At 43.6% G+C, this 284,149-nt stretch overlaps 3 protein-coding genes and 1 pseudogene across 9 annotated transcripts; 2 read left to right on the plus strand and 2 right to left on the minus strand.

Annotated features, from left to right (window-relative positions):
* Positions 1-6,830: 6,830 nt before the first annotated feature.
* Msh3 (mutS homolog 3) lies at positions 6,831-191,028 on the minus strand. Its single transcript, XM_045134112.1, has 24 exons — positions 190,817-191,028; positions 188,722-188,842; positions 186,676-186,887; positions 166,232-166,426; positions 164,131-164,247; positions 163,530-163,647; positions 160,950-161,092; positions 157,815-157,981; positions 125,766-125,878; positions 121,572-121,686; positions 108,799-108,883; positions 106,900-107,009; positions 89,184-89,316; positions 80,689-80,876; positions 79,855-80,023; positions 73,560-73,624; positions 71,297-71,413; positions 65,071-65,178; positions 58,914-59,025; positions 36,406-36,560; positions 20,563-20,749; positions 17,639-17,768; positions 10,155-10,326; positions 6,831-7,589 (listed from the first exon to the last, which is right to left on the minus strand). Exons 1-24 carry the CDS (start codon positions 191,015-191,017, stop codon positions 7,478-7,480), a joined length of 3,345 nt encoding a protein of 1,114 aa, XP_044990047.1. The 5' UTR covers positions 191,018-191,028; the 3' UTR covers positions 6,831-7,477.
* Positions 191,029-191,281: 253 nt separating this feature from the next.
* Positions 191,282-214,621, plus strand: Dhfr (dihydrofolate reductase). 2 transcript variants are annotated; one of them, XM_004651649.2, is made up of 6 exons: positions 191,282-191,429; positions 191,639-191,688; positions 193,564-193,669; positions 204,875-205,001; positions 207,523-207,638; positions 214,261-214,621. In XM_004651649.2, exons 1-6 carry the CDS (start codon positions 191,344-191,346, stop codon positions 214,337-214,339), a joined length of 564 nt encoding a protein of 187 aa, XP_004651706.1. In that variant the 5' UTR covers positions 191,282-191,343; the 3' UTR covers positions 214,340-214,621. The 2 variants fall into 2 exon arrangements, with proteins under 2 accessions (XP_004651706.1, XP_044989813.1); XM_045133878.1 differs by lacking the exon at positions 191,639-191,688 and having other exon boundaries at positions 191,296-191,429.
* Positions 214,622-222,925: 8,304 nt separating this feature from the next.
* LOC123454995 lies at positions 222,926-223,137 on the minus strand (annotated as a pseudogene).
* Positions 223,138-263,123: 39,986 nt separating this feature from the next.
* Positions 263,124-278,367, plus strand: Ankrd34b (ankyrin repeat domain 34B). 6 transcript variants are annotated; one of them, XM_045133989.1, is made up of 6 exons: positions 263,124-263,197; positions 264,134-264,283; positions 265,880-265,955; positions 270,013-270,078; positions 273,827-273,906; positions 275,332-278,367. In XM_045133989.1, the coding sequence occupies exon 6, from the start codon at positions 275,429-275,431 to the stop codon at positions 276,965-276,967; it is 1,539 nt and encodes a 512-aa protein (XP_044989924.1). In that variant the 5' UTR covers positions 263,124-263,197; positions 264,134-264,283; positions 265,880-265,955; positions 270,013-270,078; positions 273,827-273,906; positions 275,332-275,428; the 3' UTR covers positions 276,968-278,367. The 6 variants fall into 6 exon arrangements, with proteins under 6 accessions (XP_044989924.1, XP_044989925.1, XP_044989927.1 ...); XM_045133990.1 differs by lacking the exon at positions 263,124-263,197 and adding an exon at positions 274,518-274,585 and having other exon boundaries at positions 263,992-264,283; XM_045133992.1 differs by lacking the exon at positions 263,124-263,197 and adding an exon at positions 274,518-274,585 and having other exon boundaries at positions 263,992-264,283; positions 275,404-278,367.
* Positions 278,368-284,149: the final 5,782 nt, after the last annotated feature.

The raw sequence follows: 284,149 nt of genomic DNA on the forward strand, positions 1-284,149 counted from the left end.
CTGTGCTCTTGTGCATGTGCGCCCCGTGCACACGTGCAGCCTTGTGCTCTTGTGCATGTGCCCCCTGTGCCCACGTGCAGCCTTGTGCTCTTGTGCATGTGCGCCCCGTGCACACGGGCAACCTTGTGCTCTTGTGCATGTGCCCCCCGTGCCCACGTGCAGCCTTGTGCTGTTGTGCATGCGGCCCCCGTGCACACGTGCAGCCTTGTGCTCTTGTGCATGTGCGCCCCGTGCCCACGTGCAGCCTTGTGCTCTTGTGCATGTGCCCCCGTGCCCACGTGCAGCCTTGTGCTGTTGTGCATGTGCCCCCCGTGCCCACGTGCAGCCTTGTGCTCTTGTGCATGTGCCCCCGTGCCCACGTGCAGCCTTGTGCTCTTGTGCATGTGCCCCCGTGCACACGTGCAACCTTGTGCTGTTGTGCATGTGCCCCCGTGCACACGTGCAGCCTTGTGCTCTTGTGCATGTGCCCCCGTGCCCACGTGCAACCTGTGCTCTTGTGCATGTGCGCCCCGTGCACACGTGCAGCCTTGTGCTCTTGTGCATGTGCCCCCTGTGCCCACGTGCAGCCTTGTGCTCTTGTGCATGTGCCCCCGTGCCCACGTGCAGCCTTGTGCTGTTGTGCATGTGCCCCCCGTGCCCACGTGCAACCTGTGCTCTTGTGCATGTGCGCCCCGTGCACACGTGCAGCCTTGTGCTCTTGTGCATGTGCCCCCGTGCTCACGTGCAACCTTGTGCTCTTGTGCATGTGCCCCCGTGCTCACGTGCAGCCTTGTGCTCTTGTGCATGTGCCCCCGTGCACACGTGCAACCTTGTGCTCTTGTGCATGTGCCCCCTGTGCTCACGGGCAACCTTGTGCTCTTGTGCATGTGCCCCCCGTGCACACGTGCAGCCTTGTGCTCTTGTGCCCCCCGTGCACACGTGCAGCCTTGTGCTCTTGCGTCACTTTGTCCGTCTGGCTTTCGTGGGACCTGGAGAGTTGAACATGAGTCCAACTGCTAAGCCAGCTTCCTGGCCCACAGGCTTGTTTTGGTGAAGTCTGAGGAGCACAGTGACGACCGCCACCTCCCCAGCAGAGTGCAGGGCCAGTGCCACCACTCGCTCGGCACTGACTGTGGGACCCTCACCGATGTGTCCTGGAGCTCCTAGAATTCTCTAGCAGCGGTAAGATGAAGCAGATCCTCCAGCCAAAAGTAAGACCAGCTTGGGTTAAAGGGGCTATGCATAGCTACTGGAGAGACTTACTGATGTAACTGCCCACCCTTCTTAGCCAAAGAGCAGAGGAGGTTCTCCCTGGAGTCGACTGGTTTCCTATCCATGGGTCTTGGTTTCCAGTGCCTGGCACAAGTTCCCTCCTACTGAGCAGGCCTCATATCCATCTGAGAACTGGTTACCGACACGGGCTGTGTGCCACTACTGCACAGGAGTGCACTTCTTACCTGGCTGGTGAGTTCATCACTTGCAGGATTGCCGGCTTTTATTCAGTGTTGGCAACTGTTATTCCCCAGCAACAACCACAGCACTTTCTAGTACTACAAGGGCTAGCCAGGGGGAACTTGTTTCCTTCTCAGTGCCAGCATTGTCTCTTCACCTTCTGGACCATAGGTTATGGTGTCTTCAGTAATAGGGTCTTACCTTTTACAGAGCTGTAGTTTTTAATGTCATGATACAAAGCACTTATCAAGGACAAACAAAATGACTGATAGGTCATTGGGGGAGGGATCAGTTTACCCAATGGGTAAGAAAAAAAAAGATAGATTTTTAAAGATGACATGGTGGTGACTGTGCTTCCAGGCACCTCCTGTAATTGGGGTACCATTACCTGTGGCCCAAACATAATCTGTGGGGTCACATAACCTGTGATCTGAGTGAAGGCGGCATTGGGTAAGCATGGCAGAGCAGGATGTCCCAGGCATACCAGTGCTCACCCTGACTGGTGGTGACAGGCCAGCGGTCCTCATGTGCACGTACACCAGCATCGCAGAGGACTAACCTCACAAAGTTAAGACGCTTCGACGGCTTTTCTCATTCCACTCAAACTCCACGTCAGCATCAAATAGCACAGCAGTAATTAACATTGATCTCAGACTTACTAAAGGGCAATGCTAACTCGTAGACCATACTGGATTCACTCTAGTCATTCTCTGTAATTCATTCACTGGCACAAGCTCCCCATTTATTACTACCACCATAACAGGCTCAACTTGGACAAGCTGTTAGGAAAAAAAAAAAAAAGTTCCAGCTCCAAAAGCATTCTTTTCATTGGGTATCTGACATGAAAAGGCTCTCTGTGGTATTTTAACAAGTTTTTATTGGATATAGAGTACACTATCCCTTGTCTTAACTGTAAACCAGAAGAGTGATAGAACAAGACCATTTGATTCACCGCGTGTAACCAGTGAGACTTAATGGTACACAAACCTGGTTGCACATCAGAATCATTAAGAGGAAATAATAGGCATCTTCAACGAAATTCTCCCTGTACTATTCACAACAGCCCAAATGTGCACCAGATAGCAAATGATTAAAAAAGCATGGCACGCACAACAGGAAGACTGCTCCGTCAGTCGTGGGACACGCACAACAGGAAGACTGCTCCATCAGTCGTGGGGCACGCACAACAGGAAGACTGCTCCGTCAGTCGTGGGACACGCACAACAGGAAGACTGCTCCGTCAGTCGTGGGACACGCACAACAGGAAGACTGCTCTGTCAATCGAGGGACACACACAACAGGAAGACTGCTCCGTCAATCGAGGGACACACACAACAGGAAGACTGCTCCGTCAATCGAGGGACACACACAACAGGAAGACTGCTCTGTCAATCGAGGGACACACACAACAGGAAGACTGCTCCGTCAGTCGTGGGGCACGCACAACAGGAAGACTGCTCTGTCAATCGAGGGACACACACAACAGGAAGACTGCTCCGTCAGTCTGGGACACACACAACAGGAAGACTGCTCTGTCAATCGAGGGACACACACAACAGGAAGACTGCTCTGTCAATCGAGGGACACACACAACAGGAAGACTGCTCCGTCAGTCGTGGGACACGCACAACAGGAAGACTGTTCCGTCAGTCGTGGGACATGCACAACAGGAAGACTGCTCCGTCAGTCTGGGACACACACAACAGGAAGACTGCTCCGTCAGTCGAGGGACACGCACAACAGGAAGACTGCTCCGTCAGTCGAGGGACACGCACAACAGGAAGACTGCTCCGTCAGTCGAGGGACACGCACAACAGGAAGACTGCTCCGTCAGTCGAGGGACACGCACAACAGGAAGACTGCTCCGTCAGTCGTGGGACACGCACAACAGGAAGACTGCTCCGTCAGTCGTGGGACACGCACAACAGCAAGACTGCTCTGTCAATCGAGGGACACGCACAATAGGAAGACTGCTCCGTCAATCGAGGGACACGCACAACAGGAAGACTGCTCTGTCAGTCGAGGGACACGCACAACAGGAAGACTGCTCCGTCAGTCGTGGGACACGCACAACAGGAAGACTGCTCCGTCAATCGAGGGACACGCACAATAGGAAGACTGCTCCGTCAATCGAGGGACACGCACAACAGGAAGACTGCTCCGTCAATCGAGGGACACACACAACAGGAAGACTGCTCCGTCAATCGAGGGACACACACAACAGGAAGACTGCTCCGTCAATCGAGGGACACACACAACAGGAAGACTGCTCCGTCAATCGAGGGACACGCACAACAGGAAGACTGCTCCGCCAGTCATGGGACACGCACGACAGGAAGACTGCTCGTCAATCGAGGGACACACACAACAGGAAGACTGCTCCGTCAATCGAGGGACACACACAACAGGAAGACTGCTCCGTCAACCGAGGGACACACACAACAGGAAGACTGCTCCGTCAATCGAGGGACACACACAACAGGAAGACTGCTCCGTCAACCGAGGGACACACACAACAGGAAGACTGCTCCGTCAACCGAGGGACACACACAACAGGAAGACTGCTCCGTCAACCAAGGGACACACACAACTGGAAGACTGCTCCGTCAACCAAGGGACACACACAACTGGAAGACTGCTCCATCCGTCGTGGGACACACAACAGGAAAACTGCTCCGTCAATCGTGGGACATGCAACATGAAGATTGCTCCATCCATCAGAAGGAAGTTGTCAGATGCTGTCACATGCTACCAAATAGAGCTTGGCCACATCAAGCTAAGTGGCAGACAGCAGACACAGAAGGCCAGCGTTACGTACTCCATTTCTACCTCAGGTCCAGACGGGGCTGCTCTCTAAGGACAACATGCACATTAGTGGTGGTCTTGGGTGGTGAGCTCTTGGAGGAAGGAGTCTCACTGCTGGTGGGGAAGGTATAAACTGAACTGTAGTGACAGCTGCACAACTTCGTGACTAGAGGAAAGTCACCAAACCTTACACTCAGTGGGTAAATTGTGTAGTACAAAATGAAACAGTCCACCCAGCCATTCGGAAATACTAAGCTTGGGTCTTCATTCTCCTTGGGCAGGAGGTGCCTGGGTGCCAAAAATACAGCACCCAAAACCACTGGGATAGAAGCAAAGACTCAGAAGCTTGGTTTTTCAGGGTTATGTTTTTCTTTTTTTTTAATTTTTTTTTAAATTTATTTATTTGAGAGCGACAGACACAGAGAGAAAGACAGATAGAGGGAGAGAGAGAATGGGCACGCCAGGGCTTCCAGCCACTGCAAACGAACTCCAGACGCGTGCGCCCCCTTGTTCTTCTGGCTAACGTGGGACCTGGGGAACCGAGCCTCGAACCGGGGTCCTTAGGCTTCACAGGCAAGCGCTTAACCGCTAAGCCATCTCTCCAGCCCTATGTTTTTCTTAATTAAAAAATTTAAGAACTTATATTGGTAATTTTTTATTTCCATTCCCCGACACTTTTCAAAATTGTAAGCTATAGACTTGAGTGGGATGCAGCTCAGCTTAAGTGCTTGGCTGTATGCACGAGGTCTTGCCTTTAATCCCTTGTACTAAATATATATACACAGTCCTTTAGATTAAAAATACACGCATACACCGTTCGTCAGGGAAAGCACGGCAGAGCAGACAACAAGGGCATCACATCTCGTTACGTCAGCTGGGAAGAAACAGCAAGAGTGAGCCCTCCAGCTCTAGCAAGGGGACTGGGCTATAAATCCCCAAGCACACCACCTCTAGCAAATTTCCTCTACCTCCCAAAGACTGCAGCAGCGAGAACACCTGAAGCAATGGGGGACATTTTACATGTGAGAAACAGTACAGCATGCATGGTACTCATGCTGATGACAGACTAAACAGCAGGAAGATAAAGGATAAAGCTGGTTGGGAGAGAGGTGCCAAAAGATGACTTCAGGACACTGTGGATGCCAAGCAGGTGCTCTACCACTGAGCTATAAAGTCACCTTGGCTTTTTGTGGGCTGAGCTGTTTGTTTTGTTTCAGTGAAATGAATGGTATGTGTTTGTGGTTTTTGAGGCATTGTTAGTTGAGTCTGTAGAACAACTAACTCTGAATTTGTAATCCTATGGCTAAAAACAGACAAGGTACCTAAAGCAATCAATTCCATTTTCAGCTTACTCTGTTTGGCATAATGGCTGCCAGTCAGTCCTGTCTTCCCCAGCCTCAGCCAGGAGACCCAAGACTGTTTGGCCTCCATGCTCAGGCCCACCCAGCACCCTTTGAACCCTGGCAGCCACACTTCCGCATGCATGCTTTTTCTTAATGTTTGACCTGCAGCCCTGAGCTGGGACTCTGGAATGCAGGCTCAGGGGATTGCAACTTCCTGTCCATCCCCAGCACCTGCAAGCAACATTTCTGAGGGGGATTTGGTGTAACTGTCCCTTGCACATGTCAGTGACCTGGCTAGGAATCAGCCTGAGGTGCATTTCAGCAATGCTGGTCTTCCTCCTGGCAGGAGGGGACTGGCCACCTGGAGGCTGATGGCTGACACCCAGGTCCATGCTGGAGCCACTGCTGGATACACGGCTCTCAGAATCGCCACCTGTTTGAATATGGATGCTGTGCTGGTCCTAGCCAGAGGTAAAGGTGGCTGCAAATGTCCACTTGGACAATGCTAGTGAATCCTGGCCTTTGCAACATCCCCTCACTTGTCATGGCAGGCCTGGCAAGCCAGTGATACGACAGCATTATCATCGAATGTTGTTAGAAACAACAGAAAACATTCATGAAGTATTGAAACTATTTTGCTCTTTTTAAAACTAAGAGAGTACATTTCAGCTAACCATTTTTGAGAATTTCACTCATATTTCTTGAAAGGTGATACAATCACTTAAAGTACATTGTCTCCTTACTCTACAAGGTTGTGGATAGGGTGAAAGGGTGAGTGACTCAAAAAGAACAACAAACCATGCTCTTCGCCAGCCTAGGGACACTGTTGACTGCTGAATCTGGGGTCACTGTTGGGGTGACTATAATTAGTAATCTAAAGGAAGGAATTACAAGTCTGCCCATCAAATATGGAAGAGACAGTTAGCTGAGCAGAAATAATAACTGAGTGGGAAATGAAGAGCCTTTATGCAAAGTGACATATTTAGAAACACAAGGAACGCATGGATATGAGAGGCCAGATTGTGAATGCTGTAAAAACCCAGGGACACAGTTGGATCTGTGTCACCCTAAGCTTGCAGGAAGCCAGGGCTTCAAATCTCAGCGCCGAGGAGGCACCCTGTGCTCTGTCGGCTAACGGCAGTGGGGATAACCGAGACTGACTCTGCCCCTTGCCTGGGGCAGCACCCTTGATTCCACGTTTGAAAATAAATACATGAATTTTAAAACTCCAAAATTCAACAAGCCATACTGTAAAATTGAGAGCAAGTATTCACTGCACATTTATTATCTGCATGAATGACACGATGATTTCATTCTAACAAATTTTAAATGGCTTAAAACAATGACAGCACTTGATTCTTCAAATTTCATATGACATTATTCCTCCTGCACTCTACTTTCTAAAAATGTAATGATTCTATTTCTTATAAAAAATTTCCCTGCCCATGGTGAATAAAATAGTGGCATTACAAAATTACTTTAGTTCAAACAGAAAGTAGATTCCTGTTAGGTCTACCCTGCTGCTAATTGTCTGAACTGAAACAAGTAAAAATGTGAATTAAACATTGAGTATTTCCCTCCAACTGGACATGCATAGTGTTCTACCATGTTAGGTTTTATTGAGTAGATTCTGATTTTTACATGAATCTTACACCAGGAAATTTTTCTAACTGCATAGTAGAACTCTTAGAATTCAAAAAGGTTTGTATTTTCCAAGTAGGAAGACACAAACCCAAAAAACACTCTGAGGAAGAACACGGTTTCCCAAAGGAAGAAACTGCAGTCATAATTATTTTTGCTCACATATCACACAAAGATAGGCTGTTACTAGAAAGTTATTTTACATGTTGGTAATCCTCCCCCCCCCCATTTTCTGTCTAAAAAATGTAGTTTTCATTTTAATCCGAAAGAGAAGTCTGTATTTCCTCCATTTCAAACTCATCTGTCCACTCTTGCAGATCGCTCGCAGCGTGTGCCGTCCATAACTTCGCAAAATACGTTAGCCTTTTCCTAAGCAACAAAGAGAAAGTATTACTTATTTTGTAAATGAATCTGTTGGGGACAGGTATCTCCTGGGAGCTACAGAAAGTTTATGCCACACGAAGAGCGAGCACACCCCGTGGTGAGGAAGCTGTGTTGGCATCACTCTTCCAGGGTCATGGGCTACTGATGACCACAGCTGCCTTCCTGCTGTGGAGAGGGAGATGTGACTTCCTGCTTCCTCTGCCAGAGGCTGGCTGTGCACATCCCTGCCTGCATCCCAAGACAGAACACTCCTGTGCAGGGAGTCCAAGACGCGGAGTGAAACCGATTTAATAAAATAAAGCTGACTGATCAACAGTACAACGCCACAGACCACAGATCTAGATTTTTCCAGCAGAACAGCAGCCCGGTTAAATATTTCGCTTCTAGAGCTAAGTATGAGTCTGTTGCCGCCCGCGTCTAGGGAGCCGTGTGAGCTGCGCAGCCCCGTTTCTCCAGCTGCGGCATGGGAGTGATGACAGCGCCTTTACCCAAGGCTGTCAGCAGGATTGGTGAGTCAATGTGGACGATGTGGCAAGCACAGTAACTGGCAGAGTGCCAACTGCTGCAAGTGACCACCACACTTGTTTCTGCACACAGTGGACAGTCAAAAATGCCTAACCACTGTAGCATATCTATACCCAATGCCCCAGAGTTGGCTTGTTATTTCTGAGCTGGCCAAGAGAACTGGGATAATAAACACTTTTAGTGGAAAGTAAAATAAGTCTAGTGTCCTGATAATCTGATTCCATCTTAATGTAATTTCTTACATTAATTCTCCTGCTAACTGTAAAATTTTAACTATCACATGCTAGTTGGAAGAATTAATATTCCTAAGTAATCTGCAAACTTTTTTATTTTTTTGCTTTTGCCATATAGCTGGATATCTAACCTACTGACATTGTGACATGATCCTGTGATCTACAACTGTTTTGGTCCATGCTCACAGCTATCCCAGAATGCATGTAGCCCATGGGCTTCAGGATGGACACACCTGTTTTATATACTATAGAGAAGAGCCATTAGTATTATTTTATTGAACATTATAATATACTTACATAACTTATTTGTTATCATTACATTGTTGTCAGCTTGTATATGTATCCTTTGCAGCAGAGTTTCTTCAGAGAAAATAACAACAACAACAAAGGAAGATTTACACTTGTCTTTGGACTTTGGAGGAAGCTAAGGGATAGGTTTATTTTTAAGCTCTCACAGATAAGCTGTCTGGAAATTTTTGTACTAATTTATCTTATTATAGAAATAGGCTGGAACCAATACTACTATCTTGACCTCTGTTGTGACACTCAGAAATGATCTGAAGAGAGTACAACAGTGAAGCTATTCCAGTTCCTGACACATGGTCAGCCACTGCCCACTATTCCAAGGTGGGGTGTGCCAGGCAGAACCACAGTAGAAGGAAATATATACAAAGAGAAACTGAATGATAGCAACTGTTTATTGTTTACAAACATTATAGATAGCAATATTTTAATGTTGAAACTTGGTAATAATTTCCAGCATTTAATAGTATTCTTTGAATGTAACATAGGGATCACTCACTGGCAGTCAGCCACAATTTTCTATTTTATCAACAATGTGGCTCAATTATGGCCAACCAGGTTATCAACTAGGGTTGATAAGAAGAGTTTGGGAGATTGTGCTGTTTAATAGTTTTATGCTTGATAAATAAAAGGACATACCTTACTATTTATTAATAGGGCATTTCCTGGTAATGCATTTTGTTATTATATTTCAGGTGCATATTAAGATTTATGTGCTGAGTACATACTCATTAAGGGTAAAAGGTCAAAAATATTCACATAAATGTAAAAAGGGTGTAAAGAGAAGGTGGAGGGTAGTCAGGTTAACATGAAAAAATTGCCACGCACAATTCCAAAGTAAGTGGCATATGTAGGGCTAGAGAGATGGCCTAGTGATTAAGGTACCTAGGCTCGATTCCTTAGTTCCCATTTAAAGCCATATGCACAAAGAAGTGCATGCATCTGCAGTTTGTTTGCAGAGGCTAGAGGTCCTGGTGCATCCATTTTCTACTCCCCCCACCATCCATCTCTCTCTCAGATTAATCAATCAGTATTTACAAAAGTGGCATATGCATACTGTGATGTAACTTTTACAATACTATAACTTTCACTTGAATCCTGACAAAATTCTTAATTTCTGAATATAAGCAGTGTATTTCTAAGTGCTATAGGAATAAACAAAGGTCTAGATATTAAAATTTCTTGTTTTACCTTTAACAATAATTGAATGCTTTCAGTAGTTAATATTGGCACATACAAAATTAACTTAATTCTGCAGAAAATGACTGAAGACCCAATTTTGCAACTCAATAAAAACCTGACTGAACAACGGACGGACTGAAAGTGGTAACATGGGCTGAACCCTTCCTGAGCTTCGCTGACAGCTCTTTCTCTGGATTGTAATTAAATGTTTCCGAATATTTGACAAAGTGCTTCAATCTGATGTTCATGTACATGACAGTTCTCTTACTTGGGCACCTTGGGGAAAACGTAGCACAAACCTTCTGACCTTTTCAAATTTACCAATCCTTCCAGCTCCTTTGACTTGTGAGCTGCTTTCTTTAAGATTTCCACAGGAACTTCTGCGAGCTTTGCCACATTGAGCCCGTAACTCCGGGCAGCAACTCCTCTGGTTATTTGATAGAGAAACGTGACAGAGTCAGGCACTTGTTCTCCTGCCCCTGGGAAACAGAGAAAAAGCAGGGAGAAGCCAAGCTGAGGACTAAAGAAGACAAAGTTCTTATATTTTCTGTTAAAACTCACTCTGAGAGGCAAACCCTCCTGCTAGCTAGCTCCTTTAAACAACTTTACATACCTAGAAAAAAGAGTGAACACTGTGGGATGCTTTTGCATTTAGGTCTTGCTCACTTAAGTGTTTTGTTTTAACAATGATTCCTTGCACAATTCAAATGTAACTTCTGTATCAAGAAGAGAATGGCTCTGACACATGGCATAATAGGATTTGCTTTTCCCACATACGAGGAAGTATGGCATGTTGCACAGTCCAGTATAAAGGCCAAGAATTCCAGACATTCTGGTCATCTTGAAGTGGTTCACACTGAAGTGGGTGCTGCTTGGTCCCACCAAATGCTACCTGGGACTGGAGGGTACACTCTCCCAGCAGTGAGGAGGCTGGAGGCCTGCGCCCTCAGCTGTGGGCCCTTGGGCAGTCCCTGCAGCTAAAGAGGGCTGCCTCTCTCCGGGACACACCCACCCCTTTCTTGCGGTGTCCTGTTGCTAGTGGGGTGGGCAGGCAGCTTCTAGGATGGCCAGCAGACCCGTCTCTTAGTGTCCCCGTCCTTCTGTCATTTCTTCCTTGGAGTGTGGACTGGACCCACTGGCTCACTTATAATGGGAAAACATGGCAAGAGTGGTAACACGTCACTCGAGAGACTAGGCGCGCCTCTGTCTTGGGCATGTGCTTTCTTACTTGCTCTGAGGAAAGCCAGCTACCATGGTCTACCATGACGTGGGCTGATCGGTAGAGGCCCACATGAAACCATGAGTCTTGCCACAGTGAGGCCGAAGGCACGCATGGCATTCCCAGGCTTGCCTACAGCCTGAGAGAGCTGCGAGCAGACTTCCTCGCCGAGCCTTAATGTGGAGAGAAGTGCTCAGCTAAGCTGCTCCGGGACTCCTGGCATAATGACATAAATGCTGAGCATTTTCTATGTTAAGCTGCTACATGGAAATCTATTTGTTGCACATTGTTTGTAAATTATTCCAAGTTAATAAAATAAATAATGAAGGGTATAAAGGCCTTGATCTCTAACCCCTAGTTGCGGCAATCCTAAAGGATTATCTGAGCCTCAAAGCTCTGTCACATGCACACAGACATTTGAGTTCAAAGCCTGCAGAGAATTAAGAAACCCTATGAAACAAAGATAAAACTACATAGGCCTTAATCTTTCATAGACCCAAAGTACCTCAGGATTATGGTGCACGTCTTTAACCCCAGAGCTCGGGAAGCAGAGGTAACAGGATCACCATGAGTTCGAGGCCACCGTGAGATGACATAGTGAATGCCAGATCAGCCTGGGCCAGAGTGAGACCCTATCTCGAAAAAGCAAACAAACACACAAACAAACATAAAAGCAAAAAGAAAAACATCTCACTGTCATGCTGCATCTAGCCCAGGCGGACCACCCTTGTAAAGATTTCTGGGGCCCTAGCACACATTAAGTTTACTAAGCGCTTTTTCTCGCACATTATTTCAGTTGTCAAAGGTGTATGCTTTCATTCTTTTATCAGCTAAGCATGAGAAAAGCCAAGAGACTGAACACAACACTAAAAGGGACAATGGAATTTTCCTTTCCCTCTTCCAAGAACTAAACAACAGACAAGCAACAGCTTTGCCAGGGTGGCTGCTAGAGGCAGGAGGTGAAGAGAAGGCGACGTGCTCGGGGATGTGCAGACTAAGACACCCCGTTACAAAGCACCACGAATGCGCCCCTCCAAATAGAACACAGAGAACAGGAGAGGAGTGGGCAAAACAGATGAGGGAAGGCACATGCACGGAGAAGCCAGTGTGTCTACAAACTGGCTTTCTGATGCTCTTCTATGCTCACAAGAGGAGGAAGGAGGTAACAGCAGCAGACCATAAAAAAAAAAAAAAAATGCAAACTTCTCATCATAAGTCAAAAAGTTGTCCTATCTCCAGGCTTTTCGGTATAATTTAGCCTCCATTCTGGTCTTCCTTAAATAGGACTCATTCATCTGCTTGTCTATCTGTCTTCCCATCCTGCCAGCCAGCATTTTCTGAGAGCTGAGTAAATGCCACCCAGATTCCTTACTGAAAAACTCACTTGCAGGAGCTGCGGAGATGGCCTGGTGGTTAAAACGCTTGCTTGCAAAGTCTGACAGCCTAGGTTTGATTCGTCGGCACCCATGTAGAGACACTCAAAGTGGCACCTGCACCTGCAGTTCGTTTTCAGCGGCAGGAAGCCCTGGTGCATGCGCCCATTCTCTCTCTCGCCTTCTCATTCTCTTAAGTAAATAACAAATCTTTTAAAAACTGATTTTTCTATGTTTTTTTTCTCCAAGGGTTGACATTCCTCCCCCACCTCTCTCCCCCCTCTCTCTCTCCCTCCCCCCCTCTCTCTCTATATATATATATGAGAGAGATGTAGATATGTATATGCTACCCATGTAAAAGATACAGCTATGAGGATGGTTTTGTTAGTGTTTCCACTTTTTTCTTTCCTGCAGTAGGGTCTCACTCTAACCCAGGCTGGCCTGAAACTCACTCTACGCATCCCAGGCAGGCCTTGAGCATATAGCAATTCTCCTCTCTGCTTCCCAAGTGTTGGGATGAAAACTGCTTACTGCACACCTGGCTCCACTTTTTTTTAAAGACAGGGTTTCACTATGTTACCCAGGGTCATCTTGAACTCCTAACTCAAAGAATTCTTCTGCCTCAGCCTCTTGAAGAGCTGAGACTACAGGTCCACATCTTTGCGTCACGTTTAACTACAGCTACATTACATAGCGTGTTACACTGCTCGGAACCCTGAACATCTTAATATAACTCAGCACAAGTATTGGCTGAGTCTGTCACCCAATGCTGGTCTCCACTTCAGAATTAATTCCAGTAGCTTCTACTCTTCCCAGGTGCAGAATGTCATGCTCTTCCTTTCTTGCTGTTACCTGGGGATCTCTTGCAGTTGTTTTGCATGTGTGTATACATGTGTATGTATAGAATGGAAATACAGAGTGAGAAGGAGCAATGTGGAGGAGATGAGTGAAAACAACTCATCTTTTCACAGCCTTAGAGTGAGGACTTAGCTTGTATGAGCCTTTCTTAACCGGTATTTTTTAAATTGCTTACTGCTTACAGCCAGTGAATATAGTAATTCATGCTTCTCCTTATTATAAGAAAATATGTCAAAGTTCATTTTAAAGTCAAACTTCTCTAAAAAGCTGTTAAAATAAATGTGTAACGATCAAATAATTTCTGAAGTCTATTTTAGGAACAATTCATAGAATTGTGGAGATGGACAAAATTATATGGCTTGTCTAAGTTTCTTTTTGTTTTTGTTTTGTTTGAGATAGTCTCATGTAGTCAGGCTGGCCTGAAACACCTATGCAGCTGGGAATGATCAACTGCTGATCCTTAGCCCCTACCTCCAAAATCCTAGATTAGAGGTGTGCACCACCACACTCAGATTGGCCTAAGATATTATACTTTTCCTGACTAGTGGTTTCCTGACTAGTGGTCTGTGATGTCATCTACCACAACTTTGGAAACAGAGGCAGAGAATTTCCGGAAGCCCCCCCAAAAGTAGTTAGTGCATTTTACTGATGATGTCTGACTTCCAGGAAGAGTGAGGTTAGGGAACAGAAGAAGTGTGGACACAGACAGAAGCACGTTGGAAGTGAGCTGATAATGCTTCAAAGTCCAGAGTGAAAATGATTTTTAAACTGAAATGTCTACTCTTAGCTGAATTATAAATCAAGTATAAAGGTACAATGGAGACAGCTTTATTCACAGTACTCAAAAATTTTACCTCACTTCACTGATATTAGCAGTGGCCCATCCAAAATCCATTCCACTTCTGAAACAAGTTCTCATGTTGCTAGCAACTAACTAACTCCCTGTCCATGTTAACTCTGGGAACAGTGTCCTCATATCCAGCTCTATGAGTGGACCCTGATTAATCTTCACCCAGGGTCAATTTCTGCCATGCTCGTAGGGATGGGGATGGGATTCAATTTTGAAAATGAGCTTGGAATGATCATGAAATACTGTAACATACCTGAGAGCCCCAGGAGGAAACAGAGGTGTAGCTCAGTGGCACAGTGTATGCTTAACATGAACAAGGACCTGAGTTCAATCCCCAGTGTCAAAAATACACTAAAATGAAGACAGACTCTCAGGAAATGCTATCTGCTCTTTGGACATGTCAATTCTGTATGTGAGATCCGAAAGGGCTGCTTCCTGGGCTGTGTCATCTCAGGACAGTCCTCCAGGAGAGTGGACCCTTCCATCACAGCAGCAGTGAAAATAAAAGCGTGTGGCCAAACAGAACCACTGCGAGAGACCATCACAGGAGCGCAGGAGAAGGGCAGGCTGAAGGCCAAGGAACGTGACGGGAAGGGGCAGGGAAGGTGTGAAGGCACCGCTTGGTGGGAGGAGGAGCCGTCACTGAACACAGGGGAGCACTTCAGGGGAGGGGTTCTGCTCTGGGTTGGCGGCAGCTCGAGCGCTTCAGGGGAGGGGTTCTGCTCTGGGTTAGCGGCAGCTCGAGCGCTTCAGGGGAGGGGTTCTGCTCTGGGTTAGCCCAGCTCGAGCGCTTCAGGGGAGGGGTTCTGCTCTGGGTTGGCGGCAGCTCGAGCGCTTCAGGGGAGGGGTTCTGCTCTGGGTTGGCGGCAGCTCGAGCGCTTCAGGGGAGGGGTTCTGCTCTGGGTTGGCGGCAGCTCGAGCGCTTCAGGGGAGGGGTTCTGCTCTGGGTTAGCGGCAGCTCGAGCGCTTCAGGGGAGGGGTTCTGCTCTGGGTTGGCGGCAGCTCGAGCGCTAAGTGCTTACTCAGAGCACTGCCCCGTCCCTGCTGCTGAACTCCATGGGCTCCAGCCTGAAGCCTGCTCGCTCACTGGAAGCAGCTTAGCAAGATGCAAAACTTCTATGGGAGAACTGATGATGTGTTTTTCAAGGCTGCAGGGTGGTGAGAGGCAGAAACTGCTTCACATGAAACTCATCTTAGCCCAGTACTTTCTTTGATTTGGGCCATCTGCCTGATTTCTTTTTCATGTCCATCTTCAGTACTCTTCCAGAATTAAATTTAGACTCTGGAGTGTCTTGGATGGTGGATTTTTCCATTACAGCACACTAACTGTGTGAACCACTCCAAACTGGGAGCTTACAAAAACTGTTACTGACCAGGATAGGATGTACTAAATTCTACTACATTACTTATGGAACTTGAATTATTTTTACTGGCTAATGACACTCTTTTTCATAAAATGTGTCATTTCTGTGATCGTAGCAAAAACCGGAAAGACTAGAGAAAACACTGGAGATTCTCCTTAACAGCGTTAGCAGAGCAGAAGACAGGGCCTGCACACAGAAAACACAGGCACCAGAGTCAGCTGACGCTCTTGACAGTGGCTGGCATGGGTAAACAATTACCTTTCTGGGATTCATTTTCTTGTGGTAAGACAGAACATATGTCTACTAATAAGATATGGCTTCTAGCTAAATAATTAGTGTTGAATGATATTTTGAAAGAAATACTGGACATTATTTAAAAGATGACGCAAAATAATCCACACTTAACTTCCAAGCACCTCTCCTTTCCTGGAATAATAAAAATCCTGCAAGAATGCACAGAACTAACAGAAACCAAAGCACCTCCTTGCCATCTCTGCCAATCTGGAAACCAGGCTGTCAGTGACTGAGATAAGTAAGACTGGGGGAGGACTGCAAGTGGCACTGGAGGAGGACTGAACGTAGCACTGGGGGAGGACCGCAGGTAGCACTGGGGGAGGACCGCAGGTAGCACTGGAGGAGGACTGCAGGTAGCACTGGAGGAGGACCACAGGTAGCACTGGGGGAGGACCGCAGACTGGGGGAGGACCGCGGGTAGCACTGGGGGAGGACCGCAGGTAGCACTGGGGAAGGACTGCACGTAGCACTGGGGGAGGACTTCAGGTAGCACTGGGGGAGGACCGCAGGTAGCACTGGGGGAGGTCTACAGGTAGCACTGAAGGAGGACTGCAGGTAGCACTGGGGGAGGACCGCACGTAGCACTGGGGGAGGACTTCAGGTAGCACTGGGGGAGGACCGCACGTAGCACTGGGGGAGGACTTCAGGTAGCACTGGGGGAGGACTTCAGGTAGCACTGGGGGAGGACTGCAGGTAGCACTGGGGGAGGTCTGCAGGTAGCACTGAAGGAGGACTGCAGGTAGCACTGGGGGAGGACCGCAGGTAGCACTGGGGGAGGACCGCAGGTAGCACTGGGGGAGGACCGCAGGTAGCACTGGGGGAGGACCGCGGGTAGCACTGGGGGAGGACCGTGGGTAGCACTGGGGGAGGACCGCGGGTAGCACTGGGGGAGGACCGCAGGTAGCACTGGGGGAGGACCGCACGTAGCACTGGGGGAGGACCGCGGGTAGCACTGGGGGAGGACCGCAGGTAGCACGGGGGGAGGACCGCGGGTAGCACTGGGGGAGGACCGCGGGTAGCACTGGGGGAGGACCGCAGGTAGCACTGGAGGAGGACCACAGGTAGCACTGGAGGAGGACCGCACATAGCACTGGGGGAGGACCGCGGGTAGCACTGGGGGAGGACCGCAGGTAGCACTGGGGGAGGACCGCGGGTAGCACTGGGGGAGGACCGCGGGTAGCACTGGGGGAGGACCGCAGGTAGCACTGGAGGAGGACCGCACGTAGCACTGGGGGAGGACCGCGGGTAGCACTGGGGGAGGACCGCAGGTAGCACGGGGGGAGGACCGCGGGTAGCACTGGGGGAGGACTGCAGGTAGCACTGGGGGAGGACCGCAGGTAGCACTGGAGGAGGACCACAGGTAGCACTGGAGGAGGACCGCACATAGCACTGGGGGAGGACCGCGGGTAGCACTGGGGGAGGACCGCAGGTAGCACGGGGGGAGGACCGCAGGTAGCACTGGGGGAGGACTGCAGGTAGCACTGGGGGAGGACTGCAGGTAGCACTGGAGGAGGACTGCAGGTAGCACAGGGGGAGGACTGCAGGTAGCACTGGAGGAGGACTGAAGGTAGCACTGGAGGAGGACTGCAGGTAGCACTGGGGGAGGACCGCAGGTAGCACTGGGGGAGGACTGCACGTAGCACACAGGTGCATTTATGCCCCATGTGCCTGGTGCTTACAGCCAATGAATTGGGACACAGATTATTAACATAACTGGCATTTACAGCTTTCTTTATTAATAAGCAAAAGACTCATCTTCCTACAAACTTTGAGTTTTCAACCAAAGGAAAACAGTGACATTCAACCTGTGCCACCTGCAGGGGCATTTCCTACCTGGATCCTGCTGGCTTTCATCCGTACTGACCAAGAATCCCATGTGGTAATTCCTGGCTTGTTGAGAGTACCTGTTTTCTAGTTCACAAACTGGTGGATAATGGGTGACAAACAGGGTTAAAGATTTCACCTGTAGCAAAAGACATATAGTATTATTTTAATTAAACTTCTGAACCTTTAAACAAAAGCTGTAAGGTTAATAATTTATCATATTCTTTCCCTCTCCTCCTCACTTTTTCCTGAGTCTTCTTTTATTTAGTTTTCTATATAACCAGACTAAAATCTTATTACAACATTTAATATTATATAGAGAGTCCATATGTTTTCCTGGTTATACCAACAAGGTTATTCCTCTTTCCTTTTTAATCTTTTATGATATTAATGCTGACAAGTGATTATAGCAAGGTTATAACAAATAAGATTAATATAGAAAAGCCAACTGCTTTCCTATATACTATCAGTTAAGAAGTAGAATTTGAAATAAAAAGCCATTTATAGTAACACTCTTCAAATGAAATACATAAAAACCTAATAGAACATATACAAGAGTTATACTAGAAAACTAAATCACTCTGGGCTGGAGAGACTGCTCAGTGGTTAAAGGTACTTGTTTGTGAAGCATGTTCCAGATTAAGTTTCTTAGCAGCCATATAAAGACAGAGGCACAAATTGGTACATATGTCTGGAATTTGTCTGCAGTGGCAGGAGGACCTGGCATGCCCATACTCTCTCTCTCTCACACATAAATAAAAATATATAAAAAACTGTATCACTTTGAACAAAGAAATCCAAGTAGAACTAAATAAATAAAAGGTTAACCATGTAAATGGATAGGAAGAATCAATATTGTCAAAGTACAGTTCTTCCCAAGTTAGTGGAGAGACTCAGTACAATATCAGAACAATTCCAGCAATGTACTTTGTGGCTATCGACAAACTGATTTGAAACTGTATAGGAAATGCAAAAATAAGCAAGCCAGTACAGAAGAGCAAAGCGGGAGAGTGGATACACCTTCAGAACTTAAAGCCACAGGCCTCAAGACAATGCAGAACAGACAAGCCATGAGACACACTAAGGAGTCAAGTGAGCGCTGGCAAGACGACACAGCCAGTGCAGAGAAACAGAGTTGTTTTTTTAATTTTTTCCACAAAAGATGTTGCAACAATAGGACATTAATAGGCAAAAACCAAGTCTAGACACCAGATATCACAAAAGTTACAAATCTACATGTAACACACGAAACCATAAATATCCTAGGTTAGGGTAAAGAAGAAAAGCCTAGCTTGGTTTAGAAAGGCTTCTTAGATAAAATAGTAGAACATGAGCCATGAAATAAATAAGCAGGATCTCACTAAAATTAAAATGTTGGGCTCTACAAGTGACAATGAGAAGACAGGACATAATAGGAGTAGAAATCTACAAAAGCCTAATCCAAACATTTGAAGAACTATAAAACCCCAAAATAAGGAAATAAACAAACATATTAATATAGAGCAAAGACCTTAGCAGACATCTCCTCCCAGAAGATTTAAGGATGGCAAGTACACATATTAAAATGTAGTCCACATCTTATGTCAGAGGGATATGCAATTAGGACACTGAGATACCATTCACAGCTACTACAATCACCTGTATGGTGAACACTGACAATACCAATGCCATCTATAATATAGAGCATAGAAACACTCATCTATTGCCAATGAGAGCAAAAAAAAAAAAAAAAAAAAAAAAAGCATCACTACTTTGGAATATAAGTTAGCAACTTCCTTTCAAAAGTAAACATACTCCTAATGTAAAATGATCATACTCCTTTGTGCTTTCCCAAAGGAGCCACATAGTTATGTTGATGTGAAAATTTACACACAAGTGTTTATAGCATCTTTTCTTGCACCAAAATATGGAAACACGCTGGAGAGATGGTTCAGTGGTTAAGGTGCTCACCAGAAAAGCTAAAGGACCCAGGTTTGATTCTCCAGGACCCATGTAAGTCCAGATGCACAAGATGGCACATGCATCTGGAGTTCATTTGTAGTCACTGGAGACCCCGATGCACTTGTGCGCGCTCTCTCTCTGCCTCTTTCTCTATGTGGCATAAATAAATAAATAAACAAACAAATAAATAAAATGTTTTTAAAGGTGTGGAAGCAATAAAGATGTCTTTGAGCAAGTAAATGAACAAACTATGGTAAATTCAGATACTTAATGATTAAAATATAAGTATTATAAATGTAATACAAAGAATACTGTGTCAGTGTACTCATTTTTAGCAAGAGAAAGGTCTACAAATCAAACTACAAAAATTACTTAAGGCTAACCAATCTGAGTTTGGTGGAAAGCATTATAATGACCAACGGCAAGGATAAGCCAATTAAAAAATAAAGGAAAAATTGAGTATTTGGAGACTGACATCAGAAAATTAATTTTATACCATATATTAAGGATCATATTCAATAATGGCTTTTATATTTTAAAGTAACTACAAGAGCAAATTTCATGTCTTATCAAAAAAACCTAACGGACCAGGTCAGCTTGGGCTAGAGTGAGACTCTACCTCAAAAACAAAAACAAAATCGAATTGAGGTGAAGATATGTTCATGAGCCTAATTTAATGTTTCCATATTGATCACATATAACACATTATGATGTACCCCCAAAATGTACATAATTGCTACAACTTTCCAGTTAAAAACATTAGTTAAAAATTAGTTTTAATTTTTTTTGAGAGAGAGGGAGGGAGAATGGGCACGCCAGGACTTCTTGTCAATGAACTGCAGATGCACGCGCCACTTTGTACATCTGGCTTTATGTGAGTACTGGGAACTGAAGCCAGGCTGTCAGACATTGCATGCAAGCAAGTACCTTTAACCACTGAGTCACTGCTACAGCCTTAAAAATCAAGTTGTAAGGAAAGCGTGGAGACTTACATCTCTAATAAAGTGCTCAAGCGTAGCATAAGCAATGGCGATCCCATCGTGGGTGCTCGTGCCTCTTCCCAGCTCATCCAAGATAACTAAGGACCGCGACGTTGCTTTCCTGATTATTTCTGCAGTGTCGGTCAGCTCCTCCATAAATGTGCTCTGTCCTTTATAAATATTGTCTGCAGCACCCATCCTATTAGATAAAAACACTTGATTTGCTTCTGAACTTTCTTAGTAGGAAGTCAAGCATTATTTTATGAACAACAAATGCATGAGATCCCTTACATTGAAGTAAATAACTGTTGAAATTATATTAAAACCTATGTTGGATACAAAGAGTGCCTAACATCAAATTAGACCTTGAAAGAATATTCTTAATAAAACGTGTAATATTGGCCAGACCTCCAGAAAAGTAGGCTAAGTTTTGACTCTACTTTGTTTTGAGATATAATTCTAAAACAAAATCTTGGTATTCACAGGACAAAATAATGTTTCTCTATTTTTCTATACTTTCATAAAAATCTGTTAATAGTAGGGAACTGGCTAATTAAAGAGTTTCCCAACATTGTATTAAGAATATCTCAGTTACCATAAATTAAAATAGCATGCATAAAATTATTTATTTATGCATAAGACTTTTGACCATAACTAAACTTATCAATGTTTAGTGACCTTGGCCAGCAGCTCAGAGGTTCCCAGTGTAACTGCAGTTCCTGGACATGTCAGACAAAGAGTCCAAAAGGATCTTGCTCTTACAGCCTTTCACATGCAACAACACCTTGTACCATGTCACAGGGAAGGATCTAGCACACAGCCTTTCCTTAACTCATGTAGCTATGGACCCTGGAAATTTCCAGAGCACCTGTGACAATAATGTTCTACAGAACACATCTGAGAAAATACATTTTCATTAGAAAAGGAATCTGAAAGAAAGAAAAGGACTAAGTAGATAACAGTCACTGAAGGTCAGGCAGTTAAATGCAAAACATACAATTCAGGGTTTTGACTCATTGCTGGGTTTTGTGTAGATGCTGCAAACTCCCCTATCAAGTTAGCTGTGCATCTACAGTTCACAAACTAAGGCCCTCACTTCACAGTTAACCTACGGCACCCAATGCGCCTTTGCCAGCGCGTGACTAGAGCGCAACACGGCAAGGACGCACAGCACACCGAGCGGACCTCGGAGCTGCTCCAGTGAGCGCGTTCAGAACCCAAGCGCTGGCTACTTTACCCACTTTGAGATCAGTAAATTCAAAACATGGATGTTCAATGCAGCTAACTTAGGACCACTTCAGTTGCTCTCTCAAATACTGCTATTTGCCTCAATTTTTCAATGATTACCATTATAGCTTGGATTTTAAATGTGACTGACCCAAAGGCAACCTGTTGAAGGCTTGGTGAGCCTGTGGTGCTACTGGGAAGCCCCGCTAGGAGGAAGCCGTGTCACTGAGGGCAGACCCGTGTCGGGATATCGGGGCCCTGGCCCTCCCTGTTTCTGCTTCCTGGCTGCTTCCCGGAGAGCAGTTTTGCTCTGCCACAGCACTGCCTGCCAGAATGTTCTGTCCTACAGGTCCTAGGTCAAGAGGACAAGCGCTGACAACTCAGCCTACCACCCGAAACAAACCTTTCCTCTACGCTGTTTATCCCAGGGATTTTGTCAAAGCAACAGTAACAACAGATTTATTCTAGTATTTCCTTCAGCCACAAAATTAGAAGATTACAAACTCACTTTATATTCTTCAAAATCATAAAGATACAAATTAGGCACAGGTAACTTTTCCCTGATAGGTAGTTAACTAGAGACTGGCCCACAGAAACGTGGGTGTCACCTTGGCTGCCCTGGCAGGACTAGAACCCGTATCTGATTCAGTCCTGATCATCCTGGATGGCTGAAGGCAACAACACTTCAGCAATAACAACTTCTTGTTTCTCCCCCAATTTCATGGGCTTAGCTCCTGTGGGTGGGCCCACCAACCACTCATGTTCCTCCTTACACACCTGAGCTTGGTGATGAGGCACATTCTAACTGGATATCTTACTGGATGAAACAAGTGTAAGGCCCTCTCCTCCCCTTCTCTTCCCTCTACACTACAGGCTTCCTCACCAGCGAGACTTTTCCCAATGCGAGGGAGATTTTCCAGGTCACCTCTCCCTTCTTTTGACTTGCTCTTCCTCTTATTTTAACTCCCCTAGAATAAATGTCCTAATTTATACTTCCCTGAGTCTGTTTTCTGTTTTTTGTTGACATGGATAAGAACTTGAGACTTGAGAGTGGTCATCAGGGGTCAAGCCCCACTCACAGAACTCTCCTCATTGTCCCCCACTCACCATTGTGTCTTGCTTCCTGACAGGCTCTAAGCCACACCCAAAGAGAAAATGAAAAATCTTTGACTAATAATAAAATGTTCTGATAAGGTAAATATTTTGGGAGGTTTTTTCTTAACAATTAAGATAAAAAGCAAGCAATGGATAAGATTTTAACACAAGCCTAAGTACTTTACTTAAGTATCTTCTAAGAACAGTAAGGTAATAACATTGCAGTGAGAAATTTTAGGAATTTTACAACAAATAAGTTCCTTGGAAAATTATTTTTAGGCAGAAACACATACACACAAACATATGCATGTGAAAAGAACTAACATGCATGTGAAAAGATACATATACATACATATCAAAAATGCATTTTTTCTATGATGACAAGATTTCAAATTAAGGAGAAAATGATGCCAAGTCAAAAAAAGGGGGGGGGCTGGAGAAATAGCTCAGCAGTTAAGATGCTTGCCTGCAAAGCCTAATGACCGATACCTATGTAAAGCCAGATGCATAAAATGGTGTGGCACATGCATCTGGAGTTTGTTTGCAGTGTCTAGAGGCTCTGATGTACCCATTCTCTCTTCTCTCTTTCTCTGCTTGCAGATAAATAGTTTATTTTTTTCTTTTAGTTTACGTTTTCAATGTAGGGCCTTGCTCCAGCCCAGGCTGACCTGGAATTCACTCTGTAGTCTCAGGGTGGCCTTGAACTCACGGCAATCCTCCAGCCTCTGCCTCCTGGGTGCTGGGATTAAAGGCCTGCGCTACCACACCCAGCTAAACAGATTATTTAAAAAAAGATTAGGGAGATAATTTATTACAAAAACAAAAACTGATTTACTTATTTCAGTAAAAACCCAAAGATATGTCTCTCTTCAACCATATTGTACAAGTTTAATGTAAAACTTCACAGATATTAAAAACCAGCTAGATAAAATTTATTCTCTGGGGCTGGAGAGATGGCTTAGTGGTTAAGGCGCTTGCCTGTGAAGCCCCAGGATTCATGCTCTACTCTCTAGGTCCCATGTAAGCCAGACACACAAGGAGTTGCATGTGCCTGGCGTTTAAGTGCAGTGGCTGGAAGCCCTGGGGTATCAATTCTCTCTCCCTTTCTCTCATAAAATGGGGGGCTGGAGAGATGAGTAAGTGGTTAAGGTGCTTGCCTGTGAAGCCCAAGGACTCATGCTTGACTCTCCAGGTCCCACGTAAGATGCACAAAGTGACACAAGTGTGCAAGGTTTCACAAGGGGCCACAAGTGTCTGGTGTTTGAACAGTGGCTGGAGGCCGTGGAGTGCCAATTCTCTGTGTGTCTCTCACACTCTTGCATTAAAAAAAAAAAAAAAAAGGCAGTCTGTTGGGTTTGCCTCAAAAAAAAAACCCTTTACTCTCTGGGTGGGTAAAGAAGTGGCTTTAGATGCATGGTACATGACTACGGGCTTAGCGTAATGTAAAAAGTCAATAGCTGCAAGGGAAGAAGAAACCTGCATCACATGACACAGAGTTACAAAGCAGTCTCACAAAGCAAAACAAACAGTGAACACCTGAACAGGAACACAGGCAATGGACATACAGTCAACTTACCAAAGAAATGTGCGGATGTACAAACATGCAAATTCAAGCAGGAATGAAGCATACATAAAGATTAGAAAAGATTGACACTACTATTCACTTCTGTCAAGTATGAGTATATAATATTTTTTGTGAGATCAAGAGTTATTAAAACATCCCAAAAGAGGGCTGGAGAGATGGCTCAGTGGTTAAGTGCTTGCCTGTAAAGCCTAAGGACCCTGGTTCAAGGCTCGATTCCCCAGGACCCACGTTACTCAGATGCACAAGGGGGCGAATGCATCTGGAGTTCGTGTGCAGTGGCTGGAAGCCCTGGTGCACCCATTCTCTCTCTCTCTCTCTCTCTCTCTGCCCCTTTCTCTCTCTGTTGTTCTCAAAGAAATAAATAAAAGTAAACAGAAAAAATTTAAATCTCCCAAAGGCCATTTAGCAATGTCTATTAATGCCTTTTGTGATCCATCAATTCACTTTATGAACTTTCATTATAAAAATTATTAGAGGTATAAGAAAAATGTATGTAGAAAAAAAATTCTTCATAATACTACTTAATAAAATGACAGGAAAGTCAAATGCTCAAGTATAAGAGTAAAATGATTCCATGCATTGTTTTTAGACTACGCAAACTATACAATTAGTATATGATAACTTTGACACTGAAAGATGATCGACTACACTGTATATAAGAGGTGAGCATTGCCCTGGCAGGCAAAGAAACCGATGTGTGTTCTGAAGAGTTCACACAACAACTTGGGAACCGAAATAACATTCCAGTCAGATATATGAGCACCATTCAGAATGAAAGAAAACTGAGGACAAATGTGCTCATGACAGAAGACTAAGAAAAATATGAGTAACAATGCACATCATTGAACAGAATTAAAGCAAATCAAAACCTCCCTTTGGTATTCTCTGGGAGAGTAAGACCATCACAAACTCATTACTACTTTTTATCTACAACAAAAACAGTGCTGGAAGATGAGGGAGTAATGCTTTCAAGTTTAAAATCTGTAGCCAGGTATGGTGGCACATGCCTTTAATCCCAGCATTTGGGAGTCTGAGGTAAGAAGTCTGTGGTCAATGTGGGGCTACAGAATGAGTTCAAGGTCAGCTAGGACAAGAGTGAGACCCTGCCTTGAAAAAAACCCAACCAACCAAACAACAACAAAAACCAAAACAGATGTGGAAGCCAGAGGTCAACATCTGGTGCCTTCCTCTGCCACTCTCCATCTCATTTTGTGAGTCATGGTCTCTCCTGATTGAGCTACACCAGCCAGCCAGCCTTCAAGGTCCTCCCGTCTCTGCCACTTCAGTGTTAGGGTCACGGGTACATGCTGCCTTGCCCAGCAGTTTATGTGGATCCAAATTCAGGCCCTCATGGTTGTGCAGTTAAGTACCCACCATCTCACCAGCTCCTGAAACAGCATTTAAAAAAGAAAATGACTTGAAAAATAAGCAATAGTAGCCATTGAGAGGAAGTGAAAGAAGCAAGAGAAATAGGTATTTTAAATGAGAATGCTTAGATGTTCCTCTTTTGACCAATGAAATTTATCTTGGATTTTTCTGTGTATACACAAACACATGCATACTCACACACGATACATGTGTATAATTCTAATACAAATGAATATTTAACAGGTATCACAACAATGTAAATACTGATTATTGGATCTCTGCCTTTAAAACTAGCCTACAAAGAAACATGAGAAGCAACACAAGGATTTGGTGGCACACAAGAAATGCAAGAGGCTGGGCAAGAGGATCCCGAGGCCACGTGGGCTACATGGTATGTGCTAGGCTGTCAGTACTACATAATGAGACCCTGTCTTAACCCTCTGTAACTCCCTCCAAAATGCAAAAGAGATCAGTAACTTTTTTTTTGCCTAAACTAATTTTTTTGCAGCAAGGCAGAATATAAAAAAATAAAAAGAAGTTTATAATTTTGTATTAAATCAACAATCACAGGACATATTGCTAATGATTACGAAGCCTTTCAAATGTTAAATATGTGTAAGATTTAAAGGATCTAGAAAATATGTAATTATCAGCCTGCTTATATTTCTATTCAACTGTAGTAAAGAATGGAAAACGCATTCTTTAGAGTTCCTTTTAGAGTTAGTTTGCTCAGAGTAGACAGAAGGTTACAGTTATGTGATTAAGAAAAAAACCGACTCTGATATTTTTAGGAGTGGCAGCTGACTAATCTTTCTAATCCCCCAACTCCCTGCTCGCCTATTACCCATATATAGGTCAGCAAAGCTTAATAAAATGTAAATGGGAAAAAGAAATTACGACTTTTATGAATCGGTTTCTAAAATCTAGAACACTTTCTGATTAAGACTTTGTTTTTATGAGGTCTTGACATTTTGAGTTAATCTTCCACACATTTCTCAATAACTGAAAATGGACTTGGCTCTATCCTTTCCAATCACAACTGCTGGGCCTTTGCAAGGAAAATGCGAGTGCAGGAGGAAAGTGCTACAGATCAGTCAGGACAGAAAGGATTATTCACACTGAATAATTAATTAGAGCTTAAATATTGTAACTGTTAAACAGAGACACTGATTACTTGTATTACAATGAAATTCTGGCATTAAGCATTAACAAAACAGTGGTAAAGTAACCAGCATGAAGCTTACTCCTCAGCGTCTTTGGCAGCACAGTCCTACAGTGCTGCGCAGCCACCATCACTGTCCTTCCCCAGAATGTTCTCACCATCCCACACAGAAACTTCATAGCTATCACAACCCCGCAATCTTTCCTTCTCCAGTCCTGGGAAACTATGTTCTATTTTTTGACTTTATGAATTTGCTTAATCTAGGTTTCTCACGTAAGTAGAACCACACATAATTCTGCCTTTTATCTTTCATGCACGATTTTTTTTTCTTAATTTTAAAAATTTATTTATTTATTTATTTGAGAGTGACAGACACAGGGAGAAAGACAGGTAGAGGGAGAGAGAGAGAATGGGTGCGCCAGGGCTTCCAGCCTCTGCAAACAAACTCCAGACGCGTGCGCCCCCTTGTGCATCTGGCTAACGTGGGACCTGGGGAACCGAGCCTTGAACTGGGGTCCTTAGGCTTCACAGGCAAGCACTTAACCGCTAAGCCATCTCTCCAGCCCAGGATTTTATTTTTAACAAAATATTTTTTTGTGTGTGAATGAATGTGGTGAATGTGCCTTGGTGCACGTGTACATGTCAGAGGACAACCTCTGACGAGGTCTCTGCCTTTCCTCCTCATTTGAGGCAGGGCTTCTCTCAGCATGAGAGCTGAGATGACAAGAGCCTGCCATGGCCTCTGGCTTCTTCACATGGGAGCAGACCTGGGTTCTTCAGCTTAAGTAGCAGGTGGCAGGTGCTTTATCCATGGAGTCATTTCCCCAGCCCTTTGGGGTGGTTCTTAAAACGTTAACTCATTTTATGTTCTTTTTGAAAATGAAAATGAAGATGTCCTTATTTATACCACTCTGATAAAATGTTTGCAGAATTCTGTCCAGTATGAGCATCTAAGCATTTTATTTTTGGACAATATGTAACATGAACATTTCATAAATCTATTAAATAATAAAGTACTCTCCTTTTTTGAAGAGGATAATAATGGGAGAGGAGAAAAGAATACAAAAAATTAAAGTCAAAGAAAAGAAAAAAGCTGTAAAAGGAAGCTGATTGTTAAAAGCTGTGTATGAGATGGAGAAATGGCTCAGCAGTTATATGGGCTTTCATACACACATGAGGCCTGAGGAGGCCTAAGACTGCTTGAGAGCAAATCTCCAGATCCCAAACACAAGAGCTAGGCATGGCTACACCTGTATCCCCAGTCCCGCAGAGCAGCCAAGGTTGAGAACATGGAGCTCCACAACTTCCAGAAGCAGTAAAAAGAGATTCTGGTTGAAAACAAGATCAGGCGGAAGTGCAATGGAATAGGACACCTAACGTTTACTCTGCCTCCCCAGGTCAGGGACCCACTACAGCGAGCCTATGGGGACCACAAGGGCCAAACATAGGCACACATCTGCCACACACACCATGCACACTACATTACACATACCCACCAGCATAAAACATGGGCACACATCCACCACACACCACACACACTACATTACACATACCCACCAGCATAAAACATGGGCACACATCCACCACACATACCACACACACTACATTACACATACCCACCAGCATAAAACATGGGCACACATCCACCACACACCACACACACTACATTACACATACCCACCAGCATAAAACATGGGCACACATCCACCACACACACCACGTACACTACATTACACATACCCACCAGCATAAAACATATGTGTAGGTACCATAGGATATTTAAAGGACATAAAATGTAAGCAGTAACTGTGCCTGGAAGGCCAGCTGACTGACTGGCTATCTATTTCTTTCCTTCCTTTTCTTTCTTTCTTTCTTTCTTTCTTTCTTTCTTTCTTTCTTTCTTTCTTTCTTTGTTTCTTTCTTTCTTTCTGTCTGTCTGTCTGTCTGTCTGTCTGTCTATCTTGATTGACCTATCAATCAATCAATCAATCAATCAATCAATCAACTATCTGTCTACCCATCTATCACCTATCTACTTATATTGCATTAACTGTACATTGACATTAGCTCATAAGTGGAATAAAAACACATGCATCTACCTAGCACAGGTGTGTATTTTTTAAAAAACCTCTAGAGCCAGGGATGCACACATGCAATCTCAGCACTGAGGCAAGAGAATCATCATTTTGAGTTCAGCCTGGGATACATATGGAGATGCTATCTTAAAAAACAAAACAAAGAAAAGAAAATACACTTGTAAGGGCATATCTCTAAATAAAAATGATGTCCAGGTAGTACAATTAATTTTTTTTTCTTTTTGGAGCTTTTACATTGTTTTACATTTTGCATAACAAGCAAGAATTATAAGCATTACTTGGATAACTGCAAACATAGGGTATTTTTTATATTTTATTTTTATTTATTTATTTGACAGAGAAACAGGGAGGGAGGGAAGAAGGGAGAGAGAGAGAGAGAGAGAGAATGGGTGCACCAGGGTCTCCAGCCACTGCAAGCGAACTCCAGACACATGTGCCTCCTTGTGCATCTGGCTAATGTGGGTCCTGGGGAATCAAACGCAGATCCTTTGGCTTTGCAAGTAAATGTCTTAACCACTAAGCCATCCCTCCAGCCCATCATGGGTATTTTTAAAACTCGTAATTGACACATTTGAGGCTGCTTTGTACAATACTGAAACATGTTGAGGCAGGGCAGAATAACAGTAGCCAGCTTTCTTCACAGGATTGCAAGCAAAAATAAACAAGTGCATGAAACAAAACTTTCTGCATGGCCAAGGAAACAACTGAAGATGTGCAAGATGGTGCAAAATTCTGCAAGTCATACATCCCATGAGAAATTACTAGCCTTGCAATGTAAAGAATTCAAACAATCAAGAGGAAATTTGGGAGGCAGAGCCTAACTAGAGGAGGTATGTGGTTGGGGGTGAGTTCCCCCCTTCTAGAGTTCTGCTCACTCTCTTGCTGCTGTTTTCCACCGCTGTGGCATAGGTGAGGTCCAACATCTGCTCGTGCCATACCTTCCCCTGCCGTAAGCCAAAATAAAAGCTTTCCTTCCATCAGCTGCTTTTGCACATGTGTCTTTACATGGATACTGGGGAACTGAACCCTGGCTATCAGACCTTGCAAGAAAGCACCTTTAACTGCTGAACCATCTCCTCCGTTTCCTATGAGCTATTTTTGGTTGGGTCCTTTATCCCTGCAATAGGAAGGTAACTGCAACAATGCACAATCAGTATTTGTAGAGTTAGGGCTGGAGAGCTGACATAGAGGCTAAGGCGCTTGCCTGCAAAGCCAAAAGACCCAGGTTTGGTTGCCCAGGACCCACATAAGCCAGATGCACAAAGTGGCGCATGAGTCTCAAGTTTGTTTGCAGCAGCTGAAGGCCTTGCATGTCTATTTTCTCTCTCTCTCTCTCTCTTTCTCTCTCTGTATCTGCGTCTTTCTCTTTCAAATAAATATATTTGAAAATAATATTTGCAGAATTAAACTTGATCAACTGATTATTTAAGCACCTGAGTACCCATTACCTTCCCAACCTATTTTAAGATAAACAGATCTATGCCATTCTCAACATCCAGCTCTCCAGAAACCAGATGCCAGACAGGAAATTTATGTGGGTAGCCTGGCATGAAATTATTAACAACTAGAGATCAGTTAATGTAAATATGTCTTTCTGCCATCATTTTATTGGCATAAACAGAAATACATACCATTAACAGGACAATTGGCTCTCTAACTATACTTAATAATTTATTGTTTTTCTAAAACTTAATTACTGAATCTAAGAAGTTGAAGGAGGCTTAAGTTTGCATTCATCATGATAATAACAGCTCAGAGATACTCTCAAAGATGTTAATGATCCTTGAAAATAAAAGATGCATCCAGAAATAGTTCACTGATGAACACATACATCACAACACTCATATAAGTATATCACCAAGAGCCAAATATACATGTTTGCCAAAATTTTAAAACGCTGCTACTGATTCAGGAAAATGTTTGTGTGACATTATAACTCTAAGAAAAAATAGATTCTTAACCTTCTGGCAGCTCAGTTTTTCATCCATCTATTTTTATAGTAAGTAACATAATCTATTATAAACACTGAATTGATAATTTCAGAATCCATAAGATTAAACCTAGTGTTCTAAAGGTTCAATTGATAATACAAAAATAAATTAAAGTCTGGAGTAAAATCTTATGCAACTATCTTATTCAGCTCAATTATAATATTTTCCCACTAAATAAAAAAAGCTATTTTATCAGCATACAATGAATAGGTTTCATAATGTTGTATTTCAAAAATTTTAACCCCCTTCCCTCCCCCCTTTGTCCCTCTCTCCTTGTGCCCTTCCCTCACCACAGCCTCGTTTCCACGTTCACAGTACATGATTTCCTTTTGTCCCCATCTTCTCATCACCTCTTGTTCCTCTCTCATGGTCGCCCATCTTCATTCATAGCCTGCATCACTCTCACGTTCCTTTATTGACTTTCATGCAGATATTAAAATGTTAGGACCCACATATGAAGCAGAACATGTGATTTTTATCTTTCTGGGCCTCAGTTTTACATCACTTAACTATAATAATCTTTTCCAGATCCATCCATTTTCCTGAAATTTTCATTTTTCTTTATAACCGAATAAAATGCCACTGTGTATATATACCACATCTTCATTATCCAGTCATCAGTTGATGGACATCTAAGTTGATTCCATTTCCTAGCTATTATGAATAGAACCACAATGAACAGGATATGCAAGCGTCTCTGTGGTAGCATATTGAGTCTTTTGGGGATATGCCCAAGAACAAAAAGGATTTTTGAATAATAATGAAGTAATTCAGAATAATAATTTACTTCTAATGGAAGAATTATAAGGAGTAGAAATGAAGATTATGAAGTACATAGTAAACTCTCTAATTTGAGACCACTTAGACATGAACCTTTAAAATGCCAATGCTTGAGAGCCGCCTTGGAGATCACAATTAAAATGTGATGTGATTAGGCTTAGAAAGTGGCATTTTTAAACGAGCAGCTATTCTGAGACTCACACAGAGAAACACTCCCATGAAAGAAGAGAAAGGGAAACTAGATCAAATCTGACTCCACACCTGGGCCTTGAATCCAGCTCCTGCTGTCTCGGAAGTCCAAACAAAAGGAACTGGAGGAAGACACAGGCATTGGCTGGTAACAGGAAACCGAACAGGCATAGAAGGAGCCAATACACGGCTTCAAATCTTTTTGTAAAAAGCACAGCGTTCACATGGAAAAGACGGTAACAAAAAACAAAAACAAAAAATTCCCCAGCTCCAAAACAACAAAATTCTACCAGATTACACCTCATATAAAGGATATTACATAATAGAAACGAACATATTCCTGTGAGCAATCTAGAGAATGTAGAAACAGCATCAAGTAAGTACCCCTCATTTAATTTTAAACATGCGCACACACTTCATACACTGTTGACTCTAACTAGTACAACCTCCCTGGAACACATGGAAGACGCATGTGCTTTAAACCCGGCAGTCCTAGTCTTAGACGGCAACTCGCTTTGGAAAAGCTCACTATGTGCACTGTGAGACATGCGCAAACCAGTGTAGCAGGCATTCAGAAACTGCTTCTGCTCTAAAGCACTGACTCCACACTTGCATATATGATGTAACTTTAGCAGAATAAAAGCCTGACATCTCTACCCTCATTTTGTGTCTATCTCCTTTACGCATCTTACTGTCAGCCTTTATAATATCTTGTGTTCCAGATTCTTAGAAGATGCCTAAACCTACAGTCAGCTCAGCTGCCAGGAACAAGACATGGACAGCCATGTTTGCAACAAGCCACTGAAGCTAGCCCCAAGCCACGTGGCCTTCTACCACAGCAATTACGCTGCAGAAGCTGCACCTTATAGTGGGGACAGCCATTCCATGGAAACCAGATAGCTGCTTTGAGTGACCATGTAAAACTGGACTAATGGCTGCTGAATTATGCATAACTCTTTCCTATGCCCCAATTCTTCCTCTGAACACTCATGTTATTATTCCAAACATGAACTTGGGGTCCCTGAACCCCCTGGTTAATACCGCCTCCCAGTATGACATGTTTAAAGCTCATTTCCCTGCTTTTTGCCATGAATTGTCTCTGTGGTTAGCCAATAAATGGCTTCAAGTCTTTCTGTAAATAACCCACTGGGATGGGTGGCTAAGCCTAGTGCACTGAGACTCCGGGATCCAATAATATACAATATTGTTTGCATTTGTAAAAAAAGAATGTATCTGCCAAGAATTATGTAAAATATGCATATAATACAGATATAATGGAGTATAATAACTAGGGAGAAATGAATTATAAGCATTCATATAACCATACAGATGAATTTCATAAATATAACAACAACAGGGGACAGTTGCTTGTTGCACAAGAGCATGCTACAGTATACATAATTTAAGACGAAAATTTCATGCACTCTTTCAAAAACATACCTACATAATTGAAGGCAGAGAAATAAGATGGGACAAATGCTAAAGTCAATGATACACATTGATACACAATGACAGAGAAAGGGTTATGCTTTTGTTTCGCTTTTCATCCTACCTTGCTAGACATTTCTCATAATAAGCATCTAATATTTGTATAATTAAACAATTAAGTCAAACAGATCTCTGTTCTTTATGAATTACCCAGTCTCAGGTTCTTTGTTGTGGCCTCACAGACAGACTAAAACACTGTTGCTTTCCACACCATAGAATTCCCAGGTGTTGTTTAACAGGCTTCTCTGTCCATCTTTCCCTTATAATCTAGGACATAAAACTAGAGGTCTGAACAGATTCAGGTTTGATATTTTGACCAGAATACATCACAGCTTGTATTTCATACTTCTGTCAATTGTCCGATTGTTTCTCCTTTGGGGAAATTTACAGTCATTTCTGACTATGAACTAAGTCTATTAACTGCACTAGGGGGTGCAAAAATGGTATTTTAGTTATTATTATCCTTTTAGGCTTTATTGATTGAAAAATTTCTATAAAGAGAAACTTTTTTCAAGGCAGGACAGCTGCTTCAACCTTTCTCTCCATTTTCTTTAAAAATAACTAAAGATTATTTTAAGTATCACTGACTCATTCTAACACTCTCCAGAGATGACCAATGCATTTGTGCTTGTCTTGCAATGTCATAAATACTTGGACATAGCTTCTCCACTGGATAGCCCTCTGAAACATGTAAATATCTATGCTAAAAAAACAGTCAAAACAAACATGACCCTCGTTAGCTCTCTCATGTTCTCTTTGCAGTCGTCTTCCCCAAGGCACCTGGCCTCTGACTCACTCCTCATCCCTGTGACCTGGAGTGTGGCTCCACCACATTTCCAAAGCACTCTTGCTAAAGTTGCTAGTGACATTGCTTTTCTACGACCAAAGATGAATTTTTTCAGACTTGACCTCATTGGACCTTTCAGTACTGCCAACCACCATCTTGAAGCCCACTTCCCGGCTCCTGGATGCAGTGAAGTGCTGTTGTTTCTCCTGCTTCTCTACCTACTCCTTCTCTTTACACCCCACCTAGATGACACCCTCAATACCCAGAAATTCAACCATAGCTTACACACAGAGACGTCTCTCAACACACTCACATCTTTACCTTGCTCTCTTCCTCTAAGCTCAAAACTTAACCAGCTGCTTATATGAGAGGTCTTCTTGACTGTCTTACATACAGAAACAAAAGTAGGAATCCATGAGGAAAAACCCACCCTGCTAAGATTCGATGTCCTTCAAAGTTTCTGTGTTGGACACTTATCCCCAAATGTATGTTGGTGGCACTTGGCAGGAAATTAAGGTTTGATGAGGTCAAGGGTGGGCCCATAGATGAGGAGAGGAGAGATGAGTGGTAATCCTGCACTCTTCCTTTCTGTGACATCCACATCCTCTGCCAGCACCCTCCCTAAGACTTCCCAGTCCCCAGACTATAAGAAGTACATTCCGTTTCTTGAAAAACAACCAAGTCTGTAGTATTCTGGTACAGTAAGCAGAAAACAGACTAAAACACACCCTGTTTCATTAAGTACCAGGAGCTTAAATGTAAACACTACCGTCATCTCTGACAGCTGCTCTCATCCCAACTCGGCACCAAACCATCTCTCAAGTCTTCCTGATGCGTTTCCAGAATTCCTTAGAAAGGTGCTCTCTTCCACTTAACTAGCCCTACAAACACAGCCTCAATGTGGTGGTTTGATTCAGGTGTACCCCACAAATTCAGGTGTTCTGAATGCTAGGTTCCCAGCTGATGGAGATTTGGGAATTAACGTCTCCTGGAGGGGGTGTATTGTTGGGGGCAGGCTTATGGGTGTTATAGCCAGTTTCCCCATGCCACTGTTTGGCACACTCACCTGTTGCTATTGTCCAGCTTATGTTGGCCATGGGGTGATGTCTACCTTCTGCTCATGCTTTCGTTTCCCCCTGCCATCATGGAGCATCCCCTCAAGCCTGTAAGCCAAAACAAACCTCTTTTTCCCAGAAGCTGCTCTTGGTTGGGGGATTTCTACCAGCAATGCAAACCTGACTGCAACAGCCTCAAACTACCAATCCTTTTACCATAACCACTATAAGAACCTACTGCCTCAGCTCCTCCCATATGCCAGTTCTCTCTCCAGACATTCTCAACTTTGAGGCCAGTGCAGACACAACCCTGCCAAGTGCTGCTAACTCCCTTGGGCAGTTTCCCATCATCTCCCACAGTACGAGGATAAACTCATAACAGACAAGCTCTGTAGGACCACCCTAACTTCCCTCAGATTCATCTGGAATCCCGCTCTCTACAAGGCCACTCTTTAGCATCTTGTTTCACAGTGATGTCTCCTCACATGAACACTTGCTGCTGCTCCCTGTCTGAAATGCTCATTCTTCAGATAGGCCCTCAAAAGTCTGCAAAGGAGAGGCTTTCCCTGACTTCCTAGCCAGGTCTCAATTTCCTATACACAGTTTTGCAGACTTAACACAGCTGTGATTTTTGTGTGGTTTTTTTGTTTTGTTTTGTTTTGTTTTTTTGAGGTAGGGTGTCACTCTACCCCAGACTGACCTGGAATTCACTATGATTTTATATTTCTTTATATGATTAGTTAAAGCTGATCTTCCTTATCTTCTTGCCTTTTTGGCTAAGATCAAGTGTAAATACTGAATCCTCCATAAGATCTTGGTTAAAGAACTCATATAGAAGACCTAAAAACTACTGGACAGAAATATAACTTATGTCTCTTCTGACATGAATGTACACAATGACATAATGATTTAAGCTCTCAGCCTGTGAATGTTTTACACAATGAGATAGATATGTACATTAAAACAAAATTCCTGAGAGAGTATGGTTTGACATATTTTCAAGATACATTCAAAGAGAAATAATGTTTTTACCTTGTGAAAATACCATCCACAATCCCAAGTGTTGCTTCTTCTGCAGGAACGTAGGAGCCGATCTGAGCCATGACAGTGATCAGCGCGACCTGCTTTATGTAGGAGCTCTTCCCGCCCATGTTTGGTCCAGTGATGATCATCACTCTCTCAGAGTCCTTGGGAAAGCAGAAAGGAATTTCCCTCATTGTACCAAAGCTGTTTTATGTGGCTTTGTTTTAGGAAAGTACATTGAGATAGGGTCTTACTATGTAGCCCAGGCTGGCCTCAAGTTTGTGACCCTACTGCCTCTAGTTCTTAAGTATTAAGATTATAGGTGTGGGCTGGAGAGATGGCTTAGCGGTTAAGCACTTGCCTGTGAAGACTAAGGACCCCAGTTCGAGGCTCAATTCCCCAGGACCCATGTTAGCTAGATGCACAAGGGAGCACATGTGTCTGGAGTTTGTTTGCAGTGGCTGGAGGCCATGGCATGCCCATTCTCTCTCACTGTCTCTCTGCCTCTTTCTCTGTCACTTTCAAATAAATAAATAAACAAAAAACAAACAAAACAAAAAGATTATAGGTATGTGCCTCACATCTGACTCAGGTTTTTAATGTAGTACATACAATTTATCCCATAAATGAGCACTCATTAGGCAAATCACTGCTTGGTGGGTATTTACATATGTCACTGAGCCAGTGCATTTCCATTCCTGTAACTGAATGCCCTGGGCTCGGTGACCTGCTGGTGAAGGAGGTGCACTCAGTCTGCTGCTCTGGACACACAGCAGCACAGTGCTGCTCCTCACAGATCAGGTGAAGGGCTCACAGGAGAGCAGACAAGGGCAGAGCCGCATGCAAGACAAGAGGGACTCAGCTAGCAAGACTGCAACCAAGGGCTGAGGAAGGCCTAGACTTGCCTTTGCTATAACAGCCCATTCTTGTGGGGAACAGTTCACTCCAGGAGACCAGCACTCAACACTACTGAGCAACCCTAATGACCTACTGACCTTTCATTTTATCCTCTCTCTTTTTTAGTGGGGGGAAGGGATAAATGCAGATATACATATGGTCAGTTAGAAGATGAAGAAGTATCCCATTTCCTTTTTCTTTCTTTTTCTTTTTTTGGTTTTTTCAAGGTAGGGCTTCGCTGTAGCCCAAGCTGACCTGAAATTCACTATGGAGTCTCAGGGTGACCTTGAACTCACAGCAATCCTCCTACCTCTGCCTCCCGAGTACTGGCATTAAAGACGTGTGCCACCATGCCCAGCTTCTTTTTTAAAAAAATATTATTTGGGCTGGGAAAATGGCTTAGTGGGTAAGGCGTTTGCCTGTGAAGCCTAAGGACCCAGGTTCAATTCCCCAGGACCCACGTAAGCCAGATGCACAGGAGGCACACGCGTCTGGAGTTTGTTTGCAGTGGCTGGAGGCCCTGGTGCGCCCATTCTTTCTCTCTCTCTCTCTCTCTCCCTGCCCCCTTTCTCTAATGAATAAATAAATAAAATATTTAAAGATATATTATGTGTTTGCAGAGAGACAGAGAGTGGGTGTGCCAGGACCTTTTTTGTCACTGCAAATGGGCTCCAGAAGCACAAGCCACTTTGTGAGGCTGGCTTACACAGGAACTGGGGAATTGAACTTAGGCTTGCAGGCTTTGCAAAGTACCTTTAATAACTGAGTCTTCTCTCCAGCCCCACCAATTTCCAACTGCATGTGTCACCACAGCTGGCCCAATTTCAATAAATATAACTGAAATGTAAATCAAACAATAAAGAGATATCACCACTTTTATGTAAACAACAGCTAAAATGAGAAAGAATGAGAGAGAGAGAGAGAGAGAGAGAGAGAGAGAGAGAGAGAGAGAGAGGAAGCAAATCTGCTGATTATTAAGCTTTGGCAAAGACCAGAGAGGACCTGGAATTCTTTCACTGCTGTTGGAGAAACAAACTTCACACCACTTTGAAAACTTTAGCAGTATCCATTAAAGCTGAAAAAAGACATAGCCAAGATATTTTGTTCCCAAGTACATACCAAACAGAAATGAACATGACACACAACAAAAGATAAGTACAAAGTTGTTTACACTGGTACTTTACATAACAGCCTCCAATCAGAGTGTCTCAAGTATCTGCCAACAGTAGGGCACATCAGCTAGAAGCACATGGGAAGGAGACATTACCGTAAATGACTGTGTGGTGCAGCTTTAGAAAAGGCTACCAGAGGGACCACAGAAATATACAAACAAACTAGACATGACACTTGGTAAATGTCTCAGGCAGGATAACAAGGCAACCAAAGAGATACAATATTCATTAGATAATGGTGGGGAAATGAGTACATGAATGAAAAAATGAGTCAGGCCTGAATCCCATGTAATCCCTCTCTGCTTTAATCTGTGAGAACAAAAGAATTAAATATAAAAAGCAAAAAAAGGGCTGGAGAGATGGCTTAGCAGTTAAGCGCTTGCCTGTGAAGCCTAGGGACCCTGGTTCGAGGCTCGATTCCCCAGGACCCACATTGGCCAGATGTACAAGGGGACGCACACGTCTGGAGCTCGTTTGCAGTGGCTGAAAGCCCTGGCGCACCCATTCTCTTTCTCTCTCTCTCTGTCTGTAGTACTCAAATAAATAAATAAGATAAACAAAAAAAATAAAATAAAATAAAAAGCATAAAAACCCTTAAGACTTTCAGAAGAAAACATGGGAGAACAGCTTAATGACATAAAGGGTACAAAATGATTGAACAGAAAATTTAAACAATTCTGTTCCAAGATATATAGCAAACAAAAATATATATGTTGTATAAGAAAAAGAAAAAGAAACAAGTAATAGATTATTCTCAGCCACACATTTCATAATAGGCTCACTCAGAAATAGCTCCAATGTTTATCAATAGTAGTCCAGATAAATTATAACATAGCTATGCAGAAAATTCGATATGATAATGATTAAAAACAAAAAAATATGAATCATAAAGAAAACTGTTCCAAGAAATTACCAAATGAAATAAAAAGGCACACAACACAGCAGTAGTGTTCATAGCATATAAGCAACACTTACATATTAATAACACCAAAATGGTAGAAAATGGGCAAAGGGCATGAATAAGATATGTGTAGAGAAAGAAACACAAAAGGTCTAAAGACATATTCTCAGGAAAAAGAAAATGTAATCCAGAGAATTATTCAAGGGATCTATAAGCAATCCCTAACATATGGCAGAAAAAAAAAAAAAACAAAAAAAACGCTGGTAAGAACCCAAAGGAAATTAGTGTGTCCCAGAGATGTCTGTGCTCCCCACAACAGCCAAGAAATAAAAACAATGTAAGTGGGGCTGGAGAGGTGGCTTAGTGGTTAAGGTGCATGCCTGAGAAGCATAAGGACCCAGGTTCAATTCTCCAGGTCCCACATAAGCCAGATGCACATGGTGGCACATACATCTGGAGTTTGTTTGCGTGGCTGGAGGCCCTGACACGGCTCATTTTCCCTCTCTTCCTAATAAATAAATAAAAAATAAAATCGTTTTTTCAAAAACAATGTTACGTGTTCCTCAACAGATAAATGGATAAAGAAAATGTGACACACCCATCCCCACACAATAGATTAGTATTCAGTCACAAAATAGGTGAGAAAGTCTGTTATTTGTGGCAACGTGGTAGAACTGAAGACTATGATGCTAAGTGAAATAAGCCAGGCATAGAAAGGCAAGTATAAGATTAGATTCACACGTGGAATATAAGTAAATGCTGATCTTATTTCCAGGCTGAGAAACGAGGAGGAGCAGGCAGGAATGGGGAGGGCTGATTGGTAGACACTAAGGTACAGGTCGGCAGATGTTAAACTTCTGTGTGCCATTACAGAGTAGGAAGCTACAGATAGGAACAATGAACTAGGTATTTCAAGAGGCTACTATAAAAGATTGTGAATGTACTTAGTGAGTGAAATAGCTCAAATTCTCTAGTAAGTAAATCCCAACAATTATTGCCACTTAACTGTGAACTTTAGGAAATTTGTTGATATTTGGAAAGTCAAATTTAGTATTAAGAGGACTTAAGTGTTACTGAGAAGCTTATTTCCTTCAATAAGCCTAGAAGAGCCTGCCTGACTACCACATTTGTTTCCTGATCTAAACACCAGCTCAGGCTGTAGTTGGGTGTTCTGGTCCGAGGATGGGCTACAGCGCCACTTGGAGAGGTGGGACAAGGGGAACACCAGGATGCCCACCCAGTACTTTACCTTCCGATGAACATGCGTGCGAGGAAAGCTAGTGGACGGAAAAATAGACTCCAAACAAAAACTTTACTCTGTGGAAACAGTGGGTGGATTCCTGTGGGTCTTTCAACCCAGGGTATCAGAAAACATACATACAAAGTAAATTACTGTAACTTCACACAGTCACAGTGTTCCAAAACCCCTACTGTTGAAGATTAACAGAGAGCAGAGCTGTCTGATCATCCACGTATGGCCCTCAAGGGCACCTTCACTACCTCCTCCCTCTCAGACCTTCATTCAATGCTGGTATATAAACTAGGAAACCTTTAAAGGGCACAGTTTTACAGTACAAATTAAAACAATTTTATCTTTTTAAATTATTTAAGGGACTAACACATAATCCTAATTATGAATGTGACCTATGGGGATAATTATGCATGCATAAACCAAACTGACTGTTAAATTTTTTGTTGTTGTTGAGGTAGGTTTTCCCTCTATCCAGGCTGACCTGAAACTTACCATAGTCCCAGGCTGGTCCTGAACTCATAATAATCCTCCTACCTCTGCCTCCCTAGTGCTGAGATTAAAGGCACGTGCCACCACACCTGGCTCTTGATTGTTAACTTAAAAAAATATTTTTACTATTTTTATTTGTGGGTGGGGGAGAAAATGGGCATGCCAAGGCCACTTGCCATTACAAACAAGCTCCAGACGCATGTGCCATTTTGTGTCTGGCTTTACATGGGTTCTGGGGAATTGAACCCAGGCCAGTAGGTTTCCAAAGAAGCACCTCTAACCACTGATCTATATTCTCAGCCCTGATTCTTAAATTTTATTTATCTATCTATTTATTTATTTTAGGTTCTTTGAAGCAGACTGCTATTCCTGATTCCTAAATTTTAAAACAATGGTTAAACTGCAATTATCTAGACATGAACAAAGGCTTCTCTCACCATCCTGGATGTCCACAAGGTCCATCTAAATTATTAAACTACAGTTGTCAGATTAAATATGAAACATTAATAAAATTTGAATATTTGATGAACGAAAATTTTTTTTTTTAATTTTTATTAACACTTTCCATGATTATAAAATATATCCCATGGTAATTCCCTCCCTCCCCACCCCCACACTTTCCCGTTTGAAATTCCATTCTCAATCATATTACCTCCCCATTACAATCATTGTAATTACATATATACAATATCAACCTATTAAGTATCCTCCTCCCTTCCTTTCTCCACCCTTTATGTCTCCTTTTCAACTTACTGGCCTCTGCTACTAAGTATTTTCATTCTCACACAGAAGCCCAGTCATCTGTAGCTAGGATCCCCATATGAGGGAGAACATGTGGCGCTTGGCTTTCTGGGCCTGGGTTACCTGACTTAGTATAATACTTTCCAGGTCCATCCATTTTTCTGCAAATTTCATAACTTCATTTTTCTTTACCGCTGAGTAGAACTCCATTGTATAAATGTACCACATCTTCATTATCCACTCATCTGTTGAGGGACATCTAGGCTGGTTCCATTTCCCAGCTATTATAAATTGAGCAGCAATAAACATGGTTGAGCATGTACTTCTAAGGAAATGAGATGAGTCCTTTGGATATATGCCTAGGAGTGCTATAGCTGGGTCATATGGTAGATCAATCTCTAGCTGCTTTAGGAACCTCCACACTGTTTTCCACAATGGCTGGACCAGATTGCATTCCCACCAGCAGTGCAGAAGGGTTCCTTTTTTTCCACATCCCCGCCAACATTTATGATCATTTGTTTTCATGATGGTGGCCAATCTGACAGGAGTGAGATGGAATCTCAATGTAGTTTTAATCTGCATTTCCCTGATGACTAGTGACGTAGAACATTTTTTTAGGTGCTTATATGCCATTCGTATTTCTTCCTTTGAGAACTCTCTATTTAGCTCCTTAGCCCATTTTTTGATTGGCCTGTTTGATTCCTTATTAGTTAACTTTTTGAGTTCTTTGTATATCCTAGATATTAATCCTCTATCAGATATATAGCTGGCGAAGATTTTTTCCCATTCTGTAGGTTGCCTCTTTGCTTTTTTCACTGTGTCCTTTGCGGTGCAAAATCTTTGTAATTTCATTAGGTCCCAGTGGTTAATCTGTGGTTTTATTGCCTGAGCAATTGGGGTTGTATTCAGAAAGTCTTTGCCAAGACCAATATGTTGAAGGGTTTCCCCTACTTTTTCCTCTAGCAGTTTCAAAGTTTCCGGTCTGATGTTAAGGTCTTTAATCCATTTGGACTTAATTCTTGTGCATGGCGAGAGAGAAGAATCTATTTTCATCCTTCTGCAGATATTTATCCAGTTTTCAAAACACCATTTGCTGAAGAGGCTGTCTCTTCTCCAATGAGTATTTTTGGCATTTTTATCGAATATCAGGTGGCTATAGCTACTTGGGCTTACATCTGGGTCCTCTATTCTGTTCCACTGATCTACATGTCTGTTTTTGTGCCAGTACCATGCTGTTTTTGTTACTATGGCTCTGTAGTATAGGTTAAAATCAGGTATGGTGATACCACCAGCCTCTTTTTTGTTGCTCAGTATTATTTTAGATATTCGAGGTTTTTTATGATTCCAAATGAATTTTTGGATTGTTTTTTCTATTTCCATGAAGAAAGCCTTTGGAATTTTGATAGGGATTGCATTAAATGTGTAGATTGCTTTAGGTAAGATTGCCATTTTCACGATATTGATTCTTCCAAGCCAGGAACAAGGGATGTTTCTCCACTTTCTAGTGTCTTCTGCAATTTCTCGCTTGAGTGTCTTAAAGTTCTCATTGTATAGATTCTTTACTTCCTTAGTTAGGTTTATTCCAAGGTATTTTATTTTTTTTGATGCAATTGTGAATGGGAGTGATTCTCTGATTTCATCCTCTGTGTGTTTGTTGTTAGCATATACGAAGGCTACTGATTTCTGTGTATTTATTTTGTATCCTGCTACATTGCTGTAGGTTTTGATCAGCTCTAACAGCTTGCTAGTAGAGTCTTTAGGGTCCTTTATGTATAGAATCATGTCATCTGCAAATAATGATAACTTGATCTCTTCCTTTCCAATTTGTATCCCTTTTATGTGTGTCTCTTGCCTTATTGCTATGGCTAAGACTTCCAAAACTATATTAAATAGAAGTGGAGACAGTGGACACCCTTGTCTTGTTCCTGATTTTAGTGGAAAAGCTTCCAGTTTTTCCCCATTTAGTAATATGTTGGCTGTAGGCTTGTCATAAATAGCCTTTATTATATTGAGATATGTTCCTTCTATTCCCAGTCTCTGTAGGACTTTTATCATGAAGGGATGTTGGATTTTGTCAAATGCTTTCTCTGCATCTAATGAGATGATCATGTGATTTTTGTCCTTCAAACCATTTATGTAATGTATTACATTTATAGATTTGCGTATGTTGAACCATCCCTGCATCTCTGGGATAAAGCCTACTTGGTCAGGGTGAATGATCTTTTTGATATACTCTTGTATTCTGTTTGCCAATATTTTGTTGAGAATTTTTGCATCTATGTTCATGAGGGAGATTGGTCTGTAATTTTCTTTTTTTGTTCTATCTTTGCCTGGTTTTGGTATCAGGGTGATGCTGGCCTCATAGAAGGAGTTTGGTAGGATTCCTTCTTTTTCTATTTCCTGGAAAAGCTTAAGAAGCAATGGTGTTAGCTCTTCCTTAAAAGTCTGGTAAAATTCAGCAGTGAATCCATCCGGGCCTGGGCTTTTTTTAGTTGGGAGATTATTGATAACTGCTCGGATCTCCATGTTTGTTATAGGTCTATTTAAGTGATTAATCTCATCTTGATTTAATTTAGGTAGGTCATATAGATCAAGGAAATCATCCATTTCTTTCAGATTTTCATACTTTGTGGAGTATATGCTTTTATAGTATGTCCCTATAATTTTTTGAATTTCTCTGGAATCTGTTGTGATGTTACCTTGTTCATCTCTGATTTTATTAATTTGTGTCTCTTCTCTCTTTCTTTTGGTCAGATTTGCTAAGGGTTTATCAATCTTGTTTATCCTTTCAAAGAACCAACTCTTTGTTTCATTAATTCTTTGGATTGTTCTTTTTGTTTCTATTTCATTAATTTCTGCCCTAATCTTTATTATTTCTTCCCGTCTACTACTTTTTGGTTTGCCTTGTTCTTCTTTTTCCAAGGCTTTAAGGCGAAGCATTAGGTCGTTTACTTGCGACCTTTCTAATTTCTTAATATAGGCACTTAAGGCTATAAATTTACCTCTTAGAACTGCCTTCATTGTGTCCCAGAGATTTTGGTATGTTGTGTTCTCATTATCATTTGACTCTATAAATTTTTTGATTTCCTTTTTGATTTCTTCATTGACCCACTCATCATTTAGTAGTGTATTGTTTAGTTTCCATGATTTTGTGTATGCTCTATAGCCTTTCTTGCTACTGATTTGTAGTTTAATTCCATTGTGGTCAGATAGAATGCAAGGAATTATTTCAATTTTCCTGAATTTGTTAAGATTTGCTTTGTGTCCTAATATATGGTCTATTTTAGAGAATGTTCCATGTGCTGCTGAAAAGAATGTATATTCTGCAGCCTTTGGATGAAATGTCCTGTATATATCTGTTAGGTCCATTCCTTCTATGACCTCATTTAGTCCAGATGCCTCTCTGTTTATTCTTTCCCTGGATGACCTGTCAATTGATGAGAGTGGGGTGTTAAAGTCACCCACCACCACTGTGTTTGGTGTTATCTGTGACCTTAGTTCTAACAGTGTTTGTTTGACGAATTTGGGAGCCCCCATGTTAGGTGCATATATGTTTAGGATTGTAATGTCCTCCTGTTGGAGTGTGCCCTTAATCAATATAAAGTGACCTTCCTTATCTTTTTTGACTAACGTCGGACTAAAGTCTACCCTGTCTGATATTAGGATAGCAACCCCTGCTTGTTTTCTAGGCCCATTTGCTTGAAACACCGTCTTCCAACCTTTCACCCTAAGATAATGTCTATCCTTTGTAGAAAGGTGAGTTTCTTGGAGACAACAAATTGTAGGATCCTGCTTTTTAACCCAGTCTGCAAATCTATGTCTTTTCGTTGGGGCATTGAGACCGTTGATATTAAGAGATATTATTGAAAGGTGTGTATTTATGTTTACCATTTGTGTGTGTGTGTGTGTGTTACTTGTTCTACCTGTGCTCTCTTCTATTAACTGGTATTTGAGTATAGCTGGTTTTTTCTAGGTTCCTTATATGTGTGCTTTTCCTTTTGTTCAGCATGGAGGATTCTATCAAGTATTTTCTGTAGAGGTGGTTTTGTCTTCAGATACTCCTTTAACCTGCTTTTGTCATGGAATGTCTTTATTTCTCCATCTATTTGGATGGATAACTTTGCAGGATAAAGTAACCTTGGTTGACAGTTGTTATCTTTCAGAACTTGGAATATATCACTCCAAGCCCTTCTGGCTTTAAAAGTTTGTGTTGAATAATCTGCTGTAATCCTGATGGGCTTGCTTTTGTAGGTAACTTGATTTTTCTCTCTAACTGCTTTCAATATTTTTTCTTTGGTTTGTGTGTTTGGAAGTTTGAGTATAATGTGGCGAGGAGAGGTTCTTTCTGGGTTTTGTCTGGCTGGGGTTCTAAAGGCTTCCTGTATCTGTATTGGCACCTCTTTCCCAATTTGGGGAAAATTTTCCTCTATGATTTTGTTGAAGATGCCTACTATGCCTCTGGAGTGGAGTTCTTCTCCTTCTACTATGCCCTGAATTCTTATATTGGATCTTTTCATAGTGTCCCGAATATCTTGAAATTCCCACTCATACTTTTCTATAAGTTTGTCTTTCTCTTTGTTGGACTGCATTAGGTCTGCCACCTGATCTTCTAGCTTAGATATTCTGTCCTCTCCCTCATCCATCCTACTGGTGAGATTTTCTACAGAGTTTTTTATTTCATTAACTGTGTTCTTCATTGCTAGTAATTCTGACTGGTTTTTCTTTATTATTTCTATTTCCCTATTTATGTCTTGTATTGCCTTCTTTATTTCATTAAATTGGTGTCCTGCCTCTTCTTTGATTCCTTTGATTTCCTCTTTGATTTCCTCTTTGATTTCTTCTTTGATTGTTTTCATGTGTTCTTTGACCTCTTTGAACATATTTATAATTATTCTTTTGAACTCTTTCTCAGGCATTTCCTCTAACTCTTTCTCACTGGAGGACATTTCTGATGCATTAATACTTTTAGGTGGATTTATATCGTCTTGCTTTTTAGTGTTTCTTGTGTTATAATGTATATATTTTTGCATCTTGGATTAAGTTAATGCTTGGATTTTCTAGCTAGCTGTGTATTCTTAGCTGTATCAATTGATTTGATGTAATATATTTTCAGGGTAGGACCTTAAGGTATTAGGTGTGGCTCTTAAGACTCTCAGAGTATCTACAAAGATGTTCTTAGGGGTTGAGTTTCCCTGCTATAGGAGTATTCAAGCAGGCTGAGTGGAATAAAATACTGGTAGATTCTAAAATTTAACTAAACACTGTACACATTCAATCAAAAACAGCCCCGAGTATGTATGCAAGAGTAGTTATTATAATGACCAGATCCTCTATCAACAAAGAGGTTTAGATTTCTGGTCTGTTGAGGTATCCAAGTCAGCTTGTGACCAAGTGAGACCCTTCCCTGGTGCAATCCCAGTTACCTTGGGTGATTGTGGTCTCAGTCAAGTTGCTGCCTGGGTCGTCGGGCTGCTGTTCTGATTTCTGGAGCTGGGCACTTGCTTTTCCTACGGGGCAAACTGAGCCGCTGCTGCTGCCCCGAAGCCGCTGCTGCGGGATCTGCCGCCGCTGCCGCTCCTGGGTCCGCTGCTGTTGGGGCCACTGGTACCGGTGCTGGAGCCGCTGAAGTTGCTGCCGAACTCTGCTCCTGCTTGGGTCCTGCTGTCAGCCCAAGTTGGCGTGGCCGGGTCCCGGGCCACTGCTGTGTTCGCTGGAGCTGGGTTCAGGCGGTGGGGGAGGGGAGGGAGCCGCGGCTGCTCTGGTTGTATCGCTGTTCCACGTGTGCTTCTACCTCGCGGTCTGCTCTTCCCTCCGGTGCTCGCTGCCGCTCTCCCCTCACGTTTCCCGAGTTGCGGAGAGCGCGGTGTGGGGGGAAAATCCCGCACCTGGCTTGTCCTGCGGCTCGAGCCGAGAGTCCGGCGGCTTTCTGCCGCTCCGCGGCTGCGGCGGGTGGCCGAGCCGCCCCGGAGCCGCTGTTCCCACCTGTGCAGGCTCTGGATGCTCTGGAACTCTTCTACTTCTCTGCTGCCGCCTCAATTTCCTATACACCTCACTTTTTAGTAAAAGTGTGTATTTTGCTGAGTTTTTTTGGTCTTTTTCCCCCCTAGGCTGCTTTGCCGTGGTACCTACGCCGCCATCTTAACCGGAAGTCTTGAAAATTATTTTATTGTAAGATAAATACCACATGAACATATTTACCCTAAAATACTGTCTATCTGAAATTCAAATTTAACTGGGTATTCTGTACTTTTTTTACTCACTAAGCTTGGCAACCTTACTCTAGTTATAACATAGTCCAGTAATTTAATGGCTAGTGTTGGGCTTGCAGAGGGCTAGACCCTGCTCCAGAGTCACACATGAGCATGACTGCTCCATGCCTATGACAGCCAGCCCACACAGAACCATCTGCAGCCCACTCAGAGAAACTGAAGAGCTGGCTGACACCCCTGAGCCTACTTTCCTGTCACAGGCTAGGCACCTAGGTGGCAGCAGCAGTGACCATCCTAGTGCCCTCAGCCTCTCAAAGCTAAGGCGGCTCTTCTCCTTGGAGGTGGAGCCTCCTGGTCCGAGCCGCAGCCTGAAGAGTGCGGGAGGACAGCCAGGCACTGAGAATGCACACCCAGCATCAGCTGTGCCTTCTGGGCTGGGAGGGAGATGGAAAAGAATGGGTTGTAGGATGTTACTCCATTACTTTAAAACAACCAAAACACTGAAAAGATGCTTTCACGGCCAGGCCATAACTTTATTTTATTATATTAACTAAAAATAAAGCCCCCCCCCTTTTTAATGGGTGGCACTTAATGCAGAGACACGTAGCTGGCTGCAGTGCTGAAATACCTGATGAGTGCTCCGCCGTCTGTGAGTCCTCTCTGCCAACCCCTCCACGGCTCAGAGGACACTGCGAAGAGGCCAGAGCGCACGAAGAGCGGCAGGACGGCGAGAGGGCCGAGGGAATCTACCCTGTGGACATGACCCGTGGCCACCGTACTCACGAACACACTGCACCTGTGGTCACCTGCAAGACTCGCATGTCATGGGGCTCCTCACGACTCCCTCATGAATAGGGAAAGGGCCTGCAGTGGTGTGATGCTGATGTTCCCCAGACACTCCTGTTCTGCGAACGCTTGCTCCTCAGCTGAGGACAGTTTAGGAGGCGCAGCCTTGCTGGAGGCAGAGTGTCATGGGGAGGCCTTGGAGGCATGTTAGCCAGCTCCTTCCTCCTCGCTCGAGCGGCTGCTCTCGGGCTGCTGAGGTGGTTTCCACCTGCTGCCTCGGCTTACACCGTGCTGCTTGTCCCGTCTCCACGCAGCTCCCCTCAAGACCGCAGGCCAAAATGAAACCGTTCCTCTCATCAGCTGTGTTTGGTCAGGAGCTCTGTTAGGCTCCACATCTCTGCAGGGAGCTAAGGCACTTAACAGTTGCTGGGAAGGGGAATTCATAAGGGGAATTCATTTTTGTCCTTGTGATGACCACTGATAAGTGGTGGGAAAAAGGGCCCAGCAGGAGTGGGAAAGGGAAAAGGGAAGATAATGGTAGTATATATGACCAAAATGCAAAATATGTATTATGAAATTGTTAAAAAACAAATTTTACAAATAATAAAAATAAATCCATCAAAAAAGGCTTTGTTATATGGAGCTTTCCCTAGGCCAGGCCGCCTTCTAAAGGCATACTCATCATCAGGGAGGGCAAGAGCCTGCCACACAACCCTGGGCTACAGCTCAGTGGTGGAGCCTAAGCTCAGCATGCTCCAGGCCCTGGGTTTGATTCCCAGCACCACCCCCACACCCAGTATAGAAAGAAGAAACAAGAGAAACTGAAATCCAGAAAGATGATTTAAAACCTAAGTGAGAAAGGAAAGGCCACACATTTAACAACATAATCTGTTGCCATCTGTCTTGCCTGAAAAGTTAGATTTGATCTAATTAAATGATAACTGGTTTCAAGAAAAACTATTTACTCACTGAGAAATGAGCCACTTACTAAGAATGAGATACCCACATTATTGACAAAAGGTGGAAAATTCAAATTCTTAAGGCTTTTTGAAAATATGGGAAATATCTATGTTAATAGATGAATACATAGGATATAAAATATTTATATGAAAAAATTATACAAAATTAAATCCCATTTTTTTAAAGACAAAGGATATCTGCCAAACCATGAACAATAGCTGTGTCTGACATTAAGAAGCAGTTTTCTGCCTTCTTTCTCTGTTTTTCATATCTCAAACCTCTGTCTTTAACTTATCTATAACTGTGTTCTGTTGTAGGGAGAGGTACTAACAACCATGTAGTGAATGCATGCTATATTCAAATTCATGCTAATATGCCAGGCATGAAAGCATGTGCCTTTAATCCCAGAACCCAGAAGGCAGAGAAGCGTCGCTGTGAGTTTGAGGCCAGCCTGGGACTACATAATAAATTCCAGGTCAGACTCAGCTAGAGTTAGACCCTACCTCAAAAAAAAAAAAAAATCATACTAATAAGGTTTGGAGAAATTTTCATTATAGTATCGATTTCTATGAGAACCTTGTCAAAAAAAAAAAAAAAAGGCAAAAGTGAGAAAATGAAAGAATAAATAGTGAAGATCTGGCCCACATGTGAGGAAAGGTTGTTTCTATGCAGAGTTTGGACAAGTCATTTTAAGTATGTAGGCCGGGGTTTCCTCCCCTCTAAAATGAGAGAGTTGAGTTATAAATGGTCTCATGAACTAAATTGAGGCAAATTATATGGATAGAGAACTATTTAGAACTAAACTGCATCCAAGGCTTTACCCATAAGTGTGCCCTGCACAGAACCAGGTGGGTAGGTAAAATGAAACCCAAGCAGCCACTACTATGGAAGATGATGCTACTGGCCTTTCCTGAACTTGAAGAGCTCAGCCAAGATTGCCTTTAGGTAATCTTTTAGAAGCTGATGTTTCACCTCACTAAATTCAACGATGTGTCCAAGACAAGCGGCGCTTTAACAGCCCTGACAGGCCTCCATGGGAGACACATGGTACCACAGGTCCTACAGTGACCACCAGCAGGAGACAGACCCGTGGAGAATCAGCAGGCACTATGGGATGGACAAATAATTTGTGTGGCCATCTCTCTTATACCCACACTGGCACCTAGCAGGTCTTTGTTTCCTTAGCCACAGTTCATGTCCACATAGCAGCCAATGTGACTGACTTAAAGAGACACAACTTGCCCCTGTGAAAATCTGTAATTCAGATCCTCAAAATCAGTGGCTAAAAATCATGGTTGAGGGGCTGGAGAGATGGTTTAGCAGTTAAGTTACTTGCCTGCAGAGCCATATTCCTGGGGTTCTATTTCTCTAGCACCCACATAAATCCAGATGCACAATTGCTGTTGCAGTCAGGTTCACATTGCTGGTAGAAATCACCCAACCAAGAAATCACCAACCAGCTTGTGGGGAAAAAAAAAGTTTATTTTGGCTTACAGGCTCAAGGGGAAGCTCCATGAAGGCAGGGAAAACGATGGCATGAGCAAAGGGTGGACATCACTGCCTGGCCAATATAAGGTGGACAACAGCAACAGGAGAGTGTACCAAACACTGGCAACAGGAAACTGGCTACCCATAAGCCCACCCCCAACAATACACTGCCTCCAGGAGACGTTAATTCCCAAATCTCCATCAGCTAGGAACCTAGCATTCAGAACATCTAAATTTATGGGGGACACCTGAATCAAACTACCACACATGCACCTGGAGATCATTTGTGAGGGGTGGAAGCCCTGGCATGCCTATGCCCATTCTCATTCTCATTCTCATTCTCTCCCTCTCTCTCTCCTTCCATCTGTATCTGTTTACAAATAAATAAAAGTACTTAAAAGAAAATCACGGTTAAGGTTGTATCTGCCTTTCTAACCTAGTCTCACACCCTCTGCCATTTTTCTTTAGTGCCAGAAAACTTAATTCCTGCTCTTCTATGACCTGCCAGGAGATAGCACACTCATTCCTGCTGTGAGGCTTTTCCACAGGCCTGAGCAGGTCGGAGCACATGACCAGCCAGTGAGTGTAAGTCCCTCCACCTGCCTTCTTTAAGGCATCCATCCATTGCATTTTCTTTATGGTTTCCACACCGCTCTACAATGTCCTTAATTCTCTTCTTTGCTTGCTTATTACTCATCTATCTCACTGCTACAAAGTTCCCTTGATAGGAGATGAGTTTAGTATGTGAAATGTGTTACAAGAAGATATCCACATTTACACTGTAAAAGCGATAGTTTGCTTTCCTTATAAAAGTTAGGAATACAAGGCTCTCTGTTTAGCAGCTTCCAAGATGGCATGCTAAAGAAGAAAATAATCAAGAAGTTTCCCTCATCTAATGTGCTCTCACTTCTCTTTTACCAAGGATCATGTATTTGTGGGACCTCTCAGCAAAGGCCCCGGATATGGCACACCTAAAAATGCCTGAGGGGCCTAAAGATGGCTCAATGGTTCAGAGTGTTTTTCACACAATCAGGCATGAGATTGCCTGAGTTTCCCCATAACCCACCTGAACAGCTAGGTGTGGCCATGCACTTCTGTAACCCCAGTTCTAACAGGACAAAAGAGCTGAGAAAATCTGGGGCTCACAAAAACAGCATTAAGAGACTGAGTCTACCTCAAGAAAAGCACACATAGATGAGCAATGGACCTAGATGCCCAACATTCTCCTCTGGCCTCCTCCCACCCAAAGGACACACGCTTCTGCACACACATGTGGATACCACATACACAGCACACTATACATACTATATACAAGCACATGCAAAGTATCAAACAGAAATCTGTCTAGAAATGCAATCTGGATGAGTGAGGATTCTAACAGACTCTCCTCTGCACCCACTGAAGTGTCTGTGAGCACATCCAACTGGACTACCAGACAGTGGTCACACGGGTGCCAGACACCCAGTGTGAGGCCACACATGGAGCCTTTTCTCAGGAAACTGCAGAGGGATGAAAAGATGAATGAATGAATGAACAGCAGCAAACAAAAGCTACAAAGGCTTCACTAGGAGGCCTGAACGTCCAGAGACACTTGGAGTACCACTGCCTGGTGAGCCTATGGAGAGGCAGAAGTGCTACTTGGAGCCAAGCCTAAGCATTAAGCTACACCGACAGCTTGACCAGGGGAGGCACGCAGGAGGGAGAGCTGGGGGGGGGGTTCATTGCACTGCAGGTGCCTCTCCCACATTCTGCTGAAGTCTGGCTAGGGCCTGTTGGAATGGTATCCATCACTATGACTGGCACTGTGCATCAAGAGTCTAAACACTGATTCAAAACCTAGATAAGCAAGCAACTTTTACAGTATTAAATGCCATCTTCTCTGCTAAAGAGAGGAGATGTTAAAAGTACACTTGGAGGCAGCAAGGGAAAGTCATAGATCACAAGTGCCAGGCCCTGTGCTCGTGGTTTCACCTGTGCCCTATCATTTAGTTCCAGCAACAGTCTCACAGGGTAACAATAACATTGCTGTTTATTTATTTATAAGCATAGGTAGATGACTATGGTAGATAGAGAGACAGACAGACAGACAGACAGACGGATGGATGATATAGTGTTCAAGATATATAGTGATATAGTGTTCAAGAGCCTTTTGTTGCTGGAGATGAGCTCCAGACATATGTGACATTTTGTATATTTGGTTTACACAAGTACTGAGGAATCTAACTCAGACCAGCAGGCTCTGCAAACAAGCTACTTTAACCATTAAGCCATCTCCCCAGCCCCAAACACACTCTTACTATGTAGCCCAGGCTAGCCTTAAACTCATGACCTCATTCCTCCACCTTCTGAGTGCCAGGATTACAGGCATACACCACCATGCTTGGCCTCTGCATCCCATGTTTCAAGTGAGGAAACAGAGGCTTGGAGAAGCTAAGCACCTTGTTTAAAAAAGTGCTAACTAGCAAAACTTCTGGCAGATGTCTCAAGAGGGACCTCTGCTGAGAGGCAGGAAGTCACAGTCACGACTAAGTATGTGGAGAGGTGCTCCAGGACAGGGCCTCTGGCTCCGCTACTGGGTACACTAGAAGGATGATTGAGTCACACTATCCCTGAGGTCAAAGAGAAAACAACAACAACAACAAAACCCTTCCAAAATGATCACATTAATTTCTAAGACTTGGGTAAGAATTATCTGAAAATCATGCTTTCTTCCTTGACAGGTACAGACACTGTCACCCATCCTTAAAGAAGAGCTGTGGGAGAACTATTTTTATCGTAGCTGCAGGCCACTGGGGGGTGGGGGGAGGGAGAGTGGCAGTTTCAAAGTGCTTTATTCCCTGAAAATGTCAATCAATGGTAGGTCACAGAGTGAGACTCACTCCAGACAGACTCTCAGACAAATCTTTGAACTTTTAACTCAATATGCATGAGAAACAGGTAGGGGACCATAAGGCTGTCAGTAGAGATAACAGAGCAGCAATCCAAACATTTCTGACCCCTAGATGCTGCCCACCCCATGCCAATGGTTGTGAGCACTGGCTGGTACCCAGTTCTACTCCTTCATTTATGAACGAGGAAACTGAGACCCACAGCGCATGGTGGTCTGTGTGATGTATCAGTAAAACAATGGCAGAACAAGATTTAAATTTGTATCTTAAACCATGATGAGACATTTTCTCATTATGAATCAAAAAGGGAATTTTAAAAACAGAAAAAACCAGCTAGTCATGGTGGCACATGCCTTTAATCCCAACACTCTGGAGGCAGGGGTAAGAGGATCACTGTGAGTTCAAGGTCACCCTGAGACTCCACAGTGAATTGCAGGTCAGCCTGAGCTAGAGGGAGATGCTACCTCAAAAAATAATAATAATAATAATAAATAATAATAATAAAATAAAAGTGCCGGCACTGGGAGAAAGGGGACGCTGGAAAGTTGTTCTTCATCTTCATCTCCAAACATTCATTTGCGTAACAAAGAGACAAGCCTCCACTGCACATCACACACTGTACTAAAGGCTAAAGAGCCCAGGCCACTTCTTGACCTCAAGGGACTGACACCTCCCTCTGGAGCAACTAGGCTGTGGGTTTCCCGTGGGCTACAGAGCTGCTGTGCTCGGGTGCTTCCTGGGAATCTTCACTTTCCCCACCCAACTGTCTTTTCTAGTAACAGAGTTGAATTATATTACTTATTTCAAAACCAAAGTAAAAGAACTCCAGAAACCAAAAGTCCTTTAACTGCTTTGAAAATTCCATCCATGAGAGAGATTTAATCAATAAGCAATCATGGGACAGCTAAGTCTGCTCAGCTTTACAGATGAGGGTCTTAAAGTGAGTCTTAGTTTTGCAAAGGGCCAGGGCCATGCAAGGTTTGGGCCAGCCTCCTATGGCCCTGACTAACTTCTTCCTCCTTCTATCCCAGAACTCCATCAAAGTGTTATCATTTTCTTCATGTGAGCAAAGTGAGAACAGCACTGGCTCATCCTACAATAAGCCTGAGTTTTGGGAATTTGTGTAAAACTATTAGCCTGGCAGCTTGTAGGCCACTTTCCCTTTTTGGAACTTAGTTTATCACAAAGTAGGAAGAGGTGTTACACTAAGATTCCTAATTTTCTTCCTAGTTCTTCGATGTAATTATTTTATAAGCTGTGATATCTTCATATACTATCCTGTAATAGCAACATTTGTGGAAGAAAAAAGAAAAAAAAGAGGTAATACTGGGGACTGCTGAAGGCTGCTTGGTTAATTTTTATTATCAAATTTGGATAGCTGCCTGCTGTGTCAGAGACATCTGACAGATACTAGGATTACACCTATAGAGAAATGCACTCTCTCTATTCTCTTCATGCCTATAGTCTGCTAGGAAACACAAACCAAAAAGAACAGTGTGACTTGGTGAGGTAAGTACCAGGATAGGGAGAAACGCAGAGCTGGTATGAAGTAAGAGGGCTCATCCTAGGCTTGGTCAGGGGAGGCTTCGAGCCAGAGGAGACACCTAAGATTGGGGAAAAAAAGCAAAGCTGGGAGGGGGTGAAGTGGGCTGTGGGTACACAGGGGCAGAAGGGTAAGGTGGGAAAGACAATCTAGGAAGAGGGCGTATCACCTGCAGAGTCCAAAGGCACAGGAACTTGGAAGTCTAGGAAACCCAGCCTGGGTGGAATGCCCAGTATGAATTCAAACAGGAGTGTGACTTACTAGGCAAGGAAGGCTACAAGGTGCAGATGGGTAAGATAGAGACAGGAAGATCTAGTGACCATGGTATCAACATGTGCTTGACTATACAGTGAATCCTGAAGGAGACAAGAAGAGGGAGGGGTTAATAAGTACTCTGAAAACTGGGGAAGGACGTGAGTGGAAACTTGGGTTACTCACAAGCACTACAGTGACCTCACATACTACAGAACCCAGGAGACAGTACTTATAATTTACATGCATAAAAAACTTGCTCCCAAAACTAAATGATTATCAAAAGAAATAATGCTATATAACTTTGAAGAAATTACTTTCAAGGAATGGTATATAAATTAATAGCCACTATATATTTTACATTAAATTAAAATATTAGGTTCTTTCACCACACTATCCCTATATATAAACTTAAACCCCAAAAAGCCAAATGCACGTCACCATAGCAACAGTTCTATATCGAGTTACAAAAAGCATATGTAAGAGAAGTGAACATTCTGGAATACTCTGAGATATCTACTGGAAAAAAAATTGTTCCATTTATTTGGTGAAGATTTATATATATGAGGTCAATGATTCTTTCAAATGTCATTATAATTAGAAGGTTATTTTAATTCCTTTCATCTGACTTTATTAACTGTAGTACACTTTAAAAGAAATGAAGGGAAAATGAGAATAAAGAAAAAGATAAACAAAAGAAATCAATGACAAGGATGACATTCTTGAGGTCAAGCCGATAGGCAGGGGCAGTAACACGAAATGACTTTTAAGTTAAATATAAGCCAAACTACTATATTAATTCTCAAGAAGAGCTATACTCTACTAGTATGGGAACTGAAAAAGCAATTCTTATATAGGCTTCCTTGTTTTGGAGGGGAAATGTATATTTGTCTAGTGAGCGTGTAAGAGCATTTTCAGGTGAGGGAAAGTGGGTGCATGTGTACCACAAGGCATGTATGACAGTCAAAGGACAACTTCTGGGTGTTGGTCCTCACCTTCCTCCTTGTTTGAGACAGGGTACCTCATTGGTTGCTCACTGTTCCAGGTACCAGACTAGCTGGTCTACAGGCTTCCAGGAAACTCTCTGCCTTCACCTCCCATCCTATAATAGATGTGTTGATGTCACAGAAGCCCACCATAGTGTGCAGCTTTTACACAGGCTCTGGGATCCGAACTCAGGTACTTACGCTTGCATAGCAAGCGGATTTTCCACTGAGCAATCTCCCCATCCCTAGGCTTCTTCTTAAAGACAATAAAGTGACAGTATTTATTGACTTTTTTGATAAATTAAGTAATATACAAATTTTCTAGTAAAACTGAACAAGTTTATATACACTAGGTATCTGGTTGCTGTGATGTGAATGTTTGCACCACCCCACCACCACCAACATTCATACTACCATAACGATAGTATTAGAAGGTAGAGCCTTTAGGAGGTGATCAATGTATCAGGGACTGAGAGAGACCTTTCATTTCTTCCAGAGGCAGGTGGGGACACAGTGAGGAGGAGTCACTTATGAAGCACAAAATAAGCTCCCACTGGATACTCATAGATTGATTTTAGAGTTCTTAGTCTCCTTAACTAGCCACCCAATCTATGTCACTTTGTTATAGAAGCTGGAACAGGCCAACATATAGGTCATATACTGCCAATGAGTCAATATACAATTGTTTCTTGTTTTTGTTTTTTGAGGAGGGTCTCTATCTCTCTCTCTAGCCCAAGCTTACCTGGAACTCACTCTGTAGCTCCCTGCTGGCCTCAAACTCACAGAGATCCTCTTACCTCTGCCTTCTGAATGCTGGAATTGAAGTGTGTACCACTATGCCCAGCTTCACTGCAATTTGATAAGCAACATTAAAGTAGATGGAATTCACCTTTTTTTTTTTTTTTACCTGCCACTCTCGTAGCTAGCCTAAATCACCATGTCATGCATCCTGCTAATGGTCCCAAGATGGAATACTGCTGTAGTCCTAATGTCCCTGGTCTGCTTCCGACTGCTTTCTACATCTCAATTCTCTCACAGTCCTCAGAAAATGTGCCTAATACTTCTATGTTTCTAAACATTTTAACATTTCATTAATCCATTGGCTTAAACTGAAAGCTCATACTGTTACTCCACAGCAGCCCCATACTAACTGAGGAACTGGGTTTTGAGCCACACTCCACACTACTCATGCCAGGGTTCAGAAGTTCCTCCGGGTTCTCCAGAGCTCTGCCACCTCTGCTGGGCCCTCGGCAGGAACCCGCAACCCCACCCGCCAGTCCCCACCTGGGTCTCTGCTGCCTTCCAGGAGAAGAACTCCTGTTATCTCGGACAATCCCAACAGTCACATGGACGGGACTTTCCCAACGGTTTCAGGATCTCACTTCTACAGTCCTTCCCTCACTACCCACTTCCCCACTTCCCTGGTCATACCTAGGATCTTGCTGTTACTCAGAACACCACAATCTCAGAAATCTTGCCTTGAAATTTGGGGTACTTGGTGTAAGATACATGAATAAAAGATATAGGATCATCATGAGAAAACCCTAGCCCGTATGACAAAAATGACTAAATAAGCCTAAACCTCGGATTTTTTTCCAGCCTATTTGAAAATAGTGCAATACACAAGAAAGTAAATCAGCACTGTATGATAACAGAATCTACGAAACCATGGTATGAGTCTAACCTCATTACTATATTTCAGTATTTGTGAATATATGAATTATATATGAAGTAAGATAATCCTCTTTAGTTTCTTTCCATCTATGAATAATTTTCATTGGAAATAACACTGATTCTACATTTGGTGGTGAATATAAAACTATGCTGATGATCAGTCCATTTAAAAAACCAAAGACAAAATCTGAGTAGTATATACAATATTTGTTCAATATTAAGAAGTTTGGGGTAAAAGTCCTCACTTTGTACTTATTTTTGGTGCAATGTGGTACTTACTGATAAGCTTGTACTATTGGGCACATACTGATCCTGTTCTCCCAGCAACACATCAATCATGGGATGTCTTCCATTCTTTATAATAATTTTCTTTTCTTCTTCCAGAATTGGCCTGCAAAATGTTATAGCAATTAATAGCAAAGCAAATGGTCTTTAAAATAATGGCTAAGCTGGGTGTGGTGGCTCAGGCCTTTAATCTCAGCATTCGAGAGACAGATGTAGGAGGAGTGCTGTGAGTTTGAGGCCAACATGGAGCTACAGAGTGAGTCCTAGGATAGCTTGGGCTAAAATGAGACCCTATTTCGAATTTCTTCTCTTCCCAAAAATTGCCAAGATAGCATAAAAAATTTCAATACCCAGCTGGTAAAAATGACAATAAGACTTTGGATACCCAAGTTCAGAATAAGGATTTGAGTATACAATTAAATTCTAACCATGAACTGACAAACCAGACTAACAGTGCAGTCTTCTGAAGGCTCCATCACTGAAGTCTACCTTTGCCAGGCTGGTTTGTCTCATGTCTGAGATCATGCCAATACTTCTGTTACTAAGCATAAAAGTTCAGATTATTGTTACTTAAATATGTTCACTAATCATGAAAAATTATCTCAGGTTTGAATCATTACCTTAATACAAATGATACTGGATTAGAAAACAGAATGATCTAAAATTTTAACATTTTATTCAACTGAAAATGTGGGGTTTTTTGTATTTTCCACTTTTTGTAATAAAAAATATTAATTTTTGCCTTGCTTTTCTTTATTTTTAAGTCTTAATATTTTACCTCCCCAAAGGTTCACACTAATATCAGTTTGATATCTCCCCTTCCCAACCTTCATCTATCCACTGATGTTTACGTACACACTTCATTAATGATTTCTTTTATAAGAGTCGTACCGTAATATACCATTCCATGACTACTTCAACTCAATAGCTAATTTAAGTCATCAGTACACATAAAAATAGGTTTCAATGGGCTGGAAAGATGGCTTAGCCACTATGGCGTTTGCCTGCAAAGCCAAAGGATCCTGGTTTAACTCTCCAGAACCCACATTAGTCAGATGCACAAGGGGGTGCATGCATCTGGAGTTTGTTTGCAGTGGCTGGAGGCCCTGGTGTACCCATTCTCTCCCCCTTCCTCCTATCTATCTATCTATCTATCTATCTATCTATCTATCTATCCATCCATCCATCCATCCATCCATCCATCCATCCATCCATCCATCCATCTAAAAAAATTTTTTCACCAACCTACCAATCGACCCTAATTTTTAATACTGTAAAGTTGATTTTACAAATAATTTTATAGAAGTAATAATGGAATGATTAAAAAAGAGCAACCTCAGGCTAGGGATATAGCTTAGCAGTTAAGGAGCTTTCTTGTGAAGCCTAAGAACCCATGTTCGACTCCCTAGGTCCCACATAAGCCAAACAAAAAAGGTGGCACAAAGTCGTGCACGCCCACAAGGTGGCACACAGGTTTGGAGTTCGAATGCAGTGGCTGAAGGTCCTGGCATGCCAATTCTTTGTTTCTTGCTCATGCTCTCATTAAAGAAAAAAAAAATTAAGAAGTGCATGTGGCTTTATATGGGTGTAAGCAAGTGCCCTTAACTGCTGAAACATCTCTCCAGACTGAAGTTTTTTAAAACTCAAAGATAAGACAGCTATCTTCATTCCATAATGCAAAACATTTTCCATTTTAGATTCATAAATACCAACTAGAATAATCAATCAAATCAATCCTTTCATTTTCATGCTATCTGCTTCCTTTCAATTTCCTGCCCACCCACCTACAAACTGTACCAAGAAAAACCTGGTGAACAAATATAGTGAAACACAGAAGACCATTACATGTCTTTTAGTAAAACAGGTCCTTGTCACCAAAAATTTCATGCTCAGTGGTTGCTATGGAGTGACTAACTGAGAATATATTTCATTTCACCCTACAAATATATGATTTACAAATCAATTCTTGATGCTGCACCAATAGTGTATCCTGAGTCAATATAGTAAGTCATGACTGTAGACTCTGTTTATACAAGAGACTCCTTGTCTTCCCTTGAGCTAAGTCCAAAATGAAAAGTCTCACAGCTGACAGTGACAGCTCATGCTGACACTCCAGCACTCTGGAGGCGGAGGTAGAAGGATCATCATGAATTCAAGGTGAGCCTGGGCTACAGAGTGAGTTCAAGATCAGACAAGTCTGGGCTAGACTGAGACCCTGTTGGGGGGGGGGCAGTGGCTGTACCCAGGAAAGATAAAGGAGATCACACCAAAGGAGCCTGTGCTGTTCTTTCATATCATCTCAAAAGATGTTTTAACATTTGGAGAAACACAATTAGAAAACAGAGAAATTATGTGTGGCAGTGATTTTTTTTGTCACTCTTCTCCTTCTCCATTCTCACTTTATTTTAGAATTTTAGACTATCGTGAAAATAACTGATAAACCATATTGAAATCATTCCTAGAATGATAAAAATAATAAATGTATGAAGACATAAGAAAAATAAGATCACTAAAGGTCTCAAAGTTTTTCTCAGAGACAGATGAATATCTTTTGGGCCCATATGACACATAAAAGACAATTAACTTTGTTCTTAAGAATGGCAATGAAGATGAAAGGGTCATCTCTCGTCAAATTTCCAGCATTCTTTTGAAACAGCTACACAGATACTTAGCTGTGTCCAATGCTGCACTAAATAATTCAATATGCATCTCTGTGCTCAAGTATTTCTCTATGCTACAGTAAGTTCCTGGGGTAGATCTTCTAAAGCATACTTTTTATTTTAATAGATAGGACTACCTGTAACAATATACCTTCTTACCATAAGGATATTAGGGTTTTTTTCCATACTCTCAACTACAAGTGGTATATTCACATTTTCTAGTATTTCACAATGTAGTACACGCCTGGTACTCCCTCATGGTTTTAATACACAATTATCAGTATTGTCACCTGACCACTCAATCTCAGATTGTCAATAAATTTCTGTCAATTATTGAACATCTTTCATCAACTGTTTAGCATTTTCCAACATACCATTATGCCAACAATTTCCTCAAATTCTTTGTGTGTGAGTGGTGTGCATGTGTGTCCATATGTCATGTGTGTGGGCATACTTGTGTGTGCATGGATGTACTTGAGTGTGTGCATGTATGTGGGCCAGGGGACAACCTCATGTGTCATCCTCAGGAACGCTGTCCATCTCCTTTGAGAAGGGTCTCTCATTGGCTTGGAACTCACCAATTGGTCTAGACTAATTGGCTAGGAGTCCCAGGGACTGTTCTGTCTCCACCAATGCTAATATCACATGTACATGCCACCATGCCTGACATTTTTGTGGGTGCTGGGCATTGAACTCAGATCCTTGAGCTTATGAAGCAACCACTTTACCAACTGAACCAACTCCTAGCTTCCCTTCTCAAGTTCTTTGACCCAGACAAACACATTTTAGAATTTATTTGTAACACCAACACTAGTTTTCTAAATACTTAATTTCATCATTCTAATTTTGTCTTGCTACAGTGTCTGTTGTGTTAAATAAGCTGAAATTATGCATGAAGAAGTCTATTTACAATAACAAGGGGAAAAATTTGGATCTTAGAATGTAATTCTGAAGACTGGATTTTTATGTGGTTTAGGAATTTATTTTAAGAGGAAATGAAAGGACTTGCAATGTCAGTTTTCACATAAAACCCTAGATGCTTTGCCAAAAAAATCAATATGTCATCATCATGACACTGGTGTGACTTCCCAGTAAGATTTTTACTTTAGAATAAAACTGACTGTGAGTGGTCTGTTCTGCTGTACTCTATTGCTATCAAAATTATACAATGACATGGGCTGGAGAGATGGCTTAGCGATTAAGCACTTGCCTGTGAAGCCTAAGGACCCCGGTTCAAGGCTTGTTTCCCCAGGACCCACGATAGCCAGATGCACAAGGGGGCACACGCGTCTGGAGTTCGTTTGCAGAGGCTGGAAGCCCTGGCGTGCCCATTCTCTCTCTATCTGTCTCTTTCTCTCCCTCTCTCTCTCTGTCACTTTCAAATAAATAAATAAAAATGAACAAAAAAATTTAAAAAAAATTATACAATGACAAAACACTTCCCAGTAAAATAAGAAGCACAGGAAAATTCCCAGAGCTAGCATAATATACTAGCATAGAATAGTTGTGGCAAGAACGATAGGCAAGGTGTGCTAAACATCTTTCAGCAGTTTCCTGGCCTTTTCCCAGCGTACCATCATGCCACCATTTCCCTCAAATTCTTTGTGTGTTCACACATCATGTGTGTATGCGTGTATGCTCATATATGCGTGAACGTGTTTAGATGTGTGTGCATGCATAAGTTGATGGACTTATGGCTGTGCAGAGAAAGAATGAAGGTGTTTAGATGCTTCCTAGAAAGAACAAATGACTTGAATTCAAACAAATTTATTTATTGTATCTTATATTTTTTAAAATTCAACTTTCTCTTTTAACTGCCTCAGAGGAACAGAATATAATCAATAATGGAAAAACAAATATCAGGAATACAAATTAGAAAGGTGTAAAATAAAAATTTTTACCCAAAGGCATTTAATATTTAGAAAGAAAAGATTACAATTCTGAACTTGAACTAAATGAAGTCTTCACATGCACTAAAGTCTCTAAATGAGCTGAAAATTTAAAAGAATACATGTAAATTTCAGCACTTCTATCTACAAAACATTTTATGTTTTCTATTTCTAGCTATTTACGTTCACTTTGACTCTTGCCAGAGATTGATGTAATATACTACTAACAGGATATGACATGGTTTATTTTTTCAGACTTTTAATATAAAATATGTAGTGTACAGTGTGGAAAGCCTTTCAACATGCAAGTCACTTTCTGAACTGTCTTAGTGGCTAATCAGGTAACCTGGACCAACCTTTGAACTAAGAACAGCCCAGCTAGAGGAAGTACAGAAGACGACTACCAGAGAGAGCTAATAAACAACAGGGCACTACCAGGCAGGTCCTGGGGCAGGCTGGAGGTCCACGAGGTGCCAGTCTTGCACACATGGGTGCTGAGTGGTTTGTGAGGGCACAGCCCACCGTACAGCAAGGAGAAAGCAAGGGCTGCCGGTGCAGCTGGAGGAGCTGCGCTGACCTCAGCATCTCCTCAGCCCCTGATTTGGACTTGAAGGCAAATCTGTGTATGTGTTGTCACATCCCTTTGATGGGACAAGAAACTAAGCAATAATGAAAATGCAAAGAACCTATGTAAAGCATGACTGTTATTCCAGACATGATAAAATCACCCCAAATGGACAGGAAAGTGAAATGAAACAGTCCATAGCCTTTAGAAAGATAATTGTATACTCAATCCTCTCTAAGTTAAGAAACACTGTACATTAAACAAACTTTTTCAAATAAATTAGTCACTGGGCATTGTAGACACTCCAGCACAGGCTGGGGATGAAGCGCAGTCATGAAAGGTGACATGCAACAGTGTCTCTCCCTGGTGATTGCCACAGGTATTGTTAGGCAATGTTGACTGCGCCCATTATTGCTTTCTTCTCAATCTTTACAATAAGCTAGTAAGCTAAAATAGTTTATTTTTTGAACTGCCTAGTTTTAAAATGAAGCTTTTGGAAGACAACTTACTCAAAAGTTAAAGGAATTATTTAGAGCTAGATCCATTTTATACACACATCCTTTACAAGAAGGATAATAAAGCATGCTGGGATGCTCAGAGACCAAAAGAGAACAGTGGCGTCGATGTCGGCTCTCAACAAGAGTGAGACAACAGCTCAGGGAAACCCCCACCCTAAGCTGAGGCCTTCGTTGCATGGTCAAGTTTTTACAAGGTAAAAATAAAGTTAAAGATGCTATAAATATCCACCTGAAAGCTAACAATGTAAGAAGTGCCCAAGTTTTATTCAAACATTCCTAACATCAAAATTAAAATACAACATTCACGTTTAGAGTTATACCAAACATGTCTTTCCATGATGTGCCGTACAAGAGTGAGCAAGGACATGAAGCTGCATGCTCCCGAGATGCAGCTTCACCAGGAGCCTAGCCCATGTGAGTGACCACGGTATTCTATAATAGAGACACTGAAATTAATTGGACAATGTTATTTTATCTAAAGCAAGCAAAACAAGAGAAATAAAAACAAATATACATTACCTACAGTAATCTCCTTGCTTAGCGACCTTGGCCAAAGAGAAAATGCAGTCAATGGTTGCTAGGTGACTTACTGCTTTACACAGAGTGTGGTAATGTTCACGGAAGTTCCTAGAGAAACAACAAGATAATCAAGCTGGATCTTAGACCTACAAAAGTTGAGCTGTAAGTAATGGGTTGACTACCAAATATAAGCACAAACAAAACAAGTAGGCATTCCTAACAAGCAACAGAGATGGAGATTGTATTACACTACCATCTGAATGAAATAGTTGATTACTAAGGGTTCTATTTTATGTGGGACAGAGTTTTGTAAACCTAAAAAAGTATCTATATAAAGCCGGGCGTGGTGGCGCACGGCCCTTAATCCCAGCACTCGGGAGGCAGAGGGAGGAGGATCGCCATTAGTTTGAAGCCACCCTGTGACTACATAGTGAATTCCAGATCAGCCTGAGCTAGAGTGAGACCCTACCAAAAAACAAACAAAAAAGTAACTATATAAAGATACCTACAATTTATACTATGTTCCACATTTTACTTGGTCATGATGTTTCACCTTTCACATCTTAACAAAAATATAGAAATCAATTCCAGTAAACTTTAGGAGCACCATGAAGTACTCGTACTATGTGAGTTATGAATATGTGTGAATCGTAACTGATTATAGACGTTTGAAATTCACAAAACTGTCTGGGTGTGGTAACACACACCTGTAATCTCAGTACTCAGAAGGTTAGAGCACAAGAATAAATAGTTCAGAGTCACACCAAGCTACATAGGGAGTGCAAGGTCTGCCTAGGCAGCATGAGACCCATGTATGCGAAGGACAGAGAGTGACCCTGACACTGTGTCCTCCGTGGTCCCTCGTACTTTGTTTCTCTGAGACAGCACTTCTTACTGAACCTGAAGTCTGTGCCTTTTTTCTACTAGAATGACTGATGAGCAAGTCCTAACAATCCTCTTGCCTCTGACCCTCCCCAGCCCTGGAATTGCAGGGGAGCCCCAACACACTCAGCTTCTGCGGGTGCTGGGATCTAACCTCCCGTCCTCAGGCTTGCATGGCCAGCATTTTTCCAACTGAAACATCTCTTCAGCCCTGGACTCGATTTTAGATTCACCCTTTAGACTGTGGCCTATGTTGTGCCTATTCTAGTTGCTAGCCATCTTATCTTGGTATCCAAATTTTTACAGACAGAAATCATATTTGATGTTTCCATCATCTTCAGTGCACTTAAGCACTATTTAGTCACTGTTAACCTTTCTACCACTCCTTTTCAGGTCCCATCAAGACCATCAAGATCCTAATTTACTAGTATTAAGCATCCTATGTCTCTAATGATCTTTCAATTTTCAGGAATAAAAAAAGCAACATAGCTTTAAGTGGACACCGTTTTAGTTAATAAAGAAAAACAACAACAAAACAAAACAGAGGACTAAGGTCATCATGACTATTAGAGATGTTTTGTGTAACTTCTTGTATCTCTGAGCATGCTGCAACCTCTTGCCAAATTCCAGAGATCATTCACACTTAGAAAAACTAAAGCTGAAAAATAGCAGTTCAGATAAATACTGGAAAGATTGACTTTATGTCATGACAATACACTCACTACTTATCACTACGCTATCAACTAACTTAAGGCCGAGGTTAAAGAAATAATTTTATTTCTGGGACAGTGGGAAACAGATGAAGACACTTATGCTCAAATGCTGTTGGAGGGATGGAGAGCTCTATTATCAGATCTCACTCAACGGTATTGACAGTTCATATGAATGAAAAAGATTACATTTCATTTGAAATGCATTTCTTCATATAAACATGTAACAGATATAATAATTCATTTTTTAAAGAATTTTAAAGTGAGATTACTCAATACAGTATTCTAGAACACAAGGGAGACATTTTAAAAAGAGATTTCATTCCCAGCAGTGTTTATAGTCTCTTTTTTACAACTCTTTGATATAAAAAAAAAGCCTTATGACTAATGCACAACATTACATCAGTAAGTAGCAGATACACTGGTATGGTTGGGATTCAATTCTCTGATGTCAGGTACATTGAGGTTAGTCTTCTTTTTATGACATAATATTCATACCATCTGGCAACTCAATCAACAGTGTGCAAAACAATGCTGCTCTCAAATAGGGTTCTAGCTACAAATGCTCTAGCTAAATTTTAGCCAATATTTTTGGATTAAAAACTTTAATGTACATTTTAGTTTGTCATTTGTGCTCTATTTTAGAGACAAAGTTTCACTATGTAGCCCAGGTTGGCCTTCAAATTAAAACCCACTTGCTTCAGCCTCCCAAATGCAAGGGTTACAGTTCTGCCCCATCATGCTCAGCCCATAACTTTAAATTTTTAAAGTAACATGTATATATATGCACATTTTGTAGAAACTTCTGAAATCATCTGTTTGAAAAATTAAGGAGTTAAAATCAACAGTAGCTAGCATGAGTCCACATGTACGTAGTCTTCAATTTATGCTAAATCAAATTACAAGTTTTTGACCTTAGAATGATGCCAAAGTGATATACATTCAGTAGAAACAGTATTTCCAATGATGAACTCTGTTTTTACCCCTAAACTAATGATAACATATGGTACTCTCTCAAGCATAGGCTAATGTAAATGTTCTGAGCACATTTCAGATATTCTAGTGTACACTATGATGATGCTTGTAGAATTAATTTAGTTTAAACAGTACTCCCTACTTATGATGAGTTTACTGGGATAAAACCTCAAAGGTCAAGGAACATCTGTGTAAATACATGTATTTTTTTCCAAAGATAAATATATAACTAATAAGTTTATTATAATAATAAACCTGTATTTTCAATATTTTAAAATACACAGGTTTATATGCTATTCATTATGTGGTGGTACACATACAAAGTTGTAGCAAATTTTAGTATTGTTTTACATTATTTCCTTCAATTAGTTAAAGTGCTTTGAGTATCATATGCTTCTATGGTGTTATATTTAGCATTAGATCACACAGCTTCTCTGAATTACAACAAAGGCATGGTAAGATAAAAGCAGATTTCTGGGCTACAGAGATGGCTTAGTGATTAAGGCACTTGCCTGTGAAGCTGAAGGGCCCAGGTTTAATTCCCTAGTACCCACATAAGCCAGATAACAAGGTGGTGCATGCATCTGTAGCTCTTCTGCAATGGCTAAAGACCCTGGAGTGCTCACTCTTGCATGCACACACACTCTCTCTCTCTCGATCTAATAAATAAATAAGCAAATAAAATAGGTTCATATGGGAGAAGGGCCCAGTCAGAATAAAACAAAGACATTACGGGTTCTTGTGGTAGTATATCAGAAGAGAACAGAAAGGGAAAATCAGAGAGAGAGCTCAAAGAGAAAAACAGGCCAACCAAAATTTTGGTAACAGATAAAGAGAGGATAGGAAAGAAAAAAACAAATCAAGAATATCACCAAGGAATTTAGCCCAGAACTTTTTTTATTCTGGAATATGAATGGGGGAAACGACAGGCCAAATCTGTGAGCCTGAAATTACCTAACCAACTCCCAAGACCCTTCTAGAATGTGGCCACTGAAGTGTAATTTGGCTACTTCAAGAGAATAAGTTCAGAATAATTTCCATGTTCTACCTGATTCTACTATAGAAAAAGCCAGAAAAGGTGAAAGATTTCAAGTGTTTTTACAGTAGGAAACTGAAGGTAAACCAGGAAAGGAAATGAATGAGCAAATTTCTATCTCTGTTATTTAAGACTCTGAGTCAACCTCAAAAATTTCAAGATAAGTAAATTGGAAAACTAATTCTATGGTCTCACCACTCAAGACTGATTAGAAAAACAGGGGAGAAGTCTCTACTTACTATCTTTTTTAGTCTTGGGCTGAGGACATTTGTAAAATGTCTGCCATACCAGCATGCAGATCTGAGTTCAAAACCCCAGAATCCACATAAAAGCAAGACACAGTGTGTGTACCTGGAATCCATGCCTTGTGGAGGGAGAGACACAAGTTTCCCTGGGATGCATGGCTAGTCAATCTAGCCACATTGGTGAGCTCAAGTGTTAGATCACTGGTGTGCTGCTGCATCACAGTCCACTCCCATCTAAACCTACCAACTCAAGAAAGTCAACTGCTAGGAGCTGCAATGAGTGAGTGTGTCAGCAAAGCACAAACACCCTTCCAAGAGCTGACCGTGACAGAGCAGCACACCAGTGATCTAGCACTTGTCAGTATGAACACGTGAAGGTCAATCTAGAATATGAGACAGTCCTTGAGATCATGTAATGGGCTTTTCCAAAAAAAATTCTCATCATAAAATGAAAATGGTAGCCAACTATTAAGATCAAAATAAAGAGGCAATGTGTGAAAAATTGGATCTTTCATTTAAAAATTGGAGTGTTTGGGCTGGAGACATGGCTTAGCAGCTAAGGCACTTGCCTGCAAAGCAAGCCAAAGGACCCAGGTATGATTCCCTAGGACCCAGGTAAGTCAGATATACAAAGTGGCACATACATCTGGAGTTCGTTTGCAGTGACTAAAAGCCCTGGCACACCCATTCTCCCTCTCCCTCTCTCTCTCTCAAATAAGTAATTAAAAATATTTTTAACAATTAAGGTATTAAATAGCTCTCATACTTGGTTGGAGAATCTGTTTCATTTTGAAGATGGCAGATAAAGCAGATAAAACAGAGGAGAGTCTAGATCCATCAATATGACAAGAACATAACTAACTGCCCACCATGAGACCTGCCACTTCTCCCACATCTGTCAAGCTCAGGGTGACTGTGACAGACACAAAAATTAATCAGAACCCATGAAAGCAGAAATCCAGAGACTACAGAGAACTCAACACTAAATCAGATCTCCAACAGGCCTGCCATGGCTCAGGGGACACTGTGGGAAAGGGCATGGAAAGACTGTAAGAGCCACAGAGTGGGTAGGAATACCCTGGGGCATGATCCCCTGCTAGCCCACAGGGACTGACAGGCGTTCATGACTCCACAGTGATTACCATAACCCCGCTGAGGAGGTCCCCAGGGTAACAGGAATTGGGGAAGGGGATAAAAGTGTATTACCTATCCATATAATGTTTTACTTAATTTAAAAAAAAAAAGAAAGAAAGAAAGAAAATAGGATGAGGTATTGAGGAAATTCAATTAAATTTAAAATTAAAAGCTACCAGATAGCTGGGTGCGGTGGTGCATATTCTAATCCCAGCACTCAGAAGGCAGAAGTAAAGGATTGCTGTGAGTTCAAGGCTAGCCTGAGACTACACAGTGAATTCTAGGTCAGCATACTACAGGGAGAAACCCTAACTCAAAAAAAAGAAAAAAAAAAAAAAAACAAGAGAGGAAGAAAAAGAAAAAGTAAAGTTCCTAGATGTAATATTGGTGTTAAAATTATATAGCAGGGCTGGAGAGATGGCTTGGTGGCTAAGGCAGTTGCCTACAAAGCCAAAGGACTGAGGTTCAATTCCCCAGGACCCACATAAGCCAGATACACAAGATGGCACATGCGCCTGAAGTTTGTTTACAGTGGCTGGAGGCCCTGGTACACCCATATTCTCTCTCTCTCTCTCTCTCTCTCTCTCTCCAAGAAATAAATAAAAATATTTAAAAAATTACACAGCAGGATGTCCTAAGTTTCAGGAGATGAATGCTTAAGTACTTAAAGTAGCATGATATGTATGTATATGTTTGCATGCACATATATTATATATATTAGGTATATAATACATATATATATATTACACATGAGGTATACACACAAGAGAACTATAAATCAAAGGCACCAAAAAGTCATACTTGCTAAATTTAGATGAGGGTGCAAAGATGGTTAACTTTTCATGAGATTTAAATTTCTTTCAAAATAAACAGCTAGGAAGAAAATACACAGGGTATTTTAAAAAGCTGAAAAACATTCCATAAAATCCTTTTTTTTTTTTTTTTTTGCCATTGTTCAGTCAGAAAAGTAAATGCCAAGGTAGAGTTCCAAAAACTGATTCTTCCAGGCATCATTAGCAACAAAACACTACAACAGCAACAATAGCACACATTTGGTGTCTCTCGTCAAAGACTGAGATGAGTTTCCATCTCAATGGATTATAAATAAAATCTAAGAACACAAGTGCTCAACTATTTTGTAGCAGGTCACAAGCAGTAATCTCTAATTTTCTTTTTGATGGAAAGATTTTCCGGTCTATTTCTCATAGCAAAAAGTCAGGTTATAGTTTTCATTGTCAACTCACTCTAGAAATTCAAGCCATTCAGCATTGCAGTCAAGGACGAGCTGCTCCCGGAGCTGATTCAGATGTCTATAATTTTCCACAATAAAAGGAGAATGAAAGCGGCTCACAGCTTTTGTGCTAGAAGGGGGGGAGCATAAATAGAAAATCAAGGTTATGAGAATCAGTAATGACATCACTTCAGAAAATTAAAGTATTTATTATTGACAGATGAACCTTGAACATAAATAGTTGTAAATAGGGAACATTCCTTAATGATGCTCCTGAGGTACTGATTCTAAAGAGTATGACTGTTCAAGAACTTTTAAAATGTATTTCAAATTCTACCCAAAAAAGTCAGAGCTGAAATTTTTTATTTCATAGAGAAAAGCTTCATCCTTTAAATTATGCTAAATAAAAATGCTTGCTTAGACCATCAGGAGCAAATACTATAAAAATGACAGGGCTGGGGAGATGGCTTAGCGGTTAAGTGCTTGCCTGTGAAGCCTAAGGACCCCGGTTCGAGGCTCGGTTCCCCAGGTCCCACGTTAGCCAGATGCACAAGGGGGCGCACGCGTCTGGAGTTCGTTTGCAGAGGCTGGAAGCCCTGGCGCGCCCATTCTCTCTCTCTCCCTCTATCTGTCTTTCTCTCTCTGTCTGTCGCTCTCAAATAAATAAATTTAAAAAAAAAAAAAAGAATGACAAAGCTAGACAGTGAATACACTGGTGAGGTCATTTTATTCTTGATTTTTGCACACTTCTGTTTGACATATTTCAGTGAAAAAAGAAGCATCAAAATCAACACAAAAGAGCATGGATTTGAGATGTAAATAGACAAGAGCTCTTCCAGGCCCAGTGGGGCAGAATGAGAAGAAACCCCACAGGCTCACCGCTGGGCTCACAGGCAGTCTCTGCTCTCTCCACCAACACGTTCTACAGCACGGCACTGAGGAGAGCTGGAGTCCCCGGGCAGAGAGCCTAGGCAAAGGTCTCAATCCTGCCACTGACTAGCTCTGTCACTTTGTACACATGGACAACTTCCTCTGTTGTCCCTTTTCTTGTCTGTGAAATGGGCTTGTCACAGTCGTCACCTCAGAGCAGTGCCGGCAGGGTCAAGCAGAGGTCTTAGCAAGGGTGAGTGCCTCGGTGTTAGGGGCTGTTACTGCTGCTGACGCTACCATTTTGATATGACAGCTCTGCAAGGTAAGGTGTGACTTGATTTTTATTTGCTCCCAACTCTTATATTAACTATCACAATTATCTTTAATTTGGCAACTTATTGGATCTCCAAAGTCCGGTTGGTCATACTGTAAGGCCATCTACCCTTATGTCAAGATTATGGCAGACAGACAACCCATAAGTGGTGACGGGTCCTCACCCAAGTGCCTATTTCTGCATTCTAACTGTACTACTGGATGTTAAAAGGTCTTAATACTGATGTATGCCTCACTTGCTAATTCTCAATTATTTAATCTAGACTTCTAGGCAAGCATGTTTAGGACAGCTTTGTCTTCTGGCAAGACCCAGTCAGTGACAGACAGACAAATTCAGTAATGTCACATCCCGAAGCTGCAGTGTAAGACAAAGGAAGAGGAAAGGTCTAAAATCTGCAGTACTCAGCTCCAGAGCACAGCTTCTGCCAGCAGAGCCGAGAGTTCTTTCACTCTGTCACTAGCTACTGCTGCTTTTGACCAGTTACCTTGGCAAATGCAGCGTTTCGCCTCAGGGCAGCACAGACACACCAGCAGGCAGGCACACTTCCTACCACTGCTTCTTCAGGGCAGCTCTCCCTTGAGGGCTGGACTAACCAAGGAGACAATATGGCTTCCTAATTTTGGTTTTGAGTCATTTATTTTCATCAGCTCATGATATAAGTTACAAAAAGAAGTAACTTGTATAACTATGTGCCAAGAACAGCATTAAAGAATAAAGCAACATGAAGCTCAGTGAGCTGGAAAATGAAATTTCAGCTTCATAAAAGAAATGTCAGACACAGCATTCATCAGGAAGTTCAAGCAACCAAATTAATCTTCCAGGAGAAGGCGCTTCAACTTTTCTCCTTATGTACTCTGAGCTTTAGGGACAAAACAGTAATTTACAAAGGGAGAAAACAGATGCATAAAAATATGTTCTTCAAAATTATTTCAAAATCAATGATAAAATAGCTAAGGTAATCCTATCTTTAGCTAAAGGTTCTATAAAAATACCAAAACAGGAGCATATGAGTATGCCCAGTCTAGGAGTACACAGGCACATATGGGTGTCGTAGCTCACGGTTTAAACCTACCTTCCAACTTTAACCCAGTCTGAAGGTATACACCCTACAGCAGAGCTCTTCACTTCAATCATAAACTGAAATAAATGCAAATAGACAATTAGATATTTAAGTGGGCAACCATCATATTTTGGGGGCTGTAATAATTGAGTATATTACCTAACCACTCAAAAATCCATTATTATTCTTGGGAGAGTTAACATATATCAAATAGCAAAGTGAGACTAATTAGGGTTTCAGTACTTAAAATGAAGTATAATTTATGTTGAGTAAGTTTAAAATAAAGGCTATAACTAGGGGTTTTAATATTTTTAATATTATGTCATACCAAAAGTGGTATTTTTTATTAGTAACTTTTCATTCATTAGTACACACTCATCTTAAGAATTCTATTACTCAGATCAAATAAAATTTCTACATACATAAAATTTTAAAATACTTATTTTTTATATGTGACACTGGTTTGAGATATAATATGGTCTCTACTCTACTGTGAACAGAAGAGGATTTTTTTGTAATAGCTCAATATAAAAAAAAACCCTGAACTCCTTATAAATATCCTCAAAAATAAAGAAAAAAGAAAAAACAAAAACCAACCAACTAAACAACAACAACAACAACAAAAGGTTTGACTTCAACAAGAAGGTGTTACTTTCCACAGGAAATTTCACACTTTCACTTCAGAAACCCTGCTATACAGATTCATCTGTGCTTCCAAGAAAGCATCTCTCAAATCAGCCGAGAAGTAAAGGAAATGATATCACACTCTGTTACCACAACTGCCCTAAAGCCTCACCTGTAGGTCTCTGCTCAGTGTGCTCGCAACCTTGTACAACCACCCAGGCATACACATACACAAATCATTTTGTTTAAATAGGTTTTGTTGTTGTTTTTTGAGGTAGGGTCTTGCTCTATCCTAGGGTGATCTGGATGGAGTTCACTATACTACAGTCCCAGCCTGTCCTCAAACTCACGACGATCCTGTCTCTGCCTCCCAAGTCCTGAGATTAAAGGTGTGTGCCATCACTCCCAACTAAATATATTTTTAAACCTACCATGTACACAATGGAAGCCAGGAACTCTGTGGCCACCACTACTTTTGTGATGGTTTTCCACATTTATTAGTTTTTTTAAAAAAAAAATTTTGTTCATTTTATTTTTATTTTTTTTAATTTGAGAGTAACACAGAGAGAGAAAGAGGCAGATAGAGAGAGAATGGGCATGCCAGGGCTTCCAGCCACTGCAAACCAACTCCAGATGCATACGCCCTCTTGTGCATCTGGCTAACGTGGGTCCTGGGGAATCGAACCTTGAACCAGCGTCCTTAGGCTTCACAGGCAAGCGCTTAACTGCTAAGCCATCTCTCCAGCCTCCACATTTATTAGTTTTATGACATGCATCTATCTTAAGGTGTAATATTGACAGATAAGTATCTATTTTTCCACTGATAGAATTACTATAGTTTTTACATAAATGACTATTTTAATGATATTCTCACATATACAAATAAATTAATATAGCTTCAAATCAGCCACACTCAATGATAGACTTAAGAATAAAGAGTTCAAAGAAAAACTTTTAGCTACAAAAAGTAACTAAAAATCATAGTCAGAATTAATTATTGTTGATGGGAAAAAATAAAGATAAAATCACTTAAAACAGTAAATAATTATTTTAAGATGTTCTGTGAGAAGACGTATTGGCCTTTTTATAGAACAGTTCTGGGAAGGCAGACAGTAAGTTTCAGGAACATACTGGGTCACCAATATGGGGAGGGAACAGCCAGACCCATGCCACGGGGTGCCACAGAAGTCACTGGTAAAGCGTGGGGAGCACTCTAAAAAGAAGCCAGTAGAACCTGTGTAGCTACCCATGTGCAATGAAGAATGTTCTACTCCAGGCACTTCCACTGACCCAGCAGGCCACCGCATGCGCAGACCAAACAGGGTGGAGAGTAGAGTAAGACGGGCTCATGTGGCCTTTCTGCCTGGTAAGCCTCTATGCCAGCACTGTTTGTGCATCTTACGTTTTTACTGTGTGTTCTCAGGACTAGCAAACACCAGCCTTTTGCTTTACCACACACATTAGCCTTAAGATAGGAAAATTTCTTTTGAGTTATTTCCTTTTTCAAACATCCTGAGAATGAGCACACAAGCCTTTTGTTTATGAGTTTCACTGCTAAAGAAAACTAACATTGGAAAATAGTACATATTCCAGAAACCTCAGAAAGTTCTCACAGCTTTTTTTCCTACTCTATACTTGTGGCTTACTTTCTTAAATGTTAACCCAAGAAGTCTGCCTTGATTCATCCTAGCAAACTCTCATGTTCTTCTCCCAGGACTCGATTCTGTCTTGTTTAAATGTCAGAGACTGTTACTCAAATGACAGTCAGCCAGGGCCTCTAGCCACTATAAACAAATCCAGATGTATGCACCACCTTGTGCATCTGGCTTTACATGGGTACTGTGGAATTGGACCTAGAACCTTACTTAGGCTTCACAGGCCAGAGCCTTAACCACTGAGCCATCTCTCTAGCCCATGTTCTTAGTCTTTTAAATAACTAAACTATTTGCTGATCTCTTTAGTCCATTTTTAAACAAAATTAACAATTCTAAATGTTTAAAATTCACATGGTGCTTGGATGAATCGATCTTTGTTTTCCAAGAAATGAATGAAAGTAACACAGCATCAATGTACTAATAAAATTCTTGTGGAGGTTGCTAATAAACACAAACAAATAGGGCTGAGATGAGTCAGCGCGTAGAAGTGCTTTTCGGCAAGCCTGAGGGCATCAATCCCACCTCCAGCACCCACATCAAAAGCCAGGTGTGGCCATGCACTCTGCAGAGACAGAAAGATCACTGGGGTTTGTGAGTCAGCCAGTCTAACTGGAAAACAGCACAAGTGCCACGTTCAGTGAGAGGTCCTACCTCAAGGAAATCAGGCAGAAAGGCAACAAAGGAGGACATCTAACTTGTCACCTGAATATGGCTAAGGTAAGAATGGGCATGGTGGCGCACGCCTTTAATCCCTGCATTCAGGAGGCAGAGGTAGGAGGATCTCTGTGAGTTCAAGGACAACCTGAGACTACATAGTGAATTCCAGGTCAGCCTGGGCTAGAGTAAGACCCTATCTCAAAAAAAAAAAAAAAAGTATATGTATATATTTAGAGGTATAAAGAAGATAGTGATTATCTTTATTCCTAACCATTTACACTACAACAATGTCAACGACACAGTCACCTAGTATCACTGATGAGTTCTCATTTGCTTCCATTTTACTTAAAGGTGCCTACTGTGGTGGTTTGATTCAGGTGTCCCCCATAAACTTAGGTGTTCCGAATGCTAGCTCCCCAACTGATGGATATTTGAGAATTAATGCCTCCTGGAGGGAGTCTATTGTTGGGGGCGGGCTTATGGGCTTTATAGCCAGTTTCCCCATGCCAATGTTTGGCACACCCCTCCTGTTGCTGTGGTCCACCTTATGTTGGCCAGGGGGTGATATCCACCCTCTGATCATGCCATCGTTTCCCCCTGCCATCATGGAGCTTCCCCTCGAGCCTGTAAGCCAAAATAAATCTCTTTTTCCCAGAAGCTGCTCTTGGTTGGGTGATTTCTACCAGCAATGTGAACTGGACTGCATCACCTACTAATCCCAGTATTGTCTGCCCAAGAGTGGAACGTTTATTTTAGGAATTTTATTTCATAAAATATTTGGTATTAATACCTTCTTGGGTTAATATCTGAGTGGAATGAATAAATACCACATAGAGAGACTATGGCCAACCAGACCTATTCTAGAGTTTGGTTTCTGATTTTAGGAAACTTACCCAACTACTAAAAACTTGTTTTGTTTTTCTTTTTCTGAAAAGAAAACCTCAAAAAATAAATAATAGATGTAGGAACCGGGAAGATAATCTCAGTTGGTAAAGTGTCTGTCTTACGAACATGAGAACCTGAGTTCCATCCCCAGAAACCACATGATATGGTGGCCACCCTACTGCCAGCACTGGGAAGGTAGAGAGGGCAGACTCCCTAAGGCTTGCTAGCTAGTGAGTCTAGCCTAATTGGCAAGCTCCAGGCTAATGAAAGATCCTGTATCAAATGGCATTCCTAAGGATAACATACCTCTGGCCTTCACATGCATGTGTACACATGCACACCCTCAGTACATGAACACACACACACGTGCATTTAAAAAATCTTAACATATGTTAAACAGTACTACTCTGGATTTTAACTACTCCCTTATAAGTGGTACCTGCAGTATACCATTGCCAGTTCGTGAGTAACATTAATGGAGAACTTTTAACTAGAAGGAATTTCCATGCATGTAACTGTTCTTCACAATAGTCTCACAACACAGGTGGCTTCTTCAATCATGAAGCACATAACTGGCCAAACTGGGACTTAACACTCAGCTTTCTCTATCAAAATATCCACTCATAACCACAAGAAAGTCACTCTTCTACCATATATCCATTATTAATTGGACTAAAGCAACTGTGACCACCTGATTTTCACCAAAGAGCCAGAACAGTAGCACTTAAGTTTCTTTTTACTTGATCAGGTCATAAAACATGGAGTAAACAATAAATACAAGTAAATATTTTGATATTTGTTTATGGATGAAATAAACATAAGTATTGCCCAATCATGTTGTTCTGTTATGGAGTGTTTTGCATGAAATGCATTTTTTAAACTGTCTTTTGAGTATAGCATCACCATAATTTTAGCTAGAAAATCAGGTAACAAATCAATGGTTAAATCTATGAAATGTAAGACATCATGAACATTTAATAAGCATTATCATTTACTGTATTTCTTATTTCAAGTTGCCATAGAATGATAATCTTTTGGTAATTCACAAAGTAATGAAAATTAAAGCACATAATTTGAATTTTTCCTGATAAGAAAAAGACAATTTTTAAAATTTTGAATAAAACATTCATCTTATAGAAATTACTCAAATTTCTTGACTTGCCATTTTAATGAAGTACAATTTCTGAAATTCTCATAACTAGAGTTTGTATAGTAGGTATGAGATATAGAAGGAGCATGCCTTAAGACTTAGAACAGGTCTGAAAACCACAGCCACATGTTAAAAGTCCTTGCTTTGCTGGCTCTCATTCAGATACAAATATCAAACTTTAAATTCAAGTACATACACATCCAAAGACACACATTTTAAACAGCATTTCAATCTGTGAAAGGCTCATTGAATGTATGTCTCCACTCTAGCTTTTTTCTCCTCAAGCAGCTGTGCTCCTAACGTAGAGAGGAGAACTGTGGAAGGCTCACTGAATGTATGTCTCCACTCTAGCTTCCCCCTCAAGCAGCTGTGCTCCTAACGTAGAGAGGAGACACTGTGGAAGGCTCACTGAATGTATGTCTCCACTCTAGCTTCCCCCTCAAGCAGCTGTGCTCCTAACGTAGAGAGGAGAACTGTGGAAGGCTCACTGAATGTATGTCTCCACTCTAGCTTCCCCCTCAAGCAGCTGTGCTCCTAACGTAGAGAGGAGACACTGTGGAAGGCTCACTGAATGTATGTCTCCACTCTAGCTTCCCCCTCAAGCAGCTGTGCTCCTAACGTAGAGAGGAGAACTGTGGAAGGCTCACTGAATGTATGTCTCCACTCTAGCTTCCCCCTCAAGCAGCTGTGCTCCTAACGTAGAGAGGAGACACTGTGGAAGGCTCACTGAATGTATGTCTCCACTCTAGCTTTCCCCCTCAAGCAGCTGTGCTCCTAACGTAGAGAGGAGACACTCTGGAAGGCTCACTGAATGTATGTCTCCACTCTAGCTTCCCCCTCAAGCAGCTGTGCTCCTAACGTAGAGAGGAGACACTGTGGAAGGCACATTGAATGTATGTCTCCACTCTAGCTTCCCCCTCAAGCAGCTGTGCTCCTAACGTAGAGAGGAGACATCATCATTTAGTCACTTTCTGATCCAATCTAGATACATGGTCCAACTAGCAGCACCTCAGCATCTACAAGCCAGGAATCAAACATGAACTTCTCTCTCCTGCTTACATTCAGAACACGAAATTCTCTAACTTACTGCTCATAATAACCAAGATTAGCTGACATAGCTTTACAGATAACATAAAAACATGTAATATTAAGTTGCTTGAATTTATGAGCAGATAAATAAAGCACCACCAAAACAACTTGTCAACCATATTCACAAGGAACAAAACAAAGTTTTCAGAATGGTACTTATATCCTGCCCCTAGATTTTATTTATAATTTAAAATAGCTTTACTACTCCAAGCAAACTGATACAAAATAAAAGCATGCCTGACATTACCTCTTGTCCAGATACTGTCACATATTGTATGGAAGGAAGTTTTAGTATTTTTCGTATTTCTTGTAAATGTATTTGGATATTGTCAATGACTTCTTGAATTTCATCTTTCCTCTTTTTTATCAAAGGGAAGTCAGAAAGGTCTTTGAATAATTCAGTTTTATCTCCAATTCTAAAACATGAAAAATGCAAGTGCATATATTAAAACATATTCATTAGGCCAATTATCAATCTTTAGCATAATGAAAGACCCATAGGCTGGAAGTTAGGAAAATGTGGCTCTAATTCCAGCTCAGCCACTAAATATTTATGAGGACATTTCCTATGAAGACAGAAAAAATTACCCTTGTATCACGCTCATTTTGTAAGTTCGTAATTCTCATGGAGAAACCAAGAGACAAAATTAACTATTTGTCAGAAAATAAAGTCAATTTTACAAATCAGCTCATTTTTTCTTGTATATAGTGCTCCTTGTGAGATCTCCCGTGAACCATTCAAAAGATGTTTTTGCCTTTAAAGTCTCTAAATACAAGGTTGATCATTCCAGCATAGCTAAGAAATGAGGTCCAGCGCCCCTAAGTTAATAAACTGCCACCATGCATGGACCTTACATTTTTATCATCTAACAACTGGGAAATGCTTTATCTACTCTAACAGTATGTTGCCAGAGTTTAGATGGAAAAGTATTGTATTGATTTTGGACCCAGTCATGTTTCCACTTGCCTGTGTTGTACTCAAGAATTACCCATCACTATCTTACCAGACAGAGCTTGCACATCGAATGACACACATGCTGGACAACACTCACAGATGCAAAGAAGAGGGTCTGGAACTTACTTGGCAGCTTGCTCATTAAGGATCTTTAAGTAATGTTCCGTTGGACTGAGAAGTTCAGGAATTTCTAAAATGAGTGTTCGGAGCAAGTCTGACTGAATGTGGGAATTAACAGCAGGCATTAATGCTTGAAATTCTGACTTCAGGTGACACAGGCTTCTGACAATCAAGAAGAACTCTTGGGTAGAACACTGAAAGTAGACATACATTTTTAAACATTTTTTTAATTTTTTAAATTAATTAATTTATTTTTTGAGAGCGACAGACACAAAGAGAAAGACAGATAGAGGGAGAGAGAGACAATGGGCGCGCCAGGGCTTCCAGCCTCTGCAAACAAACTCCAGACGCGCCCCCTTGTGCATCTGGCTAACGTGGGACCTACGGAACCGAGCCTCGAACCGAGGTCCTTAGGTTTCACAGGCAAGCGCTTAACCACTAAGCCGTCTCTCCAGCCCTAGACATACTTTTTAATTTAAACAGCATTAAGGAGCCAGGTGTGTGGCTCACATCTGTAGGCCTAGCTCTTAGCACACTGAAGCAGGAGAACTGCTATAAGCTCATAGCTAGCCTGGTATTCACTGTGAGTTTCTGGCCAGCCTGAACTACAAAGTTGCCTTCAAAATACCACAATAAATGAACAAACGCATAAAGAAATAAAATTTAACTCATGATATTTTAATGAATAAACAGCATAAAGAACATGGAAATAAAATTTAACAAGTGATATTTTTGAAGCTAGAATTTTTAAAGTTAGAATCAGAGTAAAGGAAATTTTTCTGAACGGGTTAACTAATAATATGAAAAGGATAACTAACCCAAAGAACAATGGCTAATCCAGCTATGTATATAACTTACAGAAGAAAGAGAAGGTTCAATAAACACATGTGTAAGAGTACATGCAAAGATAAACAACACGCAAGATAATATCAGTCATTTGATAAAATGACAATGATTTAAACCTTTGATAACTACGTTACACAAGGCATAAAGCAAAAAGAAACTTTTATATAATATCACTAGTAGATGCATAATCTTTTTGAAGAACTAGACTATTTCACAACTTTAAAAGTATGCGTATCTTTTGAATAAGCAATTATACTCCAAACACTATCTCTAAGACATCTATATGGTGATTATTCCATTATTGCTACATATTAAGTATATGAGGTATGCTCGCATCATGTTACATATCTGCATACATTTACATAGCAACATTATCTTTGATTTTTTTAATTCTGTGTATTATCCTCTATAAATAAAAACCATAAATAACAACTTCAGAAGGGTACAATGAAACTGTTACTTTGGCTAGCTCTGGATACTAGATCTGGGAAAGCGGCAGAGATAGACACTTTATTCTTTACTTTTCCCTATCATTTTCTAATACTCATATAAAAAATGTTTACATTGGAGCCTCTAGTAAACTGGGTGGGCTGAACTGAACATGTTCATCTAATCCTCCCTATTTTGAAAATAGACTAGAGATTATTTTAGAATGAATAAAAACAGACTAGCTAAGAATGCAACAGAAAGAAAATCTTAGAAGCAATATAGAAGCAAGCAGTAATGGACTCACAATCTGAATTATAAACTGTCCCCAAAGAAATCAGAGAAACACCTTGATTTGTCCTAAAACTCCTAAAAGGTGCAGGAGCGAGTGTACAATTATCTCTAGAGGAAAGAGATGGGGGTGGGGTGGGGAGGGGACAGTTGAAAGGGATTTATGCAGTGCTCAGCCCCCACGAATGCGTAGTCTTTCCCATGCCACTAAGCAGCTGCTGTCTTCTGTCCTAAGACTAGTTTTATTTAGAAGGAAGCAAAACAGAAAGGATCTGTTTAGAGCCCAAGGTGGCTGTTCTCAGGTTTCCTTGGTAAAAGAACTAAAATTCCTTATAAAAACACTGACATGGCTAGAAATTTGGCTTAGCAGTTAAAGCACTTGCCAGCGAAGCCCAAGAACTCATGTTCAAATCTCCAGGACACATGTGAACCATACGCAGTGAGGCATGCGTGCCATGTTACACATGTGCGCAAGGGGGCACGTGTGTCTGGAGTTTGACTACAGTAACTATGCCCTCTCTCAAAAAAAAAAACAAAAAACCACTGAGGCACGTTTTGCAAGGTGGCTGCTGTAGGGTTGCGCAGCCCTGGGAATGATGGGGATATATCATCAAAAGCAGAGAATTAATGGAGTAAAGGAACGGGTACAAACTGAACACTGACACTTCTGGTTATCTCCCTCTAATTCCCGGAATACTATTAGTCAGTCAAGTAGCTAAAAGGGGTACTTCAAAAAGAAAATTCTATAGATAACTACAAAATAACTTAAAAAAAAAAAAAACAACCTTAGTTACCTGAAAGAAAAACTTCTAACATGAAGTGTAAAGTTTAAATTGAACAAAAGAGCCTATGTCTGTAGGAGAGGAAAAAGTAAAACTAGAAGCCATAAACAGAATGGGAAGTTATTTTTTTTTAAGTGAGAAACTGCAAACAACAACAACAACAAAATCTTTAAAATAAAAGCATGATGATAAAGTGAAAAATTCAACATAAGATGTAGAAGACAAAGATGATAGTCTCAAGAAGGTAAATGAAAAGTGTAAAGAAATGGAAAAGAGAACACACATAAAAAGCTATGGAAAAAGTCCAGGAGATCAAGTCAACTCAGCTAAGAGTTGCAAACAGAAGGAAACCATCCAAAAATATTCAGGAAAACGTCACAAAGCTCCAACAACTTAACTAGAATGAGAGGACACAAATACCATAACTGATTTAAAAAAATCAAAGTAAACTACTATAAAACTCCAGAGAATGAGTAACTTTTCTAGTGAATGTGACAGAAAACAGGAAAAGAAAGTCACACAGAGAATCAGGAATCAGAATGGCTCCCGACTGTTCAACAAAACACAAGCTACAATACCTGGAACTAATACCAAATGCTAAGGGGAAATATTTAGAGCACAGAACTTTATACCCAAACTACCAACCAAATGGAAGAAAACTCCGTATTTCCGGATGTCAGTATTTCAAAGCATTTGCTTGCAACACCTTCTCTCAACAAGCTTTTAGGAGAGGTACTCCACCAAGATAAAGGGTGTCTTAAGAGAAGACACGGTAAGTTCCATCATAAAGAAGAAAATGGGATCTAAGATAACTGTACAAGATGCAGATTAGACCAAGTCAGGAGAGTCTAGAAGATAGTTTTTAAGAGCATAAAATTGACCATGTAATGGAAATAACTGTTCTGAAATGAAAGGACTATCTAGTTACGATATAACTGGTACTTATAAAATGGGTTATTCTAAGAATATATTTAAAGAGACAATTACTCCCATAGGAGAAGTAGGTCCACCTGAACAAAAGTTGGATTCACAGTGTATCGCAAAGCTCCCTCTTTTCCAATAAGGTCACTGCATGCTAGGAAATACATTCTGGCAAATACCAAAAGCTGGATTGTATAACTGGGGAGCCTTGAACAATTTTTGGCCACTCATTAGTCAGTGATGCAGTCTAACTAAGTAAAGAACTAAAAACAAACATCTTAATATAGTTTTAACAAAATAATCTCATTATTACAACTTGAGAGGTAAGAAAAAGGTTATTTTTTCTAAGCTCAAACATCATGTAAACTTAGGTCAACAGCAGAAGCAGCAATGAAAACCTGCAGAGCTTTGCAACTGAGGCCCTGTGCCTGAGACAGGACGTTCAGCAAACAAATGTGAAGTAGCGTCAATGGCGAGCATGAAGCTGCTGTGGAGGAGCAGCTTTTCTCTTCTGCGGCACAGCCAGCAGTAAATGATGAGAGTAAGGGGTACCGTGACACTGAAGGGGACAAGAGAGGGCTGTGATATGATCTAATGTAATGTACATGTATGAAAATGTCAAAAGATACATTTTTATAAAAAAACAGTTGCGGACAGTGTTTGCAAGGAGAGTGCTCTGGAGTCTCACACAACCAGTCCCTGCCGTTAAACCTCTTTATGGAGTGCTACAGGACAAGCCCACACTCAACACATGGCTCTGAGCTCAGTGAAGTCCAGCTAAGAAACTATTCTCACCCACAAACATTCCTTTAACATTTGCAAACCATTACTACCCTTAACAGTATTCACCAAATCTTATCAGTCATGTGTGTGTGTGTATGTATGTATATCCCTTTCATAGAAAGTCTCTCAGTGAAGCTGATATGGTTTCTATGATGAACACAATCTTCAAGACTTGAATTTGAAACATTGCTGGCAAAAGAACTTCTCATTTCATTCCATAGGAAGCCCAACGGATCCTCTATTGTTAACACTGTAAGAACACCTCTGTGAACGTACCAGAGCACTTTCGCATAGCCACAGGACCTAGCGTCCCACTTCCACCACATCCAGAGTGTTCCTTAGCACCGTGTGACTCTCACATAAGTGACACAATAACTAAGACACAGCAGAAGCCTGGCGACACAGTGGTAAAGAACTGGCACGTCCTTGATGGTCATGAGCTAGAAAACTGTAAAAGGCAGGATGGGGAAGGTTAAAAAAGTACTCTGCCTTTCTACAGTTGGTTTGTTACCAAGTCATTTCTGTTCTTCACTTTTCAGACCAATTTTGAGCATATTCCAGCACAAACATTAAAACCTAACAGCACCAAGAAACAGCTTCCAAGTGAGTCATAAGTTCCTTTAGTAGAACACACTTGAAAATTCCAAAGCAAAAGTCATTCTTGCACTGCACACTGGTGGCATTTAAGATGAATTAGATTGTAACTTTATACTAGTGTGGAAATCTTTGTAAGTATATAAATCTTATGAAAGGCAAACATCAAAGTAAAGTTGAAAGTGAGGCAGTAAGGCGTACTAGAAATCAGCAGCATGGAAAGATGCTGCCACCTCCAGACTGCGCACACTGGGCCTTGCTCTGTTGATCAGAAATGCAAAGGCACTGCTCTCTGCTCCAACTTTCTCCTGAGAATCAAGAACCTCTGACATCGGTCAATGGATCCACCTGACTGAGACGAGGCTTGGCCAACTATTTGTAACATGAAAGAACATTTTCTAATGGCTTCTGCTATTGCCAGGAAAACCAGAGTGTGCCAAGAAATAGTGCAAGAGAATCCATGAACCAATCACTTGCACATCTTCCCACAAGCAGCATTACTAAATCTGGTTGGTACTTTATTTTCAAACTTATTTGAAGCACATGTGACATATTAAGTCTTCTTGAGTAGAACATAAAATCCTTTTTTTTAAAAAAGGTAAAGTTTCACTGTAATCCAGTCTGTCCTGGAATTCACTATGTAGTCTTAGGGTGGCCTCAAACTTATGGTGATCCTCCTCCTACCTCTGTCTCCTGAGTGCTTAAAGGCATGTGCCACCACACCTGGCTAGAACAAATATTCTTTTTTTTTTTTAATGATGGTAACAGCTTTTTATATTTTTTTTTTTATTTATTTGAGAGCAACAGACAGAGAAAGAGGCAGAGAGAGAGAGAGAATGGGTGTGCCAGGGCCTCCAGCCACTACAAAAAAACTCCAGACACATGTGCCCCCTTGTGCATCTGGATCCTGGGGAATCAAGCCTCGAACTGGGGTCCTTAGGCTTCACAGGCAAGCGCTTAACCACTAAGCCATCTCTCCAGCCCTAGAACAAATATTCTTAAACACAGTACTTATCAGTATAGTGAAAGTTTCTGGGGAAAAGAAGCTTTAAGCAAAGTAAACACCAATGAAAAACTGATCACACTAAAATCTAGGCATATAAAAATAACTATACAATAAGCTTATTAAATTCGCAAATATTTTCCTCTAGAAAAAAATAAAATTTTGCTATAAAAAGAATCAACCAGTAAATAAAAAACAATTGTAGCCAAGATAGCCACACCACATCAACTATAGTAAGATGAAAGAGAGAGAGCCACTTAATAATGCACTCAAGGACACTGGATTTAAAAAGAAATGCTGTCACTAACAAGTTACAACCCATCTCTCAGCACCTACATATTCAGCATAATGCAAGTTGTTGAAGCCTTGTTATATATAATATTATACATAAATTCCTAGTAGTAAAAAGGTGAGAAAACAGTATTTTCTTGGCACTATAGTTACTAAAAGAAACAGTGATAATGTAAGTGAATATCTTGTGCAGAAACTGTAATACTTTTAAAAGCTTATTCATGAAAATTCATTGTAAGTACAGCAAGGTGTGGTGGTCCCCAAAGCCTCGGGTATTGTTGATTAAGACTAAGCTTCATCTTAAGTCTCCTACAGGCTAAGCTCTGCTAGAGGAGGCGGGCCACTGGGGCAGATCTTCAGTCCAGCCTAAGGGGCCTATAGAGCGCCAGCTTGAGCGCTGGCTGTGCATACTATCTGTCTGCCATCTGGCATAAGATAAAACGAGCCAGCTCCCTCCACCATGATGAAGCATCCCCTGGGTTATATGAGCCTGAAATAAACCTTTTCTTCCCAAAAGCAGCTTCTGGTCGGGTGTTTGTCCTAACAATGATACGGTAACTGCAACAGAAAACTGGTATCGCAATGTGGGGGGGTCACTGCTGTGATAAATCTGACCACGTGGATTTTAGTCTTTTGGAATGTGTTTGCAGGAGGAATGTAGAAGATTTGGTACTTTGTACTGGAAAAGACTTGCAGTGGTATAAGCGAAGACTGATGGTCTGAAAATGCTAAATGCAGAGAGAATTGTGGACTGTGAAGGCTTGGTTTATGAGCTTTTAAAGGAAAAGGATAGTGCTTTGTTGGAACTGAGATACTGGTGGAAAAGCTGTTTTTCTGCCCATACCTTGAGAATTTGAGTAAAGTTTAATTTAAAAGTAAGGGACTGGTGTACACACAAAAGGTATAGAACATCAAGATATGAAAGATACACAGATGATCAGAAAAATTCAAGCAAGTCTGAAGTTACATGCACAGAGACTGGTTTTAGGTTACTAAAAACCAGCAACTGCTAAGGAAATTATCACTATTAAAGGTGGGCTGACGGTTTTGCATTGGGACAATGGGAGATAATCCCTGAGGTGAACCCCACCCATGGAAGACTCAAGCTAGTAAAGATGAAACTAATTCTTTTGCAGGGAGGCTTGAAGTAGCATCTTGCCCTTCAAAGTTAAGCTTTATGCTCCCCTGGATTTACAAATCTGGCTCTGCCACCATTTTGGAAGACTAAAAATACCCAGAAGTGGGTCATGAAGTGTGCACAGTCCAGGAGCTGCTGAGATACAGCATGTGAGGAGGCCCAGTAAGGCCACTGTATGATGCTATGAAGAGGAATCATGGTTTGCAGTGTAGACCCAAGGATGGTTTAGACAAACCAGGATTGTAGAATGGCTGCCAAGAAGAGCTGCTGGCTTGGGATGGAGTTTTCCCCAGGCTTTCCGCAGCCCAGCTGCAGGGGCAGGATTGGAAAACCAGAACTTCAACTCTGTTTACAGATGTTGTTGGGCTTAGAACTGCAGATGTCTGATGTCTGCTTGCTGGTTACTGGTCTAGCAATGGTCCAGTCTCAACTTGTCATACCATCTTTTGTCAATGGAAATGCTTACTCTGTGTCATGTGTTGTAAGTATATAACTTGTGTTTTGATCTTACAGGGCTCGCTCACAGTGAAGAGACAGTCTTGAATCTCAGATGAAACTCTGGAATTCTGAGTGTTAAAGTTGGTAAAGACCTATAGGGACTTCTAAGCTCCTACTTAAGCCTCCACCGGGGAGAGCCCTGCTAGAGGAGGTGTGTCACTAGGAAGTGCAGCCTCACGAGGTGTGCAGACAGCCATCACGAGCTCTGGCTATTCGTGTTTGCGTCTCTCTGCTACAGCTGTGTGATGAAGTGAGCCAGCTTCCTCTGGGATCTGTAAGCCTGAAATAAGCTATTTCCTCCCATATACTGCTTTTGCTTGGGTGTGCCTCCCAGCAATGATAAGGTACCTATAACATAATTACTATTTTTTAAATTTTCAGAAATACTTTTATAACAATATAAATTATTTCCCTGTATACAACTCTTGTCAATGCTATTAAACTGTTAAATAGATTATAAAAATCAAAATAATCTCTTTTATTCACCTTCTATATCCAAATTTGTTTGTATACTAAAACCCTCACAAATGTTACATCAGCTTATTTCCTTTTGCTTAACTCAAACAAGAAGATCAAAAGTTAAAGGTATCTTTTTTAAAGTAGCAGGTCTAAGAAAATATTTCATTTTATAATTGTTTTCACTTTGAAAATGAACCGTAGTATCTTGCATAATAATAGGACTTCTGCATGTTACTTTAAATAAAATCGGTGAGAAAATTTTCCATTTTATAAAGGAAAACACTGAAACAACTTTAATTTGTGAGATACAAATTTCTGATAAAACAGCCATTTTCTCATGTTACTTCTAATATTCTACAAAATAGAAAGCTATAAAATAGAGCTATGACATGATTTTCCCTTAATATCTGATGTTCTCATATTGAGGAACATTATGAGCTCTAATCAATTTGATCTTTATTACACTTACTTTTTTGTGATAAATGCTACCAAGTCCTCTCTCTACATCAGGTAATTTATGTAGATGATTTTCTATTTGGCCAAGCACACTTGATTCTGAATGGAGAACTTCAGATACAGCATCAAGTCGGGAATTTATTTCCCTGTGAGGAAAGAATAACAGCAGCAATCAGCTATGCTAGGAACTTAGAACGCAGACATTTCCCACTTGAATGCTTAGGACTATGACACAGCCACTTACAGAAGCACAAGGAAGACACCTTCTTGTCGGATTGTTCCCTGCCTCTTCCTATAATTTGTCAGTGCAGGTACCACACAAGGAAAGTTACCAGCTAGGTGTAACACAGACTGTCTCATGAGACAGGCACATGGAGTGTATTTTCCAGCCTCCTCTGTAGTTACGTATTCTACTCAATAGAGCAAGAATGATGTTAAGTCACTTCTAAGCCCAGGGTCATAACAACTGCTGGTGTGAACTTTCACATTCACTCTCTCTGCCTTTGCCAACTTCTCATAGTGCTCAAGGCACTCAAGTGAACCACATGGTGACTCCATTTCTCTGGGTTCATGAGTGGAGAAAACCCTTCACTCCCATAGCTGCTACTAAATGAACCTAAGTAGCAAAAATAAATAAATACATAAGTAAGATCAGCTTCCTGTGTAGCTAACCACTGACAATGAGGGACATAACAGCCTGCATTACAATGACTAACAGGTCTACTATGAGCAACAAGACAGTTCGGTTGTGGTGGTGCTAGAGCTGAATTGATTGTGTATGAGCCAAGAGAGCCCAAGCAAAGATGGGGAATGTGTCACGTACAGTGCAGAGAATATGGCACCAGAAAACACTGGGAACTGCGCTTGCAGGACTTTATCAATGGTGACAAACCCAAAGTAAGGAGCCACTTGAGCAGAAATAAGAACAACTTAAAATGGAAGCACGACTGACTGAACACATCCTAAGCGAGGTATGTCCCACTGTGCATAACCATCAAGGTGTACACTGGAAAATGGTCATCCGTGGTTCTGACATTAGGATAAGGGAACATGCCTGGTGAATAATCAGTAATGTTGATTTTAAATAAATAAGCCAGTGAATGAGACAACAAGCAGGAGCTTTAGGAGAAATGGAGGTATGAGACAGTAAATAAACATGTTAGCCTGTCAAAGTTATGTTGCCATCACATGAACTGATATGAAGGGTAAATCTGACATCAGGATCAGGGTCCTAACTGGATGACAGAGTACTTTATAGTTAGTAGAGAGCTGTTACCCTCATTAACTTGATATCTGTCCTACGAGATCATGCCTCTCCACAACACAGAACTCCTAACCTCCCTTCACCTCTCATTTTTCTCCGGCTCATACCCTGCTATGAGGAAAAGACAAAACTCTGTTGACACCCAGACTGTCTCCTTCGTTCTCAGCTGGGTGGCCTTGGAAGTTAGCCACTTTTTCTCTACTACTAGTCTGGTCTAACTTAAAAATCATTTCTCCCACTTACCACTGAAGCACCTAAACATTCCTCCCACATCTACTCTGTCATTTCCAATCACTCCTCATACTGCAGCTTACTGGCCTTCCTAAAGACCAAATCTGCTCTTATCACATTGCCGCTTTAGTCTCATTGGTGACTTGCCTATTAACTTTGGGCCCATATCCAAACTTTAAAAAAAAATTATTTTATTTTATTTATTTGACTGACAGAGAAAGAGGCAGAGAGAGAGAGAGAGAGAGGGAATGAGAATGGGTACAACATGGCCTTCATTGACTGCAAACAAACTCCAGATGAATACACTACTTTGTGCAACTGCCTTATCTTAGTCCTAGGGAATCAAACATGGGTCCTGAGGCTTTCAGGCCAGTGCCTTAATTGCTAAACCATCTCTCCAGCCACCAAATCCAGACATTCTAATGGGCCCATAAGATACCTGGTCTCTGCTTACCTGTCAAGTCTCCCCTCTACTAACTTATTACTGTCTTGTTCCCCTCCTTCAGTACCAGGCAGACTGAACTCTCCTGGCATCATGGTGGCTCCAGGTTCTCTGGAATCAGGGCCTATTCACTTGGGGCTGACTCTTTCTAGAAGATTCTCCTACACAGCCCCACTGTCCACTAGTTACACTTGCATGTTCTTCCTCTTAAAAGCTTACCAGACTCAGTAGACCAGATCATCCTGCCCATCCTCCCCACAACTGCAACTCTTCACTGTGCACACCACTGCTGCTCTTCACTGTCCTGTTAGACTGACAACGTGGTAGACAGGTGTACACACCACTGCTTCTCTTCACTGTCCTGTTAGACTGACAACGTGGTAGACAGGTGTACACAACACTGCTTCTCTTCGCTGACCTGTTAGACTGACAACGTGGTAGACAGGTGTACACACCACTGCTGCTCTTCGCTGACCTGTTAGACTGACAACGTGGTAGACAGGTGTACACACCACTGCTGCTCTTTGCTGACCTGTTAGACTGACAACGTGGTAGACAGGTGTACACACCACTGCTGCTCTTCACTGTCCTGTTAGACTGACAACGTGGTAGACAGGTGTACACACCACTGCTTCTCTTCGCTGACCTGTTAGACTGACAACGTGGTAGACAGGTGTACACACCACTGCTTCTCTTCGCTGACCTGTTAGACTGACAACGTGGTAGACAGGTGTGCACACCACTGCTGCTCTTCACTGTCCTGTTAGACTGACAACGTGGTAGACAGGTGTACACACCACTGCTGCTCTTCACTGACCTGTTAGACTGACAACGTGGTAGACAGGTGTACACACCACTGCTTCTCTTCGCTGACCTGTTAGACTGACAACGTGGTAGACAGGTGTGCACACCACTGCTGCTCTTCGCTGACCTGTTAGACTGACAACGTGGTAGACAGGTGTACACACCACTGCTGCTCTTCACTGACCTGTTAGACTGACAACGTGGTAGACAGGTGTACACACTACTGCTGCTCTTCACTGACCTGTTAGACTGACAACGTGGTAGACAGGTGTACACACCACTGCTGCTCTTCACTGACCTGTTAGACTGACAACGTGGTAGACAGGTGTACACACTACTGCTGCTCTTCACTGACCTGTTAGACTGACAACGTGGTAGACAGGTGTACACACCACTGCTGCTCTTCACTGACCTGTTAGACTGACAACGTGGTAGACAGGTGTACACACCACTGCTTCTCTTCACTGACCTGTTAGACTGACAACGTGGTAGACAGGTGTACACACCACTGCTGCTCTTCGCTGACCTGTTAGACTGACAACGTGGTAGACAGGTGTGCACACCACTGCTTCTCTTCGCTGACCTGTTAGACTGACAACGTGGTAGACAGGTGTACACACCACTGCTTCTCTTCACTGACCTGTTAGACTGACAACGTGGTAGACAGGTGTGCACACCACTGCTGCTCTTCACTGACCTGTTAGACTGACAACGTGGTAGACAGGTGTACACACCACTGCTTCTCTTCGCTGACCTGTTAGACTGACAACGTGGTAGACAGGTGTACACACCACTGCTGCTCTTCACTGACCTGTTAGACTGACAACGTGGTAGACAGGTGTACACACCACTGCTTCTCTTCACTGACCTGTTAGACTGACAACATGGTAGACAGGTGTACACACCACTGCTTCTCTTCACTGTCCTGTTAGACTGACAACGTGGTAGACAGGTGTACACACCACTGCTGCTCTTCACTGTCCTGTTAGACTGACAACGTGGTAGACAGGTGTACACACCACTGCTGCTCTTCGCTGACCTGTTAGACTGACAACGTGGTAGACAGGTGTACACACCACTGCTGCTCTTCACTGTCCTGTTAGACTGACAACGTTGTAGACAGGTGTACACACCACTGCTTCTCTTCACTGACCTGTTAGACTGACAACGTGGTAGACAGGTGTGCACACCACTGCTGCTCTTCACTGACCTGTTAGACTGACAACGTGGTAGACAGGTGTACACACCACTGCTGCTCTTCACTGACCTGTTAGACTGACAACGTGGTAGACAGGTGTACACACCACTGCTTCTCTTCACTGACCTGTTAGACTGACAACATGGTAGACAGGTGTACACACCACTGCTTCTCTTCACTGTCCTGTTAGACTGACAACGTGGTAGACAGGTGTACACACCACTGCTGCTCTTCACTGTCCTGTTAGACTGACAACGTGGTAGACAGGTGTACACACCACTGCTGCTCTTCGCTGACCTGTTAGACTGACAACGTGGTAGACAGGTGTACACACCACTGCTGCTCTTCACTGTCCTGTTAGACTGACAACGTTGTAGACAGGTGTACACACCACTGCTTCTCTTCACTGACCTGTTAGACTGACAACATGGTAGACAGGTGTACACACCACTGCTTCTCTTCACTGACCTGTTAGACTGACAACGTGGTAGACAGGTGTACACACCACTGCTTCTCTTCACTGACCTGTTAGACTGACAACGTGGTAGACAGGTGTACACACCACTGCTGCTCTTCACTGACCTGTTAGACTGACAACGTGGTAGACAGGTGTACACACCACTGCTTCTCTTCGCTGACCTGTTAGACTGACAACGTGGTAGACAGGTGTACACACCACTGCTGCTCTTCGCTGACCTGTTAGACTGACAACGTGGTAGACAGGTGTACACACCACTGCTGCTCTTCACTGTCCTGTTAGACTGACAACGTGGTAGACAGGTGTACACACCACTGCTTCTCTTCACTGACCTGTTAGACTGACAACGTGGTAGACAGGTGTACACACCACTGCTTCTCTTCGCTGACCTGTTAGACTGACAACGTGGTAGACAGGTGTACACACCACTGCTTCTCTTCGCTGACCTGTTAGACTGACAATGTGGTAGACAGGTGTACACACCACTGCTGCTCTTCGCTGACCTGTTAGACTGACAACGTGGTAGACAGGTGTACACACCACTGCTGCTCTTCGCTGACCTGTTAGACTGACAACGTGGTAGACAGGTGTGCACACCACTGCTACTCTTCACTGTCCTGTTAGACTGACAACGTGGTAGACAGGTGTACACACCACTGCTTCTCTTCGCTGACCTGTTAGACTGACAACGTGGTAGACAGGTGTACACACCACTGCTTCTCTTCACTGACCTGTTAGACTGACAACGTGGTAGACAGGTGTACACACCACTGCTGCTCTTCACTGTCCTGTTAGACTGACAACGTGGTAGACAGGTGTACACACCACTGCTTCTCTTCACTGACCTGTTAGACTGACAACGTGGTAGACAGGTGTACACACCACTGCTGCTCTTCGCTGACCTGTTAGACTGACAACGTGGTAGACAGGTGTACACACCACTGCTTCTCTTCGCTGACCTGTTAGACTGACAACGTGGTAGACAGGTGTACACACCACTGCTTCTCTTCGCTGACCTGTTAGACTGACAATGTGGTAGACAGGTGTACACACCACTGCTGCTCTTCGCTGACCTGTTAGACTGACAACGTGGTAGACAGGTGTGCACACCACTGCTGCTCTTCGCTGTCCTGTTAGACTGACAACGTGGTAGACAGGTGTACACACCACTGCTGCTCTTCGCTGACCTGTTAGACTGACAACGTGGTAGACAGGTGTACACACCACTGCTGCTCTTCGCTGACCTGTTAGACTGACAACGTGGTAGACAGGTGTACACACCACTGCTTCTCTTCGCTGACCTGTTAGACTGACAACGTGGTAGACAGGTGTACACACCACTGCTTCTCTTCGCTGACCTGTTAGACTGACAACGTGGTAGACAGGTGTGCACACCACTGCTGCTCTTCACTGACCTGTTAGACTGACAACGTGGTAGACAGGTGTACATACCACTGCTTCTCTTCGCTGACCTGTTAGACTGACAACGTGGTAGACAGGTGTACACACCACTGCTTCTCTTCACTGACCTGTTAGACTGACAACGTTGTAGACAGGTGTACACACCACTGCTGCTCTTCGCTGACCTGTTAGACTGACAACGTGGTAGACAGGTGTACACATCACTGCTGCTCTTCGCTGACCTGTTAGACTGACAACGTGGTAGACAGGTGTGCACACCACTGCTTCTCTTCACTGACCTGTTAGACTGACAACGTGGTAGACAGGTGTACACACCACTGCTTCTCTTCGCTGACCTGTTAGACTGACAACGTGGTAGACAGGTGTACACACCACTGCTTCTCTTCGCTGACCTGTTAGACTGACAACGTGGTAGACAGGTGTGCACACCACTGCTGCTCTTCGCTGACCTGTTAGACTGACAACGTGGTAGACAGGTGTACACACCACTGCTGCTCTTCGCTGACCTGTTAGACTGACAACGTGGTAGACAGGTGTACACACCACTGCTTCTCTTCACTGTCCTGTTAGACTGACAACGTGGTAGACAGTTGTACACACCACTGCTTCTCTTCACTGACCTGTTAGACTGACAACGTGGTAGACAGGTGTACACACCACTGCTGCTCTTCACTGTCCTGTTAGACTGACAACGTGGTAGACAGTTGTACACACCACTGCTGCTCTTCACTGACCTGTTAGACTGACAACGTGGTAGACAGGTGTGCACACCACTGCTGCTCTTCGCTGACCTGTTAGACTGACAACGTGGTAGACAGGTGTACACACCACTGCTGCTCTTCGCTGACCTGTTAGACTGACAACGTGGTAGACAGGTGTACACACCACTGCTGCTCTTCACTGTCCTGTTAGACTGACAACGTGGTAGACAGGTGTACACACCACTGCTTCTCTTCGCTGACCTGTTAGACTGACAACGTGGTAGACAGTTGTGCCACCACTGCTGCTCTTCACTGACCTGTTAGACTGACAATGTGGTAGACAGGTGTACACACCACTGCTTCTCTTCACTGACCTGTTAGACTGACAACGTGGTAGACAGGTGTGCACACCACTGCTTCTCTTCACTGACCTGTTAGACTGACAACGTGGTAGACAGGTGTACACACCACTGCTTCTCTTCACTGACCTGTTAGACTGACAACGTGGTAGACAGGTGTACACACCACTGCTTCTCTTCACTGTCCTGTTAGACTGACAACGTGGTAGACAGGTGTACACACCACTGCTTCTCTTCACTGACCTGTTAGACTGACAACGTGGTAGACAGGTGTACACACCACTGCTGCTCTTCGCTGACCTGTTAGACTGACAACGTGGTAGACAGGTGTACACACCACTGCTGCTCTTCACTGACCTGTTAGACTGACAACGTGGTAGACAGGTGTACACACCACTGCTGCTCTTCGCTGACCTGTTAGACTGACAACGTGGTAGACAGGTGTACACACCACTGCTGCTCTTCACTGACCTGTTAGACTGACAACGTGGTAGACAGGTGTACACACCACTGCTGCTCTTCGCTGACCTGTTAGACTGACAACGTGGTAGACAGGTGTACACACCACTGCTGCTCTTCGCTGACCTGTTAGACTGACAACGTGGTAGACAGGTGTACACACCACTGCTTCTCTTCACTGACCTGTTAGACTGACAACGTGGTAGACAGGTGTACACACCACTGCTTCTCTTCACTGACCTGTTAGACTGACAACGTGGTAGACAGGTGTACACACCACTGCTGCTCTTCGCTGACCTGTTAGACTGACAACGTGGTAGACAGGTGTACACACCACTGCTGCTCTTCGCTGACCTGTTAGACTGACAACGTGGTAGACAGGTGTACACACCACTGCTTCTCTTCACTGACCTGTTAGACTGACAACGTGGTAGACAGGTGTACACACCACTGCTTCTCTTCACTGACCTGTTAGACTGACAACGTGGTAGACAGGTGTACACACCACTGCTTCTCTTCACTGACCTGTTAGACTGACAACATGGTAGACAGGTGTACACACCACTGCTTCTCTTCGCTGACCTGTTAGACTGACAATGTGGTAGACAGGTGTACACACCACTGCTGCTCTTCGCTGACCTGTTAGACTGACAACGTGGTAGACAGGTGGGCACAACACTGCTTCTCTTTACTGGCCTGTTAGACTGACAACTTGGTAGACAGGTGTACATACCACTGCTTCTCTTCGCTGACCTGTTAGACTGACAACGTGGTAGACAGGTGGGCACAACACTGCTGCTCTTCACTGACCTGTTAGACTGACAACGTGGTAGACAGGTGTACACACCACTGCTGCTCTTCGCTGACCTGTTAGACTGACAACGTGGTAGACAGGTGTACACACCACTGCTGCTCTTCACTGACCTGTTAGACTGACAACGTGGTAGACAGGTGTACACACCACTGCTGCTCTTCACTGACCTGTTAGACTGACAACGTGGTAGACAGGTGTACACACCACTGCTTCTCTTCGCTGACCTGTTAGACTGACAACGTTGTAGACAGGTGTACACACCACTGCTGCTCTTCGCTGACCTGTTAGACTGACAACGTGGTAGACAGGTGTACACACCACTGCTGCTCTTCGCTGACCTGTTAGACTGACAACGTGGTAGACAGGTGTACACACCACTGCTGCTCTTCACTGTCCTGTTAGACTGACAACGTGGTAGACAGGTGTACACACCACTGCTTCTCTTCACTGACCTGTTAGACTGACAACGTGGTAGACAGGTGTACACACCACTGCTTCTCTTCGCTGACCTGTTAGACTGACAACGTGGTAGACAGGTGTACACACCACTGCTTCTCTTCGCTGACCTGTTAGACTGACAACGTGGTAGACAGGTGTACACACCACTGCTGCTCTTCACTGTCCTGTTAGACTGACAACGTGGTAGACAGGTGTACACACCACTGCTTCTCTTCACTGACCTGTTAGACTGACAATGTGGTAGACAGGTGTACACACCACTGCTTCTCTTCGCTGACCTGTTAGACTGACAACGTGGTAGACAGGTGTACACACCACTGCTGCTCTTCGCTGACCTGTTAGACTGACAACGTGGTAGACAGGTGGGCACAACACTGCTTCTCTTCACTGGCCTGTTAGACTGACAACTTGGTAAGGACAGTTACTGATTTTGTAATCATTTCTTCATCTCCAGAGTTCAAGGATCACAACATGTACTCAATAAACAGTTGTTGAATTCAATTCAATTCAGTTCCAAAGACTACATATAAAGTAACTAAAGATGAGCTGAAAAAAATGGAATCTTTTTTCTTTGCATAGGACTGTTGTGATAAATTAAATCAATGTTTTACTCTAACATTTACCCAAAATGCTATACAAATATAAACCCTTACTTTAATAACTCCTTCCTGAATAAATGAGAGATCACATAAATTGGAATAGACTAGGTTGATGGTACAGATGGTTTGAGGGCAGATAAAATAATGCCATCTGTGGATGTATATGACAGCCCACACAGATAGCTACTGTCACAAAATTAAAGGTTTTCTGAAATATAAAAAGGTAACAGCAAAGGAGTTTAATCAAATACTGTCATATTTTTTAATTGTACCATAAAATTCATAAACATAGGCTATAAACTTAAGATATTACAAAGGTCGTGACAAATTGGTTTCAACCTGAAAACACAGAAAAACAACCTTGCATCCCGCCTAGTGTTAGCACAGGCAAAAGCGGTGTGCTCACCATGAGACACCCCCATGTCTACCCAGACTTCTCTAGCTCAAGGTTAACAATACAAGCCCAGAAGGCCCAGGTGGCTGGCCCAGACCTTATTCAGACCTACACGATGAGAACAGCAATGGGCCCTGGTCTCACTGCGACTTCAAGAATTCAGTGAAAGCCAAGTACTTAGTGCAGTGCTAGTAAGGTAGAATCCACTCATGAGATGCTAACTGACTCCATCATCCGTGGTGGGAAACCTGCTCAGTAGATAACTCAAAGAATCACACAGGGCCAGGAGAAGTCGCATACAAAAATAAATTCTACATAACTATAGACAAATCATAAGCAGTAGATATGGAAGCAGGTCTTTTGTGAACAAGGAGCGCCAGGCCTGAAGTTGTAAGCATGAAGTGTGACAGCCAGGCAGGCATAAGCTGAAGCATTATCCTAAACTGGGCATCAGCTGCACTGAGAAACAGACTAGTGCTGTATACGCCTAAGTGGACAGGGAGAGAGTAAAAAGATATGTGGAGCTGTTTATCTCTTGTATGCAGATTAGAACACAAATGAGTAAGAATGACTTCAAGTTTTTAAAACTAAAATAATTTACATTATTTGGAATTGCTTTTTAATTAGCAGTTGTTAAAAGACCTTCTAAGAAATTACAATAAAGCAATAGGACAGGCCACCAGAATCATTGTTTTAGTACAGTCAGTGAATTGGGTGAGTGTAACAGGCAACAAATCAAGTGGCAGCATTGTCAACTAGGTAATAAAGCTATCCTTCCTGATCCCCACAGTGGCGCACAGAGCTAGTGGTTTGAATGGGCAGTGGAACCGTGTCAGAATGCCGGTTGGAACAGTTTCAGAAATCCAGAATAATCGTACAGCTTCACTGGGAGGAAGGAAGGGGAACAGATAAGAGCCACATTTTTTCAAACGATATTATAGAGGCAAAATCCCATTTATTTTACACAAGGAAGTTTGTGTTATTAAAGTCACAGAAAATGAAGTCTTCTCACCACATTATGAGGAAAAATAGAAAATCTACACTGACAGACATTTAAAGATGGAAGAAGATAAAGCTAGAGAGCCAAAAAGGAGACAAATATTCTATCTTTTCCTCCCTCATCTTTCTTTATTCATTCTCCACAGCTCCAAGGAAAGCTGCCATTTACTGCTGGTCATCTGAACTGGTCCAGACCTCACTAAGTTTCTGGAACACAAGACAAAGGCCAACTCCAAGTTCCAGTCTATCTGTATCCCAAGAAATGTTAGGGACCCCACCTACACATGGTTAAGCTGAGAACTCCTAGATTCACTTTTTATTGGCAGAAGTATTCACCGTTTTTTTCTACTTGAGCTTTACATAGCAGGGGTCACAGGCATGAGGTTAGGAGCAATCATTCACACTCTCGGAAGGCATGCACCCAAATATCCCCACTTCACATATATGAGCAGTAACGGGTCCCACTGGGCTTAGCAAAGCAGAGTCAGCCCAGTGATACTGGTACGGGCGGGCAAGCATGTGGAACACAGGAAACCACAAAGAATTAATAGGCCCCTCGGTGTAGTGTACTTCAAGTAGTTGCAGAGTTAAAAGTGACATTCAGTTTTGTTAAGTGGAAAGAAATATGTTACAGACTATTACCTCATCATTTATGCCTAAGAAAAAATTAAAAATAAAACCATCAATACTCCAAAAATATGGCCCATTTAATTATTCAAGAGTACCTACCTCAAAATGAGGTAGACAGTATGCCTGATGACACCTGCACTAACAGTTATGTACACAGACACACCACACATACATGTTGGGAGCTGTGGCTGCTCTTTGACCATGAGAACTGCAGCTGGGTTTGGATCTCCAGACACAGAGGCCTTATCGTATGGCCTTGACAAACAGTCTTCCGACACAGAGGCATCTGTGGAGCAGACTTTAGGCACGTAGGCACTGTCTAGAACGTTTTATTTCCTGTATATAAGCTTGTGCTTGTCTGAATAAATCTGAGACCTTGATCAGAATATAGACTTGGTCTCCTTCTTTGTGTATCTTGTCTCTCATCCAGGTTAATTTCCCTTTGGGTCCTTGTTTAGCTCCCCGCTGGCTGGGGCACATACACACAAATATACACATATACACACACACACACATACGTATACACATACATGCATGCACATATACACAAGCACACACATACATGCACACATACATGCACACATGCATGCACATATACACACATTACATACACACACATGCACAAATATACGTGCACAAATACACATACACACACATACACACACACAAACACACACATGTAGATGCACCTGTACAAATATGCCCACAAATATATGAATATGCATATACATATGCACATTAAAAAAAGATTATGAAGGAACTGAAAAACTCCTATCATCTAGTGACATCTCAGCGATCCTAATCTGTAATGCACCACATTACTCAAGTATCTGTAATGATGTTGATATAAAGGAACCTACTATATTTCTAGGCACATATAATTCTGTACAGTATGTAATATCTTATAATAAACAATTCTTACTGGCATTTGTGTCCATCATTTTTGAATGTACAATTTTTTAAATTTTTTTGTTTATTTTTATTTATTTATTTGAGAGCGACAGACAGAGAAAGAGGTAGATAGATAGAGAATGGGGGTGCCAGGGCCTCCAGCAACTGCAAACAAACTCCAGATAAGTGCGCCCACTTGTGCATCTGGCTAATGTGGGTCCTGGGGAATCGAGCCTCAAACCAGGGTCCTTAGGTTTCACAGGCAAGTGCTAAGCCATCTCTCTAGCCCTAAATGTACTATTTTTTTTAAGTTTGTTATAAAGCAATATGCATGCAGCCTCATCATACACCACGTGTTTGCATGAGTTCTTGATTATGTCCTTTTCTCCAGTGCTTCATGTACTTTTGTGCACTCTGTGACCACTGCCTGCCTTAGGAACAATAGGCTATCCCATTTCGTATATATATGGCATAGCGTCTCAGGGTACAGTGGACTGTTCCATCTGGGTTTATATTTTTCACTAATTTTTTGTGAGTGTGTGTGTGTGTGTGTGTGTGTGTGTGTGTGTATGTGTATGTGAATGTGTATATGTGTGTGAGTGAGAGAGCGAGCGCACATGCATGCCACACATGTACTACTCTGTATCCAGCTTTATATGGGTGCTGGGGAATCAAACATGGGCTTTGTAAACAAGTGTCTTTACTGAGCAATCTCTCCAATTCCTGGGTTTCTATTTTTAAAGGACATTAATATACAGAAAGCATATTTTATCTTAGCACAGTGACAAAATTGCCATCGCTAACATGAGTGTGCAACTCCAGCCTCATCCAGCTCCTGTCCCACTGTCCCAGAAGTGACTGCTGACCTGATGCTGAGAAACATCCATTCAACTTTGTGTTGTATAATATTACCACTTCCTTTGAAAGAAACAGGATACCACTGTTATAAATTCAAGTGATAATCACTGGTGTAGTATGATAGCTTTTTTTCAATTTATCCATGCTGATACATGTAGAAATAAGCTACTCATTTAAATGCTGTATGAGACTGTACATGATAAGAAAAATTTACTTTCTTTTTGTATATTATTAAATCTGCTTCCAACTTTTTAACATAGTAAACAGCACAGCCTGCTATCTTCTTGAGCAAGAAATTCACACTAAGAAGTATGAGTTGAGGGCTAGAGAGATAGCTTAGTAGTTAAGGTGCTTGCCTGCAAAACCAAAAGACTCAGGTTCAATTCCCCAGCACCAATGTAAGCCATATGCACTTGAGTTAATTTACAGTGGCTGGATGCCCTGATAAACCCATTCTCTCTTGCTCTCTTTCCCTCTCTCAAATAAATAAAAATAATTTTTTTAATTGAAGTGAGCCTGGGTGTGGTGGTGCACACGTTTAATCCTAACACTATGAAGGCAGAGGTAGGAGGATCGCCATGAGTTCAAGGCTACCCTGAGCCTCCATAGTGAATTCCAGGTCAGCCTGAGCTAGAGTGAGACCCTACCTTGAAAAACCAGAAAGAAAAAAAAATTGAAGTGAACTCACTAAACAGAGTAATCACTCAATAATAACAAGGTAAAAAAAAACAAACAAAAACATAGTGATGCAGAACTCTACATCAGAGAGGCCGTTTGAAGAATGAAAGATGGTGGGAGTGGAAAACCCTTTGAGACCTAAATATGCACTCCTGGAATAGGTTTAAACTGTGAAGAAGCTCTTGGGACTTAGAAGCATTCATCGGTGACTGATACACAGTGGGGCCTGCACAACTCCTGAGCGCAGCTTGACCTCACCAAGCACCCCGCCAGTCATTTGTGCTATGACCTGACGACAGTCAGAACCCAGAGCCTGAGCTGGTGTCTGGCTTCAGTGAGAGAGACAGCACAGCAGCCCGGTGAAGCGCCGATGTCATCGGCATGGTGCTGACAGGACAGAACGGCGATGAACACAGCTGAGCCCTGACTGCTCTACCAGGAAGTTTCTCCACATGCTTGTTTGGAATGGGTTGCAAGTGTCATTAAGATTTAAATGGAATACTTTTAAAATGCATGAACTAGGAGGATAAAAAATTTAAGACAATAATTTAAAATTAAGTGGGAAAAGAAAAAGATGTGTGTGTCTGGCTGGTATGTTAGGTGTATATATGTAAGTAGAAGAGCAGATTACAGGGAGGGAAAGGCCTAAGCGAGGTCGGGGAAGAGACTGTGTAAAAGAAGGGAGGGTCAACCAAAACTCAAGATCTTCTGAATAAGACATATGAAAATCTACTTTCTTGAATAATGGCAAATCCAGAAGCCATAAACTGTTACTAGAAAATTTTCAGTGCCAGGGATGGGATACCTTCTAGTGACTTGTTAGACAAGGAGGTCCCTGTTGCCTCCAAAACATTATAGGCTATTGCCGAGGCCCTTGGTTTCCCGTGAGAAAGAGATGGTAAGACCCTATTGCTGAAGACTTCACATGCCTGAGCAGCAAAGTCACTGAGAAATGAAGCTGGTGCTGAGCAGAAAACCTTTTCCCTGTAGACAAGCCAACTGAAAGCTGAAAAAAGCTGCACTGTATGCAGCCTTATGGGAGACAGAAGTCATCAGATGTGAAAACAATGGACACTGGAATCCTCAGGTTTGGCCAGACAGGCCAAATGACTGAACAAGTGCAACAGTGGCATGTCGCTCTGGGGGAAACCAGCTGCTCTCTAATTGGACTGGAGGCCTGCTCTATGGGAGGGAATACATGCCTGTACTACAAACCTAATCAAAAGCCTACGGCAGGGGAGGTCAAGAGCCTTAGGGGTATAAAGCCTGCTCTTGTCTGGATAAATGCATATATTACTCTCACCAAATTGCCCTGAAATCACTACACTTAATGTTCATACTCATGTATGCAATGCTACTCACACTTCCGGTTAAAGCTTCTCTTTTCAGATGGTGATGACCACTGGGATGACCCAAAAGGCAACAGAGTGCTGAGAAGAAGGGATGGTGGAGTGTCCAGCACTCAAAAATCTCACACTCTCCAAGGCTCAGGGTCCATTATGGAAGAGGTGGCAAAAGAATGTAAGAGCCAAAGGAAGGGTACCACTCCTTACATACAACTGTCCATCCAGACAGAAATTGTCCTAGATATCCATGACCTCGCAGTACCTAGCAATACCTACACAAGACCCTCATAATAGGAAAAAAAGATAATGACATCAAATTAAAAGAGAGACTAATGGAGACAGGGAGGGGATATGACGGAGAATAGTTATGAAGGGGAAAGTGGGGGAGGGGAGGGAAATACCATGGTTTGTTGTCTGTAAGTACAGAGTTGTCAATAAAATGTGTGTGTGTGTGTATTTTAAAAAAAGAAGCTCCGGTTAAAAGCATCAGTGGTCAACAAGTAGCAACTCTTCTCTTCGACTTTTTGAAAAAGGAGGAGCTAAGGGATATGGGATTCAGCTACCAAAGAACAGACAACATGGCTTCTGATTTTGTCTCCAATTAATTCTGGACATACACATGTGCGCGCGCGCACACACACACACACACACACACACAACTGAATTAGAAATACAACTGTTTAATTCACATGAAAAAGCCAGCTAGTGGGTCTATTTCTGCTGAATACTTCAAATAAGCGAGTACCACGGTGAGAGCTGTGGCATGGTAGATTTGTTTCCTTGAGCCAAAAGGCTCCAGCCCCACACTCTTATTCATGGAGTGAATGCAGAAATAACTTGTCTGCCTTCAAAAGGTCTTCTGGTCTCATTTCATAGTAAACTAAAGGAGATACTTCCATTTTCAGGATTTCTACTTTACCTTGCAAATTCCCCATGTCTTAGGGTGAGCATGGTTAAGAAAGGACACCAGAATGGCTTACTACTCAACTGAATTTGTAAGCATCGTCAACTGAGTTTTAGAGTTTATTATAAATATTACTGAAGATAGTTAGTATTAACTAATCCCTAAGAAAAATGGAGCTAATAGCAGTGTCTACTTAGTGAGGCTGTTGGAGTCTCACAAGAGACAATAGCAATGCACATCAAGCCCATCATCATATGGCCAACCGCCTCATATGCAATGAAGAGCTCACAAATGGTAGCTAGTACTGTGGTTTTGGTTTTGTCCTTACAGAAACCCTGTGAGGGGGGTGTTATCATTTCAGGGGGAGAAACCTGAGGCTTCAGGGCACTGGGACACGGAGTGGGCAAAGCTGACACTCAGCAGCACTCAACCTAGCGGCAGCTACCCTCCGACCAGCCACACCGAGCAGCAAGAGCATCAGGACAAGAGCTGATGCTGCCAGAATCACTGCTGGCTGAGAGCTAGGCGTTAGCTCTGTTAGCTGGGAGATACAATGCAAAGTTTTAAAGCATTCAGGGCCTGTTTTATCATCTTGAGAAATCAAAGAGAAGGACTTTGAGTATGAAATGCTAAGACATGGTAAGAGCTAACAAATCAAAGCATCACTAAGCAAACATTGACTAGATGCCTATCAAGGGCTAGGCACTGTTCTAAGTCACAGTTTCCATAGTTATCTGCATATCAGTCATCTGGAGAACTTACAAGAATTCTACCACTCCAGACACAACACTGACCAATGCAATCATGTAAAGTTTTCAGGCTGGTGACAAGCACCCAAATTCCCAGAATGTTCTCATGTGAAGACAGCCTTAGAGACCATTAAAGAAGGCACAAGACTCATGCATCTTTCAGAAGTAGGAACTTGAGTATCAACCCTCCTTTCAGAAATGCTTCACTCCTTTCAGATTTCAGTAGAAAAACGGTCATTCCTTTACCTCAAGTCCTCAACATTTCTCCATGAACATGCTAACTTCACCATCATTGCCACATGACACCATCCTCTTCTTCAGGGCCAGCTCTGGTCACAGCCCCTCCACGCTCAGAGTTACTGCACTAACTGCAGCCAGCTATGAGTTCCTAGGCCCCATCTTGAATGTTCTCCATGGAACTTCCACAGAAGACACCAGTCTTCCCTTTCTCTTCCTCCACCCTTGCACTACTGCTGACCTAAGGAACTGGGTAACCTCTTATCCCGGAAAACACTGACTGCTTCCAACAGGCAAGAAGGCTTGCTCCTGGAAAAGGGGTGGGAACTGTATACACATTTGTGATAGTTTACATTGACTATCAACTTGATAGGACCTAGAATCCTGAGGGACTACCGTAATTATGCTAACTGAGGTGGGAAGACCCACCTTAACTGTGGGTGGGGTCTTAAACCAAGGAAAGGGAAAGGGAAAGAGCTGGCTGCGCGTGGGCACGCATCTCCCTGCTCCGCTTCCCCGCCGTGCACTCGCTGTGCACGCTCCTGCGCCTTGCCTGCCGCAGCGGGTGGAACCGGGGACCACCAGCTGATCTAAACCGTTCATCCCTTAAACTAACTACTGTTGCTTATTTTGTCCCAGCAATAAGAAGTTGTCTATTAGATAGTCTACTTCCAGTTACAAAATAAAATTTTCTACACAATTTAAAACTGTTGTCTTACAAGCCACAGTAACCTTATTTTAAAGAGAATGACATCTTCAATTTCACAATTTTATAATAACAGACTAAACACAACAAAAAAGAACTCCTTTTACCTTAATTTAAGCAGTGGCTGTGTAACCCACTTCTTCAACTTCCGTCTCCCAAATGAAGTTTTAGTGTGGTCTAAAACCCAAAATAAACTTCCTCTGGTTTTCATATCAGTCTGCAAAAAAGACCACAAAACAAGTTTTATTAACAGGACTATTATTATATATTTATGTTTAGATGTTCATGAACCCTGGGTATTCCACTTACTCAATTTTTTTTTTTTTTTAGCTAGTGATCAAACCTAGGGCCTTTTATATGCTAGGCAAGTCCTCTACCAGTGAGCTACATTCCCAGGCTTCCTAATTTGAAACATTATGCATGCCTAGTATAATGTGTGGCTCATGTGATACATTCCTTTCATGTATGATGAAGGAATACACACACATTTACACAAGAGAAAGTATTGATATTTGCACACAGAAAAAGAATTAGTTGGTATAGTTTTTGGTTAGCTGTGAAAAAATTTGGAAACTCCATGGGAATGGAAGTAACAGTTAAGCTGCAAAGATAACAAAGGCTATTAATCCTCTACAAGGGTCCACATTTTGACTGTAGAAAGGACAACAAAGCCCACTTTGATGATAGGTAACTCTTGTCTTAGAAATTGGATTTTAGAACTGACTCCAGTAGAGATGACTTAGCAGATGTGGCAGGACCAAGAACAGATAAAGGAGCCAGGGCTGTGTCTACACCCTCTGCCTGGGAGCTTGTCTACACCCTCTGCCTGGGAGCTCGTCTCCACCCAAGGAATGTGCTTTCATTCCTGCTCTGCTTTCTTGTTCTGGACAAGTGTGAGAGCTGCTGAGAGGGATCTGTGAGAAAGACTCACAGTCTCTGGACAGTGGAAAAGCCAGAGAAAAATGTCACTGAACAAAGATGGCTACAGTATACTAGAATGGGTCAGGAAGAGGAACAAACTGGGTAAAAATGAGTGTCAAGAATCCAGAGAATAAGCTCAGTATTTGCAATAATAAACATGCCTGAAGAGCTTTGGATCATTTCAACCAGATGGCTCAGATTCCCTGTGACTTAAATCACATGATTTGGAACTGGTGTTGTATTATATCTAGAATTACGGCTCATTTCTTTATGACTTTGTTATTACATTAATTTTATAATTATGCCTTGATTTTCCTAGTGATAATTTAAAAATGAAAGCAATAATCTTAATTACCTTCCTAATTTTTTGATAAAGGACAAATAAATAATTATGAAAGTTTGTGAAATAAGATGACATAAGCATCTTAAGTCAAACTGAGTATCACAGTAAGATATTTTATGTGTTAAATAATGAAGAGTGTAAACACTTCAACAAAAAATGAAAGGTAGGGGCTGGAGAGATGGCTTAGCAGTTAAGCATTTGCCTGTGAAGCCTAAGGACCCTGGTTCAAGGCTCAATTCTCCAGGACCCACGTAAGCCAGGTGCACAAGGGGGCGCACGCGTCTGGAGTTCGTTTGCAATGACTGGAGGGCCTGGCGCACCCATTCTCTCTCTCTGTATATATGCCTGTTTCTCTCTCTACCACTCTCAAATAAATAAATAAAAGTTTAAAAAAAAATGAAAGGTACACAGAATAAACACCCAACCAAACAACAATCTACTTCATATTAATTATCAAAGACAACACCTTCCAATAAAATAGCTGATATATAATTGATGGTATGCACTTCAATTCCTTAAAGAAACAGCCCTATAGTTTCCCCTCCCCCAAAAGCCCTCAAAGTACCATGCCATGCATTTGATTTTCCAGAGCATGCGTGGCACAGCTGGCAGGCAGCACGTGGCTGACAGAGCAGCAGCGAGGGCAGGCCTGGCGTGTTCCCACTGGCGCTCCCGCACCTACTGCCTTGGTCCATTTTTTTTTTAACTATTTTGAATCAACTAACTTTAGAGTTGGCCTGACCTGATTCTGTAGGATTTCCAGATTCCTTAATGTTGTTCCATTAATTGTCATAAATTCCATTTCATTTGACAGCTGTTTAAAATTCCTACAAAAGAATGAAACATAATGAGCCAATATATAAGCACATAAATTTAAAAAGGACTAGAAAATAATCTATTAATGCTATGATAAAACTTAGCAATCTGATAGGAAAGCAAACCAGAAGAACAAGACAGAAGTCATGGAGCTACTGCCGTCCACTGATGCCAAACAGGCTGGCACAGAAGGGTCACCGCTCAGACACCAGAGACAGAAGGGAAGCAACAATGGCAATGTTTTGCTTTTATTTCCAGGAACAACACAAACACAGACTTTCTGACTAGCAGAGCATGAGCTGGTATCTTCAAGAAAATCTATGCCATTAGCCACAAAAATATGTAAAAACAACTAATGCTGACCTCATTCTCTAGAATGAGCTCATCTTGATAAACACTTCAAAAGCTTCAACTTAACATTCTGATCTGGGCAACAAATGCTATTTACTCTATAATTAGCAAACATTCAAATGGCCACTGTTTGGTGAGTTTCAGAAGCTAATTCCTTAAGCTCAGTTAAAAGAATTCACCTGCTCCTTTATGTTCCTGTGGCTACTTAGAAAATTCAATGCATGTCAAACTGACATGTATTATTAAGTGTTAACCAGTGATTGCTTATGTAACAACTCAACCTCTCCAGTGCTATTTCTGCCAATGGCACTTAGCAGAATGGCCGACTGGCTCATTACTCCTTTGTGCACACGTCCTCACTATGTAGCCCAGGGTGGACTCACAATCCTGCTCCTCCTGCTTCTGCCTCCCGAGTGCTGTGACTACAGATGTGTGCCACTGTACCCAGCTCTTGACAGATTATGCTCTAAGGAAAAGTAATGGAAGATTATTAAACCATGTAGAAATAAAGCACTAGTTTTTGTGCTATTAAACCAAATAGCTCTGCTCAAGGCTGAAATTTAAGTAAAAATCTAATTTCCCAAGGTATTTACAGAAACAGGAATCTAGAGACCCTAAAATCAGAGCCCAAGTAGCAATGCTGATCGACAGACTCCTTTACTTCTAGAAGACACCCCCAGCTGAGGCTCAGAGGTCTGGAAAAGAGAAATAGCTTGCCACATAGTAGGAATGTTGCCTAGTAACTGACCACGGTGCCCTGGTGATATCATTACCTGTGACAAGTTAGGTCTGCTTTCCAAAGGATGGTGAACCACTGATGCCTATCAGAGGGCAACAAGGAAAACAATTCTAAAATTGACTGACAGCAAATATATGTGGCCCTTTACTTCTATCTTGTTAGCAGCTAATTTTCTTGAGTTACCACAATTCTTATTGTGTTTCTACCTTCCTTAATAGATCTAGACTGCTTTAAGGCCAGGGTTATCTATTTAAATCTCATTCGTTTTCTAGCACCTGCCAGGCCAAACAGAACAAGGATATGTGTGAACGCACATTACCTTCCTATAATGTTCCTTTGAGTCATAAAGCCCTAGAAATACTTCTGAAAAATCCAGGCCCAGTTACAAAGTGAAAGGGATTGTTTACAGGAAGAAACAGTTTGGCAGTAACTGGATATTATAGCTGATAGATGTTCACACAAATTAATGGTCAAAGATCAAAATAGGAAGGGTTGAGCTGTGAGGTGGAATCTTACTATGCTTACACGTTTAGATACGAAGACTTTGTGTGCCCTGTTCCTGATAACTAGGCTGAACTGTGTCCTAGCAGTGATTAACCAACAGGTTAGTTGCCTTCGTAGTTACTCCAGACTACTAGAATAAAATACCTTAGGCAGGACAGTCTATAAACAACGGAACTTTCTTGCTTCGAGTTCTGAAGGCTGGAAGTCCCAGATCAAGAAATTACCAAATCTGGAGTTGGTGAAGCCATGTTCCCCACAGAGGGTGCCTTGGATGTGTCACACACCTCTTTTATAAGGAAACTAAATGGCCAAAGCACCTCATAAGGGCCCCACCTTTCACACTGGGTCTTAGGCAGTTAGTATGAGAAGACTAGGGACGAAGCCACACCCTGAGTCCCAGAGACCTGCCTGTATCTGTCCCTCAGCACCAAAGGTGCCATTCTGCACTGGTGAGAAAGCAGTAAACGAAGACCCACAAATGACTGAGAATACCCTGCAGTTTCCACAGCCTCACGTGAACACAGTATGACAATCTTGTAAACCCCAAGCCTGAGGAATGGTGAGGGATAGTTTTCTACCATGCCATACTGTCACATACACCTCAAAGGAACTGTTTAAGCAAGGTGCTATCAGAAAACCAAAAGGGCAAAGAACTGGAATTTTGTGGACTACAGTAAGGTGTAATATACATCTCTGCCTGCTTGCCAAAACGTATCTACATATAGGGCAGACTTTGGTTTGGACCAACAAACTACCTTTACTACAGGGGATCAGGAAGGTGGCTTGGAGGGTGAAGGCTTCCAATACCTACGATATTCATAAAGAAACCAGTCAATGAACGATCATATTGGCTTAGGGTAGCTTACAACTGCAGATCTTCACAGAGAAGTATTACTGTACTGTGTGTATGGGTTTTGTTTGGCTAATCAGTCACGGGGCTTTTATTATCATTGTTTTGTCCTGAGGAAAAAATCTGAATTTCGAATTACATGCAGTAGGAAGGAGTTTCATTACACTGGCATATGCACTGACTTTAATAAGATATCAACCACTGAGTGATCTACACTAATACTACACTAATTCCTGCAGAGCAGTGATTATCAAGCTACACTAACGATGAACTATGCTTGGGAAATTTCCTATATATTATACCTAGCAAAACTACTGGAAATCCCCAGGTTGGACTTGGACCCTTCCTTACAAACACAAATTTTCTTTTGCCACTGCCTATTTCCACGAGGAATTCTATACATTTTGAACTAACAATTCTTTCTGCCAGCATCCTAGGGTATTCAAGAGCAAATAGTGTAAGATCACTGGTCCAAAATATTGAAGCAATTCTGAATTATTTATACTTGTGGAAGATGCCAAATTTTATGTGCTTTGAAATGAACCTCATAAACAATGTCTGTCCAGAATGCATGCTGTGCAAATCTCGACAGAAATAAGTAACATGGGAAATTTTTTCATTAATATTTCAGACAGCAAAAAATATAAGGGACTGTTTTCTTCCTCGAGTTTTATAAGTGGGGGGGGGGGAAGGAATAACCTTACCAAAAACTTTTCAGAGAGATTTAAAACCTCTCACGCCCCTACCATACCTTCTGGAAAATAAGTAAGGGGGACTGGAGGGATGGCTTAGCTGTTAAGACGTTTGCCTGCAAAGCCAAAGGACCCTGCTTTGATTCCCCAGAACCCACGTTAGCCAGATGCACAAGGGGGCACACACATCTGTAGTTCATTTGCGGTGGCTGGAGGCTCTGGTGTGCCCATTCTCTCCCCCCCCCCTCCTTCCTCTCTCTCTCCCCCCTCTTTTTTCTCTGTCAAATAAATAAATAACATAAGGGTACAGATCTTACTTGAAAGATTTTCATCAACTATGACAAGTCTATTTAAATATTATTTTACAATGGAAATGAAGACTAAAATGCTCTACTATGCCACACATGAAATCTATAGAAGAAAGTAATTCTCTATATGCTTTCCTGAGCTTATAAATTCACTTATCTATTTGTGGCAATTAACTTATAAGTTATAAGTTGTATTATAAAGCTTCCACTTTATTGTACTTTCACTTCTAATTGATTTGCAATTAAGCAATTGACTAACTCTGCATTAGTCAATGCTGTCATTAACCTAACAGAGGAGGAAATGTAGGTGCACATCTAGCCTGATGACCACTGCCAGTGTCAAAAATTTGCTGGGAGACACAGAACTGAGCCTACAGCTCCGTATCAGCCATGACCACATAGAAAGATTTGCTGGGGAGACACAGAACTGAACCTACAGCTCTGTATCATCAGCCACGACCACATAAAAAGATTTGCTGGGAGACACAGAACTGAGCCTACAGCTCCGTATCAGCCATGACCACATAAAAAGATTTGCTGGGAGACACAGAACTGAGCCTACAGCTCCGTATCATCCACGACCACACAGAAAGATTTGCTGGGAGACCCCGAACTGAGCCTACAGCTCCGTATCAGCCATGACCACATAGAAAGATTTGCTGGGAGACACAGAACTGAGCCTACAGCTCCGTATCAGCCATGACCACATAGAAAGAACAGAAACAACTGGGACGGGGGGGGGGGGGGGGGAACGTTCAGGAGGCAGCAAAGTTCCCAGGCAGGTGAGAGCACGCCGCAGCCCCCTTCAGAGGTGCTGTTGTCCCCAACAAGAAGTACAACAACATGGGTAAGAGGCTGTCCCAAGGGAAACACTGGGAGACTCAGCACCTGGGCTTGTGAGTACAGTAAGTAGTAGCTGCAGCCACCCTTGCCCTACCACACATGAGAACCTCAACTCCATGAAGAAAGCAGGGCCCACCCTAAGTCATACTTTGCACACGCAGTTTTGGCATAGTGAGACATTCTCATCAGGGAATAGCAGAAACCGACCCAAATCTCAGGTCCTGAATCCAGTCAAGATCCAAGATCACAACCGGCCCTTTCTAAGGATGACTATGGTCCAGCTGTGTGAGTTTGTTCATGTATTCCTGTTTTGTTTCCGCTTGTCTGAAATCATGGGTACTGTATTGATGCACAACGGTGCTTTTCCAGTTTACTTACTGCCCCCAAGTTGATCTTTTTCTTCAATTCTTCTTTCTTAAATCTGATCACCTCATTTTCCTAGTTGCTTGGCTCATTTTACACCACTAGGCTATTTTTTTGCCTGTCATCTGTAGCAAGTCTTTCTGGCAGGCATTTACTATCTGTAATGATATTATACCTTGCTCTTTGCTCGTTCTTGGACAATGTCATACAGGTACATTAGGTATTTTGATCATACTGATGTCCCCTCCCATTCTGATTCTTTTTTCATATAATTTTGCTTGGGACTTGAATTTATTTCTTTTCAATTACTAAGTTTTAAGTGAAGACTAAATTTCCTTAAAAGCTACTTAGAGCACATTTCTCTCTTCTGCTGTTTAAGCACAGTATTCAAGCATGGCACCTGACTCCAGCTTTCATTCACAAAGCATCAACTGCATGAGAAAGGCCTTCTACTATATGCAGCTGGAACACTAGACACAATCTATGGAGAATGAAAGCCTAAAATACACGACATTATTTTGGAGAAGAGTAGCTTTCAAGAGAAAAGTAAAATAAACTAGGCAAACACTAAGAATGTCTTGCTGGTGAGCCAAGGAAACTAGGATGCACGGAACAAAAATGTCAGATGAAAGAGTGGTTCAGAGAATTCCAGAGATCTGCTTCAATCCCTCAAGATTTCAGCCAATACTGACCTTCAAATGTGTGGAGGGATCCCCAATAGCTCAAAGAACAAACCACAAAAAGCAAGAGTGAGCAATCGGAGTTCACACAGGGTTTGGAATCAGAGTGGGAATACTTCTAAATACAGGAAGTGCTGCCTAGAAGCTTCAGGATGAGATTGCTCTGGGGTGGGATGAAAACAGATATATACTAGTACGGCCCAACCTTGGCAGTGACATTTAAAATTAAAGATATATTCACTTTCTATATAATTCATCCAACAGGAATATGCAACTCAATGGATTTTAGCATACTAAACTCATGTAAACATCACTACTAAGCAATTCCACACATCTTCATCAACCGTGACGAAACTTTGTATTAGTTAGTAATCGCTACAACAGCCTTAGCAGCCAACAATTTATTTTGTGTCTCTAAAGATTCCCACTCTATAAACTTTAAACAAATCAAATCATAAAACATGGCCTTTTGTGACTTTTTTCATTTACCACACTTTAAAGGTTCACCCATTTTGTAGAATGTTTCAGTATATAATTTTTATGCTTGGGAATATCCTACTTTGTATCTAGTCATCAGGTGTGAGAGAGAGCACGCTTGTGCACTGGTGCCGGAGATTGAACCTCAGGTCTCCAATGTGCGTGCTAAACATTCTACCACTGCGTCATATCCATAGCCCGCTTCTATGTTTTTAAAAATAATGTTTTCCTTATTTACTTATTTGAGAGAGAGACAGAGAGAATGAATAGGTGTGCCAGGCCTTCAGCCACTGCAAACTCCAGATGTGTACGCCACCTTGTGCATCTGGCTTATGTGAGTTCAGGGGAACTGACCCTGGGTCCTTAGGCTTCACGGGAAAATGCCTTAACCACTAAGCCATCTCTCCAGCCCTGTTTCTACTTATTGACTCTTCTGACTGATGTTGCTGAGACCACTCTTTTTTTTTTGTTTTGTCTGAAGTACAGTGGCTGGACTGTAGCAGGGGAGTACTAACACCCATTTTCTCAAGTAGCCGTACCATCTTACATCCCCACTAGCAATTCATGAGGATTCTCATTTATGCACATTCTCAACAATGCTTGTCTTTTCTTGTTTTCCATTTCCACCCTGAAAGGTATGAAACGCTATCTCACTGGGGAGCTGGTTGCAATATATGCAAAGGCTAATGGTGTTGAGAATCTTTACATATATATGTGAGTGTGTGTGATCTTGCCCTCTCTCTCTCTCTCTCTCTCTCTCTCTCTCACACACACACACACACACACACACACAAACACACACATTCACACACACGGAAATGCCTACCAAGATCTTTGTCCCCTTTTTTCCAGTTTTTAATTGAGTTGTCTTCTGATTTTTACTACTGTTTTGAGTTCTTTACACATAAGTCTTCTGGACACATGGCTTGCCTTGTTTTCCTGCTATTCAGTGAGTTTTCTTTCACTTTCATGGTGATGTTCTTTGAAGAACAAAAGTTCTGAGCTGAGGAGATGACTCAGCAGGTAAGAGCACTTGATATGCAAAGACACCAGCGTCCTTGCAAACAGCTGAGTGTGGCCAAACATGCCTGTTACCCAGTCCTGCGGAGAGCAGAGACTGGAGACTGGGGCTGACTGGTCAGCCAATCCAACTGAAAACAGTAGCTCCAAGTTCAATGAAAAACTATCTCAAGGAAACACATGGATGAGACATAGGGAAGGGCACCTGACCTTCTCTGGATGCCTTCACACATGTGCAGATGGGGTGTACATATCTATAAACTCACATGCATACACCACACACATTACATACACATGAATGTGCAAGACAGATATCAAAACTTTACTTTTGATGATGCTCAATACTATTCTTTCCTCTTATCATATGTGCTTACAATACCTCAGAGGAGAAATCATGGACCAGTCCACAACAGTAAGGATTTATACCTATATTTTATAAGGTATCTCTGGTCCACTCTGAGTCACTGACAAATTACACCAGGTTAAGAGTGGGTGGCAGACAGCTTCCGGTTCACTGAGATGAACTTCCAGACCAGGCACAGTTATGGAGGAAGGGACTTATTGAAGTTTACAGATCTAGCAGAAGTTCCATAATGGCAGAGGAAGTTGGCCCACTTTCACAGGACCAAACACAGAGAGAGAAGCACAAGCCAAAAGCCAAAAGCCATACAGCACAGCACACTTCAGGAACTCCAGCTAGACACAGTGCATATCTTTAGACTGAAATCTCAAATCCACCACCACACCTTAAGATCTGTCCAGTGACACCACCTCTAGCCAGGTGGCTGCAGATGCAAACTACAAACTAATAAAACACTGAATGTATTGGGGGCCATCTGTTCACACGACCACAGAGTGTAACTGCAAGCATTTGCATGGGTACCTAGCTGTCCTGGCACCACTTGTTGGAGGGGAGAAAAAGAAAAAAAAAAAAGAAACCCGACCCTTTCCCCATTGAATACTCACAAATTTCCAGACATACTTCTAGACTCACAACTACACACCACTGATCACCTATTAGTCTTCACAACAGTAACCTCCTCTCTTGGTTAGCTGCTTTGCAGCAAGCTTTGGAGTAGGAATGTGAGTACTCTATCTTATGCACTTTTTAAAAATACCTGGAATTTTCTTATTTTTGATTTGTTTGTCTATATCTATAGAGAAGCTACCTAAGAGTCGGAGTGTTGATAAGGACTGTAGTGAACTTATAGATCAATTTAGGGAACATACTTTAACAATATTATGTCTTTTTACCCATGATCCTGGGATGCCTATTTATTTAAATCTTCTTCAATTTCTTTCATTGATGATTAGTTTCCAGAATATTGGCTTTGAAGGCCTTGTGTTAAGTTCATTTTTTTATTCTTTTAGACACTGTGTTTGTGATTAATGCTCACACTCAATCCTCAGCTGGTGGAATTTGGGGGAGGTGGAGCCTTGCTGGAGGAGGTGTGTTACTGTGGGTGGACCTTGAAGTTTATTAATCCAACTCTACTGGGTGTTCACTAACTAGCTTACACTTGCTGCTACCTCCCAGCTGATATGACAAGATGTGATGGCCAGCCACTGTCATGATTTCTCTGCCAGGAGCCTTGAGACTGTAAGCCTCGATATATCCCCTCCTTCCCTGTGCTGCTTCTGGTTGGGTGTCTGATCCCAGGAACAAGAAGGTAACAGCTACACTTTCTAATGGAATTACTTTCATATTCAGTTTCAGATTTTTCATTATCAGTATATATAAGAACAGTTGTTTTTGTATTTATTTCACATCCTACAATTTTGTGAACTTATATATTAGCTATAATTAATAATTTGGTGCCTTTCTTATTTAAGAAAGCCAGTACAACCTAATAGATGTGGTAAGAGAAGACATCTTTGTCATGATCACATTCTTAATCTTAGCAGGAAAACACTCAGACCTTCACCAATAACTAAGATATTACCAGTAAGATTTCCTTGTACTTTCTTTGGTGTGCGTGTTATACATACGGTGCAACGTGTGCGTGTGCGCGTGCCAAGGACAGCCCCTGTGCATACGCACATAAAGGCCAGGAAAGGGCATAATGTGCCCTCCTTTACCACTCCTCGAACTTACTTCCTTGGGACAGTCTCTCACTGACCTTGGAACTGGCTGTTTCTCAGCAAACCTGGCTGACCAGTAAACCCCAGTGAGTCCCACTTAGGACTAGGCTACAAAGCATGGATGTTGGGGGATCAAAGTCAGTCTTCTTATTTGCACAGCATGCACTCCTACCCACACAGCCATCTCCTCAGCCCCAGCAATGACATTTTCACAGATGACTTTTTTCAGGTTACGGACATTCCTTTTCAGTTTTTTAATCGTTGAGGGGTTTTGCATTTCATTGTACCAAAAGCATCTCATGTCTATTGACATGATTATGTAATTTTTAAATCTTTTATTACATTGGCAAAGTGTATTATATTAACTGTTCTAAATTCAAACCTATGTTTCTTGAGTAATCTCATAGTTATGGGCACAATTCTCTTTCTATATTACTGTGTTACATTTGGCTGGGCTTTGATGAAAATTTTTGTCTAAATTAATTTAAAAAATGGTTGTACTTTCCTGTGAGGTATCTGGTTTTGGAATATTGATACCAGAGCAAAATGATTGCTTTCTGCATTGGGGTATCTGTGATTTTAGGATGTTCATGGGCATCCATGGCCTGTAGTAATTAGTGCCATTACAATAGCATACAGTGAATCTATCTTCACTAGTAAAAAAGTAGCTACACTGCTTTGCTATGGAACATACCTATTTCACTTCTCCAAACAAGTCTGTATCCTCAAAATTTTCCTTATTTAACAAAACCCTGTTTTACCTAGGCTTAAGAGCAATTCAGCAAATGATGTATTTTCTGAACCACCTACAATCCTATTGCAAAGACACAAAAACTTTAAATTAATACATATCAAGATCTTTATGATACTTCTAGTTATTTCTATGACAGCATTTGCTAAACAAAACACCTCAAGTTTATTTTTTCTTCCAAAAACTGCTCTTGAAGTAAAAGTTCAAAAGTTCAGCAGCTTACAATATAATTATGAAACAATGCAGCCAAAATTTATACACATGGAAAAGACTTGTATTTATCCAAGGTAATCCCACCTCCTTTTTCCAAAGTGTAAGAAGTATAGAATTACTCCTTTGGTATTACCTGCTGAGTGAAATTACGTGCTAACCATAAAGCATCCTCACTCACATTTCTAAAATAGTATCACTTTGATCACCATCTTTATACATTAGGGTTGCTTTAAATGATGTTTTGGAAATTTCCAATTAGGTCTACTTTGAAGATGAGGAAATTTCTTCCTTTTCTCATTAATTCTGTCTTTATTGTCTGCTACAAGTTGCTGAGGACATACACAAAGTAACACTGTGTCATGTGGAGCTCTAAATGTTTTCATCGTCAGCTCTGAGGAACTGTACAGAGGATGGAAGATTAAATGCATATACGTCACTAGCAGAACCTGCTTCCTGGTAATCCCACATCACCATTCAATATACACAGAAAAACTTCACACCACCCCAACCAAGTATACACAGAAAAACCTCAACCTCCCTCAATCCCATCAAAAGATCCACCCTTAAGTAATTTAAAGCCAAATTTAAAACTACTACAAAAAGACATTTAATTTTATTGCTTAGTAATATTCCCAATTGCTGACTAAATATGAAGACATAACCTTTCAGGCCTATTATCTTTTATTTTTTTAAAAAAAAGTTAGTGCTCTTATTCAAACGTTAATGCCTGTTTGCTTAATTTAGTGACTCGTTGCTATGAACAAATCAAATGGCAGGAGGCAGTCACACTTTCTCTGAGTCCAGCATAATCATGCACACTCCAACATAACCATCCATACAGATGGAGCTCTTCAAATAAGCCTATCTTTGTAGCTTAAAGTCAAATCTCATGCTAAGCTTCTATTTTGTAAACAAATAAACACTTCAGCTACACTAAAACACACGGGTAACTGTGAATCTCACCTGTCAACATAATTAGACTGAGAAATGCTTAGGAGACTGTGAAAGGCCGCACCCCTGTAGCGTGGATGATGGCATTTCCAAAAGCTGCTAGATCATGAGAGCTCTGAACTAACGAATGGACTAATGCTTTTATGTGGTCGTGACATGACGCTATCACTGGCAGGTGGTTACAGGAAGAAGGTGCCGTCTATTTGGAGAAAGTAGGTCACTGGGGATTCTTTGGAGGCACTATCTTACTCGGGGCCCCTTTCCATATCTCCTTTCTCTGCTTCTTGGCCTCCATGATATAAACTGCTGTGTTCCACCATGTCCTGACAACCAGGATGGGCTAACACATCAGAAACCATGAATCAAACTAAAGTGTTCCTCACTTAAGTTGTTCTTCACAGTATCTTGTCACAGTGACAAATGTAACTACTATACATGTAGCTAATATGCATGTGTAAATTAACATCTTAATTATTCTAATTTAAAAATCAATCAGTTAGAACTCCACTATGATATTACTCAGCAAGCTTTATTGTTTCCATTCGTTCTCTATTGAAAGAAACCACTCTTCTGAACTTATCACTACCATGCATGTCTTTTTATTTCCCTAAATAGGTGTGCTCTGTTCCAAATGTATGTGCTGTGCCTTTACCAACTCAGTTTTTGGTTCAATATACTGTTCATAAAAATTTTCATGTTGAGTATGCAGTTCACTCATTTTCATTGCTCTATTATACTGCATTGCAGAGACATGCCACAATGAATCCACTTTCCTGATGGTAGGCATTTAGGAAGCATCTAAATGAGACAAAACTGCTTCCAGAGAAGAAAGAGTCTGTTCTAGTGAACACCACACAGAGAATAAATGGCATCAAAGACATTACAGTAAGATGCCCACCAAGCCTTCCCTCCTTCCCCTCCCTCTAGCAGCCTCGACTCAAACCAGTACCGGTTCTTCTGTTACTCATTTCAGATTCTAAATCTTACTGGCAGAGCCAGCTTGTATCTGTCCAGCTACCCTGCAGAACAGGAAGGAGCTTACTTATCCAGATCACTGAGACAGAGGGTGTGTGCATAGGACCAAAGAAAAGCTGGTGCAGGTAGGATATAGAAAGAAAATTATCCCATTGCTTTCCTTATTTCACTGGCTACTCAACAATATCAGTGTTGACACTTCCAAAATCGACAGTATCCATTACTCTTGTGAAAAATCCATCTATATTAATAACTGCCCTTTATCTACAATGTTATAACCTATGAAATGAGAACTGAAACCAAGAATATAAAAGGTAATTTTACTAAATACAGTTCTGTAATTAACAATATGTCAAATTGCTATCATGAATACAATTTGATAGAATTCTAGCATTTTAAAGTAATGAATAATTTTTACTATTATTAATCAAAAATTTTTATTATTCTCTTAGCAACAGTATTGTACCCTGCTGGGTATTCTAGCATTAACAGGTAAACTTCTGAGTATAATACCTATCAAACTTGACATATAAAATGTTTTGACTATAACTCTCCAGGCCCTTTTATTTATTTATTTATTTTTTGAGGCAAGCCCAACAAACTGGCCTTTTTTATGTAAATGAGAGAGAGAAAGGAATAGAGAGAGAGAGAGAGAGAGGGAGGGAGGGAGGGAGGGAGGGAGAATTGGCACGCCAGGGGCCCCGCCACTGTAATCAAACTCCAGATGCATGTGACCCTGTGTACAAGTGCAACATTGCACACTTGCATCACTGTGCATCTCTGGCTTACATGGGACCTGGAGAATTGACATGAGCCTTTAGGCTTCACAGGCAGAGCCTTAGCCACTAAGCCTATCTCCAGCCCTTTCTTTTTCTTTACATCTTTTGAGTCAACACTTACTCGGGTTTAGACAGCATCTTCTCCAGGTTAAATTCTTTGAGGTATCTTATGATGGCAGCCAAGGAGCAGACCACAGGCTTCTTTGAGTTGATGATACTAGAGAAACTCTGAGAGTCTGAGAACAGATATATACAAGTCAGCATTATACTATTATTGAAGACAAACTTTAGAGATAAAACTCCTTTTTAGTTAAAATGAACTTATTGTAACTTTACAGGCTTTTATTCACCTGGAAATCTGCCCTGCGAACCTGCAGTGCCGGCATGGCCTATGTTATGAGGGAGCAGGCCCATGTTATGAGGGAGCAGGCCCATGTTATGAGGGAGCAGGGCCCATGTTATGAGGGAGCAGGCCCATGTTATGAGGGAGCAGGCCTATGTTATGAGGGAGCAGGCCCATGTTATGAGGGAGCAGGCCCATGTTATGAGGGAGCAGGCCCATGTTATGAGGGAGCAGGGCCCATGTTATGAGGGAGCAGGCCCTATGTTATGAGGGAGCAGGCCCATGTTATGAGGGAGCAGGCCCTATGTTATGAGGGAGCAGGCCCATGTTATGAGGGAGCAGGCCCATGTTATGAGGGAGCAGGCCCTATGTTATAAGGGAGCAGGCCCATGTTATGAGGGAGCAGTGCCTATGTTATGAGGGAGCAGGGCCCATGTTATGAGGGAGCAGGCCCATGTTATGAGGGAGCAGGCCCATGTTATGAGGGAGCAGTGCCTATGTTATGAGGGAGCAGGCCCTATGTTATGAGGGAGCAGGCCCATGTTATGAGGGAGCAGTGCCTATGTTATGAGGGAGCAGGCCCTATGTTATGAGGGAGCAGGCCCATGTTATGAGGGAGCAGGCCCATGTTATGAGGGAGCAGGCCCTATGTTATGAGGGAGCAGGCCTATGTTATGAGGGAGCAGGCCCATGTTATGAGGGAGCAGGCCCATGTTATGAGGGAGCAGGCCCTATGTTATGAGGGAGCAGGCCCATGTTATGAGGGAGCAGGCCCTATGTTATGAGGGAGCAGGCCTATGTTATGAGGGAGCAGGCCCATGTTATGAGGGAGCAGGGCCATGTTATGAGGGAGCAGGTCCTATGTTATGAGGGAGCAGGCCCATGTTATGAGGGAGCAGGGCCCATGTTATGAGGGAGCAGGCCCATGTTATGAGGGAGCAGGGCCTATGTTATAAGGGAGCAGGCCTATGTTATGAGGGAGCAGGCCTATGTTATGAGGGAGCAGGGCCATGTTATGAGGGAGCAGGGCCATGTTATGAGGGAGCAGGGCCTATGTTATAAGGGAGCAGGCCTATGTTATGAGGGAGGAGGGCCATGTTATGAGGGAACAGGGCCTATGTTATGAGGGAGCAGGCCTATGTTATGAGGGAGCAGGGCCATGTTATGAGGGAGCAGGGCCATGTTATGAGGGAGCAGGGCCCATGTTATGAGGGAGCAGGGCCTATGTTATGAGGGAGCAGGGCCATGTTATGAGGGAGCAGGCCTATGTTATGAGGGAGCAGGGCCATGTTATGAGGGAGCAGGGCCTATGTTATGAGGGAGCAGGGCCTATGTTATGAGGGAGCAGGCCTATGTTATGAGGGAGCAGGCCCATGTTATGAGGGAGCAGGGCCATGTTATGAGGGAGCAGGCCTATGTTATGAGGGAGCAGGGCCATGTTATGAGGGAGCAGGCCTATGTTATGAGGGAGCAGGCCTATGTTATGAGGGAGCAGGCCTATGTTATGAGGGAGCAGGCCCATGTTATGAGGGAGCAGGCCCATGTTATGAGGGAGCAGGCCCATGTTATGAGGGAGCAGGCCCATGTTATGAGGGAGCAGGCCCATGTTATGAGGGAGCAGGGCCATGTTATGAGGGAGCAGGCCCATGTTATGAGGGAGCAGGGCCATGTTATGAGGGAGCAGGCCCATGTTATGAGGGAGCAGGTCCATGTTATGAGGGAGCAGGCCCATGTTATGAGGGAGCAGGGCCATGTTATGAGGGAGCAGGTCCATGTTATGAGGGAGCAGGCCCATGTTATGAGGGAGCAGGGCCATGTTATGAGGGAACAGGCCCATGTTATGAGGGAGCAGGCCCTATGTTATGAGGGAGCAGGGCCTATGTTATGAGGGAGCAGGGCCATGTTATGAGGGAGCAGGGCCATGTTATGAGGGAACAGGCCCATGTTATGATGGAGCAGGCCCTATGTTATGAGGGAGCAGGGCCTATGTTATGAGGGAGCAGGGCCTATGTTATGAGGGAGCAGGGCCTATGTTATGAGGGAGCAGGCCCATGTTATGAGGGAGCAGGCCCATGTTATGAGGGAGCAGGGCCTATGTTATGAGGGAGCAGGGCCTATGTTATGAGGGAGCAGGGCCTATGTTATGAGGGAGCAGGGCCTATGTTATGAGGGAGCAGGGCCTATGTTATGAGGGAGCAGGGCCATGTTATGAGGGAGCAGGCCCATGTTATGAGGGAGCAGGGCCTATGTTATGAGGGAGCAGGGCCATGTTATGAGGGAGCAGGCCCATGTTATGAGGGAGCAGGCCCATGTTATGAGGGAGCAGGCCCATGTTATGTGGGAGCAGGGCCATGTTATGAGGGAACAGGCCCATGTTATGAGGGAGCAGGCCCTATGTTATGAGGGAGCAGGCCCATGTTATGAGGGAGCAGGCCTATGTTATGAGGGAGCAGGCCCATGTTATGAGGGAGCAGGCCCATGTTATGAGGGAGCAGGCCCATGTTATGAGGGAGCAGGGCCATGTTATGAGGGAGCAGGCCCATGTTATGAGGGAGCAGGGCCATGTTATGAGGGAGCAGGCCCATGTTATGAGGGAGCAGGCCCATGTTATGAGGGAGCAGGCCCATGTTATGAGGGAGCAGGCCTATGTTATGAGGGAGCAGGGCCATGTTATGAGGGAGCAGGCCCATGTTATGAGGGAGCAGGCCCATGGTGGAAACCCTGTGGCACCAACGAGCTACAGCTGGGGCGGGTGCCGGCCGTCCTCCCTGAGTACATGGACACTTAGAATCTCGCGGCTGCTTTGCAGAGATTCTCATAAAAGATTCCTAAAGGACATGGAAGTTCTAAGCTAGAGCAACTCATTTGTGCCACGAGTCTTCTTCCCTCTCGTGAATAAGCTGCCCCTGGGGAAAAGAGAGTGGAAGCTCTGTGGTGCTATGGACTGCTACAAGGCCGATGTGATCACAGCTCAGGCCAAAAGGACACACAGCCCTCAGACAGGCTGTTTTCTAATCTGAGGCCCACAGTAATGTATGGTGTCTTGGGATGATGACTTGTGTTTAGTTGTGTCTAATATGACGCCTTGATGCTATTTCATACTTGTATCATAAATGGGATACAGTCTCAGACATTTGGCTAAATTTGGACAAAACACCATGAGATTAAAGAGGATATGGTAACCAGACACTGGTGCCTAGATGAAAGGATATGATAAAAAGACACTGAGGCTGAAGTGGAGTCTAGTGGCTAAAGATGACTATGAAAGCTTTGCAGTTACATAGCAAGGACAAGCTTCCTGCCTATGGGCCTCATGAGGATTAGGCTACAACAAGTTTGTGTCTATTCATCTTCCTGTTCATGAAATTAAAGCTATCAGAAGCTAGACAGGTACACACAAAGGGTACATATAAAACAATGAGAAAATGTGCAGTAAACAAATAATGGTTACCTAACATATTTAGGTCCTGTCCTCAATGTTCTGGTATTTTAATTCTGGCAACCAACCTTCTAAACCAACACTTATCAAACTTTATATAAAGCTGTAAGATACCAATGGGCTATTACTAAAAATGAGGAAAAAGAAAACATGGTCAGTGACTCTTTTCATACAAATCAACAAATCTAAACCAGCAGGTGGCCAAATAGTTACAAATAAAGAGGAAGACATTTCAGTGGCGTCTCGCCATTGGTGCTGGTTTTGATGCTGTTGTTCTGTGCTCATCTGCTAAGATACAGTCTGGCCCGCTTGTCTGAGGGGGCCTAGAACCCAGGCTCCTCCCAACTCAGCCTTCTGAGTGTGGGGTAACCGGCCCGCAGCACCAGGCCCCGCCCAGCAGTGAGGCTCCACACGAGCCCAAGCACGCGGCGTTCTGCCTTTGCTGCGCCACTTCTTTACTGGCACTGCCCACTGGTCACGAGGCTGAAGCCCATACTCATGCCTTCATTACATCTCTTCCATAAAAGGCTTACCTTTGATGTCAGCTACATCTTTGGCATAAAAGTCTGTAACCACCTGGAAAGCATGGCTATATTCAAAGTACATGTTATCCATCCTTTCCACTCGAATTCTGTCATCCCGCATACTGAAAAGAGAACATGAAAATTTCAAAGAATTACCTATGTATTTTGAACTATCTGCATTAAGGCCTCAGTACTGAACAACAAAAATATACTCTTTTGTGTTCCTCATGTTAAAAACAAAGCAAGAGGAAAAAAACAACTAAATTCCTCTGAGGAAAAAAGCTCTCATTTCATACAATACCATATTATAAAAGTAGTATTTCACTTCTACCTACTGGCATTTTCATATCATCTTGTATAATGTGATTATCAAAAAGAAGATCACATTGCAATTAGAGTCAACTGAATTATAAATATTAAGGGAGAAAAACTGAAGAGTATTTAATTGGATTACAGTACTGTTTAGAAATTCCAGCAACAGAATAAAACACTGCGTACTTCATTCTTTGAGGGGAACCTTTGCCTCACTGGTCTTTTGCTAAATCTAGTTTCCCACGATATCCAGTCAAATATGATAAACTCCCTTCAAGTCAGCCCTCACTCTTTAAATCAAAGGACTATATATGCTTGGAAAATGCAAACAAAAGTCTGCATAAATCCTATCATGCATGAGTATTTTCAGTTCCCATTTTTTTCTTCATATTCATTTTCTTCTATTTTAATGGTACTGGAGACTGAATCCAGATCCTCACGAATACTAGACAAGTGCTCTCTCCCTGAGCTATAGCCCTAGCCTGCAATCTCTATTTTTCTTGACTCCACATTCCTTCCTTCTCTTCTTTCCTTCTCGCCTTACTACCATGGCTATCGCTACTCTAAGAGCCTAGATGTATCTTTCCATACGTTTTGCTGTTCATCTCATCAGACATGAGCATAATTATATACTTACAATTATATTTTTCAGTGTACTATAAAAAATGAGGCGACTTTACATCTAATTTTCTACATCATGTTTTCCTCACTAAGTAACAATTCTTGAAAATCTCTCCATATAGTGACCTGTGTACAACTCATTCTTTTCATTGGTTGGAAAATATTTTATAGAATGTAAATTGGCACAATTTCTTAAATTAAAATTTTAGTTGGCATAAAAAGATTTAGGTATTACTCATTCTAGCATTTTTAAACAAGTTTGTTTTTGATTCTTCCCACCCTGCCTCCTATCCCAACCTCCACCAAACCCACCCCACCCCAGAACCTGCCCCTTCTGTGCCTTCCAGTCTCCTCTCGCCACAATTCCATCCCTATAGGCTTTGCCCACATCCGCCATCCTGTGTATACACACTGAGACTACAAGCTAAAATAGATGAATGGATAATAAAAATGTGGCACAATGGAATTCTATGCAGTGCTACAGAGAAATGAAATTCTAAATGCTATAATATATTTGATCATTTCCTTGTGGATTGATAATTTACCTGATACTAACAATTTGTTACATATTATTTTCACACATTTTTTTATAAGAAAATTGACACGCTAAGGCCTCTAGCCATTTTAATCAAACTCCAGATGCATGCACCACCTTGTGTACATGCATCACTTGGTGTGTCTGGCTTACATGGGTTCTGGAGAGTCAAACCTGGGTCCTTAGGCTTCATAGGCAAGCACCTTAACCACTAAGCCATCTCTCTAGCTCATTTTATTTAAAAAAGCTGTAGCCTGCACATGGCCATCATCAATCACATTGATCTTGCACTTTTAGATATAAATACTATCTAGAATGTGATCTGCTTTAATACCTTACAATATATTGCATTATTTCATGCTGTTAATTTTATATGTACTAATTTGTTATACCTACACAATTCGTGTTTGATTCAAATGCTTTATTGATAAAATTTATATAAAGGATACTTTTAATATTAAATGCTTCTAGGTATTTCATTAATTTGTATGTGTTCCAGTAAAAGCTAAGTATTGCTTTTCAAGTTAATTCACTTGAACTTAGTTTTGCAGATAGTGTAAAGTTAGAAATATAATTTGATTTTCCATATGATTATTAATGATCCAAGTACCACTGACAGAACAGTCCACTTTTTCTATCATTTTATGACGCTACCTCCGCTACATATCTAACATCCCTCTAGGAGTCGCCCGGTATCTGATTCGTGATCCTGCTCCACTGGTACTTGCCCATTCCTGATCAGCACCACCGTGTCTTTATATTCACGGCTTACTGGCTGGTGGCAAGGCTCCTACTTTGCTTTTCAATATTGTCTTGTCAATTCTCAGGCCGTTGATTTTCCTTATAAATTTCCAGTTCAAGTTATTTAATTCCACTAAAACTTTACTGGGATTTGGATTGAACATACAGGGAATTGATTTTGAGAGACATGCTTTGACAGAAATATTCATGGATAAACATAGTAAGCCCTATTCGTGTCTTTAATATCTAACAAGGACATCCTGCAATTTTCACCCTGAAGGTTTCCTCCTCCATTGGTGGCACACACCCCTAGTATATACACATTTCTCTCTTACAACTACCTGACGCAGAAACTGTGTGTGTGACCCAGAATCCAGGGATTCTGGTGCACACTAAAGTTAATTGACCTGGCCTACAAACAGAAAGGTAAGAGTGGCTGACATAACAAAACTTGATTACTTGAAAAAGTGTCTATAATTGCTTTGAATACCTGATATGGGTAAATTTAAAGATCTAAGGATATAAAAAGTCTTTATAAACTACAGCTGAACTATGAACATCTGAGTTAAGCTGCTCTCAAGTGTCTCAATTTTCTTCTTTTACTCCCTATGTGCAACCCTTCCTTGGTTTCAACATAAAACGTAAGCTACAATAAGCCTCTGTATTTCTATTTTTAATAAGTTTTCTTCTTAACAAAGAAATTCCATGATCTGGCTTGAGTTCAATTAAAAACCCAAAGTGGTTTATTTTTTGTTTATTTGTTTTCCAAGGTAGGAGCTCATTCTAGCCCAGGAAGACCTGGAACTCACAATGTAGTACCAGGCTGGCCTTAAATTAACAGCACTCCTACTTCTGCCTCCTGAGGGCTGGGATGAAAGACGTGCGCCATCACGTCCAGCCCAATAAAACCAAAATAAACAATCACGAAATACTTATTTATTTTGCTGAAAAACTAAGTTGAAATTCTAAAAGAAAAATTTTCTGCTGGAAGAACAGCTTATTTATGTTTATTTTTATTCACAAAACAAATTAACAAAAACACATAAAATCTCATGTGTGGCCATATGGTGTCCATCAATCAGGCCTCCTCTCTTTAATTTATAATCTAAAGTAACAAACAATGTGAGAGACACACATCACAGACACCAAACAAACAAACAAAAAAACATTCTCACCCTCCTCAGTAGAAATGGACATATTTTATAAATTCAAGATATATTTGCAATATTTTTGCTACTATTCTTTTTTGTTTTTTGTTTTGTTTTGTTTTTCAAGGTAGGGTCTTACTCTAGCCTAGGCTGACCTGGAATTCACTCTGTATTCTCAGAGTGGCCTCAAACTCACAGAGATCCTCCTATCTCTGCCTCCCGAGAGCTGGGATTAAAGACGTGTACCACCACACCTGGCTTGTTACTATTCTTAATAAAGATACTTTACTCAATTTTTATTTATTAAAATATAGTTTACAAAATCATAACTTTGTGGGCTGGAGAGATGGCTTAGTAGTTGATGTACCTGCCTAAGCCTAAGGACCCAAGTTCAATTCCCCAGTACCCACATAAGCCAGATGTACATGGTGGCGCATACAGACAAGAGTTCATTTGCACTGGCTAGTGGCCCTGGTGTGTCCATTCTCTCTCTCTCTCTCTGTCATAAACAAATAAAGATAAAATTAAAACATAACTTTGGTAAACATAAATTGTGCTTAGATTTTTTAATTTACATTTTATTTATTTACTTGAGACAGAGAGAAAAAGGCAGACAGAGAGTGAGATAGTTCGGGCATGCCAGGGCCTCCTATTTCTGAAAATAAGCTCCAAATGCATGTGCCAGCCTGTGCACCCAGCTGTGAGTGGGCAGCAGAGACTCCAACCCTGGCTGTCAGGCCCTACAAACAGGTGCCTCCAACTGCTGAGCCATCTCTACAACCAAACTGCCCTTAGTTTTGTTTATCTTGCCATATCCTTATTTCTCCATAAATTTTGAAAGACACTTCTTTATAACATTTTCTATCGGTAGTTTTTTTTACTTTCAGAGCTTGGACTATGTTATTCCATTCAGTTCCGGTTAAGAATTGTGAAAATTAAATACCAAAACAAATCTTCTGAACAATAAATAAGTGAATGAACTAAGCAGTTCTCAAAAGAATATAGAGGAAAAACAGAAATGCCCAATAAATATTTGAAAAAGTACTCAACATCCTTATCCATCAAAGAAATTAAGTTAAAACTGTCATTAAGGTCTGGAGAGATGGCTTAGTAATTAAGGCGCTTGCCTGCAAAGCCAAAGGACCTAGGTTTGATACCCCAGGAAACACATAAGCCAGATGCACAAGGTGGCACATGCATCTGGAGTTCCCCTTTGCAGCAGCTGGAGGCCCTGGTGAGACCATTCATTCTCTCTTTCCCTCATTCCCTCTTCCTCATATAATTATGTAAATTTTTTTAATCTGTCATCAAGAAAGGAAACGTCAACAAATGTTGGTGAGGATGTAGGGAAAGAGGAGCTCTTAAAACTCTGCTAGTGGGAACGTAAATAGAGAGGGAAGGAGAAAGAAGAAGAGCGGGGAGAAAAGAGAAACAAATTACAGGTGAGAAAAAAGGGGAAGCCATGCACGGTGGCACACACCTTTAATCCCAGCACTCAGGAGGCAAAGGTAGGAGGATTGCCATGAGTTCAAGGCCACCCTGAGACTACATAGTGAATTCCAGGTCAGACTGGACTAGAGTGAGACCCTACCTCGAACAAGTGAGAGAGACAGAGGAAAAGGGGAGTCTTTGAGTGGGAAGAAGAGGATAATAGCATGGAGCAGGAAGAAAGGGAAGGAAACCAGCAATAAATAAGAACAAAGACATATGAATATTCCATAATGAAATCTATTGTATTGTATGTTAACTTAAAAAGAGCCAACAAAAAAGCCAGCCACAACACATCAGATAGTGTTTTTACACTATTTGTATGAAATGTCCAGAATAGGCAAATGTATTGATTGCCACTAAGTAGGTTAGTGGTTGCCTAGAGATGAAGGACTTATATTACCAAATATAAACTCACAGTGCTATACTGGTTGATAACTAGGGGCAATATTGTCTAGTCACAGATTACTGACAACGTCTAGAGAAATTCCAGTTGCCCAAACTGGGGCTACTGCTGTATCTGTAAGACTAGAGACCAGAGATGCTACTACACATTTTTCAATGACCAGGACTGCCAACACACATAGTCACACGTACACGCATGTGTGTGCATCAATAACGAAAGGTCTCACGAAAAAGCCTGGTACAGACAAATTAATGGATAAAAGAGAAGAGAGTGCAGGACGATTGCTACACACACAGTTTCTTCACTGGTGACAAAGGGAACTCTACAGTGAGGTAAAAGACAGTCTTCTTAACACGTGAAGAAAGTGAAATCTACCTGTATCATACTCAAAACTCAATACTGCACATGCTTGAGATCTAACCATGAATGGGAAATCAATGTCTAGAAGAAATACACAGGAATATATTTATGATATCAAGGTAGGCAAAGAATTAAGACAAAAGTAGAGTGAACTATACAGGTAAGCACCAATAAAGCAGATCACATTAAGATAAAGAATTTAATTCAAAAAATAACACAAATAAGGTAAAGCATGCAAAATAAAGAAAATAGCCAGGTGTGGTGTCACATGCCTTTAATCCCAGCACTCAGCAGAAAGAGGTAGGAGGATTACAGTGAGCTCAAGGCCACCCTGAGACTACAGAATGAATTCCAGGTCAGCCTGGGCTAAAGTAAGACCCTACCTTGAAAAAAAAAAAAAAGAAAAAAAACCCTGACAATGCTACAAATTAAAAAAAAAAAAAGGCAACAGCAATAACAAACATATTCCACAAATTCGCTCATATCCAGAACATAAACAGAATATCTATAAATTAATAAAATACAGGCAATCCAGTAAAACAGATATATTAGTTTAGGATAGATTCTTTCAGCAATGGGAAAAGGTTTCTTGTCATTTCATTGGTGTTTGGTTTTGAGGCAGGATCTTACTCTAGCCAAGAATGACCTAGAGCTATGTAGTCCAGACTGGCTCTGAACTCACAGCAATTCTCCTAGCTCAGCCTCTCAAGTACTGGAATTACAGTTATGAGACATGGTACCCAGCTGGGAAGAGGGTTGTAATCAAGAAAGAAATCATTCTGGAAATGGTATGTAACATACTACTCACTATGATAAAATTCCAATCAGGAGAAGCTGAAGTGTTACATGGACTCTGTGAAGGAGGGCAACGACAAACGCAAGCTCTCAAGGAAGCTTATCAAGCATGCTTAGAGGTGCTTCCTGACCCAGGTGCCAATTACGCGGAGGTGTTCTCGACTGGAAAATTCCCTTAAGTATACACCTGTGATCTGTGCACCATTCAATAAAAACGTTCCCACAAAAAGACACAGGTGTCAGGTACTCTAAGAGATACTAGACATGAAATAACAAATCCAAATGAACTTCCATTTAGAGCGCTAATTAAACGAGTTATTTTTAAAATTAAAAATCAACTTTAAAGTTAGAAATTAATCAAGCAGAAAAATATCCCTAAATAAAAATTTACTGAGGAATTCAAAATAGAAAAATATATAAGGCAGCTGAAAGTTACATGTCAGATAAAAAGTTGTTTTCATTAATAAACATGATCCTAAATTCTACATAATACTTTCAAATATTCAGCCATTTCTATCAATTACTCTAATGGCTCATAATAATAAAATGTTGATATTTAAAAGTGTTCAACAGTGCTGGCATGGTCATACCTATAGTCCCAGCACTTAGAAGGCTGAGGCAAAAGGACTACCAAAAGTTCAAGACTAACCTGGGCTACACAGTGAGTACAAAACCAGCCTGGAACACATAACAAAGCCCAGTTTCAAAAAAGTAAAAATAAATACATAAAATTAATTAATACAAATTCAGGTAACATAGTTCAATGAGGCGGAGCACTTTCATAGCACAAGACCCTGGGTTTGATTCCCTGCAAATAAAAAGCCAAACTCAGCCGACATCTGTGTAGAGCTGCCACGTGGTGCCCTGCAAGCCCTGCCCTGAGCTGCAACTTGAGAGAGAACGCCGCACTTGTCCCGCACGACCCCCCAGGACCAAACGACCAGGGAAAGAGCTTCCATGTAGCATATTCAAAATTCTCTGATGAAACATGCACAACCTCAACCTCTGTACAGCTGAAGTAAAAAACAACAGTAAAAATAATAATATTTTTAAGTAATTGTTGTGTAGTGATCTGCCCCCATCCCTCTCTAGCTTCATTTTCATCTGCCCTCCCTCTCATTTCTACATTCCTTCTGTTTGATCACACAGACCTTTGGGCTGTTCCTTAGACATGGCAGACAAGGCCTCCCTCAGGGCCTGTGCACTGATGTTCCTCTTCCCAGACTCTCTCCTCCAGGCCAAACTCACCTACATCAGGCGTCCATTCAGAGTTGCCTTGTAAAGAAGCCCACCCATGACTGCCACATGTGAATCAGCAATCCTCACTGGGATCCAAGAGGACAGCAGTGGTCCTCACCAGGATCCATGAGAACAGCAGCAGTCCTCACCAGGATCAGGGATCCAAGAGGACAGCAGCGGTCCTCACCAGGATCCATGAGAACAGCAGTGGTCCTCACTGGGATCCATGAGAACAGCAGCGGTCCTCACCGGGATCCAAGAGGACAGTAGCGGTCCTCACCAGGATCCATGAGGACAGCAGCGGTCCTCACCAGGATCCATGAGGACAGCAGCGGTCCTCACCAGGATCTGGGATCCAAGAGGACAGCAGCGGTCCTCACCGGGAACCAAGAGGACAGCAGCAGTCCTTACCAGGATCCGGGATCCAAGAGGACAGCAGCGGTCCTCACCAGGATCCGGGATCCAAGAGGACAGCAGCGGTCCTCACCAGGATCCGGGATCCAAGAGGACAGCAGCGGTCCTCACCGGGATCCAAGAGGACAGGGACCACAGTCTGTTTTACTTTTGCTATACAAAGCCTGGAACAGTGCCTGCTACAGGGTATTTGACTGAGTTTATACGGTACCGCTGAATGAATGAAAGTTCTAGAGCCCTATCCTTCCTTGAGGTTGAAATCATTCTAGTTTTAAAAAGCAGCAACCTGGGCTGGAGAGACAGTTAAGACGCTTGCCTGTCATGCCTAAGGACCCAGGTTTGATCCCCCAGGACCCATGTAAGCTAGATGCACAAGGTGGCACATGTATCTGGAGTTCGTTTGCAGTGGCTAAAAGCTTTGACATGCCCATTCTCTCTTTTCCTCTTTCTCTCTTTAAGTAAATAAATAAAATATTTTAAAAAAAAATTAAAAGCAGCAATCTGGGCTGGAGAGATGGCTTAGCGGTTAAGGCACTTCCCTGCAAAGCATAAGGACACATATTCAACTCTCTAGGTCCCACATAAGCCAAACGCACAGTGACACAGGCGTACAGCGTTGCACATGCGCACGAGACGGCACACGTCTGAAGTTGGATTGCCGTGGCTGGAGAACGCACCAATTTTCTCTCCTCTCTCTCACATATTAAAAGAAAAAAGACCAGTCTGTTGGACTTGCCTCAAAAAAAAAAAAGGTGGTAAACTGAGCTCTGAGAAATTAAGTACAACGCAGTCACAAAGTGATAACAGATTATGACACTCAAGTCCACATCACCTAGCTATATTGAAAGCTTTCTCAGTTCTACTGGCCTCAGCAGGCATGAGCCGATTCAGGAAGGAACCTAAAGGGGGGTTTTCTCCCTTCTGTGGTGCAGAACAAAGATTTTCTTCTACCTTAATCCACTGGACAGAGGACTGCCCTAACTATTGCAAAGCCCTCATCAATATTTACCTTCACATAGGTTTTCTTAAAACCTGGATTTGGGCAAGGATGTGGCAGTTATCATTCAGCAATTAGAAAAGCAATGAGCGACCCTACATGAGCTCCACCATATTCTTAGACAAGTTCTTAGAGGGAACACAAGAGGCAGCTGGTTATCCAATTACTGCTCTAATTAAGGCTTTGTTTGATAAGCAGATAAGGATTTAGAAACCCATTAAACTTGATAAAAATGAACTTGTCAGTTATCCTTGAGGCTTTCAATGAAGCATTACATGAATGTTAAATTCGTCATTCTGCCATCTGTATATTAAACATTCTCAGGCAAACATCTTGTTCACAAAGTGGCTAAAGTTACAAAGTCTCATGAGTACCTTCCCAGATTTCTTAATGGAAATATGGTAAACTCAAATCACTTTCTCTGAAACAAATCTATTTTTGAAACAAGAAATTCTGCATATGTAATACCCTACTAGAAACCTGTCAAACTAGATTTTAATAAACTTGCTACTATAACATTTTCTTCTTTCTTTTTTGGTTTTTCAAGGTAGGGTCTCACTCTAGCTCAGGCTGACCTGGAATTCACTATGTAGTCTCAGGGTGGCCTCAAACTCATGGCAATCCTCCTACCTCTGCTTCCCAAGTGCTGGGATTAAAGGCGTATGCCACCACGCCTGACTTATAACATTTTCTTATGAAACATTCTTCACTAAAGATTAAATTATGAGGGTTGGGGAGATGGCTCAGTTGGTAAAGCACTCACAGTACAGGCATGAGGACTGAGTTCAGACCCTCAGAATGCATATGAATGTTGGCTGTAAGCCCAGCACTCCAGAGGTAGAGACTGGCACATCCCCAAGACAAGCTAGACACTAAACTAGCTGGACTGGCAAAAGCTCTGGCTGAAGTGAAGATCAAGCATGGAAAGATACCCAACAACCACCTTAGGCCTTCACACACACATGTACATGTGTGCATACATGTGAACACACACAGACACTCACCACACACACTTACAACATACAGGAAAAAATTAAATGGTTAACACTGACTCTCACAGAAATGTCTGTCTTGATATTCACAAACCAGTCCATGGCGCAGGCCTGTAACAGAGTCACATGACTGTGACACCCCAAATGCACTGAAACAGACCCAGCAGGAAGTCCAAAGACAGGCACATATCCATGTTTAAGTACTTTATTAAGGTGTGTTAAGGTACAGATGTGAAGTATCATCCGTAGCTGAAGACCTGGTCCCAGCTGGCGGTGCTCTCTGTGGAGCCCTGCTGGAGAAGTGGCTCGCGGGGCTGCGGCCTGCAGGCGTACAACCCAGCCCCACCGCCCACCCACTACCTGCTTCCTGCGTCAGCGCGCAGCAGCCACATGCCGCCTGCTTTCATGCTTTCCCTCCACAGACTGCGTCCCTGAACTGTGGGCTGGAAGACATCCTTCCTCCCTTAAGTTCTGTCCTGGTGATGAGAAAGACCACTAGTACAGAGGGCAGTACTGAGAGCAGGGCCTCAGCTGTGACCCGACCCTGGGGGAGCAGACCTTCTGACCTGCTTTGCAGGAGCAATGTGGAAGAGCCTAGAACTTTGGGCTAGGGAAGCCCCAGATTGCTGAATACAGGTTAATGGGCCATTCTGGTGGGAGTTCGGAAGACCAAAAGGCAGAGAGACATGTGGGCAGTAAAGACCATGCACATGAAGCTCCAGGAAGGGAATTAGGTTCTCTCAATGCAATATTCTGCCAGAGTCTGGCTGTGCTTTGTCTGTGTTCTAGAAACCTGAGTGACATTGAATTCAAAAGCAATAGGCTCAGTGGTTAAAAGAGACTAAGTTGTCCAGCAGAGGATATTTCAAGACAGCATAATTCCAAACTGTGGCAGGGTTACTGTTTATTGCATTTACCCAGATTTATAATGACAGTGAAGAGTGGGGCAGAAAGATATAAAAAATGTACAGTCTGGAAAGGAAAAGCATTTGAACCCAATAAAAGCTGAGGACAGAGTTGATGTGGACAAAGAGGCAGGAGCTGTTAAAAGAGACTAACTCCGTTAAAGAGAAAGTCTGGAGCTTCCACTAGGACAACAGATCCTGTTTTGAGAGGTGGTGCCTTGTGAAAGAAATGAGTCACGGGGGGGGGGGGGGGTTGACTTTTATATCCCAGCCTCACTTCCCCTCTAGCCTCTGCAACCTGACTGCCAATGGAATGTCGTCAGCTGCCACTCATTCCTGTCACCAGAGCACCAACCACTACCATGCCCTCCCTGTTTCTCGCAGTGATGGACAATATGCCTGAGCTGTAAGCCAGAATCAAACCATCCTGCCTTAAATTGTTTCTGCCAGGTACTCTGCCATCACAGTGAGGAAAGTAACTACTACAGCGTGTCCACATGGTATAAAATGATGGGTTTCCTAATGACATTTTCGCTCAATTACATCATGCACTATTACCACGTTCACACCCATTACACTCTCGTCACCACCGTCTCCTTTCACCAGTCCCTGTTCTCTTCCCAAATAGTGCCCTTCCACTTGCATGCCACAGACAGACTGATCTATAGATAAATGAGAACTAGGTTCCACAAACATGTACTGTCTGCCTTATTTTGTTTAATAAGATGATCTCCAGTTCTATCCATGTTCTGAAACTACACAATTTCATTCTTTATGGCTGAGTAAAACTCCACTGTGTGCGTGTGTGTGTGTGTGTGTGTGTGTGTGTGTGTGTAACAATTTCTTTATCCATTTATCTGTTTGTGGACACCTAGACTAATTTCATAACTTGTTACTGAAATGAACATGGATGTGCAGCATGTTGACTTAGATTCCATTGGGCATATTCCCAGGAGTGACTACACTATGGTCCAATGTTTAGTTTTCTGAGGAAGTTCCATGTTCATTTTATACAGGTTTCCCAGACAAGTCACATAGGAAGTCCAGACTGAAAAGTCCAGCATACTTGAACAACACGGGCAGCCATCAGAGGACTGACATCCAAACTGGAAACCTCCAAATGCCGACATACTTTGTTCCAGCTGCTCTACGAAAGGTAGACAGTCAACACCTTACACCAAAACCCCGAGACGGCTCAGCAGAGAAGTCACTCGCTGCACAAGCGTGAGGACCAGAGTCGGGAGCCTCACCACCCACATAAACGGCAGGTGGTGAGTGGCCTACCTGCAACTCCAGCGCTCAAACACTAAGCGCAGCAGACCCACAGGGCAAGCGGACAGCTAGACTAGCTGACTAGTGAGCTCCAGGTTTAACTCAGAGATCCTGCCTTGGTAAAGAAGTGTAAAATGATCAAGAAAGGCATGTAAAGTCAGTATCTGGTGCACACACATACACATACACATGCTTGCACACATATACATTCACATGCTTAAACACATGCATGCACACTTCATACACAAACACATGCAAAGTCAACATGTGGTACACACGTGCTTGCACATATATGCACTCACATGCTTACACACATGCACACACACTTAACACACAAGCATATGCACACACACAAAAAAATTTATATTTGACATGGGTCTAAACAATTGTAAAGCTACATTCCCTTTGTCATTTTTTTCAGAGGACATTTGTGGCCTGGGCTGAGCCACCAAAATGAAGACAGGTTGAAGAGACAATCTTCTCCCCAGGACAAGGAAGCAAAGAGGTCTGTCACCAGACAGGCCATGCCAAAAGGACTCATAAAACAAAACTTCTAATTTTAAAAACTACATGTAACTTGCCTCTCTTGGGACAAATGTATTGCCAAATTTGAAGGATTAGATGATGATGCAACTCTTAAAATGTTAGGAGCGCATACTACTAAAACAAGACAACTTCAAGCCAATTGTATCTCTTAATGAGACTAAAATTGCTGATCCTGTGGTGTCAAATAACAAATCACTTATGTGGTCTGAACTAACTTTTAATTGTGAACAAATAAATGTCAGCTTACTGATTTTATGATCAATGCTGACTTTAGAAACCATGGTTTGTATAGAAAAAAGAGCCTTGTTGAAGGTTCACTATGCACTCTGGGAAAATCTGCCAGGCCTCCTCTGACATCAGCACACTTACTAATAACAACAATAATCCTGACTAAACTCTAAGCTTCCGGGTAGATAATTAGTTCTCTTCTCAGTAGATAGAGTGAAGTCTGCTTTTCTGAGTAGACACTGCAACAGGGTTACAAAGTACCATACTAGCATGAATATGAACTGACTCAGTCCCCATAAAAGGGAATGATGACCTCTCTCTGAGAAGTTAAGAGCATGATGTAAGCCAGGTGCAGTGCTACACGCCTTTAATCTCAGCCAAGGTAGAAGGATCACTGTGAGTTAGAGGCCACCCTAAGACTACAAAATGAATGACAGGTCAGCCTGGCCAAAGTGAGAAAAAACAAAACAAGAAGAAAAAAAAAGACCATTATGTGAAGATAATTGCAATAATCACCAGAACAAATGTATCAGGAAACCCCCTCAAAAACAACAAAGAAAACAGATCACATGGTGAAGATTTGTTAAAAGTATATATATATAAATACACACACACACATATATATACACACACACTATTGTGTGTGTGTATGTGTGTGTGTGTGTGTGTGTGTGTGTAGGGCTAGAGAGCTAGCTCAGCAGTTAAGGCACTTGCCAACAAATCCTAACAACCCAGGTTCAGTTCCCAAGGACCCACACAGAGCCAGATGGACAAAGTGGCCCATGTGTCCAGAGTTTATTTGGAGTAGCTGGAGACCCTGAGGTGCCCTGTCTCTCTTATATCTATTTGTTTGCAAATAAATAAATATATATGTTCTTTAAATATATACGTAAAAGTATAAAATTTAACCCAAAATAAGGACTAACTTAACAAATATTAGAGACAACTAAGTTAAACTCAGCTATTAAAAGAAAGTTAAACTTAGTCTAGATTACAAAGAGACAAAAAAAAAAAAAAAAAAACCTCTATAAAATAGCCAGGAGCATGACTCAAAACAAAGAAATCCAGTAAATGAAAGCAGATGAGTTCATTTCAGAGAGGAGAAAAACTGGAGAGAAATGACGACTGGGCAGGTGATTGGGCAAAAAATAACTTGTATGTACAAACTGTCATAAAGAAACACAACTCTGCAAGTTAGCAAAAAATTATTAGAAAACAAAAACATCAGAAAAGTATAAAAGTATGAAGAAAATAATTGTCTACATGTAGATACTAGGCAAATAACAAGAAAGCGGAAGATTTGATTAACAATACAGAACTGAGAGCAAAAAGCATAAAATGAACAAAAAGGCACTTTATAAAAACAGCTACGGAAACAAAGGAATTAAAAAGAAGGAAAATTACATGACTTATGAAAATATATTTTCTCACTTCCCTAAACTTCAACCTGGGTACAAAGACAGAGCAGCTGAACCATCCTGCCACCTTGTGGACCATGAGAAGGGAAAAATCGGACAGAAGGACGAGCCTCCATGTGCACACTCCTCAAGCTTTCCACACACGAGAACACACGGAGAGAAGGACGATCTTCCACATGCACACTCCTCAAGCTTTCCACACACGAGAACACACGGAGAGAAGGACGATCTTCCACATGCAAACTACTCAAGCTTTCCACACACGAGAACACACGGAGAGAAGGACGAGCCTCCACGTGCACACTGGAGAGAAGGACGAGCCCCCACGTGCACTCCTCAAGCTTTCCACACACGAGAACACACGAAGAGAAGGACGATCCTCCACGTGCAAACCTCAAGTTTTCCACACACGAGAACACACAGAGAGAAGGACGATCTTCCACATGCAAACTACTCAAGCTTTCCACACACGAGAACAGACGAAGAGAAGGATGAGCCTCCACGTGCAAGAAGGATGATCCTCCACGTGGAAACTCCTCAAGCTTTCCACACACAAGAACAGATGAGAGAAGGATGAGCCTCCACTTGCAGACTCCTCAAGCTTTCCATATATGAGTCAGTGAGTCCTCCTCAACTGGAGTTTTTTTTTTAATTAATTAATTTATTTATTTCAGACTGACAGAGTGAGAATGGGCGCGCCAGGGCCTCCAGCCACTGAAAACAAAACGCCAGACACGTGCGCCCCCTTGTGCATCTGGCTAACGTGGGTCTGGGGAGTAGAGCCTCAAACCAGGATCCTTAGGCTTCACAGGCAAGTGCTTAACGGCTAATCCATCTCTCCAGCCTGCCACACATTTTTTCATACATCAACTGGAGTTTTTATGTCTTTTTTTTTAATTACTCATTAGAAAAAGTGAGTATTTCTTAACGTTTTTAAGTATTTACCTACAAGCAGAGAGAGGAAAAGAATGGGCATGCCAGGGCCTGTTTCCACTGCAAATGAACTCCAAATGCATGTGCCACTTTGTAAATTGGTACTGGTGAATTGAACCCCAGCCTTCAGACTTTGCAAGCAAGCACTTTTAACTACTATAGTGATCGCTTTTCAAACATAGAAAGAAATTATCTGCTGAGCAGAAGAAAATGTGAACACAATCACACAGCCAACTTCCAAGTGAGAGGACCCAAACTGCCAACAGTGAACTGAGAAGACCCAGTGTGATGTTTACTTGTGGGCTGGCTTCAGGAAAAAAATCAAGAGGACATGTCTGAGATTCTCCAGACCTTAAGGAGCCCCTGTCCAACTAGCAATAGAAAATGAGCATTAGTTAACTACGCTACTACAGAAAATCAAACCCCGGAAACAGACTAGGGCTAGGGCCGCTTCAGAATCAAGGAGGTCTAAGATAGTGAAAATATTCCAAGACCTATGTGGTTGTCTGAATGTGGAACGTCTCCCATGGCCTCCCGTGGTTGCAATTAAGCCTTATGCTCAACCCATAGTAGGAAGAACCTTGCTGGAAGAGGTATATTGCTGGGAACAGGCTTTGAGGTTTATTAGCCCAACACCCAAGCACAGTACTAAAACCACTTCTACCCAGAGATGTGAGTCCTCTTGCTGCTTCCTGCCATGTTTCCCCTGCCATGGTGAAGCTTCCTCTCAAAACTATCAACTGAAATAAAACCTTTCCTCCCATAAGCTGCTTTTGGTTGTGTTGTTTTGTCCCATCAAAGCAGATGGAACTACAATAAACCTAGCTCCGGAAGAGGGGTTGCTAGAGAACAAAAGAGCAGTGGCTGGAGGCCCTGGCACGCCTATTCTCTCTCTCTCTCTATATATATATATATATGCCTCTTTCTCTGTTGCTCTCAAATAAAAGTAACAAGAAAAGAATATTTTTTTTAAAAAAAAAAAAAAAGAGCAGAATCTTCCCAAAATATGAACTCTGGGCCAGAGGTGGTTTGAGTCAGGTGTCCCCCGTCAACTTAGATGTGCTGAATGACAGGTTCCCAGCTGATAGAAATTTTGGAAGTAACGCCTTCTGGAGGCAGTGTGTTGCGGAGGGTGGGCTTATGGGTGTTATAGCCAGTTTCCCCTTGCCAGTGTTTGGCACACTCTCCTGTTCCTATTGTCCACCTGATGTTGGCCAGGAGGTGATGTCCACCATCTGCTCATGCCATTCTTTTCCCCTGCCATCATGGAACTCCCTGCCCCAAGTCTGTAAGCCAAACTAAACCTTTTTTTCCCCAAAAGCTGCTCTTGGTTGGGTGATTTCTGCCAGCAATGTGAACCTGACTGCAACAAGTATGGAATAATTTTAAAAAACAAATGTGCTGAAAACACACTGCATGGCATAAGAATAGTGGAAAACAACGATGAATAACATTTACTGAACACTCAGTATGTTTCCAGTACTGGCGCACGACTATATGAAATGGTTGTATTATAATACACCTATTTTGGAAGGAGAACTGAGCCAGAGTGGTCAAGATGCACAACTAGTAAATGCCAAGACTAAGTGGATTCAAGCACAGGCGGCCTGCCTCACCTCTGTCCTCAGCCCACTGCCTATGCTGTCCCTCCCTGTACGTGACACAAGCAGAAGTTAGATATTGGTCTGGTGCCGCCAGGCCTTGGGGTGATGGAAAAGGGGTTAGACTGGAGAAAGTGCATCAGATCTTCGCCTCAGGCACATTAATTTGTGTAAGCAATGGGCTTACAAATCAAACTCAAGTAGATCCTTTGAGTCTTTTGCATAACTTATGTCAATGCATCAGCTCAAATTAAGACCTGAAAATACCTAGAAGAATGCAAGTTAAACTCTCTGGAAAGCAGAATCACCACCTCCTTATTCACCTTGTTTCTGAGTGCTGCTTTTACCAAGAAAGAGCACTGAGGAGTAATCAGTATGGCCCAGAGCCTCTGATGACTGAAAAAGGGAAACTGCAGATTCTCTGAGCCAGAGTTCTGGAGGACGAGGCTGCACTGACGAAGCACGTGCAGCCCACTCTGCAGCAAATCAGAGCTCTTCGGTTTTCCATCTTCAAGTTAAAAGAAAGACGCCTACAAGCACTTCACATTGCCAAGGCCCCAAGAGGACTCTGTGGGGTGACTGCTGAATGCCAGCATTGTTTCTTACACTCATTTAGCTGTCTATAACTCTAGAATTGTGCTTTTTAAAAAAGCCAATCTTAGGCAGGCATGGTGGCGCACACCTTTAATCCCAGCACTGAATTGGCAGAGGTAGATAGAAGTGCTCTGCGTTCAAGGCCACCTTGGGACGACACGGTGAATTCCTGGTCAGCCTGGGCTAGAGCAAGACACTACCTTGGGGGTGGGGGGCTAACCTTTGAATCTGTGTGTGCAGAGCATTTTGACACATCAGCACTTTGACAACAGTGCTGTTTTAGTGTACAGGATGATGACAGGAGAGAAGACAACGTCTCAGTAGCTCAGAGGGAAACGTGCAGCAGGAGACGGGCAGGGAGGAAGCAGGACGCAAGTTTCTCTCCTAGAAGCCCATCTAGCAGGCCCATGGAGTTAGCCTGGAAGCGCTGTCTTCTGCAACCCCAGGACAGTGTCAGAATGCGACAACAGGACAAGCCGTGTGGAAGTAAGTAGGTGGAAGGGAGGCGGGATGTAAGCCAACCTATAGGCCAAGCTGTTCCCACTGTTTGAAAGGCAGAAAAAAAGGGGTTTTATTCTGTAGAAGTGGGTAGTCTTTTGTCTTGCTTAGTTTAATCACCCACAGTAAATTCTGTGATATCTGGGGATTGATAGCTAAGGGTTACATAAAAGACTGTACAGTATTACTTACCTATAAGGTAACATACATAAGTGGTACCTTTATTTAGTAACTGGAAACTGCTCAAACTTTTAAAAGGCAGTAATCACTTATTAAGGTCTTTCTAAATGTGTCCAATATGTCAGTCAGAACTATAACCCACAGTGAACATTCCTAGACCAGCAATCAACCACTGATCGCCTCCCCTAGCCCTTGAATTTAACACTCCTTTGGGCAAGAATGTTTAACACTTATTAAACACCTGACACTTTTCAGCAAATTTGAAAAATGAAGCAGAAGAAACTGAGCCCCCAAGGAAGAGAGGCACAGGTCTGATTTAACTCCAGTTAAGTAGTTATCAATTATAGAGTTCTTTAGAACCACGACTGACATTAAGAAGCATTTACATCACTATCCAGTACCCTCTTATACTGGTAGTGTGTCTTTCCTTGAGAAGTGGCTTGAAACAAAACACATTACCTCATAGTTCTAGAAAGTATTACCTTTTTAAATATTTTACTTATTCATTGGAGAGAGAGAGAAGTGGGGAGATGGGCACCATCTGGGCCTCTAGCCACTGAAAACAAACTCCAGATGCATGTGCCAACTTGTGCATCTGGCTTTACATGGGTACTAGGAAATCGAACCTGCGTCCCTTGGCTTGGCTGGCAAATGCCTTAATCACAAAGCCATCTTGTCCAGCCCTGAAAAGTTTATTACTTTCTATTTTAACAAGCTATCACAAATTTAATGGCTTTAAGCAACACACATGCATTACCTGAAAGTTCTGTAGGCCAGAATTACACCGGTTTCATGGCCTAACGCCAATGTGTTCCTCTCTCAAGGACCCAGGAGAAAATCTGTTCCCATCCTTGTTTCTCCAGCATTCCTTCACTTGCAGTCTATGGTGGTTTGGATGTATGACCCCACAGAATGGAGCTTGTCTCTTGAAGTCTCCAGTGTGTGGAGCCCTACTGGGGAAAGAGGTATGTCCTGGGGTGGGGGTGCAGATCTTGGAGTCCAGCGCTAAGGTGTGTGTGGGGCTGGGTCTTGAGGCCAGCCCTCAGAGGCGTGGAGAGCAGCTGCAGCTCTGGGGCTGGTGCTGGCTGGCTGTCTGGCAGTGTCTCTGCTTCATCGGGCCTCCCTACAAAAACCAGGATTACTTTTCTAAGGTCTAAGGCTGTCTGGCAGTCTCTATGCTTCATCGGGCCTCCCCACAAAAACCAGGATTACTTCTCTAAGGTCTAAGGCTGACTGGCAGTCTTAATACACCCAAAGCCTGAATTCCTCTTTGTCAGTCAACGTGAGCAGTCGCAGGTTCCAGAACTTAGGGAGCATCGATGCCGGGGGCTATTACTCTGCTAGGGCAGAAGGGAGCAGAGGCTGGTGCTGCTGTGCTGTGTCTACCTGCCTCTTCATTCCTAAGGCAGACCTGGTGATAGCCTCAAAGCCACATGCATTGCATGAGTATCAGTAAGTGCATAGTGGAAATTTTACTAGCCATTGTTTTTAAAATTAATTGTGCCTTTGTTTATGCTTTTCTCATACTGTAGAGTGTTGTTTCTTCCCCCTTTCTCCCCCCCACCCCCCACCTAAATACAGATACATCAACTCAACACCATTCCATTTTTTAAAGTGATAACCCACAGAATTGTTTTCATAATCCACTAATGTTTTGTGCCCAAGTTGGAAAAGCACCGCCCTACGGGACAGACAGACCTTTCTAGTTAGAGAACAAACCATTTCCACTCCTACAAGATGTAAAACCCAGCTCTGCCTGACTCAGTCAGTCAGAGCTAAAGGTACCAAATAAGAGAGTTCATGATGGTACTGAGGGGCAGTCTAAAAACTTGTCATGGAGTGCTCTAGAAAACCTAGAGCTCCATTCTCAACCTCAGTATCATCTACATTAAGCCACATTATAGGTAGGAAGATGAAGGAAGGAAGGGAGGGAGGAAAGGAAAGAGAAGAAGGGGAGGAAGGAAATACCAAACAGGCATTTTTCTTAAGGAATGGAGGAGGGCGGATAGAGAGAAAAGAAAAATAAAAAGCAGAAAACACACCAGGACTGCCCAGACTTTTCTTCTCTAGAGGCTAAGACTTAAGCTAGAAGTTAAAAAGAACCCCTGCACAAAGAGGACAGGGTGGAAAAACTGATGGCCTGAAAATAAGAGACAAGTGGATAACCTCAGAGTAATCAGGGGAAAATAACAGAACTCAGTAAGGACTCTCCCTTCCGTGGGGAGGTTTGACAGGAATGTTCCACTGGAAAGACGGACTCTGGAGGCTAAGTCCACAAAGGTGGAGATGACCAGGGCTAAACAGGCTGTAGACCAAGCCAGCCTCAAGCCTCTGACCTAGGGCAGAAAGTACAAAGGAGCTTTGCTGGAAAGACAGGAAAAGGGAATATAGTTTGACATCCTAAGGACCTATGGTAATTGTATTTCGTTCAATTGTGTAGGAGGGGTATCTTCTACACTCCCATGAAATTACACACTAATGTCAGGAGGAGAACTTACCAGATGCACCTCAGGACTGCTAAGCCTCGACCTCCTACTCCCGGGTGACTGCGCACCTTTGGAAGACTTTGGGGCTTTGTTGTTATTTCTGCTGTTGTTTGTTTTGGTTTGGGGTTTTAACAACTTAGTGCCTCTCCCCTCCCTGTAACATGAGGAAAACTGTATTTGCTTCACAGGTTTGTGTGTTACTGAAGGCATGAACAATGTGTATGCAACACGCAAGAACTAGATTCTTCCTTCATCTCCTGTCTGTCCCTTTTCTTCCTTCAGCCCCCACCTTACAATTCATACTATAACCTTACCTCTACTTGAAATAATAAAATCTATTTTGATATTTAGTGTAGAAAACCATAAGAACTTAAAAAGTACCACTCCTGAATGATGACCAACTTTTACAAAGTATATTAGCAGAATCAATATAAATAAAATTGTAGCAGACAGAGAAAAGGTAATTGTGGGATATGAGAACTTCCAATACACGCCTCTGAGAAAAACCCTGAGGAGCAGAGAGCTGTAGTTACTTAGGAGATCATGTGCAATGAGAGCCTCAGTTTCACATGACCAGGTGCGCATACAAAATCAAGAAGAGCTGGCGAACAAACAGAGTTAGCTCATGACACTGCTGTGGCCTGAGCCACGGGCTCTCGACCCATAGGAATCGGTAGGCTCACACGCATTTCCCCACTGTTGCTTCCTATTCAACTAATATTAGAAACCCTACCGCATGTACAGCCCAGCAGCGCTTTCCAAGTGGGTACACTCCTGAGGAGACAGTCAATGAAGGATGCTCATTATTTAAATGAGCCCAACAGCAAACACTCTTGCACAATAACTATCACCTAATTAATTTATCATGGCTCAAAATCTAGATTTTCATATTTATGAGGTAAGCACTCTCATTAAAAGTGCCAACTAGATATTCAAAATGTCATCTCTTTCATCATTTACCAAGCATATTACTAAATACCTACATTATGTGAGCTACTGTGATAGATGCTGGGGACACTAAAAATAATTTGGGGACCTAAGGTGTGAAAGTGTTTATCTACCACATGTAACTTCCCCACATGATCCTCAGAACAGCACTGCCGAAAGACAGAGAAGTCTTTTTCCACATACAAAAAAATCACTTTGTTCAGTCCTCCATTTACTGTTCTGCCATTTTGCCCTTCACTCTGACTTTACCATTTCTGCCCAATTCCCCCACCCTGCCTCAGCCTACCATGCTCATGAAGAACAAGCCAAGTGAACTATTGTCACCCACAAGAAAACCTCCCAATGCCAGCTGTCACTCTCCCAATGGTAGTTGGAGCACACTCCTCTAGGGAACCTTGCTTGACTCTACCAAGCAAACCTTCATGTTCCCAAGGTAGAAGTGACATTTCTGTTGTTGCACTGTGTTTATTCGACACAAGGTTTCCTCATGTAATACAAGCTAGGCTCAAAGTGAAGACTTTCCGATCTCAGCCTCCAGAGTGCTGAGATCACAGGCAGTCATGCCTTGCCTGGCTAGCACTAGCTGTTGAACACCTAACAGCACAGCCATCCAGTCCGCTAATAGCTCTGGACTATAAAAACATGCAAGGCAAGAATATTACTCATTTTTTTATCTTTATGACCTAGTAACAAAATTGGCACACAGCAGGCACCCAAAAAATGTTATTACCAATGAATAAATGAGTGACATATAAAACATGCAGCTCGGAATATGTAAAAATTAGCTAAGAATCTATGGGAAACCCAACCATGCTGGGATAAGAAAAAATATCAATTAGAATTTACTGTTAGCCACGTAAATTAATAAAACTGAATTTAAAGTGGAATAAAATACCTTATTAAGAAAGGAGAACCTGGGTGTTGTGGCACATGCCCATAATCCCAGCCCTCGGAAGGCAGAGGTAGGAGGATCAGGGTGAGTTAGAGGCCACCCTGAGACTACACAGTGAATTCCAGGTCAGCCTGAGGGAGAGTGAGTCCCTATCTCGGGAAAAAAAAAAAAAAAATCTGACCAAAAGCAGCTCAGGTTTGTTCTGGCTTGCAGTCTCAAGGAGGAACTGCATGGCGGGGCAGCATGGCACAAGCGAGGCGGAACGTCACTTCTCTCCACAGCAGGAGGAAAATGCAGAGTAGCCCACTTAGAACTTTAACTGCCCTTTCAAGACCTCAGATTCATCATCTTTCTTTCTTTATACCTACAGCTTGGCTTTTAATATGTGTCTGTTTGTATACATATATATTTGAACAATGGTCCAATTGATACTAGATTTAATTTAACAAGCACAGAATCTCAAAAATAAGAAGCAGGTCACTGTGACCTATAATGTGCTCTCTCACAGGCCTGACTCCAGGACTGACCCTCCACCTCTGAAGGTGCTGCCGACCAATGACGTCCCAACAATCTGCCAACTCTTATTAAAGCAACTCAATATAACCCAAGATTCTTTCTATACCGTAAAAATTTATGAAATCATGGGTTTGATTCACTAATTCCATGTTATAAATTTGCCTTTGATAAATATGTGAGTATTTATGTAACCATGCAGGTAAAAACTATGCAAGTAAAACTATGTAAGTGAAAAATGCCTATGAACCACTTAAAATTCTCTCAGGTAAGTAAACAGGCATAATTCAGCACTGCCTGAGGTGGTCGATGCACTGGACAACCAACTGGGCACCTCTCACCTGAGCCATTTCTCCGGGCCTTGGCTCTGCAGTGACAGACATACTTGTCTGAACTCTGTGCCCACCTGCTACTAAGGCTCTTCTTCGACATTTTAACCCTTAATTTTGTGAGTGTAGAAAACAAGAGAGGAATAATTACAAGACGGTGATAAGAGCTGTTTGCCTAATGGTCACTCTGAAGGAGGGCTGACAAATCTTACTACTACAATTTGTATGCTGTAAATTTACCAAAAATGAGACAAAAATTTTCCCATCAATTGTGCTTTAAAAAAATACTCTAAAGGCCATCTGAATGATAAAAACTAAAAAGCTGCTGCTGTCACAACATTTCATAAAAACTATAAAAGCTGTCAATCTCACAAAGTTGTATACAGATTCACCCATGGAAAAAATTCATTTTACTTCAGAAAACAAATGCAATATAACCAAAGCACTAATGTTAATGAGATTAAAATAATACCAAGGAAACCAAGTTCATTTATGCAGAGAACAAACACTAAAATAAGTTCTTTTTTGAATTTTTTTATTTATTGATTTACAAGTAGACAGAGAGAAAAGAGACATACCAGGGTCTCCGCCCCCCCCCCCAAAAAAAAAAAACCTCTTTGTGCATCAGGCTTTTACATGGGTACTAGGGAATCAAACCTGGGTCATTAGGCTCTGCAGGCAGGTGCCTTAACTGCTGAGCTTTGAGCTTTCCCTCCAGCCCTAAAATAAGTTCTCTTTTCTTTCTTTCCTTTTTTTTTTTTTTTTTTTTTTTTAGTTTTTCAAGGTAGGGTCGCACTCTAGCCAGACCTCAAATTCACAATGTAGTCTCAGGGTCACCTTGAACTCATGGCAATCTTCCTACCTCCCTAGTGCTGGGATTAAAGTCCTTGATCAAATACTTTCTGCTTTAAGGAGAAGAAACAAATGCACTCTATCCGTTCCTGCTACACCCAACTCCCTGCATGTTACACATAAAACCTGAGACAGACCTGAAAGGCGGGCAAAAAGCAGGCCAGCCAAGGAACCTAGGATCCAAGGCAAGACACAGTGCTAAGTTCCCTAGGTTTACTCTTCCCCACGTACAACCCAGAGTTAGAGCCAAAGAAATCCAGAAAAGCAAAGGCCCAGAACAAGAGAAGCCCCACAAAGACTGCTCACTATAGACTAATGTCCAGGGAAAAGGGCAGCTTTTAAAAAATGATAGCAGAAGAAAATGGGCAAGAGAATTGGCTCAGTAGTTAAGAGAACTTCCTGTGCCAGCATGGAGGCCTAACAGATGAGTGGACTTTGACCCCAAGGGCCCACAGTAAGACGCTGGCTCAAAACAAGAGTGAACGTGCACAAGAGCAATGTAGCACAACACTGGGCCCTGCAGCCAGCAAGCACATGGTACGGTACCACAGGGCATATATACGTACATATACCACACAGAACCACAGACAAGCAAGAGAAAAAAAACAAAAACCTCCAGACAGTAAGTACTCAACAGTGGCCAAATGCTACAGAAAACCCTATGGTCCCACCTCCATCCACCTTAGTGAGGCCTGAAGGGGAGCACAGACATTCATTCTCATTGGGAATAAGGTACTCCAAACCCCTTGCTGCAGAAGTCACAAAACATAAGTGAAAAGCCAAGACTCATCCCTACCTTTAATCAGTGAGATATCTCCAGCCCCTAAAACCAAACCTTTTGCACTTAAAATCAATATATATTACCTCTGTAACTGTTTAAATTATAATTTAAAATATGTAGAAGAAAACTGCTAACACAAAGCAACATACTCCTGTAAAAGAAATCAGTAGGACAAATTTGAGAAATATCAGTATCAAGTCCTAGGAGTGCCCCATCTCCTCTAGGAAAATGCTCGAGCCTTCTTCTCTGGTAACTGTTCACTGAGGCACGTCTGGACCAGGCAACACTGCATCCCCACACAGCTGACTTCCCAGTCAGTTGTCCCTAACATTCCCTTACTCTGGAGAAATGTGTTCACGTTTCCCAGCCTCACGCTCTTTTAAAATAGGGGTTCTGATCCTTGTTTTCTGAATGCATTCATTTGGTACAGCACTCATTAACTGGGTTCCAAACGCCTAACGATCATATTGAAACAACATCAATGAAGCCCATGGAACCAAACATATTAAAATTTGATAGGAACCAAACATTAAAATTTGATAGGGTAGACTGGAACACTGCAACCACTAACTTGAATCATCAAATACCAGACTCTTACTGACATGTCACATTATTAACCAACTTAATGAGTAAAACCTCCCTTCTTCCCCTCTCATCCTTCAAGAAGACCTGCTAATTTTTTTTTTGTTTGTTTGTTTTTTGTTTTTTGAGGTAGGGTCTCACTCTAGCCCAGGCTGGCCTGGAATTCACTATGGAGTCTCAGGGTGGCCTTGAACTCACGCAATCTGCCTACCTCTGCCTCCCAGTGCTGGGATTAAAGGCATGCACCACCATACCCGGCTTAAGACTTGCTATCTTTTAACTAATGCCAAACTCAAATAATAACTTCAAATGATGAAGATGTTGGACTTTAGCCACAACAGAATCCTAGTTGGCACGAATTTTCTCATAATCATATACACAGTTTCATAATTCAACTTCATTTGGACCCTAACTCTACGAGATCTTTTCCATTAAAATCTTGAAAATTAAAAGTCCAGCAACACAAAGTGTTCAGCAGTCTCTGGTACATAAATCAGTAAGCTGCACGCACACCCACAATCAAAATGCTGTGAGGGCAATTTGAAGTACCTGTCCCCGCAAAGGGAAGTCAGACCATATACATGTTCAGGGTACGCAAGATGATATTAGGTCCTCTGTACACTGATGATGATGATGGCTGGAGAGACGGCTCAGCGGCTAAGGTGGTTGCTCCGCAAGCCTATCAGCCAGAGTGCAGGTTACCAGTGCCCCGTAAAGCCAAGTGTGCAGTAGCACCCAAGTCTGTAATCCCAGTGCACCTACAGCAATGGGGCAGAGTCAGGAGAACGAAAAGCTTGCAAGCCATTTCCAACAGCAAACAATGAGAGAGACCCTGTGCCAAACAAGGTCCAAGGATACCACCAATATCCCAAAGTTATCCTGGGGCCTCCACATATGTGCTGTGGTATGTATATGCCCATACACACACACCCACATCATACATGCACATAAACACATGATATACATACAAACAAAAAATACAAAATAATGTCTTTATCATTCTTTTTTAACATTTATTGAGAAAGAGAGTGTGTGAGAGAGAGAGAGCGCGTGCACGTGTGTATGGGCATGAGAGAGCCTCTTGCTACTGCAAATCAATTCTGATACATGTGTCACTTTGTGCATTTGGCTATATGTAGGTACTGGGTATTCAAACCTAGGCCATTAGCCTTTGCATCAAACAAGTACCTTTAACCACTGAACCATCTTTCCTGCCCAATTTCTTCATCTTTCTAACATAACAAGAGATATCACTGCTTTTTTTAAACATGCAGGATAAACCTCTACCTTTGAGTAAATGACAAAACACTGAGGCATTTATTTCAAAGGTCAGCTTTGCAATGTCACTATGATAGTACAGGATATTCTTCACAAATCTTCTGTGCATCATATCATACTTAAGACTTAGCTGAGTGTTTTCTTTGGGGGGGAGGGGCATGTTTTGGTGTGTTGTTTGTGCATGTGTGTGTAAATAAAAGCATCCCACGCATGAGCTCGCAGGAGGCCAGAAAAGAGTAGCAGGTTTCCTATCACTCATTTGCTTGTTTCCTTGAAACTAATTCTTTCACTGTACTTGGCACTGCTGTTTTCTCAGTCACACTGACTGACTCAGGAACCACAGGTCAGGTCTGCACTCCTGACTGAGGTTAAGTGTGGCCACACTCAGCTGCAGGAGTGCAAGAGAATGGAACTCAGAGTAAATGCAGCCCTCATGCTGCAAAAAAAAAAAAAAAAAAAAAAAAAAAGCTTCTACCCACTGTGCTATCTCTGCAGAACTTGACCTAGTTTTTAAGCAAGCATCTTTCTGAGTGTGAACACTGGAAAAATGAACCATTCCATGGGTGATACATATGTCCTACGCAACAGCTCAACAACCCGACGCTGGGCTAGTTCTCTACCTAACTCTTCCCACCCTCCCTTTCTACTGCTATTCTTCCTCCTGCTGGCAGTCACCAAACTCCTTGATCTTAGTCTTTTTACAGTACATATTCCCCACTTAGGGAAACTTTTCATTTTGTTCAATTCAGCTATCTCATGTAGGTAGTGCACTCACCTCTTTTTTTTCTACAACTGCCAGGAAACTTACTGCCTTTCCACTAGGAGTCTATATTCATTTCTTGGATTTTTATTGTTGTTGTTAATTTCCTAGAATTTTTCCTCAATTCTCAATATGGAAGTTTTCCCCTAATCGAGTTTCTTCTATTCCCATACTTCTCTGCTCTTTCCAGCCTGTACGTGTCCAAGTTCCATTTACACAAATCATTTCCATGTACACAAAGTGCCTTCCTCTTCCCCTCTCTGATTCAGTACCTGCCCTCCTTCACAAGTCTTCACCGTGCGCTCCTCCACAAAGTTCCATTTACACAAGTCATTTCCATGTACACAAAGTGCCCTCCTCTTCCCCTCTCTGATTCAGTACCTGCCCTCCTTCACATGTCTTCATCATGCGCTCCTCCACAAAGCCTGCCTTAGCCATGCCAGCGCCCAGCACAAAGCCTGCCTTAGCCATGCCAGCGCCCAGCACAAAGCCTGCCTTAGTCATGCCAGCGCCCAGCACAAAGCCTCCCTTAGCCATGCCAGCGCCCAGCACAAAGCCTGCCTTAGCCATGCCAGCGCCCAGCACAAAGCCTGCGTTAGCCATGCCAGCGCCCAGGACGGCACTAGTACCTGCTATGTTCACTCTGCTCGCCTCAAAATTCACTTTGAGAACTAGCAAATTAATAATATCTATTAGTACTATTAATTTATTGCTTCCCATAGCTTTTCCCTCAACCAGTTCTATTAATACGTAAGCTCTCGAGTGAAAGCAGCATCCGCAGGTAAGCAAGCATCAGAATGCCACCATCTGTTTCTCTCCACGTTTGTAGAACAGATCAAAGGAAACAAGAGAGTATGACTTGTTTCCTAACATGCAGACTGGAACCTGATAAGCACATTTTATATAATGACAAGCCACCTAAGAAAAACTGCTAACTTGTTACTATTTAGAAATAATTTTAGTTTACTATTGGCTTTAACTGACACTTTTTCTATAAATAAGATACAAAGTAAAATAACTAGCATGAAAAATTAAAAGTGACAGATTTAGTAGTCTTTAAATTGTAACTCATAAAATACAAAAAATGCTTTGGAGACCTCTTGTGGTTAAAGTTTAGAATTTTTGTTTAGGATATTCTATAATTTTAGGCTATTCTTTTGCCTTTTCTCACATATCTTTAGCATATAATCTCTTCAATATTAATTAAATTTCAACCAGTGACTGACAAAAGCTGTAATTTCTACTTTCAGGTATACTGAAAAAGAAAGAAGGGATCTAGGGAGGTTCAAGGTCTGACAAGAAACACTTTCAAGTGTTGAAAGTAGACAGGAAGGTATTACCACAGCAAAATAAAACAACTTCTACATCCTACTTTAATGCTATGTTGCTGACTGGCAGGAAATATGGAACAGAATTCTGGCAAGCTATAGTCTTCATGTCTAACCCAATCATTGCTTGTGCTCCATGCTAAGTTATTTTCATCTAAGAACATCTCAGTGGCTAAGGGTGTGTTTCAGTGGTATAGAGCTTGCCTAGTATGCAGGAGGCCACCAATTCAATCTCTAGGGCCACAAAAGTAAGTAAATAAATAATTAAATAATTCTGGGTGTGATATCTCAAGCCCAGAAAGGCTCATGAGCTTTGAGAACATTAAGATGGAGCCAATATCACAGGAAAAATTAATGTGAGATCTCAACTAACACAGTTCATAAAACAAAGAAAAACTGAATTAAGATGTGAACACTAAAAATAAAATGAAACAAAGAAATTAAACACAAATTGATGGTAATAAAATATAGGTGAAAATACAGGTAAATGTTTTCAAAATGAGGAAAGACCTTTTTGAGCATAGGAATAATGGGATGTTAGTTACCAGAAGCATGGAGGACTTATTTGTCCACACAGTCTACTAAAAATAAGCAGAAATAGAATATCAGAATATAACTTGAAAAATGTTTAAGGAAGATACAAACTTGATTTTAAAAGATCCGTTTAGACTAAAAAAAATGTAAGAAACGTAACAGTAGGCAGAAAACTATATCGTTGGAGGCCTTGCACGAGAAAGGGAAAGTAAGGTCCAATTCTTTCTAGCAGTCCAGAAGAGCAGGGGAGGCAGGCATGGTAGCCGGGGACTTCTGAATCTCAACTTCTCCCTTCCACACACAAACACAGATAACCAGAGAAATGTAGGCTTAACTTCTGACTTTCCCTGGTTCAATATGCAAATAAAAGCACAGGAACATGATACAAAAAGAAAATTAACAAAGAATGAAAACAGCCATGTGGCAAGTAAACGCAAAAGGAATTACATACTAGCAATGCTAACTATAGAACCACAAATTAAAACAATGACAGAGATAGTCATTAAAAGTGCTAAATCCCATAAGTGACACTCAAAATGTTTCTGGTATGACAAATTGTAAAGCTTCTAAATTTTTGTTTTGTTTTGTTTTGTTTTTTCAAGGTAGGGTTTCACTCTAGTCTAGGCTGACCTGGATTTCACAATGCAGTATCAAGGTGGCCTTGAACTCACGGTGATCCTCCTACCTCTGCCTCCCAAGTACTGAGATTAAAGGCGTGCACCACCACACTAGGCTAAAGCTTCTAAATCTTATGTGATAAATGAACACTTAGGACTAACACTAGGCAAAGCTTCTTGTCAAAATTCAGGGGGTTTGGGGGGTTTGGGGAGTTTTTTGTTGTTGTTTTTTTGGTTTCTCGAGGTAGGGTCTCATTCTAGTCCAGGCTGACATGGAACCCACCAAGTGGTCTCAGGGTAGCCTTGAACTTTCAGCGATCCTCCTACCTCTGCCTCCCAAGGACTGGGATTAAAGATGTGCACTACCATGTCTGCCTCCAAAATTCAGTTTTGACAATCTTGCCATTGTATAATATTTTAAAATTTATTGAATTTTTCCTCCATTACTATGTGTGGTGTGTGTGTGTACGTATGTGTGTGTTCATGTGTAGTTTATATGCATGTGTCAATGTGTTTATAGGTGACTAGACGGACACACAAATGTTGCAAGAATGTGTACCTGTGTATGAACATGTGTGAGGGTCAGAGGCTGAGGTTAATTGACTTCCTCAATCACTCTCCACCTTATTTTTTAAATATATTTTATTTATTTATTTGAGAGAGAGAGAGAGAATGAGAATGGGTGCACCAGGGCCTCCAGCCACTGCAAATGAGCACCAAATGAATGCGCCCCCCTGTGCATCTGGCTTATATGGGTCCTGGAGAATGGAACCAATATCCTTTGACTTTGCAGGCAAAGTCATCTCTTTCTAGCCCTCCACCTTATATTTTAAGACAAGGTCTCTCACTGAACCCTGTAGCTCAGGGTTTGGCAAGGCTGACCAGCAAGCTCCCAGATCCTTCTGCCTCTCTGCGCCTCTGCCTCTCTCTCTAACACACACACACACACACACACACACACACACACACACACACACACACACAGAGAGAGAGAGAGAGAGAGAGAAAAAAAAAAGACCAGTCTGTTAGGCCTCAAAAAAAAAATAGTAGTAGTAATAATGGACCATGGATTGCTGTGCTTGGCAGAACACAGAGCAAAAAGATACAGCACAGAAAGAAATGATAGTTTGGGGCTGGAGAAATAGCTTAGCGGTGGAGGCGCTTGCCAGTGAAACCTAAGGAACCATGTCCAATTCCCTAGTACCCATGTAAGCCAGATGAAAACGGGTGCATCCTTCTGGAATGTCGATGAAAATGAATACTCTTAAATTTAAAGGCAAAGAAACATGGAATTTTACTTTAAATTAGCTTAATTTTTAACTGACTTGTCTACGTAGTAACTGAAAACCCCAGTGGTCATCCCTGCCTAAAATCCAAATTTCTTATCACAATCAGCCCTCTTCACTGAAGCCTCAGCTCACCTCTCCAGTATCCTGAGTCTCACCGCACCTTTGGAAGGCACCTTCCTACTTTTTACATGACACTTCGTGCCTTGTGGTCCAGCTAGGTCTTGGATAGCTAACCCTTTGCTTGGCATGCAAATCCCTATCAGCACTGTAGTATCTTCCTCTGAATGCTACTGAGCCCACTATGCAATTTCATAAATACGTGTTATGACCTCAGATCTAGTAAGTAAAACTACTGGACACCACTCTGAAGGAAAACAGCACAGAAAAGGAACTTTCAAAATTGTATACTTTTTTTAAGAAATAAACTTTAAATTAGAAAGTATATACACAAATTACCAAACAGTATGATTAAATAATATGAACCCTGTTTAAAAGGCCAACATCTGTAGTCCTATACTGATTTGTTTTTAAATTTTTCTACTGTTGACATAGAATTTTTTTAAGTAAAAATTATTTTTAACAAATTAATTACTGGCCTCAGAATTAAATCTAAATTTGAGAATAATTACTTTCTAGCACAACTCACCTCACAGCTGTGACCCTCTGGATAAGTACCTCTGTTTGCTCGGACAAGTCTGAGGGCAGCAGCAGCTCCACAGGCTGCAGGCTGGAGATGCGCGTCTCCAGCTCGGAGCGGGAGGCACAGTCCTGGAAACTGTCAAGCACAACCTCTCCCGTGGCAGGCTGCACTCCCTGAAAACAAACACAAACACAATGGAGTAGATACACGTTTTTCCAGTATGATACAGCATAAGCATGGATGTAGTAAAGGTGACACTCTCACCAGTATGTACACCATTCTATAGTAACTGAAAACCTGTCTGCCTTTCACAAGAGTCACAGGTATCTGATAGAACACAGACATGGATATAGTAAAGATGAGATACTCACCAGTATGTACATGATTCTAAAGCATCTGAAAACCTGTCTGCCTTTCACAACAGTCACAGGTACTGAAACTATGATAACTTGCTAACTAGGAGTTTAGAGAGACTGACTAAGGACAGATCCTGGGCCCAAGGCACCTGATGGAGTGACTATGAGAAGCCAACATACCCTATAAGGCCTTCATTTCCTCCCCCACAAATGAATGTCAGTCAGCCTACTTCCCTTGCAGGGCTGTTGTAAGGATCGAATCAGAAAAACCGGAATAAGCCGGGCGTGGTGGCACACGCCTTTAATCCCAGCACTCGGGAGGCAGAGGTAGAAGGATCACCCTGAGTTCAAGGCCACCCTGAGACTCCATAGTGAATTCCAGGTCAGCCTGAACTAGAGTGAGACCCTGCCTCGAAGAAAAAAAAAAAAAAAAAAAAAAAAAAAAAAAACCGGAATAAGCCAAGAACTGCACAGCATGACACAAACAGCGTTATCATCTCAAGGAACATTCTTAATTCTACCCCAGAGGCATTATCCAACATCCCACAGTTGTAACACAGATCACATTAAGCTAAATATCTAAGTTTATGTCCCAACCCACAAAGCATTACAAATGCCACTTACAGATATTCAAATAATAAAGTTATCATCCAGCCAAATTCTCTGTTGCTTTACTTAACCAAAGACAGTCCACCTGTGACACAGGCAGCATGTGCTCGTCTGTGAGACATGTGACATTGAGAAATTGTAGTCAGTGTGTATAAACTGCACTGAGCTCCGCATCATGGCCCTACATCAGCAAGGCCTCTCCTTTCAGACCACCTACAAATACCTCAAAGATGACTCTCAGATGGTGACTGGCTTATCACAGCAGAGAAAATCCCAGAGAACAGGGTTGATGACACCCAAAGCTCAGGGTGTCAGCAGCCAGAAAGTGATCAAGACAGGACCCCAGAAAACACTTTAAGGGTAAATGACCACTGTTGATTATATGCATAAATATGTATACATATTTACACATATATACACACATATGCATATATGTATATATGTGCACGCTGTGTGGCAAGGGAGCACGAACATGCTCTGGCCCACTTACGTTGGAGGTCTGAGGACAACCTCCGGGGCTGGTCCTCTTCCTACTGGACACGGGCTCTCCATTCTTCCTTTACTTTTGCTGTTTCACTTCGGGTGTGCCAATCTATCTGACCTGCAAGCTTCCGGATTCTCCTGGCTCTGCCTCTCAATGTCATATAGCCACAGTGGGACGACAGACACGTGTCACTTTGCATTTGGTTTCACATGGACACTGGGAAATTGAACTCAGGCTGGCAGTCCACAAGCAGCTGCCTTTAGAGCTGAGCCACCTCCCCAGCCCTTCTCCACTTTCCCCACACCTCTGTCACTCCCGGTGGCCGTCGTGGCAGCAGGCCGAGCAGGAGCTGCTCACCGTCGGCTCTGCCCTTAGTCTCCCCACCTCCCCAGCCCTTCTCCACTTTCCCCACACCTCTGTCACTCCCGGTGGCCGTCGTGGCAGCAGGCCGAGCAGGAGCTGCTCACCGTCGGCTCTGCCCTTAGTCTCCCCACCTCCCCAGCCCTTCTCCACTTTCCCACACCTCTGTCACTCCCGGTGGCCGTCGTGGCAGCAGGCCGAGCAGGAGCTGCTCACCGTCGGCTCTGCCCTTAGTCTCCCCACCTCCCCAGCCCTTCTCCACTTTCCCCACACCTCTGTCACTCCCGGTGGCCGTCCTGGCAGCAGGCCGAGCAGGAGCTGCTCACCGTCGGCTCTGCCCTTAGTCTGGTTTCCAGGTGAACAGAAAAGAGCACACTACGTACGTTTAAGCTGAAAAGCAAATAACATTACCATTTGTAGATGGTTCCAACAGCCTATATAGCTAGATAAAAACTGCTTCTCAAGGGAAAAAAAAAATCATTTGAGCCTCCCAACAACCTTGTAATGCTAACTCCCCAAGAGAAGGGCTTACTGGCTAAGCAAATGCTAAGTTAGCATAGTGATGTAGGATGAATAAGGTAATAAAAGGCAAATTGCAGATATCCATGTTACAAGAATTTTTGTTAATACTGGTCACTGATTATAAATACTAGAAAAAGCAAAGAAAACAGCTTTGCTTAGCCTACAACAGAATAAGGCAATCTAGTAGTTCAGAAAGGCCCTAAAATGCTCAAGATTTTCAACAGAACCCAAGTTGGTCCTCCAAGTAGCAAACGACAAATTTACACATAAATGACAGAAGGCAAAAGTCCATAAAACTATAACCTCATGAATTTTATTTCTCTGGAAGACAGAATGGAATATTTCAGTATTAATTTATTTTGTACTGGTCAATTAATGTTTCCCCTCAATGATCCTTTCCTCCCAATCTAATTATGACAGTCCTATAATGACCCATATTAGACTGCACATCCTAACGGAAACCAACAAACCCTGTGCTCCTGATGTGGGTGTGACTTAAGAGTTTTATCTGGCTATCTGTTCCCTGTCCACATGCCTACCTGCCACTCTGTCTCCCTTCAACTCTTAAAATCCTAGAGTACATGGATGAAATGATCTGGACCTTTCTATGACATACAGTGCCAAGTATCCACATAAGAAAAATCATAGCTAGTGACTGAACAGTTAATACTATGAGAAAAATGTGTTCCTAGTGCAACCATATGAAAGCACACTTCATCGAATATCATCATTGTACACTACTGATGATTACTCATGTTTAGAGATAACCATGAACATCTGTCACTCATTCTTTACCTTCAAAGTACTTACCACAATGCCAATAAAAACATTCCCCTTCTTTTTATCCTTAATGTTGTCCTTATCTTCATAGACACACAGAAGGTAATTAGAAGTATCAGTCATTATCGCATCAACATTTACAGCATCATCCAGCTTGATTAGGGGATTAACATGTAATAATGATTAAAGAAAATATGTTCAATTCCCATTAACATTACAAGTTAATGGTTGATTTTCCTAGGTACTTTTTCACTGTGCAAAAGACTTCTCTGCATGGCTATGATGACAGTTGCATTTCTCCTTTCCCTGAGGCATGAGGGTCACAAAGCAGTGATTATCTTCTGACTGCCAAAGGGCTTACTGGTTAGTGTATATTCAACTGTGGAAGTTCACAGTTAAGCTGTTTGACTGGGATGATTCTGGACTGGAAACCTTTGCAATCCTATAATACTGATGTCTAGAAATCAAAGCAAAAAGTAAATGAAAATGTCAATTTATTTCTTTAATGTGCCTAAAACTCCAGAAATATCAAGAGAATTTTTGAAAGAAAAAACATCTTAATTAAGCAGAAATACATATGCAGATATAGGGATATGTATACACACATGCATATTAAAAAAGTCCATTAGGCCTGGAGAGATGGATCAGTAGCTGAGGTACTTGCCTTTAAAGCCTAACAACCCAAGTTCAATTCCCCAGCACCCATATAAAGCCATATGCACAAAGTAGTGTATGCATCTACAGTTTGTTTTCAGTGGCTAGAGGCCCTGGTATACCCATTCATATTCATTTTCTCTCTCTCTCTCTCTCTCTCTCTCTCTTTCTCTCTCTGCTGGGCATCATGATGGTACACACCTTTGATCCCAGCACTCGAGAGACAGAGGTAAGAGGATGTGAGTCTAAGGCCAACCTGAGACTACATAGTGAATTCTATGTCAGCATGGGCTACAACAAAACTGTACCTCAAAACAAAACAAAACAAAAGTCTGTTAATCAAATTCTCAGGCATAAAAGCTAATGTTGGACAGTCATCTGGATCCTTCCAACATGGTTATCAGGAGATAAGAGCTACAATGGCAACAGAAACAAAGAAGAAAACAAGATTCAAATAAGAGACTTAAGCGCATGTGACAATAAAAAACTACCAGGCTTCTGGAGCTTTACCAACTTAGAACAATACACAGTTCTAAAAAATCTGGTGTTGAGGGCAGGTGTGGTGATACACGCCTTTAATGCCAGCGCTTGGGAGGCAGAGGTAGGAGAATTTCCATGAGTTCGAGGCCACTCTGAGACTACACAGTGAATTCCAGATCAATCTGAGCTAGAGTGAGACCCTACCTCGGAAAAACCAAAAAAATAAATAATAAAAAGTTTGGTGTTGAATCTGACCAGCCATCACTCACTGTGTACTTAACAGACCAAAACAACCCTCAGAGCTGGAAGCTAGGCAGGTGGCCAAACACAAGCAGCTTTGTAACGAGCTGTAATTACTTTTACATTGTCATCAAGGCCTGCTTGCCTTACATTCTTTTATTATGAGACAGCCAACCCCACCATAGTTAAACATACTCTCCTTTTATTTTATATGTAACTATTTGGCTTCAAAAATTTGACTGGCTGGGTATGGTGTGCAAGTGAGTATAAGCCCAACCACTAGGCAGACTGAGACAAGAGTATCCCAAGTTCAAAGCCAGTCTGGACTACACAATGAAATTCTGCCTCAAAACAAGTCAAAACAAAATAAAAAATTAAAACTAATAGAATTTTACTGCTCTGATCTTTAAATGATTTTGCCTCCAGTAACAAAGTGAATTTATAAGTGGTGATAAATTTAGGGACAATAATTGTATATAATGAAGAGTCTCATAAAGTAAAAAAAAAACTTCACCAAATATCCATTTACAAAAGTTAAAAAAAAAGGGGGGGGGTTGGGGCTGGAGAGATTGCTTAGTGGTTAAGCACTTGCCTGTGAAGCCTAAGGACACTAGTTTGAGGCTCGATTCCCCTGGGCCCACATTAGCCAGATGCACAAGGGGTGCATGCATCTGGAGTTCATTTACAATGGCTGGAGGCCCTGGCGCGCCCATTCTCTCTCTCTATCTGCCTCTTTCTCTCTCTCTCTGTCACTCTCAAATAAATAAAAATAAAAAAAAATTTGAAGATTTATGAAGCTACTAATTAATAAAGATGGACAAGTACTAGATTTCATAAATATTTAACTGTATCTTAACTTTCCCACTGAAGTTCTTTGACATGAAAATAGTAAGTTATCTTTAAGGCTGTACTTTAGGAAGACCCTGATAAGCTTGTAACCCCTAAGCACCTAACACTGTCCACCATGGTGTCATTTCAGATCAGTAGGTAACCCGATGTCAACCTTTCTTGAGCTTTTTCTTGCTCATAAAGCCTGAGTGTCCCCTCACTATGACATCTGACAAATGTTCAAATCGAGCCACTATCAATCCTTCCCCTCCAGTGGTGCACTAATCAATGGTTGAAGGAACCACACTGCCTGATCTTAGCAGAAACGTTCCACTCAGCCACCAACTAGCATTTTTAAACAAAGGCCTTATAACATGTAAGAGAAAAATTCCTAAGCTAAAAGGATATCTTCTCCAATGAGTGTGGATTTTGTATAAAGAGCAGTCAGCTTCCGGGCAAAGAGTGAACTTTTGTTGTCTCCAATGGCCTTGAGAGCTGCAGTTTCCATCTGCTTCACAACTCCCACCTTCAACAAAGTTGAGACATATTTACTGCCAAATCTGAGGAAAATCACTTTTGAAAATTCTAAAAACAACTCCTGAAAGCTAATTCTGAAACACTTAAACTAACACTAAGGACCAGAGCAGCTGGAGTTAACAGATCTCTAAGATGCATTCTGCTACTGCCTTAAGGAGATTCTAGACTGGGCATAGTGGTGAGCATTTGTAACCCAGATCCTAAGGCTAAGGCTGGAAGACCACAAGTATAAGACCTACCGAGGCTACACAGTGAGTGCAAGGCTAACCTGGACTTTATAACAAGATACTGTCTTTTCAAAAACCAAAAACAAAACAAACAAAAAGACATAAGATAAAATGCTAACAATTAAACACACTTTAGTTTTCAAAACTCCAGGTTCTAAAACCAGTAAAAGCCTTACAAGGCATGCCTTCATTCTCTTGAACAGAACCCTAATTCCTTTCTCCCACAAACTGAAGCCAATGCTGACCTTATACCCTTTGGCCACAAGTCGGCGTACATGAACAAACAATCTATGAGTAGGTATACTTGCTGTCATGAAATTGTGATCCAAGTGGCAATAAATATTGAGTTCCCGGGCAGCAATCTAAAATGTAAAAAAAAAAAAAAAAAGACAATTTCAATTAATTCCCACTTGAAGATTCCATGCATACGGATGTTCGCATTGTTAAAAACTCATCAGGGTATATACATACACTTAAGATTTCTATACTTCCCTAAGTGTGTGCTACATCAACAGCAGTTTATGATATTCCCTGTATAGAAACACAAGATTTCATCTACTTGGGCACTTCAAATGGTCAACTACAGGGCCAACACCCTATCTCTACATGATTCATAAAAACAAAACTTCTATTCACAACTGTCCCTGCAAAAGGCCATTAGAGCATGAGAGTAAGGGAATAAGACTGTGCCATGGCACATGCAAACAACTGGCAGCGAGGAGACGCAGCGGAGGTCCATAAGTGGTGAATCTACTTACACAAAGACACAGAAAAGTCCTGTCAAAAAGAAAATCCCTGGGACTGGATGGCTCAATAATGACACGTGGCAGAAGGAAATGCAAAAGCAGGAAGCAGTATCTGATTCGTTACTTTCTTTTGGAAAACACCACAGCTCAGAGAGTGCCCACGGGCGCCACGCAACGCTCATCCCAACACTGTCACTTCTCAGCCTCGCCTTGTCTCTAAACTGCATGAGTCCATCCCCACATGGCACGGCAACATCCATCTTTGCTGATGGTCAGGCCTGAGTCTATCCTTTCACCTAGCCAGCTACTTTTTTTTTAAGCTTTATTTAGAGCTGGAGGGATGGCTTTGCAGGCAAACACCTTAACCACTAAGCCATCCCTCCAGTCCCCTAGCCAACTACTTCTTCCCTTCTCCTATAAGATGCCAATTTACCTGTTCCTGGCTCAGAAAAACATGCTGCTGCTATTTCAGGGTCTAATTTCATAGCACAGCACAATTAGCAGCATTCCACTTTCTTGCACAAACAGAATTTGGAAGACTGAAAGCAAACGGCTGCCAAGTCTTCACTTCCTGCCCGACGCCCTGACTCAACGAGGCCTGTGCAGCTGTAACCATCACTCGTAATTCCAACAGCAGCACCATCAGCAATACTGTCCCTCAAGTTTGTCCACGAAATATGCAAATTCACTTTTAACCTTATCAACTACAGGATAAACCAAATATCTCATAATTAATCAAACCTGAACTATGATAGGATACACACAAAGAACTGTGAAAGTTCAAACACCTGTGCTGGCTGGCAGAGTTATTGTGCTCTTCCATTGAGCCTTAAACTTCTTCCTGGCTATGGAATTTATAAGTTACAGGAAAACAGAGGCACTTCTAAGTATCTCAAAACTTTTTATCCCACTTGAGTCTTCAGTAGGAAATAAACTGACAAGTTGTGCATCTACTGACTGCTGTATCAAATACTCCTGTGATGACTGGAAAGTCCCAGGCTAGGACTATATAGAGAACACAATATAGAGAACACATATACAATATACATACATAATAGAATATATAGACTACATACAATATAGAGAATCCACAGTAGCGCTCCACTGGCAACCCTTCACTTCTCTCCCACAAGCCAGGTGCCCACCAGGCTCGGTTGAGTTTAATTTTGGTTTTTACTTTAAAGGGTGACTGATCCCATTAGCTTCTTCACAAAGTTAGAGTAAAACAATAAATACTAAAAACAATCTACATCTAGGACAAGAAAAAAATGAATGACTATTCAAAAAAACAACTTACAGTCAGGCATAGTGGTACATGCCTGTTATCCCAGCACATGGGGAGTTGAGGCAGGAGAAATCAAGAGTTCAAGGCCTACTTGGGCAGCATAACAAACTGTCAAAAGAGAAAAGGAAATAAACCAGGCGTGGTGGCATGCGCCTTTAATCCCAGCACTCAGGAGGCAGAGGTAGGAGGATCACTGTGAGTTCAAGGCCACCCTGAGACTACAGAGTGAATTCCACGTCAGCCTGACCTAGAGTGAGATCCTTTATCAAAACACAAAAAAGAAATAAAAATGAAAAGGAAATAGAAATAACTTACCTCTGCATCTTCTCCAAAGAATCTGTACTTATATCCACATTCCACACACAGAATCGCATCTCTATGCTGTTCCTTCAGCTCTATGAACTGTAGTTCTAATGGTGTATAAATGCTTTGGGCTCGTTTGTTACACAGCTTAGAAGATGAAGTTGTCTGTAGATCATGACTCCTATGTAACAGTCCACATTGACTGTCCTGGAAACCAAATGATGCATACTGCTTAAAAATATTACCTATATATACGTTGTCATGGACAAAAAAATGTAAGTTTGGCAAAATGCTAACACCTGATGAATCTGAATGAAAGCTTTCCAGAGACACAATTTAATATTTAGGCAGGTTACCGAAGCTTTGAAATTTTTCACAGAAGTATTGAGCAAGTATGCCAACATCTAAAGTTACATGTAGGGCTAGAGAGCCAGCTTAGCGGTTAAGGCGCTTGCCTACAAAGCCAAAGGACCAGGATACATTCCCCAGGACCTAAGTAAGCCAGATGCACATGGCACATGTGTCTGGAGTTTATTTGCAGTCACTGGAAGCCCTGGCATGCCGACTGTCTCTCTTCCTTTCTCTCTCTCTCTTTCTGACCTGCCTCTTTCTCTCTCAAATAAATAAGTAAAAAAATTATTAACGTTACAGGCAATGTTTTGTATCTCCAAGCACACTCTAAAATACAAGGCATTTTGACTTTTCATTAGATACTCTTTGTCCTTTTAAAGTTTATACCATGTTCATAAAGTATTTATTCAAAATATTAGTAAATTATTTCACTCGCTTTAGCTAAATCAACTAAAAATCTTTAAGAAACAGTGACATACATATTTTAGGCTTTAATTAAAAGCTGTGATATAAAACACAAGACATTCTCTATATCATTATTTCACAAGGAATCGTGATGTTATGCTAAAGAAGGAGAAACAGCTTCTAGAACACAGCACAGAGCTGCACTGTTGGCATCTGTACTCCCACTGCCCTCTCTGCCTTGTGTGAGAACTGTAGTCAAGTCCAATGTTCACTCACACTCCCACTGCCCTCTCTGCCTTGTGTGAGAACTGTAGTCAAGTCCAATGTTCACTCACACTCCCACTGCCCTCTCTGCCTTGTGTGAGAACTGTAGTCAAGTCCAATGTTCACTCACACTCCACTGCCCTCTCTGCCTTGTGTGAGAACTGTAGTCACGTCCAATGTTCACTCCCACTCCCACTGCCCTCTCTGCCTTGTGTGAGAACTGTAGTCAAGTCCAGTGTTCACTCCCACTCCCACTGCCCTCACTGCCTTGTGTGAGAACTGTAGTCAAGTCCAATGTTCACTCACACTCCACTGCCCTCACTGCCTTGTGTGAGAACTGTAGTCACGTCCAGTGTTCACTCCCACTCCCACTGCCCTCTCTGCCTTGTGTGAGAACTGTAGTCACGTCCAATGTTCACTCCCACTCCCACTGCCCTCTCTGCCTTGTGTGAGAACTGTAGTCACGTCCAATGTTCACTCACACTCCCACTGCCCTCTCTGCCTTGTGTGAGAACTGTAGTCACGTCCAATGTTCACTCCCACTCCCACTGCCCTCTCTGCCTTGTGTGAGAACTGTAGTCACGTCCAATGTTCACTCACACTCCCACTGCCCTCTCTGCCTTGTGTGAGAACTGTAGTCAAGTCCAATGTTCACTCGCACTCCCACTGCCCTCTCTGCCTTGTGTGAGAACTGTAGTCAAGTCCAATGTTCACTCACACTCCACTGCCCTCTCTGCCTTGTGTGAGAACTGTAGTCACGTCCAATGTTCACTCGCACTCCCACTGCCCTCTCTGCCTTGTGTGAGAACTGTAGTCACGTCCAATGTTCACTCACACTCCCACTGCCCTCTCTGCCTTGTGTGAGAACTGTAGTCAAGTCCAATGTTCACTCACACCCCCACTGCCCTCTCTGCCTTGTGTGAGAACTGCAGTCAAGTCCAGTGTTCACTCACACTCCCACTGCCCTCTCTGCCTTGTGTGAGAACTGTAGTCACGTCCAATGTTCACTCACACTCCACTGCCCTCTCTGCCTTGTGTGAGAACTGTAGTCAAGTCCAATGTTCACTCACACTCCACTGCCCTCTCTGCCTTGTGTGAGAACTGTAGTCAAGTCCAATGTTCACTCACACTCCCACTGCCCTCTCTGCCTTGTGTGAGAACTGCAGTCAAGTCCAATGTTCACTCACACCCCCACTGCCCTCTCTGCCTTGTGTGAGAACTGTAGTCAAGTCCAATGTTCACTCACACCCCCACTGCCCTCTCTGCCTTGTGTGAGAACTGCAGTCAAGTCCAATGTTCACTCACACTCCACAGCCCTCTCTGCCTTGTGTGAGAACTGTAGTCAAGTCCAATGTTCACTCACACTCCCACTGCCCTCTCTGCCTTGTGTGAGAACTGCAGTCAAATCCAGTGTTCACTCACACTCCCACTGCCCTCTCTGCCTTGTGTGAGAACTGTAGTCACGACCAATGTTCACTCACACTCCACTGCCCTCTCTGCCTTGTGTGAGAACTGTAGTCAAGTCCAATGTTCACTCACACTCCACTGCCCTCTCTGCCTTGTGTGAGAACTGCAGTCAAGTCCAATGTTCACTCACACCCCCACTGCCCTCTCTGCCTTGTGTGAGAACTGCAGTCAAGTCCAATGTTCACTCACACTCCACAGCCCTCTCTGCCTTGTGTGAGAACTGTAGTCAAGTCCAATGTTCACTCACACTCCACTGCCCTCTCTGCCTTGTGTGAGAACTGCAGTCAAGTCAAATGTTCACTCACACTCCCACTGCCCTCTCTGCCTTGTGTGAGAACTGTAGTCAAGTCCAGTGTTCACTCACACTCCACTGCCCTCTCTGCCTTGTGTGAGAACTGTAGTCAAGTCCAATGTTCACTCACACTCCACTGCCCTCTCTGCCTTGTGTGAGAACTGTAGTCAAGTCCAATGTTCACTCACACTCCACTGCCCTCTCTGCCTTGTGTGAGAACTGTAGTCACGTCCAATGTTCACTCACACTCCCACTGCCCTATCTGCCTTGTGTGAGAACTGCAGTCAAGTCCAATGTACACTCACACTCCCACTGCCCTCTGCCTTGTGTGAGAACTGTAGTCAAGTCCAATGTTCACTCACACTCCACTGCCCTCTCTGCCTTGTGTGAGAACTGTAGTCAAGTCCAATGTTCACTCACACTCCCACAGCCCTCTCTGCCTTGTGTGAGAACTGTAGTCAAGTCCAATGTTCACTCACACTCCAGTGCCCTCTCTGCCTTGTGTGAGAACTGTAGTCACGTCCAATGTTCACTCACACTCCCACAGCCCTCTCTGCCTTGTGTGAGAACTGTAGTCAAGTCCAATGTTCACTCACACTCCACTACCCTCTCTGCCTTGTGTGAGAACTGTAGTCAAGTCCAGTGTTCACTCACACCCCCACTGCCCTCTCTGCCTTGTGTGAGAACTGTAGTCAAGTCCAATGTTCACTCGCACTCCCACTGCCCTCTCTGCCTTGTGTGAGAACTGTAGTCACGTCCAATGTTCACTCACACTCCACTGCCCTCTCTGCCTTGTGTGAGAACTGTAGTCAAGTCCAGTGTTCACTCACACTCCCACTGCCCTCTCTGCCTTGTGTGAGAACTGTAGTCAAGTCCAATGTTCACTCACACTCCACTGCCCTCTCTGCCTTGTGTGAGAACTGTAGTCAAGTCCAATGTTCACTCACACTCCCACTGCCCTCTCTGCCTTGTGTGAGAACTGCAGTCAAGTCCAGTGTTCACTCACACCCCCACTGCCCTCTCTGCCTTGTGTGAGAACTGTAGTCAAGACCAATGTTCACTCACACTCCACTGCCCTCTCAGCCTTGTGTGAGAACTGTAGTCAAGTCCAATGTTCACTCAACTCCCACTGCCCTCTCTGCCTTGAGTGAGAACTGTAGTCAAGTCCAATGTTCACTCACACTCCACTGCCCTCTCTGCCTTGTGTGAGAACTGTAGTCAAGTCCAATGTTCACTCACACTCCCACTGCCCTCTCTGCCTTGTGTGAAAACTGTAGACAAGTCCAATGTTCACTCACTCCCACTGCCCTCTCTGCCTTGTGTGAGAACTGCAGTCAAGTCCAATGTTCACTCACACTCCCACTGCCCTCTCTGCCTTGTGTGAGAACTGTAGTCAAGTCCAATGTTCACTCACACTCCACTGCCCTCTCTGCCTTGTGTGAGAACTGTAGTCAAGTCCAATGTTCACTCACACTCCCACTGCCCTCTCTGCCTTGTGTGTGAACTGTAGTCAAGTCCAATGTTCATTCGCACTCCTACAGCCCTCTGCCTTGTGTGAGAACTGCAGTCACGTCCAATGTTCACTCACACTCCCACAGCCCTCTCTGCCTTGTGTGAGAACTGTAGTCAAGTCCAATGTTCACTCACACTCCACTGCCCTCTCTGCCTTGTGTGAGAACTGTAGTCAAGTCCAATGTTCACTCACACTCCCACTGCCCTCTCTGCCTTGTGTGAGAACTGTAGTCAAGTCCAATGTTCACTCACACTCCACTGCCCTCTCTGCCTTGTGTGAGAACTGCAGTCAAGTCCAATGTTCACTCACACTCCCACTGCCCTCTCTGCCTTGTGTGAGAACTGTAGTCAAGTCCAGTGTTCACTCACACCCCCACTGCCCTCTCTGCCTTGTGTGAGAACTGTAGTCAAGTCCAATGTTCACTCACTCCCACTGCCCTCTCTGCCTTGTGTGAGAACTGTAGTCAAGTCCAATGTTCACTCACACTCCCACTGCCCTCTCTGCCTTGTGTGAGAACTGTAGTCAAGTCCAATGTTTACTCACACTCCCACTGCCCTCTCTGCCTTGTGTGAGAACTGTAGTCAAGTCCAATGTTCACTCACACTCCACTGCCCTCTCTGCCTTGTGTGAGAACTGTAGTCACGTCCAATGTTCACTCGCACTCCCACTGCCCTCTCTGCCTTGTGTGAGAACTGTAGTCACGTCCAATGTTCACTCACACTCCCACTGCCCTCTCTGCCTTGTGTGAGAACTGCAGTCAAGTCCAATGTTCACTCACACTCCCACTGCCCTCTGCCTTGTGTGAGAACTGTAGTCAAGTCCAGTGTTCACTCGCACTCCCACTGCCCTCTCTGCCTTGTGTGAGAACTGCAGTCAAGTCCAATGTACACTCACTCCCACTGCCCTCTCTGCCTTGTGTGAGAACTGTAGTCAAGTCCAATGTTCACTCACACCCCCACTGCCCTCTCTGCCTTGTGTGAGAACTGTAGTCAAGTCCAATGTTCACTCACTCCCACTGCCCTCTCTGCCTTGTGTGAGAACTGTAGTCAAGTCCAATGTTCACTCACACTCCCACTGCCCTCTCTGCCTTGTGTGAGAACTGTAGTCAAGTCCAATGTTCACTCACACTCCCACTGCCCTCTCTGCCTTGTGTGAGAACTGTAGTCAAGTCCAATGTTCACTCACACCCCCACTGCCCTCTCTGCCTTGTGTGAGAACTGTAGTCAAGTCCAATGTTCACTCACACTCCCACAGCCCTCTCTGCCTTGTGTGAGAACTGTAGTCAAGTCCAATGTTCACTCGCACTCCCACTGCCCTCTCTGCCTTGTGTGAGAACTGTAGTCAAGTCCAATGTTCACTCACACTCCACTGCCCTCTCTGCCTTGTGTGAGAACTGTAGTCACGTCCAATGTTCACTCACACTCCCACTGCCCTCTCTGCCTTGTGTGAGAACTGTAGTCAAGTCCAATGTTCACTCACACTCCACTGCCCTCTCTGCCTTGTGTGAGAACTGTAGTCACGTCCAATGTTCACTCACACTCCACTGCCCTCTCTGCCTTGTGTGAGAACTGTAGTCAAGTCCAATGTTCACTCACACTCCACTGCCCTCTCTGCCTTGTGTGAGAACTGTAGTCAAGTCCAATGTTCACTCACACTCCCACTGCCCTCTCTGCCTTGTGTGAGAACTGCAGTCAAGTCCAATGTTCACTCACACCCCCACTGCCCTCTCTGCCTTGTGTGAGAACTGTAGTCAAGGCCAATGTTCACTCACACCCCCACTGCCCTCTCTGCCTTGTGTGAGAACTGCAGTCAAGTCCAATGTTCACTCACACTCCACAGCCCTCTCTGCCTTGTGTGAGAACTGTAGTCAAGTCCAATGTTCACTCACACTCCCACTGCCCTCTCTGCCTTGTGTGAGAACTGCAGTCAAATCCAGTGTTCACTCACACTCCCACTGCCCTCTCTGCCTTGTGTGAGAACTGTAGTCACGACCAATGTTCACTCACACTCCACTGCCCTCTCTGCCTTGTGTGAGAACTGTAGTCAAGTCCAATGTTCACTCACACTCCACTGCCCTCTCTGCCTTGTGTGAGAACTGCAGTCAAGTCCAATGTTCACTCACACCCCCACTGCCCTCTCTGCCTTGTGTGAGAACTGCAGTCAAGTCCAATGTTCACTCACACTCCACAGCCCTCTCTGCCTTGTGTGAGAACTGTAGTCAAGTCCAATGTTCACTCACACTCCACTGCCCTCTCTGCCTTGTGTGAGAACTGCAGTCAAGTCAAATGTTCACTCACACTCCCACTGCCCTCTCTGCCTTGTGTGAGAACTGTAGTCAAGTCCAGTGTTCACTCACACTCCACTGCCCTCTCTGCCTTGTGTGAGAACTGTAGTCAAGTCCAATGTTCACTCACACTCCACTGCCCTCTCTGCCTTGTGTGAGAACTGTAGTCAAGTCCAATGTTCACTCACACTCCACTGCCCTCTCTGCCTTGTGTGAGAACTGTAGTCACGTCCAATGTTCACTCACACTCCCACTGCCCTATCTGCCTTGTGTGAGAACTGCAGTCAAGTCCAATGTACACTCACACTCCCACTGCCCTCTGCCTTGTGTGAGAACTGTAGTCAAGTCCAATGTTCACTCACACTCCACTGCCCTCTCTGCCTTGTGTGAGAACTGTAGTCAAGTCCAATGTTCACTCACACTCCCACAGCCCTCTCTGCCTTGTGTGAGAACTGTAGTCAAGTCCAATGTTCACTCACACTCCAGTGCCCTCTCTGCCTTGTGTGAGAACTGTAGTCACGTCCAATGTTCACTCACACTCCCACAGCCCTCTCTGCCTTGTGTGAGAACTGTAGTCAAGTCCAATGTACACTCACACTCCACTACCCTCTCTGCCTTGTGTGAGAACTGTAGTCAAGTCCAGTGTTCACTCACACCCCCACTGCCCTCTCTGCCTTGTGTGAGAACTGTAGTCAAGTCCAATGTTCACTCGCACTCCCACTGCCCTCTCTGCCTTGTGTGAGAACTGTAGTCACGTCCAATGTTCACTCACACTCCACTGCCCTCTCTGCCTTGTGTGAGAACTGTAGTCAAGTCCAGTGTTCACTCACACTCCCACTGCCCTCTCTGCCTTGTGTGAGAACTGTAGTCAAGTCCAATGTTCACTCACACTCCCACTGCCCTCTCTGCCTTGTGTGAGAACTGCAGTCAAGTCCAGTGTTCACTCACACCCCCACTGCCCTCTCTGCCTTGTGTGAGAACTGTAGTCAAGACCAATGTTCACTCACACTCCACTGCCCTCTCAGCCTTGTGTGAGAACTGTAGTCAAGTCCAATGTTCACTCAACTCCCACTGCCCTCTCTGCCTTGAGTGAGAACTGTAGTCAAGTCCAATGTTCACTCACACTCCACTGCCCTCTCTGCCTTGTGTGAGAACTGTAGTCAAGTCCAATGTTCACTCACACTCCCACTGCCCTCTCTGCCTTGTGTGAAAACTGTAGTCAAGTCCAATGTTCACTCACTCCCACTGCCCTCTCTGCCTTGTGTGAGAACTGCAGTCAAGTCCAATGTTCACTCACACTCCCACTGCCCTCTCTGCCTTGTGTGAGAACTGTAGTCAAGTCCAATGTTCACTCACACTCCACTGCCCTCTCTGCCTTGTGTGAGAACTGTAGTCAAGTCCAATATTCACTCACACTCCCACTGCCCTCTCTGCCTTGTGTGTGAACTGTAGTCAAGTCCAATGTTCATTCGCACTCCTACAGCCCTCTGCCTTGTGTGAGAACTGCAGTCACGTCCAATGTTCACTCACACTCCCACAGCCCTCTCTGCCTTGTGTGAGAACTGTAGTCAAGTCCAATGTTCACTCACACTCCACTGCCCTCTCTGCCTTGTGTGAGAACTGTAGTCAAGTCCAATGTTCACTCACACTCCCACTGCCCTCTCTGCCTTGTGTGAGAACTGTAGTCAAGTCCAATGTTCACTCACACTCCACAGCCCTCTCTGCCTTGTGTGAGAACTGTAGTCAAGTCCAGTGTTCACTCACACCCCCACTGCCCTCTCTGCCTTGTGTGAGAACTGTAGTCACGTCCAATGTTCACTCACACTCCCACTGCCCTCTCTGCCTTGTGTGAGAACTGTAGTCAAGTCCAATGTTCACTCACACTCCACTGCCCTCTCTGCCTTGTGTGAGAACTGTAGTCAAGTCCAATGTTCACTCACTCCCACTGCCCTCTCTGCCTTGTGTGAGAACTGCAGTCAAGTCCAATGTTTACTCACACTCCCACTGCCCTCTCTGCCTTGTGTGTGAACTGTAGTCAAGTCCAATGTTCATTCGCACTCCTACAGCCCTCTGCCTTGTGTGAGAACTGCAGTCACGTCCAATGTTCACTCACACTCCCACAGCCCTCTCTGCCTTGTGTGAGAACTGCAGTCAAGTCCAATGTTCACTCACACTCCACTGCCCTCTCTGCCTTGTGTGAGAACTGTAGTCAAGTCCAATGTTCACTCACACTCCCACTGCCCTCTCTGCCTTGTGTGAGAACTGTAGTCAAGTCCAATGTTCACTCACACTCCACAGCCCTCTCTGCCTTGTGTGAGAACTGTAGTCAAGTCCAGTGTTCACTCACACCCCCACTGCCCTCTCTGCCTTGTGTGAGAACTGTAGTCAAGTCCAATGTTCACTCACACTCCCACTGCCCTCTCTGCCTTGTGTGAGAACTGTAGTCAAGTCCAATGTTCACTCACACTCCACTGCCCTCTCTGCCTTGTGTGAGAACTGTAGTCAAGTCCAATGTTCACTCACACTCCACTGCACTCTCTGCCTTGTGTGAGAACTGTAGTCACGTCCAAAGTTCACTCACACTCCCACTGCCCTCTCTGCCTTGTGTGAGAACTGTAGTCAAGTCCAATGTTCACTCACACCCCACAGCCCTCTCTGCCTTGTGTGAGAACTGTAGTCAAGTCCAATGTTCACTCACACTCCCACAGCCCTCTCTGCCTTGTGTGAGAACTGTAGTCAAGTCCAATGTTCACTCACACTCCACTGCCCTCTCTGCCTTGTGTGAGAACTGTAGTCAAGTCCAATGTTCACTCACACTCCCACTGCCCTCTCTGCCTTGTGTGAGAACTGTAGTCAAGTCCAATGTACACTCACACTCCACAGCCCTCTCTGCCTTGTGTGAGAACTGTAGTCAAGTCCAGTGTTCACTCACACTCCTACAGCCCTCTCTGCCTTGTGTGAGAACTGTAGTCAAGTCCAATGTTCACTCACACTCCACTGCCCTCTCTGCCTTGTGTGAGAACTGTAGTCACGTCCAATGTTCACTCACACTCCCACTGCCCTCTCTGCCTTGTGTGAGAACTGTAGTCAAGTCCAATGTTCACTCACACTCCACTGCCCTCTCTGCCTTGTGTGAGAACTGTAGTCACGTCCAATGTTCACTCACACTCCCACTGCCCTCTCTGCCTTGTGTGACAACTGCAGTCAAGTCCAATGTTCACTCCCACTCCCACTGCCCTCTCTGCCTTGTGTGAGAACTGTAGTCAAATCCAATGTTCACTCACACTCCCACTGCCCTCTCTGCCTTGTGTGAGAACTGTAGTCAAGTCCAATGTTCACTCACACTCCACAGCCCTCTCTGCCTTGTGTGAGAACTGTAGTCAAGTCCAATGTTCACTCACACTCCACTGCCCTCTCTGCCTTGTGTGAGAACTGTAGTCACGTCCAATGTTCACTCACAATCCCACTGCCCTCTCTGCCTTGTGTGAGAACTGCAGTCAAGTCCAATGTTCACTCACACTCCCACTGCCCTCTCTGCCTTGTGTGAGAACTGTAGTCAAGTCCAATGTTCACTCACACTCCACTGCCCTCTCTGCCTTGTGTGAGAACTGTAGTCAAGTCCAATGTTCACTCACACTCCACTGCCCTCTCTGCCTTGTGTGAGAACTGTAGTCAAGTCCAATGTTCACTCACACTCCACTGCCCTCTCTGCCTTGTGTGAGAACTGCAGTCAAGTCCAATGTTCACTCACACTCCCACTGCCCTCTCTGCCTTGTGTGAGAACTGTAGTCAAGTCCAGTGTTCACTCACACTCCCACTGCCCTCTCTGCCTTGTGTGAGAACTGTAGTCAAGTCCAATGTTCACTCACACTCCCACTGCCCTCTCTGCCTTGTGTGAGAACTGTAGTCAAGTCCAATGTTCACTCACACTCCCACTGCCCTCTCTGCCTTGTGTGAGAACTGTAGTCAAGTCCAATGTTCACTCACACCCCCACTGCCCTCTCTGCCTTGTGTGAGAACTGTAGTCAAGTCCAATGTTCACTCACTCCCACTGCCCTCTCTGCCTTGTGTGAGAACTGTAGTCAAGTCCAATGTTCACTCACACTCCCACTGCCCTCTCTGCCTTGTGTGAGAACTGTAGTCAAGTCCAATGTTCACTCACACTCCCACTGCCCTCTCTGCCTTGTGTGAGAACTGTAGTCAAGTCCAATGTTCACTCACACTCCACTGCCCTCTCTGCCTTGTGTGAGAACTGTAGTCAAGTCCAGTGTTCACTCACACTCCCACTGCCCTCTCTGCCTTGTGTGAGAACTGTAGTCACGTCCAATGTTCACTCACACTCCCACTGCCCTCTCTGCCTTGTGTGAGAACTGTAGTCAAGTCCAGTGTTCACTCACACTCCACTGCCCTCTCTGCCTTGTGTGAGAACTGCAGTCAAGTCCAATGTTCACTCACACTCCACTACCCTCTCTGCCTTGTGTGAGAACTGTAGTCAAGTCCAATGTTCACTCGCACTCCACTGACCTCTCTGCCTTGTGTGAGAACTGTAGTCAAGTCCAATGTTCACTCACACTCCCACAGCCCTCTCTGCCTTGTGTGAGAACTGTAGTCAAGTCCAATGTTCACTCACACTCCCACTGCCCTCTCTGCCTTGTGTGAGAACTGTAGTCAAGTCCAATGTTCACTCACACTCCCACTGCCCTCTCTGCCTTGTGTGAGAACTGCAGTCAAGTCCAATGTTCACTCACACTCCACTGCCCTCTCTGCCTTGTGTGAGAACTGTAGTCAAGTCCAATGTTCACTCACACTCCACTGCCCTCTCTGCCTTGTGTGAGAACTGTAGTCAAGTCCAATGTTCACTCACACTCCACTGCCCTCTCTGCCTTGTGTGAGAACTGCAGTCAAGTCCAATGTTCACTCACACTCCCACTGCCCTCTCTGCCTTGTGTGAGAACTGTAGTCAAGTCCAGTGTTCACTCACACCCCCACTGCCCTCTCTGCCTTGTGTGAGAACTGTAGTCAAGTCCAATGTTCACTCACTCCCACTGCCCTCTCTGCCTTGTGTGAGAACTGTAGTCAAGTCCAATGTTCACTCACACTCCCACTGCCCTCTCTGCCTTGTGTGAGAACTGTAGTCAAGTCCAATGTTCACTCACACTCCCACTGCCCTCTCTGCCTTGTGTGAGAACTGTAGTCAAGTCCAATGTTCACTCACACTCCACTGCCCTCTCTGCCTTGTGTGAGAACTGTAGTCAAGTCCAGTGTTCACTCACACTCCCACTGCCCTCTCTGCCTTGTGTGAGAACTGTAGTCACGTCCAATGTTCACTCACACTCCCACTGCCCTCTCTGCCTTGTGTGAGAACTGTAGTCAAGTCCAGTGTTCACTCACACTCCACTGCCCTCTCTGCCTTGTGTGAGAACTGTAGTCAAGTCCAATGTTCACTCACACTCCACTACCCTCTCTGCCTTGTGTGAGAACTGTAGTCAAGTCCAATGTTCACTCACACTCCACTGCCCTCTCTGCCTTGTGTGAGAACTGTAGTCAAGTCCAATGTTCACTCTCACTCCACTGACCTCTCTGCCTTGTGTGAGAACTGTAGTCAAGTCCAATGTTCACTCACACTCCCACTGCCCTCTCTGCCTTGTGTGAGAACTGTAGTCAAGTCCAATGTTCACTCACACTCCCACTGCCCTCTCTGCCTTGTGTGAGAACTGTAGTCAAGTCCAATGTTCACTCACACTCCCACTGCCCTCTCTGCCTTGTGTGAGAACTGTAGTCAAGTCCAATGTTCACTCACACTCCACTGCCCTCTCTGCCTTGTGTGAGAACTGTAGTCAAGTCCAATGTTCACTCACACTCCACTGCCCTCTCTGCCTTGTGTGAGAACTGTAGTCAAGTCCAATGTTCACTCACACTCCCACTGCCCTCTCTGCCTTGTGTGAGAACTGCAGTCAAGTCCAATGTTCACTCACACTCCCACTGCCCTCTCTGCCTTGTGTGAGAACTGTAGTCAAGTCCAATGTTCACTCCCACTCCCACTGCCCTCTCTGCCTTGTGTGAAAACTGTAGTCAAGTCCAATGTTCACTCACACTCCACTGCCCTCTCTGCCTTGTGTGAGAACTGTAGTCAAGTCCAATGTTCACTCACACTCCCACTGCCCTCTCTGCCTTGTGTGAGAACTGCAGTCAAGTCCAATGTTCACTCACACTCCACTGCCCTCTCTGCCTTGTGTGAGAACTGTAGTCACGTCCAGTGTTCACTCACACTCCCACTGCCCTCTCTGCCTTGTGTGAGAACTGCAGTCAAGTCCAATGTTCACTCACACTCCACTGCCCTCTCTGCCTTGTGTGAGAACTGTAGTCAAGTCCAATGTTCACTCACACTCCCACTGCCCTCTCTGCCTTGTGTGAGAACTGCAGTCAAGTCCAATGTTCACTCACACTCCCACTGCCCTCTCTGCCTTGTGTGAGAACTGTAGTCAAGTCCAATGTTCACTCACACTCCACTGCCCTCTCTGCCTTGTGTGAGAACTGTAGTCAAGTCCAATGTTCACTCACACTCCACTGCCCTCTCTGCCTTGTGTGAGAACTGTAGTCAAGTCCAATGTTCACTCACACTCCACTGCCCTCTCTGCCTTGTGTGAGAACTGTAGTCAAGTCCAATGTTCACTCACACTCCCACTGCCCTCTCTGCCTTGTGTGAGAACTGTAGTCAAGTCCAATGTTCACTCACACTCCACTGCCCTCTCTGCCTTGTGTGAGAACTGCAGTCAAGTCCAATGTTCACTCACACCCCCACTGCCCTCTCTGCCTTGTGTGAGAACTGTAGTCAAGTCCAGTGTTCACTCACACTCCCACTGCCCTCTCTGCCTTGTGTGAGAACTGTAGTCAAGTCCAATGTTCACTCACACCCCCACTGCCCTCTCTGCCTTGTGTGAGAACTGTAGTCACATCCAATGTTCACTCACACTCCACTGCCCTCTCTGCCTTGTGTGAGAACTGTAGTCAAGTCCAATGTTCACTCACACTCCACTGCCCTCTCTGCCTTGTGTGAGAACTGTAGTCAAGTCCAATGTTCACTCACACTCCACTGCCCTCTCTGCCTTGTGTGAGAACTGCAGTCAAGTCCAATGTTCACTCACACTCCCACTGCCCTCTCTGCCTTGTGTGAGAACTGTAGTCAAGTCCAATGTTCACTCACACTCCCACTGCCCTCTCTGCCTTGTGTGAGAACTGTAGTCAAGTCCAATGTTCACTCACACTCCCACTGCCCTCTCTGCCTTGTGTGAGAACTGTAGTCAAGTCCAATGTTCACTCACACTCCCACTGCCCTCTCTGCCTTGTGTGAGAACTGTAGTCAAGTCCAATGTTCACTCACACTCCCACTGCCCTCTCTGCCTTGTGTGAGAACTGTAGTCAAGTCCAATGTTCACTCACACTCCCACTGCCCTCTCTGCCTTGTGTGAGAACTGTAGTCAAGTCCAATGTTCACTCACACTCCCACTGCCCTCTCTGCCTTGTGTGAGAACTGTAGTCAAGTCCAATGTTCACTCACACTCCACTGCCCTCTCTGCCTTGTGTGAGAACTGTAGTCAAGTCCAGTGTTCACTCACACTCCCACTGCCCTCTCTGCCTTGTGTGAGAACTGTAGTCAAGTCCAATGTTCACTCACACTCCCACTGCCCTCTCTGCCTTGTGTGAGAACTGTAGTCAAGTCCAGTGTTCACTCACACTCCACTGCCCTCTCTGCCTTGTGTGAGAACTGCAGTCAAGTCCAATGTTCACTCACACTCCACTGCCCTCTCTGCCTTGTGTGAGAACTGTAGTCAAGTCCAATGTTCACTCACACTCCCACTGCCCTCTCTGCCTTGTGTGAGAACTGTAGTCAAGTCCAATGTTCACTCACACTCCCACTGCCCTCTCTGCCTTGTGTGAGAACTGTAGTCAAGTCCAATGTTCACTCACACTCCCACTGCCCTCTCTGCCTTGTGTGAGAACTGCAGTCAAGTCCAATGTTCACTCACACTCCCACTGCCCTCTCTGCCTTGTGTGAGAACTGTAGTCAAGTCCAATGTTCACTCACACTCCACTGCCCTCTCTGCCTTGTGTGAGAACTGTAGTCAAGTCCAATGTTCACTCACACTCCACTGCCCTCTCTGCCTTGTGTGAGAACTGTAGTCAAGTCCAATGTTCACTCACACTCCACTGCCCTCTCTGCCTTGTGTGAGAACTGTAGTCAAGTCCAATGTTCACTCACACTCCCACTGCCCTCTCTGCCTTGTGTGAGAACTGTAGTCAAGTCCAGTGTTCACTCACACTCCCACTGCCCTCTCTGCCTTGTGTGAGAACTGTAGTCAAGTCCAATGTTCACTCACACTCCACTGCCCTCTCTGCCTTGTGTGAGAACTGTAGTCAAGTCCAATGTTCACTCACACTCCCACTGCCCTCTCTGCCTTGTGTGAGAACTGTAGTCAAGTCCAATGTTCACTCACACTCCCACTGCCCTCTCTGCCTTGTGTGAGAACTGTAGTCAAGTCCAATGTTCACTCACACTCCACAGCCCTCTCTGCCTTGTGTGAGAACTGTAGTCAAGTCCAGTGTTCACTCACACTCCCACTGCCCTCTCTGCCTTGTGTGAGAACTGTAGTCAAGTCCAATGTTCACTCACACTCCCACTGCCCTCTCTGCCTTGTGTGAGAACTGTAGTCAAGTCCAGTGTTCACTCACACTCCACTGCCCTCTCTGCCTTGTGTGAGAACTGTAGTCAAGTCCAATGTTCACTCACACTCCACTGCCCTCTCTGCCTTGTGTGAGAACTGTAGTCAAGTCCAATGTTCACTCACACTCCACTGCCCTCTCTGCCTTGTGTGAGAACTGTAGTCAAGTCCAATGTTCACTCACACTCCACTGCCCTCTCTGCCTTGTGTGAGAACTGTAGTCAAGTCCAATGTTCACTCACACTCCCACTGCCCTCTCTGCCTTGTGTGAGAACTGTAGTCAAGTCCAATGTTCACTCACACTCCCACTGCCCTCTCTGCCTTGTGTGAGAACTGTAGTCAAGTCCAATGTTCACTCACACTCCCACTGCCCTCTCTGCCTTGTGTGAGAACTGTAGTCAAGTCCAATGTTCACTCACACTCCACTGCCCTCTCTGCCTTGTGTGAGAACTGTAGTCAAGTCCAATGTTCACTCACACTCCACTGCCCTCTCTGCCTTGTGTGAGAACTGTAGTCAAGTCCAATGTTCACTCACACTCCACTGCCCTCTCTGCCTTGTGTGAGAACTGTAGTCAAGTCCAATGTTCACTCACACTCCACTGCCCTCTCTGCCTTGTGTGAGAACTGTAGTCAAGTCCAATGTTCACTCACACTCCCACTGCCCTCTCTGCCTTGTGTGAGAACTGTAGTCAAGTCCAATGTTCACTCACACTCCCACTGCCCTCTCTGCCTTGTGTGAGAACTGTAGTCAAGTCCAATGTTCACTCACACTCCACTGCCCTCTCTGCCTTGTGTGAGAACTGTAGTCAAGTCCAATGTTCACTCACACTCCCACTGCCCTCTCTGCCTTGTGTGAGAACTGCAGTCAAGTCCAATGTTCACTCACACTCCACTGCCCTCTCTGCCTTGTGTGAGAACTGTAGTCACGTCCAGTGTTCACTCACACTCCCACTGCCCTCTCTGCCTTGTGTGAGAACTGCAGTCAAGTCCAATGTTCACTCACACTCCACTGCCCTCTCTGCCTTGTGTGAGAACTGTAGTCAAGTCCAATGTTCACTCACACTCCCACTGCCCTCTCTGCCTTGTGTGAGAACTGCAGTCAAGTCCAATGTTCACTCACACTCCAACTGCCCTCTCTGCCTTGTGTGAGAACTGTAGTCACATCCAATGTTCACTCACACTCCACTGCCCTCTCTGCCTTGTGTGAGAACTGTAGTCAAGTCCAATGTTCACTCACACTCCACTGCCCTCTCTGCCTTGTGTGAGAACTGCAGTCAAGTCCAATGTTCACTCGCACTCCACTGCCCTCTCTGCCTTGTGTGAGAACTGTAGTCAAGTCCAATGTTCACTCACACTCCCACTGCCCTCTCTGCCTTGTGTGAGAACTGCAGTCAAGTCCAATGTTCACTCACACTCCACTGCCCTCTCTGCCTTGTGTGAGAACTGCAGTCAAGTCCAATGTTCACTCACACCCCCACTGCCCTCTCTGCCTTGTGTGAGAACTGTAGTCAAGTCCAGTGTTCACTCACACTCCCACTGCCCTCTCTGCCTTGTGTGAGAACTGTAGTCAAGTCCAATGTTCACTCACACTCCACTGCCCTCTCTGCCTTGTGTGAGAACTGTAGTCAAGTCCAGTGTTCACTCACACTCCCACTGCCCTCTCTGCCTTGTGTGAGAACTGTAGTCAAGTCCAATGTTCACTCACTCCCACTGCCCTCTCTGCCTTGTGTGAGAACTGCAGTCAAGTCCAATGTTCACTCACACTCCACTGCCCTCTCTGCCTTGTGTGAGAACTGTAGTCAAGTCCAATGTTCACTCACTCCCACTGCCCTCTCTGCCTTGTGTGAGAACTGCAGTCAAGTCCAATGTTCACTCACACTCCACTGCCCTCTCTGCCTTGTGTGAGAACTGTAGTCAAGTCCAATGTTCACTCACACTCCACTGCCCTCTCTGCCTTGTGTGAGAACTGTAGTCAAGTCCAATGTTCACTCACACTCCCACTGCCCTCTCTGCCTTGTGTGAGAACTGCAGTCAAGTCCAATGTTCACTCACACTCCCACTGCCCTCTCTGCCTTGTGTGAGAACTGTAGTCAAGTCCAATGTTCACTCACACTCCCACTGCCCTCTCTGCCTTGTGTGAGAACTGTAGTCAAGTCCAATGTTCACTCACACTCCTACAGCCCTCTCTGCCCTGTGTGAGAACTGTAGTCAAGTCCAATGTTCACTCACACTCCCACTGCCCTCTCTGCCTTGTGTGAGAACTGCAGTCAAGTCCAATGTTCACTCACACTCCACTGCCCTCTCTGCCTTGTGTGAGAACTGTAGTCAAGTCCAATGTTCACTCACACTCCCACTGCCCTCTCTGCCTTGTGTGAGAACTGCAGTCAAGTCCAATGTTCACTCACACTCCCACTGCCCTCTCTGCCTTGTGTGAGAACTGCAGTCAAGTCCAATGTTCACTCACACTCCAACTGCCCTCTCTGCCTTGTGTGAGTACTGTAGTCAAGTCCAATGTTCACTTACACTCCCACTGCCCTCTCTGCCTTGTGTGAGAACTGTGATCAAGTCCAATATTCACTCAGAGGCTTGCTTAGTAGATCAACTTAAACAATGGAAACAAGACACAAATTTACAGAATAGGTCTGATATCTAAGTAATCATCATCTGTCAACATGTATGAATTTGTTTGGCTAACCCTAGAATCAAAACTATGGCCTAAAAGATGAGTGACCAAAAGGAGTAGAGGAGACAAAGAAAAATGAAATGGCCCAAGAAAGTGAGCCTCAGTCTGAGAGAAAACCAAGAAATGTATGCTTTATGAAGACCAACTATTGTTATAATTCAGCTTAAATGGACTGCGAGGTAAAGACACTCACTTGTTACCTATCTTAATAGGGCAGCCCAGCAAGCTTCTAGAGGCCAGCGAGAAGACAGCAAGAAGTAGACAGAAAAATGAAGGTCATTGTATCAGGCCTGAAAATATAATTATTTTTCTCTTTTCCACGTCTTTTCCTGGCAGGGTCTCACTCTAGCCCAGGCTGACTGAGAACTCACCCTACAGCTCCAGGCTGACCTCAAGCTAACAGTGGTCTGCTTAGTCCCCAGTGCTGGGGTTAAAGGCATGTGCCACCACACCCAGCCCAGTTTTCTTTTTTTTTTTCCTTGAAATTTTTAATTATTATTTATTTGCAAACCAAGAAAGAGATGGGGGAAGAGAGAAAATGGGCACACCAGGTCATCTTGCCACTGCAAATGAACTCCAAATGCATGTGCCTCTTTGTGCATTTGGCTTTACGTGGGTTCTGGGGACTCAATCCTGAGAGGCCAGCCTTCTCAAGCAAGCACCTTTAACCACTGAGCCATCTCTCCAGTTCTGTTTTTCATTTTTATAGATTGTTCTCTTTTGTTTCTATAACTTCTATGTAAAACCCAAGAATGCTAGATAGTATGAAAGTTAATCCATAGTCACAAAAATATATGTCCTAGATAAGTGCTTTTCTTGTCCTCTACCTTATTCATTTATGGAATTAGGTTTTCAGGAAAAAAAAAATCATCTGTTTAATACTAACAAGTCAATCTGAATACTTGAATACGAGGCAACCTCATGAAAAATACAAAACCAAAAAAAAAAAAAAAACTAGGATCACAATACTTTCCAAATATACTAAACTCCATCTCCTAGATCCCAAGACAGCATAGTGAAACTTAGTTTGACCTTGTTTTCACATTTCACGAGACCTACCAAGAGGTTATGGTATTACTGACTCTGTTCACTGCACTGCATTCATCCATGTCCTCCCATGGTCTCAGATAGCTCGGTACTTGTGACATGTCCATTTGCCACTTCTAGGTGACCCTTCTAACTGGTCTCTTATAATTCCCATGTCACAGAAATGTCACATTGGTCACTGTATGTACAACAGTGAACAGGCTCTACAGAGACACTAGGGTAAACGCTACTCTACGTAAGCTTTAAAAGACAGGTTTTATGATTCTTTGTATTACAACCATACCACCCAGGTAAACTGCTTCCAAAGGTTATAAGAGATTAAAGACAAAAACGTTTTCTGATGATCTAAGATAAGTAAGCCAGCTAATATTAGTCTGGCTGAGAGAGGAATTCAGGTATCTTCATCAAGTAGGCATGGGTAAAAACTTTTAAAAGCTGTAGTCAAAAATATTTTTGCCATGAGACATTTTTTTAATTTTTGATTTTTTTTAAAAAATGTTTATTTACTTATTTATTTATTTAGAGAGAAAGAGGCAGATAGAGAGAGGGAAAATGGGTGCATCAGGGCCTTTGGCCACTGAAAACAAACTCCAGATGCATTCACCACCTGGTGCATCTGGCTTAAGTAGGTACCAGAGAATTGAACCTGGGCCCTTAGGCTCTGCAGGCAAATGCCTTAACCATTGTGCCATCTCTCCAGCCCATGAGTTTTTTTTTTTTTTAAGGTCACTTTCATTAGAATTTCAATGTCTTAAAAATATATATATGAGGTATATACATGACTGTGTATACAAAAGTTGATTTCCCTTAAGCCAGTAGGTATTGATCATAAGTACACATTAAAATGATATCCTTTAAACATTATCTATGCCCAATTCTTAGTGAAGAGCAACTACATGAGATTCTCTGAGTTGCAATAATAAAAACCAATAGTAATTCACAAAGCTTACAGCAAAAATAAATGCCCTATTCATTTATTTTATCTTTAAATTTACTCTCTATCTGCCCAGCTTTCATATGAAAAACCTCACAACTACATGCTGCCCACTGTGATTTCCCGTGCAAATCATGAAAACTTAAGGATAGCATGAATTTGTGCTTATACTAATTAATTATCAGTTAAAAATATCTCCCCAATCAGCGGCTCTTAACCCAGGCAGGACATCAGAATTGCCTGGGTGTGGTATGGTAGAATATGTTGGGGTTTGGTTTGGTTTTAACATAAGCCAACTGATCTTCCAAATTAGAATCTATACAGACGTAAAAAGGAAAAATAAAATAAATAAATAAGACTAGTTTCCTCAGCTAATTCAGATGATCCAGTAACTATGGGACCAGTTATGTCCATGACTGACCGCACAGGACCTAGAAGTCCTCCAGAACCTACTATCCCAGGTGATGGAATAGTCATCTCTAAGGCAATTACATACGTCTTGAGATTTGATAGCTTCAGAAGAAACTGCATTCCTTGCACGCTGTAGAGTGATGTCCTCAAAATCAGTGCATTTTGGCAGAACTGCTAATGTCTCTTGAAAAGGTTCTGTCTGGACTCTAGTTTGAGGAACAGCAGAATCACAGCAGAATTCTTTCAATTTTTCCAAAGACTTTAAAACAAGTCTGGTCCTCAGACATTTCTTTGGCTCTTGAGAAAGAAATGAACATAAAGCCTAACATTAGTATTATTGTCTCATTATATTAATTCCAGCCATCTTAGAAGAACCACCTCCCCAGCCTCTGACTGGTGTTATTTTTAAATTTATTTATTTATCTGAAAGACAAGTATGGGTGCACCACAGCCTCCTGCCACTGCAAATAACTCCAGATACCTGCACCACATTACGTCTGGCTTTTCATGGGTCCTAGAGAATCCAAGGTAGGCCGTCGGGCCATACAGTCAAGCACCTCTAGCCACTGAGCTATCTCTCCAGCCCAAAACCTGTATTTCTGAATATCTTTTCCAGTGTATATTTACCTAGTTTATTTTTAATTTATTTCTAAGCAGAAAGATCTGCAACTCCAGATCCATGCATCAGTTTGTGTGTCTGGCTTTTCAGGGGTACCTGGGAATCAAACCCAGGTCCTTAGGCTTTGCAGCCAAGTGCCTTAACTGTTGAGCCATCTCTCCAGACCCCTACCTTGTTTATTTAATTTCCCTTGTGTTAGGTCAAGATGGGCTTCCCCAAAATGGAGTCAACAAAGACAGCAGGATAGCCCGCAGATACCAAGGAGTGGGTCATCCACATTTCTCAGGGAAGCACCCAGCCATGATCCCTTCCTTGCTTAACAACGCCCCAGGTCTAGGTTTCCTCCCCCTTAACTCTCAGGTCTCCTGGTCACTGTTCTGGTGTCACACCCTGGCTATCTTTGATCTCCCCTAAAAAAACCTTTTTTATTTTAATTTACTTCCCCCTTCCTCATCTTCCCCCAACTGATATAGCCCACTATCCGTAACCCCAAATTGAATGTTCCATTCTTGAGAGTCAGTCTTGGCAGCTTGTGTTTCCTCCCTGCCCCCGCAACAATAAAAGCTTCCATCTTTGCCTTAGAGTTGTCTGTGTGGTCTTGGTTATTTCTGAACCTTACACCTTGGTTTTCCAAATACATACTTAATCACTTCTCAAATGTACGTTAAGTTTGTTTGTGAGTACAAAAGTGACCTTCCATGGATCTCAGGTATAAAAAAGAAAACACAATTAAGAAACAAGGCAGATTTATGCAATAGAATTGTACACAGAAATAATTTTAGAAAGAACAAACATAGGGCTGGAAAAATGGCTTCGCAGTTAAGGTGCTTGCCTGCAAAACCAAAGAACCCAGGTTTGATTCCCCAGGACCAACATAAGCCAGAACGTGGTACATGCATCTGGAGCTCCTCTGCAGCAGCTGGAGGCCTTGACACACCCATATTCAGTCTCTCTCCCTCTCCCCCCCCCCCTGCTTCTTTCTTACTCTCACAGAAAATAAACTAATAAATTTTTTCAATAATAAATATAGTCAAAAATAGATGCAGAAAGTAAGGTGGTAGTTGCCAGAGGACAGAGGTTGAGAAATGGAGCTATTGTTTCATGAGTATAGAGTTTCAAAACTGTGAGATGAAGAATTCTGTAGACAGGTAACAAGAATGTTTCTTTTGCTGTTGTTGTTATGGTCTTGGCTCTAGCCCAAGCTGAGCTGGAATTCACTATGTAGTGTCAGGTAGCCATGAGCTCACAGCAATCCTCCTACCTCTGCCTCTCTAGTGCTGGGACTAAAGGTGTGTGCCACCACACAAAGTGAACAAAGGAAAAATATGGAAAACGACAGCCAACTCGGAGACCTTAGCGCTGCTGTCTCTAGGCACCACCAAGAGCTCAGGCACAACAGGGATCTTCCTACACAAAGGAAAGACGACTCAAATTTCCAGCAGCCTCCTCTGCCCTCTGGAGAACCCAAGAACATCAGTGCCATGGCTGCCAAGACCAATCACCAGCACTTACCAGGATGGTCCGACATTACCGAGACACTTCCTCCTTCCTTCTCTTGGACTTTCTTTGCTTTCTTTTTAATGGGCCCATCATTTTCCCAGGGTCTCCTTTTCCTTCTGTCAGTTTCCACAGTCTGTATCAGGAAGGTTAGAAAATGATGTTTATCCCCATTCTGAGAAGGCACATCAAGTCATTTCACCTTGCTTCTGAATGACACCAGGATCCTTGCTTCTACTCTTCACAGAACGATCCATTTTTAGTTCTGGGGAGGCCCATACATTGACTTTCGCCATCACCAAACAAGACAGAGCTGGCAGGTCACATTACTGCAGCACCTTCAGTCCTGCTGGAATTAACTGAAGCTGAATCTACCACTTTATCTCATCAGCTCCCACCTACTTAAAATCTTTTTTTTTGGTTTTTCAAGGTGGGGTCTCACTCTAGCCCAGGCTGACCTGGAATTCACTATGGAGTCTCAGGGTGGCCTCGAACTCATGGCAATCCTCCTACCTCTGCCTCCCGAGTGCTGGGATTAAAGGCATGCACCACCACGCCCAGCTTAAAATCTTAAATTAGTTACGTATGTTAATAAAATACACTACGAAACTAAGCACAAAACTAGAATGGGAAGGGAGATAAATGAAAAAATATGATCTCTGAAACATTAATTGACCATTTCTTTTTTGAAGTATTTTTATTTATTTGCAAGTAGAGATAGAGAAAAAAGGGATAGAAAGAATGGGTATGCCAAGGCTTCCAGCTCCTGCACACAAACTCCAGATGTATGCACCCCTTTGTGCATCTGACTTTACAAGGGTACTTGATAATCAAACCCAGGTCATCAGGCTTGCAGGCAAGTGCTTTAATGGCTGATCCATTTCTCTAGCCCATAATCATTTCTGATTAAAAGAGCTCATATTCACTATTAAGAGAGGCCACGGTGCTAGAAGCTATTTGTTGGGGGGGGGGGTGAACCTTAATCCTTTGCCAAATATTCTCTCAATGATGGATGCAAAATAAAATCTTCAATTCATAAAAATGGAGAGCACTGTCAAGGAGGAGGGGCTGGAGAGATGGCTCAGCAGTTAAAAGTGCTTGTCTGCAAAGCCTAAAGACCCAGGTTCAATTCCCTAGTACCCACTTAGGCCAGAGGCACAAGGTGGCACAGATGTCTGGAGTTCGTTTGCAGTGGCTGGAGGCTCTGGTGCTCCCATGCTCATTCCCCACCCCCGCACCTGCCTGTTTAAAATTTAAACAAAAAAAAAGAGAGGAGAGGAGAGGAGAGGAGAGGAGGGGAGGGGAGGGGAGGGGAGGGGAGGGGAGGGGAGGGGAGGGGAGGGGGGGAGGGGAGGGGAGGGGAGGAGAGGAGAGGAGAGGAGAGGAGAGGACAGAGGAGAGGAGCAACAGCATAGGGAAGAAAGGAACAAGATTCTGAAACAGCCTTACTGCCACCCACATTCATATGTGATAGGTGGCTAGAGGCCGGTCTGCAATCATATTTTAGTCTCCAGGATGGGAAGTAATGGAATTCAGGGCCTCCAGCAGGCTAGGTATGTGCCAACTGAGCCGCCCAAGGTAATAAATATCACAGGAAGCACTGCGACTTTCCCTTATGGAACTATCACTGACTCAGAATTTTTTAAAAAAAGAAGAAGAAAAAGAATTACTTATTTCAGTCTGATAAAGAGTTACAATGGTAGGAAGTACTCAACGAATAACCATTCACATCTACAAAAAAACTCCAGCGTCCAAACCGAACGCCACGCTACAGTAACTGGGAAGCTGCTCCGTGGGACGTCCTGCGCAGGGAGCATGCTTTTGAAGTCGGAGAAATCAGACTTCAGAACAGCTTTCCTCTTCCCCCCAAGCCAACTTCAGGAAGGGGAGCTCCTCTGCGATGGAGGTTAAGAGGCTCCGCTTCCCTGCAGGCCCCACAGAGTCTACAGCACCCAACAGAGAAGGTGGACCACACCGGAGTGGCCGCTAAGCGGGCTCAGAGCCTCGCAAGTCCACCCACGCCTCGGGCGCGCCGGCCGGCTCCCTCCCGCCTCAGCCCCGGCCCGGCCCGGCCCTCCCCCGCGCGGCCCTCATTGGCTCTCGCGCACACCTGCGAGCCCCGCCCCGAGCCCAGCACCGGCGGCCGCCCCCGAGGCGGGCCAGTGGACGCTGGGGACGCTGCGGGGTCAGGGGCGGCCTCCGCGGTGACGTCGGTGGGGCACGAAGTGGACTTCAGGCTTCCGGCAGACTGGAAGAACCGGCTCAGGACAGCTTGCCGTCCCGGAGCCGCGCCGGCCTTCCGGCGAGACATGGCTGTCGGACCGAGAGTGGCGGAGCGCGCGCACGCCGCCGTCGCCACGCCCAGGCGCACGCCGCGACCTTCCCCGGGGGCGGGGCCTCGCACGGGCCAGTGGAACGGAGGGGGAGGGGCCTTATGCGGGCCAATGGGAGGAGGAGGCGGGGCATTATACGGACCAATGGGATGGGGCGGGACCTCTCGCGGGCCAATCGGACGGGGGCGGGGCCTTGCGCGCCAATGGGACGGAAGGGGCGGGGCGTCCGCTATACCGCGCCAAACTCGCTGGGCAAGCCCCGAGCGCGCCCCGAGCTTGCTCCGAAGTGACGGCTGCCGCTGGCATGGGGCGTCCGCTGAATTGCATCGTCGCCGTGTCCCAGAACATGGGCATTGGCAAAAACGGGGAACTGCCCTGGCCCCCGCTCAGGTAACCCTCCGGGCAGGCCTTGGTCGGACCCCTGGGCGGGGAGCTGCGGGTGACTAGCTGCCGTCACCGAGCGATCCCGAGGCCTTGGACCCGGACCCAGCGAAGTCCCCTGCGCTGCGGGACTCCACCCCCACGGCGCGAGCCTCGAGGCGGGCGCTAGCGGGCAGGGCGGGCGGGTCTCAGTCACGCACTTTCTCCCAACTTTGCAGGAACGAGTTCAAGTATTTCCAGAGAATGACCACAACCGCTTCAGTGGAAGGTAATGTGGGATTTTCAAGTGATGGAGGTTCGCCAAGGCCTTGCTTGAAAGTTTTCCAATACAAATGTTTAAATGGGAAAGTTCCCCATGTGAATATGGGATCATTTCTCTTGCACAATAACAGGTGCCAGCTCCCAGAGTTCATTATCTGTCCTCTATACAGATATATATATTTGTATTTGAAATTTTATTTTGTCAAGTGTGTACAACTTAGATATTGGGTAAATGCGCAGCAAAAATTACCACTTCGAATTGACCAGAGAAGGTCTTTGGAATAGCTGTGGAAAGAGGTAAGACCTGACCAAAGACAGTCAAGAGAGAAAACGTTTTGTAAGCGTACATGATAGTGCTGGATCTCTGGAGGCACGAGGCATAAGGATGGTTTTCAGGCTGGGAGAGGCCGGGTGACTAGGATAGTTAAAGGAATGGAGCATAGTGTGCAGTAGAAATGACCGTTTTTAAGTCACTTGTAGAACGTCTGCGATGATTTCAGAGAACTTGATACATTCTGCCACTGGTGAGAAGAAGATAACCAAAAAATAGTAATCCCCTCTGGGATTGGAGGATGTGGAGATGGCCCTGCTTCAAACCCAACAAACATGCGTACTTATGATGATGGTAAAGGGAAGAATGGCAGAGTATACAGACTGCTACAGAACATTAATAGGAAAGGTAGAAGGCCCTTGGGTTTGGCAGAGGTCACTGGCAGAGAAGATTACAAAGAGCCCACTTGAAGGTCCATTCAAGAGCCTTAAATATGGTGTCATTGTTAGTGTCCCATTGATCGAGACATCTGAGTCTCTTTTTCTAAGTCATTAAATCAAAAGTGTAAGCTGTATGCATTAGTTTTTATGTAGCAATCATTACACTTGGGGTCACGGGTGTGACTCAGTTGTTCGAGTGATTGCCTAGCAAGACCTGTGTTCGGTCCCCAGCACTGCATAAAGTCAGTTGTGGTAGTGCATGCCTGTGTTATTCCCAGTACATGGGAGGTAGAGACAAAAGGATCCTAAATTCAAGATCATCCTTGACTACTTATAGACAATATGACCGTGGCTTTAAAAAAAAAAAGTTTTTGAACCCAATATTAAATGAATACAAATAGTCATTACACGGAAAAGATAGAAGCTCGGGGCAATGTGTTTTAAGGTGTGTGTGGGCTGCAGATAACTCTGCACGTGTGTGGAGGCCAGAGGTCAACACCAGATGTATCTCTGTCTCGCTCCACCTTACTTATTAAGACAGGTCTCTCACCGAACAAGAGCTCACCCATTTGTCTAGTCTAGTAACTGGGGTTGCAGGGATGTGCTGCCACTGTAGCATTTTTGTCCTCACACTTGTGTTACACATGCTTTACTGAGTGATTAAATCATCTCCCCAGCCCAGCGTCTAAAGGTTTTGAGGTATGACAGTGTAAATCTACAACGTACACAAATATGAATAGCATTGATTACGTCAGACGTACCTGTACTTACTGGTTGCTGAGCATTGTTCTAAGTCTTCAGGCCCCTCCACAAACTCTAGGAAGTAGGAACTAGCCTTCTCTCTGTTTTATAGCTGAAGAAAGTAAAGCAAAAGAGGTTACCATGGTTTATGTAATGGATGACAGAGTGCAAACAGCTTAAGCATTTTGACCCAGACTCACATATGGGCTTAAGTAATTAAAGGTAAATATCAGGTATAACTTCAATAAAACCCAAAGGAAAAATTTAGCCATATTTCAGTAATGAGTGATAAAAGTGAATTTTGTTAAGGTAACTTTGTCTTGATTTTTGTAAAGGAGATCCACTAGATGTCACTGTGACGGTCGTATCTTGCATGTATGTGATTGTGTGGAAATACATGTGTGCTTATCCTTTCTTTGTGATTTTACAGGTAAACAGAATCTGGTAATCATGGGTAGGAAAACCTGGTTCTCCATTCCTGAGAAGAATCGACCCTTAAAGGACAGAATTAATATAGTTCTCAGTAGAGAGCTCAAGTGAGTACTGTGACATCCACCAGGCCGTGGTGCTGCATTCCCTTGAGTACATAGGCATGAAAGACTGAGGCGGTGTAAAGCAGCTATTGAGAAATAGCTGAGCAGCCCAGAGTTGACCACAGAAGATGAATGAGCAAGTGCACTACGTACAACGTACTCCGCTCCTTAAGTGAGGGATTGTTTTGCCACCTAAATATACTAAAAATCAGTAGGCTCAAAATCAGCTATATGACATAATTGGTAACTTTTATTTCCATAAAAAATAAAAAATGCCTATGTTCTGGGATTTGCTCAGCTTAACTGGTTATCCCCTCTTTGTACCCAGCCAAAAATGCAGTCAGATACAAAGTGTAGGATGGATTGAAATTGGTCATAGTCTTATACCGTATTGTTCCTGGCTAGTTACCACTCTCGAGTAATACTTCATGATCATTACTTGGTGTCTGCAGGTAAGATATTTCAAGGTGTCGAAGTGCGGTAGGAATCAACAGGAGAAGGACTTGTCTAATGGCTTCTGCTAAGAATTTTGTCTCCAGACTAACCTTGGAGTAGCTTGTTCCTGGTGCCTGGAAACACTTCAGGCCTGGGCGAGAGCAGGTGATGGATAGGCTGAGCCATGAGTCAAGTCCAGTGGTTTGGCTTTCACCATGATTTCAATGCCATTAGTCCATATGTAGTGCTTCTGGTTTTTGGATTTTTGTTTCTGTTGTGTTGTTATCCTTGCCTACTAAAATAACTTCAGAAATTGTGTGGGGACTTTTCTTGGTTTCAATTTTTTTTAATATTTTTATTTATTTATTCATTCATTTATTTGAGAAAGAGGCAGACAGAGAATAGCACTCAGAGCCTCCAGCCACTGCAAACAAACTCCAGATGAATACACCCCTTGTGCATCTGTCTTACATGGGTCCTGGGGAGCTGAACCTGAGCCTTTGGCTTTGTAGACAAATGCCTTAACCACTAAGCCATCTCTCCAGCCCATCTTTTTTTTTTTTTTTTTCACTCACTTATTTGAAAGCAGAGATGGAGAGAGAGACAGAATGAGAATAGGCGTGCTTATGTGGGTCCTGGGGAATCAAACCTAGGTCCTTTGGCTTTGCAGGCAAACGTCTTAATGGCTAAGCCATCTCTCCAGCCCTTGAATTTTTTTTTTTTTTTTTTTTTTTTTTTTTGTTAACAGATGACCTGACTAAAGGAAAACTTTGAATTAGGATATTGAACATTCCTCCTTTAAATAATGAGTAGTTGCCAGCTTCTTAGGGTACTGCCTGCTTGAGAGCAGTGGTCGTAACAGACACTTCCTATGTGCTCAGTGGGAGTGCACCTAGAAAGGAGACTCCATAGAAGCTGTGCCCACGTAAGAGCTCCAGGGCGGCCACTGGCTTTCACAGCGGAGGGACATGGCTAGGTGAGTCCAGAAAGCTTTCTAGAAGACTGACAGGAAAGTCAGGGTGGAACTTGCCAGTAGGAGGTAAAGTTACACAGATAAAACTTCATCTCAAGCCGGAGAGATGACTTAGCGGTTAAGGCATATGCCTGTAAAGCCAAAGGACCCAGGTTCAATTCCCCAGGACCCACATTAGCCAGATGCATAAGGGGCATATGCGTCTGGAGTTCGTTCAAAAAGGCTACAGGCCCTGGTGTGCCCATTCTCTCTCTTCTCTCTCTTTGTCCTTGCAAATAAATAAATAAAAATTTTACAAAAAAGAAAAACAAAACTTGTTCATCTGGGAAAGCACACCTCTGCTCTTAAGACCTTTCAGTGGTTTGAGTCAGCACACCCAGATGAAAGCCAGTTAATTGTAGACACCATCACACGTACAGAACACTCGTGTCTGAATGACCAGCAACCACAGCCTCACCAAATTAACACATCCTGAGGAGGAAAAAGCATTCCACAGCTACACACTAAGATTCAGACTCTGTTGGTAGATTTCCTCCCACATCCCTTCCAGAAGGGCATAGGTAAAGAACTAAAAGAAAGCACCAGAACACTTGCATTGCTTGCCTCTGCTGATGGGGGATATGTGGATGCGTATCTCTCCCTCTGCCTCCATCTTCATGCTGCTCTTCGTCCTGGTTGCTAGGATATTATCTCTCTCCTTCAAAGAACTCAGGTTCAGCCAGGCCCAGAGACTTTTTAATAGCATATCCTTGAGTACTCCAGTTTATTTGTGCTAGACTTTTTTTTTCTTTTACTTTTCAAGGTAGGGTCTCACTCTAGCCCAGGCTGACCTGGAACTCACTATGTAGTCTCAGGGTGGCCTTGAACTCATGGCAATCCTCCTAGCTCTGCTTCCTGAGTGCTGGGATTAAAGGCGTGCGCCACCACGCCCAGCTGTGCTAAACTTGTTTAAATGACATATTCTTGAGTACTCAAGTTTATTTATGCTAGACTTTTTAACAACATATTCTTGAGTACTTGAGTTTGTTTATGCTAGACTTTTTAACAACATATTTTTTGTTTATTTATTTGAGAGCGACAGACAGAGAAAGAGGCAGAGAGAGAGAGAGAGACAATGGGCATGTCAGGGCCTCCAGCCACTGCAGACTAACTCCAGACACGTGTGCCCCCTTGTGCATCTTGCTAACGTGGGTCCTGGGAAATAGAGCCTCGAACCAGGGTCCTTAGACGTCACAGGCAAGTGCTTAACTGCTAAGCCATCTTTCCAGCCCTTTTTTTTTTTTTTTTTTTTTTGCCAATAACACCAACTGGTTTTATTTTTCACTGACAACATGCATGCCACTGTATCATTGCTTTCTTAAAATGTTTACAATTAAGAAATGTGACACTTTGAAGAAGTCCTCTGTAAACATAACCCATTCTTAATATATTTTCCCACTTTGTTTCATACATAAATATAACTATAAATCTTCATGGCCTAGAAATAGTAGTAAATCTGAGGTAAAGGTAGGTCTCAGACAAGGAGTGTCTCATCTTCACCACGCCTTATGTGCAGTAATTACTACCCAGCCCTTACATCACTGTTCCCTAACTTGTGCTGCCAATAACAGACATTTCAGTTGTGTTGGTAAAGATGCCAGGCATTTAAAAAATCAAAATGGGGCTGGAGAGATGGCTTAGCGGTTAAGCGCTTGCCTGTGAAGCCGAAGGACCCCGGTTCGAGGCTCGGTTCCCCAGGTCCCATGTTAGCCAGATGCACAAGGGGGCGCACGCGTCTGGAGTTCGTTCGCAGTGGCTGGAAGCCCTGGCGCGCCCATTCTCTCTCTCTCCCTCTGTCTGTCTTTCTCTCTGTGTCTGTCGCTCTCAAATAAATAAATAATAAATGAACAAAAAAAATATTTAAAAAAAAGTCAAAATGGCCAAAAGCCACAATTTTTTTTTATTTTGTCTTTTGAAGCAGGGCCTCCCTGTATTGTTTCTGTACTCCAAGCTGTCCTTTTGCTTTATCCTCCTAAGCAACTCAAATTAGAGGCATACACCACTGTGCCTGATCAACACTGAGATCTGCTAAAACGGAGAGAAGGTGGCCTCTTACTACTACTAAATGTTATTAAAACCACTTTAGCTTGTCTAATAGAAAATACTACAGAAGAGTACATGTCTATTGTACTATCATTTTAAAGTGATATCAGTACAAGTTAAAAGTTTAAAAACCAATAAAATCAGCTGAAATCCATTATTAGCATTACAAAAAAGTATAAGACTCCTGAGATTCTGTAGTAGAGCAGAACCAATCCTCATAAGTTTTCTAGAATTTATTTTCAAGCCATCACTTTGATGACTTAAAACTTGAAGGGATAAAATGAATGACATGCAAAATTAGTTTTGGAAAGCCATACTTAAAATTCTTGATATACATCTCACTAGTTTTTGTTTAATGAGTGGAAATCCATACTTCAGAAAACATTATGAATCTGTTGAAACACTAACAATGCAGTGATTAAGTGACCATTCAAGATCTATTAGGTTTACTTTTATATAATAAAAGCAAAAGAATTTTGTATGCTGGCCTTTTCACTTTATATACTCTTTTTTCCTTTTTTTTCCAAGGTAGGGTCTCACTCTAGCTCAGGCTGATCTTGAATTCAGTATGTAGTCTCAAGGTGGCCTTGAACTCATGGCAATCCTCCTGCCTATGCCTCCCAAGTGCTGGGATTAAAGGGTGCGCCACCATGCCCGACATTTTATATACTCTTATAAAAATGTTCTTAACTAATATTTTGATTGGATGTGATCAGCTTTACACGTGATCTATGGATTCCAAAAATTCTCACACTTGTGAAGCAAGTGCTTGATCCACTGAACCATCTCCCTAGCCCTACAATCTAAGCTTCTAGAAAGTCCATTTTTGAGTCAATAAACAAAAGATCTGGCTCAAAAATTTTAAAAACTAAACAGATTAGAAGAAATGTTTTCTAAAGCTTCTGTTTTAAAAAAAACAAGACTGAAAGACAGAAGGACTCTTAAGTCAAAAATTTGCAAATGGTAGCTGAAATGCTGTCAGCTCTCAGACCAATGCAACATAAATGCAGTTATGTGTAAACAACTCAAAATTAAAGTTTCTAATGGAAATGTCAACTAGTCGTAACTACTAGACATCACTGCTGATGGGTTCCACTAACTTCAACTAGGCACAGCAGACGTGCACATGTGACAGGCAGAATGTTTAGAGAAGTCAAGCCGTCGGCACTGTAAATAAGGAACACATAATAAGAATCTAGCAGCGCCAGAGCGCTGAGACCGTTAAAAGAAAGTCAGCTGTGAGGTAAACACACCTCATCTGCTAGCTCCCTCTCTGAACCACTCCACCCATTTCTGAAGCTATGGTTTTGGAGCTCTTCTGAGAAGGAACCATTTTCTATACTGTTGTATGCAGTCATTTCACTGCACATTCTCGACAGCAGGGCAGAGTTGAGGATGCGATTGTTTATGTTAGCTTGAGCTGAAGCAAGTATAAAGGAGCCTCAGTGGGGAGATGTTCGGGTGAGCCAGCATTTCTCCTCAAATGATGAGTCTAATTTCTTCTTTATGATCCCCTGTGGTGTATGTGATTGGGTTTGGTTGCTTCTTGTGTATTTATAACATTTACTGCTATGTCTTGCTTTTTGCTAAGACTGAAAAAAATCTAAGTCTTATTATCAAGGATGTCAGAGAAATAGGAATATTAGTTCGAAATTACTTTAGGGGGCTGGAGAGATGGCTTATCGGGTAAGGCACAAGCCTGCGAAACCTAGGACCCAGGGTCAATTCCCCAGGTCCCACGTAAGCCAGATGCACATGGTAGCACATGCATCAGGGTTTCACTTGCAGTGGCCAGAGGCCTGGTGGGCCCATTGCCTCTTTTCCCCTCCCTCCCCCCTCTCTGTCTCTAATAAATAAATAAAAATAAAAATGTTTTAAAATGCATTTAAAAGTTACATTAGGGATTATTTTTTGGTTTATTCTCCTGCTTCTCTACTTGCTGGTCAATTCCATGCACATTTTGAGCACCTGCTATGAACCAGACATTGCTCGGTCCTGCATAAAAGGGCATACGTTTACACTATTACTTGCGTAGGCTTTTAAAGGAACTCAGGTTTTTTACCTTCCTGAATCTGTAGGGCAACCCGAGCGTTTACTTCCAAACAGTACATAGAGCAGATACTTGCTGAAGATAGGGAAAGAGAAATACTTTTGCCAAGCTTTCTAACTGATCAAGCTGTGACTTTAAAAGACTCAAGTCGGGGCAGAGCTGATGACTGCTTATGGGCACAGGGATGAGATGGTGGTGATGGTGGCACAACTCTTAAGGATGTAAAAAGACCAAATCTTTGTTCCGGCTTGGCATGGTGGCACATGCATGTAATCCTAGCACCTAGGAGGCTAAGGCAGGAGGATCATGAGTTTCGGGTTACTCTGACCTATAGAAGAAGTCCTGTCTCAAAACAACCTGTGTGTTTATATTTGATTACCAAAGATATACATACTTCATTCACTCATTTATATATATAAATTACATATGTGTGTATATAAATATATAATATTCATACAAATGAGCAAATGAATGTATGTGTATGCATGTCTTTAGTAATCAGAAATTAAAGTTTTACTGCAGTGCTGTATCCTTGACATTTTTGAAAACCCAGAATTGCCTCCGTGATACAAGATTGAAATTGTCTTCATAAAGTTGTCAAAATTTCATGATACAATAATTTTTATGGTCTTACCATATTCTTTCTAGTGATACCAATGTCATCCTCTTAAAGTCTTACTGTACCTGACGTCTTATGCCTTTTCTGGTTCCTAGTAATTTTGGGGTTCAGGCAGATTATGAGCAAGGCTTGCTGAACCTCAGTTTCCTTGCCTATTAAATGGGATTAATAATGAAAGCTCCTAGGATGATTTTCAGGATTTGTTAAGCTCTGTATGTAAAGTTCTTAACACAGACAGTGCCTGTCGTACACAGCTTAAATCCTGAAATGTCCTCAGAAGGCTGTGTGTTAGGAGAGCTTGGTTGCCAGCTGGATGGACTGTGAGAGGCGATTGGCTTGTGAGTGTTAGAACGAACGTGACGGATGGATTGGAGAGGGGCCTGGTTGGAGGAAGTGTAGGTTACGGGGACTTCCCTTTGAGAGGGATTCTGCCCTTAGACCCTTCCTCTCTGTCTGTCTGCTTTGTGTTTACCAAAATGGTAAGGCTCTTTGTGCCACCACATGTTCTCTGAGTCTTCCTCACTTCAGGCCCAAAGCATGGAGGCAGCCGGCTGTAGACTAAACAGTAGGACAGCATTAATCTTTGCTCAGGTATTTTGCTAGTTACAAAAAATGGCCCAACATGTTACTCTGCAGTGGACAGCCCCTGCTTGTATCCTCCAGCCTTGCCGCCTTGTTGCCTGAAGAAAATACTAACGCGAGGAGCTGCGGGTGGGACAGTGGCAGAGCCGCAGCTTAGCATGTGTGAGGCCCTGGGGTGGTCCTCATGCCCCCGAAAGACGCAAGAAATGTTGCTCTGGTTTCTCCTCACACTGCGTACATCTTCACCTTCCCCATTAATGAGAGCGCAGTGGACACGCTCACCGTTTCTTTTCTTCACCTTAGCAAATTCTATTCTTCCTTCCGTGGATCCTGAGACATAAATCCCCCTGTGTAGATCCGTGCCCTCTCCTGCCCTTTGCTGTTCCTAGCTGACCTTTCTGTCTAGGCACTTTGCTTTGTTGGCCCACTCTGCAGGATTTTAAAATCCACCCCAGAAATTGCTTTTCTACCCTTAACTGTGTACGGGTTTTCATATGTTAAGTAACTATGCTGTAGATGTGATGGTGCACACCTTTAATCCCAGCAGAGGTAGGAGGATCGCTGAGTTCCAGGGCAGCCTAGGATGACAGCTCTAGGTCAGCCTGGGCTAAAGTGAGACCCTATCTCAAAAAAAAAAAAAAAAAAACTGGGGGCTAGAGAGATGGCTTAGTGGTTAAGCACTTTCCTGTGAAGTCTAAGGACCCCGGTTCAAGGCTCAGTTCCCCAGGACCCATGTTAGCCAGATGCACAAAGGGGTGCACGTGTTTGGAGTTCATTCGCAGTGGCTGGAAGCCCTGGAGCAACCTCTCTCTCTCTCTCTCTCTCTCTCTCTCCCTCCCTCCCTCTTTCTGCCGCTCTCAAATAAGTAAATAAATAATGAACAAAAAAACTATATTGTAGCCTATACTAGTAGGCTATTGTAGAATTGCTGTGATTTCTATAGTTGTATGCCATCTCTTGACACTCAGCTAAGAAGCCATGCTCCATCCCTCCCCTCAAGTGGAGTGCTCTGCCTGGCCCCCAGGCGCATGCTATATGTCATCTTTGCACGCCTCTTGCACACTTTACGGCCTCTGCCGGGACAGGGCTCTGACGCTGTCAGTCTTTGGGGTAAGGACTGCTGTTCTGTTTTCAGTGTCGTTTCCCAGCCGTTGCTACATGGATGTAACGAGCTAGAAGTTTAAACATCTTCTCAGAGTGAATGGCCCTCGGTGCATGAAAAGTGGGTCATGCCGCATAGAGACACTTTGAAACTTGCTCTTTTCCCTCATGATATATTAGAAAATACATCTGTACACATCTCTAGTAGCTGCACAGTATTCGTTCATGGTAATGGGTCATGCTTGAATCAGTTTTTAATACTTGCAAATCACATTTTTTAAGTCTGAGTGTGAACATCTTCTGCTTAAGATGCCATTCTAGCCTTGGACTCTTAGTTGCTTCTTTGCTTTTGATTTTGAGTGGCTTCTGGAAGGCCCCCAAGAAGCTGGTCCAGAAAGTCCATCAGTTACATCACATGACAGTGGAAAAGGGTGAGGTTTGTGTGGCCATGCAGAGTGACCAGATGAGACTACCAGAGGCTACAGGACTTTGCCTAATCTAGGTCCCACCATCGTGATGTGTTAGAGGCCCAGAAGCTGAGGTAGCCATAGCCCAGGGCTACCAGTTGAAAGCCTATTTTACATGGACCATGTGGCAGCTCCAGGTCCAAAGTCAGGCTGCTGGAGTTCAGCGTCTAAACCATTTCCAAGCTGTGTAACCATTGGCTACCTAACCTCACTCACCCTGTTTCCTCATCTGTACAAAGTAAAAATGGCACCCACATAGTGTTGCTGGTTATACTAAATCAGGTGCCTCCTGCATGTTATCTTCCTTGATCCTCTGAGGGAATTGACGACTCCGTGTCAGAACCATACTCTCAAAGATTCCACACATTCTTGACCCAGAATGTATATAATACCACCTATTGGCTGTCTGCTGTTGGGAGATCCAGTCTCAGTTTGTGAAAATTATGAAGGAGGAAATACAGCAATGAAACAAGTCTTGTCACGGGATGCATACTGCCTCCTGGGACAGTGTCCTTTCTAGATGTGTGCAGTGTGTGAAGAGACTGGTGAGCTCAAATCAGAGCTAAGCTTTTTGCCCTTTGCAGGGTCTGGTGTTGTCTGGAACATTCCTGTAGTAGTCTGTAGCAGCGTTTCGCAAGTGCGTTCCGTTCCCCATCCCCATCCCATGCCTTTGCTATAATTTCAGTCTGAAACAAATCCTTAATATGGTCGTTTTTTTCATCTCCAGATTTAATAGAAAGGGCAAGGAAGTAGCCATCACCTGATTCCTGGAGCCACTTTCCCACCATGCTTCCAGAGTCTTCACAAAATTATTGCTCCTTTTCTTTGAAGTCTGTGCCCTCTTTACCTTGTTGGAAATCCTATTGGTATATTCCACCAGCTTTTGGGATACTGATTCCAATTTTATTATATGTCAGTTCCTTAATCACCATTTTCCATTCATCTCCTGCCATCATTTATTTTTCTTTTGAAATTATTTTTTATTTTTTGAGAGAAAGGGGCAGAGAGCGAGAATGGGCACACCAGGGCCTTTCAGCTGCTGTGAACAAACTCCAGACACCTACACACCCCCTTGTACCACATACCACACACGCATTGATTTTTGTGTCTGGTTATATGGAGATACCTGGAGATTCAAACAAGCATTCTTAGGCTTTGCAGGCAAGCACCTTAAGCCCTAAGCCATCTCTCCAGCCCTCCTGTGGTCATTTCTGACCTATGCATACTGTTGTTACTAACATACCATGATTGGTCCAGTCACGATAGACTTCATTAGCTAGATCATCTCCCCACTCTTTATCCCTTCTAGATGACGTTTCTCCATGAACAGACTTAGCCACTCTTGTCCCAGTACCTGACCTGATAAATCTAGGCAATATCTCAGCTCACTGACCTTCACATTAGCTTCCAGCCAGAATCAAAGTATATTCTTTGCTGTATCCTAATTCCTCTACAGATGACAAGGGGTGAAAAAAGTAACACAGATATCAAAGAGAAAGGGAACATGCAACTAAGGCAATGAGTAATCCCTCAGTTCTTGATTAATCATTGTTGTAGCTACTACTTCAGAGACAATTATGTAATCGTTTTAAAGCACCAGGCTAAGAACTTGACATTGAATTATAATTTCTGTCCTGTATGTAATTAGCTTGAAAGCCTCATTGTGCATATTTCCTCATTTGTAAAGGGAATAGCAGCCTTCCTCCCTACCCAAAAAAAAAAAAAAAAAAAAAAAATTAGCTCTGGAGTTGAAGATAGATTGAGTTAATCAATATAAGCAGTGAAATTTAACTTCTTTGCTTCTAGGTTTTAACTGCATAAATGTTACCAAGTTTATTTTCCAAATACTAAATGTGCAAGTCCTTTGCATTCCCCAAAGGTAACTTTATATTAACAGTCTGCATATTGTGCCAAATTTCTCTGATCGTTCTCTTTAAATGCTTTTTTTATGAAAATTTGTAAATACATTGAAATAGCTTCACATGAAATAGCTCTATATCTTCTAGCTACACTGCACTAGCCTACTGTATTAGTTTATCACATCTCCACCCATCAGTTGTGTTTGTGTGAGCATTTCAAAATACAGACAGACAGACAGTATGTCATCACCTACAAGTTAGTATTTGGGCTTTTTACTGTAGTGAATATTGCATACAATGAGATGTCTTGACTGCATTTTGCTAGGGTTTTCTTTTCTTTTTTCTTGCAAGCACAAAGAAGAGAGACAAGATGGGGAGGACGGGCGTTCTGGGGCCTCCAGAGGCATGCACCACTTTAGCATCTGGCCCTGCATTGGCACTGGGGCATTGAACTCACGGTGTTAGGCTCTGCAGCCAAGTACTTTAATCACCAAGCTATCTCTCCAGCCCTCTTTTCCAGGTTTTGACCAAGTACAGTAAGAGCTGGTATTAATTAATATAAGCTGAAGTATTGAGAATAAAAGGAAAAATCTGTTCTGTGCCCTCATTTGGGAAGTTTAAGGATAACCAAGACCTGGACTTGTATCTGTGTGTATGTGTGTGATATGTGCTTGAGGGTTAGAAGCTACTGTCTCTGGGACCTGTCTAGCTCAGACCCATAGAGAATGTCTGCTCGCTCCATGTCCCAGTCTTTACCCCACCACTGCCAGCACCCCTACGACTGATGCGTTTTTGTTGTTGTTACTGTTTTGTTGTTTGTTTTTGTACCATGCATATGATTTGTGTTAGTTTGTGTGTACCATACATGCACAAAATATACAATGGATGTTGATTGTAGACCATGTTGATGTTAAGTATTCTGTTGAAAGACTTCATATTTATGAGGATTTGTTTTATAAGTGCTGCTTCCTAATCAGATATTTGACTGGTATGAGCAGGTTTTACAAAAACCGTACTTTTGTTGTTGTTGCTAACCTCAGGGACCCACCACAAGGAGCTCATTTTCTTGCCAGAAGTCTGGGTGACGCTTTACAGCTCATTGAACAACCCGAGCTAGCAAATAAAGTAGACATGGTGTGGATCGTCGGAGGCAGTTCGGTTTATAAGGTAAGTAAAGTTACCTGTAAATAGAAAGAAGTGTTCTCCGTACTTTCAGCCTTGTCACCTAAGGGAGTTGGGGGAGAAAGCGTCACCCTCTCTGAGAGCTTGGGAGCAGTGGACATGAGCATGGGAGATGGCGCATGACCCCTCCTGTACATTGGGCATGTCAGTTCTGTGACACTGCTGTGCAAGTAAATAAAAGTGTGAACAGAAATTTTAGTGTTTTTTTAAATTATTAAATTACTATATTTATTGAGGGAAGTACAGAACCAAGGAAAGGTACCCGTATGGCTAGAGATCCCACATGGAGGGCCTGGGGTCCCCTCCCCCAGAGGAGAAAAAAGAAAGTTCAAGGGGACCCTCCCTGCTGGACCAAGGCAGCCCAGGCCCAGCAGAGGGGAAAAACTCAGCCAAGGCTTGAAGTTCCCAAGCGTTCAGAGAGCCTGCCCTCCCATGCAGAGGTATTTACAATCTTACAGTGGCAGGCTGTCTTCCGGCTCTGGAGAACCAGAGGGACAGCCATTGTACTTGTCTATTTTTACATTTATTTCTACTAGCATATGTATTCATTGTATGCTTATTACTGCAACCTCTTATTTTCTTCATTTTGTAAGACATTTTTCTTTGCTCTTTTTACCCAAGTATAAGTTTCTTCTAAAAATGTAGTTCTAGCTGGGCATGGTGGTGCACACCTTTAATCCCAGCACTCAGGAGGCAGAGGTAAGAGGATTGCTGTGAATTCAAGGCCAACCTGGAACTGCAAAGTGAGCTTCAAGTCAGCCTGGGCTAGAGCAAGACCCTAACTTGGGGAGGGGGGGAACCTAGTTCTTTGTCTTATTCAGTACTTACTGTATTTTGAATGATTAAGACCTCATGTGAAAATGCATTCTCTAAACACCTGAGTTCTTAATGCATTTACAGAACTTGATTGATAAGGGATGAAAGCCCTGCACATGGTATTTCTGCATTACTCCCCCACCTCACATCCAGGTCTATCTTCCTGGGGAACGTACTCATACAGTTGCAGTGGAACACAGCCATGCTCATTTGTTTGGAGTATCTATTGCTGCTTTTACCTACAAAAGTAGGAAAACCTACAAACAGTCAAAACATAAAATTACGAACTGTTTTCCTTTTCAGAAAGTTTGTTAAACTTTGATATACAAATTCAAATGCCACTGTAGTTAGTCCTGTTAAGTTTTTCTGATTGGTGGTACAGTAAGAACTATTAGACTATTTGGTTATAAGCAAAGCTAATAATAAGTGATTTGATATAAGCCAGAGCATTAAAAATAAAAAGTAAAAATGTTCTTATGCCCTGATTTGAAATTTTAAGGATCACCAACACCTGGATTTGTGTGTGTACGCATAAATATTTTATTTCTTAGCCGGGCATGGTGGCGCACACCTTTAATCCCAGCACTTGGGAGACAGAGGTAGAAGAATGGCCGTGAGCTCGAGGCCACCGTGAGACTCCATAGTGAATTCCAGGTCAGCCTGGGCTAGAGTGAGACCCTACCTCAAAAAAAAAAAAAAAAAAAAAATCCCTATATGTGCTTGTGGAATAAAGGTTTTTATTATTTGCTAGTATCTGCAATTGGGAGTCATCGTCTTGCTAACATTTTAAGATTTGTTTTCAGGGAATTCTATCTACAGAAACTGTCAAATAAGTACTATAGGCAACAGTTAGAAAAGTCATTAGCCAAAAGGTCAAATGCAATTATTAGCAAGAGAAGGAAAGATAAATTACCCACTTACTGAGAAATTAGAACATTTTCAAATATAGAAGGGTACTGAATGTGTTCATGGATTTTTCAATAGTGAAGATGTCAGGAAATTTTACTATCTTACTTGTATGTACAGATGTGAATGTTGAATAATTAGGAGTTAACTCCTAAAATAGCAACTAAAGGAAGATAGCCAAACTGAACGCTTAAAAGTTCATGTAAGCAAAGCAGAATATATTTTCATAACTACTGATAATTAGTGCCATTCTCTAGGTGGCTAAGGTATGCTTTGCAAGGCCCCAAGCTTTAGAATAGTAGTGTATTTGAGCAATAACAAACATTTCTTTCATGTCTAATATAGAATAACTAAAACAATCCAGTTACTTTTTCAGGTGGAAGGTGGGGAGCTGTGGATTAAGATAGTCACAGTGAAGCCAGGCGTGGTGGCACATGCCTTTAATCCCAGCATTTGGGAGGCAGAGGTAGGAGGATCGCTGAGTTCGAGGCCATCCTGAGACTACATAGTGAATTCCAGGTCAGCCTGGGCTAGACTAAGACCCTACCTCAAAAAGAAAGAGAGAGAGAGAGAAAGAAAGACAGACGGAAGGAAGGAAGGAAGGAAGGAAGGAAGGAAGGAAGGAAGGAAGGAAGGAAGGAAGGAAGGAAAGAAGGAAAGAAGGAAAGAAAGAAAGTCACAGTGATCAGGATGCGGGAGAGGTAACAGTGCTGATTGTTATATGAAGCTGCCTGATTTTAACACCTTATACCAGAAAAGTGACACCTTCTGTTTTATTATAAAGGAAGCCATGGACCAACCAGGACATCTGAAACTGTTTGTGACAAGGATCATGCAAGAATTTGAAAGTGACACATTTTTTCCAGATATTGATATGGAGAAATACAAACTTCTCCCAGAGTAAGTATAATGTTACTAGTTTGCAACACCTTTGGATTTCCTAGTTAAGAGTTATAGAAAAGAGAAGAGCTGATTAAGAACAACTTAGAATGACATATGTGTATGAAAATGTCACAGTGAGAGCCATTACTTTGTAAAAAAAAAAAAATTGACCAGAGAAAAATAATTTTTCAGACTGACTTTGAGGTAGCAATGTGTTTGTGGTTTTTGTTTGTTTGGTTTGGTTCTTTGAGAGGTAGGGTCTCACTATAGCCCAGGCTGACTTGAAATTCACTATGTGTCTCAGGGTGGCCTTGAACTCACAGCGGCGATCCTCCTACCTTCTGCCTCCCGAGTGCTGTGATTAAAGGCATGTGCCACCATGCCCAGCTTAGCAATGTGTTTTTTATTGTTGTTTGATTTTTAAATTTTTTTAATTTTTATTTATTAAAGAGAGAGAGAGAATGGGCATGCCAGGGCCTCCAGCCACTGCAAACAAACTCCAGATGTGTGCGCCCCCTTGTGCAGCTGGCCTGTGTGTGTCCTGGGAAGTCAAACCTGGGTCCTTTTGCTTTGCAGGCAAGCACCTTAACTGCTAAGCCATCTCTCCAGCCCAGCAGTGTGTTTTATAAAGATACTTGGTAGGAATGTTTGGAAATGTTCAGGTGTTAATGGTCTTAGTAGAATCTAGAAGAGCTGTCACTAGTCTGTCCTAAGGGAGTCAGGCCTGTCCTAAGCACTGGGTGAGTGGACTGGTCCTGCTGATGGTGCTGCCCTCCCTGCAGACGACTTTCTTTCTTAGTAGAGTGGCAAATGACAGGCATCAAAAGAAAGTGCCAGGAGGAGAGTTAAAACACTGATGTAGTAGATATTGTAGTCTGAGATGTCCTGAAGATTGCTACACCAACGTCAGTATGTCAAAACACTAGCTAGGAGCTGGGGAAACAGCTCAGTAGTTAAAGGCTCTTGTTCGCAAAGCCTGCTAGCCCAGGTTCAATCCCCCAGAACCCACATAAAGCCAGATACCAAAACTGGTGCATGCATCTGGAATTTGTTTACAGTGGCAAAAGGCCCTGCAGTGTGTATATGTAGGTAGGTAGATAGACAGACAAATAGATAGATATAAAATATTTATAGAAGCCAACCAGCAGGAGAAGGGAGAGCATTCTAGGAACAGGAATAGGAATAAGTGTGGAGGCCAAGACAGGGATGAAGTTGGCCTGTTCTCTGAGCCTAAAGGCCACTGTGGACATTGTAAGCAAGGGGTTCGTGGGTCAGGCCAAGTACAAGCACGGAGAGTTCCCTAGAGGGGTCATTGTTCCAGCTGCTCTGGCAGATGGACGAGAATGGAACAAGCATGACCCAGGGAGAGCAGACTAGTGTGTGGATCAGCTTCACTTAAATACCCGCCAAGCTGGGCATGGTGGTGTACGCCTTTAATCCCAGCACTCAGGAGGCAGAGGTAGGAGGATCACTGTGAGTTTAAGGCCAGCCCACCCCCCAAAATAAATAAATTAAATTTTTTTAAAAAGGCTAGAGAGATGGCTTAGCAGTTAAGTTGCTTGCCTGCAAAGGACCCAGGTTCGATTCCCCAGGATCCATGTAAGCCAGATGCAGGAGGTGGCGCATGCATCTGGAATTTGTTTGCTTTGGCTGGAGGCCCTGGCACACCCACTCTCTCTCTCTGTCTCTCTCCCTGTCCCTACCTATTTCTGTCCCTTTCTCCATTAAATAAATTTAAAAAGAAAAGCATGATTGTTGAAATAGTGATGTGGTGTGACTTTATTGCTCTTGCTATATTTACATTTATTGGTGTGTGTGACTATAATCTCAAGTGTTATAAATGTGGGTTGGTTTCTGAACTCACTTCTGTTCCATTGACTATATATAAAATTTCACTAATACTACATTGTCTTAAGTAATAACTTTTGGAAGCAGGAAGTGTAAGCCCTCCAAGTTTCTTCTTTTTCAAAGTTGAGCTTCCCATTCGGTGTCCCTTGCATTTCTATGTGAATCTTATAATCAGTAAATCAGTTTCTACCCAAAAGCAAACTGGGTTTGGATGAGGAGATCATGCCATCTGGATAATAGCAGGTGTCCCAAACTCTGAGCACTTGATATCTTTCCAGTTATTTAGGTCCTCAATTTCTTTCAGTCATGCTTTACAGCTTTTGGTGTTATGTCTTGCACTTCATTAAATTAAGTATTTTTTTCATTTTGGATGTTATTAATTTTGTTTTCAGACTGTTCATATTAGTATATAAGAATACAAGTGACTTTTATTTTATTGATATGATATCTTCCAACCTTGCTAAAATTAATAGTTGTCATAGGCTAGGGAGATGCCTCAGTAGTTAAAGGTGCTTGTTCCACAAACCTGCAAACCAAGTTCAGTCAGCAGCACCCACGTGAAGCCTGATGCAAAGTGGTACACATGTCCATACCCCTTACACACCTGCAGCCATAGACGGCTGAATCGGGAAGCTTGTGTGCCATGTCACCTGGCCTTCCCAGGGGCAAAACAACAAAGAAAACCCATGTGTCATGGGGGAAGGAGAAGGTTGACACTACTGGGTCGTTCTCTGACCTCTGCGTACACCCGTGTGCAAACGTACACACGAAGAATAAACTTAAAAACCAGTTGTTCTTGTTAGTAGGCTTCTTAGGACTTTCTTTGTGCAATGTAATGTCATCTGTAAGTAGAGATACTTGTACTTCTTCCCTCTAGTCAAATGTTTCTTTCTTTTTCCTGCCTAATTACCGTGTCAAGTACCACCAGTATTTTGAGTAGAAGGTGAAGAAAGCACATATATTTGTCTTTTTCCTGATCTTAGTAGGGAACAAGTCTTTCACCATTAAGCATATTACAGGTGGGTTTTTTATGTATGTCCCTTATCACATTGAGGAAGATTTCTTCTATTTTTAGTTTATTACATATTTCTGTGATGAAGGAATGCTGGATTTTCCCACATGACTTTTTCTGAACATGATGAGACAATTAATGTACTATGTTACATTGATTGATTTTCATTTTAAACTCATCTGCATTTCTGAAATAAATTTTATTTGGTAATTGTGTATAACATTTTTTTTTATATGTTGGTAGGTTCAGTTTCCTAGTGTTTTAAGAATTTTTTCATTTGTATCTATAAGGGACATTGGTGTGTGATTTTCCTTTTGGAGGTGGTCATCTCATTTTGATACCAGGATAATATTGACTTTCATGAATCAGTTGAGACATGCTACTTTTTCTTCTGTGATGATGGATGGATGATGGACACAGAGAGAGAGGTGGGGGGGAGTGCACTTGTGAACCTTGGTTAAACTTCTTTAAATGTCTTAAGAAAATACAAAGACAGGTGCAGTGGCTCATGTTCATAATTTCAACACTTGGGAGGCTGAGGTCTGAAAATCACAATGAGTTTGAGGCTAACCTTGGCTAGAGTAAATTTCTGGTCAGCCTGGGCTAGAGAGAAACCCTGCCTCAAAAAAAGTCCTAAGAAAAGATATTTTACTGATGAGTAGATTGAGATAGAGCAGTTATTAATCAAGGTTATGCATGACTGACTGCTGCTGTCACACTCATAATCCACAGCTCCATGGTAAATACCAGCAGTCCCACTAAGGAGCATGCTCTGTGGAGTGGGGGCAGGCAGGATGGATGTGATGGTACCAACGCATGTGTACATACAAAGTTTCTACTTAATAAAAGAAGAAAAGGCTATGCAAAAACACAAAATTCATCCATTGCAGTATTGTGATAGTCATCTTTACTTTCTGACCCACACTAACATTGCAATAAACTCCTTAACTGGGAGTGGAGGGAATACCCTAAGAGGAGGCCTCCACCTGCCTCCAGCAGATCATTCTTTCACCAGGAAATGAAAAGGGAAACCTTTGGAAGGTAAATGGACTTTTGCTCTGGGAGGTAGTAATATTGCTCAATTCTATCTTTTTCTCTCCAAACCTGTACACATTGGGGAACTCATTACTCCCTGCTGTCCAGAAATGAACTTTGACCTTTCTCCACTCCCACCTCTCTTTTTCCCCCACAGAACTCCTGTAGTTTTAACCACCATTATCTCCTTCAGTGTCCTCTTAACATTTATACAGGTTTTAACTCACAGTATCATTTATTAACACCATACTTCATGGTTAAAAAAAAAAAGCACTAGTATGATGAAATAAAAATGAAAGAGAACTATTGTAATCAGGAATAGAATGAAATTAGAAAGCCACAAATGATAACCTAACAGAAGTGCCTCTCAACAAAGTAAGGTGGCTTTGCCATGTCTCTGCTTTTTTTGCCCATCATTGCCTTTGCTACTATTTCAATAGCACCATGCCAGCCCATCCCATAAAGCTCTGTTCTCATTGATCTTGCTTGGAAGAAGTGCTCCTTTCTCAAACCAGCAGGTCCAAATGTTGTATCAGCAGTGTTCTTTATAATAAGCTCAAAAAAAAAAAAAAAAAGAAGAAAGACCAAAAAGGACCTTTAAAGGCTGTTAGTTCGTTTTTTCACTGCTGTAATGAAATACCTAAAGCAGGCTCACTTGAGAGGACAGGTTTATTTTGCTCATATTCTGGAGACCCAAAGGCATTGCCAGCCTGAGCTCGCCACGAGTGAGGATCTCATGACAGATAGCTGGAGCATGCATGAGAAGGAAAGATCACATGGAATCAGGGATCCCAAAAGACTGGAGTCCCACAGACCCAAGGGCATGCTTCCATTATCCTAGTGCCATTCCCACAAGGCCCTGCTTCTTAAAAGTCTACAACCACCTCCCAGCATCACCAAACAAAGGCTTCTGACACATGGCACCTTGGGAAACAAGTCTAAGTCAAGCCTTAAAGAGAGGGTTGGCTGCAGAGCTGGGACCCAGGCCGTTGTCATTGGATATCTTGAATTAGCTTTTGGCTAGACTGGTATCTTCCTCTTGTGATCCCATTACTTCCTAGCCTTCCAGAGCATGGGCATATTGCCCTTAGTGTGTTTCATCTCTCTTACTGTAGAGCCTGCCCTTCCTTTAGAATCTTCATTTTTACTTTAGTTGCTATGTCTTTTTTATGGATTACTGTTGCAAGAATTCAGTTTGCCTCTTAAAACTCACATTAAATCTTCCTCTGGATTTTTGTGGCTCTTCATTAGTTTGAGCTGATGTCTATTATAACTGAATGCTTGAAGATTCTAAAAAGGAGGTTTGCGGGGTAGGACCCAACAAACAGGAGGTGTTTCCAAATCCTGTCATCTTTGAACTCAGTCCTTTTAGAATCAAACTCTAAATGTCATCCCAGCATTCAGGAGGCTACATATTCAAGGCCAGCTAGTACTACAGTCTAAGACCCTTAAAAAAAAAAAAAAAGCAAAGTTGGGAATTATGATAATGAGGTAATTATCACCATTAAAACAGACCAAAAGATAATAGAAGAAAATTTGGACAGAACTCAATTTTAATTTCAGAGAGAAAATTAACATTAATACCATGGCTACTAATCATATTCAGCCAGTAACAGTCATTTATAAGATGTTATTCTTGGTTTTAGAAAGAACTTGGTACTCTGCTTTTTGTCTTTTATTAAAGTGACAATCTTGACAATCTTGTGAATATTGCACATACACACAAAAAATCACCTTCTGTGACTCATTCAAAAGGAATTAAAATTATGGTTTAAAATTTGTCTACTAAAAATCACTTCTTTAAAAAAGGCTATAGTGCTACTAAAACTGAACATCAACATGGTAGAAAGTGTTTGGCAAAAAGAAAGTGTTTCTTACCCTGAAATATTAAGTCCATAGAAAACACCTACTTCTCTCACATGGTAATGCTGTCATTACTTCCTGTCTGTCACAATTAGTAAAAAATGCCAGCCAGGCATGGTGTGATGCACGCCTTCAATCTCAGCATTCAGGAGGCAGAGGTAGGAGGATCACCATGAGTTCAAAACCAGCCTGGCACTAGAGTGAGTTCCAGGTCATCCTGGGCCTATAGTGAGACCCTACCTCAGGAGAAGAAGAAGAAGAACTAATACCTCTTAGTAGTTAGCAATGTGTTCTATGTCCTGAGAGATTAAAAGATTTTCTTGTAGCATTCTTACCAACAGTGAGTCTAGAGCAATCCTCATGTTACAGGAGACATTTCTGAACCCTTCCGGCGGCGGCCCCGTGCTGAAGTCTTTACCACAGGTTAGACTTGGTTGTCAGCAGGCAGAGACCAAGGTAACCACTCCTGACCCCGGGACTGCAGAGCAAGTTTTGGGAGCGCTCTGCAGGCAGAATGGCCAGAAAAGAGAGCCTGAGTTTTAGACGGGAAGCTGGAAGAACAAGAGACAAAGAGAGCTGGGGTGTACCAGGGGCCAGGGGCCTGTGGTTCTGGCAGTGCTGGTGCCATGTGCCAGGGAACCAGAGGCGTGTGGTGTCCACGGTGAGCCAAAGGAGAGCCTCACACCACGCTGGCCGTAGGTACGTCCGCTTAGGTTCTAAACAGCCACCACTAGCTCGTTCTTTTACTTACACAAAAATGTTATAAGACTTGCAAAAAGAAAAGAAGAGGAGAGATCGCAACTGGGATTAGTTTTTGAGAAAAGAATTAGGAATCAGAAGGAAAGGAGGAAGCGATATGATACGCATCTTTTTCTTTTCCAGATACCCAGGTGTTCTTTCTGAGGTCCAGGAGGAAGAAGGCATTAAGTACAAATTTGAAGTATATGAAAAGAGAGATTAACCTGAAGATGCTTTCTGATTCATTCAAATTATTCCACTTCTTTAAAATTATATGAAAAAGATTTACTGACTTTCGATCTATGGATAATTATTTCTTTCAAGAGGATTTTTGTTGGAGAGGAAAATGTCTTGTGGTGCCGTGGATAGAACCCAGGGCCTTATACATACTAGACAGGTGCTCTACCACTGAGCCACATTCACAGTCCCTGGGTAGTTGTTTCTAACCATTGTTTTTAATCCCCATTAATCTCACTAGATTCTATTAAATGCTGCTTAAGAAACATTTCTTACTGTAATTGTCTCAGTGCCCCTCCACAAGGGCAAAAATGGGTCCTAGCACCTGCTCAGGGCAGCATCTATACAAAAGAGCCCCAAATCAGAGGGTCGCCTGGGAGCATGGGTTGGCACCAGGACCTGTGGAGTAGGAGCTAGACAGTGGTCCAAAGGGCAGAAATGGAGTTTAAACAGCAGAGCTAGAACTCAGACTTGAGAAGAAAATTACATCAAAGTAGGAATTGTGAAGTATTCTGTGCTCATCACACTTCTGAGCAAAGTTCTATTCACTTGGTGAATAGTAAGTTGGGACTGCCATTGTATTCCATAGAGGAGGTCACTCAAGGTCCGGGGCATTTAAATCTTCTGTTTCTCGTCTTCAGAAAGATTCCAAGGGACAGTGCCATGGCAGCACAAGAATAGGCCAGAACAGGAGTGACAGCAAGCACCATAGCTGTAGTTAGATTCCACAGTAATGGGCCGAGAATGGGTACTGCTGGAAACACAGTGAATACAACAGAAGTGAAACTTTACAAAAAGAAAAAAATGAAAATGTCTTCTCTGTCATGTTACTGAAGATTTAGATTATCAAGTGGGCAAGTGGAAGAGTATTTTCTACCTTGTAAATTAATATAACCTATTGAGAGTGAATTAGCAATCTATTTTAATTAATATTCTGTGGCTGGAGAGATGGCTTAGAAGTTAAGCGCTTACCTGTGGAGCCTAAGGACCCCGGTTCGAGGCTTGATTTCCCCAGGACCCACGTTAGCCAGATGCACAAGGGGGTGCATGCGTCTGCCATATCTATCTATCTGCCTCTTTCTCTCTCTGTTGCTCTCGAATAAATGAAAAAAAAAATTTTTTAAAGAATATTCTGGCCAGGTGTGGTGGCACACACTTTTTAATCCCAGCATTTGGGAGGCTGAGGTAGGAGGATTGCCATGAGTTCCAGGTCAGCCTGGACTACAGTGAAACCCTACCTTGAAAAACCAAAATAAAGAAGAAGAAAAAGAATGTTCTGGTGTGGGGGCTGGAGAGACAGCAGTTAAGGTGCTTGCCTGCAAAGCCAAAGAACCTAGGGTCAATTCCCCAGGACCCACGTAAACCAGATGCATAAAGTGGCACAGGTGTCTGGAGTTTGTTTGCAGTAGCTAAAGGCCCTGGCATGCCCATTTGCATGCATGCTCTCTCTCCCTCTGTCTTTCTTTTTCTCTCAAATAAAATAAGTGTTTAAAACAATAGAATATTCTGGTTTGGGATCCAGAACTTCTACTTGGTAAGCATAAACAAAGAGATGGATTCGAGAATATTTGCTGTACATTTTCTTAAATTCAGAAAGAGCTGAGATGTCAACTAATAAATGAGTTGCCAATGTCTATAGAATGTAGTTTTCTTTAGCACTTAATAAGAATGCAGTCAGTGAGGCTGGGAGACAGCTGGGCGAGAGAAATGCTTGTCAGGTAAGCATGAGGTACTGAGTGCAGAGTCCCCAGACATGCGTGCAGGCCTGTGATCCCAACACTGGGAGTGGAGACAGGAGTATCCCTGGGACTCACTGACTACCTAACAAATTCAGCAAGAGACCCTGTCTTAAATGCAGGGCTGGAGAGAACTTAGCTGTTAAGGCACTTGCTGGCAAAGCCAAAGGACCCAGGTTCGATTCCCCAGGACCCATGTAAGTGAGATGCACAAGGGGCACATGCATATGGAGTTCATTTGTAGTGGCTGGAGGCCCTGGCGTGCCCATTCTCTCTGTGTCTGTCTCTATCTCTGCTTGCGAATAACAATTTTTTAAAAAGAATAAAATGAAGAGAAGTCACTCAGTGTTGACCTCTGGCCTACACACGTGTGCACCCATATGCAAAAATAAAGGGAATGGGTTGAGAAGATGGCTTGCTTGCAAAGCCTACAGTCTGGATTCATTTCCCCAGTACCCGTATAAAGCCAGATGCACAAAGTGACACGTACATCTGAAGTTCATTTGCAGCAGCAAGAGGTCCTGGCAGACCCATGTTTATTTCCTCCCTCCTTTCCTCTCCAGTAAATTAAAATCTTTTTAATAAAGAATGTAGTAATGCTAACAAAAATGCCAAAGAATACTTATGCAAAAGAAGATAGTACCAAACAATTCTAATGTTAAGAATAATTGTATTAAAAACATTTGTCAGCATCAGACTTAATGATTTCAGCTTAGGTATGTCTACTGTGATTAGGATTCTTGGAAATATATATCTTCATATAAAATTAAGCTGTTGTACCCTTTGTATTCAGCAGAAAAATAAGGATACAAGATATCAGGAGTAAAACTGAGTTTCTGAAAATCTTCAGTGAAGGGGGAAGTTTTAAAATAAAAAACTGGGCATGGTCATGTCTTTAATCCTGACACTCCAGAGGCTGAGGTAAGATCTGTAAGTTTTAGGCTAGTTTGGACTGACTGCAGAGTAAGTTCCAGGTTAGGCTGGGCTAGAGTGAAAGAAAAGTTCTCCATATGTATGTCCATCTATATATATGAGGGAACTGATCACAGAAGAATAGGAATCCTCACTACTACTTAGAAACCAGAGACCTCAAGAAAACGGTAGTGCTCTCTTACAATGAAAATGATCTGAAAATTACTAGTGTCCAGCATTTACAGGACTCACTAAGAGAAAAAGAAGCAAGCCACTTGAAGAGTGATGGTTACTCTGTGGTGGTCAATTGGACAGGATTGAGAATCATCATGGAAACTAATCTGGACAAGTGTGGGGGGGGTTGAGAGTAGCTGGGGGGGAACCATCCTGTGGGCTGGGTGCCTGGGCTTTGTTGAAGAGAGAGCTCACTGAGCAGTGATTGCTCTGCTTCCTCATGGGTGAACAAGGATACAAACAGCACGTGCACACACACAAGAGAGGGGAAAGTAATAGTTTGGTACAGAAATAACTGCAAGCAAATTTTAAAGTCCTAGGCTCAGAGACTGCAGCCACTTTGGCAACACTTGTTAAAAGAAGTCACCATTAAAGGGAAGTGGACTGAGCTGCAACAGAAGTGTAGAAGGTGCCACTGCGGAGGCTGGGGGATGGGACAAGGCTCCTGGGGCTCCCTCGTAAACTGGGTGCGCATAGTGCCCAGCGCCAGAGCTGGGGCCTCACGCATGCCAGGCGATCATCTGAGCGACGTCCACACCTACGCTTGGAAGGACGGAGAGGTTTTAATAGTTGCATGTCTTAATGCAGGCATTCGCTGAAAAGCACGAGGAAGGTCCCTTCTCAGAAGAAAGAGCTGCCTCTGAGCAGACGGGCGGAGAGTTTTGTTTGTGTCTGTCTTCTGTCTGTTTGTTTCTGTCTTCTTGTTTGTTTCTGTTTGTCTAGGTAGGGCCTCACTTTAGCCCAGGCTGACCTGGAATTCACTATGTATTCTCAGAGTGGCCTCGAACTCACAGCAATCCTACCTCTGCCTCCCCAGTGCTGGGATTATAGGTGTGTGCCACCACGCCCTGCTAGTCTTTTTTTAAATACTATTTATTTAATATTTTTTATTTATTGGAGAGAGACAAAGGCAGATAGAGAATGGATACACCAGGGCCTCGAGCTGCTGAAAACAAACTCCAGACACATGCACCACTTTGTGCATCTGGCTTTACATGGGTAATGGGGAATTGGACCTTGGTCCTTTGGCTTTGCCAGCATGTACCTTAACCATTAACCCATCTCTCCAGCCATGAAAACAATTTTAATAAATCATTTTCCCATTTCTTTAGCTCACAATAGCTGGCCTCCTGCCAGTCTAATTACACTCCACATATGGCTTAAAGGAAACTTTGATGGCACTGTTTCCATGCTCAGCTTAAAAATGTAAAAGGGATACGGGGTATGGTGGCGCATGCCTTAATCTCAGCACTGGGGAGGCAGAGGTAGGAGGATCCCCATGAGTTTCAGGCCACCCTGAGACTACATAGTTAATTCCAGGTCAGCCTGGGCCAGAGTGAGACCCTACCTCAGAAAAACAACAACAACAAAAAATTGTAAAAGGGAAACCATAACTAGACATGGTCGCACATAAAGCCACTGTTAAAAGACCATAGGCTTTCTCCACTGTGCCTGTCTTGCTTGTCTTTCATAGGGAAAGTCTCACTTTTTCTAGGATAACTTTTGGAGTAACACTGTAAGATGATAATTTGAAGCACAGATGTAAATAATAAGATGCATATATGTGTTCTAAACTTAGACGATAACACATTTTATGATTATCTAAGATTGAAATTGTGTCACACCCACTCCTTACCCACCAGGTTGTGTTCCACAAAATGTCCCCATTCCACCTGCATCAAGGCTGAGTCCCAGAATCTGCCTTTCCCACACAGGCAGCCCAGACACGGGACTCATAGGCCTGCCCAAGTAAAGCAGGAGCGCCAGGACTGGCAATGAGAGACCCAGTCGTGGCCAGTGCCAGGCAGCTGGAAGCCACGTGTTTTTGCTGTGGATTAAGAATGTTTTTATACCTTGAATAAGGAAGAAAAAAAAAAAACTGACTTCATTTTCCATTCCTACAACAAGTAAATGGAACAAAACAGAAAAACAGGCAAAGTATAGTTACCGTATAAAGTCTGAGAAGATAAAGTCGTAAAGATTAGATTTACATATTGCTGATCTATTTTTAAAACAAAAGACCGTCGCTTTATAATTAACTGCATATGGAAGTATTTCCTATATAAATAACTCATATACATTGTAAATGAAAATGTTCCTTAACAAAATGTATTTTTTAATAATTAAGAAAAAAACTACCAGTACATAAACCCAATGAAGTAACAAGACTTTGTAAGGGAAGTCAGCTGGCCAGATGCTGAAAGGATTAAAAAAAAAAAAAAAAAACTAATTACCTTTGAAAAATTAAACCTTGTGATTAAAGATGTTCTGGTGATAGGGGAAACAAATGCATAATTACATGCATGCCAGGAATAGAACTGGAGACTTCACAGTGGAAAGGTACTATTACGAAGAGGAGAGAGTGGCGAGACAGGAGAGACGCCAGCCGCGTGAACGTGAAGTTGGGATATTTCCGTGGCACAGGAAGTAACATTCATGACTGTTGGTGATGGTCCGCTCCTGCCCTTGCTGTTCCCCTGGAGACCTCATGTGTTTCTCAGACCATCCATTGACATTTGTGTTAAACCACTTTATTCTTCAAATAAAAAAGGAGAACAAATCGTTGTTGTGTGGTATTTCAGATAACATGGTAGTTAATGAAGTAAACATGAAACTGAATTGTCAGAAAGCAAATTCTAGGTGCTACTGACTTCTTTGGTCCATGAGCCACAGCCCACATAAATCATGCCTTAAGGAAATAGGCTACAGGGAGAAGACTTGATCCTGGAACTTGGGGAAAACGTAGGAGAAGAGATTTCCTATAGTACCCACCACCCAAAATCATTTTGGAAAGGGATCCTGAATGACAGCATTCTGCAGCCCTTGCTCCTGGTTCTCTTGAAAAGGGTTTTGAAAACTCAGTCCAATGGCAAACAGTTAGGAGGCTCCCAGTGGCCTAGCACTTCCCACAGGTCTATTGCTCCTGACAGTCCTCTTCACTGTTGCTGGGTGACTGAAAACTGTCCTTCCGATGCCATATTATGAGCTAGTCACACAAAACATTGAAAGAATTCTACTGTAAACACATCTTTTTACCCCGCTGCTTGGCTTCTGTCATTAACCTCTTGCCCTGATTTGTCATGCATTTGGCCTCCATCTGTCTGTCTTACATGTTGATGCATTTCAAGGTAAGTTATGGATACTGGCCCACTTCTGCCTAAATTATTCTGCTTGCATTGTATTAACTGTGGTGGCTGTTTCTGTTTTGGTAAACTTTACTTGACAGTACGGATCTTATGTGTAGCCTTCTACGAGATTTGGGAGAAATATCCATCTCCATGACCCAAAATCTCTGTCCATCTTCTCAGAAAACTCTCTCACCTTCCTTTCAGTCAAGCCCTGCCTTCCACTCCTAGACAGAGCCACTCTTCTGGGTTTGTTTTGTTTTGCTTTCTCAGTATTTTTGCCTGCCTGTCCCCAACCTTTATCTGCGTGAACAGAATTGTAGGGTTAGCTCATTTCTTAGCATGATTTATTTGTTTCACCTGTGTGATGTTACTTGTACCAATGGATTGCTCCTTTTTATTACTGAGTAGTATTTTTAAAAAAATAACTAGGTCACATAAATTTGTTAGTTTGTTTGAGCAAATCAGGTGGCTCCAAACCAAATGAGACTCAAGAGGGCTTGAGATAGAGTTGTGTTGTAGCACCACTGCCTAGTGTGCATGATACCCAGGGCTCACTCCCCAGCCCACCAAACAGGAGGAGGAGCTTCAGGCCTCTGCAGAAGGGAGGCCTTTATAGCGCAAACTCATAAGAAATGCAAAGGAAATAACTGCTTGATTACTGTCTGGTTGCCTTGTTTGATCTACCCCATTGGAAAGTCCCTAGTTATATGTTAATTGATGGCTTCTAATTAGTTGAAGCTCAGCTTCCCTTTCTCTTTAATGTAAGCATTTTTAAGGAAGATCCATGTTGAGTTTAGTTTTTGTTTGCAAAATAAGTAAGGTCAAAGTCATTTCCAGGGCTTTATTTATTAACTTGACAGAGGGGGTGGGGAGAGGGAGAGAATGGGCCTGCCAGGGCCTCTTGCCACTGCAGAAACTCCAGACCCAAGTGCCACTTTGTGTATCTGGCTTTATGTAAATACTGGGGAATCCAAACCAGGCCAGCAGGATTTGCTGGCAAGCACCTTTAACCAGTGAGTCATCTACCCATCCCCTGCTTATGGAATTTACATGCCTGGCCTCCATCTTATTTTAATAGTAATATTAGTCCATTTGTACATTCTCCTCTTAATGGACACATGAATTCTGATAAGGGGATGTTGGAGCCTGGTCTTGAAGGACAGATATGTTGATTTATGGTCGGGACAAGGCCGGTGACATCAACCTTCCATGCCTGTGTGTTCCAACCTGCCAATTCAACCATCCGCAGACAACACACAGTGTCATTAAGCTACAGTGTTTTTATATGTAATAAATAAACACCAGCTTTGTTTAATCATTCCTTTAAAAAATAACTATGGTTGTGTAACAATTTTTCCATTTATGTTACATGAGATACTACGTATAATCTAGAGATGACTTAAGTATACACAAGCGCTGGGCATGGCATCCAACAGCGGAAGGATGAGGGGAAGGCTCACTGGAGCCCAGGAGTTCAGACCCTACTGACATAGCATAGCAAATCCCCTCATCAAACAAACAAAATATAGAGAGAGTATAGGTCATATACAAATGCCATGCCATTTGATATAACAGACTCAAAACTGCAGATTCTGTTGTTCTCCGGGGAATCCTGCTTGCAGCCAAAGGGCTGACTCTAAACCCAGAAAGCCAGGAAGATCTCATTTCAGCTCTAAGCACATAAGCGTGAAATGTCAGAGGCCGCCCCACGGAGCACCACATGCCTCCTGCATCCCTGCTGGGCCTCTGTTCTTGGTTGTAACCACACCGAGACCATGCCATTCTGTTCTAACACTTAGACTGGAGAGCAGCCTAATTCATGCATGTTCCAGCTCTGAACTCCCTGCACCCCTCCAAGAGTCTACAATAAATGCGACCATAGGCTTTCTGAACTGCCTCATCTCCTTAATGTTCACCCACCTAAAGCCAAACTCCACCCTGACCTTTAGGACCCTCTACAGATGACAGTGACCTATCTCTCCATACTTCTCACCTACCACACCCATGCTGTACAGTTGACACACGAACCACCTTCGCTTCTCAGAATGGACAGGCCCATGTGTGGCCACACCCACACCCTTCATGAAGCCCTACCCAAATCTGATTGTACTTCTTCCACAAAACTGTCCCTTACTCCTCACGGCAGCCATTGAATGGTATGAATGTAGGGATCCAGGCTTCCTCCACCTCATGCCTTCTGCCGTCAACAATGGACCCCGCGGTTGTTGTGAAGAGGAAGACTGTGTGAGACCACACACGGGAGGGTTGGCAGGGAAGGCGGGCTGGCAGTGGCACACACCACTTGTACCCACATTTGACTGTCAAAAACAGCCACAGATCCAGACCCACTGCCAGGAAGCTGGGAGAGATAGCCTACCTGTGGAGCAGGAGGACAGCTAGGTTGGTAACAGCTGGCCAGCGCTGCACACCCGTAAAGAAAAAGCACCCCCCCACCCAAGCTCGCAACCTGCCTGCTTCCCCCCGCTGGCTTGCTGATATCCTCTGAGTCTCTGCGGAGATGAAGAGGCTTGGATGGATGGTGGGAGATGCATACTGCTTCTAGTGAGGGTCCTTGTGTTTGAGACTAGACGACTCAAAGCAATGCTAGTTGTTCCTTAATGATCACATGCGAAGTTCAGTTCTTCTGAGGAAATAATTCCATATATTAAGGAGGTAATTCACTCATGAGCATACCAGATATTGAAGTATCTCACTTATTAGACTGATAAGAACAGATACTACACTTGACGTTAGCCAAAAGGCCGAGAAGCAATGAATTATCTGGCTTATAAAGAAAAATGAGGTCAACTATTGCTGAGCTAGGTTCCAGCTTTTTCTTCATTGCCATCCACGTTCTCACGGGCCAGCCATTAATGAGTTCAGGTCTTGTTTTTCTCCAGCAACCTCTCGGCTCAGATGCTGGCTTTTGTCCAGAATCCTCTCTATTCTTGCCAGGCTCCCACAGTTCCACCATTAACCAGTGTCAGCAGAGTCTGGCTTTCTGCATAATGCTCTGTCCCCTGTAAAACCCAGCAGATGGGCCATGGATGGGTTCTGGTACCAGTTTTTCCCCAGCACCTTCTCCATTGCCCAGGCTGCCACAGGTTGGCCACTGATAAACTAAACCACTGGCCCATCTATACCACTCTTTGTTCCCTGGGCAGCTGGTGGTCCGCCACTGATGAGTTCGGGTGTCAACTTTTCTAAAGCATGCTCTCTGCTCCTCTGGATACCACTGATTGGCCATTAGTGAATTTGAGTGCAGGCTGTTCTCTGGCACCTTCTCTGTGCAGCTGGGGTGCTGCCTGTGGGCCAGCAGTGAGTTCCGGAGCCAGCTTCTCTCTGGCACCCTCTAGACTCCCGCTGGGTGGTTGCAGGTCAGCCATCGGTGATTCCCAAACAAGTCTTTCTTCATTCCCTCAGCCCACCCTGCTACGTCCACGGCGACCTCGCCTGTGTAGCAAGCAGAGATGCTTCTGCACTGGAAGAGAGCTGAGGACAGAGGGCCAGCACTCCTCGGAGGGATGCCCCCGGTGACCCCTTGGCAGTCAGTTACTGTAATGGTTCCTGCTGCCCATAAGAAGTCACAAAGACCCGATTGCTGGCGCCAATGTGCTGTTTTCTGCACTCTGTTTCTTTCCTGCTTTCTTCTAGCTGTTTGTCTAAGAACAGCTAATTCAACACTTATTAGTAATCATGCACGCAATCAGAGTACAAGAAACAATCTAAGCATTGAATGTGCCCCTCCTATGATTAGGGCAATGGAGGAAATGTATAACTCTACTAGGAATAAAAAATTAACTCTAGAACAGTTTTTAGATGGTGTAAAGTAGAAACAGCTTATGATGTTTTAGAACAATACTGATCCTGAGAAAATGAAAGTAGAAATGTTGATCGGTAGTGTTCATAAGAAGCATGACAGTTCTGCAGAAAAGGAGTTACAAAACTTAGGCATTCCCACCAGGAAACTTCCTGGGGGATATGTTCAGTACTTGATCAAGGGCAGATGGTGGACTCCTAGAGCTGGAATCTACTTAGTTCCACTCCCCTATGAGGGAGGATATGATAGATTCGGTAATAGATGGGTGAATTATGAAGAAAAAAGGAGGCTATGGCATTCTCTTCCATTTATGGGAACGCTTAGCAAGGAAGCGTAAGCCTTGGTGTTTATACAGTCCTTGGGGTATAAGAAATAAGTAACCTGTTATTCACCTTATACCTTTTACCCTAGTTTCTGTTCGTATAATGTTGTGGTCAATGGTGCGAGACATGCTTCTCAGAAAATGGGTACATTTCCTGCCTGATAAACACTACACGTATGCTTAGAGTAGAACAATACTTAAGATTGTTTAGATTAATAATTCTTAAGATCACTTGTTCAATCTATATAAAACCTTCATGAAACCTTCAGTAAATTGCAGCAGCATATTCAACTTAGAGTGTGTCTGTCTGTCATTTCCTCGCCGAATCCCGAGTTCTCCTTGAGCCTTCGCCCTTGTTCTCCCTCGGTCCTGATCTCCCCGAGAGTCAGTCCACGGCACCACCCCTGGTCAGATGTTGGTGAGCTCTGGAGCCAGCTTCTCTCTGGCATCCTCTCTGTTGCCCCATGTTGCTTCCACTGGTGAGTTCAGGTGCCAGTTTTTCTCAAGTACCATCACCATCTCCCTACACTGCAGCAGGTCAAACACTGGTGAGTTCAGGTGCTGGCTTCTCCCCAACCCCCTCCCTGTTCCCATCATCCCCTCTGCTGCAGTCCAACACTGAGACAGGAATCCCCGTGTGTGAGTACACACATTGGAACTGAGGCCACCTCACCGGCCCCATCAAGCTCCGCAAACACAAGGGAATATGCACAGCACCCCCCCACACACACACCCTCAATCATCATCGTAAAAGCCACGTCACACAGGTGTGCCAGAAATGCTGTCAGTCATGAATCTCAGATAAGACTTGTGATGCTAGAACAATCCTAAATTTGGTAAAGACTATGGAGACCTTTGAAGTTGGACTGAATACAGTTTGCAATGTGAGATGATCATGAGTCTATTGGCAGCCAAGGGTCAGAATGTGGTAAAATGGGTATGCCCCCATAGACTTGGGTGTTTTATTCAACTTATAACTTGGGTCTCCAGCCTCCTGGCGAGAGAAGGTGTCACTCTGGGATGGATCCTGGGGTCCAGCCCTAAAGCATGTTTATGCACCCCCCCCCCGGTGGAGTCATACAGAACAGGCTGAGCTCTGTCCGGTCCCTGCTGCTTGCTGCCTGTTCGTGACTGTTGCTTTTGGTTTTCACAGGCTCTTTGGTTGTCTCTCTGCTTGGACGTTTGGAAGTGGATTCTTCTGCCACTGAGGGAACGCCCCCTGGATCTGTAAGCTTTAAATAAGCCCCTTCCTCCTATAAACTGGGTCTGGTTTGGATGTTCATCTCAGCAATGTGGAAACTGACTACAACAGTGCAAGATTAGATCACTGGTCCTATGGCCTGACAAAGCTAGTGAGGAAAACTGCCACCATAATTCCAGTAACTGAAGAGGCGGCCATGTCATACATACCTTCTTTGAGCTACATGTTCCCACATCACAAAGCTTCTTGTAAAAATAACAAAACTTTGTTATATTATTTTATTTTATTATAGTGGTGAGGGGAGAGAAAGAATTGGTGTGCCAGGGCCTTGGCCACTGAAAATCAAACTCCAGATGCTTGTGCCACCTAGTTGGCATATGTGGCCTTGTGCTTGCCTTGCCTTTGTGCATCTACTTATGTGGGATCTGGAGGGTCAAACATGGGTGCTTAGGCTTTACAGGCAAGTGCCTTAACTGCTAAGCCATCCCTCCAGCCCCAACTCTCTTTTTTAATGGGGATGAAGGAGTTGTTTCATCGTTGAGACAGGATCTTGCTATGTAGCTTCAAGCTCATGATCTTCCTCCACCTGCCTCCAGAGTAGTGGCATTACAGGCATGAGCCACCACACCCAGCACAACTCGGTCTTAAACATTAGTCACATTTGACCTCTTAGGTCAAATTGGAAAGAAATCTCTCAAGATAGTGTTTTTCAGTATAAACTGCGTAACAAGCATACACTGGAGGTTTAGATTTAGATTTTAGATTTAGAGTTGGGTTTGAACTGACCTCATTCTCCGTTGTCTTAGTGATTTTTTTTTTCAAGCCCAGATGACAAATGAAAAGTGAACTCTAACTTGTAAGACTGTCAGTCTTCTGCTACTGAAATTCTGGCTCAAATAGGACATCTTGCTATTACTTTTCCTAGGGTTTCTGAGTATTTAGCGCTTTAAAAAGCAATCCTCTTGAAAATCATGTCTGGCAAGATTCGAATGGCTGGACTTCAGCTCTATAGACTTTGAACAATAATGTACACTGAATGTAGTTTGTCAAAATCTGTTTCTTTTCATAACCTGTGACTTGTGAGTGATTTCTGAGAAATGTTGATGATAAGATACACTCTTCTCAGTTGATTTCAAAAGGCGAGCCTTCCCCCCCCACCGTACCCCCATTGATTACCATCAAGTCGAAGCATCTTTGCGGAGAACTGAGGGGGTGAGCAACCCAGAGGGCTGGCCATTGTCCCTGAGCCCGCCCATTCAGAGGCGGGAAGAATGGCCGGGCCCCACCAGGGCGCTGGAGAGCTGCTTCTCCAGGCAGGGCGGGTTTGCAGGGTGGGATGGAGGGGGGCTTTGGCATTTTGTGTGTTTCACTTTTCCACACCGACGTGAAACCCAGGAAAAGGGCAGGAAAACAGCCAGGCTTCAATATGAGGTAGCCTTCAGCTCCGTCCTTGAGTCATTCTAAGTGGAATGGAGTAATTGTCTGCTTTGGAGACCTGCGGAGCCACTCTCGGCAAAGAGCCATTTGTACCTGGAACATACTCATCGGCGTGCGTGTTAAAAGGCCGCATGTGGATGGAGGCCACTACCTTGGCACGCTTTGTACTCTGGCAGCCTTGAAACTGGAGGCACGGAAGCCCACATGCCTGTGCCACCTCCTGTCTCCTCCAGCCGTGCCTGGCAAACGTGGCAGCAGGCAGCGGTGGTGGGAGGGGCGGCGGGACTCCGGGGAGCCGGGCTGAGTGAGAGCAGGGAGATAGGGGACTGTGCGGACAAGCAGCCCAGAGGAGCTTACTGGTGGTGTCTGGAGACCCTCCTGCTGGCTTAGTTTAAATTGAGAGGGTCGGGTTTACCTCACTGGCTGTTTCTTTCCACTCAGTTCACAAGCACAGCTGTTTTCATTGTCATTAAACTACATTTAACATCCAGTTGTGGGTTTTTTGTTTTGTTTTGTTTGCATGGCCTTCTAAAATGGGCATGAAGACAATTTCCCCAGCCCTGAGTCCGTGGAAAGAGCAGAGGACTCAGAAGACATGGGTTTCAATCCTGGGTCCACTTTGGAGCTTTGATTCAAACCTTGAGTTGCACGAGACAAGCGTGACTGCTCAGCTCGCGTGCCTGGCCCCACAGAGGCAAGTCCCAAGCAATGGAAACACTATAGAATTGCTGTGAGGTTTAAGGTGCAATATGGACAAAAAGGAAGCTAGAAAATTAGCAGAGGGATAGTTATCCCATAGGGCCTTGGAAGCCTTATAAAGTAGCCCCGTAAGAAGTCATTATAGGGCTGGAGAGATGGAGCACCCATTCTCTCTCTCCCTCTTTCTGTCACTCTCAAATAAATAAACAAAAATAAACAAAAAAAATTTTTTTAATGGACTGGAGAGATGGCTTAGCTGTTAAGCGCTTGCCTGTGAAGCCTAAGGACCCCAGTTCGCAGCTCGATTCCCCAGGACCCATGTTAGCCAGATGCACAAGGGGGCGCACGCGTCTGGAGTTCGTTTGCAGTGGCTGAAGGCCCTGGTGCACCCATTCTGTCTCTTTCTATCTGCCTCATTCTCTCTCTGTCTGTCGCTCTCAAATAAATAAATAAAAACAACAACAACAAAAAGAGAATGTTTAAAAAATTGTTTTTAAAAAGTCATTATAGAATTTAGGAGAGTTGATTAATTGCAGTAACTAATCTAAATGATTCTAAGATTACATTTTATTATTATTTTTTTTAAATTTTATTTATTTATTTGAGAGCGACAGACACAGAGAGAAAGACAGATAGAGGGAGAGAGAGAGAATGGGCGCGCCAGGGCTTCCAGCCTCTGCAAACGAACTCCAGACGCGTGCGCCCCCTTGTGCATCTGGCTAACATGGGACCTGGGGAACCGAGCCTCGAACCGGGGTCCTTAGGCTTCACAGGCAAGCGCTTAACCGCTAAGCCATCTCTCCAGCCCTAAGATTACATTTTAGAATAAGCATCCTGGGGAATGTGGCAAGGTTGCATGGGAATGGGATGAGACCACAGGGGGAGGTAACAGTGCCCCGTGGAGGCAAGGCCACAGAGAGGAGCCTCTCCGAAGGAGTTAGGAGGTAGAATTGACAGAACTTGGTGGTGGGTTGGGAAGTGAGGGAGAAAAGCTGACTCTCCGGCTTCTGGCCTGGAGACCAGGGAGAAAGGAATACGGAACCCTGCTCATTGAGGAAGCGGGAGGGGAGACAAGAGCTGCCATCTGACAGGTGGCTTCTGATAGATGCTGGAGCTATCTTGTCTCGGCAGCTGGTGTGCAGACCTGCTGCTCCCGGCAGGAGCTGGGGAAGTGCCAGGTGTGTAGTCACCAGAATGGGGTGCAGCCGAGACGACGGGTCAAAAGAAGCTGAGGCAGAACCTTGGAGGCAGGGCTGAGGACCTTGAGAAAACGCTTGATGGCGGTGACTGGAAGACAAAGGCTGCCACCCCAAGACTAACTGCATGGTCTGTTCCTCCCACCCAGGCGTGTGCTCTGCTGAGGACAGAAGAAATCATTCTTCCCAAGAAAGATGAGTGGATGAGTGGTGTTTGCCCTAACTAAGAATTTATCTGGCTCATGTTTATGATAAGCTGTAGTTTTAAAGGTTCAAAGGCTCCGTGTGTGTGTGTGTGTGTGTGTGTGTGTGTGTGTGTGTGTGTGTGCAGATGTGTGGATACATTTGTGTGGCCTGAAGGGCAGCCGTTTGGAAGACTTGGTGATTGGTTGTCTGCTGTCTTTCTTATGATCCACAAGGTTTCTGCCAAGTCTGGAACTCCCACTGCTCTGCCTCACAGTATTTTTGGTGATCGCTATTGTGGACGCAAGAAACTACTGAGGAACATTTCTGCTAGAGAGGGAAGCATGTATTGGTGGGTCAGCTGAAAGGGACAATTTTAATGAATACAGACTGAAACTACACAGAATTAAGAGAAGGGTGGCACATGACCTTACAGGCTCCAGAGCCCAGGGGAAGGGGTTGGCCTTGAGGGGAGGCCAGAGGAAGCTGCTGGAGGATGGTCAGCTCACGGAGCAGGTGAAGGGGACTTATCAGGAAGGAGGCGGCGGTAGTTCATGTGTGGAGCTTACGTCCCCATTAACATCACAGCATGACACAAAGTGCTATGAGGAGAGAGAACGCAGGCTTGAAGAACATGGGCAGAGCGGGCAGCCACGCAAGGTGGAGCTGGCCAGGGACCGCAGATGAATGAAGAACATGCCAGCACACCTGTAATACTGACGTGCACACAGTACATCTGTGGAGTAATGCATATGTGGGGTGAAAATGAAAGGCTACTTGAAATGGAGCTGGGTTTGTGAATCAGTGGTAGAGGACTTACCTTTCTTTCATGTGAGTTCCTTCCGTAGCACCTCAAGAAGAGGGAAAAAGAAACAGAATAGAACTCAGGGAAAGGCATCATTTCCCTTTTGATAAATCCAAACTAATTCCTACATAGTATTATGAGAAGACACAATAATTAAATAATTGTAATTTCCACAGACTAGGACAGGTTTTAGATTTTTCTTTTTTGTTTTATTTAACTAGCTATATGCAAATGTCCTTAAATGTATGATGAGCTGTTTAACAGCACCCAAAAATCAGAGGAAGAGAAAAGCTAACCATCCTGCATCATAAAGCTGCAAAGCTAGATGTTATGCTGTGGTCTAACACTCATGAAAGGGAATTTTGGCAAAATACAGACACAGCACACCTGTGTATTTGCCAAAAAGTTTAATCTGAACTGAATCAGACCCAAATTTCAAGCTGCAGGGAACACAAGGGGCAAAGGAGTCAATGGCACCATTAAAAAACAAAAACAAAAACAGAGGGCTGGAGGGATGGCTTAGCAGTTAAGGCATTTGCCTGCAAAGCCAAAGGACCCAGGTTCAATTCCCCAGGACCCACGTTAGCAGGTGCACAGGGGGCACAGTCTTTGAAGTAGCTGAAGGCCCTGGCACGCCCATTCTCTCTCTTCCTCTTTTTCTATTAAATATATATATATATATATATATATATATATATATATATACACACACACACATATATATATATATCTAGAATGTAGGATTTACAAAGGAAGGGAGGGAAGGAGGTAGGGAAACTGGGAAGGGGAGGGAAAAGATAGCCTAACTGCTATAAAAATAAACCTAAAGGTAATTATTATTATTATTATTATTATTATTATTATTATTATTTTGGTTTTTCGAGGTAGGGTCTCACTCTAGCCCAGGCTGACCTGGAATTCACTCTGTAGTCTCAGGGTGGGCTTGAACTCACAGCAATCCTCCTACCTCTCTGCCTCTGAAGTGCTGGGATTAAAGGCAAGTGTCACCACTCCCAGCTAAGATTAATTTTTGAGGATTATAATCTAGTCAACTCTTTTTCAACTTCTCATCAGTATTTTATGTTTCCAGTATAGAGGATTGGCCTTTAGTTAGGTTTATCTGTAAGAATGTGGAGCTTTGTGATGGTACTAGATTGGTATTAAATTGCTTTTTTTAAAATTTCATTTTTACCTTTTGTTGCCAGCATGTAGAAATCATGTTTGTGGGTCTGGGGAAGTGGCTCCGTGAGTAAGAGCACTTTCTGAGCAAGCACGAGGATCTGAGTTTGACCCCAAGCACCCATGCAGAGGTTGTGGCCACCCCAAAGCGGAGGTGGGCAGAGACAGGAGAACCACTGAGGCGAGCTCGTTAGACGGTCTGGCTGATAAACAGTGAGCTGCAGATTCAGAAAGTCCCTGTCCCAGGGACATAAGACGGAAGAGCAATCGAGGACACTCAATGTCCTTTGTCCTCTGCACACACGTGCGCAGGACAAGTGCATCTGCACATACACACACATACCCCATATATACTGCAGACTCACACACAAATAATTTTGAGATAGCAATTTTGTACAAAAAGGACTTTGTTAAATTCATTAATTCTAGAAGCTTATGGGTTCCTTTGGATTTTCTTCATGTACAAAATGTCATTTGCACATAGACAGTTTGCTTTCTTCTTTTCCAATATTTAGCTTCTCCTCTTCTTTCTTCTCTTGCTCTTGACCTTCAGTTGTGACCACTCTTTGGCAATAAGTGGTATTTATAGGTGAGTGATGGTCATTGCCAATGTTTCTAGATAGTTTAACAAAATGTATGGGTAGAAAAAGAGACTTAAGGAGAGAAAATGGAAAATGTTCACAAATCCTGCATGTAAATGGATAGTTGTCACATGGTACCCCACTGTGATGTACATTTTATATGTTAAGTGAACAACACATATTTGAGTAAAAGAGATGGAGGATGCGATGTAGGGGCTTGACGAGGCCCCCAGGACCCTGGTCCTGATACCCATGCTCTGGGTGAGCCCTCCTCTTAGTGTGTGCAGAACCTGGGACTTGCTTCTGGGCGGTAAAAATGGGGCAGGATGACAGGATGTGGCAATTACGTGTGCATGAGAATGTGGTGAAGTCAGCTGGCACCACGGCCTCTGTCTGTGGAGCCTCTCCTTGCCAGCTAGGAGGACGAAGGCAGCCAGACAGCCTCGCGAGGTGAGAACCGCTGCGGCTCTCAAGAGATCCCAGCTAGCAGCCCACAAGAAAACCAGTTTTATAGACACAAAGAAACAAATTCTGCCATAGGATTTATGACCTTGTAGGTCATGACCTTCCTCAGTCCTGTCTCTGATGATACCTGGTCGACACCTTGTGCAGTCTCTTAAGGCCCTAACACCAGCTTTCAGCTAAGCCGAGTCAGGATCCTGACCCACGGACCCACTGTGAGGTGACGAGTATGTCTTGCTGGTCAGCTGCTGCGTCCGGGGCTAGCACAAGACAAGGTGGCTGACTTTACATGACAATTTGAATGGGGCACAGGGATGCTGAGATACCTGCTTAGACATCACTCGGAGGTTTTGTGTGAGGGCGCTTTTGGATGAGATAAGCCTGCAGATCCGTAAAGTGAGCAAAGCAAATTGTGCACCTCCATGTGAGTGGGCCTCATCCGATCCATTGACGGCATGAGCAGAAGAAAAGGCCTCCAGTCCCGCCCCAGCTCCGCTCAGTGAAGCTTCAGACTGGGACACGGGCTCTTCTCCTCTTGTTGGATCCGAACTGTGACATCTGATTTTGTCTTCAGCCTGTGACCTTGACGTAGGAATTGCCTCATCAGCTCACGTGGTTTCCATCCTTTGAGCTCAGACTGAGACACACTCACGGGGGTGCGGGGTGGGGGTGAGCTCTTGGTTCAACAGCTTGCTGATTCCCTATGACTGTCTTCACACCTGCCAGACTCCATTCTTGCACCAGCCAATTCAAATTGATTCATCAATCAATCCCTACTGTTGGTTCTGTTTCTTTGGAGAACCCAGGCTGGTTTCTTAGCTCCCATCTCCCAACCCCAGACAGGATATACAAATGTCATAACAATACCCTGCAAGCTTTCTTTATGTTTGCAGACATTCAAAACGAAGACCAGGGAAATGTTCTGAGTTCAACAAATGTGAGGAGATAGCCTTCAGAAGCTGCACAAGGGCAGGTGTGGCGGCACCTCTCTATAATCTCAGCACTTGGGAGGCAGAGGCAGGAAGACCATGTGTTTGAGGGCAGCGAAGACTATATAGTGAGTCCCTGTCTCAAAACAAAACAGAGCCAAGCCAGATGTGGTGGTGCACACCTTTAGTCCCAGCACTTGGGAAGCAGAGGTAGGAGTATCGGTGTGAGTTCAAGGACACCTTGAAACTACATAGTGAATTCTGGGTCAGCCTGCACTAGAGTGAAACCCTACCTCAAAAAGCAAAAAATAAAAATTTTTAAAAAGGCTCCCAAGAAAATTTTCTACACCATCTGCCCTGCTTCTCTCTCTTTCTCCTCTTCTCTCCTCTCCTCTCCTCTCCTCTCCTCTCCTCTCCTCTCCTCTCCTCTCCTCTCCTCTCCTCTCCTCTCCTCTCCTCTCCTCTCCTCTCCTCTTCTCTCCTCTCTCCCTCTCCCCTCCCCTCTCCTCTCCTCTTCTTTTCTCTTCCCTAACCTCCCCTCTCCTCTCTCTTTCTCTTCCTTCCCCTCTCCTTCCCTCCCCCTCCCTCTCAGTGCATCTACATTGTTTGACATTAGATCTTACACACACAGCAGACACCGTACTTAAGCATAAATGATCAGTCCACCCTCATAGTGTAGATTTGTGCTCTCTAACACCACACTGCTCAGCCTTAACCTTTGTTCTGTAAATGTTTCAGAATTTTTTTTTTCTGTTACCATACTGGAAGATAAATGTCAGTCTGGATGCAGGCTTTCCATAAAGCTCAGCGGCTCCACAGATGGCCTCTAATCCGTGGTTACACAACTTGTGTGGTTGGAAGTTTTTCTAGACACTCTTCTGAGGGTTTCACTACAGCATGATGTAGCTGTCCCTGCGTGAGGTCAATGAACTCACAGTGACCTCTTGGAGAATCACATGAAAGCAGGTTTTACCGATTATCAATAAGTATTCAGATAACCACTGATCATTACACAGGACCAAATAGCTCTCTGCTTAGGGCGGATTATCTTACAGGAAAACTCACAAGGTCAGCCTGAGCAAAGAGTGGAGATGTGCTTCACAGCTATTTTCTGCAAATATTCTTTAAGGAAACTTGTAAACGTGGACTCGATTTTTAAGGAGGTCTACACAGAGAGCAGCAGAGGTTCCACCTTAGCTGTCCATGAGACTCACCTGGGAGCTTTAAAAAGTATTGATTTCTTATAACCCAGTTATAGACACCTGGACATGTGCACAAAGGACTAGATAGCCTACCATGGAGAAACATGGGTGTCAGTGTTTCTTGCTCCTCTGAGCACAATAGCAAGGAAATGGAATCAGCCTACATGTCCTTCAACCAATAAATAATGAATACGTGGTACATACACACAGCAGCGTTTAACTCATTTTCATAAAGGAAAATGAAAATTGCAACGAAATGTATGGAATTGAAAAATATTCTATTAAGCAAGGTAACCCAGGCTCAGAAAGACAAATACCCCGTGTTTTGTCTCCTAAGCAGATTCTAGCTTCTAATTTGTATATGTGAGTGTTTCAGTGGGAGTGAGTGTGTACAGGGGCCATGAAAGCTAGAAAAGAGGCCCATGAGCCGGGAAAATAGAGGCTGTAAGGGAGGGGCTGGGGAGAGTGGTAGGTCACCTGTGATGTGAACTTGGAAGAGGGATGCTGGAAGTGGGAGGGTGTGAGTGGAATGGAGGGCAGGGGATGGGGGAGGAGAGGGCGATGTCACCCCAAACCAAGTTTCATGAAACTGCCATGAAGAACCCTGGTGCTCTGTAAGCTAACTTCAAAACTAAAAATATATTTAAAGCATATTTAGAATCCACAGCTCCTCACTCTGGAGAGTCCAGTTTGGCTCGGGAGCATCCTGTGTGTCAGGATTTCCCTCTCCCCGGCGATTGCAGGGTGCAACAGCAAAGCCTGAAGAGTTACTCCAGAAAAGACTCAGTATGTGATGTGTGGTGAGGAAATGAACTTTTTGTATCATCTTCGCGAGCATTCGGAAACTAATTTGAGCAATTTGGTATGAACCAGCTTTGAAAATAACAGCACCCTGTGACCTGGGCTGCTTGTGCTATGGCAAAATGCATGACCCTCAGAGAAAAAAGAGGTTGGGAGAAAGGATGCCATTTTGCCAGATTAGACATAGCTGCAGTGAAAGAGAAGTGAGCGTCTGGAAAGATGGGAGCTGAGGAGAGGAAAGCTGCCTGCTCCTCCCTGAAAGGCACACCCTAGAGTCGGCTGAAGGAAGCCGGATTCTGACATATTAAGGCTTTTCTAAGAAGCAGAGTGGTATAGGAAGACTCCAGAATTCTCCGACCTTGTACCTGACCACAGTAGCATTCAAACATTGAACTAGGTCAAGATGCTGGGAGGGAAACCCCTGAGCTAAGTTGTCTGCACTCCTTTTGGGTCATCTAGCATCTGTTTGGGATTTGTTGGAGTGACAGTCTCTTAGATTCCTTTAAAGGACTCCTCTTTCCCCTCTCAGGCAGTTCTAATGGAGTTAACCCCCATCTCCTCCTGGGGAGGAGCAGTGATCCACTCCAACCAACTTCAATTTGTGGTCTTCCTGCACAACACCTGCTTCAAGAATGAGCAAATGACCCGCATTATACCAAGTGACCAATGAAGTTAAACGCCCAAGTTATTACTTAAAAATTGTGAGGGGCTGGAGAGATGGCTTAGCCATTAAGCACTTGCCTGTGAAGCCTGAAGACCCCAGTTCGAGGCTTGATTCCCCAGGACCTACGTTAGCCAGATGCACAAGGGGGTGCATGCGTCTGGAGTTCGTTTGCAGTGGCTGGAGGCTCTGGCGTGCCCAATCTCTCTTTATCTGTCTCTTTCTCTCTCTGTCTGTTGCTCTCAAATAAATAAATAAAAATGAACAAAAAATTTTTTTGAGGATTTCTTCTCTCACTAGATTTAAAGGTTTGATAATATGATGCAGAAAACATGAACTAAGACATACAAAGAAGTGGTAAATTTTTAATATAATCTTGTTTTATGATGAAGGTGGTTGAGATAGTAGCTAGCTAGGTAGCCCAGGCTTGCCTGGAACTTGCAAGCCTCCTGCCTCTGCCTACTAAATGGTGTGATTAAAAGTTTGTGTCACAATTAGCTGGGTGTGACGGCACACGCCTTTAATCCCAGCACTTGGGAGGCGGAGGTAGGAGGATCGCCGTGAGTTCAAAGCCACCCTGAGACTCCATAGTGAATTCCAGGTCAGCCTGGGCTAGAGTGAGACCGTACCTCGAAAAACAAAAAACAAACAACCAAAAATGTTTGTGTCACAGAGGCTGGAGAGACGGCTTAGCGGTTAAGGCGTTTGCCTGCAAAGCCAGAGGATCCTGGTTTGACTCTTTAGGACCCACATAAGCCAGATGCACAAGGTGGTGCAAGGGTCTGGAGTTCGTTTGCAGTGGCTGGAGGCCCTGGCACACCCATTTTCTCTCCCTCTCTCTCTCTCTCTCTCTCTCTCTCAAATAAGTAAATAAAATATATATTTTAAAAAGTTTGTGTCGCCATACCTGGCTTCAATATGAGTTTATGAATCGTCTTAAGGAGATTAAAGGAAGAAAAAAGAAGAGAATGCTGCTACAGAAAAAGAATTTTTCTACTTGAGGGCAATTATCTTAAAGGGAAATATGGGCTTTAATATGGGCTGGGGCTGGAGAGATGACTTAGCAGTTAAGGCACTTGCCTGAAAAGCCGAAGGACCCAGGTTCAATTCCCCAGTACCTATGTAAAGCGAGACACACAAGGTGGCACATGTCTCTGGAGTTTGTTTAGCAGTAGCTAGAGGCCACGGTGTGCCCATTCTTTCTGACCCTCTTCTCCCTGTCTCTATTTGCTTATAAATAAATAAAATATGAAAGAAATTAAGAAATACACTACTCATATTTAAAAATCATTTGTCATTTATAAGGTTGAAAGATGAATTTAATGAATTCATACCAAAAGTGGAACCACGACAAGCCCAGGGCTGGAGCAACGGCTCAGCTGGTAAGAGCACTTGCCACGCCAGCCAGAGGAGCTGATTCACCCTGGGATTGGTGCTGTAGCACCCATATATAAGTACAGGGGCATGGCCGTGCACACCTCCACGCCCGTCCATCTGGAGAAGAAACCAGAGAATCACTTGGCTCACTGGTCAACCCGTCTGACTGAGAATGGCAACTCTGAGTTCACTGCAAGACTCCATCTCAAGGAAACGAGTGCGTGAGTGACAGAGGAAGACGCCTGGCATTCTCCTCTGGCCTTAGCATGTGCATGCATGTGAGGTGCATGTCTACACACACACGTACATGTGCCACACACACATGCAAGAAACCCACAGAGACGTAAATGACAGGAAAGGTGTTGGTGGGGAAGGCAAGGCTGGACGGCGTAGTTCACGGCGACAGGAGAGTGCGGCAGAGGTTGGTCACGTCACAGTGGACAGGGAAGTGGACAAGAAAGGGAAAGAGGAAGAGAGGGGAAGAGAGGGGCAGGAGGGAGAGGAATAAGAAGCAAGGGCTGCAAATAACCCTCAAAGGCTCACCTGTTTCCATCAGTGAGGCCTTACCTCTCAAAGTGCCCAGAACCTTCCAAAAAGAGCACCACCAGCTAGAGAGCAGACATTCAGAACACGAGCCTGCAGGGGACATTTAGATTCAAGTGTCCATAGCCCGGTCACACGGGCAGCATCTGTTCTGGAAGGGACACACTCAAGCCATAGCTCAACTGACAGCTTATAATTCTGGAATATGACACTGAACTAGCACATTTCTCATGATGACTTCCTGAAGTGCAAAATTTCCCTGGAAAAGGACTGAGTACAAAATTTTGCCAATGCTATAAGTACATAAAAATATAACTAAAATTATCGGACATACTAATCATAAAATTTGAGAATATGTTGTTGTTGATGCTTTTATTCACTCAATTTTTTTCTTAAAATCTTAATATCATTATATTTATTTTGTGATTAAAAGATTAAATTCTTTCATTTTCCCTTTAATACAATTGGCCCCAAGTAGAAAATCATAGTCTTAATTTATGTGTTTACTCTCATGATCTGTTCCAAGATACTTTTACGAAGACCTCACTATTTCATTTACTATTAGGAAGAAGAAAAATGTTAAGGGATATTTAAGCTCTGTAAATTGAATAGACTAGCACTTGAATGATAGGACATAATTATAGATCACTAAGGATATGGAACAAAATGTACCCAATGCCATCTTTTCATGCTTAGCACAGAACAGAGTGGCTTAGTGAGATATGAGATAAAGAAATCATTTTGGAGGAACCAAATTTTTCTACTTAGACTGATCAGAACTAGAAGAAACATTTCTAAATTTTAATAAAAATCTATTTTACTCATATAGAACTAGAATCTGTGCTTCTCATATATCATTAATTGAAATCTATTATTTTTATTTTATTGTTTTCCAAGAATAGCCAAATACTCTATAAACTTATATAAGCCCTTTATGGAAAAATATCATAGCTTACATAGGATTTATCTCTTAGTTTGAGTGTTCCTCAAAGCAGGGCCTAGACAAAGCCTAGAAACAGACAGTTTATTTGGGATACAACCATAGAAAGCAGAAATTAGAGAGTAGTGAAAAAAAACAGTAGAAGAGAAAAGGACCTTTTAAAGGGTGTGTTCTCAAGGCTGCCATTTTAGGTGGTGGTACACAGACTGAAGTTAGAAGTGCCTGGAAGAAATGTGGCCTGAGGGATTTAAAACACCTGTAGCTCTCAGACCGAGAATTTTGTCCTCTGCTCTAGAATCTCAGCAAAATCTTTCTGCAACACATGATCCAACCCAGTGGCCCCCAAACTTCTTGCTTCAATTCATGATTTCATCAAAGACCATCCAAGGGGGCATTGTGGTCTTCCTTTCATAACTACCTAAGACATTATTTCATTTTGCAAAGGGCCCTTGCATCCAATAACAGAGGCCTCCTCACGACAGCACAAGCTAGGGAACTTTTAAAAAATATATTTTATTTGTATTTATTTATTTGAAAGAGACAGAAAGAGAGAGTGGGCACACCAGGGCCCATAGCCACTGCAAACCAACTCCAGATGCATCCAGCCCCTTGTGCATCTGGTTTCCATGGGTCCTGGGGAATCAAACCTTGGGTCCTTCACAGGCAAGCCATCTCTCCAGCCCAGAAACTTTTTTTCCCCCATGGGGTTCTGAAGGAACCTCCGAAGTCTCGAAGAGAGTCTCAGGCTGCATGTGGACTCCGAAATCTGAAAGTGGTGCCCTTCTCTGGCCGTGTTCTCCTTCTCTGGGGCTGACAGTGGTAAATGGGGCATCCCAGGAAACCGGGAATAACAGGAGGGGAGCAGTGTTGTGAGCATAGGTAAGGGCCTCTTGCCTACAGCCCGAGCTACTTTGAGCTGGGTTTCTGGCGCCAGCAACCCACTAATCTTTTAGTGCAGCGCTCCCAGGCCAGGGTGGTCAGAGAGGGTGGTAGAGGCTGGTAGCCCCTTCTAAATATAGGAGAGGGCTGGTGGGGAAGAGCCAGAAGAGCAGCCAGCGCAGACAGTGGCAGTGGGCCAGCAAGGGGGAGGGCCTTGGGCTCCCTCCCCAGAAAATATGCCAACGCATTACCAATCACCCAGTAAAGGAGTGCGGATAGACTTCCAGCCTGGAGGAAGCCTTTGCTCCCTTGCAGTGAGGGGATGCGAGCTTTTTAGTTTCTGGAGCTTTGATTCTGATCTTGGTGGTGGTTGAACGCAGGAACTTGCGCGTGCTGGACGAGCGCTCAGCCGCTGAACTGTACTGTCAGGACTTTGTCTCCTTTCCTTGAGGCAGATTCTTGCTAAGTTGCCAGGCTGTCCATGAACTCGCTTTGTAGCCTAGGCTGATCTTGACCATGTGCTCTTCCTGCACTTAACGATGGTTAACCTTATTAGCCTGACAGGATCTAGAGCTGACAAACTTTTGGGCATGTCTGTGACAGAATTTCTAGATTAGGTTAATTGAGGTTAAGGTGCTTGCCTGCAAAGCCTAAGAATGCATGTTCCAGTCTCCACGTCCCACATAGCCAGATGCAGACACAAGCGTACAATGTAGTACATGTGCACAAGGGGTCGCACGTGTGTGGACTCTGTTCACAATGGCTGAAAGACGCTAGTGCAACCATTCTCTCCCTCTCTCTCTCTCTCTCTCTCTCTCTCTCTCTCTCAAAAATAAAATAATAATAATAAATGTAAAACGGCTCACCAAAGATTTTTCAAAATCTTACAAGTATAATTTTGGGACTTGGTTCTGTGGGTCAAGTGCCACATAAGTATGAAGACTTGGGTTCTGATCCTCAGAACCCACACAAAATGTTGGGCACTGTGGTGAACGCCTATAATCTCAGCACTGAGGAGCTAGAGGCAGGAAAATTTCTGGGACGCACTGACTAGCTGGACTAGCTAAATTGGTGAGATTCTGTCTCACCAGTAATAAGGTGTAGAACAACTGAAAAAGACCCTCTGACATGGACTTCTGGCCTCCACATGCATGCATACACATATATATGCTCACCAGCCCACACATATACAAACACACATGCACACAAACCATATACACACCACACATGAAAAATAAATAAAACCTTTAAGTAGTATTTCTTTCTTTTTTGTTTGTTTTTTGGGACCAGATCTGGCTAGGTATTCCAGGCTGGCCTCAAATTCATCATCCTCCTGCCTCAGCCTCACTTGTGCTGAGATTAAAGGTTTGTGTCCAGCCACACCATATCACACGTACCCTACATACATGAAAACACACCACGCCACACGTACCCTACACACATGGAAATGAACCACACCCCACATACCCTACACACACATGAAAAAAACTACAACATTCTTTGTAAAACACATGCTTTCCTGTCAGTTGGACTCAAGGTAATTACAGCTTCAAATTGAATCTTCCCTGGTTATTTTCATTGCTTTTCATGTCACTATGATAAAGTACCTGAAAGAAATGACTCAAGAAGCATTTATTCTGGTTCATGGGTCAAGGGCTACAGTCCATCGTGGCTGTGGCAGCTGGAGTGGTGAAGGTTTAATCATTAAGTCCTTCCCCTTAGTGACTCACTTCTTCTAGCTAAGCCCTGCTTCCTCAAGGTTCCACAATTTCTCAAAGCAGCAGCACCAGCGGGTGTTCATACCCATTAGCCTGTGGGAGGAACATTTTAGACTCAAACCATAGTGCTGATCTACAGTTGAGCCAGGGCCAGAATAAAGTCATCTTCTTACATAAGGCCACGTTCTCACAAGTCTTCCTCTCACAGAGTATGAAACAGCTAGTACTTCTGCAAATAAAGAACCAACAGTGGCTAACTTGTACAGAATAAGAAATTACTGGAACAATACCAGTTATCTAAAAAGGTTACAGGAAGGCTGGAGAATTGGTCTTGGAAAGAGGAGCTCAGGTGGACGTGGTGAGATTCTTTCCACCAGAAGAGCAGCCGGCACTGGTCACCCTGTCCACTTGCCACCATCTGTGTCGCCTCAGTTCCATCCCACCATTGTGAGTCATCTCTGGCCATCTCTGACCTGCTAATCACTTCAAATGATCGTAGCATCCCAAGAAAAAGCCTGCGATTGGCAGGGCTTTCCTCAGAAGTCCACACTCAGGTTCAAGAGATCTTGGACTACCTGAACCTCCCGGGCTTCTTCCAGTATGCAGGTGGGAAAGCGTGCCAGTTTTCCTCACCTGTCAGAAGAGTCTAGTGAAACTCCCATGACAAAATACACGGAGCAAGAGAGTGCATTGCCAGTTTGTTTAAAGCCAAGTTTCCCATGACACGAGAGCCCTCAGAAGCGAAGGCTGGCTGCTTCTGAGCTGAATTTAAGTGAAGAATGGACAGCCATATAAAGACGGGACGGGTAAAAGGGTGAGACAGACGAGGAACAGGCCGATGAGGAAACAGCAGGGCTGCCCGTGCATTCTTCTTGGCCTTTCTGTAGCCTCCCTTCCTCCCTGGCATGCGGAATGAGGGCTTTCAAGGGAAATGAAGAGGGAGAGTGGCCTTTCTAGGGCTTATGGCTTGAAGTGGTGGAGAAGGGCTCTGGTTTCTATGCCTCATGCTAGAGGAAAGAGAGGAGTGACGGAGGGAGGAGGAGAAGGTCAGGGAGTTTTGCTTCCCAGGGCTTCCGATCTCCTTTAGTCCAAAGCCCGCAGTGCACCAGATCCCCACACTTTGGGATATCATGTCCTGAGCTCCAAAGAAGCACGACCTTGGCGTTCACTGATCTTGAATCGACTAGAACAGAATGGACCCCGGGATGCTGGACAACCAAAAATGCTCACCTCCCAGGCTTCTTTCTTTTGATTACAAGTATCACACATCACAAAAGCCTAATCATGCCACGAATCAGCAGACGGCTGAGCGGTTACTCTAGCGATCCTTCAACTCTTCATGGATTGACATGAATCAGTAGTCGCTCCAGCTAAGGAAACCTGTTCATTGGTATGGCTGGCTTGGTGCTCACATACACATGGCTCCTCTGTGTGAAAAAATGAGTATTTAGAATGAACAACGAAGTGCCAGAAGAAACGCCTCTCTTCCGAGCACAAGCTGCTGCGGACCCTCACCTGGTGCTCGCTGCTGGCCGGGCGCTCCGCGCAAAGCTCGAGCTGTTCTCCCAAGACACTGCACTGCGGCTCCCTAGGCCCAGCAGCATCTGTGAGCAAAATCAGAAGTGCCAGCCCACCCCACCACAGCCAAGGTCAAAGCATTGAGTTTGTCACATAGCTCAGTGGTAAAGAGTCTTTCTGGGTACAAGTTAACATGACTGAGGGGACTTGTCTGAAGACTTCGGGAGCACCCTCACACAAAAGATCTCTGCTGTGGTTCCAAAGGCCAGCAAAAGCAAACCTCCCTAGCCAACATGCCAAGGTCCTCTACTCACCCTCACATCGTGCCCACATGTGCCCAGTGCCACAGCAGGAAGGGAGCCGTGTGGTTCTTCTGCAAGTATACATTATTAAGTACAAAGTTGTGGCTGCACGTAACAGAAACCCTCAAATAAATGAGACAGATGTGTGTTTCTCTACGTGTAAATGTCTCCAACTTCCACTGCTGGGGCACCTACTGGTCGCTCAGATATCCCTGGAAATGTCACCCTTCTGAGAAGCGCTTCCCGGTGTCATAGTGCCCTCTATTATATGAGCACCTTCTCATCTTCTCTGCAGAAAAAATTGTACCTCTTGTATGGATTAAAATTTCCCCTTTGGGCTGGAGAAATGGCTTAGCAGTTAAGTGCTTGCCTGTGAAGCCTAAGGATCCCAGTTCAAGGCTCGATTCTCCAGGACCCACATTAGCCAGATGCACAAGGGGGTGCACGCGTCTGGAGTTCGTTTGCAGTGGCTGCAGGTCCTGGTGCGCCCATTCTCTCTTTCTCTCTCTCTCCCTCCCTCTCTCTCTCTCTCTGTGTGTGTGTGTGTGTGTGTGTGTGTGTGTGTGTGTGTGTGTGTGTGTGTGTATCTGCCTTTCTCTCTGTCACTGCTCTCAAATAAATAAATAAATAAATAAATAAAAATTTAAAAAGTTTCCCACATAGTGGTAGGAGCCACTGTGCCTATGTTGGTCCTGGCCACACATCCAGGGTGTCCCTTTCAGTGCATGTCATAGGTACTCATTTGTTTAGTGTTCTGAGGGTGACAAAAGTCTTGTCAAGTGGTCTTGAGAGTGACAGGAATCAAATCCTTGTGGTTTATCATACAAACCTCTGTTGCTCAGAACATTTCAAGAGTAAATAGTGTTAAAAACAAACTAGGGACATGCTAACCATGAATGCCCTAGCATAACTGAAGATGTGGAACTGAGCAAGGACAAGGACTTCCACCTGAAAGACCTTAGCTGATAGGCAGGGGCAACACACCTTCAGCAAGGAGCAGACAGTGTGCATTTGCACCACCCGTGGTGGCGCATACTTGTAGTCGCAGCACTCAGGAGGCTGAGGCAGGAGGGTCCAGCGGTAAAGTCCAGCCTGAGCTACACAGTGAAACCCTGTCTCAAAAAACAAAAGCAAGAGAGAGTTTGCTATTCAACTCTGGCAGAGCAAAAGCAGCCACAGGTGTTATGTAAACTAACGAATGTGGCTATGTTTCAATAAAACTTTATTAACAGACACTGAAATTTGAATTTTGCTTATTTTTCATGTGTTATAAGATTTCACTTTTTGTGATTTCCCCATTTATTTCAAAAGAGTGTAAATGTGTGCGTGGTGCGAGGGCCTGTCAGAAGTGGAGACAGCAGCTGAATTCGGCCCATGGACCACCCTTGGCCCGTGCACTGTAGTTTGCCAATCTCTGCTAGACAGCACATTTTTAGCAGAATCACCAATGTTGCCTCATTTCTTTTGCCCTTTTGCACATTTGACACAGACACCTACTTTATGCCCAGCACTGGACCAAATGGCAAAGGCAGCCAAGGGCTGGCTTCTGTGACATGGACCCAGGCAGCTATAATACAGGACCAGCAGGTGTGAATACCTCCGGGACTCAACAAACTAGGGTGGCAGCCCCTGGAAGGTGTGAACTGCGTCAAGTGCTGAGTGCAGCCAGGAACCAGCAGCACCCAGTCTGGTCGTGACCCGGCACGGATATCATCACAGTGTCATTGGTCAGCTAGGAAGGCTTGGCCAGACTGTGGGAGGGCTGTGGGGCCAGCATAAGTCAGTGAGGACCTGGGCATGGTGGCCCGGGGTTTGAATCCCAGAACCCAGGAGACCGAGCCTGGAGAATCACTGTGGAGTTTAGCTCCACCAGCTTGAGGCTTACGAGTGAGTTCTAGGTCAGCCTGGGCTAGAGTGACGCTCTACCTTGAAAAAAAAAATCGGAGTGGTAGGCTTCCACGGACCCATGGGGACGATTCACACCACACATCCCAACCACGCACCTGTTCCTTAACAGCCTGACTTGGAAATTAATAAAAAGTGTTTCTGGGATGAAGAGATGGCTCAGTGGTTAATGTGCATGCCTGCAAAGCCTGGGGACCCAGGTTGATTACCCCCATGTAAGCCAGATGCCCAGGGTGATGCATGCATTTGAAGTTCGTTTGCAGTGGCTGGAGAGCTTGGTGCATTCATTCTCTTCCTTCCTCCCTTCCTCGCCCCCCTCACTCTCTCAAATAAATTAATTAAATATCTAAAAAAAATTAAGTGGTTTCTGAAGTTATCTGAATTTTTGTGTCTAATTTACCAAACACTCTGTCTGTCTAATACTCTTGGAAGAAAAAAAAACACAACAAATAAACAACAACAACAACAACAACACACACACACACACACACACACACACACACACACACACACACAGACTGAGTCCAAGGACAGTAGCACAATACGCTCCTACAAGGGAGTCAGAGCTTCACAGGGACCACAGCTTACAGAGGAGCATTGTATGAAGCAAGAATAAAACAATCATTTCAAATATTCATTAGACTTGGGAAAACTCTGGGCTCTATTAATCACACAATGCCTCCCTCAATCCATATTAAATAAGAAAGCCCCAGTTTGTGCTTCAGAAGAAAATGACTGAACATTGCATTGTCTCTTTTATTTTGTCTTTGAAGTAAGTGGAAGTCCTATTGGAAATCACAATAGGAAAATAATAGATTATTCGCCCCAACATAAAATAAGAGAAGCAGGAACATCTATGCATGTGACAAGGATGAAAATGGAATTTTCCTTCAGTTAGTTGCAAAACGCCATATTGTTCACGCAACCAAAAATACAGGATGAATCTGCCTGGGCACCTCATATTAAAAGATACCATGTTGAGACATAGGATGCTCAGGAAATGGAGGTGACATTAATCTGCATGCAGTGATCACCTGCTGCAAGCTGACATGCATGCACACGTGCACACACACACACACACACACACACACACACACACACATCTGCTGGGATATGAGCAGTCCAGTCGCTGATGCCTGGAAGAGCTGTGTTGGGCAGAAGCTCAGGCAGCAAGCCCAGGTCTGCCTGCCCTTCAGCCGCGCACCAGGCTACTTCTCCCAGCCAGCTTCATCCATCACCTTCCTCGTTCCCTTGCCACAGGACCAGGAGATAAGAGCTTCAGATGCAGGCTGACTGCTGATCAATAGCGAATGTGCACAAACGGCTGCGTGTAAGATAGAACTCCCGATTACTATTAATCTTCATTGGCTGACTGTGACACTTATATGGTACAAATTTCAACAATTCCAAATGGATACAGAATCGAAACAAAACAAGACTCCCTCCCCGCACTTCCCCTAGCCCCTCAATTGCCATCTCGACACAGAGCCAGTAATGAAAATTTCTCTATATATCCTTCCAGAAATATTTCACACACATTTTAAATGAATGTTGTTTTTTTAAAATATATTATTTTAAGTTGAAAACAGTTATGTTAGTTGAGGTAAAAGGCTAGAATGGAGAGTTCCAGGGTGCCACGGTCTCAGGTAAATGCAAATGCCCTTCTCTTTTAACAGTCTGGGCAGATGTACCCCCTCCGTGCCGCGTGCCCCGTGGCCGTTCGGAAACCTAGCCTTCCTGGCCTCTCTGTCACCCTCACAAAGCTCCCACCATCACCCTCCTGCTGCCGGAGCAGGGTTGGTGCAAGCGGTCTGGATCTCCTCACGCATATCTAGCTGTTGATGAAAGCTCAGTCGTGGTGCCAACGAGACGGCCCAGTGGGTAAATCACGTGCTGTGAAGGGGAGAACGGGGGGCGGGGGTCGCTGGCCGGTAATCCTGGAGCTGGGAAGATAGAAAGGAGGATCCCTGGGGCTCACTAACTAGCAGCTTAGTCTAACGGATGAGGTGAGCTCTGGGTTCGGCAAGAGACACTGCCTCCAAAAGTAAAGTGGCGATAGACCGAAGACCATACCCGACAGCAAGCTCTGGCCTCCACGCCCATGAGCCCACATGTGGATGGGCACAGGTACACCGCACACACACAAGTAAACGAATAAACAAGCTTTGTCACCATGGACCCACTAATTGCAAGGGGAGGCAGGCAACACAGCCATAGCCCAGCTACGTCTCTGCTCTTGGGGATGTGCTTGTGAGTGTCAGGAACTGAGCTGGCCCCTCTCTGCCGGTCACTCATGGGCAAAGCTATCCCCAGTGGCTGCCACATGCTCTATCAATGGAAGGCAGTGAGCTGGCCCCCAAATCCTCTAAGGCACAGCTAGTCTCAGATCATGACGTTGAAAGGACGACCACTACACACGAGAAACACCATGCCGAGCAGCCATGCTCTGTGGCGAGCCTGCTCACAGCCCAGCAATGACTGCTCTTCCCTTCACTCGTTTTCTTAACGCACACGGTTTCAGTGCTAGATTTTGCTTTCTGAAAATGAGCTCATTCAATATTCATACTGTCTATCTGAAGCAGGCATTGTCACGGCCCAGAGTTTGTTGTGCAGGTTGGAAAACCAGAACAAACAAAGGATCACAGCTAGAAACTTACATTAGTCTGCCTTTGAAAATATCTTATTTATTTTCTTATGTGTGTGTGTGGGGGGGTGGTAAGAGAGGGAGAGAATGGGCACCCCAAGGCCTCTAGCTAGTGCAAGCAAACTCCAGACACATCCACAGTCATATGCATATGACTTAATGGGTTCTGGGGGATCGAAGCTGGGTCTTTAGGCTTCATAGGCAAGTGCTTTAACTACTAAGCCATCTCTCCAGCCCTAGTCTGCCTTATTTTTTTAACTGACAGACCTTAAATCCATTGTAATTTCAATGAACTCAAGCTAAAAAAAAAAAAAAATAAGCTTCCTTCCCTCATAGCATATGAGCCATTTCAGCCCAGTGACCATGCATAGAAATCACAGGTCAGGCAGGTACCAAGGGTATCTACTCTTTTTCTGAGAAATACACAAGAAATACAGCTGCCATGGATCTTTTGCCTATTGAGCTTGACATTGCAGGTGTATGCTATGGACATGATGTCTAGAAGTTAAGAAACCATTTTGTGAACAGGAGACCCAAACTATACACCAAAGATGGCTGAAAGTGGGAGAAGGAGATGGCCATGTCAGCCCTAAACGTCTCTGTTATGTGAGAAAACCACACATAGTCCCATTTGGTCAATGCACTCATATTTGAGATCCTAGCACTGGTCATCCCAGAAATGGTAGAGCAGTTGTTCCTTCTTTGGAGCCGTCTAGCTGCTCTTTCCTCATTCTCTCTGCCCAGTGCCAACTTCCCCTCTGTGATGCACACAAGTTTAGCTACACAGCCTTGACCTTCTGCACTCCAGGACAGGAGTCTGGATCTGACCACTGAAGCAATCAGGAGGCCGTCCAGAAACTGGGTGACCCCACCTCAGCACTTCTGCTGTCCAGAAAGTGGGTGACTCCATCTCAGCACCTCTACTGATATGCTAATTACTGAGCCTTAAAAATCCAAGAAACCAAGCACAGACATCTGGATTTTAGAAATGTCCAGTCTTTTACTTTCCATTCCTTTTCTTCCTCTCTCCCTCCCTCCCTTCTTCCCTCCCTTCCTTTTTGTGTGTTTGTGTGGATGACATATGTGTATGTATGTGCCTACACATGACATCACACACACATGGAGGTCAGATGACAACCTCAAGACCTCAAGGTGCTGGTTCTCCTTACCTTATGTCTGGTTTGAGGAAGGGTCTCTGTCGATTTGCCTCTACCACTGACAGACTAGCTGGCCTGAGAGCTTTGGGATTCTTCTATCTGCATTCCATTTCTGTAGGCTTGTAGGGATTACAGACACATGAGCCACTGTGCATGTTATTTTGTGGGTTATAGGGTTACAAACTCCTGTTGTCAGGCTTACTCAGGGTGGTGGTTTGATTCAGGTGTCTCCCATAAATTTAGGTGTTCTGAATGCTAGGTTCCCAGCTGATGGCGATTTGGTAATTAACACCTCCTGGAGGGAGTGTATTGTTGGGGAGGTGGGGGCTTATGGGTGTTATAGCCAGTTTCCCCATGCCAGTGTTGGCACACTCTCCTGTTCATGTTGTCCACTGATGTTGGCCAGGAGGTGATGTCCACGCTTTGCTCACTCATACCATCATTTTCCTCTGCCATCATGGAGCTTCCCATTGAGTCTGTAAGCCAAAGTGAACCTTTTCCTCCCACAAGCTGCTCTCGGTCTGTTGGGTGTTTTCTGACAGCAATGAAAAGTTGACTGCGACACTCAGCAAGTGCTTCTGACCACAGCCATCTCTGCAGCCCAGTAGTCTTTAAGTAAAGTCAAATGGGCCCATGCATTAGTTGACAACAAAGTGGGCCTCTTGCTTTTGAAGAACACAGTTTTCAATACATAGGAGTCATAATATTACTCACCTGCGCTGACCACAAAGGTGTTCATTTGCTTGCATGTTTTTGTTTTTTTTTTTTCTTGAAGCAAAGAAATATGTTCTAAATAAAAACAGAGTCCTCAAGTTTTGGTTTGGGGCAAGGAAAGCAAAACCACACACTAAAACCAGCTAGGAGCTGTGTCCCTTAATTCTAAATATCTATATTTCTAAAATGAAGGAGGGAAGAGGGAGGAAGGGAGGTAAGTAGCATTGTGAGAATCAAATGCCGTGGTGCACAGAAATGCGTACCTGTGGCAAACAGTGACTGAGTGGAACAGATCAATAGCCTTTAACCTTTAATTTTGAAATAATTTGAAACTCAAAGTTATAAAAATAGTATAAAAAAGTATTTTCGTGTTCTCATATAGCTTCATAGAGACTCCCCAGTGTTGCTTACCCTCTCCCCCGCCCTCGCTCACTTGCTGTGGCTCACTTCTCAGTTACTTTACCATTTACATTTTTATTATATATTGTGGGGGTTTGTTTACTTTTCTGTCTTTTAAAAATGTTTGATTTATTTATTTGAGGGAAGGAAAGAGAGGGAGAAAGAGGTAGATACAGAGAGACAGTGAGGCAGATATAGAGAGAATGGGCACACTAGGGCCTCTAGCCACTGCAAATAAACTCCAGACACATGTGCCACCTTGTACATATGGCTTTATGTGGATACTGGGGAATCTAACCTGGGTCCTCAGGCTTTTCAGGCAAGCACTTTAACTTCTGAGCCATCTCTCCAGCCCCTGTTTTGCTTTTCTGAGACAGGGTCTTATTATCTAATCAAGGCTGGCTTCAAACTTGTGATCCTAGAGGCTCAGTCTTTCAAATGCCGAGATTATAAGTGTAGGACACTATGCTTGGCTTGAATATGGTTTTTAAAAATCAATTAACTGCGCTGTGGGAGGACCGAAAGGAAAAGCACTGGCCTTTTCACTGCGCTCCTGCCACTCCGCAGTGGGACCACTGGCTCTTGATGCTTGTCGTCAGTTCATCCTGTCGTGATTCCAGTTCTTAACCACGCCCTGTAGTGGTACTTTGGGAGCCTGCAATTTTGCATGCACTTCTTTTCAGTTACTGCAATAGCAGTTGTAGGTTTAGTTCATTTGGAACCTGCAGAACAAGTCCCAAATTAGGGGTGGACAAGAGAGACCACATTCCTCCAAATGGCCCCTTTTTAGCAGTTTTTTCAATGGAATGTTTTAAACAGTAAGCCCTGTATGTCTGAAAACACCTGCTGTTCTCCTGGTAGTTGGAAATAGCAAACCATGCCCACTTTAAGCCAAGATTTAGAAGATGCTTGAGAAAGGCCCATCCAGAATCTCTGACCAAGAGCACAGGGTCCAGACCTACAGAGGGAAGTTTTCTTGGGTTTCTTTCTTGACAGTTCTCCATGTTTCCCTGTCTTCTATCTGGTCCTCCTCCCAACCAGTGTTGGATGTTTTAGGACTAGCCTCCATGCCTCCTTGTTTCCTCTTTTTTTCTCTGTCTGGTGAGAAGGGCTGTTTTGTTTTGTTTTCCCTCAGAAATGACTTTATTTTACTATCTAATCTTTCTCTTGCAATTGTCCATTTCAGGTCCTTATACCATATGTGTTTTTAATTTCAAGAAGTTTAAAGCCTTTCTTATCCTTTTCTCCTTTTCTTCATCCACTGTTCTGTGGTGAAAGACTGTATCCATTAATCGTGATGGATTTTTGATATTGTTTTCTCCCTATGTTGTTCATTCCTCCAGGTGTTTTGATAATAGTTTATTAGTTTTAGTGGCTCACATTTAAAGCTTCCCTCAGATGTCAGAATGTCCTCGTTGGTCAGCCCACAGTGAAGAGAACTAAGGGGTGTTTGAGAGTGGTCATGGGGAAGAAACTTTTGAACATACCATTGGAAGATGATCTGGGGGCCATTTGAAGGAAGGCTCTGCCAGAGAGGCCTGTCTTCAAACTACAAGAGGGTGGAGAAATCATCCTACTAAAATTTAGAACACCCTCTTGTAGTCAAGATGGTACCACCACCTAAACTCTGCCCTAAGTCCGCCACCTGAAAGATCTTCTGGTTTCCTCTCCAGAGACTCGCCTTCCCACCTTCCCCTAGGGTAGCGTGTGGGTAGTCAAAACAGAGAGGAGCAGCGCAGAGGACCTGGGAAAACCAGGGCTTCTCAAACAGACTTAAAGAGTATGTGACAGCGTTGTTTGTGTGTGTTCACACACCGTGCCATCACCCATTTAACAAGCACAATTCAATGATCTCAGCACCATCAGTTGTACAGCCTTCACCACTGCCAGTTTTTTTGTTTGTTTATATTTATTTATTTATTTATTTATTTATTTATTTATTTGAGAGCAACAGACAGAGAGAGAAAGAGGCAGAGAGACAGAGGAGAGTGGGCGCGCCAGGGCTTCTAGCCACTGCAAACAAACTCCAGATGCCTGCGCCCCCTTGTGCATCTGGCTAATGTGGGTCCTGGGGAATCGAGCCTTGAACCAGGGTCCTTTGGCTTCACAGGCACCTGCTTAACCACTAAGCCGCCTCTCCAGCCCACCACTGCCAGTTTTAAACATTCTTCTGTCTCCAAAAGAAACCCCTCCACTTTCTCCCCTAACTCTCACTGGTCTTAGCAGTGCAACCACCCTGTAGTTGTAGCCTAGGGGTTTTCCTATCATGAGCATTCATATAATTAGAAAATATAATGTGCGTCCTCACTGGCTTCTTTTGCATGGCATAATGCATCCAAGCTTCAGTCACAGTGTGATGTACATGAGTACTTCACTCCATCGCCTTGCCAAACCCTATTCTAACATGACACGTTGTCCAGCCACTGGTTGATGGACATTTGAATTCCTTCCAGTCCTTGGGCTATGTGCATTCATGTTAAGCTTTGTGTATAGTTTCATTTCTGTGCAGTAGAGCTAGAAGCAGGACCTTTGAATCATGATAACTCTATGTTTCCTTTTTGGAGAGACTGCCAAAATAGTTTCCAAAACAGTCCTGTCGCTTTCCATTCCCATTAGTGGTATGTTAGAGTTCTAAGTCTGCCACGCTCTCACTGACGGTGTCACTGTCTTCTTCACGGTGGCCTTCCTAGTGTGTACGGAGCACCTTCTCATGGCGTTGTTGCACCTTTCCTTAGTCAGTGATGCTAAGCATTGTTTCTTATGCTTGCTGGCAGTTTGCATATCTTCCCTGAAGAAATGTCTGTTCAGACCATTTGTCCCTATGTGTTGAATTATCTGTTTTTTATTGTTATTAGAGTTAAAAAATATATATATCGTAAGCCAGGCATGGTGGTACACAACTTTAATCCCAGCACTCTGGAGGCAGAAGTAGGAGGACTGTCATGAGTTCAAGGCCACCCTGAGAATATATAGTGAATTCCAGGTCAGCCTGGGCTAGAGTGAGACCCTACCTCAAAAAACCTACATATATGTGTGTATATGTATATATGTATATATGTGTGTGTGTGTATATAGATATAGATATACATATATATATGTACATATATATACATATATCTCCCAATATAAACCCTTTAAATGAACATATTTCTTACAAAAACTTTCTTCCATTTTATGGGTTGTAATTTTTTTCCCTGTGGTGTAGAAAGAGGTTAGGAGCAAAGTAGTCTTGTTATGGTGGTAGGTCGTTTGGCACACAGGCCCAGAAGAACACAGACCTCCACCGCCCTGGCCACAACACACTGGAGGGCAGGTCCAATCTGAACCTAAGCTGCAGGCATCAAGATGGCATCAGGGGTGCCCTCTGTTCCTTTCCTTCCTGCTACTTGGAACCCATTGGTGGGGGGGGGGCGGTCATTTCTTTCAGAGGAAGCTACTCGTTTCTTTGGCGATCTCATCAGCCTATTGGGAGCCTCCAGTACACTCAAAGTAACCAACCCAATCCATTCTGCCCTGAAACCTAATTCACATCCCCAAGGATAAGGCAAGAACCCAAGGAAAACCAGTAACCGTACATTCAGCAAAAAAGGTTTGAATTTGGATTTAGCCCAAATTATATCTATATCTATATCTATATCTATATCTATATCTATATCTATATCTATATCTATATCTATATCTATATCTATCTATATCTATATATAATTTTTAATTTTATCACTTATACTTTTTGTGTACATCTAGGAAATCCTTGCCTCAGCTGCTGCTCAGAAGATGCTGTCTGTCTTCTAGGAGCTTTGTGATTGTATTACTTGCGTTAAGGTCTTGAATCCATTTGGTTTGAAGTAGAAGTTGAAGTTAATTGTTTTGCACGTAGTCATCTAGTTGTCTTAACATTGTTTGTTGTAAACAAAATGAAACTTTTCTTTTTCCCATTGAATTATTTTGACACTCCATCGCAATCCAAAGGTTTACATCTGGATCCTCAATTCTATTGCATTATATGGCTGTCCTTCAGCCAGTACCACAATATATCAATTAATGTAACTTTGTTAGTAAGTTTTGGGGTTTTTTCTTGTTTGTTGTTTTGTCGAGGTAATGTTTCACTCTAGCCCAGGCTGACCTAGAATTCACTATGTAATCAATCTCAGGCTGACATCAAACTCACAGTGATCCTCTGACCTCTACCTCCTGAATGCTGGAATTAAAAGCATGCACTGCCACAACCAGCATAAGTAAATTTTAAAAAATATATCTTTTTGGCTAAGCTACTCAAAAGCAAACCCCTGATATGATGTTCACACAAGTGCAATAATGGCAACCAGCCATGGTGGGTGACCAGCTGCTCTTGGATTGGCTAACAGATCCACTCAGTGAAAAGGAAACCATATCTAGAACTGGGAAGCAAGTCAGAATCACATCCAGCTAATGAGTTTGATTTCCAGTATCACGTTCCCACTAATCCTGGGCTACAAGAGGATCTATATCCATTAACTTCTCTCTAAATTAATAATCTTTATTCCATTTAACCTGTGCTGACTTCACTCTCCATTGGAGAATCTGCTTCTCTTTTTCAGATGGGAGCGGGACCTGAGGAGAGAAATGACCCAGCTCTCTTCACCCTGGCCCCAGCTGAAACCACAGAGGAACTGGGGGAATGAGCAAGACTGCTGATTTCTCAGTGAACCTGATATCAGCACAAGGGTGAAGGGGACAGACACTGAGGACACACCACACCTACCAAGACAGAGATCCAGAGGCTCCCAAGAGCCCATCACTGAAGTAGACTTAAAATGAACCCAACATGGCTCAGGGACTTTCAAGGAAGAGGGGCCAGAAAGATTGTTACAGCCACAAGTTAGGACATTTTGCACAGAGACATTGCCTCTTCCCCATAACTGACAGCTGCCCCCATAATGCATGACCCACAATCCCCGTAGAGATGACCGGCATTCCCAACAAGGAGGGTCCCTTTGGAAGGGAGGCAGGAATGAGGGAAAGGACGTTACCAACATGTGCTGTTTACATACTGAGTATGCCCATAATTAACAATAAATAAAAGATCCTATCTCAAAAAAAAATCTTTTTATTTGTTTAACAGAGAGAGTGTGTATGTGTGGGTGTGCCAGGGCTTCTTGCCCCTGCAAATGGAACAGACTCGCCCACCACTTTTGTGCATGTGGCTTTACATGGCACTGGAGAATGGACCCAGTCTGCCAAACTTAGCTAGCAAGAGCATTTAACAGATGAACCATCATCCCAGTCCAGTAAGTTTTAATACTGGGGAATAGGAGGTCTCCAAGAAGGCAGCTGGCATTTTGGTAGTGACCATGTTGAATGAGTAGATCAGTGTGGAGAATATTAGCCTCTAGACTATAGGGTCTTCTGATTCAAAAGTGGGTGCCTTTCTACCCACTAAACACTTCTGACATGTCCTTCAACAAGGTTTTTGTTTATTTGATTCAAGAATGCAAACGTTATCCTTCTTTTGGCTTAAATATTGTATTTTATATATATATATATATATGTGTGTGTGTGTGTGTGTGTATATATATATATATATATATATATATATATATATATATAATTATTTATTTATTTGCAAGGAGAGAGAGAGAGAGAAAAAAAAAAGAGAGCATATCTGGGCCTCCAGGCACTGCAAAGGAACTCCAGACATATGCACCACTGTGCATCTGGCTTTGTGTGGGTACTGGAGAATCAAACCTGGGACATTAGGCTTGGAAGACAAGCGCCATGACCGCTGAGCCATCTCTCCAGCCCTGTACTCTTTTGATGTTATTATAAATGGAATCTCTGGATGATTTTTTTTTTCTAATTTCAAGACTGGGGAGATGGGTTATCCGGTAAGAGCGCTTACCACTCGAGTATGAGAACCTGTGAGGGCACGTTTGCTCTGAGCTTGACTCCCCAGCACCCGTGTAGATAACTGGGCATGGCCAAATGAGCCCATAACTCCAATGCTGTGGGGAGCACAGGCCAGTGACCAGACAACAGAGACCCACTGGGGGTCTCAATAATGGCAGCTTTGGGTTCAGAGAGACTCCATCTCAAGGAAACATGGGCTTAGATGGTAAGAGGAAGACACCCGAGTTCTCTTCTGGTCTCTGCACACAGGGCGTGCATATCTGCGTGAGCATGAGCGCGTGCACACATGCACACACATACACACAAACACACCACACACACTTCACATACATACACGCACTTTCTCCACTGAGGCGCTCCCCAGATGGGATTGTTTTATAAATATGTCTCACATTTATTGATATTTATGATGGTTTGGTCTCCCATAGCTTCATGTGTCTAAAGACTTCATCTCCAGCTGGTGGTGCTGTTTGTGGAGATGATGTAAACTTGAAGAGGGCTGGAACCTTGCTGGAGGAAATACGTCCCTGGGGGTGGGCCCTGAGGTGTTGCAGGGGCTCCACACCCTGTTCTCAACTCTCTTCCTCCCTCCTTCTTCTCCCCCTCCCCCACTTGCCAGTGTGAGGATACCATGCCAAATTCCCATCCCTCTGCCTGTGCCTTTCCCACCATGAAAGACTCTACCCTCTGGAACCATCAACCAAACGAGATTCTTTCCTTCCATAAGGTGCCTCTAGTTGGATATTTTGTCTCAGAAGTGAGAAAGCATAGGAATATGATTGATTTTTGTAAATTGATCTTATGTCCTATAACCTTGATAAATTCATCCATTAGCTCTTACAGTGTTTGTAATTGCAGAATTTTGTTTTACATCTAATTGTATCATCTGAAAATAGTTTTATTTCTTTCTTCACAATTTAATCCTCCATTATTCTTTTCTTAATTTTTATTTATTTATTTGAGAGAATGATCAGGCCAGGGCCTCTAGCTGCTGTAAACTAGCTCCAGGCACATACACTACCGGCTTTAGTGAGTACTTGGAAGTCAGGTTTGCAAGCACATGCCTCTAACAACTGCGTCATCTCCCCAGCCCTTCCTTTTTTAAATGTTAAGACAGTTTTTCTTTGTCTCTTGTGCTAACCTCAAACTAACCATCCTCTTGCCTCAGACTTCTGAGTGCTGGGATACCAGGCAATGTACCACCATGCCCAGCTCTTATTTCCTTTTCTTTCTTTAAATTTGTTTTATAATGTTTTTATGAGAAATAAAGAATTGGTGTGCCAGGGAAATAGCACTTCAAATGCTTGCACCAATTAGTGGGCATGTGCCACCTTGCCCTTGCCTCACCTTTGGGTGCCTGGCTTACTTGGGATCTGGAGAGTGAAACATGGGTCCTTAGGCTTCTCAGGCAAGCACCTTAACTGTTAAGTCATCTCTCCAGGCCTTTCTTTAAATTTTATTATTTGACAGAGGGGAGAGATAGAGAGAATGGGCATACTACGAGAGTGGCCTCTAGCCACTGCAAGGGAACACCAGACCCATGTGCCACCTTGTGCATCTGGCTTGACATGAGTGCTGGGGAATCAAACCTGGATCCTCAGGCTTTGCCAGCAAGCACCTTCACTTCTAAGCCATCTCTCCAGCCCTCATTATCTTTCTTAACTACCATAGCTAGAACCTACTCTCCAATGTTAAATAATGTTAAGGGGAAAGCTTTCAGTATTTTCTTATTATGTACACAAAATGCTGGCTGTGGGAAAGAGTTATTTTAATCTCCCATTATCTCCACTTGTAAGGTACATGTTGCTCCCAGTTTCTGAGCATTCTAGAGATTTGAATGTGCTGGTTGGATGGTTTTAAACAATCTCTCCCAAACATCTAGGATTCTGTTTTCTGTTGTCCTTAATAAAATCATCATGATGGAAACTGATAACCACAGGATTTAAAATATTTTTTATTCATTTATTTATTTGAGAGAGAGAAGTAAAAGGCAGATAGAGAATGGGCATGCCGGGGCCTACAGCCCCTGCAAACAAATTCCAAATACATGTGCCACCTTGTGTATCTGGCTTACGTGGATACCAGGGCATCAAATCTGAGTCTTTAGGCTTTGTAGACAAGCACTTTAACTGCTAAGCTATATCTCCAGCCCTCACAGGATTTTTAATTCAGGATGTCAGAATAACCATCTCTCCTCTCTGTGTTGAGATTCTTTTGTTTGTGGTTTTTGAGGCAGGTTCACACTCCAGCCCAGGCTGACCTCGAACTCATGGCAACCCTCCTATTTTAGTATCCTGAATACTGGGATTAAATATGCCACTAAGCCCAATCTGTGTTGAGCTCTTAAATTGGTACTAAGTCAACTGTAGAAAAACCTCAGTTGTGAAGAGTACTGGAATTTAGTCATTAAACCAGAAGTCTCAGTATATTTCTAGGAGATAGAAAGTAAATTGAGGAATTTCTGTTAAAGATGTTTAGCTAATTTAAGCGTGGACTTTGTCTCTAAAACATGTATTTAGTGGCATAAAACCATGAATCTGGGAAGTCTCGTATTCTAGATGATCTCACATAACCCACAAAATTGTAGGATGTCCTCAATTTGCTTTGCAGGCCTTCATCAGTGCTGTTTCTGCAGCGCTTATCTCTTCAGGGCTTAGTGAACCCAGCATCAGGTGGGGCGGCAGGAGGTTCTGTAACTCCTTCTCCTGGTTCCTCTGTAAAGGCTCCTCCACTCAATCAGAGCCTCTTGGAACCATGCTAGCCTCATTGGCAAAATGCAGATAACATCCAATCTATCTCCATAGCAGGTGTGGTTGTTGGGCTAAAATGAAATCACAAATAGGTCTCATCTAGAAAGTCAAACTATGTGTCATGGGCAACTCTTCCAAGATCAGCAGAACAGACTTTGTCAGCCCTTTCCAATCTCATCTTACCTTCACTACTGTGGGACATCAATCCTCATGGTTCCCAAAGGCAGTTAGCCCCCAGAGCTGGAGAATGGGAAGGGATGCGGCTTAGGGACCCCTTCCCGCTGACTGCAGGGCCTTGCCGAGGGTGAAAACTGTAGTGTGTGAGACACTTTAGTCTTGCAGCTACAACCCCAAGGCCTTGACCTGTTATTGCTGCCATCGTGGGAATGCCATAGACCTGGGATCTTAGGGATGCTATAAACTCACTTGTCACTGTTCTGGAGACTGGGAAGCCCAAAGAGGTTCAGGTCTGGGAAGCTCAAGATGGTGCTGCTGCATTCTGTGGAGCGGGCACGGTGTGCCTTCACGTGGCGGCTGGCACGCACGCTCCTTGCCCTTCCCCTGGTCCTTTTACAAGGGCTCAGATCCCTTCCATATGGGCTCTGCTGTCATGACTAGCCACCTTCGACATCGTCCATCTCTTAATCATGCCACAGTGGCAATTTAGTGTCAATATACGACTTTGGAGACATATTCACTCCACAAAGGACACAAAGCAAGTCTGTCTACTCTAGTGCTTCACTCAGCATAGGTGTCTCCAGCCCCACACAATAGAGACTCTCATTACCTGTAAGAGGGCTTCTTGTCCTAGACACACAGTGGTGGCAATGCGGTGGTGGCCAGACATGGTGCCCAGCATCAGCTCTGTCTTACCATGGCATGGCAAGGCACCGGATTGGGGGTGGGGTGGTGGTGGAAAGTCCTCCAAGTGAACTGTATCTCCCAACCTCGTTGTCCTTTTCATTTTTTTTTTTTCCTTTTAGTGTCATCTCTCTTCATCCATCCAACATTTTCCAATATGTTTGTGATGGTTGTAGCAAACTCAACGCTAGCCTGCCGAAAAGGTTCAATGCTCATTCCTGGAGCCTATGAGCATATTATACTACATAACAAGAGGAATCTCATGAGTTTGATTAAATTCAGAACCTTGAGACTGTAGATTCTTTAAGAAGTCCCAGTGTAATTATAAATGCCTCTGCAAGAGGCAGGGGAATATCAAAAAAGAAGAGGCAGCAGCAGAGGAAAGAAGACATATGTCAATGGAGAAGAGACAGGGAACAAAGAGGATGGGAGAGAGAGAGGGAGACTATGAATGTGCATATCATGAAGAGACCACTAGCCAAGGAATGGGAGGCAGCTTCTGAAAGGTACAAGGGTCAGGAAATATTCCCCCCCAGAGCTCTGAAGAATTAATACAGCACTGTACACAGAGGCTCCCAACACCTCAGCACTGAAGCAGACCCAAAATGAACTCAACATAGCTCAGGGAAATTTTGCAGAACAGGGGGTGGAAAGAATGTCAGAGCTACACGTTGGGTCATGATACGGAGGGACATTTCCTCCTACCCATAACTGAGGGCTAACTCTACAATGCATGACCCATGTACCTCAACAAGGAGGGGCATGAGGAGGGGAAGGACATGGATGAGGCTAACAATGGTACCAACTTGACTATTCACTGAGTACAAAACTAATTAATAAAAAAGTAATAATAATTAAAAAAACTCAAGGTTTGTGCTGTCTGGAGGACTTCTGACCACCCCCCCCCAATTGTACTTTATTTTTAGCCATAAAGCTTATGGTGATTTGTTGGTGGTAACAAAGCAGATATAGGAAACTAATAAAGTAAGAGTGAAAATTGGATCATTGACTTTGAGAAGAAATCCCAAACCTTAAATGGCTCCAATATCCAGCAGAAGTGAGAGAAAGAAATTAAGGCATATACATACGATGGAATATGGTACATCAGAAACTAAACATCAAGCACACGTTGTGCACACCGCACCTCGGAAGCACTGAGGGCTGAGGGGAAGAAACCAGAAAACAGGCTGTGGTCTGGGTGGCGTTAGAAAGCACAGGAGCAGGCAAACCCATACCATGCTGATTGAAGCCACTGCCCCTCTCAAAGGGGGAGCTGGCAATGTTGTTTCTTGAACTAAACCATGCTGCTTCAGTTTGTGCCAAGACATTAAACTTGTCCAGTGTGCACCTTTTATGTGAATGCCTAGGCTTAATACACATCAGTACAACCTTTGGAGAGGGAAGGAGACTCTACCTTTCAGGCAAATTTGCTGTCTTTTCTGGGAATCTTCAAACAAGTGGGTGTGGGCAAGGGCAGCCCACACCCAGCACTCTGGCTCCACAGAGCCCAGCCCTGAGGTGACGAGTCCTGTGAACTTGCTTGTAGTACACTAATGAACCCACTTCACTGGAGTTTGACCTAGATAAAGGAAGCCTTTCTAGAGATAAATCCCACTCCTCCAAATAGGGGCTCAAAACAGCAGTTTAGTTTCATTTGTTTTTTGTTGTTGTTGGTTTTTTTTTAAATTTATTTAGTTTTTTAAGGTATGATCTTGCTCTAGCCCAGGTTGGTTTCCTTATCTTTGCCAGAGGTGGCCCAAGGTGACTTTGAATTCCAGATCTTCCTGCCACATTTTCTTCAGTGATGCGATGACAGGTGAGTGCTATCATGTCTGCCCCCTACAAAGTAGTTTAAACTTTTTAAAATTTATTTATATGAGAGGGAGAAGGAGAGAATGGGCACGCCAGGGCCTCCAGCCACTGCAAACAAACTCCAGACACATGCACCACCATGTATATTTGACTTTTGTGGGTATTGGGGAACTGAACCTGGGTCCTTAGGCTTTACAAGCAAGCACTTTAACTGCTAAGCCATCTCTTCAGCCCAAGGCACCTTTACTTTTAAAATTTTTTTGAGGCAAGCCCAACAGGCTGGCCTTTTATTGTTTTTTATGCAAGACAGCAGGAGAGAGAGAGAGAGAGAGAGAGAGAGGGGGAGAGAGGGAGGAGGGAGGGAGGGTGGGGGAGAGAGGGAGTGGAGAGGGAGAGGGAGAGGGAGGGGGAGGGGGAGGGGGAGAGGGAGGGGGAGGGGGAGAGAGAGAGAAAGAGAGAATTGGTGTGCCAAAGCCTCCAGCCAGTGTGATGGAACTCCAGACGTGTGTGCCCCTTTGTGCACATAGGCCACGTTGCTCTGTTGAGTCACTTTGTGCGTCTGGCTAACATGGGGCCTGGAGAGTTGAACATGATTCCTTTGGCTTTGCAGGCAAGTGCCTTAACTGCTACCCCACCTCTCCAGCCCCCAAAGTAGTTTTTTTAAAAATTTTTATTTATTTATTTGAGAGCGACAGACACAGACAGAAAGACAGATAGAGGGAGAGAGAGAGAATGGGCGCGCCAGGCCTTCCAGCCTCTGCAAACGAACTCCAGACGCGTGTGCCCCCTTGTGCATCTGGCTAACGTGGGACCTGGGGAACCGAGCCTCGAACCGGGGTCCTTAGGCTTCACAGGCAAGCGCTTAACCCCTAAGCCATCTCTCCAGCCCCCCAAAGTAGTTTTTTTTTAAATTATACTTATTACTTATTTATAAGGAGAGAGAGGGGAAGAGAGAGAATCAGAGGCAGAGAGAGAGAGACAGAGGGGGGGGAGGGAGGGGGAGAATGGACAACAGGAACTCCTGCCACTGCAAAACTCGATACATGTGCCACTTTGCGCATCTGACTTTGCATGGGTTCTGGGGAATCAAACCAAAGTCTTCAAGCTTTGCAAGTAAGTGCCTTGCCTTTAACCATTGAGCAATCTCTCCAGCCCCAAACTAATTTTGATTAACAGGAAACATTTTTGTTTTTCTTATCCACCAGATCCTCCAAGATAAATGAAGAGTTAAAAATCACTTTTTCACTCTCAGTGGAGTTTAATTTCGGAAATGTATTTTGTGGGATTGCGTTGAATGCCGTATTAAGGTTTAATAGGTGGGATGGAGTTATAAATTCATAAACATTAAAGTAAGAATTGCTGCTCCCACTGTCACTCCATCCTGAAGCAAGGCTCTGACTTTACCTTAAGCGGGACAGGGACAGGAGTGGGGAAGAGGGGACCCTACGGAGCAGAATCCTAGACCAGCGAGGTGGGTATGAGGCCCGGGGCAGGCTAGGGGGTGCAGACGCGGACCGGAGGCCCCCGAGCTTCATCCTCGGTCCAAGCTGGGACCTGGCCAAAGCTCAGAGGCCAGAGGGGTTCGGGGGCGGGGCTTGCGGGGACAGAAGGAGGAGTTTCGGAGATCGTCCTCTAGGGGCCCCGGGGGCCGAGCTGGCCCGCCGCCCCCACCTGCAGCGCGGCGGGGAGCCGGCGCGTCACCCCCAGCGGAAGCGCCGCGCCGTGCCGCCCCGGCGTCTGGCGAGGTGCGCGCCTCCCGGGCCCCGCTCCAGCCTTCGCAGCCCGCCACTCCGCCTCGGCCGAGCAGGGCCGGGGACCCGGCGGGCCGGACCTCGGGGGAAGCCCAAGACCTCCCCGCAGCTGGGAGCGCTCCGGGAAGACCGGGGTCGGAGGGCGGAAGCCGCTCGTCCGAGGTGGCCACCACCGCCGCCGCCCCGACAGCGCGTCCCAGGTCAGCGTGCCCGGCGCACGTGGGGAAACTTTGGGTGGCGGGGGCGGGCTCCGGGAGGAAGGACGCCCAGGGGCGCCGCCCGGGACCCCCCGGACGCACGGCCTCCGCGCGTCCCGCCCCGGTGCGCTCGGGCCCCGGGAACCCACACCTGCCGCGCGCCCCGGCACTGCGGCTCCCGGGAGCGGGGGGCCGGACCTCGGGTCCTCGGCGGCCGGGGCCTCCCTCCCTGCGTCCCTCCTTCCCAAGGGCAGCCTCCGGCCCGCCACCGCCCACCCTCGCGCCTCCGCAGGCCGCCCCCAGCCCAGCCCGCTCCCGTCTGGCCGCGGTTCGGGCCGGCACCTCGCCGGGCCGCGGGATCCACTGCTCTCGGCCTCGGCGCGCGGGTTCAGCCCCGCCGCGGGAGCCCGAGCCCGAGCCGGAGCGGGAGCGGCGCGCGCTCGGCCGCAGGAGCGCGCGGGTCTCGGCGTCCCGCTGCGGCGGGGCGGGCGGGCGCTGGGTCACCAAAGGTGCCCCGGGCTGCGGGGAGGGGGCGGGGCGGGGGCCTCGGAGCCGTTTGCCGCCGCCCCCGGTCGGAGAGTGGCGAGACACACAGGGATGGGCAGACTTGTCCCCGTGGCTCCGGGGCGCGCACATCCCTGGGGCCGGGATTCCAGACCCGGAGAGCGGAGCGCAGGGATGCACCTGCCCGGGGCAGAAGACGATCGGTCGATGCTCCCCTGGGCCAGGGACGGCCGCGTCCTGGCGGAGGGCAGGCGGGGCCGGGACCACACCGCGGGGCCTCTGGCCAGAGCCCCTAGCCGTGCCTAGGATCGCTTCAGCGGGCCAGCTGCCTGCCCCGGGCCGGGCTCCGAGTGGAGGAGACGGAACGTGCACCCCGCCCCCACCTGTGCCCCAGCGCAGTCGCCCCAGTCACCTTCCTTCGCCCTTCTCCGACAGCACCTTGCACCGGCCCCCGCCCGCTCCGGGGAGGAAAAACTGAAGCCAGCCTGCCGGGGCGCTGGGGACGCGCTGCCCGCCTTCGCAGCGGCTTGGGAATTCAGTCACCTTGATACCTTGCTTCCCAGGGACTTGCAAGGAAGGGAGCAGGTTTGCCTTGTCTCGCTCTCTGTCTCTGTGTCTGTCCGTCCGTCCCTCCCCCTCCCTAGTTTCTCTTTGCTGTGGGAAGGAATGCCCTGAGAGCAGCTGGGGTCTGGGTGGCACGCGGCCCAGCCCTAGGGGCACAGGGAACAGCCCAGAGGCCACGAGAAGACCGAGAGCGCCTCTCCGTTTAGGGTCTGTGTGGGAAAAGGGAACCGCTCCCCAGCCCCTCCTGCCTGGAGTAGTGAGCGCTTCTCAGGAGCCTGGAGGGCAGGGCAGTCTCCGGGCCGGGCAGGGCAGGGCAGCTGCCCCTGTGGCCCGTCTGTGCCCCTCCCCATGCACAGGAGAGACATCTTGTTTGCGGCCTCTGGTCGGCCTTACTCTGAATGAGTGCTTGAGCAGCGCTGCAAACCTCCAGGGCTAGCATGTTGGACCTCCGGATTGGGGCCGTGGGCTCCCTACGACCCCTCTCTGGGCGGCAGCAATCATGTCTTCTTTCCTTTACTCCTGCAAGAGAGTGGACAGTCAAGCCACTAGGGGTGATTATAGAAAGGGCTCTGGGTGAGCAGAGGCAGGGGGTTGACAGCAATCAGGAAGCAGACAGGTTTTCTTTCTGACAGGCTCCTGTGATTCTTATGCCCACCCACAAAAGGTGGAGGGCGATTTGCGCATGAGACTTGACCTTCGCTGTCAGACTCCAGCAGCCCAGAATCCACACATACATGCAGGGCCTGTACTTGGTGACGCATGCTTAGAAACTGACATTTTTTGAGGGTCTTTTAAACTCCTCTCAACTCTCTACTTACTATAAAGGAGGCATTATCTCCATTTTAGGGAAGGCTGAGAAATGATACCCCAGATGTTGGTGTCTAGGAGAGAGAGAGACAGCCCCGGCTCCTGTGCCTACCTTGTTGCCTCTTCTGTATAAGGGCAGAGACCAGGGCAGCCTGGGGGCGGGAGAGTTGGCGCTTTAGAGCCGGGTATGAAGCTCCATCCCTGTCTGCGCACCGCCAGACAGCTATTTTATGGGAGGATGCACAAAGGAAAATAACAGTCCTCAGTCATGAGCAAAACGCTGGGGACGGTGTGGGGAGGAAGGGGAGCCACAGCAAAGGTCACATCCGAGATGGCTTTGAGAAACACTTCAGCCTTGTGTCACTGCCACACTGGGCACCATACAAGTGTGGCGCTCCAAAGAGAACCCTGCCCCGTGGGAAGCTGGTCACGGACGACAGGGAAGCTCGTTCTTGACCCCTGGCAAGCAGATGAGAGCAGTGACCTTGGGAGGACTCCGTGCCCCTTTCCTCCTTCCTCCACGGCACACGGTGGAGGCTGGGCCAGATGAGCAGGAGAACCCTGCTAATTCCAGCAGGCCTTGCCTGGTGGTCTTCATCCTGCACCCCACAAACAGCCTCACACCAAGCTGCTGTGCATAGGATCCATTCCAGACACGCTTACAAACTCATAATCAGTGAAATACGATAAACAGAACACTGTGGGGATTTCTAAACAAGGAATTAAAATCTAGACTCCAAATGGGAAAGACGCATGCAACAAACCGTTGGTGTTTATGTGACTCTGAATAGCTCTGATTTCCTCTGGCAGGAACTGACAGCTGGCTGACAGAAAACTCATCCAGAGAGAGGAGAGACCAAAATGCAGGATGAAATGATGTTTTCAGGTAACTTTCTATTTCTATTTGGAGTGGGAGTCTGAACCAGTTAGTGCAGTTATGGCTTGAATGGCTTAATTTATCAGCAGATATTTTTTCTGGGACTCTTCATTTTAAGATGCAATGCCTTTTTAAAATTTTTGAGCCGAGCTTCTGGTCTCCTGGTAGCAGGGGAGAGGGCTGGGAATCCTATGTCAACTCACAGACCCTCACTACCCTCTTGTCTGTGGCCTCCAAGTTCGGACACTTCTAATCAGTTTGTTCAGAGAATCCATCTTTGTTCTTTTGCCCCACGACCTGGTTGTCGGCTCCTGAGGGTGGGATGTAGTTCCTGGGGTGCAGGCACTCTGGGTACAGACTTCCATCAGTCCCCTCGCTTTCACACCTGTGCTCTGCTTCCTGTCTGTGGTGCCTGGGCCTTTGAGTGCTAACCGCAGGGTCCTGCACGTCAGCACTTTGCAGGTTCCCATTCCCGGCTCTTCCTGCTGCAAGGGTTGCTACTCCACCAGCTCTTCTCTCTTCCAAAGCTGATTTGAAATTGTTCAGTTTTTAATTTTTGTTTTGTTTTGTTTTGGTTTTGGTTTTTCAAGGTAGGGTCTCACTCTAGCTCAGGCTGACCTGGAATTCACTATGTAGCCTCAGGGTGGCCTCGAACTCACGGTGATCCTCCTACCTCTGTCTCCCGAGTGCTGGGATTAAAGGCATGCGCCACCATGCCCTGCACAATATTTTATTTTTATTTATTTATTTCTTTAACAAAAAGAGAGAGAGAGAGTGGGCACACCAGGGCCTCCAGCCACTGCAAACAAACTCCAGACACATGTGCCCCCATGTGCATCTGGCTGACGTAGGTCCTGGGGAATCAAATCTGGGTCCTTTGACTTTGCAGCAAATGCCTTCACCACTAAGTCATCCCTCCAGTCTGAAATTGTTCATTTTTGATAATATCTTTCATCTGTTTTTCTTTGTTCTTGAGAGTACATTTCTTTTCTCTTAAAAAAAAAAAGACCTAAATAACTAAAATATAAGTGGAATCTTGGCAGTAAAGGAAAGAAGTGGAAGATGTGCCATGACATGAGTGGAACTGATGTCAAAGATGTTAGAAATTTAAAATGAAGAGCAGTTTCTGTGATTGTTTAAGATCTCATAATGTTGAAATCATGGTAGTAGGAAATCTAAAGGAAGATGTATATTAAAGATGTGTTCCTTTCCTTTTCCACTCACATTTACAAATATTATTTACAGATTCTAAGAGGAGAGCGTCTGGGGTTGGGGCTGGGAGAGAGCTCAGCTGGTAAAGTGTTTGTCATGAAAGCAATAAGACTTCAATTCCATCTCCAAACCCATATTACAAAATGCCTGGCATGGTGGCACATGCTTGTAACCCAGCGCTGGGAAGGCAGAGATAGGCAGATCTCTGGGGACCACAGGCCAGCCAGCCTAACCTACTTGGTGAGCTTCAGGCCAGTAAGAGACCCCATCTCATAGATGGCCACTGAGGAATGACACCCAGAGTTATCCTTTAGCCTCCACTTGTGTACACATGCACACACACACACCCCACACACAATATTTTCAGTGTTTTATCTATTACTTTAAAAGACAATGGATCTGAGATGTGATTAAAATAAGAGAAGGTTAAAAAATTTTTGAGAAAAGTTTTCAAAAGGAGAACTTGGTGAGAAGGCATAGTAGAAAAGCCTTCCTTTAGCAATGGAGATTACATGTCTCCTTCCATCGGTGAGGAAGGCAGCACTCCAAGGGGTCAGAGGAGGGCGGAAAGCTGTCTAGTAGGAGGAAGACAGAGGCTGGGATCTGGGTCTATGTGACTCTGATCTTTCTCCACTTGAACTGTTACATAGACAGTGTGCCTGAGCCGGGGGATTGTCAAGAAGCTAGACTAACAGAGGGGTATCATGTTAACATGATATCAAGCCCAGGTGTTCAACCAAGATGTTTCTCACAGGAGGGAAGAACATTCTAGACCAGAGAAGGGGTCTTCACTTAACATGCTAAGAGAAGTCAGTCAGACTTAAATGTCAGGGCTTTTGATGTACAAATGGATGTGCAAGATAGAAGAACCACTTGAAAGAGGATGAAGGCCTGAAGATGACTTGTTCCAGTAAGACGCTGACTGTCAAACAAGACACAAAGAGCCCAAACTTGTAACTTGTGGAGAATGAAGTATCTGAGAACTTTAATTTTTCTGAAAACTTGAATGTTTCATCAGTTTCAGAACTGTTAATACGTGAGCAGATCAAGTAAATTCATAGCTGGATATATATCCTGCCATGCATGCATGCATCCATCCGTCCGTCCATCCATCCATCCATCCATCCATACAGACATACATACATATAAACTTTTTCCAGCTACTCAGGAGACTGAGGATGAGAGTTGCAGGAGCCCAACAGTTCTGCTGATAACCTAGCAAGCCCTGCTGTCTCTTAAAAAAATACTTTAAATGCAAAAATCATTCTACTAAAAACCCTTTAGTCCCAGTACTTGGAAGGCAGAGATAGGAGGATCATTGTGAGTTCAAGGCCAGCCTGGGACTACAGAGTGACTTGCAGGTCAGTATGGGATAGAGTAAGACCCTGCATCAGAAACAAAAGAAAGAAAGAGTGAGAAAAGTAAAGAGATAGAGAAAGAAAGAAAAGGAGCAGTCGGGCTGGGAGATGCCCCAGTGGCTAAAGGCACTTGTTTGTAGAGCCTGCTAACCCAGGTTGGATTCCCAGTACCCACATAAAGCCAGAGGTACGAAGTGTTCTGTTGCAGCAGCAAGAGGCTCTGGCACGCTCGTACTCCTTCCTCTCTTTCTGCTTGCAAATGAATGAAAAAATATATTTAGAAAAGAAAACAGAATCAACCTCATGGAAGCTTCTTTTACAGCTAGATTACCCCAAAGGCTTTGGTGGAGAAGGTCTGTTGCTATATATGTAACAAGTAGATTAGGCCACTAGTTGGGACCACTGCTCAGCGACCCTGAGGCCCCAGAACCCACAGCGTGTGCCTTTCTATAGGACATAGGGGAGGCACTGCCCTACCCAGACATCCCAGTTCAGTACATTGCCAATTCTCGGCTTTTCTCAGAGTCTCCTGATTCCAGCCTTAGAGAAAGGTTGATCAAAAATCTCAGATTTAGTGTTGCACAGAAGAGTATTTATGGACTGGTGAGACAGCTTAGTTAAGGCACTTGCCTGTGAAGCCTAAGAACCCAGATTTGATTCTCCACGTCCCAAATGCACAAGGTGGCACATGCTTCTGCAGTTTGTTTGCAGTGGCTAGAGGCCCTGTCATATCCATAATCAATATCTCTCTCTCCCCCCTCTCTCTCTGTCTCAAGTAAAAATAAATGTCAGGGCTGGGGAAATGGCTTAGCTGTTAAGGCGTTTACCTGTGAAGCCTAAGGACCTCGGTTCAATTCCCCAGGACCCACATAAGCCAGATGCACAAGGGGGCACATGCATCTGGAGTTCGTTTGCAGTGGCTGGAGGCCCTGGCGTGCCCATTCTCTCTTTCTCTCTGCCTCTCCATCTGTCTCTGTCTCTCTCAAGTAAACAAATACATAATACTTAAATGAACAAATAAATATTTAAAAATAAAAACCAGTGTCATAGCCGGGAATGGTGGTGCACACCTTTAATCCCAGCACTCAGGAGGCAGAGGTAGGAGGATCACTGTGAGTTTGGGGCCAGCCTGAGACTAAATAGTGAATTTCAGGTCAGCCTGGGATAGAGAGAGAGTCAACACACACACACACACACACACACACACACACACACACACATAAAATATATTAACAATGACAAAAAGATTGTACAAATAATAGAAACTGTTAATGTATGATAATGAAAATATTTTTATTTTGAGATTGATACTGTGTGATTTGTCAGATAGAAGGTACTAAGTGGTTTCAATATTTGATATCATGTTCCAGCTTCTTCAAGTTTCAAATAATTCTTTGCTATCTTAAGCACCTTTGGGTATGAGAAATGCAGCTTAGACAAGGTTTCTTTTGTGATCATTGGCTCATATAAGCTCTTTTCAAATGTCCTATTTCCAGAATTTACCTCTGAGTTGGGACTCACACTACCAGCGACTTCTTGATTGGTGCATTCCTGAGTTTCAGGTAGGTTTTAGTTCTGGAAGAGCCTTTGTAGATCGGGGCATGAAGGACATCAAACCAGACTGTTCACTTTCGTTCACTCCGTGTGCCTCCTCATTGAGGGATAGCAAACTGGAGGGGAACACCTTTATTTGGAATACCGCCCTTCATGCGCTTGCCTGTGGCCATTCCAAAGGGACATGTGACAACAACTACTGTCTGTGTTGCCCTATGAACTGAACCATGTTGTTAAAAGAACTAATTTGATGACTAAAGTTCAGTAATGAATCATACCTTTTTATATGCTATGATCTTTTCTGCATACATGTTCTGTTTTATAATAAACAGGTACAGTGGGATTGTATGGAAAGATAAGTGAACGTGCACCACGTAAAGATGAACAATTAGAATAGGTACTACTGCGTGCATCACTAAAACAGATAGGTCCATGTGAACCTCTGGGTGACCCACCTAGCTTGCCCTGTTCTTCTGGAAACTAAAGGTCACTTTCACTTGATTTTTATGCTAATCATTCTCATTATTTTCATTCTTGTTTCCCATCTATAACACATTCCTAAGTGATAGCTTTTTTTTTTTTTTTTTTTGGTTTTTAGAAGTAGGGTCTCACTCTCACCCATGCTGACCTGGAATTCACTATGTGGTCTCAGGGCGGCCTTGAACTCACAGCAATCTTCCTACCTTCGCCTCCCGAGTGTTGGGATTAAAGGTGTGCGCCACCACGCCTGGCTAGTAATGGTTTCTACCTGGGTAGCAAGCACAATATTAGAAGCATAAAGAAAGGGTGACGTTGGCAGCACATGACAAAGGATCTCAGAAGCTAAGCTTTTCAGGGTCCCTGAGCACTTACAGGAGCCCCTGTAGCAGGACAGGGTCAGGAATGGAACCTAGAACCCATGGGGCTCACCCTGACAGGGCCCGTGGCAAGGATACCATGCGCACCGGGTACCCGGTATCCAAGCAGACTGGGCTGCCCGCTCGCTGTCCCCTCACAGTCCCTAGGACTTATCCGCAGTTGGTCAAAGCAGAGTGAGGGCATGGAGCCGTGGCTGCAGAAAGCATGGCAAAGAGGAAAGTGTGAAAGTGGTTGGGCCCTGCCCACAGAGACTGCGCTGAGGGCAGGCCCCTCTGCACGTTTGATCCACACTGAGCAGATGGCAGCCCAGTGGGGAACGTTAGGGGAGATGTCTGCACGCTCGTCAACCTGGCACAGTGCTCCAGCATTTTCTCACGCTTGGGACACCTGTCTTCCATGGAGAGGTCCAGCTTCTTGTATCTCCAGTTCTTGGTTCTCTTGTTTGCCATCTCCTCTTTGTAAACGGTGTCCTTCAGTTACATCTTGACAGTTCGTCCCAGTTCTTGCCTGAAGGTTTGGCTAAATATAGAATTCTAAGCTGAGGATCATTTTCCCTTCAGATGTTTAAAGGCACTTCTCCATTGTGTTTCATTGTTGTTGTTGGTATATCTGAATTCATACCAATTCCTTTCTTTAAAAAAATACTTTTATTTATTTATTTCCAAGCAGAGAGCAACAGAGAGAAGAGAGAATGGGCACAGCAGGGCCTCTAACTACTGCACGAGCTCCAGATGCATGCGTTCCTTTGTGCATCTGGCTTTACCTGGGTACCGGGGAATCAAACCCAGGTTGTTAGCCTTTGCAGCCATGCTCCTTAACCACGGAGCCATCTCTCCAGCCCCACTAATTCCTTTTTTTTTCAAAAATTTCTTTTTATTTATTTATTTGCAATAGAGAAGGGAGGAAGGAGAGAATGGGCATGCCAGGGCCTCTTGCCCCTGCAAACAAACTCCAGACACATGCGCCACTTTGCATCTGGCTTTATGTGGGTACTGGGGAATGGAATCCAAGCTGGCAGGATTTGTAAGCAAGCACCCTTAAACCACTGAACCATCTCCCCAGCCCTTATGCTATTTCTTATGATTTATCCCACATCTCAAGGCCTTTCCTCTCCTCTCTTATTGCCTTTGGAATGTTCTCTGACCCTGGAAGTTGACAGCCACACGTCGTGGATGTGGTCTATTTTCATTCATGATGTGATGTTCTATTTGGGCCATTTCAATTTGGTAACTTTTTGTTTGTTTTTACCTTTTTGAGGTGGGGTCTCACTGTAACCCAGGCTGACTTGGAACTCACTCGGTAGCTGTAGGCTGGCCTTACATCTGCTGAGCTCCTCCTACATCAGCTTCCAGAGTGTTGGGACTAGATACAGGCACTGCCTTGCCTGGCTTCATTCTGTCTTTATAAGATGCATGTGTTTGTTTCGTGTGTGTGTGTGTGTGTGTGTGTACTTGAGAAGGTGAGAAGACAACTTTGAGGTGTCTGAGCTCCACCTTCCTTGAGAGATAGGGTCTCTTGAAGTTAACAGTCTGCAAATGAATTTCAGACTAGGTGGCTGGAGCTTTTGGATACTCTTGTCTCTGCCTTCAACATGTCGGGATCTTAGTGCATGCACCACTTTATCTGGCTTTACCTAAGTGCTGGGGGGTTGAATCTAGGCTGGTAGAATCTGCAAGGAACCACCTTACCATGGAGCTGTTGGCTTGTAACCAAAGGGCTAGATTAAAAGTCTGATGAGAAGCTTGAGCACGTGGGTGAATCTGTCCTCTGTGACCCTCTCTGAGGGGTGACTTGATGGCAGGTGGGGAAATCCTATACATTTGATATTTCTCATAGACAGGTCCAGCTGTTCAGACATGATCTTAGCAATCTTTGCTAGACTTTTTGAAGTAGAGTGGGGAGAAAGCAGGCCGCAAGTCCTTTCACTGGCCTCCACTCTGGAGATCTTGCATTTCTCTGTCTTCAGAGAACAAACCACAGGAAGGCTCCCATGGTGGGGGAGGGGCAGTCTGGTGACCTAGAGACCAAGAAGCCACCTACTGTCCCTACTCCCCAGACTTTAGCATGCCCACAAAGGACCTGACGGAGTCTAGGTGAAGAGCCCCCATGCACTCCTCACCCCAGGGCTAAGCTTCCTGCTGCTGCCTCCTGGGAGAAGGGTTCGGTCCTGTGTTTGGGGTCAGTTCTCAGCTCACTGGTGGGAGGCACGGTGCTTGCTCTGTTAGTTTCAAGGGTAAACATCAAAATGTCTACAAAGCCTGCATTGTTCTTTCAAGATTTTTTGGCTAGAAAACTTTTTCAGAGCATATATCCTTACATTTAACCCAGTAGTTGCTAACTCTGTAATCTAATTTGCAAATGATTTAAAATAATGGAAACTATCAAAAGGTACGATCGCATATTCACCATTCCTGTTTCAGTGTGAATTTGAGACCTGGTATCAGTTGTCACAACAAGTAACTTCATTCTTTAAATAAATAAGATAAATATGTTCTTCAGGGCTGGAGAGCTTGCTCAGTGGTTAAGGCCATTGCCTGCAGAGCCTAAGGATCCGGGTTCGATTTTCCAGTATCCACGTAAGCCAGATGCACAAAGTAACACACACATCTCACACATCTGGAGTTTGACTGCAGTGACTAGAGGCCTTGGTGTACCCATTCTCTTTCTGCTCCTCTTTATCTCTTCTTGCAAATAAATATGTAAAAATTTTTACAGTGCTCTTCAAATTAAATATTTCTTACATTATTGAAGAGTATGTTTAAATTACTTTATACTAATACTTTTACATTAAGCTACTATAAGTGTGCTATGTTTTAATTGATACAATTGTAGTTACAGAGAACTTTGGCTGCTTTGTCTGAACTTCCTGGATTTTGTTGTTGTTTGTTTTTGAGACAGGGTCTCACTCTGTAGTCTTGGCTGTCCTGAAACTGTTATGTAGCCCTGGCCGCCTCAGCATCCAGAGTGCTGGGATTCAGGTATGAGCCATTATGTTGGCTTTGAATTTTCTTTTTGCATGGGTGTACATGAACAGCACGTGTGTGGGGCGTGCGTGGGTGTGCATGTACAGCGCGTGTGTGGGGCGTGCGTGGGTGTGCATGTACAGCGCGTGTGTGGGGCGTGCGTGGGTGTGCATGTACAGCGCGTGTGTGGGGCGTGCGTGGGTGTGCATGTACAGCGCGTGTGTGGGGCGTGCGTGGGTGTGCATGTACAGCCTGTGTGTGGGGTATACATGGGTGTGTGCAAGTGTGTGAGAACATCAGATGTTCTCTGTTGCTCATCCACATGTTTTTTAAAAATATATTTAGTTTATTTATTTGAAAGAGAGAGAATGGGTGTGTCGGGCCTCTAGCCACTGCAAACAACCTCCAGATGCATGCACCACCCTTTATGTGGCTTTATGTGGTCTCTGGGGAATCAAACCCAGTTCCTTTGGGCTTGCCAACAAGAGCCTTAACTGCTCCTCCATCTCTCCAGCCCCACATGTTTTCTTTAGACTAGGTCTCTCACTGAACTCTGAGCTGCCGTATTTGGGTTAGCTTGGCAGACCAATAATCCCCAGCAAGTCTCTGGTATCTATTCCCCACAGGACTGGAGTGACAGACATGTGTGGCCATTCCCAGCGGTATATTTGGGTCCTGGAGAATCAAACTCAAGGTGAATCAGACTCACTCGGGCCCTCATGCCTTTGTGAAAATGCCCTTACCACTGAGTCATCTTCCCAGTTCATAAATTTGCTTTGTGAAATTATTTGTTTATTTACTGGTTTTTCAAGGTAGGGTCTCACTCTAGCCCAGGCTAGAATTCACTATGTAGCCTCAGGGTGGCCTCAAATTCATAGCAGTCCTCCTACCCCTGCCTCTCAAGTACTGGGATTTAAGGCGTGCACCACCATGCCTGGCCCTTTTGAATATTACTAACTTAAAAGTACTTTTCATAGGTAGAAAATAAGTGCACTGTTGTTTAATGTGAGATCTAGGCACACACTTTGTCAATGCTGCTATTTCACAAGTATTCAAGGAAAAATTTTTAAACTTTTTTTTATTTTTATGTATTTATTTGAGAGCAACAGATACAGAGAGAAAGAAGCAGATAGAGAGAGAATGGACGTGCCAGGGCCTCCAGCCACCACTGCAAATGAACTCTAAATGCTTGCGCCCCCTTGTGCATCAGGCTAACGTGGGTCCTGGGGAGGAATGGAGCCTCGAACTGGGGTCCTTAGGCTTCACAGGCAAGCACTTAACCACTAAGCCATCTCTCCAGCCCTCAAGGAAAATTTTGATAAACCATTTTATTTTGTAATGCTATACAAGTCATTACTGTTCAAGTAATGCAAGTCATAATTTTGCTCTGCATTTATTAACAATAGAATTCTGTTCATGTCCCCTTTATACATATTTCAGACCCTGTAAGGAGAACGTGAATAAGAATTGGGGCAGTGATTCTGGCTAATCTTCCCCTTCTTTGACAAGCAGGGACTGGCCTCTGACCTTTGGAAAGATGGATGAAAGCCCGGAAGTTTCAACAGACGGTAATTCTTTGATCAAAGCAGTTCATCAGAGCCGGCTCCGCCTCACGAGACTTTTGCTAGAAGGTGGTGCCTACATCAATGAGAGCAATGACCGTGGGGAAACACCTCTAATGATTGCTTGTAAAAGCAAACATGTCGACCACCAGAGTGTCAGTAAAGCTAAGATGGTTAAGTACCTTTTGGAGAACAGTGCCGATCCCAACATACAGGACAAGTCTGGGAAAACGGCTCTGATGCACGCCTGCTTAGAGAAGGCTGGTCCCGAAGTGGTGTCCTTGCTGCTCAGGAGTGGGGCTGACTTCAGCTTGCAAGATCACTCCGGTTACTCAGCTCTGGTTTATGCTATAAATGCAGAGGACAGAGAGACCCTGAAAGTACTCCTCAGTGCCTGCCAGGCAAAAGGGAAAGAGGTCATCATCATTACGACAGCAAAGTCTCCTTCTGGCAGGCACACTACCCAGCAGTACCTAAATGTGCCCCCAGCAGATATGGACGCGAGCGAGTCCCCAGTCACTTGCACCACGCCATCAGAAATAGACATCAAAACTGCCTCTTTGCCATGCTCACATTCTTCCGAAACCGACCTGACCCTTTTTGGCTTGAAAGAGCGGGAGCTGTCGGGAAGCAGCGATAACCCTTGGGACCCAGGTTCCCCCGTGAGAAAGCCTGTGATGGCCACTAATGGGCCCAAACTCCCCCAGGCTCCAGCCTGGGTTAAGAGTGCTCCATCACTAAAGCTTCAGAACAGAGTGGCCTCCTTGCAGGAGGAACTCCAAGACATCACTCCAGAGGAGGAAATTTCCTACAAAACCAACGCACTGGCACTTTCTAAGCGATTCATCACTAGGCACCAAAGCATTGATGTGAAAGATACTGCACATTTGCTCAGAGCCTTTGAGCAGGCCAACTCAAGGAAAATGTCATATGATGAAATAAATTATCAGTCTTCATTTCCAGAAGGAGGTCAGCCATGCACTGAAATCCCCACTGACCAGGACCCAGACTCTAACCAGACAATATTTGCTTCCACCTTGAGAAGTATAGTTCAAAAACGAAACTCAGGGGCCAATCACTATAGCTCCGATTCCCAACTCTCAGAGGGGGCTACACCTCCTACTGTAGAAGATGGCAAAGTGGGAAAGAAAAAGATCTTTTCACCATCTCCTTCTTTGTCGTCAGCGTCCAAAGAATTGCTGGAGAATGTACCCCCAGGCCCCTTGAGCAGGAGAAACCATGCTGTTCTAGAAAGGCGTGGCTCCGGGGCTTTTTCTTTAGATCACAGTTTTGTGCAGAACAGACCCGGGTTTCTGCCCCCCTTAAATGTAAACGCCCACCCTCCCATGGCAGACATTAGTGTCAACAACAAGATCTGCAGCCTTTTTTCTTGTGGTCAAAAAGTGCTTATGCCAACTGTTCCTATGTTCCCAAAAGAATTCAAAAGCAAAAAGATGTTGTTAAGGAGACAGTCATTGCAGACAGAACAAATAAAGCAATTAGTAAATTTTTAAGAGGTGGCTAGGAAACACATTATCTTCAAGTGTCTCAATCAGAGAAACATAGACCTAGAGAAGAAATCTTAAGTGTGTATCCTTGTAAGTCTTAATTAGTCCATCACAGTTAGCAGATCAAACTATAGTGCATTTTGTATTAGGCCCTGTGAATCCACAGATAAATAATATATAGTTTCTGCTAAAGGGATTCTCAAACAAATGGAAGCTATTTTTTGCAAAACTCATATTTATCAGCCTTCATGTGGTCCAAGTTTTCCACTGAAGTGAAAATCAGCAGAGAAACAAAGTATCATATGCTAGACAGCACTTTTTAAACTTAAGATTGGCTTAACATTTTATTAAGAAATAATATTTTCAAGTCAGTAATGTAATATTTTGTGCCAACAAGGTTGTAATGTTTCATGATATCAAAAGCCTAAAAGAACACTGTAGCAACAATAATCCTAAACCACAAAGGGAAGAATGAACAAATTATTTTTAAAATGTTACCTGCAATGCAGGAGGTAAAAAATAAATAAATTTGAAGATAAACACTGAAGTTAGAGCAAGCTACAATGTCCCATTAAATCAGTGTCATACGGGAAATAAGAGTTACAAACTCTTAGTCACGTACACTGAGCTACGCTGGCTTTGCTATACTTTATTTTTAAACAGACTTTCTGCAGTGTGGAATTATCCCCTCTCCCTATCTTTTAATTCTTGTTTTGTTTTTTTTTTAAGAATCCTAGCCATAAGTTTCCATCTACAAAAATGTAAAAGTATTCACCTTCATGTATATCAAAATATTCTTGTCTTCCAAAAAAGAAACAACAAAGACAAAAAGAAATGCAAAAAAAAAAAGTTTTGGTATGTATTGAAAACGGAAACTAAACGCTTGCTTCATTAAAAAAAACTGATTAGTAGATTAGCCTAGGTTAGCTAAAATTACAAAAGCCAGTAGAAACTTAATCATAAAAATTATTAAATATTGGGCAGTATTAAGCATTATCATTTTTTTATTTCCGAGATGTAGTTATTAGACATTCATACAAAGATATATAAGGATAATTTCCTTAGTGTGACGTTCCAGTCATCTGGTAAGTTAGGGCCTGTGAATAACTTAACAAAATAAATGGTATTATAAATGACTATATTATCTACATGATTTCCAAGTGTGGTGTCAATCTAGCAGTTCTAAAGCAAAGGGAAAGTCAGAACTACAGCTGCGGGTGCTGATCTGAGTATTGTCGTGTATAGCTTTATTTCTGTACCTAACAGGTGGTGCGAGGCTTTCTGGGTGTTTTAATATAAGCAAGTTGAAATGTACAGTGATTATCTAATTATTTGTGGCTTTTATTTTAAAAGGCAATCAGAGGTTTTTTCCATTTAATGTTTTGAATAAAATATTAATTACACTAGAAGTATTTTTTTTATTCTGAACTTAAAATTGTACTGATGTTTATAAGTAGCTGAATTCTTTTTGCAAGTCAATATTGTGAAAAGTACCTGCCTTCACATTGTAAGGATACAGTCTAGAAGAATATGTACATAGATTAACTCATAAACAGGATGACATCAATAAAGATTTAAAACATCATTTTGACTGTGGCTGAGTTTTATCACTCTCTCAAACACTACTACATAAGTTTCAAAAGAAACTTATGCCACACATATTACTTTAAATAAATAGAAGATAAGAAAGTATTGTATTCTCCACATAAGAAATGTATAATAGATTTAAAAATATTTTGGCCATCATTGGAAGATTTTTAACTTGCTAGCAATCCTAAGAACATTTCAGGCACTAAATTTCTAGAGTCTGGGTGTGTAGCCTTTCCTTGAGACTTTTACTCGTGAAATGAAATGTATCATTTGGGGTACCAATGGTGAATTGCGGATGTCTTTAAAAAGTTTAAAGAATTTTTTTTTTTTTTTTGAGGTAGGTCCTCACTCTAACCCATGCTGACTTAAAACTCACTCTGCAGCCCCAAACTGGCCTTGAATTCTTAGTGATCCTTCTATGACAACCTACCCAAGGCTGAAATTAAAGGTATGTGCCACCACACCTGGCTTTAATTTATATTTGAATTTCACATAGAATATAATTTAACTTCATCTTAAAGTTAAATGACACTTCCCTTACTAGCCCTTTGCTTTCTGGTTTGAAGGACACTATGCTTCTTCCTGGAAAGCAGGATTTCCTAGAATAAAGCTAATACTGATTCAGGGTAAGAGTCATTTAGAGGAAGACAGGGCAGTCCCCGTTACTGAGACAAGCATGACATTGCCCAATCAGAGCAGGTGGTAAGCACACACATGACATGCTCCATCATGAAGGTGCACCCACTAGGCATCTAGGATCTGAGCCTTCTCACAATCCCATTCAGTATCCTAATAATGATTCCTCTGGAACTTGCTTAGAAGAGAGACTACATTTATAAGGATGATGAAAAGTCGAACACCAGGGCTGGAGAAATGGCTTAGTGGTTAAGGTGCTTGCCTGCAAAGCCAAAGGCCCCAGGTTCAAGTCCCCAGGTTCCATGTAGGTTGGACACACAAGGGGGCACATACATCTAGAGTTTGTTTGCAGTGGCTGGAGGCCCTGGTGCACCCATTCTCTCTCTCTCTTTCTCTCTCTCCCTGCCTTTTCTTTCTCTCTCTCAAATAAATAAAGAAAAATAAAACATTAAAAAAATGAAACCAGGTTCATTAAAAGAAAGTAGACACCATATGGCCCAGCTATACCACTCATGGGCATGTACCAAAAGGGTTCTAAGTCAGTGTGCTACAGCATACCACTGCATCCGTGTTTATTGCAGCACCACTCACAATTGCCAAGATATGGAATCAATCCAGTTGTCCACTAGCAGATGAATGCATAAAGAAAATATGGCATATAACTATAAACAGTGAAGTTTCATTCAGTCACAAACAGCAAAATTACATCATTTGAAGGAAAATGGGTTGAACTAGAGAGACCATCATGTTTAGTGAAATGACTTAAACATCATTTAATTTGTCACATATGTAACCTACATTTAAATATGCAAATATTTATATATTTAAATGTAGGTTTAATATATAATATTTAAATACACACACACACACACATATATACATTTTTTAAAAAATACATGTTAGATGACATGAAGGGAAGAAATGGGAATACAAGGAAGGGGAAGAGGGAGAAGGTAATGGGGGGCGGTAAGTATGAGAAAATCATGTGATATACCTGTATGAAAATGTTATAGGCAGCAGTTTGCACAATGAATACATGCTAGAATGGTTTTTCAATGAAAGTTAGTCTCCTCCCCACCTTTCCTTGTGCTTCCTATGGCTCTCCAGCACTGTGCTGTCCTGTGGGATGCATCAGGGTGTGGGGTACCCCCACCTCCTCTTAGGAAATGGCCGTAGTGGTCTTTTCAAGATCCATTCTCTTAATCCATCAGCTCCACCCTACCAGAATAACACTAAGACAATAAAAAACTACCTACTCCCCTGGCCTTTCTCAAGGTGAGGTCTCCCATTGCTCAGGAAGGGCCGAAACTTCTGGGATCAAGTGATTCTTCTACTTCAGCCTCGCAAGGAGCTGAGACTATAGGCAATGCCACTGTTTGGCTCAAAACCTCCAGTTTTGAAAAAAGGCTAATCTAATTGGAAGGCACAATTATTAGTAAATTAACAATTAGGTTTATACAGCCTTGTTTAATGCTAATATTCCTTAGGTCACTTTTTTTTTTCATTTCTTCTTTCTTTTAAAAAGTATTTTATTATTTATTTATTTATTTGAGAGAAAGGGAGAGAAAGATAAGAAGAGGGAGAGAGAGAGAAAGAGGAGAGAATGGGCACTCCAGGGCTCATAGCCACTACAAACAAACTCTAGACGCATGTGCCACCTTGTGCATCTGGCTTACGTGGGAACTGGTGAATCAAACCTGGGTTCTTAGGCTTAGCAAGCAAGCACCTTAATTAACTGCTAAGCCATCTCTCTAGCCCCTCCTTTCTTTTCTTTCCTTCCTTCCTTCTTTACTCGCTCTTTCTTCTTTTTTTTTTTTAATTTATTTGTATTTATTTATTTGACAGAGAAAGAAGGGAAGAGAGACAGACAGAATGGGTGCCTCCAGCCACCGCAAACAAACTCCAGACACATGCACCACCTTGTACATCTGGCTAATGTGGGTCCTGGGGAATTGAACCTGGGTCCTTTGGCTTTGCAGGCAAAAGCCTTAACTGCTAAGCCATCCCTCCAGCCCCTCTTTCTTCTTTTTGTCATTGTTGATTCAGGGTCTCGCTATGAAACTTAGGTTGGCTTGAACTCAAAATCCTCTTGCCTCAGCCTCCACACTGTCGCAACTACAGGCATTTGTCACCGTGTCTGGCTTCTAGATCATATTCCTAAGTTTCCAGGAGGGCCAGGTCATGGACCATAGCAAACATTTACTTCTGCTTTCTCAAGGTAGCATCCTTTAACTGTGTCTTCTTTAGCTGTCTATAATTCATATAAGGAAGAAAAGGAAAATTAGTTGGAATTGCTATTACTGCACAAAACAACAAAATCAATTTAAAAATACCTCAGTCTACTGGAACATGGGGCCAAACACCAGTAATGTATGGCTCAAAAGTCATGAATGCATTTATGTTTTGAAGATCAGTTGTATAGGATTAGGATGATCAATAATTAATTGAGGAAAACTGACAATTTCAGTGACTAGCTTAATATAATCAGTAGATGTGGGAACTATTCACAGGGCTAAGATCACATCAATAGGTTAGCCAGTGTTAAGTACTGACTCAGTTACTCACTAATCAGATCGAAAGGTTTGATTGCAGACAGCACATTTAAACCAAAGCATATGGGCTGGAGAGATGGCTTAGCAGTTAAGTGCTTGCCTGTGAAGCCTCAGTACCCCAGTTCCAGGCTCAACTCCCCAGGACCCACGTTAGCCAGATGCACAAGGGGGTGCATGTGTCTGGAGTTTGTCTGCCATGGCTAGAGGCCCTGGCACGCCCATTCTCTCTCTCTGCCTCTTTCTCTCTCTGTCTGTTGCTCTCAAATACATAAAAATTAACAAAAAAATTAAAATAAATAAATAAAATAAACCAAAGCATACATATAAGAGGCATTCTTGTTGTACAAGAAATGTGCCCCACCGGCTCATGTTTTGCATAGTTGCTCCCCAAGCTAGCGGCCCTGTTTGGGGAGCCCGTAGAGCCTGTCAGAGGTAGGCCTAGCTGGTAGAAGTAGGGCTCTAGGGGTGGGCTCTGGAAGGGTACAACCTGACCCATGGTTCTAGCTCACTCTACTTCCTATCATGAGGTGAACAGTTTCTGCTGCATGCTCCGATTTCCATACCTTCTTGAACCCTCTGAAACCATGAGCAAGAATAAAACTTCACTCCCTAAAATTGTTCTGCTAGGTTCCATCACAGTGACTCAAAAGTAACTAATACAAAAAGATGAACAAAAAAAAGATAGCCTGAAAACATTCACAAGTGGATAAGAAAATTAGTGTTGTTTAGCTTGGAGAGAAAAAGACCGAATTGGGATTAGATGTCTGGCTTTAAATGCTAAAAAGAATGATGCAATACCAGTCCAGAGTCCTCTTAGTGAGGTCAAACTAGAGCTTGAAACTGAAATTACAGAGCATTTCTGCCCTCTCTTAACTAGAGCTATCTATGGAAAAGCCTGCCCAGGAAGTTATGATATCTGGAAAAGCCTGGCCTAAGATCACCTGGACCGTTTCTGGTAATAGACAAAAGAAGGTAGGAATTGATCAGGAATTTATGAGATTCCAGTCACTGAATAATTTTTTAAAATCTCTTCAGTCAGAAGGTTCTCTGAGACAGTCTTTCTTATTAGCTGTTCTAGACTAAGCAGGAAAAGTTGAAAAGTAATTACTGAAAGCAGGTTTGGGGATTTTAATCATCCACACTTAAATCTTTGTGTGTGCGTGTGCATGTGTGTGAGTGTGGGCACTTGTGACACACATATGTGGAGATCCATGGACAACCATCTGCTGGTTGGTTTCCTCACCATGTTGTCGTAGTCACCTTTCCCACACCAAACCGACGCTAACGCTTCTCTGCGTAAGGCGGCGTGATGGCTCCCACCACCAAGGGGAAAGGTGAAAACTGCACGGGAGTGGCTCTGGTCCTGGTGTCTGCGCCGCACACACTGGCCAGTTTGGATCAGGTTCTGTCTGCAAGGCTGTGTACCTCTCCATTCTGCAAGGGTCTTGAAACAAGTGTTCTTCCCTGACGCCTCTTTGGGGTTCTCCCCACCTGTGTGCAGTTCCAGTGCTGGGGTTACAGCAGATGTGCAGCTGCTCCCCGCCTAGAGCAGAAGCCTGCACAGGAACCATTTCTGTACTGCCTGCAGAGCCCAGCACACCAGTCATCAAGATTAGACGGGTGCCTGTTCCCCCCCCACACTTCAAGTCCCTTCTGAGCCCAAGGAAATTTCATGAGGTTTGTGTGTGTATGTGTGATGTTTATGCCTATGGGCACATATGCAGAGACCAGCAGATGTTGGCTGTCCTCTGCTATGGCTCTGCCATTGTTACTTCCTTGAGACAGGGTCTCTTGTGATCCTGGAGCTCCTAGTTTTCCAGTTAGACTGGCTGACCAGAACACTTCAACAATCCTCCATCAGCCCCACCACAGCCCTGGGGTTATAAGCACAGACGACCATGCCTAGCTTTTAAAAATATTTTATTTATCTGCAAGTAGATAGAGATTAGATAGATGATAGATAGATAGATAGACAGACAGACAGACATAGACAGACAGGCAGATAGATAGATAGGGCACGCCAGGGTCTCCATCCACTGCAAACGAACTCCAGATGCATGTACCACCTGGTGCATATGGCTTTACGTGGGCATTGGGGAATCAAACCTGGGTCCTTGGGCTTTGCAGGTGTGCGTTTTAACCGTCTCTCTCATCCCATGGCTGACTGTTAACCTGGGTGACCTCCTACTGCAGAGCTGACCTTGTTCAGCAGGTCTTACTTCTGAGCCATCACCCCATCAACTTCATGCTACATACACAACTACATACACACACAAAATGTAGATGACAGGTCCAATTGTGGTTCCAAGACTAAAGATTGAAAGTATACAGAAGGATGAAATGCCATTACAATGACCACCAGGCCCACATGAGCTCACACCTCACTTCACTCAGATCTGCCCTCCTTGGG

The sequence above is a fragment of the Jaculus jaculus genome, chromosome 14 (genome assembly GCF_020740685.1).
Source record: "Jaculus jaculus isolate mJacJac1 chromosome 14, mJacJac1.mat.Y.cur, whole genome shotgun sequence".
NCBI classification, from domain to species: Eukaryota; Metazoa; Chordata; class Mammalia; order Rodentia; family Dipodidae; genus Jaculus; species Jaculus jaculus.

Bases quoted from the DNA above. Each gene is read 5' to 3' on its own strand.
- Msh3 (XM_045134112.1), bottom strand. From the start codon at position 191,017: ATGTCTCGCCGGAAGGCCGGCGCGGCTCCGGGACGGCAAGCTGTCCTG. The intron at 80,024-80,688 runs GTAAGTTCCAGA...TTCATGTTTTAG, and splicing joins CTTAATGAGCAAGCTGCCAA to AATTGGAGATAAAACTGAAT. The intron at 17,769-20,562 runs GTAAGTCTCCAC...CTTTTGCTACAG, and splicing joins TTGAGCACTTTATTAGAGAT to GTGAAATCTTTAACCCTGTT.
- Dhfr (XM_004651649.2), top strand. From the start codon at position 191,344: ATGGGGCGTCCGCTGAATTGCATCGTCGCCGTGTCCCAGAACATGGGC. The intron at 191,430-191,638 runs GTAACCCTCCGG...CCAACTTTGCAG, and splicing joins CTGCCCTGGCCCCCGCTCAG to GAACGAGTTCAAGTATTTCC. The intron at 193,670-204,874 runs GTGAGTACTGTG...TGCTAACCTCAG, and splicing joins GTTCTCAGTAGAGAGCTCAA to GGACCCACCACAAGGAGCTC.
- Ankrd34b (XM_045133989.1), top strand. From the start codon at position 275,429: ATGGATGAAAGCCCGGAAGTTTCAACAGACGGTAATTCTTTGATCAAA.